At 45.3% G+C, this 287,692-nt stretch overlaps 6 protein-coding genes across 21 annotated transcripts; 4 read left to right on the top strand and 2 right to left on the bottom strand.

The window, feature by feature from the left end:
* Positions 1 to 22,981: 22,981 nt before the first annotated feature.
* Positions 22,982 to 37,891, bottom strand: GFRA3 (GDNF family receptor alpha 3). The gene is made up of 8 exons (XM_077823466.1): positions 37,849 to 37,891; positions 29,913 to 30,185; positions 28,941 to 29,033; positions 26,796 to 27,141; positions 26,605 to 26,714; positions 24,735 to 24,869; positions 23,449 to 23,579; positions 22,982 to 23,119 (listed from the first exon to the last, which is right to left on the bottom strand). Exons 1-8 carry the CDS (start codon positions 37,889 to 37,891, stop codon positions 22,982 to 22,984), a joined length of 1,269 nt encoding a protein of 422 aa, XP_077679592.1.
* Positions 37,892 to 52,651: 14,760 nt separating this feature from the next.
* Positions 52,652 to 64,701, bottom strand: CDC25C (cell division cycle 25C). The gene is made up of 15 exons (XM_077823956.1): positions 64,567 to 64,701; positions 63,534 to 63,625; positions 62,342 to 62,381; positions 59,094 to 59,127; positions 58,822 to 58,908; positions 58,419 to 58,496; positions 57,815 to 57,952; positions 57,277 to 57,360; positions 56,815 to 56,967; positions 55,846 to 55,947; positions 55,291 to 55,353; positions 54,766 to 54,864; positions 54,478 to 54,611; positions 54,242 to 54,353; positions 52,652 to 53,913 (listed from the first exon to the last, which is right to left on the bottom strand). The coding sequence occupies exons 2-15, from the start codon at positions 63,538 to 63,540 to the stop codon at positions 53,773 to 53,775; spliced, it is 1,272 nt and encodes a 423-aa protein (XP_077680082.1). The 5' UTR covers positions 63,541 to 63,625; positions 64,567 to 64,701; the 3' UTR covers positions 52,652 to 53,772.
* A 1,558-nt stretch (positions 64,702 to 66,259) lies between these two features.
* Positions 66,260 to 73,985, top strand: LOC144268578 (oocyte-specific histone RNA stem-loop-binding protein 2-like). The gene is made up of 7 exons (XM_077823557.1): positions 66,260 to 66,334; positions 67,571 to 67,648; positions 71,436 to 71,534; positions 71,616 to 71,720; positions 72,035 to 72,194; positions 72,923 to 73,042; positions 73,422 to 73,985. The coding sequence occupies exons 1-7, from the start codon at positions 66,285 to 66,287 to the stop codon at positions 73,539 to 73,541; spliced, it is 732 nt and encodes a 243-aa protein (XP_077679683.1). The 5' UTR covers positions 66,260 to 66,284; the 3' UTR covers positions 73,542 to 73,985.
* Positions 73,986 to 86,673: 12,688 nt separating this feature from the next.
* On the top strand, positions 86,674 to 104,353 carry LOC144269306 (C-terminal-binding protein 2-like). Of its 9 annotated transcripts, none has more exons than XR_013346903.1 (11): positions 86,704 to 86,858; positions 87,316 to 87,443; positions 88,924 to 89,078; positions 89,195 to 89,339; positions 91,827 to 92,033; positions 92,716 to 92,930; positions 93,850 to 93,980; positions 94,131 to 94,258; positions 94,926 to 95,046; positions 96,750 to 96,875; positions 103,969 to 104,105. XR_013346903.1 is itself a non-coding variant. In XM_077824902.1 (10 exons), the coding sequence occupies exons 1-10, from the start codon at positions 86,674 to 86,676 to the stop codon at positions 104,186 to 104,188; spliced, it is 1,635 nt and encodes a 544-aa protein (XP_077681028.1). In that variant the 3' UTR covers positions 104,189 to 104,353. The 9 variants fall into 9 exon arrangements, 7 of the variants coding, with proteins under 7 accessions (XP_077681028.1, XP_077681031.1, XP_077681033.1 ...); XR_013346904.1 differs by lacking the exon at positions 103,969 to 104,105 and adding an exon at positions 99,150 to 99,763; XM_077824902.1 differs by lacking the exon at positions 96,750 to 96,875 and having other exon boundaries at positions 86,674 to 86,858; positions 103,969 to 104,353.
* Positions 104,354 to 106,076: 1,723 nt separating this feature from the next.
* Positions 106,077 to 242,061, top strand: KDM3B (lysine demethylase 3B). Of its 4 annotated transcripts, none has more exons than XM_077823741.1 (24): positions 106,077 to 106,241; positions 148,909 to 149,076; positions 161,564 to 161,677; positions 162,386 to 162,491; positions 170,160 to 170,284; positions 171,763 to 171,834; positions 172,821 to 173,399; positions 179,233 to 180,478; positions 181,202 to 181,403; positions 192,228 to 192,442; positions 197,679 to 197,831; positions 202,922 to 203,029; positions 203,630 to 203,757; positions 207,036 to 207,315; positions 208,524 to 208,780; positions 226,032 to 226,298; positions 226,863 to 227,034; positions 228,488 to 228,578; positions 228,696 to 228,826; positions 234,512 to 234,631; positions 235,054 to 235,193; positions 235,738 to 235,914; positions 236,640 to 236,774; positions 240,743 to 242,061. In XM_077823741.1, the coding sequence occupies exons 1-24, from the start codon at positions 106,185 to 106,187 to the stop codon at positions 240,821 to 240,823; spliced, it is 5,124 nt and encodes a 1,707-aa protein (XP_077679867.1). In that variant the 5' UTR covers positions 106,077 to 106,184; the 3' UTR covers positions 240,824 to 242,061. The 4 variants fall into 4 exon arrangements, with proteins under 4 accessions (XP_077679867.1, XP_077679866.1, XP_077679865.1 ...); XM_077823740.1 differs by having other exon boundaries at positions 106,077 to 106,348; positions 235,057 to 235,193; XM_077823739.1 differs by having other exon boundaries at positions 106,077 to 106,348.
* A 26,956-nt stretch (positions 242,062 to 269,017) lies between these two features.
* Positions 269,018 to 285,852, top strand: REEP2 (receptor accessory protein 2). 5 transcript variants are annotated; one of them, XM_077824378.1, is made up of 8 exons: positions 269,018 to 269,121; positions 269,999 to 270,071; positions 278,516 to 278,592; positions 279,029 to 279,149; positions 279,707 to 279,820; positions 280,349 to 280,487; positions 281,905 to 282,029; positions 285,778 to 285,852. In XM_077824378.1, the coding sequence occupies exons 1-8, from the start codon at positions 269,090 to 269,092 to the stop codon at positions 285,850 to 285,852; spliced, it is 756 nt and encodes a 251-aa protein (XP_077680504.1). In that variant the 5' UTR covers positions 269,018 to 269,089. The 5 variants fall into 5 exon arrangements, with proteins under 5 accessions (XP_077680504.1, XP_077680500.1, XP_077680501.1 ...); XM_077824374.1 differs by having other exon boundaries at positions 281,905 to 282,044; XM_077824375.1 differs by having other exon boundaries at positions 280,343 to 280,487.
* The last annotated feature ends 1,840 nt before the right edge of the window (positions 285,853 to 287,692 follow it).

Raw genomic sequence — 287,692 nt, 5'->3', positions numbered from 1 at the left:
ATAAGACAGTGTGCACAGGGGCTGACTGATAGTCCTATCAATCATCTGGTCAGAGTGTCAGATTTTTATTGCACTAATTAATTGTCTCCATCTGAGCTGAACACAACAAGAGGACATTTCAGCTTTTGACCTCCTTCTCACTGTCCTGATCCCCTTTAATTGCAAAGGAAGCTTTTCCCTTTGGCTGAGACTGTGTTCTGCCTGCTGCCAGGATTGGGTTGCTCTGTTGTAGGATTTAATTCAAATAAGTGTCTTTCCTAGGCCACGGAGCTTTGCCAGGCATTCCCTGAGCATGTTTCTTATTTTCAGCTGCTTGGAGTTTTGAATTGAGAGGTTGAGGACAGTACTGAAGTATCTAGCACTGTGTTGGTGCGGTGCAGATAATAAGATGCTGAAGACAATGTTGGATATTTGTTCTTTCAACCTCCTGCAGCTTCTGAGTACTTTCCAACAGCGGTTTGCTTCAGCGTCTAACATTAAACCTCCACCCAGTGCCTTTGATGCTTTTACAAAGGCTGATACAATTAAAATGCAATCAATAATTACAGCATAATGTACTGCTAACGTAATATGAAGGCATTCACATGACCCTTCAGTTTTATTATTCTAGTTCCATTTCATACAGACTAATAGCAGGTTACTAATGAGGATTGGTTGGAAGAAGGGAAACCTCATTTTCCAACATCAGTAGTGGCTGGAAGTGCCTGTCTTGCAGCTTCAGCTAAGATTTTCTGCATGGTTTGTGCTTTGAGTATCTGAAACTTCTAGATACAATACTTCTTCTCTGATAAAGATCACTGTCTTGGCTGAGACCCGGGACTCTGCAAGCAGAATAGGTGATAAAGATTCCCCAGTTCAAGAAGAGGAGTTATTCACCTGAAGTATCAGTGGAACAAGCCATTCTTCCCAATGCTTTACAAAAAACCATAAGCTAATGAAAACAAGCCATCACTATTCAATACTTTTAGAGAAGGGGTTTCAACTGAGAGGTTTTAGATTCTCCACATTACTAAATATGTCCTTGTGTATATTTGGAGGAGGGAGCAGGTGGGAGTGAAAAGTCCCAAACTATGGTGGGGCTTCCACATGTTTCACAGGTGAATAGAGCTCAGAAATCTTTCTCTAATAATCAGCTTACTCATTTTGTTTATCTTCATCCCATTAATTCCTAATTACACTTCTTAGAATATACTAAATAATTCCTCTTGAAGCAGAGCAACCAGACTTGATGTAATTTTTGATCCATCACTCTTAAGAGGTTCCTGCACAATCAGTCCTGGAGTTATTAGTAACCCAAAGTCTGTATGCATGCTTCATTAACAGTAATGACATATTCCATTAGGTCATGGCATGACTCTCACATGATGTGGCCCTTTCCAGAAATCAGCAATGGGCAGCTAACAGCAAGGACTGATAGAAAAAGACAGGACCAGAAAACAGAGGATTAGTAAATGGTCAGTTTTCATCATGGCAAAAGATTAACAGTGGGGTTCCCCAAGGAGGTTCCATACAAGGACTGGTGTTTAGTAGATTTATCAGTGAGCTGGAAAAGGGGGTGATTAATGGGTTGGCAAAGGTGCACAAAATTATTTAGGTTAATTGAGACTGAGGAAGTGCAGAGTGACCTAATGAAGCTAGGTGAGTAGGCAATATGATTACAAATTAAATTCAGTGTTGACAAATGTAAGGGATTGTATATTGGAAGGAATAATCTGAACTATTCATGTGCCTTACCAGGATCCAAATTAATGGTAACCTGTCAGAAAAATGACCCAAGTATCACTGTGTTCAACTCAATGAAAACCTCTGTTAAGCCCTGGTCTACCCTAGGACTTTAGGTCGAATTTAGCAGCATTAAATCGATGTAAACCTGCACCCGTCCACACGATGAAGCTCTTTATTTCGACTTAAAGGGCTCTTAAAATCAATTTTCTTATTCCACTCCTGACAAGTGGATTAGCGCTTAAATCGGCCTTGCCGGGTCAAATTTGGGGTACTGTGGACACAATTCGCCGGTATTGGCCTCCGGGAGCTATCCCAGAGTGCTCCATTGTGACTGCTCTGGACAGCACTCTCAACTCAGATGCACTGGCCAGGTAGACAGGAAAAGAACCACGAACTTTTGAATCTAATTTCCTGTTTGGCCAGCGTGGCAAGCTGCAGGTGACCATGTAGAGCTCATCAGCAGAGGTGACCATGATGGAGTCCCAGAATCGCAAAAGAGCTCCAGCATGGACCGAACAGGAGGTACGGGATCTGATCGCTGTTTGGGGAGAGGAATCTGTGCTATCAGAACTCCGTTCCAGTTTTTGAAATGCCAAAACCTTTGTCAAAATCTCCCAGGGCATGAAGGACAGAGGCCATAACAGGGACCCGAAGCAGTGCCATGTGAAACTGAAGGAGCTGAGGCAAGCCTACCAGAAAACCAGAGAGGCGAACGGCCGGTCCGGGTCAGAGCCCCAAACATGCCGCTTCTATGATGAGCTGCATGCCATTTTAGGGGGTTCAGCCAACACTACCCCAGCCATGTTGTTTGACTCCTTCAATGGAGATGGAGGCAATATGGAAGCAGGTTTTGGGGACGAAGAAGATGATGATGATGATGAGGTTGTAGATAGCTCACAGCAAGCAAGCGGAGAAACTGTTTTCCCGACAGCCAGGAACTGTTTCTCACCCTGGACCTGGAGCCAGTACCCCCCGAACCCACCCAAGGCTGCCTCCTGGACTCAGCAGGCGGAGAAGGGACCTCCGGTGAGTGTACCTTTTAAATACTATACATGGTTTAAAAGCAAGCATATGAAAGGATTACTTTGCCCTGGCATTCGCGGTTCTCCTGGATGTACTCCCAAAGCCTTTGCAAAAGGTTTCTGGGGAGGGCAGCCTTATTGCATCCTTCATGGTAGGACACTTTACCACTCCAGGCCAGTAACACGTACTCGGGTATCATTGTACAACAAAGCATTGCAGTGTATGTTTGCTGGCGTTCAAACAACATCCGTTCTTTATCTCTCTGTGTTATCCTCAGGAGAGTGAGATATCATTCATGGTCACCTGGTTGAAATAGGGTGCTTTTCTTCAGGGGACACTCAGAGGAGCCCATTCCTGCTGGGCTGTTTGCCTGTGGCTAAACAGAAATGTTCCCCGCTGTTAGCCACAGGGAGTGGGGAAGGTTGAGGGGGTAGCCACGTGGTGGGGGGAGGCAAAATACGACCTTGTAACGAAAGCACATGTGCTATGTATGTAATGTTAACAGCAAGGTTTACCCTGAAAGAGCGTAGCCACTGTTTTATAAAATGTGTCTTTTTAAATAGCGCTGTCCCTTTTTTTTTCTCCACCAGCTGCATGTGTTTCAATGATCACATGATCTTCTCCTTCCCAGAGGCTAGTGAAGCTTAGAAAGAAAAAAAAACGCACTCGCGATGAAATGTTCTCCGAGCTCGTGCTGTCCTCCCACACTGACAGAGAACAGACGAATACGTGGAGGCAAATAATGTCAGAGTGCAGGAAAGCACAAAATGACCGGGAGGAGAGGTGGCGGGCTGAAGAGAGTAAGTGGCGGGCTGAAGAGAGTAAGTGGCGGGCTGAAGACAGGGCTGAAGCTCAAATGTGGCGGCAGCATGATGAGAGGAGGCAGGATTCAATGCTGAGGCTGCTGGAGGACCAAACCAGTATGCTCCAGTGTATGGTTGAGCTGCAGCAAAGGCAGCTGGAGCACAGACTGCCACTACAGCCCCTGTGTAACCAACCGCCCTCCTCCCTAAGTTCCATAGCCTCCACACCCAGGCGCCCAAGAACTCGGTGGGGGGGACTCCGGCCAACCAGCCACTCCACCACAGAGGATTGCCCAAAAAAAAGAAGGCTGGCATTCAATAAATTTTAAAGTCGTAAACTTTTAAAGTGCTGTGTGGCATTTTCCTTCCCTCCTCCACCACCCCTCCTGGGCTACCTTGGTAGTCATCCCCCTATTTGTGTGATGAATGAATAAAGAATGCATGAATGTGAAGCAACAATGACTTTATTGCCTCTGCAAGCGGTGATTGAAGGGAGGAGGGGAGGGTGGCTAGCTTACAGGGAAGTAGAGTGAACCAAGGGGCGAGGGGTTTCATCAAGGAGAAACAAACAGAACTTTCACACCGTAGCCTGGCCAGTCATGAAACTGGTTTTCAAAGCTTCTCTGATGCGTACCGCGCCCTCCTGTGCTCTTCTAACTGCCCTGGTGTCTGGCTGCGTGTAACCAGCAGCCAGGCGATTTGCCTCAACCTCCCACCCCGCCATAAACCTCTCCCCCTTACTCTCACAGATATTGTGGAGCACACAGCAAGCAGTAATAACAGTGGGAATATTGGTTTCACTGAGGTCTAAGCGAGTCAGTAAACTGCGCCAGCGCGCCTTTAAACGTCCAAATGCACATTCTACCACCATTCTGCACTTGCTCAGCCTGTAGTTGAACAGCTCCTGACTACTGTCCAGGCAGCCTGTGTACGGCTTCATGAGTCATGGCATTAAGGGGTAGGCTGGGTCCCCAAGGATAACTATAGGCATTTCAACATCCCCAACAGTTATTTTCTGGTCTGGGAATAAAGTCCCTTCCTGCAGCTTTTGAAACAGACCAGAGTTCCTGAAGATGCGAGCATCATGTACCTTTCCCGGCCATCCCACGTTGATGTTGGTGAAACATCCCTTGTGATCCACCAGAGCTTGCAGCACTATTGAAAAGTACCCCTTGCGGTTTATGTACTCGCCGGCTTGGTGCTCCGGTGCCAAGATAGGGATATGGGTTCCGTCTATGGCCCCACCACAGTTAGGGAATCCCATTGCAGCAAAGCCATCCACTATGACCTGCACATTTCCCAGGGTCACTACCCTTGATATCAGCAGATCTTTGATTGCGTGGGCTACTTGCATCACAGCAGCCCCCACAGTAGATTTGCCCACTCCAAATTGATTCCCAACTGACCGGTAACTGTCTGGCATTTCAAGCTTCCACAGAGCTATCGCCACTCGCTTCTCAACTGTGAGGGCTGCTCTCATCTTGGTATTCATGCGCCTCAGGGCAGGGGAAAGCAAGTCACAAAGTTCCATGAAAGTGCCCTTACGCATGCGAAAGTTTCGGAGCCACTGGGAATCGTCCCAGACCTGCAACACTATGCGGTCCCACCAGTCTGTGCTTGTTTCCCGAGCCCAGAATCGGCATTCCACAGCATGAACCTGCCCCATTAGCATCATGATGCATGCATTGGCAGGGCCCATGCTTTCAGAGAAATCTGTGTCCATGTCCTGATCACTCACGTGACCGCACGGACGTCGTCTCCTCGCCTGGTATCGCTCTGCCAGGTTCTGGTGCTGCATATACTGCTGGATAATGCGTGTGGTGTTTAATGTGCTCCTAATTGCCAAAGTGAGCTGAGCAGCCTCCATGCTTGCCTTGGTATGGCGTCCGCACAGAAAAAAGGCGTGGAATGATTGTCTGCCGTTGCTCTGACGGAGGGAGGGGCGACTGACGACACGGCTTACAGGGTTGGCTTCAGGGAGCTAAAATCAACAAAGGGGGTGGCTTTACATCAAGGAGTGTTTCAGGCAGGACTTCACGGCGGGTTCCAATAGGAAATGGTGCACCTAAGTTATTGTTCTTATTGGAACAAGGAGGTTAGCCTGGCCTCTGATTGATACATGGCTAGATTTACCTCGCTGCACCTTCTCTGTGAGTGACTGCAGTGTGACCTAGAGGAATGAGTCCCCTAGACAGGGGAAGAGGCAAATGAGTACAAAACAAATCTGGTCTATTTCTTGTTTTGATCCACTCCATCTATCTTTTACATCTTTGGCTGGCAGCAGACAGTGCAGAAGGACTGCATGCCATCCACATCTCATGGCTGCTCGGCAGAAGATGGTACAGTACGACTGCTAGCCATCCTCATCTCTTGCCTGCCCGGCAGAAGATGGTACAATACGACTGCTAGCCATCCTCATCTCTTGCCTGCCTGGCAGAAGATGGTACAGTACGACTGCTAGCATTCCGTATCGCCTGCTTGCTCACCATAAGACGGTTCAATAGGACTGACTGCAGGACTAAAGAGAATGACCTGGTCAAGTCACTCCAAATTTAGTCCCTGTGCCCATGTCTGCCCAGGTGCTCCCAGCCGACGTGGCCAGGAGCACCTCGGACATGACGATGATGGCTACCAGTCGTACTGTACCGTCTGCTGCCACAAGGCAAGGGGCTGCTGCTACTGTGTAGCAATGCTGTACCACGTCTGCCAGCACCCAGGAGACATAGGGTGACGGTTACCTGAGCGGGCTCCATGCTTGCTGTGGTATGGCGTCTGCACAGGTAACTCAAGAAAAAAGGCGCGAAACGATTGTCTGCCCTTGCTTTTACGGAGGGAGGGAGGGAACGGGGGCCTGACGATATGTACCCAGAACCACCCGCGACAATGTTTTAGCCCCATCAGGCATTGGGATCTCAACCCAGAATTCCAATGGGCAGCGGAGACTGCGGGAACTGTGGGATAGCTATCCACAGTGCAATGCTCCGGAAGTCGACTCTAGCCTTGGTACTGTGGAAGCACTCCGCCGAGTTAATGCACTTAATGCACTTAGAGCATTTTCTGTGGGGACACACACACTCGAATATATAAAACCGATTTCTAAAAAACTGACTTCTATAAATTCGACCTTATTCCGTAGTGTAGACATACCCTTAGTGTGCAGTGATGGTGGTGGGACAATAAACGAGTTTTTAGGATGGATAAAATTGGATAGAAAATAATACTGAACATATTCTAATGCTTTTATACAAGTGGATGGCATGCCTTTACTTGGAATACTGTGTTCAGTTCTGGTCACCCCATCTATATCCTAAGTCTGTGATATAAGCTACTGCCACTCTGTTTCTCCTCTATGGAAGTTCCTAACTCCTGGATTTTGCATATATATAAATTCTTAGTCATTATAGCTTGCCAAAATGGGTGAAATATTGGCAGCAAGGAATAGTTTCCTTTTAGCACAACAGCTGTAATGTCATACAGTAATTTACATACGCTAGCTCCTCTGGTCCAGAAGGACCCCAAAGCACTTTGTAAGCTGTTCAGTGGTGGTAGATCTGAGAATCATTTATTCCTCTGCTCAAACATAATCACTAGTGCACAGACAAATGACACACCTCACAGATCAAGTGCACAGAGTATGGCGATAGTGTCACCTATCTTTATTAAAAAGTGTCATGGGATTGTTAATGATCATACACACCCTCATCTGTATAGGTCTTGAAAAAAGACAACCACCCAGCCCCACCTGCATTAAACTATCTCATACTCAAAGTAGCTACCTTGAGAACATTAAGGATCAAGACTTCACTTGCTGGGAATCTGAGCCTCAGAATCCAGGTATTTCATACTTGATGCTGAATCTGCTAAACCATCTCCTCCACAATGCCACAAGGGTGCCCTGAGTTTCACGAGCAACCCAATTTACACCCAAAATTTTAAAAAATCAAAACTATTTGAATTTCATTGCAAACTGCCTCCATCCCCCTAATCTGAAACAATGTCTGTCTTTTCACAGTTACATTTGAAAACCACCAGACAAGATTGGAGAGTTGTATCAGGCAAGTCATAAATGAGCTTGTCTTGCTGACTCCTTTTGTGCCCTGAAAGGCATTTGGAAACCCCAGAGGAAAAGATAGTTGTGTTTTCCAAAGCCCCTGGCCCAGGCCATGTTTACACTGTACAATTCATGATTAATGAGCCTAAAATAAATCCCATGGGGATTACGCTAAAATGAGAGGATACGAAAAGAAAATTAGGGCAGATTCCATTTGAGGATGATTAATAAGGAATAGCCAGACATTGCAACCATCAAGGAAGAGAAAATGTATTTACATATTAAGTTGAAATGACCTACCCTTCATTGTACTGTTCTGGTCTAGGGTAATCAATGTCAGCACCTGGACGTCGGTCCTGGAGGGTGGATTATTTGGATGTTCAGTGGAGCTCATGGGAACCAGGGTAATACTTAGCTGCCACAGTCCAAATGGGTTTAGACCACAACTTGGGCACCTAAAATTAAACACAAAGGTCATGATTTTTCAAAGCTAATGATTTTGGGAACCCAATTTGAGACACAGAAAGTGCTGAGCATCAGTCCTTTGAAAACTGGGTCCCATTAATGTGTCACAAGTTGGGCTCCCCAAAATTGAGAACCCCAGTGTTTAGGAGCCTAACTCCCAGTGATTTCAATAGTAATTAGGTGCCTAAAGACCTTCAAGGATCTGGGCCCACTTGTGTTGAGCCATCCTGTTGCCTTGCTGCAAGATGGCCCTAAGTCTTTGTTTCTCAGGTAGAGGCCGAAGTTTCAGAGGCAAACATGGATGGAACTGTTTGGATTAAAAGTGATTTTTTTTCCCTTAGTGCCTCCTTTTCTACCCACAATTCTTCTTTTCACCTAAAATAAACTTATTTGACAATGTAACTGAAGGAAACTTTCTGGTCTGATGATCCACTGCCATCATTTGATTAGTCGGGGCACAATTACTAAGTGACTCAAGCACTGGCCCACACATGATCGATAAGCAGATCGGGTAAGAGTCATAGACTTTCAGGGGACTTTGCCCTTTGAACAAGTGAAGTTGTGTAATCCAGCCAAGCGCTCCTCCTGCATCAATTTCCACAGAAACATGTGACACTACTTGGGTGTAATGTACTTGCCAGGCCAGGAATAATGCACGATGGAGACTTGCTAAGCATGTCACAGTCTGTAAGAAAATGTAGCTATTTCAGGTAACCCGTTTGTGGGTGGAAGTCTTTGGTGCTACACTTAACTGAAGCCAGTAATACAACCCAGCAATGATTCATTAAAGCCATTATACGCGCTGGTCATTTAGGGCCTGATCCAAAGCCCATTGAAATCAATTGCAGTCATTCCACTGACTTCAGACAAGATCATAAATTAATCCACAGGCTGTATTTTGAAACACATAGTATAACAGAAAAAGAAAGGATTGAGAAGTGGGTGACACAAATATTAAAGACCTAGAAAGATTTCTGTCTGAGGAGTCATTGAAAAGATTTGGACTGTCCAGTTTAGAGGCAATGAATAAGAAGAGACATGTTAGAGGTGTACAAAATAATGAATTACATAGAGAAGGTAATGTGGGTGCTGCTATTCATCCTTTCTCATAATACAAGAACAAGGGGATGCCCAAAATACTGTAATATAGTATGTAATTAATCTGTGGAACACACTGCTACAAAAATAACAGAGGCCAAAAACTCTGTAGGATTCCAATTGGGATTAAATGTTTATATGGATACCGAGAGCATCCACAGTTACATTAAATAGGATTTTTTTTAAATGATTGTCAAGCTGTTTGAAGTGCCTCACAAGTGTGAGTGCCAACCTCAGAGCACCTTATCAAGGATGGAATAGGGCACAAACCCCAAGCTAGTTGTATGTGCTATAATTAGATTTCATCAACCACGTAATAAATATGAACCCCTAAAACACTAAAACTGCCTTAACATGGAGTCACAGACAGTCCCCTTGGGCACTCCGGTCTATCTTGCTACCCGGGCAAGCCTGCCTTTGTGATAGATGGTCCCTTATACCAAAAATCACAACAGTATTCAGGTTATTCCCAGTCCCAAAGGACCAGTCACTTACCCCAGGTCAGTTGTACCTTAGATTTCTCACCAAAAACACTTGCAGCCAGTTCTGTAATAAACTAATTAAAGATTTATTAACTAGGAAAAAGAAGTGAGCGTTATTTACAAGGTAACATACACACACAAATGAGTTACAGTCTTAGGTTTCAAAAAGTAATAGAAGCTGCTGTAATGTGCACACTCTATATGTCCTTTATGGCTAACCCAAATGAAGCAACTCGGGATCCCTTGCTTATGCCTAGAAACATTGCCTTCTCCAAATTCCAAACAGCATAGCGATAACAGTTTTTCTTGACAGGGATTCTTATCCCCTTCCTCAACACCTCAGGCTGATGAGATGCGGGTTTGTGCACGTCTCTACTTCATGGGTGTGGGGAGAGCAATCAACAGTGTCCTTTGCCACTGATGTTCCACAATGGCTTGTCTGTTTTCTATGGGTCTTCTTTTGTTGGGCAGGAGGTAACACCTCTTGTGGTAAACTAGTATTTGACTAGTAATGATTCTCTCCTGGCAGTAGGGGTTTACCGTTTTAGAACAAACATTTTTATAGTTACAAAGTAAACACTTAAATATTACCTTATAACATAGGATACAGATATTATAAGTGAGATTAATGCAGGCAGCAACTTACAAGCATTTCATAAAGTCTAAACACTAAACACATTCTTTTAACTCTAATATCTATTTTAATAATGCTAGCACACAGGAGAGGCAGACTGGTTTCTAGCTATGTACTTGTCAGTGTTCAGTGAGGCCTAAGGGACTTGGCATGAGCTGGCACCACGTCTGCCAGTGTCACAGTGATTAAAGATATAAATTCATCATATCTGGAAAGTACCTACCTCATCCTGAGCACTATCATAAACAAATAAATAATATAAACTCTCCTGCTGCAAGACATAAACCAACCACTAACTAATGGGGGCTAGTTAAAAACTTCCCTAGTAGGCAGGTTACTTCGTAATTGTCAACTGGGGGTTTCTTTCACCTTCCTCTGAAGCATCTGATAGTGGCCACTGCCAGAAACGGGAGACAGGAATAGGTTAGACCTAGGATGGCTGTTCCTATATTCCTGTAGTTGGGACACAACGCAAATACCTGAGGGATATGTTAAGGGTCTTCATTTTGGAGATGGGTTTTCCATTAGGCAGCACAGTTCACATTCAGAATGTTGCTGGTGGGAGGTTTCTATTTTACATGAGTTCAGTGAGTGACACAGGGCAGAATTTTCAGTGTCGTCCTTGTCATATACTTCAGAATGGGCCTTAGACAATGAAAGCAGCTCTGACTCTGTTTTCAGCCAGCAGAGTCTGACTAGAAATGCTGAGGGTGTCTAAATCCGAACGTCAGCAGTTGGCGTGGGCCAGACTGTGGCCTGGACCTGGAATATTTAAGTCCTATTTTCTCAGTACCTACAACGAAATGGGTCTCTAAAGCAGGCAGCTGAAGAAGCAGAAAGGTTCCAGTCATGGCTTTTAAATCAGTCTTGGTGGAAGCCTGTTCATCACAGAAAATAACCTCCTGAGGGCTTGCTGGATTTTTGCATGACACCAGCTAGTTTAGTTCAGGTTTATCTGAAAAAAATAAATAATACTAATTTACTTGACAGATTTCTACCCAGACTTCTCTTTCCTTTCCCTGCCATCCCATCAGGCCTCATTTGGCAGGCTGATGGGTGACAGGAGTGTCTTGCTGGCAAGAGCCAATCTGTGAGTTGTTGAAAGAGAAATCCAATTCCTAGCTTTTAGTGGGAACATTTCAGCCCTTCAGATGGAGTGCAGACCTTATGCTGTGAATACGTGACCAGGGTTCTATGCCTGACTCTGCCACTGATTCACTGTGTGACACATTACAACCTTTCTGTGTGTCAGTGTCCCTTCTGTAAAATGGGAATATAAACCTGTCATTGTAACATACTTTGAGATTCTTGGCAGAAAGATGCACTATAAGTGCAAAGTGTTCAGTGACAGCTCTCTGTTGTGCACTGAAAATATGTCCCTGGGTGTAATGTGTGAACGGCTCAGGGTTGGAAGAGTGAGAAGAGACAGAGGTGCCCATGCTGCATAAAAGGTAACCCAGATTTCTTATATGTTACTGAACTGTAGAGTTTTCTCTGGGCTGGTTTGAGAATAAAGACAGAAAAGCTTGGGACAGATGAGAGATCTGTCCAACTGTCTCCAATAAAGCCTTTGCACAGAAGGCAAATAGCCTCTGACTGGGAATAAACCCTTTCCAAAGATGCTCAGATCTAAAACCAAAGAGCGTTAGGCTGGAAAAATTAGTTGTTAATCTCACATTTCTGCAAAGAAACAAAGCAATTCCTGCTTTATTGCCCTGACAACATAATGGAGCCCCAGGGGCCCCTGACACAATCAGCCTGAGAGCTGCTAGCACTTATCAGAATTGAGTTCAGTTAATCAAATGATTCTGTTAAAAATCCCATGTTCTGTGTTGGTTGCTGGCTGCTGGTCTGGGTCACTGCAAAACAAACTTAGTTCACAGTCATTTTGAATGGATGGTTAAGGGAATTCATACCCCAAAGTTAATTTCTGTGGCCTGAAAATGGCCCTGTGGGCCTACATTGGGCAGGTGCTGGGAACAGTGATATCTAATGAGAGTAACATCAAATAAAAGAGAGAGATATTTAGGTGCTAATTCAGACCCTGGAGCTGTGGGGAAAAGTCTGATGGTGGGTCCCATAATACCAAGAGGGTGGCAAACAAAATGACCCTCTCTCTAGTTCCCCCGACTAAAATACTTCTTGAGGGAGTTGTAATGTGAATAAATAAGCACATGACTCTGCCCTTTGTGCACTGACAGATGCACAAAGGGCCGTGTCTTTCAGTATATGTCATGTGCTGGGTAGTGATCAGTCATGGGCTCTGACCCTAATATTGCAGATTTTTGGCGCCAGCAGCATTTGTTTTGGGGCACCAGTTCTACAATTCTTCCTCAGCCCCAGTAAAGTAAAAGCCCTTTCCTAATGGCTACTCTGTCATGACTGGATTTAGAAATTGGCTGCAATAGTAAAATGGATAGAAGTGGGAAGACTTCTGACACAATGAGAGGGTCTGTCTAAAATATATGCCAGTAATTAATAGGATTAACTCCATGGACAAGTGTACTCTCCTTCCAGGAACTGCAGCAAGGTCAATCAAATCTGTCTTGGGCACCTTATGCTGTCACCTCAAACCTCCAACACATGGTCTGCACCCCTGCCAACACAGTTCCCTCCACACTTTAAAATTAGCTCGCTCTCTGTTGCTACCCTTCCATTTGAAGAGCTCCCTTACCCTACCCCTCTGGAGTGGAATGGGAGTTCCCAATAATTCAAGTATTTTGAAAACAGGTACTGAAAAGAATGACTGAAGAGATCATGGATCCTAAGGATTTGAGGTTGGGGTGCAGGCTTGAAGGCACACCACCAGCTTAGAGATTTGAGTAGGCAACTTCCACTCCTTTCAGGAGAGTATGCTAACCTCTGAGATATTTATGGTCTGATATGGGCTCCCTCAATCTCTCCTGTTGAAGCTGTTCCACTTTGGTTATCTACTTAAGATAGATAAAGCAAGCGTGCATGAATGACTGTGTAACCTAGTGATTAAGGTACCCAGGTGGGAGTGGGAGACCCAGCATCCAGTCTTCCTGGTCCAGTGACTATTTATATACAGTAGAACAGCTTCAGCAGGAGAGATTGAGGCCCTCCCTCCCCACATCAGAATATTCTCTAACTCAGTAGAGCGCACTGCTGAAAGATAGTCAGAGAGCCCCGCTCAAATCCTTTCTCCCCATCAGGTGGAGGGGGAAAGTGAACCTGGGTCTCGCACATCCCATGTGAGTGATCTCACTCCTAGGCTAAAAGCTATAAGGTGGGTGATGGCACCATGTCCTCCTCCAGTCAGATTTGAATGGGATCCCAGAGGCAGTTCTGAGCACACCTACCAGACAAGACCCCATAGGTGTGATAGGCAGAGGAGTACCTATCTTCCCCTTCATGGGTCACACTGGGGTTAGGTGGGAGATTAGGTGTCCAGACACCTAGACTGAGGCAGCAGTGTGCATGCCCAGAGACAGAAACTTACACACCTAAGGAGCTTTTACAGTGGAACTGTGGCTGTGGACTCCGATGGAGTGAGTTAAGGCGCCAGCAGGGTTAGGTGGCAGTTGAGCAGAGGTTTGTGGATTGCAGTGGTGCCTAAAACTGGGACTTAGGGGCCTAAATACCTTTGTGGATCTGGGCCTCTGTCCCTTTGCAAATGTTGCAATGCCTTGTACTTCCAATTGCAGTTCCACCCTGCCCAAGAGTAAAGGGTGAGCAATAGAGAAGGACCCAGTTAAGACCAATAAGTGGCCTTACGGAAAATCTGCTTCCATTTTCCTTAGCTGTGGAAGGAGTGGAGGACTGGACCATCCCTGAAAGCTTTCTAGTTTACTTCTGGAAGTAGATGTGATTTATGTCATTCATTTTACAGTATAGCATCCCAGATGGGTCTCACAGCAGAGAGATTACCCAGTGTGTCACTTGTACTGATATTATTTTTACCTTAAGTCTTACCCTTTGCTTTGTCTCCAAGAAGGGTGATATACATACAGACCAAACAAAAGAGAAGGTAGGAAATGCATAGGTTCTCTAGGGAGGGGCTGTATAGAAAACCTCTAGATAAATAGTCCCCTCTGCTCGGAGTGTGTGCCTAGTGCTTTCCAGGACTTGTGTGTTTATATTGATGAGATGTAGCTGATGTAATATTCACTTGAAGGCTAAATATTACTAATTAACTTTAATTCAGTCAGCTAATCAATAGGACATCCCTCAGTTCTTCATCTATGCACAGACTTCACACAGCAAATCTGCTTGGCTACACTCTGCTTTCAGGTTCATTCCAAGGCAATTCCAAACCAAGACTCATCTTTTCTGTGCATCTGAAGTTTCCGTTTTACTCCAGAGGGAGGTGACTAGAATCTTGTTGCCTCCCTCCCATGCTTAGTCGTAATCCATGCTACCAAATGCTTTCTAGAGCAGAGGTTCTCAACCTTCTTCTTTCTGAGCACCCCTCTGGCAACATGCTATAAAAACTCCACAGCCCACCTGTGCCACAATAACTGGTTTTCTGCACATAAAAGCCAGGGCCAGAGTTAGGGGGTAGCAAGCAGTGCAATTGCCTGGGGCCACATGCTACTGGGCCCCCACGAAGCTATATGGGTAAGGCTTCAGCTTCAGTTTTGGGAGGCAAGGCTGAGGGAACCAGGCTTCAGTCCCATGCAGTGAGGCTTTGGCTTTCTGCCTTGGGCCCCAATGAGTCTAATGCTGGCCCTGCTTGGAGGCCCCCATGAAACCTGCTCGAGGCTCTCTAATAGGCCCCGGACCCCTGGTTGAGAGCCACTGTTCTAGAGGCTCCAGTCTACATCTCTTCAAGTGTCCTGTGATCCTAGGCATGTGGTGAAACATCAAGCAGATCTGGGTGTGTTGTCTCTCAATGGATTTAACTACCCAAACCCTATTTTAATAAAATTTGTGACCTGATGGGGAGGAAAGAACCAAAGAGTTGCATGTCCTGCAAGAAACAAAGTGTTTTTTTTTAAACCAATTAGAAAAAAGACAAAGCCAAAATCACACAAGGAATTATCTGTTGCACTGACTTTATGGATGACTTGTTCTTGTGCTATTTCTTCTATCCATAGGTAAAGACCTAGTTATTGTTAGCATTTATCAGGTACACCATTTTAGTGTAACTGTTTTAAAGTAAAAAGAAAAGGAGTACTTGTGGCACCTTAGAGACTAACCAATTTATTTGAGCATAAGTTTTCATGAGCTAAGCTTATGCTCAAATAAATTGGTTAGTTTCTAAGGTGCCACAAGTACTCCTTTTCTTTTTGCGAATACAGACTAACACGGATGTTACTCTGAAACCTGTTTTAAAGTAGGATAGAGACCCTTTTTCATCTGAATCAGACAATAACTCATTGATTCCAAGAGGGCCTTTGTCCTGTAATTATTTAGTACACAATTTAATGTCATTAAACATCTTTGAGTGGACAGAATTGCTCTAAAAGCCTTAGCTCCAGAGCTCTAATATTAGTCTCTTGGCATCCATCCCTGTGTGTGAAAAGCAGTCAGTTTGTTTACCAGGAATTCAGACTCACATTACAGGGGGGAATTAGCAGCAAGCTATTAGTGTGATTCAAGCACTTAACAATTACTGATCATCTCCTCCTAGTCTGTGGGTAATGGAAGTGATCAGCTGCAAATGGAAAGGATGTGGGGCTATTTTCATGCAGGCATTGAGGACAAAGCACTGTACAGTGTGACCTCTGCTAACCCTGGGGTTTGCGAAAAACCCAAACAGCAAATCACTTCCTGGAGAAGAACTCATAACCTATAAGAAGAGTTTCCATTAGAGACAAAACTAAGCTCATACTCAACAGAGTCTATCAATTGAACAAAAGTTCCAGCCCTGAGTCCCAGAGGCAGAAGTAATTACCTACTTATTATATTTACCACTCTTTGCTTCTGCCTGGGAAGTAAGAGCAGGATAGCACCTATTTCTTCCTCTGCAGAAATTTTGACTGGTCCCTTGGGAGTCCAGCTGTGGAGTTACCACTTTGGCCCAGATTCTTAAATTTATTTATGTTCCTAATTTCCAAAGATTTCACTGGAAGTTTGGAGCCTAAATATCTTTGAGAAGCTGGGCCTCTGTTCCTAGAGCAGTCACCTTCAAAGGGGTGTTCTCAGAATACATAGATTCTGCAGGGATTACTCTGAAAGATCCCTTCCTTTCTAGCAGCTTTGTAGTTGATTGTTGTTTTTAGGTTGTGCTAGTGAGGGGAAGCCCTTCATCTCTTCACTGAATCTTAAAGCTGCAATGTTATCCCACCTGTCTCAAATTCTCTGACACTGTCAGCATGTTTCAAGTGTGGGGAGAGAACATAAAATCAGGATTTATTGTCTGAATTGAAGTTTAGCTTCAGTTGTTTTTTCACATCCATATGATGCTGATCTTGGCTGTTGTTTAAAGGGAAATTGCAGTCACGTATAGCTTGCGTTGACACTCCTGTGTGATCAAATGGATTGAGCACAGGTTTAATAGTCTAGGGCTTCCAAATTGCAGGCCCATCTCTGGCACCATCTCACTGTATGGCTTATGTCTCTGTCTGTTTCCTCACCTTTAAAATTGGAATAACTACTCACCTAACTCACAGGGTGATTGTGAGGAGTACTGTATGTGAAGAGACAGATAAACAGTATTTATAAGTAAATATTAAATTAAACCAAATTAAGGAATTTTTAAAAAGCTTTTAGAAATCTCTGGCACTGCTTCATCTCCATGACTGATGCTGGGGTGGCTGTCAGTGCTCTTGCCCTGAGACTTCCTGGCAGGAGCTCCTGTCTGATGCTGTTCTGTTCTTTAGGTTCCTTTACCACGATCATCCCCATGGTACTTGAGTGGAGCAGGACATAGGGAATGAATGCAAAGGAAAGCAACAGTCTTTCAGAGTTGGAAGATAAAATGTTCTTTACTATAGATATTTTGGGTTTATCTTACATTTTAAAAAATTAATAGAATTTACATTATAACATCTTAGAAAGCTTCCTCCTTTCTCTGCATTTGATGTAAGTCCTGTGCTAGGACTGGCAGAATAGAGAGTTTCTATTAAATTGTTTGTTATTCTTGCAATTATATTTAAGACACATTATGGTATCTTTAGTGATCTCTGTTGCACTGCCCTTTTCATTTAAGAAGTCACAGAGTTGTGATAAGTCCATATGTAGTCAAGAGATGGCACCAGATTCTGATCAGTTACATCTGAGTAAATCTGGAATTATGCCAGTGACATCAGAGAACTAATCAGGAGGCAACCTCATGACTGTGTCACTGTAACTTCTACTAAAATAAGACACTTGAAAAGTTTATGGGACATTCTTATCTATCTTAAATGGTTAAACAGTGGCTGAATCAGGATTAGTCGCTGAAAAGTGGATTAAGTAAGAAACATTTACTCTACAACTCTGAAAATAAATCTGATTTCCTCTCAACACAAAGGGAGCTGCATTGCATGTGTCTCCTTTCCAACAGTAAGCCCATCCTCAGATCTCTAATTCAAAATTTGTCTGCATGATGGAAATTCTGCAAAAATTTCTCATGGGTACTAACAGAGCAGTTCAGCACCACAATTGTTAGCAATGTTAGAAAATCTAAGACAGATGGGCTGCTAGTGTTTTAAGCACTGTGTATTCTAATCCTGCTCAGAAAAGTTCTGATTTATACAGTATTTAAAACACCAGTGGCAACCAGCAGGCCATGTCAGTATGAACTGTTCTTAATAGGAGATTCTGGGCTATTTGTAGTCCATCCACAGTGCGTCTCTTAATGTTGCTAATGTTGGTGGAGCTCAACTGGTGTTTGCTTAGTCAGAAATGTCTGTACAATGCCTAGCACAATAGGGTCCTTAGATGCTACTGGAATACAAATAATAAATAAATCCCTTTTCTTCTTACTTTGGAGTTTTCCTTTAAATAAACAGATTTAAAATTATTCTAGATCAGTACGTTGATGGTTTTCATCAGTGTGTGTGGACAGTATGCAGTTAATGGCTATGAGCCAGGATGGGTAAGGAATGGTGTCCCTAGCCTCTGTTTGTCAGTGGGTGGAGATGGATGGCAGGAGAGAGATCACTTGATCATTACTTGTTAGGTTCACTCCCTCTGGGGCACCTGGCATTGGCCACTGTTGGTAGACAGGATACTGGGCTGGATGGACCTTTGGTCTGACCCAGTATGATCGTTCTTATGCCTGTGTGTAACTACACAGATGTGTGATTTTGGGGGGAGAGGGTTAGGACTGGAAGCAAGTATGGGACTGCGGGCAAGAGCAGTTATGCAAATAGCTCTGTGTACATGTGGATGTGAATGTACAGGTGTGTAGAGAAGTAGAGTTGTATGCACACATGCAGGTGAATAGGTGTGAGAGGCAAGGGTGTGTATGGCTGTAAATACAAGGAGAGAGAAGATTGAAGCAAAAAATGCCAGTTGGGATTTCTCTACATTTTCAATTAAAGCGGGATTTATTTAACTTTAAAGCACCTGCCCCAGTATGAGCCAACCATTGGCCCTGGATGTTCAGGACATGAGTTTGCAGTCTCTCAGTGAGCCAGCCATTGGGGATGGAAGGCTAGAGTCCCAGTGACACACTGGATATAACAAACAAAATGACAACTGTGTTTGTAGTGTTGGTTCTAAGTTGCCCCAAATCAAACAAAATACCTGCCTTTGTGAGAGCACTGTGCATCCGGGATAGCAGGGAAGTAGAATGGGGAAAGCATATAGGTCTAAATCCAAAAAGGGATTTAGGTAACTAATTCCCATTGATTTAGGTACCTAAATACCTTTGAGGGTCCAGGCCATAATGCTGAGGAGAGAGGGGGATGGCAACTGTGGGGAGCACGTCATGTATATATCTATGACGAGATAACTGGCTCTGTGGATGAGGGGAAAGCAGTGGAGGTGTTATTCCTTGACTTTAGCAAAGGTTTTGGTACGGTCTCCCACAGTATTCTTGCCAGCAAGTTAAAGAAGTATGGGCTGGATGAATGGACTATAAGGTGGATAGAGAGCTGGCTAGATCATCGGGCTCAACAGGTAGTGATCAATGACTCCATGTCTAGTTGGCAGCCGGTATCAAGTGGAGTGCCCCAAGGGTCGGTCCTCGGGCCGGTTTCGTTCAATATCTTCATTAATGATCTGGAGGGTGGCGTGGATTTTACCCTCAGCAAGTTTGCAGATGACAGTAAACTGGGAGGAATGGTAGATAAGCTGGAGGGTAGGGATAGGATACAGAGGGACCTAGACAAATTAGAGGATTGGGCCAAAAGAAATCTGATGAGATTCAACAAGGACAAGTGCAGAGTCCTGCACTTAGGATGGAAGAATCCCATGCACTGCTACAGACTAGGCACCGAATGGCTAGGTAGCAGTTCTGCAGAAAAGGACCTAGGTGTTACAGTGGACGAGAAGCTGGATATGAGTCAGCAGTGTGCCCTTGTTGCCAAGAAGGCTAATGGCATTTTGGGCTGTATAAATAGGGGCATTGCCAGCAGATTGAGGGTCGTGATCGTTCCCCTCTATTCGACATTGGTGAGGCCTCATCTGGAGTACTGTGTCCAGTTTTGGGCCCCACACTACAAGAAGGATGTGGAAAAATTGGAAAGCGTCCAGTGGAGGGCAACAAAAATTATTAGGGGACTGGAACACATGACTTATGAGGAGAGGCTGAGGGAACTGGGATTGTCTAGTCTGCAGAAGAGAAGAATGAGGGGGGATTTGATAGCTGCTTTCAACTACCTGAAAGGGGGTTCCAAAGAGGATGGATCTAGACTGTTCTCAGTGGTAGTGATGACAGAATGAGGAGTAATGGTCTCAAGTTGCAGTGGGGGAGGTTTAGGTTGGATATTAGGAAAAACTTTTTCACTAGGAGGATGGTGAAGCATTGGAATGCGTTACCTAGGGAGGTGGTGGAATCTCCTTCCTTTGAGGTTTTTAAGATCAGGTTTGACAAAACCCTGGCTGGGATGATTTAGTTGGGGGTTGGTCCTGCTTTGAGCAGGGGGTTGGACTAGATGACTTCCTGAGGTCCCTTCCAACCCTGATATTCTATGATTCTATGTAGGGGCTAGAAAAGAGGATACAGAGTACTCAGGGAACATTGCATAGGGGCTTGCTAGCCCAACATTCTTTTGAACTCCTTGCATGTGTTTTATGCATGCTGTGGGACACTGGGACAGCAACCACTTCTCCTCTCACCACCAATCTTTGGAGAAGGCAACTTCTGCTATACTGTAATAAGGAAGTTTCCAGGGAACTGTCAGCCCCTGCATGTCAGTGTCTGACCAGTGCATGGCCAAATGGAGCCCAGGGAATCCTATAACATTGCCTTCCTCAGCTTGATTATGGAGGTGTAGAAAGCACATTGCGGGGTCCATGCTCCCTCTTGATCCAAGCAGCCAGGCGCCAGTGCATAGTGGGACATCTTGTCATCTGTAGATGAGCCCTCTCTGTTAATGATGGCAGTGGCTGTGACCTTCTCCAATGTATGGAAATTAAGTGCAGCCCCTCTGCTGGGCAATGTGTTGTCCCTGCTTCTTGCTGCAGCAGGAAGAAATTAATGCCTCAGTGAGTGGGCACAGAGAAGACTGGGATTCAAAGTGGAAATATGAAATGAAGGACATTTCAGAGGTGCAGTGGAGAGATGTAATTTGTGCATCCAGAGATGAGGGATGCTATGGTACTCAGGCATCTGGAATCCCATGCACCGCTACAGGCTGGAGACCGACTGGCTAAGCAGCAGTTCTGCAGAAAAGGACCTGGGGATTACAGTGGACGAGAAGCTGGATATGAGTCAGCAGTATGTTCTTGTTGCCAAGAAGGCCAACAGCATATTGGGCTGTATTAGTAGGAGCATTGCCAGCAGATTGAGGGAAATTATTATTCCCCTCTATTTGGCACTGGTGAGGCCACACCTGGAGTATTGTGTCCAGTTTTGATCCCCCCCATGACACAAGGGATGGGACAAATTGGAGAGAGTCCAGGGGAGGGCAACAAAAATTATTAGGGGGCTGGGGCACATGACTTACAAGGAGAGGCTGAGGGAACTGGGGTTATTTAGTCTGCAGAAGAGAAGAGTGAGGGGGGATTTGATAGCAGCCTTCAACTATCTGAAGGGGGGTTCCAAGGAGGATGGAGCTAGGCTGTTCTCAGTGGTGACAGAAGACATAACAAGAAGCAATGGTCTCAAATTGCAGTGGGGAAGGTCTAGGTTGGATACTAGGAAAAGCGATTTCACTAGGAAGGTGGTGAAGCATTGGAATGGGTTACCTAGGAAGGTGGTGGCATCTCCATCCTTAGAGGTTTTTAAGGCCTGGCTTGACAAAGCCCTGGCTGGGATGATTTAGTTGGTGTTGGTCCTGCTTTGAGCAGGGGATTGGACTAGACGACCTCCTGAGGTCTCTTCCAACTCTACTCTTCTATGATTCTAAGTGACACAACACAAGATTCCCTTTCTGAGGGACAGGAAGGAATGGAACACAGGGATCAGTAGAGAGGTCTGACAGCTGCACATCCATTCCAGGAGCATAACATTTGCCCAGCTTCATTGTATCTTCCAAAGCCACACACCACCTGTGTGCAGAGGAGCTGCTCCGAGTTGGGCTGCCAGCTCTCCTGAAAACATAAGCTTCCCTGATAAGGCAGCTCTTTCATACAATTGATTGTGGACTAGTAACCTGCACTCAGAAATCAATATTCACTTGAACAACACATTTTTACAGGCCACTGCAGCACAGCAGAATAGCAGTTACACAACACACATGTTTACACCCAGAATAAATAGGTCATAAAATGGAACCTGGCAGAGAGGAGGGAGACTGTGGAGGGGGCAAAGGGGTATGTGAAGGGACACTAGGTCAGTGCAGCTGCCTGAGGTCTTTGCACTGCAAATCAGCACAGTATATCCCTAGGGAGCTGTGGTGGGTACAGCTGAATAAGCCTGCATGCTTTCTCTTAGAAGTCCTAGAAAAGCATGGCCTAGCCAGGCAGTGTCATGGAATGCTGAACAAGGTTTAATGGGACTGAGTGAAGAAATGGAGCTGAAATCCAAGGGTACATCTCTTGCTAGCACTAAGAGTGGAAGATATGGATGGCTGAAAGGGACAAGAAACAAAAGCAGAGGCCAGAGCCCAGTTTCCTTGCTTTGGCTCTGGGGTGGTTTTCTTTTATAGGCTTAAAATAATGGATTTGAAAAATGATCAAAAGGGTCCTGAACAGAACCCAGAGCTGGTATTTACAGAGGAATGTATGGGTCAGTTTGCCTTGCTCTGCTCTCAGAATACCATAGAGTTAGGTCTCTGCCCCCTGGGGCACCAGTCTGCTGCTTTCTGCTCTGGAGGGAAAGCACCAATTGGCCGTAGGTACCTGCAGGAGCCCCTCCTTCTCCTTCATTCAAAACGCAAACGCTGTTTGGACAGATTTTTGACTAGCTTTGTTTTTAGAACCAGCAAACAAAATAGTGCCCTAAAGTCTCCCAACTGACTACTCTTCCTCTTGCAGTGCTAGGAGTGGGGGAAGGAGATAGTGTTGGACAACCAGCCCCTGCAGTTCTAGCTGCAGAAGGAACTGAGTGAAATAGGAGAAGGCCTTCCTGTTCTGGGGGAGACTGTTCAGTTCCTCTTCTCTGGAGGTCTTCAGTTCCCCAAGGGGGAGTTAGTAGGACAATATCTGGGTGCAGAGTGACGAGAATTATGTGGAAGGGACAGATGCCTGTTGTGCCAAGTTAAGGTGGGCTGAGCAGGAGCAGGAGTAGCAGCAGGGCCATTGGGGGCCAGGAAACACCAGCTCCAGAATACACAGAGGAGGCCATGGGCATGCTGTTGTATTCAGAGATGTCTGGCCATGTCTTTGTCTTGGTGACCTGGGAAGGGAAAGGGAGAAATTAATTCAAATTGGATCGAGTTCACTCAGGCCCCTGGCTGCAGGATCTCCCATTCTGAGATTAGTACTGAGGATTTGGGAACGTCCCATGCCAAGTAATATGGCTCTTGCCCCTACACACTGGCCCCTCTGCTAACCTATGGGATGGAGCAACTAGAATGGCAATGGGGAGGGGGTACTTTTCTGAGGCTCTGATACATGCACAGCTCCCTCTTTCAGGTGTCCAGAGCTGCTTGTTTCTCTGATGCTAGTTACTTTCTCTATGCTACTTCACTGGGTGCTTTGTGAAGGTAGAAAAGTAATTCATACCTGGCACGTTTCTGAAGCAAGAGAAGTGTTGGTGCTGTCCCCCTGGAAACTCAGGGAAGGCATGTGAAACAATCCTTCCTGCCCCTCCAGAGTTGCCTGGCTCAGATGCATCTGAGACTGAATTGTGTTTTCTGCAGGTAGAAGTCAAACAAATGTCTAAGAAGGTGCTTTCCGGATTTGCTCACCTTGGAATATAGCTCTCCCCGAAGGGCTACCCTGGGAAGCTCACATGTTGGAGTTTGTAAGGGTGATTTTGCTTTGGTGAGTGTAAATATTGTATGCAGTGGCATATTACTGTGGGGAGTGGACATGTGGTGGATAAAGCATCATAGAGCAGACTGCAGGGACCAATCTCGCATGGTATCTGGGATGCAGTTGATTGGTCTGAATGGGGTTTTTCCACCTCTACTTTCTGTCATCCTAAGGGGGTGTGTCTGAGGTGGGCAGTGTGAGTGGGCTGGAGCTGTTCTATTGGTATGAGATTTCGCTATATAGTACTATATACACAGAAAATACATTAATATTAAACAATTATATAGTGATGCTTGTTTCTTTATTTGATGCCCTTTGGAAGCTTTTACAGTCATAAAATATTTAAATCTTAATAAAGCCCATTGCTTGCTGGGATGCCAGAGATAGTTAAGGGGAATAGGGGCTCTGGACATAGCTACCACTCACAGCTGGATTTTACCCAATCTCAGCCACCAGGATTTGAGAGTTTATTGCTGAGCTTCTGGCCCATTGATATGGTCTGTGCCAGGCTGTGGTGGGTCAAATTGCTATTCATTTTTTGAGCACCAGGACCATACTAAGTGTCTCACAGAGACACCTGAAATCCCAGGTTCTGTCCAGCAAATGAGGGTCAGAGGTAAGGGGAGGTGAGGAAGGACAAGATGATGGTGGTGAGATCATGTGATTATTCAGTAAGCCATGGATATAGTGTGATGCTGGTTTTCTCTCTTAACTTCTCCTACCCCCTCACTTATTATAGGTAAGACTGCAGAAGTGAGTCTCTGGGAGGGGTTGAATGTGGCCAGAGAAGTGACTTTGTGAACAGATCTGGGGATAAGGTGTAATGTGGAAGAAAGTTCAGAGATGCCTGTAAGAGCAAAGGGAGTATCTAGGCAGACGCTAGTGGTGGAGTAGAGAGGGTAGGGAAATGCCAAAGGAGAGCGGGTTGGAGCTGTAGGTAGGGGCTGTGTGATGTAGGACCTGGAAAGCAGTAAGAAGTTTGAACTTAATTATGATGAATCTGTGTCCCAAGTTGCTTGTCATATAGCACTTACTGAGGCATTTGTTGCTAATGAACATGCTGCGTATCTGGTCACACTCCTCCTGCTGGTTGCCACTATTCTCACAGGTACACCACAGCGAAACCTCTGTGCTGGAGTTACCAACATAGTTTGGTGTCATGGCTGTACCTGTTCCCAGTCCCCAAGAAATGAGAATCAAGATTTGTTTGTATGAAAACCTTTAGGTGGGCTGCATGCAGTAACCCTCTGAGACGGTGAGTACCAGCCACTGCCTCTAACCAGGGCATCACACCATGGCCTTCGCACTCATGCTTTGTGCCTCTAGAGTCCCCGGACATGCTGCAGGCTAGGGAGGCCCATTCTCTGGGCAGATTCTATGTACTTTAGCTAAATGATGTTTGTATGTATTACTTTCAATGTATCATGAATTATCATTAAACCTAAATGCGCCAAGGCACAGCTGCCCAGGGAGGAGCTGGGGGGAGGGAGCCCTCTGCACAGAAGTGCATGTTGTTTGGGGGGCAGGGAGCCCTCTGCACAGAATTGCATGCTGTCTGGGGGGCAGGGAGCCCTCTGCACTGAGGTGCATGCTGTCTGGGGTACTTGAGGAGTCAGGTGCAGGAAGGGCCAGGGAGCCTGCTGCACCCCACCTAAGTGGTCCTAACAATGAAGCACACTGATTACTGCCTATGGGAAGAAAGCCGTAAATTAGAAGATGTGTAGCGGAGCGTGGAGACACCCCTACCCCTCTCCAGAAACAGGAGCACTGGCATGCGGCAGTGATATGCTCTTCTACCGTAACTTCCAGTTACCGCTGCCAACAAACTGATGGCCTGTGGCCTGTTCCCAGATAAACATTGTGCAGCTGCAGCCTGGCTATGCGATACAGTTCAGTGACCATGTTAACACAATGAAGACTTTACAAAAAAACAGGGATAGTCTGGAAATGCAGTTAAAGTGCCCACTCATTCCTGGCCTATACAGCTTCACTGTTAGCAGATTCATGTCTATTACAGCTGTCACAGGGAGCGAACCTTGGGATGCTTTGGCAGTTTGGCCACAACCAGGTGTGACCAGGGACATCTTATATCCCAGTGCCCCTGTGGCCTCTATGAAGGCTTTTGCTGGATATGTCACCAACAATGTCCCATCAGGGCTCAGGCAGCCAAACTATGAGGGAATACAGGGTTTAAGGTGTCAGCAACCAAGGACCCTGAGAATGGATGTTCATTTGGATAGTAAAAGGATAAAGTGGCTGTAAAACATCCAGTGGCTGGAATGTCAGGAGTGGCTATATCACACAGCTGGGCAGGGCTCTGCTGCTCAGGCACTGCAGGATAAGCAGGCTTGTCTACACTGGCAATTAACAGCACTGCAACTTTCTCGCTCAGGGGGGTGAAAAAACACCCCCCTGAGCACAGCAAGTTGCAGCGCTGTGAAGCGCCAGTGTAGACAGTGCCCCAGAGCTAGGAGCTATGCCCCTCGTTGAGCTACGACCAAGCGCTTTAGCATTGCCAGTGTAGACTAGCCTAGCACCTTTGTAAGAAGCAAAATAGATTTGGTATAAGAGAATTGGGGGTGATGCTGCTATCTCGTCAATGGCAGGAGAATTGGAGAATATATAGTCTCTGGCCTTGTAGGTGTCATAGATATTATGGATGCTAAATGAGTTCCTCTTTAGGCTCTGTCTACACTGGGTCAGGGAAAACACCAACATAGGCCAGCCTCAAGTGTCTTCAATACCATGACCTTAAGCTCTGATAAGATCAGGGCCTGGACCTTGCCAGTCCTCAGCTCCATACACCTTCAGGCACACCCTCTTGTCACTCCCTCTATCCCCATGTATGCCTGAGAGCATGCTCCTCATCAAGCCTTCTTATGTTCCCCTTTGGTCACCACTTACCAATCATCCCCATGTAAGCCTGCAGGCACGCAGCATGGTTGTGCTGAGAACAGCCATCTGGGGATATGCCTGTAGGCTGACAGTTCTGTTGGAAATCAGCCAGTCGGGATCTGTAGGAAGAAGAAGAAGAAAAGCATGAGAGTCAGGACTGCCCTTTTCACTTGGCTAATGCCCCTTGCTGACAGACGTACTTGCAGATATGGTCTTTGATACAGGAGTCCAAAAGAAGGAGGCAGTTGGGTTTGATGCTGTCCTGGAAGGAGCACTCAGGGACAATGGTTTTCCGGCGTCGCTCCCCACAGAGCTCATCTTGACATGGACAGAACAGGAGCCTCTTGGTGAAATCCTCAGGGACCTTCTCAAAGAACTGTCGTAGCCTTTTGTGGCACTTTCGCTGGTCACAGGTGCCTCCAGACTCTGCCCCCTTGGTGCAGCTGGATGCATAATATGTGCGCAGATGGACACATTTCTTATTCAGACTGCAGAAGTGAGTTGCTTTCAGGCAGGGATTTGCACTGTCCCCTGCTAGATGTGAACCTGAAAAGCCAACAGAAACCCAGGAACAGTAAATCCCAGAGGAGATTTTAGGTGTGGGCAGGAGGAGCTGCAGGCTTCTGCAGCCCCTGGGAGAGGGCAGGCTACCATCCTCTGTTACACTGCAATTTAGTGATCACTCAGCAGAGATTCACAGGAAAACGGGAGGGGCATCAGGCAAGCTGACTCTGCTCAGTGCTAGTGTGATTCAGGCCTAGTCCCAAGGCGTGCGGACACCTGAACTAGCCTTGCTCTTTGGAATGTGGTTTGGTGGGGGTGGGGGGGTGTTTGTGCTTCACTGGCTCGCACCTATGTCTGTTATGGCTCACTCGTTGCCTTATGGAGCAGGAGGAGTTACTCTCCTTCCTCTATGACTGCTGGGGAACAGTGTCTGAAAACAGCATTTAAACCTTGTTCTGGGCCCAGGTAAACAGTTTTCAAACATTTGTCCTGCTAGTGAAGAGGACAGTGATAAGGGAAAAAGACTATATCTAAGGTCATGTAAAGTGGTGGTGAACTCCAGCTGAACATAAAGGTCTATGAAAAGAGTTCAGGGCTTTGTTGGCAACAATGACAAAAAAGTTATAGATATATCTTTGGTGAGATTGATTCGATTCCGTTATTTGAACAAATAAAAAGAATTGCTCAATGAAATAAACCCATATCCTGACACACACTCCTTTTGAGGACAGCAATGAAAGATATATATGGTGTAAAGAGCAGTAAACTGAATGGCACATATGCTGGTTTATGCCACTGACATTCTAGCAGTTCACTGGAAAAAATTGTGAACCACCATAAGTAACATACATTGTAAAAAGAAAAGGAGTACAAGGCTGCTACTCTGAAACCATACATTATAAAATTATCTCTCTGGTCATAAATATTCCTAATTGTTCTTAGTTAAGTTTACAAACTAGAAGGCAACTCAGGGAACACTAGACATAAGAACAGCCATACTGGGTCAGAACAAAGGTCCATCTAGCCCAGTATCCTGTCTTCTGACAGTGGCCAATGCCAGGTGCTTCAGGGGGAATGAACAGAACAGGTAATCACAAAGTGATCTATCCCCTGTCACCCATTCCCAGCTTCTGGCTAACAGAAGCTAGGGATATCATCCCTGCCCATCCTGGCTAATAGCCATTGATGGATCTATCCTCCATGATATGGGCAGGCCATAAGAAGGCCTAAATCAGAGGTAGGTGCTTTTTAAGTAATGTATATTTTCTTTTTAGTTGGGATGTCTTATAGAGAAATTGCGGTACACCAAATATCAGAGCATATGGAAGATTTTTTCTGTCTGGTAATGCTTTTTGGAATAAGTGGATATTGTCCAACGGAGAGGGAATCTCACCTGTCTGTTAACTAAATCTTTGATTTTTCTAAACAAGCTAAAGGAAAATAAAAATAATGGAGAAAATGCCAATATTTATTATATCTTAATAGTTTTAAAAATTCTGGATTATGTATAAAATGGAAATTGTTAGACTTGTTTCCTTGTTGGGCTTTCCTTGATGCATTCCATTCTTCTGACTCTGTCCCTTTAATCTCTCCGAACTGGTTACCTTTTGGATAGCTTCACTTACAGGCAGTGGGATCTACGGATCCACCCCACTCTCTGACATGCTGACTCCAAAAGCTTCACCTGTCTATCTCAGGTCCTCTGGAGCCAATATTCCCCTGACCAGTTTTAACAGGGGTGCTGCCTCAAAATATTTTCCCTCTTAATAATCCTCAGCGCAGTAGGTGGCCCCTGAGAAAGGAAGAAAAAGGGGAAAATGTGTACCTGTCATGATCCCTACCTGAAACCAAACCTGCCAGCTTGTTGTAGTCAATCTTCCAGGGTTCTTCATTTGCTGGATCCTCATAAGGAGAAGTCTCCAAATTGAAATAACCTAGGCAAGGTGAGACACACATTCAGGGATGTGGGGCGGCGGGGGGAGGGGGACACACTGGAACCAGCTTCTCCTTTTAGAGAGACTTTCATGCACACACAAAACATATCTGGTTGCACCCACAGGACTGGAGTTCATCCAGAAACACACTGCTTTACTCAAGAACCAGGCAGAGCCAGCAAGAGCAAACCATGGCCCCGACCTATCAGAGATACTGTTGTGTTACTAAGCAGCTTTGACATGGGAGTCACTCATTGGCTTCTGTGTCCAGGATTAGATCTAGTTTTCATTTGTTCCTTTTCAGTCTCAGCATTCATGAGGATATGTGCACTGACCCTTTAAAATTACAGCAGGGAGAGGGGGAAGTTTTAGGCAGAAGCTTTTTACAGTAAAGCAGTGAGACAGCAGCTTTCAGGATAACACTGTTTTTCTCATTTTAATTAATCCCTTGCTCACTGCTGGACAAAACCAACTTTCTGTGTTTCTTTAGGTTGCAGCGTAACCTCCCTTCTCACCCTACCCCTCTCTCTGACCCTCTGTAGTCCTGTTGGTTAGCCTGAGGGTCCAGCCCCAGAATTGTTTCATGAACATAAACTCACCACCTCATGTCATAAGTTTTAAACCAAAAATGAAATCTGTGTCCAAGCTTTGCTTATTATATTAATTTCTTAAACATTTATTGTAAAGGACCAGTGACTCCTCTTCCCCAGGAGGTGGAAGCCCGTGTGATGTTTCTCCAGCAACCACCTCCAGGGTTGGAGAGTGAGCTGTGGCAGGATTCTCCACTGCACCCCTCTCCTGCCCTTGTTGGGGTGTGTATTAATAGCGCAGAGGTTTGTGTAATTACTAGATAGCGTATGAACAATGATTCCATCTCACCGCGTGTGAAGCTGGCGTGAAGAGTCCAGTAGATGCGCAGGCAGAGCTTCTGTCTCCTCATGCGCCGGTGACACTTGCAGTGCAGTAAAGGGCTGCTTCTGAGGTCTAGCTTTGCATCCCGGCACCTTGCTCTGGCATCAGGACTCAGAGGGAGGAAACGCGTCTTATCAAGGGAGCAGTTTTTCAGGGCCTGGTAGGTGGCATTGCACGCAGGGTCCATCAGGCAAATCTTCTCAGCTGCTATGCAGTCCCTTGGAAGAGCAAGGAGGCCTCCTGTTGAAGTAGGGACAGAGTGATAGGGCTTCATTCAGGGAGAAAGCCACACAATAATTGTTCCAGTACCATCACTGCAGGCTTTCTGTCCTATCTCAGCAAGAACATCTCTGCAAAGGCAGCCGTGGGAAAGTGTATCTGATCTGGGTGAGATGGAATCCTCTGCCTTTGGTGTAGGACAGGTGGGGAACAAGAGCTCCCTCCCTTTAGAAATGAGAGGATGGACATCAAAAGGAACTCACATTGGTGCAAAGGGATAGCAAGAGATTATATACAAAGCCATTTGCCAGCTTTATAAAAAAACCCTCCTATGGGTGTCTTGCAATCTTCCAAACCTGATCAGGATCAGGGCTGTTCAGTACTTACATGGGACAGAAGATCCCCAAGGAAAACTCAGGTGCTGGAACTAGGTATAAGAGCTGCATTTAAAAAGCCATTTGCAGTACAGAATAACAACTATAGTGAACCTACGACACTTATGAACAATGGTACATATTCTTATGGTAATAAATGGTACCCTTAATATTAACTAGAGATATATCAGTATATATACATTTTTTATATAGGACACTTCTCTCTTCCTATAATGGATGTTAATTGAAATTATTGAATTAACAATGTAGGAGTCTTTGAAACTTGGCAACATTAGGGCTCTTCCACTTAGAGGGATATTATTTGAAGTCCTTTCATCTGTTGGTGTTTTTCTTCTGGAGATTTTTGTGCAGGTTCATTAACTGGCATGTATTTGCCACCTTCTCAGGGTAACTAATGGGAATTAATTACATTGTCATTGTCAGTTTCTATTGTAGCTCCTGTGTGTGAATCTATGTGGGCCATCTCTTGAGGGCAATTGTTCCTTGGTTATTCTTAGGATACAAGGGTTGTGGCGGTTGAGTTGCCTTATACTTTCACCATGTATAGCCTTGGTGCTGCTCTTTGGATACCTGTCCTTGCCCTCCATCTTATCTTTGTCATTAGGTTGCTGGTTGTACTGTCTGGAGTTCAGGAAGATCTTTGGCACCTCTCATACTATTTGCTGTCACCATCGTTTAATTTGTTCTGTCACCTTTTCCACTGTTGCTGGCTTCAAAAGTTTATTTGCTGTAGGCAGTAGAGTCTGGTTGCATGACATGTGACGCCATGCTGGACTGCTGCCCATGCCTTCTAATTTTTCAAGTCATGCTGCCCATGAGTCTCTATCATTCTGCTATGCCTTTTTAGTAGTTTCTTGGCATTGTGACAGTATAGGATGGTGTTTATGTGACCATTGTTTATTAGCACTGTAATGCTATATATTGTATTGAGTGGAAATCTATCCACTCCATACAATATATCCATATCCACACTGTAATGCTATATATTGTATGGAGTGGAAATCTATCAACTGCATGAAAAAACTTGTACAGATACAGACAGACATCATCTTCCTTTCCAAATGCAAACAGATGGACATCGTACCAAAAGGACTGAAGGTAAAAAATCCATTACAATCTACATACCACACAGACTATGCTGACAGCTTGTGCCACATGCTCTCAAAGAAACTGCGGAATCACCTGATCAACATCCTCTACAGCAAACAGGGAAAGATTAAGAATGAGCTCTCAAAAATGGATACTCTCATAAAAAGCCAACCTTCCACACAAACTTCCTCGTGGCTGGAATTTACTAAAACTAGACAAGCCATTTACAACGCACACTTTGCTTCTCTACAAAAGAAAAAGGACACTAAACTTTCTAAACTACTACATGCTACAAAGGGCCACAGCAATGGTTCCCTCAACCCACCCACCAATATTGTTAACCTATCCAACTATACTCTCAGCCCAGCAGAAGCAGCTGTCCTATCTCGAGGCCTCTCCTTCTGCCCCTCCACCCCCACGAACATGATACAGTTCTGTGGTGACCTAGAATCCTATTTTCGACGTCTCCGACTCAAGGAATATTTCCAAAATACCTCTGAACAACATACTAATCCACAGAAGCCTCCCTACCAACATTACAAAAAGAAGGATTCTAGGTGGACTCCTCCTGAAGGTGGAAACAGCAGACTGGACTTCTACATAGAGTGCTTCCGCCGACGTGCACAGGCTGAAATTGTGGAAAAGCAGCATCACTTGCCCCATAACCTCAGCCGTGCAGAACACAATGCCATCCACAGCCTCAGAAACAACTCTGACATCATAATCAAAAAGGCTGACAAAGGAGGTGCTGTTGTCATCATGAATAGGTCGGAATATGAACAAGAGGCTGCTCGGCAGCTCTCCAACGCCACTTTCTACAAGCCATTACCCTATGATCCCACTGAGAGTTACCAAAAGCAACTACAGCATTTGCTCAAGAAACTTCCTGAAAAAGCACAAGATCAAATCCGCACAGACACACCCCTGGAATCCCGACCTGGGATATTCTGTCTACTACCCAAGATCCATAAACCTGGAAATCCTGGGCGCCCCATCATCTCAGGCATTGGCACCCTGACAGCAGGATTGTCTTGCTATGTAGACTCCCTCCTCAGGCCCTATGCTACCAGAACTCCCAGCTACCTTTGAGACACCACTGACTTCCTGAGGAAACTACAATCCATCGGTGATCTTCCTGATAACACCATCCTGGCCACTATGGATGCAGAAGCCTCTACACCAACATTCCACACAAAGATGGACTACAAGCCGTCAGGAACACTATCCCCGATAATGTCACGGTTAACCTGGTGGCTGAACTTTGTGACTTTGTCCTTACCCATAACTATTTTACATTTGGGAACAATGTATACCTTCAGATCAGCGGCACTGCTATGGGTACCCGCATAGCCCCACAGTATGCCAACATTTTTATGGCTGATTTAGAACAACGCTTCCTCAGCTCTCGTCCCCTCACGCCCCTACTCTACTTGCACTATATTGATGACATCTTCATCATCTGGACCCATGGAAAAGAAGCCCTTGAGGAATTCCACCATGATTTCAACAATTTCCATCCCACCATCAACCTCAGCCTGGTCCAGTCCACACAAGAGATCCACTTCCTGGACATACAGTGCTAATAAACAATGGTCACATAAACACCACCCTATACCGGAAACCTACTGACCGCTATTCCTACCTACATGCCTCCAGCTTTTACCCTGACCACACCACACGATCCATCGTCTACAGCCAAGCTCTGCGATACAACCGCATTTGCTCCAACCCCTCAGACAGAGACAAACACCTACAAGATCTCTATCAAGCATCCTTACAACTACAATACCCACCGCGGAAGTGAAGAAACAGAAGAATGCCACTAGCCATCACCTTCAGCCCCCAACTAAAACCCCTCCAACGCATTATTAAGGATCTACAACCTATCCTGAAGGATGACCCAACACTCTCACAAATCTTGGGAGACAGGCCAGTCCTTGCCTACAGACAGCCCCCCAACCTGAAGCAAATACTCACCAGCAACCACATACCACACAACAGAACCACTAACCCAGGAACCTATCCTTGCAACCTATCCTTGCCAGCTGTGCCCACATATCTATTCAGGGGACACCATCATAGGGCCTAATAACATCAGCCACACTATCAGAGGCTCGTTCACCTGCACATCCACCAATGTGATATATGCCATCATGTGCCAGCAATGCCCCTCTGCGATGTACATTGGTCAAACTGGACAGTCTCTACGTAAAAGAATAAATGGACACAAATCAGATGTCAAGAATTATAACATTCATAAACCAGTCGGAGAACACTTCAATCTCTCTGGTCACGCAATTACAGATATGAAGGTCGCTATCTTACAACAAAAAAACTTCAAATCCAGACTCCAGTGAGAAACTGCTGAATTGGAATTCATTTGCAAATTGGATACTATTAATTTAGGCTTAAATAGAGACTGGGAGTGGCTAAGTCATTATGCAAGGTAGCCTATTTCCCCTTGTTTTCTCCTACCCCCCCCCCCCCAGACGTTCTGGTTAAACTTGGATTTATGCTGGAAATGGTCCACCTTGATTATCATACACATTGTAAGGAGAGTGGTCAGTTTGGATGAGCTATTACCAGCAGGAGAGTGAGTCTGTGTGTGTATGGGGGTGGGGGGGTGTGAGAAAACCTGGATTTGTGCTGGAAATGGCCCACCTTGATTTTCATACACATTGTAAGGAGAGTGATCACTTTGGATAAGCCATTACCAGCAGGAGAGTGAGTTTGTGTGTGTGGTTTTTGGAGGGGTGGGTGGGTGGGGGGGTGAGAAAACCTGTATTTGTGCTGGAAATGGCCCACCTTGATTATCATACACATTGTAAAGAGAGTGGTCACTTTGGATGGGCTATTACCAGCAGGAGAGTGAGTTTGTGGGGGGGGGAGTGGAGGGTGAGAAAACCTGGATTTGTGCTGGAAATGGCCCAACTTGATTATCATACACATTGTAAGGAGAGTGATCACTTTAGATAAGCTATTACCAGCAGGAGAGTGGGGTGGGAGGAGGTATTGTTTCATGGTCTCTGTGTATATAATGTCTTCTGCAGTTTCCACAGTATGCATCTGATGAAGTGAGCTGTAGCTCACGAAAGCTTATGCTCAAATAAATTGGTTAGTCTCTAAGGTGCCAAAAATGATTAGGGGTCTGGAACACATGACTTATGAGGAGAGGCTGAGGGAACTGGGATTGTTTAGTCTGCAGAAGAGAAGAATGAGGGGGGATTTGATAGCTGCTTTCAACTACCTGGGAGGTGGTTCCAAAGAGGATGGTTCTAGACTATTCTCAGTGGTAGAAGAGGACAGGACAAGGAGTAATGGTCTCAAGTTGCAGTGCGGGAGGTTTAGGTTGGATATTAGGAAAAACTTTTTCACTAGGAGGGTGGTGAAACACTGGAATGCGTTACCTAGGGAGGTGGTAGAATCTCCTTCCTTAGAAGTTTTTAAGGTCAGGCTTGACAAAGCCCTGGCTGGGATGATTTAATTGGGGATTGGTCCTGCTTTGAGCAGGGAGTTGGACTAGATGACCTCCTGAGGTCCCTTCCAACCCTGATATTCTATGATTCTATGATTCTGTTGGTCAGAGAGACACGCTTTCGAGCTTACTGAGCTCTCACCAGCAGAAGTTGGTCCAATAAAAGATATTACCTCACCCACCTTGTCTCAGTTTATTTTTTAAGCAGTCAGTATGATTTTTAGCAATTTCAGCTTTACTGGATTGAAAGCTCCAAAATCATCCCCATATCTACTGCCACAGACAGGACTCTGGGACTGTTTGAGAGCTGTAGAGTGAAATGGGTTTTGTAACTCCTATATTTTCAACCATATCAGCAATGCAAATTCCAAAGTGAGTTGTACTGGCTCTGTGATGATTGTATGGCGATATTAGCAAGCCTGTCAGTAGAGAAATTTTTTATAATCTAAGCTCCCCTGACTTTGCAACAGTAGGAGAGAGAGCAGTCATAGACAGCCTCTGTTCACAGCTGCCATCACTAGGTGAGGCTCTTGGATTATGATTGTCATTTAGTTACAGAATCCAGATGCTCACTCAATCCCGGGGACCCTCACAGGCCCTGCAGTGCAAGAAACCTGGGAGCAGAACACACACTAGCTATTGGTTTGGCTACCAGTAAAATAGATTGTATGAGAGCATGTGGCACTAGTGGTGATGTTGCAGGTCCCAGTGACTCCTGAAAAGAAGCTGCAGCCACTTCCACCTTCTGTTGTCTCCTCTCAGATCTGCCTCTTCCTCTTGTCTTGGCGATAGTAGTGGGACTAGGAACTGTCTCTTTCCCCCAGCTCTGGCTCCCCGGGGCCAACTTTCAGACCCATGAGGAGTCTTTTTACTTTGAGTAATTCCCATATTTGTGGTTAATATTTTGGTTCCAGGAACACAAACTTCTGTAAAATTGGTTCTGAGGGTAATTACTGGACCCAAGAAAATCCAATGAGTTTGTCTTGGCTTCAAAGAATGAGCCTCTTCTGAGCCTGGCAAGCCACTTTGGGGCTGTTCGCAGCTTTTGGGCACCTGCTGCTTTGGGGGAATTTATCAGCTGCTTTGCCTCCAATTGAGTCTTCCCCGTGAGGGTGAGGGGGATAGCTCAGTGGTTTGTCCATTGGCCTGGACAACCACAGGGTTGTGAGTTCAATCCTTGAGGGGGCTATTCAGGGATCTGGGGCAAAAATTGGGGACTGGTCCTACTTTGAGCAGGGAGTTGGACTAGATGACCTCCTGAGGTCCCTTCCAACCCTGATATTCTATGAACTTTAAATGGTTACAAAACATCATTAAACTGGGGGCAAAACCTAGAACCTCCTTAGCTCACTGATTGACCCTCCGCTGTAGAAGAAGACAAAACATGTAGATAGATGCCTCCGACCAGGAAAGGGCACCAGGAAAGGGCACGGTAGCAACATCTGGGTGCTGACTCAAGTACTCCCCAAATGCAGCTCAACTCCAAGAGCAAATGCCAATTTTTTGCTGAGGCTTTATTGCCCTAGCACCCCTTTGAGTGGCCTGCAAAGGAACCTGTGCCTTCTTGTGAGATGCTAGCCGCTCCGTGGGCCCTAAGGTAAACAAAAACCCATCAGCCTCCGGATCTGCCAGAATAAACCCCTTGCTAATGCAAAGTTCACTTTCGGTGAAGCATCCCACGAGCAAACTTCAGCTACGATGGCCTCTAAATAAGGCTTGGCTGCAGCGTCCTTACCAATGCGACACCTTCGCTACAAAAAAGGGATGTCTGGGTTTCTCTGCTGTAAATCGGCCACGAAACACCTGCTCAGAGCGCCTGATCATCCAGTCCAGCCCGTTCTGCTCTTTGGCACCGAAAACTGGGTCCTGGCCATAACTGCAAGTGATCAGGATGGAGCCGCAAATCCCAACCGAAACTCTTCGCCGTCGCTTCCGCAAACAGATACAGAGCCTGCTCCACTCTCGGGTGTTGGGCTGAAGTAACTCTTTTGGCCGAGGTGTGATTTTTTAACCGAAAGCACCGCTCGTGAGAACACAGTTACAGTGAGTTAACGCACACGGACAGGTAGCCGTAGAGCCGGGACCCTTTACCGACACTGGGTTCAAACCCGGATCGTTAACCCGGTATAAAAACTGTCCCTAGACAGGTCGCCACCCCCACGGGAGCGCTCTTGATGCTGGCTTCGGGCAGAGCTGGGAGACCTCCGCCCTTTGCTTATTCGTACAAAACAAAGCGGCTCAGCGCCAGACCCCGGCTCCCCCAAAGCGCGCTCCGCTCCCGCGCAGCCGTCCGCACCCACCTGCGCGCTGCGCCGCCCGAGGCTGCGCCGAGCCCCTGGGCTGCGGCACACGCAGCGGGGCGGCCAGGAGCCCTGGGAGCCGGACCCCAAGCAGGCGGAGCGGGCCCAGCACAGCCCGGGGCCGAGCCGGGGCGGGGGAAGAGAGCCTCCAGGAGCCCGCCCGGGGGATCCAGTGCAGTCCCGAAGCCCCGGGCGGGGCAGCCTGCCTGCCCCCCGCCGGGGCACCTGCGGGCGCAGAGGAGCGAGGCGGGGGAGAGGCAAATCGCGGCCGGAGCCGCTCGGCCCCGCCACACTCCGAGCCCCGCTAGCCGCTAGCGACGCCCCGCAGCTCGGCGCCGGCTCGGCGCCGGGAGTCGGTAAATTCTCGGACCGCGTGTCACGCCCGCGGGCACAGACCCCGCACCCCGGGAGACCCCTGCAGTTACCGGCTCGGCAGAGGAGCAGCCCCAGCAGCAGAGGGAGCCCCATGCTGGAGCCGGGCAGGCGCGGAAGGTCCCTCCGCTGCGAGCGGGTCCCCATGTCCCTCCGGGCGCTCACATGCTCCTCTCGGGGCTCGGCTCGGCGGGGCAGGCGCCTCCCGGCTCTGCGCTGTCCGAGTGCTGAGCGCAGACTGGGCAGCCTCCCGCTGCGCTCCGCCGGGTCTGCGCGTCCTGCTCCCCCAGCTGCCTGCAGCCTCCTCCCCCGAGCCTCGGCGGGCTCTGCCCCCTCCCCACGGACTGGCCGGCCAGCCCTCCCCCAGCCTCTGGAGCTGGCCCAGGTGTCTCGCAGCTGCTGTGGGTGGCCGCACGTGTGCAGCCTTGTCTGTGGCGCTGTGTCTGCGCGTGTGATTTCCTCGGCGGGTCTGTGTATCTGCATGTGTCAGATCTGGCCAGCTGGATGGGCGAGGGGTCTGAGAGAGAAACCCTGACCTCAGCAAGGTAGCCGGCCGCAGGGAACAGGTCCAACTCCTGTGCCCAGAGCAACGTGCAGGAGGAACTCGGTGTCCTGTCTCTCAGAAGCGGGCTGACCCAGCGCCACAGCTTCCATCGGGTTGGTGATAAGGAAGTGCAGGCGGGCAGTGATGGGTCCCATACCCAGAATGGGTCTGCCCTGCTGGAGAGCACCTCTCACCCAAATGTGATTAAAGAGAGAGTAAAAAGTCACCGGAGTGAAACAGAGCCTTTTGGGGCCTGGGGGGGCTGGTTGAGGGGGGTGTTGTGGGAAAACAAGGGCTGGGAATGGGGCTGGTAGTCAAGGTAGTGAAGAGCCCAAGGTACTGCTTGATTCGCATTCTGCTTCCAGCCTATTTGTGGAAATTATTTGTAATAAAGGTAGATTAGGGTCATTTACTAGTCGAGTGCAGCTCTCCGCTCATTTTCTTTCTGACAGGAAATTGTCTGGGTCCAAAGTGTAACAGGTAGGAGCGCAACCCGCCTGAAAGGAAACCTGCCGTGACTAGTCACAGCATCTACTATATCTACTGTCGTTTTAAAGGGTTTGTTTGAAGTTTTTAGACGTCCTGATCCATGTCTCACTGTCCCCGGAACTCTGCACTGATCTGCCATTTCTCTGATTCTTCCCAACACAACAGCAGTTTAATTCTGAGGGTGCAGAAAAAACAGATACTTTGTCTACACTTCAGAAATTTCTCCTTGGTGACAATGACTGTAGCTAAACAGTACTTAGAATCATAGAATATCAAGGTTGGAAGGGACCTCGGCAGGTCATCTAGTCCAACCCCCTGCTCAAAGCAAGACCAATCCCCAATTTTTGCCCCAGATCCCTAAATGGCCCCCTCAAGGACTGAACTCACAACCCTGGGTTTAGCAGGCCAATGCTCAAACCACTGAGCTATCCTGAACAGGTTTAACTGCAAGTGTGACCAAGGACACACCAAATTCAGCATTTGTTCCAGAAAACATAAACTGTCAGTAACAAATAATATTGGTTGCACAGGCAAGGCTAGAGAATGTAGCTCCCATTCTGAATGTACAAGAAACTTGTTGTAATAACTGTCGTTTTTGAATACTATAGCTTGCTTATTGATTCAGTACAGTTGGTAGCATTCTTAAATACATGTTTCAAGTCAATGGGTTAGTTAATATGTTCAGCAAAGAATTGTTTCCCCAAATTTAAAAAACATTAACTACAATAAATGTTAATATCCAACAAAAAGGTGACCTTTAACCTTGCAAGTGGAAGGACCCTGATTGGCTACTTCACATATCCTCTTTTGTTTTCCTCTGGAACTCTGTTTTGGCTTGTAAGTATGGTGCATTACTTCTCTGACTATTCTAAGGCAGGAAGCTCAGTTTTCAGAGTTTCTTCTTCTTCTAAGTTCTGGGTTTGGTTTTTTATTTAAAAAGGGGTTTTCTTAATGTTTTGGTTAATTTAAAACAAAATTAAAATGGTAATATCTTATCTGGCACCAACTCCGAAAGCTTTTTGCTGCTGCTGTACATTTTGATGGCAGCTGCACTGACTTCTCTCCCTGCTCTGCATCAACAGATGGTTAAGGCAGCAACCCTTCACTTTGTAATTTTTTAAATATTAAGACATGTAATGTTGTAGGAAGTGGCCTTGTTGCTCCATCTAGGAGTCATAGAAGAGGTACCTGAGAAATACAGGGGTGATTCTTTAGTTGTAATAATTGGGCCTACAAATTTACCCTAATTGTGAGCTCAACTGCAAAAGTGAATTAAAGTTCATAAAATGTCACAGTAACTGATAACAAGAAATGGTGATGGGAAAACGTGCAAAAGTGAGACAGATGGACTGAATTAGTCCAGACAAAAAGGCCTACTGATGTAACTCAAGGATTGTATTAAGATTATGCCTGGTAAACAAAAAGAGTGGAACTGGAAATTAATAAACTAAAATGGTGTGTTTTGGAAATAGGCTTAATTCATGGACAAAATATTGGGCTGTTCCACCCATCATTTCCCTTTTTGGGTCCTCAAAAATAGACTTTTTTGGGGAAAGGCTGGCCAGGGCTGTCCTTAGAATTTATGGGGCTTTACGTGGTATTATTAAACTGGTGCCCCTATGCTCCACTGAAGGCAGTCCCCAGCCAGTGCTGCTGACCCCAGTGTGTCGAGGGGGCACAGCCACCACTCCCGCCAAAGACCCCCAGAACCTCTCCCTCCTCCCCCCACCCCCCATTGCTGACACACACTGGCAGTGGCTCAAGGCAGACTTCACCCTGTCACATTGGGGCTGCATCTTGCCAGAGCCCAGGGCCCTCCTGCAGCCCCTAGCCACTCCTGGCTCACCATGAACATTTTCACAGGAAGTACCAAGCAGTCGTAACAACAACAATAATACAAGTGTATGTGTGTGTGAGAGAGAACCAGTGCATGTGAGAGACAGTGTGTGTGACTGTGTGTTGGGGGACTGTGTGACGGAGTGTGTGTTGGGGAGTGTGAGACTCTGTGTGTGTGTGTGTGTGACAATCTGTGTTGGGGGACTGTGACTCGCGAGAGGCAGAGTATATGTGGGTGTGAGAGCCAGTCTGTGTGAGAGACAGTGTGTGTTTGTGTGTGTGTTAGGGAAGTGTGAGAGACAGTGAGCGCACTGTCACTTTAAGTGAGGAGACTCAACAAATACATGTGTCACCTCAGATTCGGGATGGTAATGCTTGCTTCCATTATTTCATTGCTCCAAGCTCAAGACTGGATCCTGGCTCTTGACTTTCCAGATACATATTTCCATATTGTCATCCACCCAACCCACAAGAAGTACCTCAGATTCACGGTTGGTCCAGTCATTACCAATACAGGGTTCTGCCCTTTGGACTCTCCACAACACTGACAGTATTCACCAAGTGCTTGACAGAAGGACAGATAAGGAATCAGGGACTTCACTTGTACCTGTACGACTGGCTGATCAGGGTAAGGCCAGGATGAGACCAAGAGAGTTCTAGAGGGAATCGTCTCCCTTTATTTCAGTTAGGGCTCCTGGTGAACTATGAAAAATGATCTCTCACCATCACAAATTACAGAATTCATAGGCGCTTTCAACCCAACTCAAGGTCAGTGCAAACATATCTGCTGGAACACAGATTCAGGTCCTTTCAGTTGCTCGTTTACAACATAATGGCAAGATTGTCCAGTATGGTCAGGAGATGCATGGGATTACTATGACACATGTTGGTGTGTACCTATGTGATGCTGCTTGACAGACCTAGTCTGTGGACATTACAATACTAAGGACAGTGTACTCAGCCAAGCACTACATGAACAAATTGGTCATGGTACCACCCAAAGTCCTACAAGAACTTGTCTGGTGGCTAGTACCATTGAATATGAGGGAGGGAGTGTCCTTCTTAACCTCCTCCTCAGCAATGGTGCTTATTATGAACCCATTAGAGACAGTTTGGGGCACCCACTTGCTTCACCTCCAAATGCAAGGAGTGTTGTCTCCATACAGTCTGAAGTTGCACATGGACAATCTAGAGCTGAGGGCCATCGGCTTGGCCTCTATTGCATTCCTACCTCTTCTACGGAGCTCTGTAGTGCAGATCCTGATGGAAAATACATTGATGAGGCACTGTATCAACAAACAAGGAGGTGCTTGCTTGTTCCACTGTGCCTGGAAACCAGTGAGCTCTGGGAACAGCGTCACCAACATGGAGTGACTCCATTGACCCTGTATTTTTCAGGGGTCAACAATGATCTTACTGATTTCTTGAGCAGAAATGTAGTAACCAACCATGAGTGGTCACTGCAGAAATCCATCCTAGACCTGATATTCTGGTGATTTCACCACTGCAGAGAACTAAAATCTTCTGCTTCAGTGTGTGGGGTGCAGGGAATGATCCGAGGATCTCACTGGATGTTTTTCTCCTTCAGTGGTCTCAAGGTCTCCTCTGTGCCTTCCCATCAATCCCTCTCAGCCCCAAGATATATCCAAGAGCAGATGAGACAAGGGAGGCTACTGTTCTCATCATAGCTCTATACTGGTCAAAGCAATTTTGACTGTCAGACCTATTCCAGCTGTGCAGCTAACCTCCCATTTGCCTTCCCTCTTGCCTGGATACAGTGTCTCAGATTCAAGTACTTCATTGGGACCCACAGTCACTGCACGTGATGGGTTGGACGCTGACTGAATGAACATCACTGAATGGGAGCCCTCTAGACAAGTATAAGAAATTCTTATGCAGAGCAGGAAAGCTTCCACTCGGAGGATCTGCTCCCTGAAATGGAAGAGGTTTGCCATATTGGTGACCCAAACCAATGTAAATCCAGTCGAAGCTCAGATCCCAAGGATCCTGGATTATGTGCTGCTTCTTCAGAAACAGTCGGGACTGGCATTTATCTCTCTAAAAGTCCACAGAACAGCAATATCAGTGCATCATGTGCCAGCTCAATCACATTCCATTTACTCACACCCTATAGTGTCAAGATTTATCAAGAGCCTTTTTCATGACTGCCTTCTATCATGCACCCTGTCCTGGATCTACAGGACTGTTGCTATGCCCCAGCTTTTAAACAGTCTCTTGGAGGACCCACTTCAATGTGCCAGACCCCCAAAGGGTCTTGCTCTTCCTTCAGGGTAGGCCATGTAGCCTCTCTGCCTATCAGACCGAGCCTCCAAACTCCAGCACTCCTGCTTCATGCTGTGAGCTCTGCCCAGCAAGTTCAACTGAGATTGATTCCTAGTTAGAGATGTGTATGGTTTTCAGGGACTAATGCACCTCAGCAAGTATTTGCAGTGACTCCAGGCAGCGTTTTCAAAACAGAGTATGATTTATTAGTATACTGGAACACAGGATTGGAAGTGCTTAGGTTAGCATAGAAAAATTAAGGTTAAAACATACTCCATCTGGCCAAGCCAGCACAATCCAATAGCCACACTGTAGTGGACTCTATTCCGGCTCTGTCTTTCTCTGACCTCTTCATCAGTCCCAGGTGAAAGCAGCCAGCTTCTTCCAGAAACAAACTTTTTATCCCCTGCCTGCCACCTCAGTCCTTTGTTCTAGAGCTGGGAATGTGTTCAGCTTCCCTGCTGTGAGCTGCAGGAGGGGGAGGAGGGGATCTCCTTCATCTAGGTTGCTGGGTGTGAATGTTCTGGTCATTAGGGCTTCCCATTGTCTCAGATTCTGCATTGATATGGGTCACTTTCAGCAGGTTCCAGCCACTTCCTTAATGACTCTCACTGCATCTCAGACATCAAGGCAACATTTACATCTCATGGCCTGTGCTGCCCCCAAAAGGAGACTTAACCACCACCCCCCAGGTAGCAATGCAAAGTATAGAGGGAAACTGAGGCGTTAATCCCATAGGATTCATTAAAAATATTACAAAAAATTTCTACTTTGTCACACCCACCTGGGACCTTAATGTGATCCTTTTATGTCTCATGGAGCCTTCCTTCAAACCTCTATCCAAATGTTCTTTATACCACCTTACCGGCAAGATGGTCTTCTTCTTTGCCATTATGTCAGCACAGACATTCAGTGAGCGTGCCATACACATAATTTCATAGGGACAAAGTGATGAGACCACACTCCAAGTTCATGACCAAAGTAGACTCGGAATTCCCCATGAATAAGTCAATCACCCCACCATTCTTCCTTCTGAAACCTCATTCTTCTCCAGAAGAAAAGAACCTTCACACGTGAGACATTTCCAGAGCGCTTCTTTACTTCCTAGACAGGACTATGCCCCTTCTCTCTCTTTCCTTGTCGCTTTGTAGACATACCAGGTGTATCAATAGACCAGACAGTCTCATCACAGAGACTCTTCAAGTGGATTATGCAGTTAATCTCCACCTGTTACCAGCTGTCCGGCAAGCCTTTCCCTCTGGACGCCAAAGTACACTCATCAGAACACAGGTAACATGGTCAGCATGCTTCAGAAAGGTGTCAACCATTGAGATTTGTAAGGCAGCCCTGTGGAGTAATCTACTGCCATTTGTTAAACATTACACACTTGACTTGGCAGCTGAGGCAGACATCAAGTTTGGAAGAGCAGTGCTTCAATCCTTATTTGAGTAGTATGACTGATAATCCTCATATCCACCATCTGGAAGAGGGTACTGCTTGCTGGTCAGCCACCGGGATCCATAGTGACACATACTCAGAGAAGAAAACAGCTATTTTCTCTTTGAGATGTTGTCAGTGTGGATCCCACAACTCATCCTCCATCCCTGCTTTCAGGGCCCTGAGATCATAGAATCATAGAATATCAGGGTTGGAAGGGACCCCTGAAGGTCATCTAGTCCAACCCCCTGCTCGAAGCAGGACCAATTCCCAGTTCCTGAGCTGCATGGGCTTTGAACTGCGTGGAAACTGAGGGAGGGCCAAGAGCAAGAGCTGCCTTGCTCTTTCTGTCTTTGTATAGGAGCACAAGGAGGCTCAGGGCACATGTGTGGCTCCAATAGACATTGCTCGTGAAAAGAATCCAGTCTGGCATGCATGAGCACCCTACTGTGGGATCCACACTGACTACAGCACCTTGAAGTACCCATTCTTTCTTCATTCTGTATCAGAGTTGTCTGATTATCCGAGCAAGGGGTCAGGAATCAGGAACCCCTGAGCTCTAATCCTGGTTCTTCTACTGGTTTGATATGTGGACTTGGCCAGGTCACTTCACTCCCCTGCCTTGGTCTCCTCATTCATAAAGTAGGGAAAAACATACTTACTTCACAGCGGGGCTGGAGGGGTTAATTAGTTAGCTTAATAATTATACAATGCCTTGACATTATAAAGTTAGGCTGCTGGTGTGCTGTGACCACCGCCTGTCATCAATATGGTCTCGTTATTTACTTGTCCCCCCCCCCCCATCTGCCTGTATCTGTCCGTTGCCTCTTGTCTTATACTTAGATTGTGAACTACTAGGGGGAGGTACCGTCCTTTTGTTCTGAGTGTGTATAGCACCTTGCACAATGGGGCCCTGGTCCATGACTAGGGTCCCTAGGCACTACAGCAATGCAAATAATAAGTAGTAGTAATAGTAAAATACTAAATAAAAACTAAATAGACAGTAGAATGTCACTAATTCAGGTCAAACCCTGCAGTTCCTACAAATACTGCACTTTCCTCTTCTTTTCAACAAAAATTTAATAGCAGAGAGATGTGAGGTCTCATGTTACTATTTTGGGGGTATTTTTTTAAACTATAACTCTGCTACATTTGTCAAATAAATTAGTACAACACCTTCTGTGACACAGTAATCAGAGAGTCATGGAATTTACAACCGGAAGGGTCAGAGCTCCTTGCCTCACACAGGCCAGAGAACATTGCCCAGTTTCTCCTGCATCCAGCCTGTATCTTGTGGTTGAGTCAGACTATGTTTTTAGAAAGATATTCAGTCATGAGGTAAAGACTCTAAGTGATGGAGAATCCATCACTCCCCTAAGATGGCATTTCCAGTTGCAGAGTGAGTTGTTTGGCCAGGTGTAACAGGAAAGTAGCCAGATCTCTTTCAAAGCGTTTCATTGCCCTTGCTTGGGACCCTGGGACACACGCTACGGCTTTTTTGGTGTTTTTCCCTTTTCCTTGCTCCGAGGTAGTACTTTAGCCTTTTCACAAAGCTCAGAGAGTCTGATAATTACCAGTCTCTTAGGACCAGGCTTTCACCAGTTTTTCCACTTGGAATCCTATAGGCCAGGTCTGACCTAGGGGTCACCTACACCTTTAATGTGTAATATCTTGGGGGTCAGTTTCTCCAATTCCCCTGCATGTTCTAGTCCTTTGGCCTACTGAAGCAGCTGCAGAAAATGTAAACTGTAAACCCTGATATGATTTCCCCGGCTTTTAGCCTCATTCCTATGGCTCATCTTTTCTCCATCGCTCTTGACAGGGTTTGACAGGTTCTGACTGTTTTGGGGATAAGTAATGTCAGCAGCTCATGCAGGGGAAGCAGATGCGTAACCTCAGGGCCTGGCAGGTGAGTGAATATCTTTTATGGATATTTTGTTTTATCCCAAGCTTTAAGTAATCATCGTGCCTGTGGAATTTAGTGCTACTCGGGAATCTCATAGATCCAAAACTTAAAAAAACACAAACATTTCTGTGTTCTGAGCGGGACCTTTCTTTCCCAGCCACGTTGGTGGATTACATCTCTGAACTGTCCTATCAGCACCCCATGTAGCAGGGCTCATTCCTTATCACTGTAAGATCTGAATGCCTTATAATATTAATGTACTAAACCCGTTCTGAGGCAGAGCAGTGCTATTATTCCTATTGTAGAGAGAGACACAAAGGGACTTGCCCAAAGTCACAGAGGCAGTTTATGGCAGGGCCAGGAATTGAATGCAGTTCCAGAGTCTCACTCCACACCCATAACCACAAACCCATCGTTCTGCCTCATCCCGGTCCCTAAATAGCTGAGAGAGGTTACTCTCCAGTAACTCTCTCCTTGAAAGTATCTCTTCTGCATAATCCTACTTGTGTGATGCCCCCCCCCCCACAGAGCTGGGGAAAACTGCTGCAAAACAGTGTTGGGGTAATATAAACACCTGCTCCTGGCACAGAACAGGGAGCAGCTGCACAGTTCAACCACCTCACCTTCTGCTACACCCCAGAGTCCCATGTGAATAGGACTCCCTCTTCCTTGACCAATAAAGCAAGCCAATTCCCCCAGCTTCTAACTCCTCCCCAACCAGATTCTCTCCCTCTTTGTCTGAGCCAAGAGCCAGAGCCACAGCACGTCTCTCACCATGGCAGCAGGCTTGTGGCTTGTATTTTATAGTTGTTTGCCCCTTGGAGAAGTTGTGAGGCTTTGGTTCTTACTACTGAGAAGCACCAGCCAAAGAAAACAAAGTGTTTATCAATCGTAGGGACTGCATCTCAGCCCCCTGCATGCAGAAGGCTGCACAACCACTGCTAAGCCACCCACTGCCTGCTCACACCTACATGCTCTCTGTAACCAGGTTGGTCTCAGTCATTTTTGTTTTTTTATGTGATTCTGGATATTCATGTCCTTTGCAGCTCAGATTAGAAGGCAAGAGTCCCTCATGGGAAATACTAGCACCTAGCTCCTGAAAAGGACTTTCCAAAGCTGCTGGCCTCTGCTAAAAAGGTGTCTTGTTCTCCACATAGCCATCAACAAATAACACCTCCAGCATCTTTTTCTAAAGGAGTTTAGCCAGCTGCCAGCCAGATCTCAGGAGAGAGAGGCTAATGACTTCTTCAGTCCACTTTGTATAGAACTAACTCTGCATGTCCATAACCCCACGCAGCAAGGGAGCCTCAAAATAGATTACATATAGTTAATTTAGCCTCACAACACCACTGTGAGGTCAATATTATCTTCATTTTACAAATGGCTAAACTGGGGAACAGAGAAATCACTGGCCCACCATTACACTATGAGTCTCTGATGATAGAGTTGGGAATAAAAACCAGGAAGCCTGATTCCCAGTCACTTCTAACATGCCCAGCTGTGTTTTCACTTAAGGCCTTTAAACACTCCTGTGAGCATGTATCACATGCTTGATTTATCCAGTGTATGAGGGAAGGATTGGGCTCCAGCAGAATTCATGCCTATTTTCAGTTATACCTCCTTCAATCTAACATCTGGCCCAGCTGACCTAAATAAGGGTTTTGTTACTTCCAGGAGCCTTCCCTGAGAGGGCCTGCTGTGGCCCCTTAGATGGATAATTTGTTTGATGTCTTTTAAGCTATTTCCCTTGTTCATTTAAACAAAATTATTATTTTAAAATTAGGCTGTTGCCTACACACCATAACTTGGGCCCTGAAGAGTGAAAGGTGGGGCTGGGGCCTTATTTTCAAATGATTTGTTTGCAGCATAGTCTGAAGGTTACTTAGCTGTAGCTTGTTTTATTTAATGTTCTCAGTGTCTGAAGAGTATAGCGCAGTGGGGGTTTGCTGCAGTTCAGAGGCTCTGATCACATGCAATCCTGTTTGGAGTGGAAACCAGCTCCTGCCACTCTGTGCAGCGTAGCCTCTGTTCTTTAGTGAGCAGAGGGTGCAGAGAGGATCCGACAGCTGAGCCTGGGCAAGTTAATCACAAGCACTAACTGGCAGGTCTACAGTACCACTTAAATCGATCTAACTTACATCACGCAGGGGTGTGAAAAAGCCTCCCCTCCACTTCCCCCAAGTGACGCAAGTTTCGTGCTGTCACACCAGTGCTATGTCGCTGAGGTGGAGTAATTATGTTGATGGGAGAGCACTCTCCCCTTGGCATAGCACATCTTCACCAGACACGCTACAGCAGCACAGCTGCATCAATGTAGCACTGTAGTGTAGACTTGCCCTGAGGACAACAGGAGGCAGACTAGAGAAAGGCTGTGCACACACTCCTCTGCTAGGGTTAATATTTACAGCATCACAGCCCTCTCATGACAGGAACAGACACAATGCACTAACCACACCTATTAGCACCTGTACAGGACAGACATATTAACCTAAAGTAAACAGCCCAGCATAAGTTAGTGTCAACATTCAAGGAAACCAAACACCAGCTCCACCATTTCCTGACATTGGTACAACTACCCTAAAGAGCCCTGGCTGTTCCTGCCACAGAAGGTTCATGGACCCTCCCTTCAAATCAGCAGGCCCTTTTCCCTTTCTCTTCTGCACTGCTGGCAGTGGGCCAGTCCTGCCTTAGATTTTTCCCTTCTGCTTGTTCCCATTTTGGCCTGTTTGATTCGATGGCAGGAGTGTCAATAACAGAAATTCAGACTCCTGACCCACTTGGGCCAAAATCTCAGCCTGTCACAACCGCCAGGCTAGACTCCATCCTAAACAAAGAGGGAAACAGATGGTCCTCAGTTACTCCCAAAGAAACTGGTTACTGGCTTTGGCAAGTACATGCCTGTGTGACTGCGTGGATTCTGGGGCAGCCTGTTTGGGTGACCAGAAGGGAGGCTCAGAAAGGGGCTTCCCCAGTCTTTCTCCAGGAGCTGACAGCTATGAGTTCCTGTGTTGTCAGGTTAGATTTTGTCAGCATGAAAAACAGGAACATAAAAAAAAAAAAAGACTTCAGAGTCAATTTAGTTTTAACAACAAAATTCTACAGGACTTTGATGGCAAGATATTTTATCAAAAACACAAGTCCTTTGGCTTTTGGGACATTGTTTTGCCCAGAGGTGTATTTGTGATTGGTGCTCTGGCAGAGCAGCTACTCTCCCTTTCTTTGCCTGAGGTAAAACTCAAATGAATGTGTAGTGCTGTGCTCATGTTCATGGTAAGAGAGACCCAAACAGATGCTCCAATCCCTCAGGGCCAGCAGCTGTTCAGATGCCTGGTGTGCTACATTGCACATGAGATAATAGGCAGGAAACTCTGGAGAAGAAAACAAGCTTTTACTGCTCCTGCAGGGTGGCTGGGTGGATTCTGATTTAAGAAAAAAATAAGTGACAAAACGTTTTAAATTATTTCCCCCCTTGATTTGGCAGAAATTCTGATGCTGAACATGAGCTCCCAATGTGACACTATGGCCAAAAGAGCTAATGCAATCCTGGGATGCATAAACAGGGGAATCTTGAGTAGGGGTAGAGAAGTTATTTTACTTCTATATTTGGCACTGGTATGACCACTGCTGGAATACTGTGTCCAGTGCTAGTGTCCCCAATTCAAGAAAGATGTTGATAAATTGGAAAGGGTTCAGAAAAAAGCCACTGATTAAAGACTGATTAAAGAATAAGACAACATGCCCAGTGCTAGGCTAAATAGATTGAACTCTTTTGAGTCTAACAAAGAAAAGGTTGATTACAGTATGTAAGTATCTACGTGGGGAACAACTGTTTAATAATGGAGTCTTCAATCTAGCAGAGAGAGGGCTAACACGATCCAATGGCTGGAAGTAATGCATACATTTTTAACCCTGAGAGTAGTTAACCACTGGAACAATTTACCTTGGTGGATTCTCCATTACTGCCCAGTTTTATATCAAGATTGGATGTTTTTCTAAAATCTGCTCCAGCAATTATTTTGGGGATGTTCTGTGGCCTGTTTTATACTGAAGGTCCAATCAGATGATTACAAGGGTCCCTTCTGGCCTGGGAATCTACCTCAAGCCATGAGCCAGAGACAAACTATAGGAACAGATGCTGCTGGTTAATCCTTTCTCCTCCTCCCCACAGAGGATGCAGCTTCCCATTGGCTATAGCAGCATTTTTATTTCAGCCAGACTTGTACATTTGCCCTTTTTGATTGTAATAAATAGAGTCCTGCAAATCTGCAGATATCTGTGGACCATTTTTGCGGATCGTGGATGGATGCGGATCCAAATTTTATATCTAAAGCTCTGCAAATCTGCAGATATCTGCTTTACATCCACAGATCATTTTTGCAGATCACGGAGCAGATGTGGATACAAATTTTGTATCTGTGCAGGGCTCCAGTAATAAAGATGGGCACGTGGCAAGGCAGCAGCGCCAGGGCTGGTGTTTGCTTTGCTCCTTATCAGCAGGATCAGGTGCTGCAGTGACTCTACCAGGAGAGACTGAGGTATAGGCCTCTCCCCCACAGCAGGACTTTGAACCACAACACAGAGCTGCTGTGTCCACAGAGGCAGCATCCTCCAAATTAATTCCCTGGCAGCAGGGTTTTTGGAAATTCTTATTCCTTTGCTTTATCTTCTTACTGACATCAGCCCCCATTCCTCCCAGCAGAGTATATTTCAACCAACCTTTCAAGCATTAGTTTAATTATATGTACTGAGTACCCTCAGCACATTTAGGCTACGTCTGCACAAGGAGAAAAAGCACGTCTGGGCTGAGTCAGCTAACTCAGGCTCAGGGGGCTCAAAAATCACTGTGTAGATGCTCACACTCAGACTGGACCCCAAGCTCTGTGACCCTGAGAGGGGAAGCTAGTGAAGCGATTTATGTAAGCTCATTCTACAGGTAACTCATTCTTCCTAAGAGACGCCTGCAGTTCCTGGATCCATAGATGACAAGATGAACTCTGCACCTGGGGACACCTTGGAGCGTCAGCCAGGTGAATAAAGAGAACAGGTTCAGTTGGATGCAATGTACTGAAAGAGTCCAATTTCAGAGGTGTTTGCCACAAGCTCCTGCAGAAGCAGCAGTGTGTACGGGGAGCATGGCCTCATAGCATGGCCGTATGCACTTTGCTCTCTCATCCCAGGGAGCCAGCTTACTCCAGAATGGGAGATGAAACCTGGAAAAGAAAAAAAGCCAAACCACAACTCAGTCCCAAATGCCCAATCACTAGGAGGAAACATTCACAGGAAGGCATCAGGGTGAGGAGGGTCAGAGACACCACAGGAACCTGGTACTGGCTCTTCTTGGTGAGTCTGAAGGATATGGTATAATGCTGCTGTGCTGGCCAGTGGATTACCCTGTGGAGGGAAGAGTCCCTTGTATCCAGCCCCTGGGAACAAGGGCAAGATTGCCCCCTGGAGAATTCACACGAACCATAGGGATGCCCCATTCTCTGCGCTTCCCCTCCTGCACTGTTTCATAGAGCATAGGTACTGGTGTTGACACCCGATTCCCAGATATCAGATATGCCTAGAGAGTCCAGCGGACATGGAGACATCTTCATCTCTTCACCTTAACTGTGTTGCAGCAGTGCCATCCAGTGGAACTGTTTCACCTAGCAGCAGCTTTGTGCTCCCCAGCCCTGCTCCCCCTGAACTTTCTTATGCAGTATCCCATTAGGCTTTACAGACAGCTTAAGAAGCTGGCCTTGTAAGACAGCATGGGATAGGCTAAACATCTCTTCCTTCCAAGCAAACACAGATGTGGAGCTGTGCTCAGAGTCAGGACACTACAAGAGTTTATTCCTATAATTGTTCTTAGTTCTAAAGGCTGTGCAGAAAGAAAGTTTGCGTACCTCAGAGCCAAAGGAAGATCTTTGGACTTTCTGTTGCTCCCAGATTGGCTGGGATAGATTGAAAGAAGTAAATGTGAACTCACCGAATCTTTCCTGCTCTTTGTGGGCCCTAGAGCTACTGCTTTTTGGGAGCAGAAGGAACAAGGTAGAAGCTACTGACAATGTGAATAGCAAACAAATTGTAACATTTTCTCATAGTTGGTAAATTCAAAATTCTAACACAGAAAAATAGCACAACACACCGTCCCCACCCTCAGGCCAATGCCATCTCCTCTATATCATGCCTTTTCTAATCTACACTGCAGGCTCTTTGGAGCTGGGACCATCTCTTACTTGGCTGTAAAGCAGTACACACTCCTCTACTGTATGGAGAATAATTGTGTTTCAATTAGCATAAGTATTTATTTGCCTGGGCCATTGTTTACCTCAAGGACAAGACAGCCTGTTTTATTATATACATTCTCAATGTTCATGCAAAATATAACTGGGACACATAAGGATTTCTAGCCCAGGGCTCCATCTAGCCCAGGCTCCTGTCAGAGAGTGCCCCGCCAGAAGCTTCAGGGGAAGGTGCAAAAAACCCCACAATGGACAATTTTGGAATAACCTGCCCCCAAGGAAGTTTATTCCTAACTTTGTGCCTTGAAGCAGGATTCATATTGCTCTTAACGGGATGTTCTCCTCATCCATATAAATGGTTAACTCCCCCTCTTTATAGGTGGGAATTTCAAACTTGTCTTTTCCCCAACATTCTAAATGGAGATAATGGTAGAAGTCAAAATCCTAGTGATCCAAGGAGGAAGCAAAGGTTTGCACATGTGATTTGATTAGCTGCTGTTCATCAATTCCTTAACTGACTGTATAAGGATAATAAGGATGCAGAAGAGATGTCATCTGACTGGTTAACATTGTTCCAGCCTTCAGTTTTAACCTTTTAGAGGCATAAAATAGAGGCTTACACATCACAGGACTTCTCAGCCAATCACAGGCCAGAATTTGGCATCTGTTTAGTCACCCAAGGGCTTCTGCCACAAGATGTTTTCATAATATCCTAATGGCACAGATGGGTGGGAGTCACCAGGCTGGAGGGACAGGGAGAGCTGTTCAAATCAAGCACTTTGGTATCTGTTTATTCTGTCACTAAAAAGAGACAATTAAATGCAAAACCTAGAGTAACAGTGAAGAGAAACACGGAGGTTCCTGCTAGAAGCAGGAGATGGAAAAAGAAGTCAAAGCTCAGGCTGTGACATACCTTGCTCTGCAATGGCTGGGCACAACATTGAGAGGCAGCCTAGAACCTGGCCCACTCTGTGCCTTCCATGTGAAGGAGGCCCCGTTTCCTTAAGGACTGCTGGGTCCACCCGGTTCATGCTCAGCCACAGTCTTTCTGAGATGCAGCATCAAGAATCAAGACCTTTTTAACCAGCCTTCCTGTAGCATTCGTTAGCATCTGAAATGGCTGTGGACAAAGCAGGTTCCCACTTTCCAGCCTCTGACTGTCACCAAGTGACACATTTCCAAGAGAAAAAAGGCCGTTGCTGTTCAAGGCAGAGCCCTTCCAAGCAGTGCCCACTCAAGGCTGCTGCCTTTGCCTTCACAACTTCATGAGGCGAGCGATTTGGTTGCGTCTCCTCCGGTCTCCAGCCCACAACTTGCTCTTGGTACGGAATTTCAGCAACTCTGCCTTGTAGTCCTGGTGGTGCATTGGACAGTAGTCCTGGGGTTCACATAGCTCCTGAGAAGAGAAGGGAAGTCATTATCCAACTAGAGCAAGGGAACCCTAGCCAGCCCATCTAGACAATTCGAATGGTGGGAGCTGGGGCTGCTGCATTCTCAGGGGTATGGCATTGTTTCTTCGGTTTCACCTCACTGGTAACCAACACCTACTAGTGGGCAGTGGGGCACAGTCTAGTGGTCCAAGCACAGCAATGGGACCAGGAACTCAGTTCTAATCCCACTGCTAACACCGACTTTTCTGATTTGCTGTGGCCTTGAGGCAAGTCAGCTCCATCTCAGGAGGTCTGAGGATCCTTATCCCCACCAGTTGGATGCCCTGCCATTACCATGTACTCAGGGAAGAACTCCTTGTAGCCTCCCTTCAGGATGTAGAGCTCGGGATAGTGCAGTGCCGGGTACTCATTCATGGCTCGATCTTCCTCCCTCAGATAGCGGCACCTTCAAAAGCGACACGTGGAGCTGAGTGCAACAGGCAGCACCAAGACTTATTTCAGCCAGGAGCACCCACCCCCTGCTAGCCATTGCCTCTTCCCAGCTCTGACCAGACCAGTCCTGCACTCACATCCTGGGGCCCCGTTCCGAGGAGAATTCACAGTGGAACACAAGGACAATGCGTTTCTGTGGGGTGGACGGGAACAGAGGCTTCTTCAGCAAGAACTCAAAGACATCTTCCTGCCTGTGAAAGTTCAGAGCCCCCTGCAGTGCAGAAAAGGGGGTGGGGTCATGGAGAAAGAAAGATCGATTCTCAGCAACAAATGGGGATATCGACAGCCAGGTGTGGCTCATCACAGACACCTGGTGCCCCTGCCCAGTTCCACCCCCTACTTCAGACCCTCCCCAGTTCCCTCACCTTTATGTGCCCCCCCAGATACTCATAGGGGTAGCGACAGTCGATGATGTAGAATGTCTCAATCAAGCTTTGGAATTCCCCAAAGAGAAGAGCAGCCACCTGTAAAGGATTGAACAATGAGGGGCAGCTTCCAGCTATACAACTTCCCCTTCTGAGACAGAACCGCTGCTCTTGCCAGGCCAGCAAGAGGCACAGGCTGTGTGCAGCAGGTCTCACTCAGTCCAAATACCAGAGAACATTCCAGTGACGTTTGTGGCTGGAATAGGGTGTGTCGAGTTATGCTCTAGTGCTAACAAGCTTTGAAGGCTGGATTAAGGAGTTTTTCTCCACATTCATGCAGTCAAGACTTGAACCAGGATTCACAAGCAGCAGCTTCAACAGGCAGGTCAAACAGCCCTCACCAAGCAGCTCTCAGGAGTGACACACAAGGATGTTGGAGGGGAGGGAGAGGCAGAGCTAGGGGCACAGGCATACTTGGGGTGGGAAAGGACACAGTTACAGACACAGGGGGAGGCCACTGCTCACAGTCTCCGGGGTGATGTATCTCAGATCCTGTTGTCTTCCTGTCACTGTCGGCAGCGCATACACCTAGAGAGACATTCTCAGTCCAGCTCAGAATCATAATAGCTGCAAGGCCCTTGCTCTTCTAGATTCTCAAACTCAGACTGGTTTCCACCCAAAAGGTACTGTGGTGACTCTCCTGGTATCTTCACCCCCCATCCACTCCTCCCACCCACATTCTCCATCCTCTGATTAAATTCATAACTGTTTCTTTGAGCACAGGATTCCTGTGTTTGCTGGGAGGTATTGCTCTCCGATCCTTGACTTACCTGCCACCTCCCTGGGGGCATCGGGATTTGATTTTGAATCAAAGATTGTTTAACATGTAGAAACCAAACCAGCTCCCTAGGAGTGTCTCTGGGGGTTACAGCTTAGGATTCTCATCTCACTGCTGTGCAGCAAGGAAAATAACCAGCTCTGCACATCAACATTAGGTGGCTCCTTCTCCCACGTCAAGGCATACCCCTTCTGAGAGCTGGGAGACCGCTCAAGGCACAGGTGGCTGGAAGAGACACAGACCTTAGAGAAGTCCCCGATGAGCTGTCGGAAGCCATAGTCCTGATCGAGAACTTTGACAATTTCCATGTCTGAGAGTGAGGCCGTCTTCTTCAGAGTTGCACCCTGCAACCAACCAGGCAGCCATTAGCAATACACAAGCCAACCAGTCCCTACTCTACTGTGTGGCTCTGCCCATGTGGGCTGGGCAACACCCGTCCTACAGTTTCCCTAAAGAAAAGGCTAGACTACCCCCTCCGAAGTCCCTGGCATAAGAGCGGCCAGACGGGGTCAGACCAAAGCTCCATCGAGCCCTGTGTCCTGTCTGCCGACAGTGGCCAGTCCCAGGTGCCCCAGGGGGAATGAACAGGACAAGTAATCATCAAGTGATCCATCCCCTATCGCCCATTCCCGGTTTCTGGCAAACAGAGGCTGGGGACACCATCCCTGCCCATCCTGGCTAGTAGCCATTGATGGACCTATCCTCCCTGAATTTATCTAGTTCCTTTCTGAACCCTGTTATAGTCTTGATCTTCACAACATCCTCTGGCAAAGAGTTCCACAGTGTGGAGACTGTGCGTTGTGTGAAGAAATACTTCCTTTTGTTTGTTTTAAACGTGCTGCCTATTTATTTCATTTGGTGACCCCCTAGTTCTTGTGTTATGAGAAGGGGTAAATAACACTTCCTTATTTACTTTCTCCACACCAGTCATGATTTTATAGACCTCTATCATATCCCCCCGCAGTCATCCCTTTTCCAAGGTCAAAAGTCCCAGTCCTATTAATTTCTCTTCATATGGAAGCTGTTCCATCCCCCTAATCATTTTTGTTGCCCTTTTCTGAACCTTTTCCAGTTCCAATAGATCTTTTTGAGATGGCGCAACCACATCCGCACACATTATTCAAGGTGTGGAATTTATAAAGAGGCAACATGATATTTTCTGCCCTATTATCTATCCCTTTCCTAATGATTCCCAGGTCTGGCTCCCTTACCTGCTCCAGCTCCTCATAGACAGGGCTGCGTCTCAGTTTCACCTTGACTGGAGTTTCATTGTCCTGGCATGTCACTATTCGCTTCAGCACCGGTCTGTCCAACTTCTCTGGCATGGACGGTGAGCGGTACAGGCGACTTCTGTTGATGGAGACCTGCTTGGAAACAGAGAAGAGGGGAAGAACAGGCAAGTCACAAGGGGGCACCATCTCCCCAGCTCAACACTTTCGGAGCAATGCTCCCTGCCTGGAAGCCTGGGTTGCAGAGGCCCATCTCTGTAAAGCCCCTTTGGAGCTGGAAGCAGAGCAGCTCCTCCTAGAATGGCAATAAGTGGATAGTGAGCAATGCCAGCCCTATTAGCACCCCCCAGTACAAGAAGGATTTTTGTCCTGCAGGATACAAGCTTTGCCCAGACACATGGGCGGGTCTGATTTAATGATGTATTAGTAGGTAAGCTCACTCACTTCACTGACATTGATGTCCTGTGTGAGGAGGGGTCCAGAGAGCAGGACAGCCATGCTGGAGGACAGGTTCCCAGCCACTGGTTTCTGGGGGGCAGAGAAACAGCATTAACCACAAGCACAACTCACCTGAAATCACTGTCAGGTATCCAGTGACCAAGAGTAACTTGTAACTATGTGCTGCTGTGCCCAGTGATGGAGAGAGGACACACTGCTAGGGATCTGCTAGCGTCCAGGAGGGCTGCTCACCACATCCCAGATAGCTCCACTCCTCCAGCTGTGGAAGGGGAGAGCTGAGCTTTGCATCTTCTCCCAGTGGAACTCAGGTTGCCAATACTTTGTCCAGCTAAACACTACCAAAGCTGCCCAGGTCCCTAGAAACATCCAGAATGCTCCCAAACACCTGCTGGCTCTCGGTAGCCTGTCAGTCCAGTCCAGGATAGACTCTGCAGTGTCTACTTCCCCAGCCTGTAAACTGCTCCATGAAGCACACAGTGGAGTACATGCAGGGCAGATGATGATTATGCCTGGCTCTTCTCACCTCCAGGTCTTCTTGTTCACTGGGGAAGAGCTCTTCAAAGCTGTCCAAGTTCTCTGCCATTCTGCATGGATGCAGGGCCACTGCAGCAATTGGGCTACCCAGATCTTTCACCTCACACTCCTCCAAGCCCCCTGCATCCTGACGGGGGGAGATGGAGTTAGAGTCCTGCAACAGTGCCTTGCTCCCACCCAGGAAAGCTGCACTGTAGATCCCAGACCTGCTCTGCCATGCTTTCCAGTGCCACTCACGGACAGTAATTCCTGATGGTGGAGAACCAGACTCCATATGGTCAGTCTGTTAACGAATCCCAGAGAGTACTGCCTAGAGCTGTTGCAGAGCAGACTTCCCTGACTGCCCCCAGTGTCAAACCAATACACAAACCTGTGACCTCTCTGATTCCTGCTCTCCACAGGACACAAGACTTCAGACAAGGCACAGACAGTGCCTCCCATCAGAAAAGGGAGATCTGACCCAGCCTGCTCCCCTCCTCCAAATTTCAGAGGAGGACCCATCCCCATCCCGCTCTGGCTATCACTGGCATTATCCTCTCCACACTTACGGTGTTAGGTCATTGGATACTGAGAAGCCTGAAGCATTAACTCACCAGCTGAGCTGTTGCTCTCTTTCGAAACAGCAGGGACCTAGGCATTTGCCACCCTGGACACTTAAAGCAGACACCCTCCTGAAAAAAGAGAAAGGGGAAGGGGCCTTTGGCTCAAAGCTGGCCACATCTGCTACCTCCAGGGTCAAGAGCCTAAGACAGTTTCAAACCTCCCCCAGCATTAAACAGGCACTGGACCTTGGTTAGGAGTAGATTCAGTACCGCAGTTAGTGGGGAAAGAGGAAAGGCGATTTGGGGATCCTACAGGATTCCCCCTTTCCATATTCAGTGCTTGGTAAGGATTCTGTGCTACAGAGCTGCGGAGCTGCTGACATGTGCTCCCATCTGTCACCACTTCCAGAAAAGGCCTGTGCAGCCCCCCCGACCCCATCCAGCAGGTACTTACATTTTCCTTGTTCAGGGAGCTGTCTGTCTCGTTGCCCTCTCGATGCATGGAGCCTGGGGAACTCGGTGTGCTGCATAATACCAGGGGCTACAGTGCACAGAAGGGATCGCTCACTGGGTCAATAGTAAGCATGAGCCCCAAAACCTGCAGTCAGTGTCCCACTGCATCTAGCCTCCTTACACCAGCCCACATCATTTTCTGGACCTGCTCAGGTGCCCCAACTCCTCCCAGTAACAAAATAACCTGTCTCCCAGCGAAGAGCAGTCACTTACCAGGAAAGATATTACATTCTGTCTCGGTGCCTCTCTGCAGGGAGAAAAACAGCCTGTCAGTGTGTCCTGGGTCCTGCTCTGCTCTCCAGCCTGCACATCCTCAGGGGGGACCCACCCACTTCAGTATGTCCCTGCAGAACTTATGCCGAATGACAATGCTCAGCACTAACACAGCACCTTGGTGACACTCAGCAGGCAGGACAGGATGATTATCCCATTTTATGGAAGGGACACTAAGTCTCAGAGAAACAGAATCTCGCCCCAGACCACATGGTGAGTCACTGGCAGAGCTGAGATTAGGACTCAGGGATCCTGCCCCTCATTTTACAGTTCATCCCTCCTATTTATGCTGAACAGGACATGGCTGGCCAGCTGCAAACTGTCTCTCTCATATTTCCAGATTCTTATGTAAAACTGAGTAAGAAATAATACCACACCCAATGCAACCGGTGCTCCCATGATGACCCTAAAAACCAATTTTCCACATCACAAAAAAACACTGCTTTGTCAGTAGGCTCAGAAGAGACTGAATTGTCCCCTTCAAAGGCCTTCAGGCCCAAACTCCACCTGACCAGGCTCAGGCAGGACTGAAACCAGAAAACATATGTACTACATGCAGCCAGTTAAAGACAATGCAGGGAGCCGCTCTAGGCAAGAACCTGCAGGCTGTCTATAATCAGCAGGAGGCTGCCTCGTGAGAAGAATACGTTGATGATTGTGTATGAGAGAAAACAGCCATTTCTGACAGCAGCCTAGCCACATGCACCACCTGGTCTGGAATGCCCCCTGCATGGGTGGGCAGGGCAGGGAAGCAATAAGCTCCCATCTAGGAAACGCTGAACAAACTTCAAAGATTGTTCTCTTGTGCATTGCAGTAGTGCCCAAAGGCCCTGCTTAGGCATCACTGCGCTGGTACTGCCCCGAAGAGCTCACAGTCTAATCTGAAACAGGGCTTGCCAAGCAAGCGTGCCAGACAGAGGACGGTGTGCATGTGCTGGGGGGATGGGATCCGATCCAACTCTAGCCCTGGGGCTGGAGGCTGCACAGTCATCCCGTTAATTTTACAAACTGCACTCAGCCTAGCTAGCTTTGCTGTCATTGGTCAGTGATCTTGTGCAGGGTCTCAGCAGAAGTGGTTCTTGAGGAAGGATTTGAAGGAGGAGAGACCAGTGACCTGTTGTACTAATTTAGATGGAATATGAGCTGAAGTTGTTAACATAACCCAGTCACTGTCCAACATTAAACTCTATTAAACAAGGTCTGGGGTTTGGTATACAGAGACCACAGCCTGCTTAGTACCATGGCAGACATATCATTAAAAATCCTTTTTAATCTTTTATTAAAGATGCAGAAAAGAAGGAAAGCAATTAAGGCATTTCAAATGTAATGTATTAAGTAAGGCTTTCATTTGAACATCCCTTGTTCCCTCTCCTGTTAGCTATAGGGAGTTATAGAAGGAAAAACACCCTCGTGTGACAGTCTATTTGATGGTATCAAAGATGAACTAGATAATACTTAGTCCGGCCATGAGTGCAGGGGATTAGACTAGATAACCTCTCGCGGTCCCGTTCAGGCCTATGATAATTACTGTCCTCTTTGGTAAGAGTGAAAAAGTTAGTTGAGATGAGCTGGAGCTGTTGTTGTTGCTACTTCTGTTAAAGTCCTAAACTGTCCCTTTGGGGAAAAGAAAAGAAGTTAGTGGAGATTAATGACAGCAGCAGCAGCTCCAGTTTAAATCCAATCTCGTTTCATCTCAGTTGGTTGTTGGGATTCAGCTGGAGCTGCTATGGGTGGCGATGTTGTCTGGCTCAGTCTGGTCAGGACATTGCTCAGGGTTAGGGTAACAGAGGCCCAGAAACCCAGGAGATGGTGGGGGTGACAGCCATGATGGCAAAGTTCGCTTCCATTTGTTCTTCCCTCTGTTCTTTCTTATTTTCTTCCCCAAATCTCTTTCTTTAAGGACCCTTAAAGGGAATGGTGGGTAAAATAGCTGTTGTAATAACTGGCCCTACAACTTTACCAACTATAAAAAGTATATGAAAGTTCTAAGATGTTACCTGCCATAACAGATGTTAATGAAAGTAGGTCAAATTGTTTTCAGTAATGAATGTTTATTATTTAGTCCACTAGTTAGGGCTAGTTTCTGACATGCCAATTTTGGTTACTTACTTTCTGGTTCCACATCATCAGTTTACCAAGCATGATTTTAACATAGTCCTTGAGTTATATCAAAGTTGCCTTTTTGTTTAGACTAATTCAGTTTTTCTGTCTCCCTTTTGTATCTTGTCCCATTAACATTTGTTGTTATAGGTTAGTCACATATTATGAACATATATATACTTATTACAGTTGAGCTAACAATTAAGAGTAAATTTATAGGCCTAATTATTACAACAGGCCTTCAGATTTACTCAGAGATCTTTTTGACTTGACCTTGCTTCTCTTTTCGCATGTAAGCACTGCAATGCAGATACATAACAGAAATGGTGCCTGCCTGACCATGCTGGAGACTGAAGCAGTCTAGCCACAGAAGAAGGTACTGTATGGGCAGCTGCAGCACAGAACTTCACTTCACCCTCTCGCACGCCTCAATCATATTTTGGAAGGATCCCATCAAAGGGAATTCAATTACTGTGGCCCATTTAGTCCTTGGTCTGTCCATTGAGCCTGCTGACAAAGCGGTGTTTTTTTTGTGATATGAAAACCTCTGAATTAGGAACTGGGCTGAGTTGGTTTAAAAAACACACAATGCTCATTTCACATGAAAACCAGAGCCACAGAATAGAAACTACTTTTGGTTACTACTAACGGTAGCCAGATCTGAACAGCTGATTGGAGGTGAAGGAGTCCATATTATTACTGACCCTCTCTGTAAATGAATGGTGGTTATGATTAAATAGAGCTCAAAAGGAGAAGGAGTGCAAAGACTCAGCAGCTGGAAAGGAAAGGTTTGTATGACATGGCACATGGCACACTCCATCTAGAACCTAAATATTAAGACTCTTTGCTTAACTGCACAGTATCTTCCAGCCATGAGTCACTCACATTTTACAAAGATAAGACGACTATCTGGGCAGAACAGGAAAGATCCCTGCTACTTTTGAGGGAAAATCTCTTCCTCAGCCCAAGCCTGGTATGTATTGCCATTTCAGAGCATATCATTCTTCATCTGATCTGGCTCATTAACAGGAACTACAGATACTGTGGTGATGGGTGCTCATAGAAGAGCCCTGATATACAGAACTTACAGCCCATGCGGAGGTCCTGATGAGTCCACTCGACCTACAGCTGAAGAGAGATAAATCAGCAAAACACAGTGGGCATGAGCATGGAGCATAAACTAGGAGCAATTATGGTAAATGAAGAAAAGGCATCAAGAGTCTCCTGTGGCCAACATGCTATGACTACCCAAGATGGGAGATTAGACAGAAACGGATAATGGTAGGCGGAATATCAGGAACACCTCCTAGTGAGGAGACCCAGGCTGTGGAATGGTTTCCAGGAAGTAACTGGAGACATTTCAAACTACAGTGGAAAAAATTCTAGAAATTATATGGCAGGGCTCAGTACTGCACAGTCCCAAGGGATGGATGAGACAAACTTGAAGATTTTGAGATTCACAAAACTAGTAAAGCAGCATTTGCTGCTGATTTAACTTGTTCAAGGAAGACAATATTTGTAACCTTCATTTTTAAGGCAGAGTGAGACGGGGGATGTGCTCCACTAATATTGCTGATGTGTTGCTACAGCATCCCTAGATTTATGTAAACAGTAAAGACAAATTATCCCATGTGCCGATGCTTTCCATGCGTTGGCAACAGCCGTTAGAGACCAGTTCAAGGGAGCATGCTAAGAGAATAGCTACAACAGCCAATCTTTTCACTATAAGGATGGAAGAGTCCTTTCCACCTGGCTAGGCTGTGAAGTCTAGTCCTTGTGGAAGCTGGGCTCATTTTGGACTGTCTCATATTGAAGGGGTGTACAGCTGGAGCTGAGGATTCTGAGAGTCTTGGCACCATTATTAACAATTACAAACACTGACGGTTGGAAATAGCCAGTCAGGTGAGCTGCAGCTACTACCTATACTACGCAAAATGTGCTTGTTTTACTTGTCTTCATCTACCCACAACCCGTCCATCTGTTTAATCCACCTGTTGCATCTTTTCATAATCCCATAACGAGAGAGTTCTCAGGAACTCTCTTATTACTTATTTAACACCACATAGCAAAATGAGGTACTGGTCCTTGATTGGGACCCCTAGGTAGGCATTCTTGCAATACAAAACAAATAACAAACAACAATAATAATGGGAAGGAGCCGAGCTGGCTGACAGTACTAGCTGTTACCAAAGATGTTCTTTTGGGTCTTGCCACCAGCGTAATAGCAAGCAATAAAACTAGGGCTAAGGCTCAATTTTGTCCCAGCCAGTCAGCTCTTACCAGCCATGTCTGGGGAATGGGTGAAATTGAAGGTGGGCGTCTCCTCACCACCGCTGAGATCAGACAGATCTAGACAGCACTTTGGTGTGTCCCTGCAACAACACATCAAAATCCAAAGTATCAGGGGATGGGGGAAATTGTGACATTTTTGTAAATCAGCATGTAGACATCAAGGTATGAGACTGCACTGGATCCAACAGCAGGATCTCCGTCAGGACTCTTTTCTGCATCATGCACCCACTTTACCTTCCCCAGCCCTATCAGAGCCTGAGTTTTGTGAAAAAAGAAAAGGAGTACTTGTGGCACCTTAGAGACTAACCAATTTATTTGAGCATGAGCTTTCGTGAGCTACAGCTCACTTCATCAGATGCATACCGTGGAAACTGCAGCAGACTTTATATATACACAGAGAATATGAAACAATACCTCCTCCCACCCCACTGTCCTGCTGGTAATAGCTTATCTAAAGTAATCTTCAGGTTAGGCCATTTCCAGCACAAATCCAGGTTTTCTCACCCTCCACCCCCCCACACAAATTCACTCTCCTGCTGGTGATAGCCCATCCAAAGTGACAACTCTTTACACAATGTGCATGATAATGAAGTTAAGTAAATGTGAGCCATTTTGGGAGGTCTTGAGGGTGCCTTTATAAAAAGATGGATCCTTTCAGCCTGGGATGGCTCCTCGGGCTCCAGACAGGTTTAGTGGCCATGCTATTCACACCAAGAGACTTTTTTTTTTTAAAAATGAGAAGCCCTCCCAGAGTTTCTTGCAGGAACGGTACTAGGACAGAGAGTTTTATAGTCCTTTTGGTTCCTTTTGAGCAGGCCTTGCAGACATCACAACCTTTAGACTAAAGTGGTTTTCAACACAATGATGCAAACACTAAACAGCAAGAAAATCCTAAATTTAGGCCTGAATTTATCAACCCTCCCCCCAGGCATCAAGAGCAAACTGCTGACCCAATCCCTGTCGTAGGAGCTCTAGTGGGTGTGCACATCCTGACTCAAGCTGAGCAAAGAGACTCTCTTACCCCCCAGCTTCTTTCCCAATGCGACTTGCACTACTTGCGCCCCTCGCCCTGCTCTGGGGAGATCAGAAGCACGATTCGGTCTCTGCCTGCTGGGCAGCCTGAGCGGCAGGCGGACGAAACGCCCGCGGAATTCAGCAAAACACCAAGCGGAGCCTGTGCACGGCCCGGCTCGGCTAGGGGGCGCTCGCCGGCAGGGCGGGCGCATGGCAGACTTCGGTCCCGTCAGGGCGGAGGCCGAGCCCGTCCCCCGGCACCGCACTGGTCCCTGGGTCTGTTGCGCACCCCAGCGGCCAGGCCGGGGATTCTCCCCGCGCGGCCCCAGCGCCCGCGGCGGCGAGGCGGGATTTACCCAGCCACGGTGCTGAGGTTCCTAAAGCCCCGAGCGAGGTCGGTGACCGGGGTGCGGGGCGGCTCCGGGGTGAAGGGCAGGGAGACCTCCGTAGCCCGCAGCGAGTTCAGCACCATCCTGCAGCGGGCTCGGAAGCCGAGACGCGAGCGGGCGCCGCCGGGTCCCGCGGGGGAGAGATTCCCGGCCATGGCGCCACGGGACCGCCACCTGGGAGCACACAAGCCGGGTCACCCGCGGCCCGAGCCCAGGGCATCCGGGCGCTCGCGGGTCACGCCCCGCCCGGGACAGGCTCACGCCGGAGCCGCGGCCAGTCCCCGGGTCCCCCCAGCCGGCGGTGCCGCCCCGCGCCCATTGCCCCGCCCCCGCCCCCATTGCCCCGCACCGCGCCCCGCCCCCATTGCCCCGCACCGCTCCACGCCGCGCCAATCGCTGCTTCGGTCTCGCGCCAGTCCCCAGGTCCCCCCAGCCGGCGGTGCCGCCCCGCGCCCATTGCCCCGCCCCCGCCCCGCCCCCATTGCCCCGCCCCGCTCCACGCCGCGCCAATCGCTGCTCCGGTCTCGCCCCAGTCCCCGGGTCCCCCCAGCTGGCGGTGCCGCCCCGCCCCCATTGTCCCGCCCCCGGCCGCGCCCCGCACCGCCCCACGCCGCGCCAATCGCTGCTCCGGTCTCGCGCCAGTCCCCGGGTCCCCCCAGCCGGCGGTGCCGCCCCGCCCCCATTGCCCCGCCCCCGGCCGCGCCCCGCCCCCATTGCCCCGCCCCCGGCCGCGCCCCGCCCCCATTGCCCCGCCCCCGGCCGCGCCCCGCACCGCCCCACGCCGCGCCGATCGCTGCTCCGGTCTCGCGCCAGTCCCCGGATCCCCCCAGCTGGCGGTGCCGCCCCGCCCCCATTGCCCAGCCCCCGGCCGCGACCCGCACCGCCCCGCCCTGCGCCGCGCCGATCGCTGCTCCGGTCTCGCCCCAGTCCCCGGGTCCGCAGACTTGAATGAAAATAGAACGGGGGAACTTAAACCTGCCGCCGGATCCCAGCCAATCACAGAGATTGTTGCCGACTGTAGCCAATCAGGGTGACCGGGGGACGGGACCAAACACACAGCCGCTCTCTGATTGGGTAATGTCCGCGCTACTCAAACGAAGTGAGAACCTATTGGGGGAGAGAATGGTGGACGGGACGTTTGCTCTTGATATTGGACGGATGGAAGGGGTTCCGCCCACATCTAGCCCTTATTGGCTCCGTGAAGCCAATCACCGCCCCGAGGGCACGTGATTCATGGGGGCGCGGTCTGTAATTATTAGTGTGGGGGAGTCCGCCCCGTTCGATAGGCAAAGCCCAGCCTGGTGACGTGTTAGTGCGCACGCGCACGCCGGTGCCCATGCTGCCCGCGCCCCGCGCGCTGGGTGGCTGGGAGCCGCTGGCCCGCAGGTAGCGGGCGCCGCAGGTGTCCCGGGGGTGACCTGGGCCGAGCCCGTGCCCGTGCCCGTGCCCGCGCCGCCCTGTTCCCGCGCAGCCGCCCCCGGAGCCCGTCGCTCGCTCCGCGGGGAGCCGGGCGGCCCCGGGCGGCGGGGACGGGCCGGTGTCTGCCCCGGGGACTCCTCGGCGGGGCTGCGCTCGGTCGGAGACGGGGTTTCTCCAGCCGCTGACGGGCGGCGCCCCCCTGGCGGGCCCCCCCCGGCAGCCCCCCATCCCCGGCTGGCCCCCCGGCAGCCCCCCATCCCCGGCTACCCGCCCCGGCAGCCCCCCGGCCCCGGCGCCCCCCGGCAGCCCCCCATCCCCGGCTGCCCCCCCCGGCGCCCCCCGGCAGCCCCCCATCCCCGGCTGCCCCCCCCGGCGCCCCCCGGCAGCCCCCCATCCCCGGCTACCCGCCCCGGCAGCCCCCCGGCCCCGGCGCCCCCCGGCAGCCCCCCATCCCCGACTACCCGCCCCGGCGCCCCCCGGCAGCCCCCCATCCCCGGCTGCCCCCCCCGGCGCCCCCCGGCAGCCCCCCATCCCCGGCAGCCCCCCATCCCCGGCAGCCCGGCCCCGGCGCCCCCCGGCAGCCCCCCATCCCCGGCTACCCGCCCCGGCGGCCCCCCCCGCGGGCCCCGCGCTGTGCCGGAGTGCGGGCGGTGCACTCTGCGAACCTGGCAGACGCCCCCCGCTGCGCGCTGTGGAGCGGGGCCCGGCTCGCCGGCCGGTGCTGGTTCGTGGCGGGGGCTGCGAGGCGCTAAATGCCCGTGAACAGCGAACGCGCCTGAACCTCGGTGATCGAGGCGGCCCTGCTCCCTGTCGGTGGCTCCCGGGCTTCAGGCAGGGTCAAGAGGGGCAGGAACAGGGCTGGCCTGACGCCTTGTTTGCATTACGGCCTGTTGGCGGTGCTCTTTAGCCCCCGTCTCGCTTGGCTGACGGCCCCCTTTAGGCTCCGGCAAACTAATTTGGAGGCTTTGTCACCCGGAGCCCTTTGGCTGCTCCCCCTTGGGGTGGAACCCTTCTTGGAAGCTCCGTTTTTAGCTGGCGCGATTTAGGAAAGAGAATTCTGTCCCGTGCAGGCACTGACAGCCGAAGTAGGTGTTTTCTGTGGGCCAAGGGTGGGATGGGTCCCTGAGCTAGCTGCTTTGTAGGGAAGGGTTGTGAGCTCTGTCTAGGGTGGAGAATTGATTTTCTTCCATAACTGGCATACAGTTCTCTGTTTCATGACCCTCTTGTTGTGGGATGTGAGGAGCCTGCCTCTGGAACAGCGTCTTTATGTGAGAGAGACAGGTGGGTGGAAATGCACATGATATGGAGAAGCTTTCTGTCTAGATTATACACAGTTAACAGACATTTGACTCTGGCCTTAGAGATAAAAAGCATATAATTAATGGTGCAAGGATCCCAAAGAGAAAAGGGAGCTGGTGGTGACAAATGTCTCTATTTAGGATTATTACTGTGGTTTCAAGGGAGAGCATGATGTTTAATGTAGTGAGCGCATGGGAGGAAGAATGAGCAATTTGTGCTGGAACACACCAAGAGTGAGTTGGATGGCCCGGGGCATAAGAACAGCCATACTGGGTCAGACCAAAGGTCCATCTAACCCAGTATCCTGTCTTCCGACAGCAGCCAATGCCAGGCATCCCAGAGGGAATGAACAGAACAGATAATCATTCATCCTTCATCCATCCTATAGCCAATTCCCAGCTTCTGGCAGACAGAGGATCGGGACACCATCCTTCCCATCCTGTCTAATACCCATTGATGCACCTATCCTCCATAAACTTATCTAGTTCTTTTTTGAACCCTGTTATAGTCTTGGGCTTCATAACATCCTTTGGGAAGAAGTTCCGCAGGTTGACTGTGTGTTGTGTGAAAAAATACTTCCTTTTTTTTGTTTTTAAACCTGCTATCTATTAATTTCATTTGGTGACCCCTAGTCCTTATGTTATGACAAAGAGTAAACAACACTTCCTTATTTATTTTCTCCACACCAGTCATGATTTTATAGACCTCGATCATATCCCTCCTTCGTCATCTCTTTTCCAAGCTGAATAGTCCCAGTTTTATTAATCTCTTGTCATGTGGACCACTCCATCCCCCTAATCATTTTTGTTGCCCTTCTCTGTAATTTTCTTAATTCCAATATATCTTTTTGAGATGGGGCGACCACATCTGCACGCAGTATACAAGATGTAGGGGTGCCATGGATTTATATAGAGGCAGTATGATCTTTTCTGTCTTACCATCTATTCCTTTCTTAATGATTTCGAACATTCTGTTTGCTTTTTTGACTGCCGCTGCACATTGAGTGGATGTTTTCAGAGAACTATCCACTATCACTCCAACATCTTTCCTGAGTGGTAACAGCCAATTTAGACCACAGCATTTTATATGTATAATTGGGATTATGTTTTTCAATGCCCATTACTTTGCATTTATCAACACTGAATTTCATCTGCTATTTTGTTGCCCAGTCACCCATTTTTGTGAGTTCCCTTTGTAACTCTTCACCACTATTCACCCCTTTCCATTCTGAAAACTGACCATTTATCCTACCCTTTGTTTCCTATCTTTTAGCCAGGTTTCAGAGGGGTAGCTATGTTAGTCTGTATCAGTTAAAACAACGAGGAGTCCTTGTGGCACTTTGGAGACTAACAAATTTATTTGGGCATAAGCTTTTGTGGGCTATAACCCACTTCATCAGATGCATGGAGTGGAAAATACAGTAAACATGTATAAATAAATTCAATCAAGGTGGATGTGGCCCATACCCAGCAGTTGACAAGAAGGGGTGAATATCAACAGAGAGGAAATTATTAATAATACCTTTTAAATATTATTTAATTTATAATTAATTTCCCCTCTGTTGATATTCACCCCTTCTTGTCAACTGTTGGGAATGGGCCACATCCACCGTAATTGAATTGGCCTCGTTAGCACTCACCCCCCAGTTGGTAAGGCAACTTTCATCTTTTCATGCGCTGTATATTTATACCTGCTTATTGTATTTTCCACTCCATCTTGATCATCCAGTTGGCCTACTGGGTGTTTAGCAGGCTTCCTGCTTCTGATGTGTTTAAAAATTTTTTTGCTATTACTTTTTGAGTCTTTGGCTAGCTGTTATTCAAATACTTTTTTGGCCTTCCTAATTATATTTTTACACTTCATTTGCTAGAGTTTATGTTCCTTTCTATTTTCCTCACTAGGATTTAAGTTCCACTTTTTAAAGGATGACTTTTTGCCTCTCACTGCTTCTTTTGCTTTGTTTAGCCACAGTGGCACTTTTTTGGTTCTCTTACTTTGTTTTTTAATTTGGGATACACATTTAAGTTGAGCCTCTATTATGGTGTCTCTAAAAAGTTTCCATGCAGCTTGCAGGGATTTCACTTTTGGCGCTGTACCTTTTAATTTCTGTTTAACTAACCTCCTCATTTTCGTGTAGTCCTCCTTTTCTGAAATTAAATGCTACGGTGTTGGGCTGCTATGGTGTTTTCCCGCCAGAGGGATGTTAAATTTAATTATATTATGCTCACTATTACCAAGCAGTCCAGCTATATTCACCTCTTGGACCAGATCCTGTGCTCCACTTAGGAGTAAATCAAGAATTGCTTCTCCTTGTGGGTTCCAGGACTAGCTGCTCCAAGAAGCAGTCATTTACGGTGTCAAGAAACTTTATCTCTGCATCCCGTCCTGAAGTAACATGTATCCAGTCAATGTGGGGATAGTTGAAATGCCCCATTATTATTGAATTTTTTATTTTAATAGCCTCTCTAATCTCCCTGAGCATTTCAGTCCCTATCATCATCCTGGTCAGGTGGTCGGTAATATATCCCTACTGCTATTTTCTTCTTATCAGAGCATGGAATTACTACCCATAGAGATTCTGTGGTACAGTTTGGTTCATTTAAGATTTTTACTTCATTGATTCTATGCTCTTTTTCGCATATAGTGCCATTCCCTCACCAGCACGACCTGGTTCGCTGACTCAGATACCCCTCTTCTCCCAGTCTCCTTCCTTGCCCAGAATTCCCATTGTTGCTCTGTGGAAAGTGGCACTACATATCCCAGTAGAAATGTTGCTGTTACAGAGTGGAACTCTTGGGTTTAATCTCCCAGTGGCCTTGTAGACACTCAGCAGTCCTGAGAGAGTATGTGAAGCTATGGTAAGATGTGGGGCTATAGATTTAGTTATGTCACATTGCTTAGTTGTCCTATATTTTTAATCTGAAAGTTAAGATGTCATCCTATTAACTAAGCACTGACCCTTCTTGACCCTGTATAAAACATAAAGTCCCCCACACGAAGAAGCTTAGTCTAAAAGATAAACAGAAAATAAGATCGGAAGAAGGTGTTACATTCAAGTATTTTCCTGAGTCACCATTTTCTCTTTTGTAGATGAGGCTGAAGGGATCCCTGCTGATGGCAATGGGTATTTGGGGATGGGATGACACCCCTTGACTTGTTCTTATGTCCTTGGCCTGATAGGAGGAGTGTATAGATCAGCCACTGATACTTGTTACAGTATAGAAACCTGCCAGTTAATGAAGGTTTAGCTTAATTGGCAGTTGGCTATTTGACTTTTCTAAAGATATATACATCTGCATTTTTGTGTGTTGTAGATATATATTTGTATCTATTTGACTGTTTTCCTTCCCCCTCCTTTGTAAACTCTGGGGCAAGGACTGTCTCTCTGTGTCTGTATAACATGCAGCACAATGGGGCTCTGATTCTGAGTGGGGGATTGAGAGTACCACTGCAATACACACAATCTTAGAATATGACTGGCTGCCTTGATCATGCATCCTGGGCTTCCATCAACGGACCCCAGAGCTGGCCTGGAGTAATTCTGTTGCCCTCTCAGGAGAGGGCTGACAGGTCTTAATGCTTCAGTTCTGAGTTTCAAAGGAATAAACTGTCCCAGAAGCTGAGCTGGATCCTCTGTACCTTTATGATAACTGGGCAATGCAGCTTTAGTTCTGCTTCCCAGGACCAAACAGTCTGGATGCAGTGGGTCACACCTGGCTGTGACACAAGCAAGTTTATCGTGCAACGAACTTTCTTTTCCTTGGGACAGGCCCTTGTCATCAAAGCCCTTCTCCCCTGGAGTTAAGACAGTCAGCGTGGGAATTGGCACAAGGCCAGGCCTAGCAAGAGGAGCCAGCTCAGGACTGAGGTGTGTTGGATGCATGCTGACCATGTGGCTTGTCCAGGGCTGACTTCTGTGTCTCTAGTACTAACTTTTTCTCTTCACCAGATCTGACACTGAGACAGACGATACCATCCTGCAGAGGAGACAGAAGCAGATAGACTATGGGAAGAATACTGTTGGCTACCAGCACTTCCGACAACAGGTCCCCAAGTGAGGTGGTCCCTGGCTTTCACCTCCACTTCCCATATAAGCCTGCTGGTTCAGATTCCCCCACCAACTGAAGAGATACTTGAAACTGATGTAAAGTGACTTCCTTCCTTTTGATCCTGCCTAAAGGCAACTTCCTGTCCCTGCCTCCTTCCAAAAGTCCCAGAAACTTGGCATATTCAGGAGCCTTTGGAGCATGCTTCCTACATCCTATTGGGGACCTATTAGTGTTTGCTCCTGCTGGGTTAGGGTGGTCTTGATGCTGGGGTGAGGAAGGAAGCACCTGGTCACTGATAAATGTTATGCTTCATTCCCAGGGCCGCTCGGCAGCCAGGGATTCACCCCCAAACTCCAAATAAGTACAAGAAATATAGCCGCCGGTCCTGGGACATGCAAGTCAAGCTGTGGAGACGGGCATTGCATGCCTGGGACCCGCCCACCCAGCATCCTCTCCTGTGTGGACAAGGACTTCCAAGGAAAGTGTCTTCCAGTTGCCCGTGGCTCCTCTAGAGTCTTGTAGGGGAGAAACTCTTCTGGGAGGAGGAAGTGGCAGAAGCCTAGCAACATGAAATGTGGAGGATCCCCCAAATCAGTGGGTGTCCTTCCCAGCGCTTCCTAGGATCTCTCTGGATATAGTGGCCATTACACTGAGCTGCCCTAGGCAGCAGGTAGCTGGAGTGAATGGTATGTTAACATGCCTGGGAGCCTGTGAAGCTTGATACTCTGACACGGAGAGGTAGGTATCAGGAGCCTTATACCATAGAAGGGAGGGATTGATGCAAGCAAATCCTACCAGGTGCTCAAATGTCCCAGTGGTGAGTATAGTATAAATTCCCCAGTGTTCTGGAAAATGCTTCTTTGTGTTGTATGTGATGTGTGCCTGCGTTGCCCTCTTCCCCAGCTGCATGGTGGGCATTGGGGAGAAAAGCCCAGGGGACTGGGACTCCAATTGCTGGGCTTGATGAGAGAGCAAGGACTAGGTCCAGCATCTCCTGTCTCTTCCACCAGTGCTCCCTGGAGAGGAGTCATGCATACCCCTCCCAGTCTGGACACAAGGGGATGAAGGGCCTGATGATTTCTCCTAGGTTTGAACCATGGAGTGGGATGACAGCACTGGTTCATGTGATGACTGGTGCACCCAGTTACCTGCTGCTCCTTTTCACTGACTGGGTCAGTGTGATTTAAATTGCTGTTTGTTTGCAAGGCAGGAGATGGTGACTCTCTCAGGAATGATGGAGACAAACTCTTTGTGCGGCTTCTCAGAAGACTGGCCTGGTGCGCTGAGGCCTCTTGAAAACCTGCCAGGAGAATTACTGGGCGGACAGGTATTTGGGCTTTGATTGGGCTTGCTTTCTCCTGTTCCTGCTGGTGACAGGGACTTAGGGCAGCAGTAGGGAATGCTATGTAATGGTTCATTGCGAGCACAGGAGTACGTGGCACAGGGTGATCACCAGCTTGTCAGGAGGGGGTATTGTCTGTGAGGTGCAGTCTGGAAGTCTTGTGCCTTCCTCTGGACCCACTCTGATGCAGAAAGTATTGTTGGTCATTGTCCTGGGGAAGGGGAGAATGGGGGGAAAGGATCCTCAGAGCTCAGCGTCCTCTCCAGGGGGACACTGTCATGCTTTGGATTGCGGGTGTGTGCATTTCACGTCAGGTTTGTTTTCTTTCCTTCCTATTTCTTTGTCTTCTGCCCTGTTTTCACAGTTGGCTGGCCTGTCATTTCCTGGCTGCTTGTCTCCATGGCTGCCCCAGATCCACTCAAACTTGCTGCCCTTCCTAGGAAATGTGCACACCTGCCCATACTGCTCCTGGATGGAGCTATAAGGAGAGTCCAGCGCATTTGTTGCCCCAAACACTGTCATTTCTGAGGTGTGGGAAGAGCTCAGGCATCAAGTTACATACAAGCCCAGCTGCAAGGATCTCCTGAGCTCATGGAGGACATTGAATTATCCTGAAGCTTGCCCCTGGGACAGAAAGGGGGCTTGGTGTTAATGTTCAGGCTTGGAGCTGAGCATCAGACCCCTTACACAATGCACAAACAGAGAGGTAGCTGCTGGGTTCGTATCTCTTCCCACAGCCCAACCTCCAACATTGTAGAGAGAACTTTCTGTCATCTCAGTACCTGTAACCCCAGGCATTGCAGTGAATGTCAGCATACATAGGACCAATTCTTTCTGCTTCCCTTCAGGAATCTGTTTGGTCTCCTGTGTTCAAGGGAAAGCTATATAGAAGGGGTTGGAAAAATGGAAACTGAGGTCAATAAAATTTCCCCAAAGACTCTATAATAGCTGCTGGCTGGGTTCTTTTTCTGTCCGTAGGCCTCTGGGGCTCTGCTCACCACAGGCAGGTTCAGGGAGGCTTTGGCAATTCATGAGGACTCAAATAATGGGGAGTTGTGACCCTTCCCGCAGTGTGGGCACTCCACAAGCTAAGTAAGGATGTCCCTCTGCGCAGTGAGTAGCGAGGAGGGGAAATTCTTGGCAGCTGTTTCAGGCCCAGCCCAGAGGAGAGGTTATGGGGGAGGGGAGACAACAAAAGGCACAAGGAAACCATGAGTCTTAAGGGAGGAAGTTTGCCTTGCCAAAGGGTTAATGTCTCCTTAGGGGTTGCTGCTGCCCTTCTTGCCATTGGTTGGAGGTGAAGATGATTAAATATTTACCATGAACAGGATCCTGGAGATCTGCACTAACCAACCCCTCCACAATTGAATATTATGAGCCAGTCAGGAGGCTCTGGCCAGGCCACGCTCTAGTAACCACCTAGCACTTTCCTTCAGCGGTGGGAAAGGACTCCGAGGCTTGGAAATCCAGGGCCGGTGGAATCTGGGCAAAGAGGGTGTGGCCTGTGCAGATCTGGGCTAGAGGGGAAACTTCACTCCCTTCTCGGGGTCCTGCTGTAAAGTCACATGCCCTGCCAGTGACCCCACCACGGGAACAAGGTGATGTTTCCCGCGCATCCTGCCCTTACAACAGGTTTCTTTGGGGGCTGAGTACCCCCCTTCCTGGTGCTGGCTACAGTGTATTAAGGGGCCTCTCCTGCTGCCTCCCTCCCACCCCACGTTGGACGGGGGCAGCTGGTGGTGCTGCTGAAGGGGATCTGCTGAAAGGAGACTCTGCCCCCCTCGTGTTGTTACTACCTCTTCCCTGGGGGCGGGGGGAGGCTGGTTTTGTGTGAGGTTATGGGAGGGGGACATGGGGGCAAGGCTGGGGGGAGGGGGAGGGTGACTTTAGGAGGGATCGAAGGGGGTTGGTGGGGGGGGCCGCTCGGACGCCCCCCTTGACTACAATTCCTGTCGTCCTTTGCTGCACAGTACAGTCAGAAGGGGGAGGTGCTGGGGCTGAGCCGGGTGCGGGGGGAGCCCCGAGGTGGGGCCGCGCCAGATCCCAGTTGGTGACTCTGGCTTGGCCTCAGCAGGCGCATGGCGGGTGGGCCCGGCGCTGGCTTGGAGCGGAGCCACCCGGAGTGGTGGGTCCCGCCTGTCTCCCTCGGTCTGTGACGTGGGGCAACCTGTTTGGTCCCACAGCCCAGAAACAACTGGGGGCGGTGGGGCGCCTTGACCGCTGGGGCCCCTGCCTCCTCTGGGGCCCCAGCTCCACCTCTCTGCTGGCAGTCCCGTCTCCTCCTCCCAAGCTAGCAGCCCCTGCGCCTCCCCAGCTAACAGCCTCCTGCCACTTTCAGACACAAGTATCAGCCTGCGCTGGGGCAGCAGGGGAAGGCTGGGCCGATGTCCCCCTCATGCTGCTCTGGGTCAGTGCTGGGGGCAAGGGGGCCTGAGGCTGCTGGCACCTTCTGTGCTGGTCTAGTATTGCCATTGGAGCCTCTGTCCCTCTTTCTGCTCATGTGACCGGCTGTGGGATCAGTTGGCACTTGGTATGCTCGGAGCAGCTCAGGGGTGAGCACATCATTTCCCTGGGTTGAGGTTTGACTGGGCCCAGCCGCGTCCTGGATGAAGGGGGGTGAGCTGACTTGAAAGGGTTTAGGCTGAGAATGGAAGTTGCTGACTCCTGGGACAGCTGATGCGGGTGGCAAAGGGATCAGAGCAGTTGGCTCCTTTTACTAGGAAGCAGCATAAAGGCCCATAGGGTTAGGTTGGCTGTTTAGTTTTGCTTTCAGCTTTGGAGATTTCTTTGCTCACAGCCTTGGTGTGCTTCCCACTGTAGCTTGCGTTAGATTAGGCAGATCAATTCCCTCTTGCTGCTGGATGTTGTGTGTCGGAAAACCCTCTGGAAGCTAGGTGCTGTTGGCTTCCTTCTCTCACACACAGAGAGACTCCTTAAACCAAGTCAGCCTGCTCTGTGGTGGTGGTCACTAACTGAAGTTGCAAGGGGCGCTGCATCTGGCTTCTGGTAGTAAGTGAGGAGCTGCTGCCTGTTGCTGGCTTTGCCCCATGTGGATCCTGAAGTTTGCACCCTGATGAGATTAAATTGTATAAATCATTGGTTCTCAACCAGGGGCCCTGGGGGGCCATGAGCAGGTTTCAGGGTGTCCACCAAGCATGGCTGGCATCAGACTTTCTAGGGCCCAGGGCAGAAAGGCAAAGCCCCGCTGCATGGGATTGCAGCAGGGGCCCCCGAGCCTCACCACCATGGGCTGAAGTTGAAGCCTGAGCAACTTAGCTTTGTCGTGCCCCCGTGGCATGAGACCCAAGGCAATCACCCTAACGGCAGCCTTGGCTGCTTCTTTGAGTGCTGTCCCTGTGGGTGCTCCACTCCAGGTGATGGTGCGTCCCGGCACTGTTACCTGGAGTGGAACACCCACAGGGACACATCTCGAAGAACCTCAGTTACTGCAAGGTGAGTTACTTTCTCGTTTATATGCAGAAAACAGTTGTTGTGGCACAGGTGGGCTGTGAAGTTTTATAGCAGGTTGGGAGGTGGGGGCCTCAGAAAGAGAGAGGCTGAGAACCCCTTGTAGAAATAACGCTTTTCTCTCTCTAATGGCACCTGCCAGAGGAGCTTAATGTGCTTTACTAATGTTAGTGGATTAAGTTTCCCTTAGGCATATTTGGGGCAGTCTGGGGCAGAAAGAGCTGACATGCCTTGCCCAAGATAATACAGGGAGCCTGTGGCAGAACTGGGACTAGACCTCAGGGGCCCTATGCTGTAGCCACAGCCACAGCACTGTGCAACCTGTCCATTAGTTATTTTCATTACTGAAAGGGCAGAATGTTTATTGGGTCCCAATAAGATTGCTAATTCCAGCCACTGCCCTAAGCTCGGGGTGGGGGTGGGGAGTTTGTTTACCAAAGTTGCTTCAGGGTTGGGGAAAGGAGATGATATTCCAACTGCTAAGGAGGGAGAATGGTTCATTTGGTTGGTGCAGAAACCAGAAGCTCGACCTGCAACTTGATTGGTCCTGCGATTACGGGAGGAAGATGAGGGCTAGCTATAGAGGCTGGGCTCATTAAGTGTGCCTGGGATGTGGGGGCTGAAGGAAAGAAGCCTTCATTGGATAGGGTGATGGAAGCAGCTAGAGCTCAGTGAGGCAAGCAAAAACCTTTGTCTGAGCCCCCCAAAAGTGATGAAACAGATCCTTATGGGATGGTGATGAGCTAGTGTATTCTGGGCCTGGGAAGGCTATGATTCTGGGTGAGGTGATTCTGTGGCTCAGATAAGTATCAGTAGCTTGTTTCAGGCTGTCTGGGGCTAGTTTCATTCAAGGAGACTTAGAGCACCAGTATTTGCTCTCTCGGCTCTAAGTAGCAAGCCTGGGGTGCGCAAGCAGGTTCTCTGACCTTGGGGCTGTGCCTGATGTTGCTAATGTGTCTGTTTGTGTTATAGGGTTGGTGGGGATGGAGTGAGAGGTGTCTAGCCAGGGATGAAGATGGTAATTCAGTAGGTACGGTAGCAGTATGATCGCCCTTGAACAAGACTGGACTTGTTGAAGGAGGAGGAAAGATAGCAGGAGGTAGGAGGTGGGGGCTCTAAGGTTGTGTTGGTGCCAGGCCTCCAGAAGTCATGATTGCAGAGCGACCGCAGAAACAGAGTCTGGAAGAGCTGAAATGCACATCCTTCAAGTCAGCCTGGAAAGACGTTTCTCTGCCTCAACCTTGCAGGTTTAGTCCACTTTGGAAATATCAAGATTATTTTTAGTTGTGGAAGGTGGGGTCCACATTCTGCATGTGTACTGAACCAAGGTCCCAGGGTGGTGTCAGTGGACGCTGTGCTGCAAGATTTGCCAGCTTTCAGGCTAGCTATAAAGTTGGAGCTTGTGTGACCTGTGATCACTAAACAGCCCCAAGCATTTGTGGGCTTAACCTGTGGCCCTAGCTCAGGGGTAATCACATTCTGCCCTCTAAATTCTCCATGCAGTTTTGGTAGGATACAGCATTCCAATTCACTTCAGCCCTAAACTCTTGTGCAGCACTGCTTGTGCTCGTATTGAGACTATTGTCCCTGTCATTGAAGTGTCCTCATATCTGCTGTGTGGGCAGCAAGCCTTGGGAGGTGTTCATCTTTTTCTCTTTTGTACAGGTCTTTGGGATCCCTTAGGATGAAAGGCAAGTTGTTATGAGAAAGTATCTTCCTCTGTATTAGCAGGAATGTTGTAAGCAACACAAAGTAATTCTTCCACTCTACTCTGCACTGATAAGGCCTCAACTGGAGTATTGTGTCCTGTTCTGAGCACCACATTTCAGGAAAGAGGTGGACAAATTGGAGAAAGTCCAGAGAAGAGCAATAAAAAATGATCAAAGGTCTAGAAAACATGACCTATGAGGGAAGATTGAAAAAAATTGGGTTTGTTTAGTCTGGAGAAGTGATGACTGAGGGAAGACATAACAATCTTGAAGTATGTAAGAAAGGGCGTTTAAAAGAGGAGGGTGATAAATTGTCCTGTTCTCAGTAGTTAAGGAGAACAAGAGGCAATGGGCTTAAATTGCAGTAAGAGAGGTCTAGGTTAGACATTAGGAAAAACTTCCTAGCTGTAAGAGTGAATAGCACTAGAACAAATTACCTAGGGAGGTTGTGGAATCTCTGTAATTGGAGGCTTTTAAGAACAGGTTAGACAAACATCTGTCAGGAATGGTCTAGATCAGTGGGTCCCAAACTTTAACAACCTGTGAATCCCTTTCACTGAAATGTCAAGTCTCACGAATCCCCTCCTAAAAATGAACATTTCCAGGGATTTTTCTCCTTTACCTGAGTATAAATTATAAAAGCAGTGATCTTGGAAATATAAAATTTCTTTTTGACATGCTTATTATATGCTATTATTATTTATAATTACAGTATTTTTATTACATTATGAAAACAGCAACACTCTTCCAAGATCTCTTTCGTAGCTTGTATCACTTTGAATAAGCCTGTTATAAGACAAGGCTCCTACGTTTCATCAAGGAGTATCAGATGTGAAACAGCATGAAGTGATTTAAGAAGCCAACTCAGAGTTCCTCCTACACAAGCATTCAGGTCTTGAGCAGTCCAGGCAAACAGCGCACATTACAACAAAGCTTAAACTTGTTCTTCATAATTTTAAAAACAATACTAGCTGCCTATTTAATTTTAAAAACAGTAAAAAATATCCACCTCCCTTTCTATTTCTTATAAAGAGTCTTGAAGTTTAAATCTCTTCAGTGTGATAGACATGCTTGCTTTGATCTGCTTAGCTCTTGGAAGTCCAGGGGCTCTGGGCTGCTGGCCCCATGCTGCCTGGGGTCCCTAGGGAAAGCTCTGTCCACCATTAGGGAATTTTTCCCCGAGAACCCCCTGTAACATTTTGCAAAACCCCAGGGGTTCACAAACCCCAGTTTAGGAACCATTGGTCTAGATCAGTGTTTCTCAACAACCAGTCCGTGGACTGGCCCCAGGGGTCCTTGCAATCTCCCTGACACAGTTTAGGAAGGCAGCGAACTAATCCATGGTATCAAAAAGGTTGAGAAACACTGGTCTAGATAATGCTTAAGGACTGAACTAGATGACTTGTTGAGGTCCCTTCCAGACCTATATTTCTATGATTTTCCATAGTTCAGCATGTTACTAACTTTTTTGTAATAAGCCTGTTTTTTGTCTCCTCTTCTAACCCCCAAAATATTAACCCAAACAAATTCATTATGCCTGAAATCTCACCTGTGGTCTTATGCTCAGAGAAAACTTTTTTTTTGTTTGGGGGTGGGGAGAAATCTCTGCTACTTAACCCCACAGTTGCTCCTCTGGGATCATTGGCCTCTATGCATAACTCTGGCGCCTGCTTTGGATCTCTGTTCCTGAAGGGTGAGGGGGATGTGGGCACGGGAGAAGCTGCTTGAGCACTGGAGTAATGCATGAGTTGCTTGAGCATTGCAATGGCAGCATGTTGAAACTTACAAGTTGCTATTTGAGAGAGGCAAGGTAAGTGAGGGAATACCATTTTATTGGACCAACTTCTGTTGGTGGAAGGTACAAGCTTTCGAGCTACACGGAGCTCTTCTTCCTGTCTGGGGAAAGAAGCAGAAGTTGTTGTTTGGAATTTCACTCTGCTTGGGTAGTTAACTTGAAAATGTATTTGGGACTAAGGAGGGCTTGAAGTTCTTGACCCCTCTCTTCAGGGCCGGTGCAACCACTAGGCGAACTAGGCGGTTGCCTAGGGTGCCAAGTGGTTGGGGGTGGCAGTGGAGCGGAGGTAAGCTGGGACCGGGGGGCGCGGGGAGGGCTGCCTACAGCAAGTAACGGGGGGGGGCGGCGCACAGGGGAACCGCTCCGTGCCCCAGCTCATCTCTGCTCTGCCTCCTCCCCTGAGCACCGCCCTGCTCTGCTTCTCTCCCTCCCAGGCTTGTGCGACCAAACAGCTGATTGGCGCCGCAAGCCTGGGAGGCGGGAGAAGCGGTGGCATGCTTGGGGAGGAGGCAGAGCAGAGGTGAGCTGGGGCAGGGAGCTGCTGAGGGGAAGGGGCGGCGCAAGGTGGAAGTTCCTTTCGCCTAGGGTGCAAAACCTCCTTGCACCAGCCCTGCTTCTCTTGCATCAGCAAATCTGTTTTGCTCCCAAACCTTACCTTGCTGCAGAGTAATTTTCCAAAGGGAAATTGTGTGGTAGTTCCTCCCTGCTTGTCCAGTCCTGAACCTAAGATTTACATTAGCAAATCTTCTCTCTCCCCAGACCCTGTCCCTGTCACTCCTCCTCCTCCCTCTGAGCTCCCGTGTTTTGCACCCTGCTGTGTCGAACCAGCACTGAAATAGCCATTGGCAATCAGTAGGATGGCTTGACTTAAATCAAAGTGAATTAAATCACTGATTTTATTAATGATTTAAGTCAACAAGCAGGAAACTTTAAATAATTGATTTTAATCTTGTTTTGCATTTGTACTTTTAGTTATTTTTCTAAAGAGCAGTTCATTCACATTGGTTGATATTTAGAATTGCAACTCAATATAAACTTCTTGCTAAATTTGATACTACTTTCTGCCCACCAGGAGGATACACTATATCTATACACATTTATTTAAGCAATTATGTAGATCAACATACATTCATTTGGATTCTTAATTTTTACATTTTTTATTGTTAGAACAGTTTTCAAACTTATTTGATCACCGCCCCCTTCTTTGTGCCTGTAGTAGTTTACACTCCCCCCCCCACCACACAAGTCATATAACGATTAAAAAAATATCAACATGCAATTCTCACTAAATATTAAAAACAGTAAGGCATTGATTCAAACAGAAAGGATTCAAACAGGCTTTTTTGTTTTTCACTTGTTTTTTTCCCTGTTGCATGAATGAGCCAACAATCCATAGTAATAAGAGCAAAAGGAAAACTGTGATTGTGGTAGATGCTTACAATTAAATGTGCACACTGTGTTGTAGCAAACAGATTAACATACAGATTAGCAACTACTTTGTATAATGTTATGCAAATTTATCAGAAATCCATCAAAATGCACAGCACCTTCTGAAGACCTGATATGTCTGGGGCAGTGGTTCTCAAACTTCATTTCACTGTGACCCCCTTCTGACAACAAAAATTGCTACATGACCCACAAGGGGGGACCGAAGGCTGAGCCTGCCTGAGCCCTGCTACCCAGGCTGGGGGAGAGATGAAGTCCAAGGGCTTCTGCCCTGGGTGGGGGGCATATAACCTCAGCCCTGGGCAGTGGGGCCTGGGTTTGGGCTTCCGCCCTGGGTGGTGGGGCTTGGGCTTCAGACTTGCTGCGGCCCAGGGCCAACACCAGCCTTGGCAGGGCTCAGTCCCACTTTGCGGTCCCAACCCACAGTTTGAGAACCCCTGATCTGGAGGAATCAACTTTACTAGTTATTCATTGGTGTGGGCAAAATATGTGCAGTATTTTTTTCCTAATGCTTCTCATGCTCCTCCCCCCCCCCGAATACATTGTGTCCCCCAATTTCAGAGTGTTAGAAAATGGTGAGTGACACAATTCTTATTTACTAGATGATGACTTTCTACTTGTGATCTGTGTCAAGCTACATTAGGATGGAAATTGGAATTCAATTAAAAATTCTCAAAACGGCATTTTAAAATTGTTTTTATTTGCTAAATAAAACCATCTTAAATGTGCTGGAGAGATAAAAAAGTAAGTTTATCAAAACATGTTACATCAGTATGTTTTAAATATATTAAACAAAGGAATTAACTGTGCTTAGTGAGCTGATTGTTTCTAATCACCACAGACCAGATTCTCAAAAGTATTTAGTTATAGAAAAGTGCATAGTGGGATTAGGTGCCTAACTCCATTGAAATCCATAGGAATTAGTTGCCCAACCTGCTTAGGCACCCAAAAGTACCTACATCTACATCAAGTAGTCTACATCTTTAGGTGCCTAAATACCTCTGACAATCTGGCCCCATATCCTTCAACTTCTTAAAATTAGTAGATCTCCTTTCCCACCTGTTTTTTATTCACAGACTAGAAGAGGAAAACAAGCTTTCCTGCTTTTTCAGCTTCCATTTGGTTTCTCAACTTTGAACTAGTCCAACTGAAGAAAACAGTCTCTCCATCTGCTATCTAAACTGAAACCAAAAGTAATTAAGGCAAAAGCTTTTCTGCACAAGAGAAACTAAAAGTACTTCCATTTGGAAAAAATGTGACTACCAGCATTCCTTCTATTGTAAAGACTGACAATAATATAGATACTTACTTAATGCAGCTCACGATGTTGTGGCATATTTATAAAACTTGAGTTGACCTCAAAAGTTAATGTTTCCTACTGATTCGGTGTATAATTAAAGAAGTAACACCCTCTGACTCATTAAAATTTGAGGGCTCCCTGTTGCAGCATATTTTTCATTTAAGTGATTTTAACTGAATGTGGGGAGTTTAGGCCTTAAAAAGTTGCCATAATTTCAAATTTAATTTTAAACAGGTTTGATTTTTAAAAAGAAAATGTATTTAATATACTTTTTTTTTAAGTGTGGGGGGGAGAGAAATTTTTATCCTGCCTGAGGATCAGTAAAAGGGGGAAGAAGATAACAGGAGAAGATGCTAGCTCAGTTGCTCACTAGGCTCAGAGATGGATCATGAGGAGGGAGGATGGGACAGCAGGGTTTCACGACAAAGAACAGCACACTTCTTACACATACTTCCCCCCATCAGTTTTACATGTGGCCAACTATTAGTCCATGATTTGTGCCCCACTGATGTGATGGTGGTAAGTGCCTCAGATTTGCTACTGCATCCAGCATCACAAGATGTTTCTGCTAAAGTGATTAGCAGTGAAATAGTTAATGGCATTGATACATAATCTGCTGTTGTGCTTAGGATTTAACCCATCACTAAATTCACATCTGCCAACTGTTGGCTGCAGCCTTGGCCCCAATCCAATTGTCAGCCCATAATTCAGTCATGTTTGGAAGGCTTTCTTCACAGCCATAAGGTCTAGAAACTTTAAAACAAAACCAAGTGTGTTCTCCCAACACCTCCTGAGGCTCTCTGCTTTGAGTGTATCTCCTCAGCCCACACACGCACCTTTCCCCAAGGGCCCCTCACTTGAGTGCATCCCTCCTAACACCCCCAGACCTGCCCCTTAGATGCTCTAGGTTGAGTGTCTGTCACTTCTCCACACACACACCTGCCCCCAAGGACCCCTGCTGATATTTTTTTTGTTTTTCAGTTATTCTCCTATATTTTAAAGTGTTTTTCCCTCTCTGCTGTAGCAGCTCTATTTGCAGAGGAATGTGAGACATGAACAAGAGGAGAAAACAATGTGACTGATTATACCCAAAGTGCTGTCAGATGCCTAACAGAAGTTAACTGAAAAAAGAGACAGGTTTCAGAGTGGTAGCCATGTTAGTCTGCATCAGCAAAAACAACCAGGTGTCCTTGTGGCACCTTAGAGACTAACACATTTATTTGGACATAAGCCTTTCATGGGCAAAAACCCACTTCCATCAGATGCATGAAGTGGAAAATACAGTAGGCAGGTGTATATATATTACAGTACATGAAAAGATGGGAGTTGCCTTACCAAGGGCCGGGGGGGTTGGCAGTGCTAACGGGGCCAATTCAGTCAAGGTGGAAGTGGCCTATTCCCAGCAGTTGACAAGAAGAGGTGAATCTCAGCAGAGAGAAAATTACTTTTTGTAGTGCTTACAAGGCCAATTCAGTTTCCCCTCTGTTGAGATTCACCCCTTCTTGTCAACAGGAATAAGCCACTTCCACCTTGACTGAATTGGCCCTGTGGGATTTGGAGAAGGGGCGTGGGGAGGAAATAACTCAGTGGTTTGAGCATTGGCCTGCCAAACCCAGGGTTGTGAGTTCAATACTTGAGGGGGCCATTTAAGGATATGGGGCAAAAATCTGTTGGATGATTTAATTGGGGATTGGTCCTGCTTTGAGCAGGGGGTTGGACTAGATGATCTCCTGAGGTCCCTTCCAACCCTGATATTCTATTATTCTAGTCCAGTTGGGGAGTGTTCAGAGATGATGCACTAGGTTAGTGAGGACTCCACAAAGGCTTGGAGATGCACGGGAGGAGGACACAAAAAGTGTCTAATTGTGTGGTTTGCACAGACTAAGGTAGGGGGGAGTGAAAAGAGACCAGAACAGAGGAGCTAGGGGAAAGGTATGTGTTTGATACTATTTTAGTGTGTGCACTATATTTTCCTCTCTGATTACAATGTTATCATTCAGGTGGCAGCAAGGAAATGGATCTACTCATTGGGCAGGGGCTGGGCACTTGCTAACTCAATAGGGTCTCTTGTATGATTGGGCCTGGCTGGGGACTCACTCTCCAGCCAGAACACCATGTGGGTCAGGAACTCCACTGGGCATTGCAAAAATCCACTGTAATCCTGTCTATGGTTCTACAGGGTGCTGTGATAAGTTTTGCAGAGGTGTCCCTTATCTGTTCAGTGCTTCTAGATCTGGAGGTGAAGCTTGTTATTGCTGCTGCTGCCTGTAGGGATGTTGGGGGGGTTTCACCCTTCCTGTGATGCGGTGATTCCGTGTGTTTCCCTTCATAGCCTTTGCCTGATCACACAGATGTGGCTTCTACAAGATGAACCAGGTAGGGTGTAAGGAGTGGGGTAAGAAGGGAGAGACAGGGTTTTTTGGAGAGGGGGTTGTTTGTTGGGTTTTTTTTGTAAATGTTTTTTAAGGCAGGAAGGAACTATTACTATCATTCAGTCAGATCTCGTGAACAATACAGACCAAAGAACTTCACCCAATAAATGCATTAAGCCCAGAATTTCTGTTTGAGCTATAGCATCTTAGAAAGATATCCAGTCCTGATGTAAAGAGTGCAATGATGGAGAATCTGCTAGGCCTGCAGAAAAAACATGCCCAAATTCCCCAAAATAAAAAGCTAGGACTTGACACTTCAAATGTTCGAAAAAAAAGTCAGAAGAAAAACACTGTTTTAGGCTGTTGAATATACAATGAAAGGTAAACAAGTGTCATGATCTGGTCAGGAGGGTTTGTATCCTTGTTAATGTTCAGCCTATACAGGTAACTGCAGATGAAATTGTGTCCTATGTAAATGGCTGGTCCTCTTCTGTGTACAGAAGTTGATCCCAACAGGTGAGGATGAAGAGAGGTGCTGGCGGCTTTGTGTAAATCTGTATCTGTGCTATCACTGCAGACTGGGAAGAGGGAAGATTGTCAGGGCCATGTAATTGCACACCTTGCAGACTGCTCCTGTTCCATAACAGTCCAGGAAGCAGAGCAATTAGGGGCTGGATCTGGTACTGCAGGCAGGGAGCCTTTCCCGGTGCTATGCTAGGGAAATCTCACAACACTGGTACATTCATCCTCCCTGCTAGCACTGTTGGAAGGAAGGGCTCTGTTCTAGCTTCCTAATCTTTCTTGTTTGGTTGACAGAAGCTGTTCTCAGGAGGCCTCTGTTTCTTAGGCAGGTCTGAGGAAGGCAGGGCTCCATCGTGGTTCTTGGCTTGCAACCCGCAAGCCCCTTCAGCAGCTACGGCCAAGTGCTGAGTGAGGAAGAGGAAGATGAGGCAAGAAACCGAAGCTGGCACCTGGCCAGCCAGAGGACGTTTTTCCAGCAGGACTTCAGGGACCGGGACCGGACTGAAGAAGCGAGGGGTCGCATGTACACTCCGGAACTGCGGAGCCCCCACTGGCGGGAGCGTCGCGCCCACGGAGGAGGCCGCTGCTCAGGGCGTCAGCGCCGCGGGGGCCGGGCGGGGCAGCGGCCCTGGCCCAGATGAGCTTTTTTAAAGGAAAAAGTTAAAAGTTGCTTCAGTGAAACGTATGTAGCGGGTCGGCGGCGCCGAGTCCTGCCGCTGGGCTGGGGCCGCTGCCCCGTCCCGGTGGGGGCGCCGAGGCCCGCGCGGTCCCAGCGGCTGCGGAGCGGGGCCGGCTCCTGCAGCCGCTCCACGCCGGCCGTGCGCCGGGGCCCAGCGCAGTAACAGCGCGGCAAGGGCTGAAGCTGGAGCCGGCCTCAGGTGCGCAGCTCCGAACCGGCGGCCGCGCGCTGCCCCGCGGCTCTGTCCGCTTCCTTTGCTCGCCACCGCCGCCGGCGGGGCGGGGGAGGGGCGCTCGCTGGCGGGACCGGCCTGAGCGGGAACCGGATGTTGTTTCGGCAGAGCGGAAACGGAAGCGAGCGGCGCTCTGCAATGCGTCTCTATGGCCGCAGGTCCGTTCCGCGCCGGGCCGGACGGGGCGCTGCCCAGGGACGGGAGCCTGGGGCCTCGCTCGCCGCGGACTCGGCCCGGCCCTTCCGCTTCCTGCTGGGAGTCGGGAGCTGGGCCCGGCGGTGAGTGTGGGCTGTGGGGAGGAGCGAGTCTCCGCCGGCTGTGACGCCGCGGGCCTCGCTGCCCCCGCCCGGCCAGGGAAACAGGCGGGGGAGGGGCGGCCTGGTGGAGCGCGCGGGGGCCTGGCGCCGCCGCACGTCCGTGGAGCGAAGCCCCTCCGGTTCCCTGAGCACAGACCCCTCTGGCGCGCGGAGTCCGGCCGCAGGAGGGGCTGGAGCGGGGGGAAGTGAGGAGCCGCGTCCCGTCGTGGGGATTCCCCCGCCCGTTGCTGGCGCCCGGGCAGTGCGCGATTTGCTCGGGTGGGGGAGGGGCCCACGGTTTTTCCGGCTCCGCACCCAGCTGCCTTGAAGGGACTCCCGGGGGCGAGGGCGTTGGGCTCCAAGGGTTCCGCCACTGGTGTGTGTGGCGTGGGCCCGGAGTTCAGGAATAACCCTAATATCGTCGCCCATCTCTTTTCAGCATTGCTCAGGGAATCCGAGCCAAGTATCCTGTGCAGAGGCTCCCCTCAGGGCTGCTCAGGTCAGTCTTGGCTTGTCTCATGGACAGACATAAAGTGAAGCGTCAGAGGCTGGACCGGATTTGTGAAGGTAACCCTCTAGCCCTTAAAAAGAAAAGGAGTGCTTGTGGCACCTTAGAGACTAACACATTTATTTGAGCATAAGCTTTTGTGAGCTACAGCTCACTTCATCGGACACTGCCCTGTTTCTGGAAAAGGGTGTTTGGGTGAGATGAGTAAAACTGAAACTCGGTTCCTACAGGCAGGGACAACTGGAATGACTCCAGTGGAACTAGGTGCTCTGCTCTCACTTCTCTTCTGTGCAGGCCACAGCCTAGAGATCCAGAGGATTAGGATTAAGATACATTTGGGGCATCCTCTTTAAACCACATCACTTTTCATCTCCCAGAAAATGCCCTGTTTTTCTGTTCTCGTTGCAGTGAATGAAGATTTTTGAAAGTCTTTAGAAGATGCAGTAGAAATTTTCACAGTGAGATTCAGAGCTGAGAATGTGGAGGCTGTGACTATTATGAAAGAATATCTAAATCCTCTGTTGTATTAGGAGTGCAAGCTAGGGATGAGGCATAGCTTTCCTTGGAGAGACATCTTGGGCTAGTATTCTAGGGTGATTCTAGGGTGATAGATAGGGCTAGTATTCTAGGGTGATTATTGCCCGGCCTCCTTGCTGCAGGAAACTCTCCTTCAGCTTTGGCACAGCAATCCTCCCTAGAAGTCATTCAAACACTAGGATTGAACTCTGGGAGAGTTGGCTAATGTTGGATAATGAACTGAAATATCTTTAAAACAGTTGAAATAAAGTTGCCAGCTGCTTATCCATTTTCTTTTCCTGCAGGGAACAGTTCCTTAGAGCCCCCTGGTTGCACTCTTCTGGCTCTCAGTTGGTGCTTCCTGTCTTTGCTAATATGAGGCAGGAAGTTCCTATTAGGAGCCCTCTAAAAAGGGGTATCTTTCAAACCAGGGTCTAGGAGGGAAAGCAGAATGTGAGCAGCTAGGGACATAAGGAATTGTGAAGAACAGGTCCTGCTGTTAACCCGATGTTGGTTGACCTCACCTTTTATTTCCTTAATCCAGAATATGGTGACCACCATATCGGTAGGAGGCCCTTTCTGTTTTTTTTAATAACATGAATTGAGGAAAATTTCTGGGAAAAGAATTCTGTAACAATATTGAGACCCTTGTTACACTTCTGTGTGTGCATGTCTTTTCTTATTCAGCACTATTAATACAATGCTCTGAACCTCGTTTCTGGTGAGGCTGCTCATTCTGGGCCCTCGCTCAAAACTTTCTGCTGCGTCCTCTTCACATCAGAGGTCTGGATATTTCTATTCTGGCTTCATTTTCCTACATTTCTTCTGAGCTTGTTGACCCTTTCACATCCCCATTGACCATTTTCTTCCTTAACCTTTTCTATACTGTGGGAGTGTAGCTTCTTGTGCCCTGCTGGATCAGTGCTGATTTATGTATACCCCCTTGCTCATGTTATTTATGGGCTCCAGAATTCACTTGTTCCTCTCTCCTGCACAGCTGATCACTGTTGTCTTTGTCTGTAGGTATACGGCCTCCTATTGTGAATGGCCCAATGCCTGCCCGACCACTGGTTGCACTCCTAGATGGGAGGGATTGCACTGTGGAAATGCCAATCCTGAAGGATGTTGCTACAGTGGCTTTCTGTGATGCTCAGTCAACTCAGGAAATCCATGAGAAGGTAGGGAGAGTAAATGAGCCTTTGTGGGGGTGAAGCTGACTAGCTCTGTGCCACCATGGAGATGCAGGAGTAGGGAATGGTTCTCAAGCTGGTGTGCTTTCTGTTTGTGTTTGTAGGTGCTGAATGAAGCTGTGGGAGCTTTGATGTACCACACCATCACCTTGTCCCGCCAGGACCTGGAGAAGTTCAAAGCCCTTCGGGTCATTGTGCGTATTGGCAGTGGCTATGACAATGTGGACATCAAGTCAGCTGCAGAATTAGGTATGATGACCACAGTGTGGATGTATAGGAGGATATAACATATATTTCTTTTCTCGCTTTGCTCTTGAGAGACAATACCCATGCTGGCCAACACCCACATAAAAGAATTTCAGAGAGAGTTGTTTAGGGTGGGGCTTCTTTAGATAGCAGATAGAATGTTTGAACTCAAAGGTTAAAGGGCAGCTGGCCTGAGAAGAGAGTTAAGGTGGGGTCATTCAGATTTAGGGATCATGAAGATCCCTGAGACCTGGACATAAGGAAGGCTAAACTTAAGCTTTGGATACTACACTTACAGGTGAAGAGGTCTTGCACCTGTTTAGATTTAATCAGGTCTTTACCACAAATACAAAGACCACACGGAAAGAACTGACTTCTTTATTGGACAAGTTCAGTTCAAATGTTTAATAATCACTCCATGCCTTTTCATGCAACTAGACTTTATATGCAACTAAATTCTGGCTGAGCACTGCATAAGGAATGGATGGAGTAAAAGTGTCAGATATTTGGGATTGAGTGAGTGTAACCATTGCTGTTCCAACTGCTTGTGGAGGGATCCAAATGAATTTTTTGGATCTCTATTCTATATTACAGGCTCAGTCAACAGGTGTGTACAATGCTGAATCATCTGTGCTTTCACTTCCATCCTGGGTTTCTTTCCTGGTCCTTAGTTAGCTGTTGGGCTACTGTTGTGTCTTTTTAGGTCCTTTTACGTTTGTCAAGGCAAAATACTATGGGCTAAGGCTCCAGAAAAGCTTCCTTTCCCAACTAAGTTCCTAGATTCTAGGGTTAAGTTTTGCGGAAGAAATAATTTCATCCCATTGGGCATGATTTTCTTTTCCTGGCTACTTAAAGGATTTTGTTTGCTGAAAAATTCTCTGGAGATGCTGGCCCTTCCTTGGGATCCTAAGAGTCCTCTCAAGCCAGGGAGACCTAACAGAAGCCAGTATGTAGCAGTTTAGCCAACTATCATTCCAAAAAGGCCACTGCATCCAATCCCTCCTTGTGGTGGATTACTCAGAATATATCTCGGGTTCTCTACAGTGCTTTCACATTTCCCTGCTTTCTGGGAGCAATGAATCTTTCAGGACCTTAATTCCCTTAGCATTGAAACTGCTGAGCTTGAATTAATATGTAAATTAGATAACATTAACTTGGGTTTGAATAGAGACTGGGAGTGGCTGGGTCATTACACATATTGAATCTATTTCCCCATGTTAAGTATCCTCACACCTTCTTGTCAACTGTCTAAATGACCATCTTGATTATCACTACAAAAACTTTTTTCTCCTGCTGATAATAGCTTATCTTAATTAATTAGCCTCTTACTGTACCTTTTCATGTTCTCTGTATGTGTGTGTATGTATATATCTTCTTACTATATGTTCTACTCTATGCATCCGATGATGTGGGCTGTAGCCCATGAAAGCTTATGCTCAAATAAATTTGTTAGTCTCTAAGCCCTGGTCTTCTACACTGGGGGTGGTGGTGGTGGTGGTGTATCGTCTAAGATACGCAACTTCAGCTATGAGAATAGCGTAGCTGAAGTCGACGTATCTTAGATCGACTTAGAATCACTTACTTTGCGTCCTTGCGGCATGGGATTGATGGCTGCCGCTCCCCCGTCGACTCCGCTTCCGCCTCTTGCCCTGGTGGAGTTCCGGAGTTGACGGCAGAACGATTGGGGATCGATTTATCGCGTCTACACTAGACGAGATAAATTGATCCCTGATAGATCGATCACTACCCGCCAATCCGGTGGGTAGTGTAGACGTGGCCTAAGGTGCCACAAGGACTCCTCTTCTTTTTGCGGATACAGACTAACATGGCTGCTACTCTGAAACCAGAACTTAATTGATCTTTCTTGCCTATGGTATTTTGAGCGGGTCTGTGTTGTATTATAGAACAGTTGATAGTGGTAACTTAAGTAACCGTTGTTTCAAATGGAATCTCAAATGGATTTTGAGAAGGATTCCTGTGGGTTCCCACTGTGTGTTTAATGACTTAGTTACCTTGTGTTTGCAGCTGCTGGGGAAGTCTATGCTTTCAGCCTGGCCTTGAGCATCTGGTGCATGAGGTCTGGAAGAGTTCAGCCATCTCTGCTTCTACAGTCTCCTAGTTAATTCCTCAGGAACACCTCTGGGTTGCATCCTTGGCCATGGGCAGTCTAGACGCTGCTTCCTGTGCTATTTGTACAGCTCAGCTCTCTGATTTTGCCATGTTTCTGTGGTGGTGGTACAGTCTAATGGTCTTTTAGAAGCAAGGCAACTTAGGAAGCTTTCCTGGAGGTTAAAAGACTGCGGGGAACTTCTCCATCTCAATACAAGGCTGGATCCCGAAACTTGGATGCTCGGGTTGGTGCCGTGTGCTACCTTAGTCCCATGCTCCAGGACTATTGCTGTCTTCTAGCCATTGTGTTGTATGAGGAGAGTTTGCAGCAGAGGTGCTATAGGCAGTGCTGGGAATCTCATTTGTACTTCCTCTTTCTAGGCATTGCAGTATGCAACATCCCCTCCTCCTCTGTGGAAGAGACTGCTGATTCTACCCTCTGTCACATCTTGAACCTGTATCGCCGGGTTACTTGGCTTCATCAGGCTATGCGGGAAGGAAACCGAGCCTCAAGCATGGAGCAAATTCGAGAGGTGGCTGGAGGTGCTGTGCGTATCCGTGGTGAGACCTTGGGCATCATTGGCCTTGGTAAGAAATGGTGACTGTTAGCCTGAAAAGGGAGCTCGGAAAGCTTCTGGGAATGTTGGTGTCGCACTTAGCCTCAGGAATAGATACTCCCTCAGTGGCTGCTAACCAGTGAAATACTCTAGCTAACTTCTATAAATATCAGACATCTAATATATACCACCACTGCCCTAGAGTGCAATGCTGCTGCCCCCAAAAGCTGGGCAATAGTCATGGTAGTAAGACCTCTTCTTTTCTCATGTTCCAATGAATAGAAAAACTGTAAGCTTCAGATGGTCCCTTCCAGTGGTAGTTCTGTCACTGTGTATGCTAGCCATAGTGTTGGGAGCTTTCTGAGTGTTTCTAATACCAGATGGTTCCTGAAGCACTTGCAGTCAGGTCACCTGTTCCCCAGTCTGTCTGTTGGGCCTGTGGAACGAGATCCAGACCTGGCGTTGGGAGCTCTTTATGTTTCTCTAATGGGCTGAGTGCTGTTGGGTGCTGTACCATGGGTGAGGGCTAATTCTCATCATGGGAGCAACATAGAACCGTATAAATGACCACTATCTGCCCTGTCATTTCCTTGAAGGGCTACAGAACCCTTGAGTCCTAGGAATGACTCTTATCCATATTCCAGTCCCCTAGCAGCTTTGTGTTATGCTTGTGTTGCGTTTTGCTTGACATGAGTATGTTTTCTCTTTTGAAGGCCGAGTTGGGCAGGCAGTGGCCTTGAGAGCCAAGCCCTTTGGCTTCAACGTGATTTTCTATGATCCGTATCTACCAGATGGCGTGGAGCGATCCCTGGGGTTACAGCGAATAGGAACTCTGCAAGACCTGCTAATGCACAGTGATTGCATCACATTGCACTGCAGTCTGAATGAACATAATCATCACCTCATCAATGACTTCACTATTAAACAGGTGCAGCCAGAAGCTTGGTTTCCCCACAAAGCACTTGGGAAATGAATGAACACAAACTGCTGCTTCCACAGAGGCTGATAGCATGTGAATCCTGCTACCTCTGCTCTGTGGCTCCTGCTGTCTTCGGAGGCTGGGAGTGGGTGCATTGGGGTGCCTGGGCTTTGTGCTGTGCGAAATTTGTTCTTAGGAGAAGAATATGATTGACTGTCTTTGAATAATTTCATTTATAAAGAATGTTTTAGGTATAGTTTCAAATTACATTTAAAATGAGTAACTGATAATGTTTGGTAGAGCCAGCAGTGATTCGGTCCGAGGCTGTGTAAACGCCTTCACACAGCTCTGATAATGCCCCCCTGATCCCAACCCATAGCACCCCGAGCTAAGATGGTCTCAGGCTCTCCTCCCGCCACTCTGCTGATGCCTTTCAATGCTTTCCTGGGATTGAGCACCCCCTGAATAAATCAGTCCAGTTTTCTGCAATTGTGAATCTTGTTTGCACTGATCAGTTGCTCAACTACTTCACTAAAAGAAGTACGGGTTTTTAGGGTGGGAAACCTATCAGCTCCTTTTCCCGCTTCCTGTGTTAGAAGTTAGTTTTGTAGACCCAACTGGCAAGTATTCTTCTCCCGAGTTGGCTCTGAGAGAGCCTGACTTTTCCTAAGCTTTGCAGGTTATGTAAGAACATAAGAATGGCCCTACTGGGTCAGACCAAAGGTGGCCAGTGCCAGATGCCCCAGAGGGAATGAACAGAACAGGTAATCATCCAGTGATCCATCCACTGTCGCTCATTCCCAGCTTCTGGCAAACAGAGGCTAGGGACACCAAGGTGGAGAGTTAGGTTCCTGCTCTTTTTGAGAGGTCTCCTCCAGTCTCCACAGGAAGGCAGGAATTCTCAAACACTTTTTTTTCCCCTCTCCAGATGCGCCATGGCTGCTTTCTGGTGAACACAGCCCGTGGGGGGCTAGTAGATGAGAAGGCCTTGGCACAAGCATTGAAGGAGGGGAGAATCAGAGGAACAGCACTTGATGTGCACGAGTCTGAACCCTTCAGGTAACACCAGAGCCACATACCCGCTGCCATCCTATGGCTCTTCTGCACTGGATAATTCTCTGGTTTCAGTTGGGTCATGGTTACACCTGGGAGGACAGACAGGGGATTTCACTTTCCAGCAGAAACCACATGTTTGTTTTTCCATCACAGCTTTGCTCAGGGGCCCCTAAAAGATGCTCCCAATGTGATCTGCACCCCTCACACAGCCTGGTACAGTGAGCAGGCTTCCATTGAGTCCAGGGAAGATGCAGCTAAAGAGATCCGCAGAGCTATCACAGGTAACTGGGGAGGCCAGGTCTGCCCTGGTGCTCTGCAGCTGCTGCGGGGATGGGAGTTATTCATTGGTTTCCTGAGTCAGGACTATGGAACAGTAACTGCTGACTGTTTTGTTAAAGCTAGGTCTGCTGGGATGGTGCTCACTGACTCATTTCTGGAGCTGGAATACAAGTCACTGGTTGTCTTTGACTTATGAGGGTCTCATAGCTAATGCTAGAGAGAGATTCTTTACTCTTTCTGCCCCAAGTTGTATGTGATCAGTACTGATGTCATATTCCCCTTCCCTCCGGGGGTCTGGCATCTCATTCCTCCCCCACAGAATGGTTTCACTGATGGCTGCATTGTGCACCCATTTTCACTTGGGAGTGTTTGTGTCCAGTGTCTCCTGTGAAAGGTGGGGACTGGCAATTGCAACACAAGGAGCCGCCCCTTCCCTGAGATCCCAGGGATGGGGAGGGGACCATCAATTCATTGAATATTCCTCTGAGTGTGTGTGTGTGTGTGTGTGTGTAGGATCTTGATTTAGACCTCTCCCCACCTCTGTCCTATGGTACTGAGGTGGGAGGGGCTGTTGGGTCCCTTCCTCGCTGCTTTCATGTGAAAATATTTGGGCATCTTCACTTCCTATTTGTCTCCTGCTATCCTCTGCCCTTCTTGGTGTCACCACAGGTCACATACCTGATACTTTGAGGAACTGTGTTAATAAGGAGTATTTGCTGTTAGCTGCTCAGTGGCCAAGTATTGATCCTGCAGCTGTCCACCCAGAACTCAATGGAGCTGCGGCTTACAGGTGAGAGAAGCAGGCCCTCTGAGCTCCTGCTTAATGTGCAGGTCACTTATGCACGTGCTTATCTTTTACATAAAGACCCCAGCATCCTGGGTAGAGCCCTTTCTTTGGGCCCCTGAGAATTGCTCTTGCCTGGCAACATATTTCTTCTTACAAGCTGAATGGGTGGTAGGTTTTCTTTAGAAATCTGTCAGCCTCGCTTCTTTAGCTGGCCCATAAGCACTAAGCTTCCCTGTCTGAAATTAGAGTGATAGTCTGTACCAGCTCTGGGAATTCAGGATTCTGCGGATCATTTAATGCACCTTCTGGGCACCAGTTCTCTTGCAAGGATTTTGAAAGGCTAAGTGCTAGAGAAATCCCTTGGTGTGTGGTACCCTGGTGGGTCCATGAAAAGGGATCTGCCTCCTGGGAATGATGAAGTTCTGCACCCCAGCATGGAATTATTGTCTGCATACTGCACTCTTTCCTTCACCCCACGACTGGACTGTAAATGAGAGGCATCATGGTCCAGTGGATTGGGCAAGAGACTATGAACAGGTGTCTGGGGTTCTATTTTTTTGCCACAGATTCACTGTGTGATCTTGGGCAGGTTGCTTCCCTTCTGTATTTGTTTCCCCATCAGTAACATGGACACTATGAGGATTGTTAATGTGTACTCAGTTCCAAGGGGGGAATCACTACCTCTTCTCTTCCCCCCCCGCCCCCCTGAGAAATAGTCAGGGATAATGGGAAGGAAGGAAAAGTTTGCTTAGAAGTTGCTAATCTCTTCCTATCACAGACCAGGGAGGTATATCCAGCAGCATGTTCCCCTTGGAGAACTGCAACCTCTTGTATATATTGAGACTTTCTAGCCATTCAGGGTGTGTGAATGGGGTGTCAGGCATTCTGTTCTCTCTAGTAGAGACAAGATCTGTCTCAAAATTTTCTGTGTGTTTAGTGTGACCCTGTGGCCATCTCTGCCCTTAATCCCCGAGCTGGTCGCTGTCTGGGAGTATGTGCCATTTGGATCAACACATAACTGGGCCCATTTAGTCCTGACAGCATTTACTGTAGTCTTAGCTCAGAGCAGTTTTGTTTGGAGACTTTTGCTCAGTGCAGCATCGTGACTTGCATATCCTCTGAGCTGCCATAGCCAATTCAGAACATGTGGGTGAGGGCACAGCTTAGTTGTCCTTTCCCTTTGCAGTGCACTTCCTTAGACAGGCATGTAATCTCCACATGTTTTCTGTTGGTTTCAGGTTTCCTCCAGGAGTAGTGGGAGTAGCAGCCCCTGGGCTGCCGGAGCCAGCGGTTGTGGAGGGGATTATAGCTCACGGGATGCCCTCTGTGTCTCACTCTGCACCACGTACCCCTTCCCCAGGAGAGACGAGCAAACAGGACCCAGACAGAGAAATCCCCACTGACCAATAGCATCTTCTCTCTCCCTTCTCCTCTGGCAGCAGAAAAAGTAGGGGGAGAGCTCCCTGCTAGGACCTTTTCTAACACCCCACTGAGACTGTTTCCTGTTCACACAGGACAGGAGAATGCATTTCATTACTGGCAAACATTAGCTCTTGCCTTTCAACAGATATTTTATAACCAATTTAGTTTTAATCTCTTGGTGAATCTTTTTCCTTGTCTGCGGCAGGAGCAGTGACCTTGCCTCCCCTTTGAAAATTAGTTTAACATGTAGTGTCCCATGACCCTGCCTCTGTTATGTTTCACAGGAAGGCACTCTCATGGGCTTGAATGCAGCAGAACAGGAGCTGGCTGAACAGGGAGGGCTCCCAGTGCCTCCAATACCAAACTTGATGCAGATTTTCAAGAGTGACTTGCAGTCTCTGGAAGCACAGGTGATGGGGGAGTGTTCAAGCAGGACTAGTAAAATGAAGAGAAGTTAGGCATATAATCAGGTGTACTGCATTGCAGGAAAAAGAAAGCCAATGCCCAGTGCTGTGCACTGCCTTGCTTATCCTGACCCAGGTGCCTCTGAGCACAGGCATAGCCAGGGTTGCTGCAAATTGACAGTGTGAAGTTTTGCTCTAGTAACGTTAGTGCTGGGCCTGAGCACAAGAGCAAGAATGAATCTGAGACAAGAAAAAACTGACTCATGAAATATTTTGGGAGGATTAAAGTAAATCACTCAGATGTAATGTCTCCTGAGATGGTCATGAAGATTTAGGAGACTCTCTGGAATCTGTGCCCAGCTGAGAAATGGAAGGAGGGAATGCAGAAGTGTAGGAAATTTGCACTGGGAGGCAGCAGAAATTAAAGCATTGTGAAGCTGTTACTGCTGATCCTGTACATGCCTGTACCTCACATGCTGCTAATGCAGTCTATCCACAAGAGAAATGTTATACTAGAATTCTAGAAAGAGAAGAGATGTAGGTCCCAGTTAGCCCATCCCCCAAGGCCAGAGAGGATTGTTCTCTTCAGGGCTTAGTCCAATGTTAAATGCCCCTTGGTGCATCTGCCGTTGTCTTGGGGGAGATGATTCTTCAGCTTACTAGACTCCATGACAGGAAGATTTTCCTGATATTCATCCTACTTTTTTTTCATTTAATCACATTACTCCTATTTATATCCTCCTGGGCCCACATAAAGTAATTCTGCTCCCTTCTTGGGTTTTACACGCTTCAGTATTTCTAGATGGTCTAACAGCTGACAACTCTTTTGGACTACAACAATTCATGTTTTATTCCTGTTGCTCAGGTACTTCAAAGTAGGTGCCCTCCAGGAGTCTTGCTGGGTATGTGGAAGCTGAACAGCCTGTGCATATAACTGATAAAGGAAGGGGCAGATCTTTTTGTTGTCTGCTGAGAAACAGACTGTCCCTTGTTTCTGAAGAAGGGAGTCTGGAAATTGGGTGGGGAGCAGAGGGAACCACCAGATTAGATAATTGTTTAGAGTTTAGGGAACTGAATGAAGCTGTAAAACTTCTCAAGTAAGTTCTCAGGCTTTCGTATTCTTTTCTAGTTTTAAATCAGTCTCCAATCCTGTTGGCAAATACTGGTTTATTTTGTAGACTAGTGCTGACGTCTTGGAGTGACTTTTTTATTTGGGGTAAAGGGGCCAGGGAGGAAGGAGTATTTGCAATAAGTGGAACTCTTCAACTTTCCCTTTCGGACTTTCACTTGACTGGATGACTATCTAGTACTAGTGGATGTGATTCAGTTCTTTGGAGTTATATGGTTTTTAATTTTGAAGATGAATTTGGCTGTTTGCTAAGGTTGATGCAGGCACTCAGGTTCTGTGTTCTGGATGAGGCTGATTCAGTTTTAAAATTCACATACCTTCGTGGCTTCTCAGGATTTTAGAAGGTCGAACTGGGGCACGGTAGGTGGGATTAGTGGCAGGCATGCGTCATGAGGACGAGAAGCCTTTGAGCAAACCTGCAGCTCAGGTTTTTTAATTGGAGGTGAAAGTAGCATTTTCTCTTTCCCTTCAACAATTTGCTAATCTACTCTTAAATCTAAAAACTCAACAAGGCTATAATTTAGAAAGCTGCTTTCCTAATAGACATGCAGGACAAGTGGGAAGAAAGGTTCCTTTAAGGATTCAGAGAGCTGATCATAAATGTAATTAGTATATTAGACTGGTTTTTCTATCCATAACTATTATTTTCTCAACTTGCTGCTGAAACTACTGCCTTGTGTGTAAAGATCCAGGAAGGCATATAATTTTTGGTTAAGGTGGTCTCAGGTGTGGGATTTCCAAACACAGGATCCGTTCATCTTGTCTCTTCTAGAGTGAAGTGCAAGACACTTAAGAGCCAGCATTTTTTTTTATTCACAAGTATCTCTGAAGACCTATCCAGTAAAACCTCCCTGAGGGAGGAGTGGAGAAGATGATTTCACTTGAAATAATACTAAGCATCTTAATTCTTGTATTTGGTGCCTAGATACCATGGTGATTGGTGTACTAGGAATACATATCTAGAAATGTGAGGCCTGCTAGCTGCAGTTCTGGATGCTGATAAACTTTACTTAAGCATTAGCCCTGAGGGTACTGGTTCCATTATAGCCAGTGCCACATAGACCTGCATTTGGAAATGAAAACGAGTGCCAGTTTGGTCAGACCTGCCATAATGAAGATACAAATGTAAGTTTTTTTTTTTTTTTTTTTAGCTAAAATCAAGCTGAATCCTCCCCTAATGCCAAGGAAGAGCTCTCCAGTTGCTGGTGAACTATTCCAGTTATACCCCAGATTATGTGCTTAGTATTGTTTAGCCTGGGACTGGTCATTATCAAGAAAGGGGCTCAGTCATGTTCCCCTCACCAGGATGTCAAGTTCTCCATGTTATACTGATCCACGGCCCCCTGTCCCAGGTTTTATGTAGCCTGGCGGGATGGAAGGAAAATGTTTGTTTTCTTAAATTGCCTTCCTTCAAAATGAGTATGGAGCTTAATCCCAAAGAACAAAAACCTTCTATTCCAGGGTGAGGCAGGAGTGCCCTGGTCACACTGATCTGCTTATAGGAGGTGCTCGCTCTGTCCTAAGGTACATTTTGCTTGTTGGGTTCACTGCTGCTGACCAGCTTTTTTATAGAGGATTCAAAGTTTCAGAAATATATTTTTGTAGAGAATGACTAAACTGTGAAACATTTTAAAATAAAGCATGTAAACAAACCTTTATATCAATGTTCCCTGTACAGATGTCTTTCTCACTTCAGTTCTCTCCTGGCTCTTGTTAGAAATGTTGTTTATTTCTTGGATATATTTTAATAAAGTTCTCTAACTTGCGTGGCTGCTGTTTGGTGGCGGGGGTGGCACCAGACCCAGTGTATACTAAGGCTGGGAAATCAATATGAATCAATGGCTGCATCAGTCCCACTTTTTAAGCACCTTATTTCCCAAGAAAATTTCCCAAACTCTGTCATTCCCTAGATTGTTACTGTGGCAAGTGGTTTGTTTCCTTGATATTTTGTGGAAGACAGAATTTAAAGTAAGGAGGATGAGGGCGTGAAATCGGAAGGAGGGACCTGCTAATGGCCTCTCTTTCTATACTGGTACCAGACTCTCCATGATTAAAGGATGTGAGGGGGACTGTGAAGATGTGGCAATGGGAGGAAGGGTCTTTTAACTCCAGAGGTGGGTTAAAGGTGGACCATGTGAATTGGGCACTCTTATTTACCCTTTCTTATAATACAAGAACAAGATTATACTTGAAGAAAGTGAAGTTACTTCCACAAGGCAAAATCAACCCGTGGAACTCACGGTCCCAAGATATAATTGAAGTCCAGAGTTTTGCAGGATTCAAAAAATGATTAGACATTTATGTGGTTAAGAGAATCCACTGTTACATTAGATTTTTTTTCAGTAAGGTCTATAAACCCTTGTGTTTCAGGGAATAAAAACACCACTAAGGGAGGTGGGTGGTGGCTTATACCATAATTGATTGTTGTAGGGTGTCTTGAAGGGTCTGGGTACTGGCATCTGTCAGAGATGGCCTACTGGGTTAGCTGGACCATTGATCTGATTCAGCATGGCAATTTTTGTTTTTCTGTTTGAAAAGGAAACAAATATTAGCACCCTCTGAAAGATGGTGGGTTGCTGAGTTTTTACTTCATTATTGGCATTACTAGTAATCTCAGTAGAGAAACCAAGAAATGGGCCTAAAGATTTACTTTCCCTCTCTGACATATGGTACCTCAAAACTTACCTTGGGGACACTAGAAAAGCTTGCATTGCCAATATTCTCTGAATTCAAGGGATTAAACATAAGACTTTGCTCCAGGGCTGTCAAGATGGCATCTTTCATTAATGCTAAGGCATTTAAGTGCACTATCTGTCTGAATCCCATTAAGAATGGGACCCTTAGTAAAATGGTAGCAGAGTACAGAAAATCAAACCTGTGTAAAAGTGTAGCTGCTGCATTTTGAAGAGGATGTGGAGCAGCATGAGGGCAAAAGGTGCATACCAGTAATGATTTTTTATGTCTGTGCAAGTATAAGAATTCTCTTGCTGTAATGGAAATTGATACTTCAGTCTAGCTATGATAAAATGTTGAGCTAAAGAAGTGCCATGCCTGTTAAGGCAAAAAAATGGGATCCAGCATGACATCATGCATCTTAGTCAAAGCCACAGATAAAACCTGAGCCTAGAGAAGCACTGGGTTCAGCTTTTATCTGTGGCTTTGACCAAAGCTCTTGCACAAGGGATCTTGTACCCCTTAAAAACACCAACATCTCTGTTGGTGTCAGGCTATTTGCATAAATTATGAAATATGCTGGAATAAACCATTTATATAGTTGAGAGGAGAGCTAGCTACATGCCGTGTCGAGATCTCATTAGCAGTGAAAGCCCTCTGCAAGAAAGTGAAAGCTGCAGGATATTCCTGAAGAAAATGGCTCCAATAGAAAGTAATAGTGTTAAGGGCAAAGATTCATCTATCTGGGGCCTTTGGCATAATCAAGTAGGCAGACAACACTAGACTGACCTACGTTCTCTGTTTTGTTGTCTTGCAGAGTTTAATGCTTCAGAGAAACTTAGAGATGACCTACAAAAGATCTGTGGAAATTAAAACTGAATAAAATCCCCAATGATGGAAAAATATTTAATTGCTGAACTATTTGTAAAATGGTATAGAGAATACATCTACCTTATTTTTTAAAAAAAGAAATGCTTTATTATGGTCAGCTCAGATGGGTTAGTTTAACTTCAAACTTCCCATGGACCAGGTCTTCAAAGAAGATAAGCATTTGAACAGACATGAAATACAGATCTCTGATAAATTGCCTGAACAAAATATTAATGTAGGCATCTATGGCCACACTTTGTCACAGATTCTGGAAGGGCTCTTTCAAAAGAGTTCCTAACTTTTCTTCCACTAAATATCTGATAAACTATGGGGCCTGATTTTGTATCCATGGAAACTCCAAATGGCCACACCATCTTTGAGAGTCCCTAGCCAGTTGTAATGGCTGAAGTATCCAAATGAAAATAATACCCAGTTTCTTAATTTTGTTAAGACCCACAGTGCTATTCCCAAGTTCTGTGTATATGAACTGTTTGATCCTGTTGTTTGGAGGCTTTTCTTCCTTATTTAATGTTGTAGTAGGAAAAAAAAACTATAATTCTTTCCAGCTGAAGTCTTCTAGCTTCAAGTTTCAATGACTGGATTTAATTATGCCTTTTTTCATTAAAGGGCCCTGTAGTATTGAATATCTTCTCCTTGGTTAGATACTTAAACTGTGACCAAGTTGCCTCTTATCCTTCTATTTGAGACAGATTGAGCTCCTTAAGTCTCTCATTGTAAAGCATGTTTTCCAGACCTCAAATAATCTTTGTCACGTTTTTTGTGTGCTTCCCAGTTTTACATAAAGGACCCTAGTTTTCTATGCCTGCCTTTTCCATCAGCTCCTTTTTTGTTTTCCAGTTTTACTTTCTCTATGATAAATTATGCCCACTTGCTTTTCAACCTGCCTTACTGAGGATAGAAGATCTGAAGACACTCAAGGGTCAGCTAGTTGTGAATCCATTTGGTGAGCTTGCTCCCAAAAGCTTCACCTTGGGTTCCACCAGCTTTGCTTTGCACACAGCTGTCTTGGTGTTGAGAACAGAGGGGTGTTTACCAATATAGCTAATCCTTGGACCATTTAGGCCCTTAAAGATGATCTGCAAAGCAGAAATATATAAAGGGTTTTGTGATTTCTTGCTGCTTTATGATATATAAAGATGTCCTGAAAAGTGTTTTCAAATGGGAAAAAAAAATTCTTCCCCCTTTCCCTTGTTTTGTTGGAGAATTCCTTGAATGACTCAATCATTCATTAGGAGCTTTCTCAGCCGTAGCGGTTGGCATGGTCAGTGTTGAATTTTTTACAAACAGTTCTTTCCCCCAAATTTTTAAGTTAAATATGTTACAACAAAAGTGTTTGAAACAGGTGGAATAATTGTTCTTGCAATTAATGATATATAATGTCCTTGGTAGCTCTAATATAATAAACCTATCAGTTCTGCAGTTGTCTGGAGTTTTCCAGGGTAAACAAAACATCTAGAAGAAAAACTATTTTTTTCTGTTTAAAAAAAATGCGCAAGAATCCTTTCGACCTCTTTGTACATCACAAAGAAGCAATAAAATGGCACATGCCTAGTATTTTCCCTTTGCTCAGAGACCTTGAAATGCTTATGGAATCAAATAGGCAGCCAGTGGAGTGAGCAGAGAATGGTATGATGCGCTCTCTTGTAGATGGGTTTTCCCCTAAATAATGGCTGAAGCATGTTGTACAAGGTGGAGTTTCTGTATAGTCTTCACAATCCCACTGAGGTATGCTAAATTGCAACAAACTAACTTGGAGAAAACAAAAGTGTAGATCACAATGATTCAGCTAAGAGGGAGGAGTGCAATTGTCTAGGCTTAAAACAAACAAAAGGATGTATTTCTTCACATAATATAGTCAAACTGTGGAACTTCTTGTCGGGGTGCTGTGAAGGCCAAAAGTAAAACTGAGGTCAAAAAAGACTTCGATAAATTCATGAAGGATAAGTCTATCAATGGCTATTAGCCAAGATGGTCAGGGATATAATCACATGTTCTGGGTGTCCCTAAATACCAGATGGTGGGACTGGAAGACATGATGGCTCTCTCGAAATTGCCCTGGACTGTTCCTTCCCTCCAAAATATCTGGCACTGACCACTGTCAGAGACAGGCTACCGGACTAGATGGACCATTGATCTGACCCACTATGGTTGTTCTCGCGGTTGACCTTACCCCAGCATAGATGTGACTAGTTTGAAAGAGCCATAGCTATGCTGCTGTAGTGTAGACATACCCTAAGTGTGTAAGTGGGAGCAATATGACCCTGAGACAGTGTACTGCCCTCAACAGAAGATGAGATTACTGTCCTGTCCAGCTCCACTTAAGTGTTTTCCTCTTGCTATCATCAGCTCCTTGTTCTGATGTGAGGTGAAGTGGCTGATATTCATCACTTTGTTTATCTCTTCTAGGCACTACATTATCCAATGTGATGACGCTAACGACATCTGCAGGAAAAAGAGATGCGTGCCATCTGCCTATTGGCATAGGAGTCCAAGGCATCTCGCATTCTCCTGTAGAAGTCTCCCATGTATGTTGAAAACTAGAGGAGATGGGATTGTGCCTTGCAGTATTCTACAAGAGGGCTGTAGGGAAACAAAAGCTTATCATGAGATGACATCAATGCCTTAATACCAAAGTAAATGCCTTTATGAATACATAGATAAATTACTGTATGTGAGATCCCAGTTTAGTGCTACACTGTCAACACCTTGTAGTCAATAGTGTCTAGTACTTCCAACTCCAAATGTTCAGAAATCATGATTCAGACTCCAATAAATCATGTGATTGTTTTAATATTGTTTTTAATTTGCCTTTTGATTTCTGAGATTTTTAGGGAAAAGCTGCCCACTCCCAATTTCTGTGTGATCGTTTCAGGTTTAAAATCCAACATTAATGTATACTCAAAAATGTGACCTCCAGATGACTTCTGGGGAAAGGGGATTCACCCTCTTCTAATCCCAAACTATCTCTATACACATACACACTTATTGCACTATGCTGACTCTCTCCTTGCTTTACAAGGTCTCCTGCCCCACTCATATTTTCTCTCCAATGTTTCATCACATTCTCCTGTCCCACTACCTGCTCTAACATTCCCCTGTGCCCCTCCATCTCACATACTATCAGCTCTTTAACATCCCCTATCCCCACATTCCCCTATGCTCCCTTGATCTCCTTCCTGCCTTGTACGTTCCCTTGCATACACCCCACATTCCCATCTTCACAATTTCTTGACCATGGAACTCTCAGGGAAGTTGGCAGCCAGTCTCCAGTTTCACTGGAAGCAATAGGTAGTGATGGCTTCACTTTCCCATATAACATTAAAAGATTAGAGAAAAATGGTTGCCATCTTTACTGAGGTCAGCCTGTAATTTCAATCCTGTTGAAGTGATGGGAAAAATGGGCATTTTGATTAAGGCCAAAAATTGTGAGTATGAGTGGTAGAAATTGGAGATCATAACAAACCCATCTAAAACTGCAAGACTTGTGATTAAAATTGCAACAGTTGGCAACTCCTGGTGTTTCTTTATGCTAGTTCTGTCAGCAGCAAACGTTTGCCATCTGTTCATGTCCCCAGAGACATCACCCATCAATGCCACCACAGTTTTCTCAGTGCCATAGCCTAGGCCTTGTGTACACTAGAAAGTGTTTGGCAGTAAAACTATACCATACAGCAAATGCTCCTAGTGGCGATTCACCTTAGACTAGCAAGACTTATTTTGCTTACCGTAGTTCCTAGAACAAAGTATGCGATGACACCAGAACAACTCTTTTGATGGTATAACTATGTCTACACTTGGACTTTTGCCAGCACACTTAGGGTGTGTAAGGATGTGTGACTTTTTTCACCCCCCTGACACAGCTGTGCCAGCCAAGCGCAGACCAGGCCCCAGGTTGCCAGTCAGAACTCTGGCATGACGGCTGCACTTCCCGGCCCTCACTGCTTCGCCTGACAGAAAACTCCAAACAGCAGCAGCCACCCGAAGCCGTGTCCCTAGCCTCAGCAGGAGCTTCCATAAGAGCGGCCAGACGGGGTCAGACCAAAGCTCCATCCAGCCCTGTGTCCCGTCTGCCGACAGTGGCCAGTGCCAGGTGCCCCAGAGGGAACGAACAGAACAGGGAATCACCCAGGGATCCAGCCCCTATCGCCCATTCCCAGCTTCTAGCAAACAGAGGCTAGAGACCCCATCCCTGCCCGGCCTGGCTACTAGCCGTGAATGGACCCACCCTCCCTGAACTTATCTAGTTCTGTTCCCGTCCCCTGCGCTGCCCAGGCCCGTCCTGTGGGTCGCGGGGCAAGCTGGGCTCACCGGCAGGCTGCGCGGACCGAGCGGCCAAAGGCTCAGTGTGCCAGTCAGGAGGAGACGGTGCCGCCATGCACGCCGGGATTGGGAGGGAAGTGAGGCTGGTGAGGTGCATGCCGGGAGCGGATCTGGCTGATGCGGTGCATGCTGGGATCAGAGGAGGAAGGGGGTTTAGTGCCAGCGCGGTGTATGCCGGGATCGCGGCGGGCGGTGTTCGGACTCAGAGGCCCAGCGCGGGGCGGCCGCTCGCTTGGTGTCTTGGGACGGCGGCGGCGACCGTTGGGGCGGCTCCGGAGGCTCCTACCCGGCGGGGATGGCGGATGCGGCGGCTTCCCCGGTGGGGAAGCGGCTACTGCTGCTCCTGGCGTCCAGTCCGGGTGAGGGTGAAGCGGTGGGGCTGGAGCCGGGGCCTGCCCTGCCCTCTCGGGCTTGGCGGAGCGGCACCGTGCGGGCCATGAGCGGAGCGGTGCCCCAGGACCTGGCGGTGAGACCCGGCGGGGGAAGCTTTGGGGAAGCCCGGGGCCTACACGGGGGGCTTAAGCGAGCGGGGCGGCGACGGCAGGGGGGTCCCGGCGAGGCCTGGTCTCGTCTCCTCCCCCCGGGCCCATGCGGTGCGCGGGGGGGAGTGCGGATCAGTCGTGGCGTTTTGTCCCCTTCCCCCTGTGGGCTGGGGCCGTTCTTCCCGCGGCGCTGGGTGATGCCTCAGGTTGTTCAAACTACCCCGCCTCCCCCATGTTGCTTCGTACTCCTGCCTCGATAACGGCCCGAGGTGTTTAGCGCAGCGCCTTGTTAGGGGCATTTTGCGCCTACCCCGTCCAGTGTTGCTGGGAGTGTTGGGCGTGTTTCGTGTATCATCCTCTCTTAGTTTGTTTGCAGCCTATGTTTCACTTTCACTGTAGTTAGGCGCTAGCTCAGTTCTGCAGGATTTGGGTCTGGCAGAAATAGCTGGGAAGGTTTAACCCAAACTCTTTCTGTGTGGATTAGATCAGCAAGTTTTTTTTTTCTAAGTCAGCCTTTCTTTGTGGTTTTATACAATGAGGCTCTGCAGAGCTGAGAGGAATTTCATTGCTGCTACTGTTTTCCAAAGATCAGATGTAGCGTTACATGTTACTTAGCATCTTGACTTTGAAATACAATCTGGCCACTTGAAAATAGTGTATTGTGCACCCACACTGCATTGACTTAAGATACCTGCACTGAAGTTCCCCACTCACTCCGTACAGATACATCTGTAGGCTTGAGGAGCCTGACCACAGTGGGATGGGGGTGGCTGAATATAGGAGTGATTCCAATGGTTGTGCTATCTCATTTGGGTAAACGCATCTGTGGGGGGAGGAGTTTGGCTAATAAGGTACCTGTAAAATCTACAACTGTAATATTTGTAAGAAGTAAATTCTGAAATAGAAATGAGAGGTTTCTGATTATCTGCTAGGGTGGGGGGTCTATGGATTTAGGCATTGCAATACTGAACATCGAGGTGCCTAGAAAATCACAGGAACAACACCATGATCCACAAAATTGAGTTACAGGTTTCAGAGTGGTAGCCATGTTAGTCTGTATCAGCAAAAATAATGAGGAGTACTTGTGGCACCTTATAGACTAACAAATTTATTTGGGCATAAGTTGTTTTAGCCCACGAAAGCTTATGCCCAAATAAATTTGTTAGTCTCTAAGGTGCCACAAGTACTCCTCATTTGAATTAAGCTCTTAAGCATTCTGTACAATTTATGGGTAGAGCTAGATGTCCAAGAACCCAATCCATGAAAACTAGCAGGCCAGGCAGGGAGCCACCTAAGCTAGCCAATTGAAGGTGCCAAGGAGCAGGGTATGTGCTAAGCCTTTCTCACCCCTCAGAGATAGGTACCTAAGTCCAGGTTGCAGGGAGGCACCTAGCTATTCTTTCTGATCCATGAATGGGCAGGAACCTGCCACATGGAGTCAAGTGCGTTAGGTGCTTAATGCTTTTCTTGCAGGAATGAGTTAAGCACCTGCCTTTCTCCACACACAGGGAGGGAGCTGGTGGTGCCCACTATATAACTTTTACCCCAGTGGTTAGAGAACATGTCTGGGATGTGGGAGACCCAAGTTCAATTCTTCCCCCCTCTGCCAGAAGGGAAGAAGTGATTTGAACAGGGGTTTCTCTTCTTCCCCTCTGGCATAGAAGGAGGGAATTAAACCTGGGTGTCCTAGGCAAGTGCTCTAATGACTGAGCTGAAATTATTAAGGTGAGCAACTTCTACTACCATTATCACTTCCTCTGGGTGGCTTTTGAATGGGACCCAATTTGTTAGGCGTGCTTCGAGTTTGCCTATCAGATCGGGCCCTGTGTGCAAGTTAGGCAGCCAAACACCTGTCTTCCTTTGATTCATGATTTGCTCTGGGACTTAGGTAGGAGGTAGGTGTCCTGATGCCTAGAGCGAGGCAGCATCGTGCATGCTTGGAGGCAGAAACTTAGCCACTGTGGGAACTTTTACCCTGAAATCTTAGTCATTGAGTCAGTTTAAGTGCCTACGAGATTTGAGTTTTGTGGATTGCAGTGGAGCCAAAACTGGGACTTAAGTGCCTAAATACCTTTGTGGGTTGCACCCCTAGTGTCTGGGTGCATAAAACCTTGTTAAACACATGATAGCTGTTTTTGGTAGAAAGGTATTCAAGTTTGTTTATTAGCATAGACAGCATGTAGTAGATTCCTGTCATTTGGAAGCTTTAGACCTAATCTGGGGAAACAGAATTGTTTCTAATTCTGCAATACCGAAGACTTATTCTGCTTTCAGTTTGAGGAATTCATAAACAAAGGTATTCCATGATGTACTTTCTTTTTTGTTATTTTCTTCTGAAGTTCAGTCTAACAGAGTTGAGTGAATTTGTAGACACACTTCTCCCAAAAGGCATCTCTAATGTTTGCATTTGGATTTGACCAATTTTTGTCCACAGGTACTGAGAGCACATTGGTACATTGAGCCTTTGGTAACTCAGCCCATAAGGTGAAAAATCAAACCAAAATATGGGGACAAGTATCTTTGCCTTCAGTGCTCTATATCATAGCACTTATGTACATCCAACTTGTTTTCCCTTTATTTTTCTTCTTGCTCCCTCCCCATTGCCAGTGATGTCAGGCTTGATAACCCTTTACTCTCCTCTCATAAGTATTTATCTTCTTCCAAGCTGTCTGTGGAACATCCTTCTTGAACCTGTTAAAGCTACCTCCCTTGCCATAGTCTTTGGTGGCAGGGAATTTCTTCTGTCATATCACCTATAAAAAGCGTGAGGGATGATAATATACATCTAGGAACAAAGAATGTAGCCCATACTTGCATTCCGGGGGCTCTGTTCTAGGAAGCTGAGATTCTGGAAAAGATTTGAGGGTCATCGTGGATAATCAATCCATTTGCCCACACCATTATACTGGGACTTCATTTTCATCTGATGTTGGCCCTAGGGTGCATAAATAGTGGAATCTCAAATAGGAGTACAGAGGTTATTTTAACTCTGCATTTGCTACTGGTGTAACCACTATTGTAATACTGTGTGCAGATCTGGTGCCCACAATTCAAGAAGGATGTTGATAAATTGGTGAGGGTTCAGTGGAGAGCCACAAGAATGATTAGAGAATTAGAAAAGATATCTTACAGTGATAAACTCAAGGAACTCAATCTATTTAGATTAACAAAGGTTGAGGGGTGACTTGATTACAGTCTATAAGTACTTAACTAGAGAACACTTATTTAATAATGACAGGTTTCAGAGTAGCAGCCATGTTAGTCTGTATTTGCAAAAAGAAAAGGAGTATTTGTGGCTCCTTAGAGACTAACCAATTCTCTGCTCCTTGAAGTCTTTAAACCACGATTTGAGGACTTCAGTAGCTCAGACATAGGTGAGAGGTTTTTCGCAGGAGTGGTGGGTGAAATTCTGTGGCCTGCGTTGTGCAGGGGGTCGGACTAGATGATCATAATGGTCCCTTCTGACCTAAATATCTATGAATCTATAACGCAAATGCTGAAGACATGATTTTAAGTGAGGTTCTGGGCTGCGTGAGCACTGTGTCCAATATGTTAATATACAAGTTCTTTGACTGTTTCAAGTTGCTTTAATTGTAAACTCGCTCTTAAGGAAAGATTGCTATAGCGCATTATCTGCTCTACAGGCACATCTCCCAAAAGCAGAAACCCAGCCTTTGCTGGGAATACTTTTTAAGAGGGGAAGAGTTTCAGGGCTGTTTCCTCTGACCAATTTCTGGAAGGATAGTTTTGTTACTTTATCTGTCGTTCTTCAGAGTTTTTGGAGGGCTGAGATTCTAACAGCTTTTTTTTTTTCTTCTGGTGGGGAGGATGTGACCTCTTTAAGTGATGCTGCTCTCAGCTCATCCCATCTGTAATTTTATACAGGTTTTATACAATATTGCACCCCTATTTTAACATCATCTTGGTGCAAGGTTTTCCCATTGAGCTTTGCGAATCTCAGAATCACTACATGGGGGAAGATTTTCATCAAGTAGCCTGGTTAGTTACTGCTATCATAGTGCAGCACCTGGTGGTGTCAGTGTGTAGCACTTGTTTGATTTTTGTTTTGTTGGGCAACCTGCTTCCCTGCCTGCTAGCAGTCTGGGGAGTAGGAACTTTTGTGAAATTGTTGCCCATGGTATCCGCCTGCTCAAGAGCGCTGTAAGTGTTGCAGCTCTCATCCTGTTTCCCTCCACCGCTGAATCTTATATCGTTGCTTTCTCACTACCGCTTACATATTCCAGAGCCGAGGATAGCAGCACAATAGGAACTGCCACTACTAGGGACACTGTAATGGTTGGGTTGTCTACTGTGATCCTTGGTTGCACATTGTTCTTGAGAAAAGGTTCCATCAAGCTCTGTTTTGGAGTTTGGGTTCTCTTGCCTGGGGCTTTGGTGACACAAGAATGAAGCCTGGTCGCACAACCACATAATATTTTGTAGACACGCTAATTTATTATACACACTTACAGTTTAAACTCCCTTTCCATTATAAAGCTAGCTTTTCCCTCTGTACTCTGACTTTGCTAAAGTTTAACCATTTTTCCTGAAAACTTGTTTGCAGGGTCTCTCTCAAGGATAGAATTTTTCTGTGACGTTTGAGGGAAATTGGACTAGGTGTTTCAGAGATTAAATAGTCCAGGGCATCAAAAGGGCTAGTGCTAAGGGTGCTTAATGATATCTGGCTGTAAGCAACAGCAATACATAATAAAAGTTTCTCCAAGTCAATCTATGCCTCTGCTGAGGTTGTTTAACTCAAATTTAACAGTCCATCAACACTGAAAATGTCCACACCAGCTCTCCCACATTAAAATTCATAATGACCATCAGCATTACAGGTATTCTTAAAAATAAAAAATCCAAGGCATGCTTTTTCAGCGTGTGGGCCACATCTTAATAACAAGATTGTCTTATGGACATCTTTCTTCTCAGTGGCTGGAACAACATGGGACGCCAATGCCCAAACATTACGCTCTTCTACCTCAGCACTCTGTTATTCTGTGGTGGAATATTGCCCTCCAGAATGGTCTCACTCGTCTTGCACAAAAATGATCGACATACAGCTTAATTCCACCATGCGTATTATTTCAGGCACACTTAAATATACTCCTCTACCATGGTTACTGGTTCTCTGCAATATTGCTCTGCCCAGTGCTTGCAGAGAGGAAAGCGTAGCTAAGCTCGTAACAAAATTGTGTGATGTGCCCTATCTACCGTTAAAGACTTGTTTAATCCACCACGTTGTCATCTGTCCTCACATTGCCTATTGTGGATAAGTTTACTGGGTGAGGGATTTACAGTAGAGGGCACGTGGCGAGCTTCAGAATCTGCAGAGAAAGTGACCAATAACTATCTTGTCTCAGACCCCACTTGGTGTCAACCTGGGTTTGATTTACTGCAAATATAATGAAAAGGAGTACTTGTGGCACCTTAGAGACTAACCAATTTATTTGAGCATGAGCTTTCGTGAGCTACAGCTCACTTCATCGGATCCGATTGCAACCGATTCATTGCATCCGATGAAGTGAGCTGTAGCTCACGAAAGCTCATGCTCAAATAAATTTTTGCATAAAAGTGCGTTCTTGGTTGTTATAACCTTAATACATATTCTTCACAACTCAGAGATAGATTAGGTGTCATTTTTAGAAGGCACACACTATACATTTTTAAGTGATTTATTTTGGAAACTTTTCAGATTAGTTTTACATCTGTATCAGAAAATGTATGATTGTTTGGTTATTTCATTTACCAAAGGTAATTGAAGCAGATAGTTCACATCCCAATGACTTCATAAATATCTCCAATTCAATGGGTTAATCATGAATATTTGGAGGATTTTCTTGCCATGCTGTATTAGGAGGAAAACATCACCAGACAGACATTTAAATTGTTTTATTTAACTAAAACAACAACGTTCCGTATTAAGGAATTTTTCTTCAACATCAAACGTATAATATTTTAACAAAACAAGCATGAATTTTTGAATTTAGTTACATTCAAGTTTTCTAAAAATTTTTTTTTTTGTTAAAATTGTTTAACTAAAATAGTTAAATGAAATATTAAAAAAAAAAAATTAAATCCACTTTGTCTGCTAGGTCAACATGAGAAACTCAATATTGGCTTCTGCAGTTAACTCAGTTGTCTTCACCTTCATTTTCCTGTTTGTTCATAATCTGGAAAAGAAAAACAAGCTTTCTTGCTTTTCAGGTCCCAAATGATTTCTCAATTTGGAATGAATTAGTCCAAAGGAAGAAAATATTCTTTCTACACCGGCAGAAGAAGCTATTGCTGTTTAAAAGTGAGATGATTACTTCAACAGTCTCTGGATCCAAGTGTTTAAGTGACTTCCACCAGTTCACTGGTGTGACTTTCTTTAAAACCTCTTCAGCAAACATATATTTTTTTTTGAATGGTTCATCCTTAGCTCTGAAGTTTATTATAGTTGGCATGATGAAGGGATGATTGCTGGATGTCCATGTCGTAGCCAACTCCTCCTCTTCAGCAGTTAAGGTTTGACCCTGGTACTGCGTATTGAGAATATTTGCAAGAAAATGAACTGGAGATAGTGCTTGTCCCATTAGGTGTTTTATTGCTGATGCTCCTGAAATTTGGAAGGAACGGAGCGAGATCTTAAAAAGATAAATATGCAATGACAGTTAAATTACAAGCATTAAAGAAATGATTTCCCTGTATTTTGTTCAAGGCTACAGAAATAGGCTTCAGGGTACTCAGCGTGTGGTTAACATTTCTCTTAAGCCCATTGTTGAGAACTTTGTCTGTGACTGTGTCATCTATTTTTTCACGATTTTGTTCACAAACTGCCATCAAATTGATCAGTTCTTGATATAGTGCTCAAAACAGTCCACTGCTGAGTTCCATCGCACATCTTGTGGGGGAGTTATCTTGGTTCCTCCCACTTTTTTCAGAGCAGCTGCTGCAAAGTGGTTGATACGGAAGTATTTTGCAATTTCAACATTAGCCTTTATTTCTGGAACACTGAAGTCTTTGGCTAGGAGGTACAGCAAATGAGCACTGCAACCGTATGTTATTAGCTTGGGACTCTTCTAAATTTCTTCTCATCTTGGATATATTTACAGCATTGTCTGTGACCAAGCTGCGTACTAGACATTTTGAATTTTTTTCAGTTTGTTATAGCTTTTACTGCTACTTCTTGTCAGTATTCTGCTGTGTGTACATTTTCTAACATTTCAATTGTTTCTGTAAGGAAGACATTTCCTTCTGTTGTCGCACAAGCGCACACAACAGGATCATTGTGGACATTGTTCCACCCATCAAGACTCAGGTTAACAATTTCACCCTCTTGACCTTTTGCACACTGCTCAATTTCTTTCATACGCTTTATCCAGCAATTTGCCTGCCACATCTGCTCTGTTGGGTGGACTGTATCCTGGTCTTAATGACTGAACCATTTTAAGGAAGTGTGGGTTCACAATCTTATGGAAAGGAGAATTTGTTGCATGAACAAACTGGGCAATTTTTTCATCAATTACCTCTTTGTAATCTGCTGGTTCTTATCACAAACTTACCTATGGTTGTTTCTGGATGATGGAGGTTTTTTTTTCCCCCTTTTTGCTACGGGTGATATACCGTGGCTATGTGACATACATGATGTGAATGAAAACTATCATTGGCAGATAACTCTGGAACTATAGAAAATGATGGTGATCTTGAAGGTGGATAGTCTTCAGAATCCTGTATGTTGAGGGTGGATTCTCTTAAGCAAAATAAGTGAATGCAGTTATTTAATTATTACCAGCATACTGCTCACTTAGTATTACTCATTGCATTCACTGACACTCAGTACTACTTTAAAGGTGAAATTGTAAAAGGAAGATCTGCCTATTTCAGCTATTTATTTTTTATCACAACTACATCTAAAATGATAGTACCATAGAGTAACAACTATATTTTTGCTCAAACATGAGAATTCAAGAATAGTTCAGAAGGAAGACCTTAAGTCCTTAAGAAAGAAGTATGAAATAAAAGTTTACCAACGTGAAGATCCTGCATGTTCAGACATGTTCCTTTCATCATCTTCAATGCAGCTTCCTCTTGAGTGGTAACTGCTAATTTACAGACAATCATAGGAGCTATAATTGGGATTACTTTGCATTTATCAGCCTTGAATTTCATCTGCCATTTTATTGCCCAGTCACCCTAGTTTTGTGAGATCCCTTTGTAACTCTTAACAATCTGCTTTACTTAACTTAGACACTCCACCTGAATTGGCAGAGGACCTATGGAGGTTTGTGCACCAAAAGAGGTCACCGCCTGTAGTGAAGAAGGACGCTGATCACTGTGAGCTCCCAAGTATAGCTCTGTGTCAAATGTATGATGGGAAAAGGGATTTTAATCTAGTCTGTAACATTTTTGAACAATAAACAAAAGCGATAAATCTGGTTTGTAAAACAAGAAAAATTTGCAATAATGCAAAAATTAAGGGAGGCTGGTAATGTGGGGGGAAAATGGCCACAAAAAGTATTGTTAGAAACATAAGGCTAGCCAGGAGAGAGTATCACAACTTCCTAGTGAAACCTCCCAGTTTGGGACAGGAGGAACACTAAGTTGAAGGAGCAAAGCTTGGAAATACAGGGATCCGCCCCACAATTTTTGGTTAGGTCTGACTGGTTAAACTATAACGGGGTTTTGGCTACTGAGTGTGTAATAGGATCTGTGAGAGTAGAGGATACTGGTTCAAACATAAGTTATTAGACCAGACATGCTAACAAGGCTATCAAATTGGGGATCCAAAACTGAATCCCTAATTGGTCTCAAATGGAAACAGTGACTGAGGAATGTGCACCTGTGGGGAAAATGGACCACTGGAATTCAGGCAAGTCTTGATAGCAGATCTAATAGTGGATGAGTGTGTTTGGATTTCATCATGGCTAATTATAATAAATACCTGGAAAGGTGTATTACAATTTCAGTCTGTGGAAATTCCTTAAAAGTTGTAGTCTAGATGAAAAAAACTGGTTTGCAAAATATTGCTTTGCAAGGAACAAGTGATCCTGCCTTCAGGAGCAGAAACCAGAAAGGCAGCTACATGCTGTAGTAGCTTTCCAGCGAAGGAAAGATAGGGAGTGGTCGAAATCTGTTTTTGAGATCCAGGATGCTATATGCTTAAATGAGCAGCAACAGAACAGCCTAAGAGACTTTCTGGTTTGGAATTGGGAGTTCTTCTTCTGATCCAACAAAGATGTAGGTTGTACTGCACTATCCAACAGAAGATTGATTTCCTCCAGTATCGGTTTATTTAACAGCCACCTCATAGTTTATCAGTAGCAAAGAAGGAAGAGGCCTTATAGGCCATTGATGAAATGTTCAGTTATATGCCTTCCTGATACCTTCAACCAGTCCTTGGATTTCATCCACAGTTGTGATTAAGAAAAATGTAGCACCAGATTTTGTGTGAACTACTGAAAACTAAATGAGATGACTTTAAAGGACTCGTATCCATTACCATGAATGGATGATGCCCTGGATGCTGTAGCAGGTTTCTGGTTTTCCATACTGGGTTTTAGAAAAGGATATTGGCAAGTAACTCAACTTGCTAGGGAAAAGGCTGCTTTCACAGAAGGACAAGGCATCTAGCAATTTAAAGTGGTGGCTTCTGGCTTGTACAATGCCACTGTCACATTTGAGAGAATAGTAGAAAAGGTATTACATGGCATGCCTCTTCATGCCCTGTTTATTTTATGTAGATGAGATCCTGGTGCATGCTAAAACTTTTGAATGAGAAGTGATACCTTTACAATGCTACGAATTACACCTGATAGGACACGCACACAAATGCTACGAATTACACCTGGTAGGACACGCACAGTTCGAATCTAGGCTGAGGCACATAAACAAAGTCCACAACTGCAGAGTTCCCAAAAACCACCAAGTTTATTATGCTCGAGTGTGGTGCCCCCCCTGCTAGCCAGGAGAGGACCCCGAATACAGATTATACAAAGGTTATATACCTCTTAGCAAAGCATGTTGCCCTTGTGCATCGGAAACCTTAGCCAATAAACAAACCCTTTTTCTTATCTACCACCTATCCCTGCTTGGTGCATTCCTCGTGCTAAACTAGTATGTTAATTACACAGCATGGTCCTAAAGCAATGCATCAGTAACTTTTATTATCAGGATGGGAGGCCTCACATCAAATGCCAGGAGACAGGGAGTTTAGGGACTGACAAAGAACAGATACTGGGAGTCAAGGCAGGCTGGAGACAAGGAGGAGGATTTTCACAGGAATGCAGTATTTAAGTATCTCCTCCTGGTGCATGCTGTGCTTGCTTTTAGACAATGGTGGGCCCCAAACCAAAATGGAGTCACATGTGCTAACTTTTCCTTAACAACAAATAGTCTTTCTGAAACTGAACCTAAAGAAAGGAGTTGTTTCAAAGATTGATTCTGTGCCCAAAGTAACTTCAGTGAGCAGGGGAATTTCCAATGACAACCAAAAAAAATTGGGGCTGCATAGAACTGACCAACTCTCCAGACGCTCTCAGATACATAAAATTTTGTAGGGCTTCGTTCCTGTGGAAGAACGTGGATTTGCCAATATTGCACGATTGTTGAATAGGTTGTGTGAAAAATGGGAAACCATTTCAGTGGTCAGCAGTGTGTAATTTAGCATTTTCAGAATTCAAAAAGGCTCCTGTGATTGCTCTTGTTTTAGCCTACCCTTGTTTCAAAATGTCTCTTCGTATTGGATATAGATGCTAGTGCTTATGGATTGGTGACAGTATTGACACAAGAACTCAAAGGACTTGGGGTGGCTGGAAGGAAATCAGGAAGCAGAAAATTCCAAAGAGATTTGGACGCGAGGAAAACCTTTTTGGATTGGTGATGGGAAAATATCCTGACATTTACTCTGTAAACATGTGAATAGTTAAGATTGCATCATTTGTAATTTGTTAAATTAATTTTTCTGTCTGGGATGGATTGTTTAGAGTTGTCACTATTTTAGGCTCTGTTGTGATGATGGGCAAAGTTGAGAACCAGGGTGTTATGGATTGGACATAACCACTACCCTTAAATTAAGGGAAGTGGATGTCTGAGCTGCAGCTGCTACAGTGGCATAGCTACAGTGCTATAGCTGTGCTTTTGTAATGCCATAGTGTAGATGCTTCCTATGTCGACAGGTTTTTCTATTGATATAGGTAATCCATCTCTCTTGAGAAGGCAGTAGCTAAGTTGACAGAACACTCCTTCCATCAACCTAGCTAAATCTACACGAGGGTAGGGCGGTTAGGTTGATGGTGCTCAGGGTGCAAAATTTCTCACAGCCCTGAGTGATGTAGGTAGGTCAGTGGTTTTCAACCGTTTTTTTTTATTTGCAGACCCCTAAATTTCAAATGGAGGTGCAGATCCCTTTGGAAATCTTAGACAGTTTGCAGATCCTCAGGGTTCCGTGGATCACAGATTGAAAACAACTGTTCTATGGTAATGACAACATATTGCGGACCCCTTAGACGTAGACTGTGGACCCCCAGGGGTTTGTGGACCACAGGTTGTAAACCACTGAGCTAGGCTGACTTAAGCTTTAGGTGTAGATCAGGCCCAAGATAGAGAAGCTTAATAGCCTCTTACATGGAATTAGAAAGCTGAAACAATACAAGCCTCCACCCAAAACACAGGCAAATGTCACTGTCCAAAACACAGGCATATGTGAGTAGAGGGGTTTCACTGGCTATTGTTTGAGTAGAGGTGCGTATGAGAGACAGAAAATATGACAAACAGGCATAGAGCTGGGAGCAGTAAAAGCCAAGGATGCACTCAGAACAAACACTGGGAATATGATGCTGAGACACGTTTTGGTTTAAATGGTGACTGAAAAAAGGTCTTGGAACTGTGAGCAAAGACACTCTTGTTTGATTTTTGCTGTGTTCAAGGAAACAGGACCTGATAAATAATCAGAATTGCATCAGAGAAACACCTGACTCTATCCCCCAGTTTCTGCCCTTGACTGGAATAAACTGCAAGACCCTGAATTTTTGGCTAACAGCTCAGGTACAGTGGGATTACAACAAGTGGTTTTTTTTTAAATGTACTTGAGCAGGCAGAAAAAAGGAGAGTCGGTACTTGTGACCAATTATTTTGCTGTATACCACTACCAAGCATTGCTCAGTGGCCCATCAGTGAGTGGCACATGGACCAGTATTTGGGAACTGTTAACTTAAGGGAATTCTCAGGGAAAAAATTTCATTAATGTAGGGTGTCCTGGAAGGTGGGTATGGAGAGCTACTTTCCTCTTTTTCAAATTATTAACTTTTTGCTTTTGAATAGTACTTTGTGTATAGACAGTTTCACTGTTGTATAGTCATTCTGGTTGTGCAGGTCTTTCGACAGCAGCGGATGAATATTTTTCTTAATGCAAAAATATATAAATTACAAAAAAAAAAAAATTTTGTATAACCATAGACATTTCAGAAGGAGACCTCTGGAGGAAGGAAACTTAACATGAATTTAAACTGACTAAATTTAAAGTTGGCAGTGACCCCTTAATGTTGTAAATATAAATTTACCTATTCCTATTTTTTTTTTTAGAGGGAAAAGAGATTTTAGAAAAGTTGTCCCCCCCCCCCCCCCAACTTCAGCTTGGAAATGGCTGTTAAAGCAACCATAGTAATAGAAAATAATGGAAATACCTAATTATGGTTACCCCCAGACCATAACAATTTGCCTTTGCATTTCTACCTTCAGAACAACTGAAAACCTGGAGGAAAAACTGCATTTTTAAAGGTTGTCACCAGAAAGAGGTTTTTGTCTTCTCCCAAAAATGACCATGTTTGTAACAATGCCACAAAAGGCATACAGGGTTTCAAAGCTCAGTGTTTTCATATTGTAAAATTTATCATAGATGTGCATCTACTAAATCTGCTACTGCAAACAGTTTAAGGGTTGGATCCAAAATTAGGTAGCTGACACGCAAGGATTCAAACAGAGTAGTTTCGTTATGGAGAACTGGCAGACATTGCCTGTATGCGTATGGTGTGTGTGCGTGTGGGCACATATATATATATATATATATAAAATGGGTTTTTTGCCTGCATGGTCAAACATGTAAACAGAGAAAGACATCAGTTCTATCCTTTACTGTTTTATGTGTGGGACTCAAACAAAAAGGAAGGTGGCCATACACAGCAGAGTGGGGAAATACTTAAACAAATTTATAAACTTTATTAACACTAAGAGATAAAAGGTGGTTCTCTTTTGTCACAGGAAAACATTTAAATAACAGTAAATAGGGACACCACTGTGTAAACCACTAACAAAACTGCAGAAGTAAAATTATTAGAAAAATATTGATGTAATATATTGTGCTAAACATAGCTATTTTGTAAAAATAACTTGTGCATAATGAACACTACCCACAGGTTATTTCCTTTGGCCTTGTCCCCTTCCTCCCCTCCTCAGATGGGGATGGATACTGGTTGTAAATGTCTCTTGAGGAAATGCAGGTACATGTCCTCTGAGGGGTTTCAGGGTCTGATAAAGACTGCTGTTTGTGGATTCCAGAAGCCCCAGTATTGTCCAGCTGGAGGGGTTTCTAGGGGAGGATGCACACACTCCACAGCAGCAGCTGGAGGCAGAGGAGTATGAGGAGGCAGGCGGGCACTGCATTCTGTCAGCCACCATTCTTTCTAATGGATTCATTAAGGAATGCTCCTGTTCTCTATTATGTCTTTCCTCCTCCAAAAAATGGTCAAACAGTCTCTGCTCCTGGCCGAGGGCACTTTCCCTAAGAAAATCCCGATGTTCCTGGCTCTTCCTCCTCTATCCCAGCAGGTCAGGTCCTTTATAGAACATAAGAACGGCTATACTAGGTCAGACCAAAGGTCCATCTAGACCAGTATCCTGTCTTCCGACAGTGGCCAGTGCCAGGTACCCCAAAGAGAATGAACAGGTAATCATCGTCATCCATTCCTTGTTGCCCATTCCCAGCTTCTGGCAAACAGAGGCTAGGGACACTATCCCTGCTCATCCTGGCTAATAGCCATTGATGGATCTATCCTCCATGAATTTATCTAGTTATTTTTTTGAACCCTGTTATAGTTTTGGCCTTCACAACATCCCCTGGCAAAGCGTTACACAGGTTGACTGTGTGTTGTGTGAAGAAATACTTCCTTTTGTTTTTTTTAAACCTGCTACCTATTAATTTAATTTGGTGCCCCCTAGTTCTTGTGTTATGAGAAGAAGTAAATAACACTTCCTTATTTACTTTCTCCACACCAGTCTTGATTTTATAGACCTCTATCATATCCCCTCTTAGTTGTCTCTTTTCCAAGCTGAAAAGGTCCAGTGTTGTTAATCTCTCTTCCTACGGAAGCTGTTCCATACCCCTAATCATTATAGCCCTTCTTATGTTCCTGGCTGTTCCCTCTCTCGGTTTCTGGTCCTGTCCTCATGCCAGTATGGTTTTGCTGTCAGGAGCCAAAGGTCTTGCCAATTCAGAGAATTATGTTTTCAGCCTTGGGAAATAGCTGAAAAATCTCCTAAATAGCATGAGTTTGCTGTAGAAGGCCACAATTTTGATAGTTTTGAGGATTCTATGAATGTAACTTGTCTCTACCTGGTTCTCAATCAACTTTTGCAGCCCATAAGCAAGCAGCAGAGACAAATAATGGTGAGCAACTTTTTACTGTTTTTAATCACTACGAATCATCTTGTAGTATTAAAGGGTTTTATAAATTTTTAATAACTTCTGAAGGGCTTCTGGTGAAGTAGAGAAATTTCTTCTAGGGGCCATGTTAATACTTTCTATTTTGTTCCTTTAAAGGTTGGCCAGCATCTTGAACACTAGTTTTCAAAGTATCTGTAAGGCCCCATGGCTCTAGAACCCAGGCCTGTAGCGCTACCAGGCAGCTGACATCCAGGTTGCTACCTAGCGGCAGCTGTTCCCCCCCCCCCGCTCCAGCTGGTGTTTTCTGTATGAGTCTCTGTGGGGACAGTGCATGAAGAAGGGGCTAAATATTGAGCTTTTTTTAAACTTTCCACTGAGAAGAATGTGCTCTTACTACAGTACCTTTAGTGAAGGTTATTTTGAGTGCTGGTCCTTGTGTATTCCACCATGGGTAAGCACCTGAGATGGGAGATTACTAGGAAGTAGTGTCAGTTGGTCCATACCTGTGTAGTTGATCCCCTTGTGTTCCATATCAAGGGTGTAAAGGGCAGTGCACACTGATGCCTCTCTAGTACTTTCTTACCACTGCATGACCTGAGTCAGAATCCTCTGGTGTCTAGAACTGATCCTCTTCAACATTCTTTCCTGTAAATATTTAAAAACTTTATACCAGTAGTTCTAAAAACTTTTGTACTGGTGACTCCTTTCACATAGCAAGCCTCTGAGTGCGACACCCCCCCGCCCCAATTTAAAAACACTTTTTTTATATATTTAACACCATTATAAATGCTGGATGCAAAGTGGGGTTTGGGGTGGAGGCTGACTGCTTACGACCCCCCATGTAATAACCTCGTGACCCCCTGCTTTATATTCTTCGTTAGAATCCTCACTTTGGAGAATCCTCCAGCCTCTTGGAGCGGGACTTGGATTTATGCCTCTGCTCCTGGGCTTTAAGAATTGTCTCCTGCCCCCGCTCCTTTTCGGTCAGTGATGACCATTTTTCCTCAGAGAAGCTCATCTCCACTAAGTGAAATATGTTCTGCTTCTTTCCCATCTGAACGCATCAGGTTGAAGAACTCTGGCTTTGAAGGCACCTAATGGAGTGTGCCATGAGGCCTCAGTCAGTTTCAGGCTGGGGAGACTCCCTTCTCTCCCCCTGGTAAATTGGCCTGAGACATTGAGGAGGGTGCCTCCTAACTCTGCCTGAATCAGGAATAGGTATTGCTAGGCATTCATAAACATCAGAGTAAGTCTCCTCCTAGATCTTCTAAGAGAAGGGATCCCTCCCCAATCCTGCCTACATTAGGTGAGTCTTTGTGCCCAGGACACAAGGACTTGGGTCCTCCTAAGTCTTCTGACTGTGATCAAAAGGCCCAAAAGAGCAAGGCTCCTTCAGCACTTCTCCTGGGTCATCACCACCAATCTCTGTACTGACTAAAACAAAGCACTGATAGCCAGAAGACTGTGAACTCTCTGTACTGACAATACACACGTGGTCAGAGGTTCTACTCCCACAGCCCAGAGGGACCCACCAACTACCTTTACACTGACTCTGGTAGTTGGGGGCAATGAAAATAAGCCATCTAAGGCTCCAGCATCCTACATCACACCAGAGCGGGGGGTTGGACTAGATGACCTCCTGAGGTCTCTTCCAACCCTAATCTTCTATGATTCATCCTTCCAGACCCACAATCTACCCTGTTGTTGGGACTGACCCTCACCAGGGAGATTGACACCTTAGAGGAAACTCATCGCCCATTCCATTCGCTAGCTACAGCTTCCCAATACCAGTACTGTCTGCACTGCTGATAGAACTGGACCCATTCTTTTTATCTTTCGGACAGTCAGATATTTCAGTGGAATCTTCTTCCCCTTCCACTGAGAGAATTTAGTCTGGGTAGAACATTGTGAACCACTTGCTTCCAGCCTTGTCCATCAAAGTGGTGACCTCCCCTGGTCGTGGGAAAGATTGTACCCAGTGCCTGAGGAACCACCACAACCTACTTTTAACCCCTCACGATGGCCTTACTGGGGGCCTTGGGACCTGTATGCACCACACGCAGTCTGTGATCCCATATGGAAAAAGAATCTCATCAAACCTCCTCCTAGGGATCAACTGGAGTTTCTAAGCCTATGGAGGAGAGGAAGATGAACTGAAACCACTGGTATCAACAGATATTTCTTCTTTCTTTTCCAGTGAGGTGATTGCACCAGTCTCACTGTCTGCTCCAGATGACCATAAACGGTTCCAAGAGCTCCTTGGAAGAGTAGCGAAAAAGCTTCCAAGCCACCTTAGAAGAGGTCCAGGACTCGCAACACAAGCTTTCGGACATCCTACACGGTTTAGCGGCGCGGAATAGCAATCCCGATCATGAGGTCATATTGGAACTGGCAAGAACTGCAGAGTACACACCAGCCACTTGTGCCTCTATCCATAAGAGGTTGGAAAAGTGGTACTTTGTCCTGGTTAGAGGAGCAGAGTTGTTGTCCCACCTTACCCTGAACTCCCTAGTCATCCAAGCAGCCACAAAAATATCCAAATAGCAACATCCAAGGGCCACCCCCCGTTGTCTAGGAGGCCAAGCATTTAGATCTCATGAGGATGAAAGGTATTTACTTCCAGCCTTCAATTGAGAATCTCCAATTCCCAGGCCCTCCTGGCAAAATGATTTTTTTTTAAAAACTATTCTAAGTTCGTGGACTTTAAAGAACATAAGAATGGCCATACTGGGTCAGACCAAAGGTCCATCCAGCCCACTATCCTGTCTACCAACAGTGGCCAATACCACGTGCTTCAGAGGGAGTGAACCAAATAGGTAATGATCTCGTGATCTCTCTCTCCTGCCATCCATCTCCACCCTCTGAGAAACAGAGGCGAGGGACACCATTCCTTACCCATCCTGGCTAATAGGCATTAATGGACTTAACCTCCATGAATTTATACAGTTCTCTTTTAAACCATGTTATAGTCCTAGCCTTCACAACCTCCTCAGGCAAGGAATTCCACAGGTTGACTGTGTGCTGAGTGAAGAAGAACTTGCTTTTATTTGTTTTAAAGCTGTTACCCATTAATTTCATTTGGTAGCCCCTAGTTCTTGTATTATGGGAACAAGTAAATAACTTTTCCTTATTCACTTTCTCCACACCACTCATGATTTTATATACCTCTATCATATCCTCCCTTAGTCTCCTCTTTTTCCAAGCTGAAAAGTCCTAGCATCTTTAATCTCTCCTCATATGGGACCCGTTCCAAACCCCTAATCATTTTAGTGGCCCTTTTCTGAATCTTTTCTAATGCCAGTGTATCTTTTTTGAGATGAGGGGACCACATCTGTACGCAGTATTCAAGATGTGGGCACACCATAGATTTATATAAGGGCAATAAGATATTTTCCGTCTTATTCTCTATCCCTTTTTTAATGATTCCCAACATCCCGTTTGCTTTTTTGACTGCTGCTGCACACTGTGTGGACGTCTTCAGAGAACTATCCATGATGACTCCAAGATCTTTCTCCTGATTAGTTGTAGCTAAATTAGCCCCCATCATATTGTATGTATAATTGGGGTTATTTTTTCCAATGTGCATTACTTTACATTTATCCACATTAAATTTCATTTGCCATTTTGTTGCCCAATCACTTAGTTTTGTGAGATCTTTTTGAAGTTCTTCACAGTCTGCTTTGGTCTTGATACTAAACTGCTCAAGATAGTTATCTTCAAACTTTGCCATCTCACTGTTTACCCCTTTCTCCAGATCATTTATGAAGAAGTTGAATAGGATTGGTCCTAGGACTGGCCCTTGGGGAACACTAGTTACCCCTCTCCATTCTGAAAATTTACCATTTATTCCTTCCCTTTGTTCCCTGTCTTTTAACCAGTTCTCAATCCATGAAAGGATCTCCCCTCTTATCCCATGACAACTTAATTTACATAAGAGCCTTTGGTGAGGGACCTTGTCAAAGGCTTTCTGGAAATCTAAGTACACTATGTCCACTGGATTCCCCCTTGTCCACATGTTTGTTTGACCCCTTCAAAGAACTCTAATAGATTGGTAAGACAGATTTCCCTTTACAGAAACCATGTTGACTTTTGCGCAACAATTTATGTTCTTCTATGTGTGTGACAATTTTATTCTTTACTGTTGTTTCAACTAATTTGCCCGGTACTGACATTAGACTTACCGGTCTTTAATTGTCAGGATCACTTCTAGAGCCCTTCTTAAATATTGGCGTTACATTAACTATCTTCCAGTCATTGAGTGCAGTACCTGATTTAAAGGACAGGTTGCAAACCATAGTTAATGGTTCCGCAATTTCACATTTGAGTTCTTTCAGAACACTTGGGTGAATGCCATCTGGTCCCGGTGACTTGTTACTGTTAAGTTTCTCAATTAATTCCAAAACCACCTCTAGTGTCACTTCAATCTGTGACAATTCCTCAGATTTGTCACCTACAAAAGATGGCTCAGGTTTGGGAATCTCCTTAACGTCCTCAGCCATGAAGACTGAAGCAAAGAATTCATTTAGTTTCTCCGCGATGACTTTATCGTCTTTAAGTGCTCCTTTTGTATGTTGATCGTCCAGGGGCCCCAATGGTTGTTTCGCAGGCTTCCTGCTTCTGATGTACTTAAAAAACATTTTGTTATTACCTCTTGAGTTTTTGGCTAGCTGTTCTTCAAACTCCTTTTTGGCTTTTCTTATTACATTTCTACATTTAATTTGGCAGTGTTTATGTTCCTTTCTATTTACCTCACTAGGATTTGACTTCCACTTTTTAAAAGATGCCTTTTTATCTGTCACTGCTTCTTTTACATTGTTGTTAAGCCACGGTGGCGTTTTTACTGTGTTTTTTAAGATGGGGTATATATTTAAGTTGAGCCTCTATTATGGTGTATTTGAAAAGTGTCCATGCAGCTTGCAGGGATTTCACTCTAGTCACTGTACCTTTTAATTTCTGTTTAACTAACCTCCTCATTTTTTGCACAGTTCCCCTTTCTGAAATTAAATGCCACAGTGTTGGGCTGTTGAGGTGTTCTTTCCACCACAGGAATGTTAAATGTTGTCATTATGGTCACTATTTCCAAGCGGTCCTGTTATAGTTATCTCTTGGATCAGATCCTGTGCTCCACTCAGGACTAGATCCAGAGTTGCCTCCCCGCTTGTGGGTTCCTGTACCAGCTGCTCCAAGAAGCAGTCATTTCAATTATCCCCATATTGACTGGGTACATGTCACCTCAGGATGAAATGCAGAGACAAAATTTCTTGATACTTTAAATCCCCCACTATTATTGAGTTTTTTACTTTGATAGCCTCTCTAATCTCCCTTACAATTTAATCATCACTATCACTGTCCTGGTCAGGTGGTCGATAATAGATCCCTACTGTTATATTCTTATTAGAGTATGGAATTACTATCCATAGAGATTCTATGGAACATGTGGATTCATTTAAGATTTTTATTTCATTTGATTCTACATTTTTCTTTTACATATAGTGCCACTTCCGCCCCTGCCGCACGACCTGTTCTGTCCTTCTGATATATTTTGTACCCCAGAATGATTGTTTCCCACTGATTGTCCTCACTCCACCAGGTTTCTGTGATGCCTATTATATCAATATCCTCCTTTAACACGAGGCACTCTACTTCACCCATCTTATTATTTAGACTTCTAGCATTTGTGTACAAGCACTTCAAAATCTTGTCACTGTTTGTCTGCCCTTTTCTGATGTGTCAGATTCTTGACGTGAATGTTTCTCGTCTGACCTGGCCCATACTTTATCCTCTTTCATCCCCTCCTCCTGACTAAACCCTAGAGAATCTCTATCAATAGACTCTCCTCTAAGAGAAGTCTCAGTCCAATCCACGTGTGGCTCTGCAGCAATCGGCTTTCCCCCATCTCTTAGTTTAAAAACTGCTTTGCAACCTTTGTAATGTGAAGTGCCAGCAGTCTGGATCCATTTTGTTCAGGTGGATCCAATCCTTCCTGTATAGGCTCCCCCATCCCAAAAGTTTCTCCAGTTCCTAATAAATCTAAACCCCTCTTCTCTACACCATCTCATCCATACATTGAGACTCTGAAGCTCTGCCTGCCTACCTGGCCCTGCACATGAAACTGGTAGCATTTCTGAGAGTGCCACCTTAAGGGTCCTGGATTTCGGTCTCTTTCCTAGCAGCCTAAATTTGGCCTCCAGGACATCTCTCCTACCCTTCCCTACGTCATTAGTACCTACATGTACCAAGACCACCAGCTCCTCCCCAGCACTACACATAAGTCTGTCTAGATGCCTCGAGAGATCCGCAACCTTTGCACCAGGCAGGCAAGTCACCGTACGGTTCTTCCCGTCATCACAAACCCAGCTATCTATGTTTAGAAGCTCACAGCTTCCAACTGCCGGCCACAGCACACGGTCCTACAGACACAAGCTCAGCACACAGCAAGTAACCCCCAAAGACACACTACAGACAGCGACTTACCCCAAGGGTCCTATATTTGCTCCTCCTTCACCTAGAGAACTCCCTCTCGAAACTCCCTGTTAACGGCCCATGTTCGCAAAGAGAAGAGGATAGGGCCCAATTTCGAGCCTTCATCAGTGAAGGCAGATTGGTGGCAAGAACCTCGCTGCAAGCTGCGGTTGACTGTTGAAGCTGCCTTCAAATCCGTGGTGCCAGGTATAGTGATACACTGGGGATCTTGCCTATTCTCTTTGACACTCCCCAGGGAGGTACCGAACGCTGTTCAGAAGTTGCCTTCTTTTCCATCAGAAGACGGGTGAGTCTTTACGTTTGCTAAAGGACTCCATGGTAACCCTCCATTCCCTGGACCTGTATACACCAGCCCCGAAGAGGAAATACCATAAACAAAACTATAAGCCAAGGCCTTTACAGCAGCCCTTCTTCTACCTACCAGCACTCTTACGAGCCACCCTGCAAATGGCGGAGGTTACAAAAGTCCTGTTACACTGCCCCATCCACCTCTACTGCAGTCACCGAACTTTACCTCCTGACCAAAAGATGCTTTTGATTGGCACTTGAAAGCTGTGAAGCAGTTTGTTGCCATCATCACCCAGGTTCCCAGATCCTCTTTGGTGGACTCCTAGCACAATTTCCCACAAATGGAGGGTAATAATGGACAAATGGTGTTGGATATCATCCATTCCGGATATACTATCAGATTTCCATTTCCTATCCCTCTTCAGGGACCTCTCTTACAAAGAGATCTACCTTCAGGAGATAGAATTCCTCCTACAAAAGGGAGCAATAGAGTGAGTACCCCTTCAAAAACAAGGAAGAAGGTTTTACTCCAAATTTTTTCTAGTTCTCAGAGACAGGAGGGTTGAGACCCATGCTCATTTTGTGACAATACTATCTTTATTCACAAAATAAAAAGTTCTGCATAGTCACATTGGCATCTATTTTGCTATCCCTAGAAAGATGCATGGTTCATAGCATCTTTTGTATTGAGAGCTTACTTTCACATTGATACTCACCCTTGCTAGAGAAAATACTTCAGATTTGTAGTGGGCCACAACAACTGTCAATACAGGGTACTCCTATTTGGCCTTGCACCCAGTTTTTGTGAAAGTGTTCATTTCTGTAGCAACTGCACACCTCTGATGGGATGGTTTCATTGTCTTCCTGTATCAGGATGATTGGCTTCTCATAGGCAAGACATGTCCAGAAGTCCTAGCATCAGTCTCAGTGCTGCTTCATCTCCTAGCATCCCTGAGTCTCTCTGAATATAGAGAAGTCCACTCTAATTGAGCCAGATTATAAACTTCACAGGAGTGACCGACATAATAAGGGCAAAGATTTATCTACCTATGGACAAGATTCCAAGCCTTAGGCAGATTGATAGATCAGATTTTGTATAACCCTCAACATCGGTCTGGATGTCCCTTGTACTCGTGGGTCACATAGAATCATAGAATCATAGAATATCAGGGTTGGAAGGGACCCCTGAAGGTCATCTAGTCCAACCCCCTGCTCGAAGCAGGACCAATTCCCAGTTAAATCATCCCAGCCAGGGCTTTGTCAAGCCTGACCTTAAAAACTTCCAAGGAAGGAGATTCCACCACCTCCCTAGGCAACGCATTCCAGTGTTTCACCACCCTCTTAGTGAAAAAGTTTTTCCTAATATCCAATCTAAACCTCCCCCACTGCAACTTGAGGCCATTACTCCTCGTTCTGTCATCTGCTACCATTGAGAACAGTCTAGAGCCATCCTCTTTGGAACCCCCTTTCAGGTAGTTGAAAGCAGCTATCAAATCCCCCCTCATTCTTCTCTTCTGCAGGCTAAACAATCCCAGCTCCCTCAGCCTCTCCTCATAAGTCATGTGTTCTAGACCCCTAATCATTTTTGTTGCCCTTCGCTGGACTCTCTCCAATTTATCCACATCCTTCTTGTAGTGTGGGGCCCAAAACTGGACACAGTACTCCAGATGAGGCCTCACCAATGTCGAATAGAGGGGGACGATCACGTCCCTCGATCTGCTCGCTATGCCCCTACGTATACATCCCAAAATGCCATTGGCCTTCTTGGCAACAAGGGCACACTGCTGACTCATATCCAGCTTCTCGTCCACTGTCACCCCTAGGTCCTTTTCCGCAGAACTGCTGCCTAGCCATTTGGTCCCTAGTCTGTAGCGGTGCATTGGATTCTTCCGTCCTAAGTGCAGGACCCTGCACTTATCCTTATTGAACCTCATCAGATTTCTTTTGGCCCAATCCTCCAATTTGTCTAGGTCCTTCTGTATCCTATCCCTCCCCTCCAGCGTATCTACCACTCCTCCCAGTTTAGTATCGTCCGCAAATTTGCTGAGAGTGCAATCCACACCATCCTCCAGATCATTTATGAAGATATTGAACAAAACTGGCCCCAGGACCGACCCCTGGGGCACTCCACTTGACACCGGCTGCCAACTAGACATGGAGCCATTGATCACTACCCGTTGAGCCCGACAATCTAGCCAGCTTTCTACCCACCCTATAGTGCATTCATCCAGCCCATACTTCTTTAACTTGCTGACAAGAATACTGTGGGAGACCGTGTCAAAAGCTTTGCTAAAGTCAAGAAACAATACATCCACTGCTTTCCCTTCATCCACAGAACCAGTAATCTCATGATAAAAGGCGATTAGATTAGTCAGGCATGACCTTCCCTTGGTGAATCCATGCTGGCTCTTCCTGATCACTTTCCTCTCATGCAAGTACTTCAAGATTGATTCTTTGAGGACCTGCTCCATGATTTTTCCAGGGACTGAGGTGAGGCTGACTGGCCTGTAGTTCCCAGGATCCTCCTTCTTCCCTTTTTTAAAGATTGGCACTACATTAGCCTTTTTCCAGTCATCCGGGACTTCCCCGGTTCGCCACGAGTTTTCAAAGATAATGGCCAATGGCTCTGCAATCACAGCCGCCAATTCCTTCAGCACTCTCGGATGCAACTCGTCCGGCCCCATGGACTTGTGCACGTCCAGCTTTTCTAAATAGTCCCTAACCACCTCTATCTCCACAGAGGGCTGGCCATCTCTTCCCCATTTTGTGATGCCCAGCGTAGCAGTCTGGGAGCTGACCTTGTTAGTGAAAACAGAGGCAAAAAAAGCATTGAGTACATTAGCTTTTTCCACATCCTCTGTCACTAGGTTGCCTCCCTCATTCAGTAAGGGGCCCACACTTTCCTTGCCTTTCTTCTTGTTGCCAACATACCTGAAGAAACCCTTCTTGTTACTCTTGACATCTCTCGCTAGCTGCAGCTCCAGGTGCGATTTGGCCCTCCTGATTTCATTCCTACATGCCCGAGCAATATTTTTATACTCTTCCCTGGTCATATGTCCAACCTTCCACTTCTTGTAAGCTTCTTTTTTATGTTTAAGATCCGCTAGGATTTCACCGTTAAGCCAAGCCGGTCGCCTGCCATATTTACTATTCTTTCGACTCATCGGGATGGTTTGTCCCTGTAACCTCATAGTGTCATGCTTACCTAATGGTGTTTGCCAGACTTCACCTCTTCAGCCTGAAGGCTTGGCTTTGAACAGTATATATACTGTTCAAACAGCATGAACACTAAAGCGACGTCCCTGTCAAGATAAGGACGCACTCTAACCTTGTGGAAGGATCCAGCACGTGTGCCTGCTTGTTCCTTTTCTATCCTCCACACCAACAGAACAATAATCACAGATCCCTCACCGTAACAAAAAGGTGGCTCACATGGACAGTTACAGGTAGGACCCCACAAAATTCACAGTCCATTTTGATAAATTTCACAGCCAGAGGGTTTTAAAATTGGTCAATTTCACGTTTTCAGGTGTTGTAACTGTGGGGTTCCCAAAACAATAGGTACCTGAAAATGGGTCTGATTGCCCCTGCCCAGAGCTGCCATGCAAGGGAAGGACCAGTCCTGTCCCTCCCTAGCCCGGCAGAGACTTGCACCTAGGAGCCCCCTGGCTGGGGTGCTCCCAGGAGCAAGGGGAGATCAGATTTCACAGGAAAGGGCTTATTTCACGGTCCATGACACTTTTTTCACGGCTGTGAAATTGGTAGGGACCCCCATGGCACTTGGAAGCCCCAGGAAACCATTGGCCTCACAAACTTCTGGGAACTCAAAGCAGTCTGAGAAGCATGCAGGGCATTCTTTCCACTAGTCCAATCTCACCATGTTCTCTTAAAGCAGACAATGTGACACACATTCTACATGAATAAAGAGGGAGGTGTGAGGCGCAAGTGGTCTTCTCGTCTATCCTCCCCGTGGAAGGAAAAGGCCTGGGTAGAGACCGTCAAATCGTGGAAGTCAACGAATGGCTACGCAGGTGATGTCGGAGAGAAGGCTTTGGATTCTTTGACCATGGGATGGTGTTCCAAGAAGGAGTGCTAGCCAGAGACGGGCTCCACCTAACGAAGAAAGGGAAGAGCATCTTTGCATGCAGGCTGGCTAACCTAGTGAGGAGTGCTTTAAACTAGAGTCACCGGGGGAAGGAGACCAAAGCCCTGAGGTAAGTGGGGAAGTGGGATACTGGGAGGAAGCACGAGCAGGAGAGCGCGAGAGGGGAGGGCTCCTGCCTCATACTGAGAAAGAGGGACGATCAGCGAGTTATTTCAAGTGCCTATACACAAAGGCAAGAAGCCTGGGAAACAAGCAGGGAGAACTGGAAGTCCTGGCACAATCAAGGAATGGAAAAACAGAGACTTGGTGGGATAACTCACATGACTGGAGTACTGTCATGGATGGATATAAACTGTTCAGGAAGGACAGGCAGGGCAGAAAAGGTGGGGGAGTTGCACTGTATGTAAGAGAGCAGTACGACTGCTCAGAGATCAAGTATGAAACTCCAGAAAAACCTGAGTCTCTGGATTAAGTTTAGAAGTGTGAGCAACAAGGGTGATGTCATGGTGGGAGTCTGCTATAGACCACCGGCCCGGGGGGATGAGGTGGATGAGGCTTTCTTCCGGCAACTCACAGAAGTGACTAGATCACAGGCCCTGGTTCTCATGGGAGACTTCGATCACCCTGATATCTGCTGGGAGAGCAATACAGCGGTGCACAGACAATCCAGGAAGTTTTTGCAAAGGGCAGGGGACAATTTCGGGTGCAAGTGCTGGAGGAACCAACTAGGGGCAGAGCTCTTCTTGACCTGCTGCTCATAAACCGGGAAGAATTAGTAGGGGAAGCAAAAGTGGATGGGAAGCTGGGAGGCAGTGACCATGAGATGGTCGAGTTCAGGATCCTGACACAGGGAAGAAAGGAGAGCTGCATAATACGGACCCTGGACTTCAGAAAAGTAGACTTTGACTCCCTCCAGGAACTGATGGGCAGGATCCCCTGGGAGAATAACATGAGGGGTAAAGGAGTCCAGGAGAGCTGGCTGTATTTTTAAAGAATCCTTATTGAGGTTACAGGGACAAACCATCCCGATGTGTAGAAAGAATAGTAAATATGGCAGGCAACCAGCTTGGCTTAACAGTGAAATCCTTGCTGATCTTAAACACAAAAAAGAAGCTTACAAGAAGTGGAAGATTGGACAAATGGCCAGGGAAGAGTGTAAAAATATTGCTTGGGCATGCAGGAGTGAAATCAGGAAGGCCAAATCACACATGGAGTTGTAGCTAGCAAGAGATGTTAAGAGTAATAAGAAGGGTTTCTTCAGGTATGTTAGCAACAAGAAGAAAGTCAAGGAAAGTGTGGGCCCCTTACTGAACGAGGGAGGCAACCTAGTGACAGAGGATGTAGAAAAAGCTAATGTACTCAATGCTTTCTTTGCCTCTGTCTTCACGAACAAGGTCAGCTCCCAGACTACTGCACTGGGCAGCACAGCATGGGGAGGAGGTGACCAGCCCTCTGTGGAGAAAGAAGTGGTTAGAGACTATTTAGAAAAGCTGGATGAGCACAAGTCCATGGGGCCGGATGCGTTGCATCCGAGAGTGCTAAAGGAGTTGGCGGCTGTGATTGCAGAGCCATTGGCCGTTACCTTTGAAAACTCTTTGCGACCGGGGGAAGTCCCGGACGACTGGAAAAAGGCTAATGTAGTTCCCATCTTTAAAAAAGGGAAGAAGGAGGACCCTGGGAACTACAGGCCAGTCAGCCTCACCTCAGTCCCTGGAAAAATCATGGAGCAGGTCCTCAAGGAATCAATTCTGAAGCCCTTAGAGGAGAGGAAAGTGATCAGGAACAGTCAGCATGGTTTCACCAAGGGCAAGTCATGCCTGACTAATCTAATTGCCTTCTATGACGAGATAACTGGCTCTATGGATGAGGGGAAAGCGGTGGACGTGGTGTTCCTTGACTTTAGCAAAGCTTTTGACACGGTCTCCCACAGTATTCTTGCCAGCAAGTTAAAGAAGTATGGGCTGAATGAATGGACTATAAGGTGGATAGAAAGTTGGCTAGATTGTCGGGCTCAACGGGTAGTGATCAATGGCTCCATGTCTAGTTGACAGCCGGTATCAAGTGGAGTGCCCCAGGGGTCGGTCCTGGGGCCGGTTTTGTTCAATATCTTTATAAATGATCTGGAGAATGGTGTGGATTGCACCCTCAGCAAGTTTGCAGATGACACTAAACTGGGAGGAGAGGTAGATACGCAGGAGGATAGGATACAGAGGGCCCTAAACAAATTAGAGGATTGGGACAAAAGAAATCTGATGAGGGTGAACAAGGCCAAGTGCAGAGTCCTGCACTTAAGACGGAAGAATCCCATGCGCGGCTACAGACTAGGGACCGAATGGCTCCGGCAGCAGTTCTGCAGAAAAGGACCTAGGGGTTACAATGGACGAGAAGCTGGATATGAGTCAACAGTGTGCTTTTGTTGCCAAGAAGGCCAATGTCATTTTGGGATGTATAGGTAGGGGCATTGCCAGCAGATTGAGGGACGTGATCGTTCCCCTCTATTCGACATTGGTGAGGCCTCATCTGGAGTAGTGTGTCCAGTTTTGGGCCCCACACTACAAGAAGGATGTGGAAAAATTGGAGAGAGCCCAGCAAAGGGCAACAAAAATGATTAGGGGTCTGGAACACATGATTTATGAGGAGAGGCTGAGGGAACTGGGATTGTTTAGTCTGCAGAAGAGAAGAATGAGGAGGGATTTGATAGCTGCTTTCAACTACCTGAGAGGTGGTTCCAAAGAGGATGGATCTAGACTGTTCTCGGTGGTAGTGATGACAGAACGAGGAGTAATAGTCTCAAGTTGCAGTGGGGGAGGTTTAGGTTGGATATTAGGAAAAACTTTTTCACTAGGAGGGTGGTGAAGCACTGGAATGCATTACCTAGGGAGGTGGTGGAATCTCCTTCCTTAGAGATTTTTAAGGTCAGGCTTGACAAAGCCCTGGCTGGGATGATTTAGTTGGGGATTGGTCCTGCTTTGAGCAGGGGGTTGGACTAGATGACCTCCTGAGGTCCCTTCCAACCCTGATATTCTATGAAGAAGCACGTCATCCTGTCAGTAGTGTACCTCCCTGGAACCCAAAACTCGTTAGCAGACACCTTCAGCAGTCATTTTGCCACTGACCATGAATGGGAATTGCACAGTTCAGCACTGAACAATGTCTTTGCTCATGAGAGAATCTCTATCTGGGACCTGTGTTCACCTCTCAGATAAACAGGATGTGCAGCATATATTGTTCCAGGAGGTGCTCAGACGCCGTTAGCAGCGATGCCCTCCTACTTCCTTAGACTGAACTATGCCTTTCTTTCTGTCCCACCACTTTGAGGGTTTCAAAAGATTCCATGTGACAGAGCACAAGTCATTTTAATCATGCCCAGATGGACCAGGCAGTTCTGGTTTCCAGTTCTTCTGAATGTGTCAACCTGACTGCCAATCAGCATTCCGTCCTTCTGGGCTCTCTTGATTCAAGAGAATGCCAAGATCAGACATTCTACCTGGACACTCTTCACCTCACGGATTGATATTTGGATGGGCAATGGATCTAGAATGTTCCTATTTCCAGAATGTTCAAGTTGTCCTTACTAATAGGATTCCATAAGAAAATGTTTTCTATCTTGCAAAGTGGAAGTGTTTTCCTTGGGGCAAGTGGCTCTCTGTTTCGTGAGTCAATGGGTATCCATGATATCTTAGATTATCTCACTACCCCTAAGAAGTTGGATCTTTCCCTTAACTCACTATGGGTTCACCTGGTGGCAATCAGTGCATGTACCCTCCATTGGATGGCAACTCTGTTTTTGCTCATCCAGTCATCTCCAGGTTCTTAAAGGGTTTAATCAGTACTTTCCCAGCAGTAGTAAAACCAACCCCTCAATGGAACCTTTAATTTAATGCTTTAAACATTCACCAAGCCCCCTTTGAACCCCTGGCTACCTGTTCGATGCTTCACTTATCTATGAAGGTGGCCTTCCTTGTTGCCATCACCTCGCCAAATGGGTATGTGAGCTAGAAGGCGAGGCCCTAATGGCAAGACACTCTTTATACTAGATTTAATAAAGACCAGGTCTTGGTATGACTACACCCGAAATTCACTCCTTAAAGTAGTTTCAGAAGTTCACATAAACCAGACTATCCCCTTACCTGTATCCTTTCAGAAGTCTCCAGTGTAGAAGAAACTTCATTACCTCGATGTGAGGCAAGCTTTGGCCTCTTATCTACAGAGAACAAAACAAATCCATCACCTAGGCTATTTCTGGCCATAGCAGAACGAGTCTCAGAGCAAGCTATGTCTTCCCAGAGGATTCCTAGTGGATCTCTGGGTGCATCCGACTTTATCAACTGGCAGTCCTTCCTCTCTGCGTTGGGTACGGGCTCACTCTGAGATCACAGCCAGCCTCAGTAGTGTCGCTCCAAGAAGTACCTCTGCTTATGATTTGTGAGGCAGCAGTATGGCATTCCATCCATGCTTTCAGAAGACTTTATGCCTTGGTCCAAGCTGCCTCCTCTGCCGATGCATTATTTGGGGTGATAGTTCTGCAAGTGGCCATACTACCTTATATCCTTGCCACCCTTGTCCTCTGAGTACTGCAGGTCTGTCACACATCATGGAATACGCATAGGGACCACACATCTTGAATTCCAGTTCTGAAGGGCAAGTAACTTCCCTTTTTCTGGAATGTTGTTCCCTTTGGCAAGTGAAAACTCCCTCTTGATCCTGTTGTATGGGGAAGAGCAGATCATAGGATAGGCAACGTAGATTTTTTTTAACTGAAAAACAGATAATCTGTGCTGAAATAACAGATCCTTCGCTAACTTTTCTTTTTCGTCAAGCAGGACTCCACCTGGGTTGCAAGGCGTGGGGACCATCATTGCCCGAGTAGCAGATTGAGAGAGACTGGGGCACAGTGATTTCTAATTTGAAAATTGTTTTCAAAAATTTGCTTTTGTAACACACACACATACTGCGTAGTTGTGGTTCATCTGAAATTTAATACAATGATTGATTTATAACTCTTTCGCTTGAGCAAGATTTCAGCATGGAGCACAGTGTGGGCTGGGTTCCATGGGGGGACTTGGAGTTTGGGAAGAGGGAGGGGCAGACAATGCCACAGTTTCATTAAGGAACTCCATGAGACATAGATACAGAGCAATGCTTGCCATATAGAAGAGGACGGAAAAAGTAGTTACGCATTAGTTCAAATACCCTCAATGTTACAACTGGGAATTTAGCAGCACAGCAAGAGGATGTATTGGTGGGGAGGACTAGAGTACTTTGACGTACCAGCTTGGGGTTCTGGTTGCTGCTGCAGTGCCATTCCACCCTATAGTCTTTCTGACTTTAGTAACAGGGTTCTCCAGATAAGGGTGGAGAATCATCTCATTGCCCCTCTTATCTTGGGAGAGGGCAGGGTTAGAGAGGGCAGCTTCATGATCCCTTCTGCCTCCTCACTCTCTCCCTCCTGAGCTCTGCTGGACAATGAGGCCAGTTGGGTTTACAAGGACATTGTGAGGCACTTCAGGGTCAATACAGGGAGGCGCTGGACAGCACCTGGTCCAGTTCCTCATAAACGATGATGTCCCCAGCCTGACTGACTTGACTGGATTATCTGGCCCTCCAGTATAGGAACTTCAGATGTTCCATTCTTTCACTGCACTGCTTTGTTGTCCGATTGGATGTCTGCCTGTGCCAGCCTCTCTGAAATGTCACTGTAAAGGTGACTATTTAAACTGCTCCATCCAAAATTGTGGCGTAGAGGGTAGTCCGCCCTGATATTAAGTTCTCAGGTATTGTTGGTGGGCCAAGCGACTGCTTTTGGCGCTTCCTTCATGGTACATTGGTATTGCTGTGAAAATAGTATAATAGGAAGTTGTTCTTCTGAGGTGGTCAGTACATGTTGGAAATTTGTTACCACCAGATATTAGTTTAACCATAAATTCCTTTCTTAATTTTGAAGCCCAAATGCTATTTGTACAGGTGCTTTAAATGTGCATTAAATGTCTAAGTCAGTGGTTCCCAAACTTGTTCCGCTGCTTGTGCGGGGAAAGCCCCTGGCGGGCCGGGCTGGTTTGTTTACCATCTGCAGGTTTGGCCAATTGCAGCTCCCAGTGGCTGCGGTTCGCTGCTCCAGGCCAATGGGAGCTGCTGGAAGCGGCGTGGGCCAAGGGACATACTGGCCGCCACAGGTAATCACGGCTCCCAGTGGCTGTGGTTCGCTGCTCCAGGCCAATGGGAGCTGCTGGAAGTGGTGGCCAGTACGTCCCTTGGCCCGCGCCGCTTCCAGCATCTCCCATTGGCTTGGAGCAGCGAACCGCAGCCACTGGGAGCTGCGACTGGCCGAACCTGCGGATGGTAAACAAACCAGCCCGGCCCGCCAGGGGCTTTCCCCTCACAAGCGGCGGAACAAGTTTGGGAACCACTGGTCTAAGCAAACATCACACTCATACAACGTACAGTTATAAGCAAAGATCAGGTACTTACAACAGGAGTAGGCTCGGGATGCTGAAATCCATGTTGGCTGTCTCCAACATGGACAGACAAACACACTAGTAATGAACTCTTTAAAAGGTTACCTTTTTACACTTAACAAACAAGTCATGTAATTGCCAGTTGCTGACTTTAACTAAGAACTAGTTTTGGGTGGCTTGGAGTTGACCCTTTTTCTTAGGCCTGAAGTAGACAAAATTTATCACGGGGCCTCTTTCGTAAGATAACATTGGTATGTTAAAGGTTCATTACAGAACAACTTTTAACCAGTTTGTAACCATCTTCTATAATTTAAAGGCTTTTTTCGAGGACTTTTCCTCCTGTCTTATTATTTACCTTTCAGGTTCAGTTTTTCCAATTAAGCCATATTCTTTCAAGGCCTTCCCAACACTACTAACAAAACTTGCTCTTCATGTGACTTACACCTCTTTTTCTTTTAACTAACTTATCCTACAGAACAGCATGCTACTCTGGGAGCATACAGGGGACAGGTGCCTTTTTATAGATTGAGTAAGGGTCAGGAAGAAAAGATTTCAGTGCACTGTGGAATTGGAAGTGCAGAACTGCTGAAAATTGAGTCCTGGTACAGGCCTCATAACCTATTCCACACTGCAAATGCAGTTACAGGGGTGTGCTATACCCTTAAGCGTCCACTTATCCACATGCCTCAGGTACTTAGGGCTACTCATCCTCTGCTTGTTTTCAGAAATATGCTTCTAGGGTCCCCGTTTGGATAACGGGGTTTATGGCACAAATCCATGCATTGACATGTTTATAGGCGCTAGTGTAGACATACCTTAATCGACTTGATCAGGGTTGTGCAGAAAGCCTGTGAAGGCAGGAAATGGAACTGGTGTCTCTGGCTAGCCTCTAACCATTGGGCCATCCTTCATTTCAAAAGGTAACATTTCAGACAGTTACATAATTAAAGTGATACAAATGACATTTCTAAAATTGAGCGTTTTTCCCTTTTGCATTTTATATAAAGACTTGAAATGTAAGGTTTTTTCTGCTTGTTTTACCTTCGGTTGCATTTACATTAGACCTTTTGAAGAGCACCGACAGGCCACCAGTGATTTTACTACCATATGATCATGGTTGTACCATGTCTAGATTTATTTATTTAGCGTGTGCATAGTCTTCTAGCCAAGCGATGGCCTCTTCAGTGGCGTGATGCTAGGCCACTGCTGAACCTAGTCAGCAGGCATTCGACAATGTGCGTCATTGTCTGTGTTGCACCACAGCTGCACAAAAGGCTGTCTCAAAGGCCCCAGCAATACTGGTTGGCTGTACAGAGACCTTGCCCGGTCCAGAACCTGTTCAACAGGGCTCATTGGCGCCAGGGCAGATCAAAACCAGGCAGACAAATTGTGGAGTTGGCGACAAGGGACTAGTTGGGGGTTATAACTGATATCCATTCATCTCGCCAGAGTTTCTGCCCTCTCATTCTGGTGTGGTGGATGAGATCATAATGGGCGACGTAATGCAAACGTGCAGCTGGTGGTTTAAAAAGGTCATTGTGCAGTGGCAGGCTTGAGTTGGCGAGTACTTTCTCCAGTAACTTGCCAGTGGCAACCTCTCTTCTGTTATGAGGAAGAGCAATATTGCTCAGAACTGGGAGCCATGGGAGTGGTGTCGGACGCAGGTGCTGGAGATGATACCCATGGTGGCATGTAACTGCGTATCCACCAGTTTGGTGTGTGATCGGCTCCATACTGATGTGCAGTACTCCGCCACCAAATACGAGGTGGCAAGCGCTGACGTCCGCAGAGTTGGAGCACGAACACCCCATGACGAACCTGCCAGTTTGCTAAGAAGATTGTTGCGCATCTTATCTTTAGCTGCTGCCTTTTTCAGGTGGGCATGGTAACTCAGTGTGCAGTCTAAGGTCACTCCTAGATAGACCGGTTCTACTTCATGCTTCACCATCTGACCACTCAGATAAACATTCAGTTCTCGGGTTGCGCTGGCATGATGAAGATGAAACAAACTGGAGTCTGTTTTTATGATGCTTGGCTGGAGGCGCCAAGTCTTACAGTAGTCAGCTAACTTTGTCATATCCCAGTTTAAGGTGGCATCTAGCTTGTGGACCATCCGGGCCTGGGTACTGCAACAGATGATGTTTGCGTAAATGAACTTTCATGACTCCGCTGTTGGCAGGTCACTGATGTAAAGATTGAACAGAGTTGGCAAAAGAACAGAGCCCTGGGGTAACCCATTGCTCTGTCGTCTCCAAGTACTCATCTAGATGATATGGTATAAAACCAGGTTTCAGAGTAACAGCCGTGTTAGTCTGTATTCGCAAAAAAAAAGTACTTGTGGCACCTTAGAGACTAACCAATTTATTTGAGCATGAGCTTTCGTGAGCTACAGCTCACTTCATCGGATGCATACCGTTTCCACGCTGTAGCTCACGAAAGCTCATGCTCAAATTGGTTAGTCTCTAAGGTGCCACAAGTACTCCTTTTGGTATAAAACCAGTTTATCTGTTTGGCGTCTTGTTTACATGTGTGCTCCTATTGCTGCTGTATGTGGAGATGAATAACTGGTGGGAAACTGTGGTGTGTGTGTGGGGGGGTAAACCTACTGTAGACAAGGCCGTAGTCTTCCATGGTATATGAGAACAGAATGCTAATGTAAGTAACCAGCTGAAAAAGAAATCGTCTTTTACCCAGGCCTTCCAGGCTGCCTTCATATATCACTGTAAGGGACTGCGGAAGACTTTGTTATGGCCTAGCTAGGGAACTTCCGCTTTCTTGAGGCCGCCCAGTCACTGTAGGACATGGAGAACCAACTCTAACCGGTTTCGGCCAGTTCTATCTGCCCTGTGCAGGCAGCGGAAAGCCCCTGTTGGAAAGTACCTTATTATATATTCATGAGCTGCTTTTGTGTACTGCTTATTAGGGCTCGCTGTTTACCCCTTCGTCGGACTCCATCCCAGGCAAAGCTCCGGTGTGCTGGGTTTTCCGCTTCTGTGACAGCAACGCTTGGAGTCCCCGTTGCGGGTGTGTCACTAACCTTCAATAAAGCCAATAACTTGCTGCTTAGCTGCGTGTGGGTCTCGTTTTTCAGAGTACCTCTGCCGGCCTGCGGTGCTTCAAACACGTTGGCCCAGAACAATCACAAAGATGCAAAAAAGGGGCACAAGCTCAATTTTAGTTCTCTTTTGGCTCTTTAGTGTTCCCCGTTAGTTGCAATAAACTAAACAAAGGGTTATACAGGTTTGTCCATCAGGCTGTCTCTACACTGCAAAAATTGTGTACCCCATAATCCTTGGTAGAATAAGCTTTATTAAAAAGAAAAGGAGTACTTGTGGCACCTTAGAGACTAACCAATTTATTTGAGCATGAGCTTTCGTGAGCTACAGCTCACTTCATCAGATGCATACCGTGGAAACTGCAGCAGACTTTATATATACACAGAGAATATGAAACAATACCTTCTCCCACCCCACTGTCCTGCTGGTAATAGCTTATCTAAAGTAATCATCAGGTTAGGCCATTTCCAGCACAAATCCAGGTTTTCTCACCCTCCACCCCCCCACACAAATTCACTCTCCTGCTGGTGATAGCCCATCCAAAGTGACAACTCTTTACACAATGTGCATGATAATGAAGTTAGGCCATTTCCTGCACAAATCCAGGTTCTCTCACTCCCTCACCCCCCTCCAAAAACCCACCCCCATACACACACAGACTCACTCTCCTGCTGGTAATAGCTCATCCAAACTGACCACTCTCCAAGTTTAAATCCAAGTTAAACCAGAACATCTGGGGGGGGGGGGGGGGGGGGTTAGGAAAAAACAAGAGGAAATAGCCACTCCCAGTCTCTATTTAAGCCTAAATTAATAGTATCCAATTTGCAAATGAATTCCAATTCAGCAGTTTCTCGCTGGAGTCTGGATTTGAAGTTTTTTTGTTTTAAGATAGCGACCTTCAATCTCTCTGGTCACGCAATCACAGACATGAAGTGTTCTCCGACTGGTTTATGAATGTTATAATTCTTGACATCTGATTTGTGTCCATTTATTCTTTTACGTAGAGACTGTCCAGTTTGACCAATGTACATGGCAGAGGGGCATTGCTGGCACATGATGGCATAAATCACATTGGTGGATGTGCAGGTGAACGAGCCTCTGATAGTGTGGCTGATGTTATTAGGCCCTGTGATGGTGTCCCCTGAATAGATATGTGGGCACAATTGGCAACGGGCTTTGTTGCAAGGATAAGTTCCTGGGTTAGTGGTTCTGTTGTGTGGTATGTGGTTGTTGGTGAGTATTTGCTTCAGGTTGCGGGGCTGTCTGTAGGCAAGGACTGGCCTGTCTCCCAAGATTTGTGAGAGTGTTGGGTCATCCTTTAGGATAGGCTGTAGATCCTTAATAATGCGTTGGAGGGGTTTTAGTTGGGGGCTGAAGGTGACGGCTAGTGGCGTTCTGTTATTTTCTTTGTTAGGCCTGTCCTGTAGCAACGCTTCCTCAGCTCTCGTCCCCTAAAGCCCCTACTCTACTTGCGCTATATTGATGACATCTTCATCATCTGGACCCATGGAAAAGAAGCCCTTGAGGAATTCCACCGTGATTTCAACAATTTCCATCCCACCACCAACCTCAGCCTGGTCCAGTCCACACAAGAGATCCACTTCCTGGACACTACAGTGCTAATAAACAATGGTCACATAAACACCACCCTATACCGGAAACCTACTGACCGCTATTCCTACCTGCATGCCTCCAGCTTTCACCCTGACCACACCACACGATCCATCGTCTACAGCCAAGCTCTGCGATACAACCGCATTTGCTCCAACCCCTCAGACAGAGACAAACACCTACAAGATCTCTGTCAAGCTTTCTTACAACTACAATACCCACCTGCGGAAGTAAAGAAACAGATTGATAGAGCCAGAAGAGTTCCCAGAAGTTACCTACTACAGGACAGGCCTAACAAAGAAAATAACAGAACGCCACTAGCCGTCACCTTCAGCCCCCAACTAAAACCCCTCCAACGCATTATTAAGGATCTACAGCCTATCCTAAAGGATGACCCAACACTCTCACAAATCTTGGGAGACAGGCCAGTCCTTGCCTACAGACAGCCCCGCAACCTGAAGCAAATACTCACCAACAACCACATACCACACAACAGAACCACTAACCCAGGAACTTATCCTTGCAACAAAGCCCGTTGCCAATTGTGCCCACATATCTATTCAGGGGACACCATCACAGGGCCTAATAACATCAGCCACACTATCAGAGGCTCGTTCACCTGCACATCCACCAATGTGATTTATGCCATCATGTGCCAGCAATGCCCCTCTGCCATGTACATTGGTCAAACTGGACAGTCTCTACGTAAAAGAATAAATGGACACAAATCAGATGTCAAGAATTATAACATTCATAAACCAGTCGGAGAACACTTCATGTCTGTGATTGCGTGACCAGAGAGATTGAAGGTCGCTATCTTAAAACAAAAAAACTTCAAATCCAGATTCCAGCGAGAAACTGCTGAATTGGAATTCATTTGCAAATTGGATACTATTAATTTAGGCTTAAATAGAGACTGGGAGTGGCTATTTCCTCTTGTTTTTTCCTAACCCCCCCCCCCAGATGTTCTGGTTTAACTTGGATTTAAACTTGGAGAGTGGTCAGTTTGGATGAGCTATTACCAGCAGGAGAGTGAGTCTGTGTGTGTATGGGGGTGGGTTTTTGGAGGGGGGTGAGGGAGTGAGAGAACCTGGATTTGTGCAGGAAATGGCCTAACTTCATTATCATGCACATTGTGTAAAGAGTTGTCACTTTGGATGGGCTATCACCAGCAGGAGAGTGAATTTGTGTGGGGGGGTGGAGGGTGAGAAAACCTGGATTTGTGCTGGAAATGGCCTAACCTGATGATTACTTTAGATAAGCTATTACCAGCAGGACAGTGGGGTGGGAGGAGGTATTGTTTCATATTCTCTGTGTATATATAAAGTCTGCTGCAGTTTCCACGGTATGCATCTGATGAAGTGAGCTGTAGCTCACGAAAGCTCATGCTCAAATAAATTGGTTAGTCTCTAAGGTGCCACAAGTACTCCTTTTCTTTTTGCGAATACAGACTAACACGGCTGTTACTCTGAAACCTAAGCTTTATTAGAAACTGTTTAGTGTGGATAGAGCCTAAGGGAGACTTATTCCATAGGGTGGGGAATTCAGGAACTTGAGCAAGTCTTTGCTTGACTCCCTCCAAGCAGCAGCAGTGGATTTCTGTAGTTTGCTAAGGATTTGTGTACACTAGGCACTTTCCACAAAATTTCCCAGCACCAGCAATCGGGTAGTATAAACAAGACACCACTGGCGGTGGTATACCTGCTCTGCTCAGAATTACAGTGTAAAAATGCTACTGGCAGCAGGAGTCCTTGTCTAGACTAGTAACCCCATCAGTGGTAGAAATGGTGAGAAACTTTGGGAGAATAAAGGCTAATGTAGTCAAGGCCTTAGCATATTTAATATTTTTCTCCTTCCAACTCAGAACTGAAGACAGGAGATCTAAGTGTCTTAAAAACCTCTGAAAACATTTTTGAAATATATATTTGAATAAGTCAAGAGTCCAGATGTAATAAATATTCAAATTAAGGTGTGTGCGGGGTGGGGAACACCACCCAAAACTTCTCAATTATTACAGCACCCTCACAATGGCTTCTTGATATTCCAGCATGTGTGGTATGTTGCTGCCTTTCACCTCTCACATACAAAGAGCATATTATGTTTGTTCTCAGATCGTCTTGCCCTTGTCTTTATTTCTCTCCTCTCTTTGCCTTGCAAAAGCCTCCTCTTCTCTTTGCACAATCTCCATGTCATTGGCATCAGCTTCCTTCTTTGCAGCTCTTGCTGTCTTGAACAGCCTCCATGTGAATCTGCATTATACATCACTTTGCAAATAGTCTGAAAATATGATTATTGGTGGGTGTGTGTGTGTGTATCTTTGTTATATCCCCACACAGCAATCAATCCACAAAAGTATTTCAGGCAGTCTTTACAAGTCATTCTCCAAATTATGCATGCTTAATGCCCACCATTTGGGACAAAATAAAGAATTTATTTTTTATGCTTTGAATGTGGACACTTGAGAGCACAACCTGTTGGCGTCAGGCTGGTTAGCTTCCTCTTCGTTGTGCTCCACTGTTTGGAATGGTAGCCTCTGCCATCTCTTCCTTGCATGATTGGCCTTGGAGAAGATTGCTAGCAGATCTTCATGAGAAAAATAATATGATACTGGTTCAGAACCAAAAGTTGTGTGGTTCTCTATAGTTACATACAAAAACTGTACAGGCTGTGCACATGTATAAATTAAATATCCAAAGATGAAGAAAAAAGGGAAGAAGGAAAACACTGAGAAAGTGTCAGAAATAGCAACTATTCCCACCACTCTTTCAGTAGCTCATAACTTCTTGAAACTTTTTTCACCTTCTGAGCTAGAATTTTCCAGCCTTGATCTCCACCAGAGAAATGATTTTTCTAAAAAATATTTACAAAAAGTTCAGTTATCTGAAAATGATGGTGGGTGGGGGTGGGGGAGAGAATGTACAATGGGAAAAATTATTTTGGCAACCTTTAACAGCCCTTCTTCTAAAGTAGAAATTTGGCAGGGTGAAAATTCTTGTAGAGTAGAAGTGCCATTCAGTATTCCAGTGAAAACTGGCTTTAATAGGTTGAATTGAGGAAGGTAGCTTGCACGCACACATCACTCTGACTAATATCTGTGTCCTAAATAAAAGGGCTGCCTATATATGCATAGTTAACTGTAGTGATGTAGAATTCTTAGGTTCTAAGAGGGTCTAGGAATTCTTCAGAAGAGCACCTACAAATATTTCTCCTGTGGAACTCAGGAGCTTTTTTGGTATGAGGTGTGGGAAGTGTGGGTGATCTCCAACTTCTGTCCTTTGCTGGTGGCCCTCAGTTATATTTTGTTAATTAGTAAAAGTCTTTGATTGTAATATACAACATACCATTGATGTTTTACACTCTCAGAAGCATTCTTCCATCAACCTAGCTTGGAAGGGTTGTGGTGTTACTGTGCAGATGGAAAAATCCCCTCCATTGACATAGGCTGTGTCTGCACTAGGGGTATGGCGCCTTAGCTATGCTCGTATAGTCCCTGTAGTGTAGACATACCCAAAGGCTTGGAATGCAGCAGCATTAGTGTTTGATTTTGAGAGGGTGTGATGTTATTGACATGAACTGTGACTGTATAGATCATTGTTGCAACCAGGGTCCTTTGGTTGTACCAGGTCTTGTACAGAGGAGGTCAAGTGGGGTGTCTATGGGAAAGGTTATAGTTTGCTGGTTATGATTATGCTGTCTGTATGTGTGTATCATTTTTATATTTGAAGTTATAAATATTGGCTATGTACTTGTATCTCAGTGTTTGATTCTAAGTAGCCTCAGTGAAGCATTTGGTCAGCTTTTTGAGAAAGGACTATTCTGAACAAGTGCCCAATCAAGAAATACTTAACTGACAATGGACTTTGGGAGACGCCAATCCACATCTGAGCTTTCCTGGGAACATTCAAACTAACATGTAAACAATGACGGCTGCCTGAAAAGAACTGAGTCATGCATGGACATGTGACTCCAAACTCCATCTTGCTGCTGTGATTTTCCACAGTAAGAACAAAGGGGTGTCCTTCCACATTGGAGAGGATATAAAAAGCCCTGGAAATCCCTCCATTTTGTCTTTAATCCTGCTTCTTACCTTTGGAGGAACTTTGCTAGAAACAGAAGCTCTGAACAAAGGACTGAATGACCCATCCAGGCTGTAGATGTACTCCAGAGACTTGATTTGAACCTGCAGTTTATTCCATCACTGCTACAAGCCTGAACTAAGAACTTTGCCATTACTGTATGTAATTGATTCCATTTAACCAATTTTAGCTCTCATCTATGTTTTTCTTTTTATGAATAAACCTTTAGATTCTAAAGGATTGACAACAGCGTGATTTGTTGGTAAAATCTGATTTGTATATTGACCTGGGTCTGGGGCTTGGTCCTTGGGATCGGGAGATCCTTTTTTCTTTTACTGGCGAATTGGTTTTCATAACCAGTCATCCCCATAAGGAGCGGTGCTGATGGTGATACAAGGGAACTGGCGTATCTGAGGGAATTGCTTGTATGACTTCTGGTTAGCCAGTCGGGTAAAACCAAAGTCCTCTCTGTTTGGCTGGTTTGGTGTGCCTTAGTAACAAAGGAAACCCAGCCTTGGGCCATTAACTGCCCTGCTGTAAGCAACTTGTCCTGAATTGATACTCTCAGTTGTGTCCCGCTAGAGGCCGCTTCGTTACAGAAGGCAGTATCCTTTTAGTGGTTAGATTAGGGACTGAGACTCCTGGATTCTGTTCCTGTCTTCACCACTCATTGTGTAACTTCAGACTAGTCACTTCAGTGTCTCTGTACTTCCAATTACCAGGCTGAAAAACAGGGATGCTACCTGAGAGGTTGAGGGTTAATATGTTAAAGTGCACTGCAATTGTATTGTGGAGGAGATTTAATATATTACAAAGTTTCTAGTGAGTAAATAAATCTGGGTAATCCCAAACACTGACAGAAGTGTGTGCCTATATTTTAGAGAATGGAATAGCAGTGCCCACCCAATGTAAGAGGAGAACTTCTTGTTTAGAGTGTGCTCTATGGATATGATGAATAGCAGTTGTAACAATTTATCATAACTGTCGGGCCAATCTGTTGGAAATTTAGAATGGGAGGGTAGGATTGAAAGCAGTTTAAAATCCTTATCTTTGATTAAAAGTCTAGAAAACATGACCTATGACGGAAGATTGAAAACACTGGGTTTGTTATGTCCCCTCTCAGTCTTCTCTTCCCCAGACTAAACAGTTTTCGGGTACATAAAGGTTGTAACAAGGAAGAGAGAGAAAAATTGTTTTTCTTAACCTCTGAGGGTAGGACAAGAAGCAATGGGCTTAAATTGCAGGAAGGGCAGTTTAGGTTAGACATTAGGAAAAACTTCCTAACTGTCAGAGTGGTTAAGCACTGGAATAAATTGCCTAGGGAGGTTGTGGAATCTGTGTCATTGGGGATTTTTAAGAGCAGGTTAGACATACACCTGTCAGGGATGCTCTAGATAATACTTAGTCCTGCCGTGAGTTCAGGGGACTGAACTAGATGTCCTCTCAAGGTCCCTTCCAGTTTTATGATCTTTGAGAGGCCTGTTTGGAGTGTGTTACTTCCACCTGGATATTTGGAGTAAAGGGGCAACTGGAACATGTCTTCCATCTCTCATGGAAAGATACAGTACCTGAAATTGGTGGGTTTTGGTGTGGGGGAGAACAAGGAAATGAACTCTTTCCAGTTTTCTGTAGTTACCATGCACTTCTCTGATTTCTGTTCGGTAATGTGTGTGGTAGCTATGCAGACACAACAATCTAGTATTGATATGAAGCATGTGTCCTCAAGTTATACTAATTTTCCTGACTAAAGTTGAAGTCTTTACCCATGTGGGTTTGTGGGATTTCCACCCACCTATGGTGTCTGAAACATGTTAAATATGTTTTCGTAGATCTTTGTGGAGTTTGATGGCTGCAACTGGAATCAACATGCCTGGGTGAAAGTTCATGCTGAAGAGGTCATAGTGTTGCTGCTGGAAGGGTCACTGGTATGGGCTCCTCGAAGTGATCCAGTTCTGCTTCAGGGAACTCAGGTCTCACTTGCACAGTGGCCTGCACTGGTAAGTATTTGGCCAGAACAGTGACACTATGTAGGGAAGTCATTTCATAACTGAGATTGTGGCTAGCTTTGCTATAAACCTTTTGTTGCAAAGCTGCCTCTTAACATTGCCAAAACTAAGCTGCCTGAAATTTCTAGAAGCTATAATCCAGAAAAAAATGTGGGAGCTGGGAAAGGTGCAGAGGGGATTTGGACAAGATCTTTGTAAACTTTGAAGTTGAGAGCATCTGGGTTTTTCACTCCCCCTCTCTCCCCTTGAAACGATCTAATTTTTTTAAACATCTTAGGGCTTGTCTACACTTAAAATGCTACAACTGCAGCTGCACCACTGTAGCACTTCAAAGTAGACACGATCTACACTGTCTGGAGGGGTTCTCCCATTGGCATAAGTAATCTTTCTCCCCAAGTAGCTAGGTTGATGGAAGAATTCTTCTGTTGACCTAGCGCTCTCTACACAGGGACTTATGTTGGCTTAACTATGCCACTCAGGGATGTGGATTTTTCACACCTGAGTGACGTAGTTATGTCGACATAATGTTTTTGTGTAGACAAGGCCTTAGCTTAGCTCATTTATTATGAGGTGCCTGATAAGAATTTTTTTCAAACCTCTGAGCCCTCTTGGCTTTATAGTCTACAGAGTTCCTGGAAAACATCATAAAAGATTTTCTCGTGGGCCTGGTCAATACTTAAGTGAGGTCAATGTAGCTAGTGCTGTCAGTAAAAAATTCAGTCCTCAGTTCTAAAGCTATGCTGACCTATTGCCAGGTGTAGATGCAGCTAAATTGATGGGAAAATTCTTCAGTCTACCTAGCTGCTCCCACTCAGGGGTGGATTACTTACAACAGTTGAAAAACCCCTTCTGTTGATGTGGGAAATGTCTTCTCTACAGTGGCATAGCAGCAATGCTGTAGCTGTGGCTGTAGTCTGTGACTGAGATTCTTGCAGAGTCTGTAAATGCCCCCGGGATACTTAGCCTGTGTGGCTTACATTCCTCAAGAGAGCTTTTGAGACAAGAGACAGTAATGTCTGGCAGAACAACTAACAGCGTATTCATAACTTGTGGACTGTAGTGCTTTCTGAGGCAGTTAAATGTTTAAGCGCTACAGGATCTAATGCTGTGTCTAGACTCGGGGAGGGGGGGCGGGGGAGAGAAAAGGGGCATGTTGTTTTAACCTTATTAATACTTGTTACCTAGCATAATTTGAGATCACTTAGCACCTAGTATAGACAGTTTCACACTTTTAGAACAGTTAGCCAATCTCTCCCTAGGTTAATTTTTGTGTGTGAATTTTGCTTTTTTAATAATTAGATTTCATACATGAACAAGAAACAGAGCAGTGCAAAGCCTCTATAGCTCACTAACTGAATCTGACTCTTAATTTGCAATTAACTTATTGGTTTAGTTATCTTGGATACAGGGTAACTTTTTTTAACATTTTAAAATTATTTTTTTAAATACTATATAGGCAAATTTACCAAATTAAACTTCTGAGAAATAAAACTGGCATTTGGCTATTGATGTAAAGATTATTAGTAATTCTTAAGGCTATGGGGGTCCCCCGTATCTGGACACCAACCTGTACAAGGTCCCCAGTAAGCCCAGGATCCTTAGATTCAAGATCTGCTGGCCTGCTCCCAGGCTTGCTTCGTCAGCGAGGACCACAATATGTGCCTCTATTGCCTTGGTGAAGCTCATATACCCTCCAAGTGCAATATCTGCCAGACCTTTCCTAGATGAACCTGTCAAGCCTATGAATTCAGCTTAGAATATTCCTCAGGGACCATGCAATGAGGCTACAGTCCATTCCTGACCTGTCAGACCCCTCTGTGCATTGGCCAGAGACACCAAGAAGTACCTCTGAGCATGGTAGCCTCTGGCTCGGTGGATAATCAGAGCACGGTTAAAGACTGTCTCCCACAGGTGTGAGGGTGGTAAGAGCAAGCACTCCCACAGGAAATATGAGAAATCCCCTTCCCAAGTTCTTATGCAAAAAGAGAGGACGTCCCCCCTGACACCTCAGAGTCTGGTGAGTCTCTGTGCTAGTATGGGAGTGTCCAGGAGTTCACAAGGAGTATGGTACTGGTGTCCTGCCACCCAGGGGCAAACCTGCCTCCCAAACTGTCTCTAGTTGAAGGGGCAGGACCATCCTCAGTACTGGCAAAGAGTACCAGTGCTGAGAGGGAAGGAATTGGTACTGAGGACAGTGGCATATCTGAAGACAAGAACACTGGTGCCACCAAGAGACAGAAGCCCAATCCACTCTCCAGTATCTAGTTAGTAATGTCCTCCACAGTAGTGTATCTATCTATACGAGCCCAGAATCGCCTATACTGGGCTTGTCTTCACTACCGGGAGATTGACGCTAAATCAACAGCAGAGTGCTTTCCGGTTGACTCGGTACTCCAGCTCCCCAGGAAGAGTAAGGTAAGTCGACTGGGGGGCATCTCCCGTCGACGCAGCACAGTGAAGACACCCCTGGCAAGTCGACCTATGTTGCGTCGATTCCAGCTACATTATTTGTGTAGCTGGAATAGCGTAACTTAGGTTGACTTACCTCGGTAGTGTAGACAAAGCCCCTGTCAGATCCAGTCCTAACCAGGGATGTCCCTAAACTCACTGGTACAGTTGAGACACAGTAAGATGTCCCATACCAATGGCACTGCCAACTGATACAGAAGCTTCCTTTTCCTCTGAGTTCAGAGTCAGTGGGAGAGCTTCCCCAACTCCCCCAAGATAGGGGTCAGCCCTCACAGAGGCTCCATGATCTCATGAGCACCTTCCTTCTCTCATAGGGGGGACTGCCCAATTCAAGACCAGCAGTACTCTTCTCCACAGGGATCACCTCTTCTCCGCTACATCCCTTCATACTGGCCTTATATGGGTCCCAGGGACCCCACTATGTGACAGCTTGAATCTATAAGGTCACATCAGGAGTCAAGACAGTTTTTTCCCCATACAGGGGAGAACCTCAGACCCCTAAGAAACAATCTAAAATAGAGGAGCAAGCTGACTAGTTGGCACCATTTCCCACTGTGAGGTTATCATACTTGTCCCCAAATGAAGCAATCACACCTGCCTCATTGTCACTGTCTAACTACAGACAGTTTCAGGACTCCCTGAGTAGAAATACGGATACACTCCACAGCTCCCTGGAGGAAGTACAGGGCACCCTATATAAGCGACTGGATATTTTCCAGAGTGCCAGTCCCAGTAAGGTGGCACTGCCACTTAATGAGGCCATCTTTGAATGAGCCATGATGGCCTGGCATACTGCAGCCACTTATGCTCCCACTCTGAAAAGACAGAGAAGAAATATTTTGTGCCACCTGAGGAACTAGTAATCTGCCACCTTAACACCCCATTCTGAACTCTCTTTAGTTTTGTAAGCTGTCTCCAAAGGAAACAAGCACCCAAATCGGCACCCACTGATAAGGAGACGAAACATTTAGACTGCTTTAGGAAAGAGAACTTCACTGTGGGGAACTTACGGTTCCATGTAGCAAGCTATTAAGCTTGAATGCTGAAGTATGATTTTATTAATTACAGTAAGTTCTTGGAATTCACAAACAAAACTCCCTCAAGAGAGACCTCATTTCCAACCAATTATCAATGAAGGTAAATTGCTAGCTAGATCAACCTCCAGGCCTCAATGGACACATCAAATTCAGCTCCCGCTTGCTGGCAACTTCCATAGTCATGAGATGGGCCTTGTGGCTCCAGTCCTCTGGATTTTCCAAATAAGTCCATCCACAGTGGAGGATCTGCCTTCTGAAGGAAATAACCTATTCAGTTAGAAAACAGGTGAATCTTTCTAGTCTCTCAAAGACTTACGAGCAACCATTCACTTGCAGATATCTCTACATACTCCAGCACTGCAGAGGAAATACCCCAAGACTCTGTATTACAGACAACAACCAGCTCCTCAACCATTCTACCATCAAAGGGCCATTAAGCTGCTTAGGAAACACCAGAGAACTCAGCCTCTTAAACACAATGTCCTCCCTTTATTCTCTTTCCAGCCTCCCACTAAGGAATCTTTTTGATGGGACTTTCAGGAGCTGCAAGTTGGTCCACCTGTTATGTTTTCCCATTCATTCATTTCTCTATCCCTCTTCAGGGACCCATCTTATGAGAGGATGCTCAGTCTTGTAGAGTCCCTGTCACGCTTGGGAGCCATAAAACCAGTACATCTTCAGCACAGGGAAAAATAATTTTACTTAAGATATTTCCTTATTCCCAAGAAGAAATGAGGCTGGAAGCCCATCCAAGATCTCAAACAGCTGAATGTCTTCATCTGCCACTGATGTTCAGAATGATCATGCTGGTCTTTATAATTCCCTCACTAAACAAGGGTGACTGGTTCACAGTTCTCAGTTTAAAGGATGCTTATTTCCACAAAGACATCCACGCTGCACACAGCTTCCCAAAATTTGCCATAGGCCCTAGACCACTACCAGTACAGAGTGCTTCTCTTTGGCCTCTCAATGGCACTGAGGGAATTCACAAAGATGACGTTAGTAGTGGCAGCTCATGTACATCACTAGGGTTTGTCAGTGTTCCACACCTCGATGACTGGTTGCTGATGGGGAAGTTCTATAAAGAAGTACAGATAACATCCCTATCCCTACTTAGACCTCTTAACTCCTTAGGCCTCCAAGTAAATGTAGAAAACTACATTTGAGCTTTCACAAGGACTATAGATTTTATTAGAACTGCCCTATATTTAACCAGAGTCATAGCATACCTATCACAGGATTCCAAGCAATGAAAGACCTCTTCACTCAGCTTTGGCAGAACATGCAGACAATGGTTCAAGCTTGTTTTACCTTCCTAGGTACATGAGTCTTCCGAAGGATGTCAATCTTCCATGTCTACAGGCATGATTACAGACAGTCTACATGCCAAACAAGCACAGCCTGGACAAACTGATCTTGTGCCCCCACAGAGTTCTGACCCTGCTATCCTGGTGTGCATGGGGGCTCCCTTTGCCCCTCCCTCACCCACAAAGGAGATTAATTACAGACCCCTCTCAGCAAGGATGGGAAACCTGCCTCAAGTAACATGTAAGACACAGGGTATCTGGACCCACCAAGAATCTCCATTGCACATATACATTCTGGAGTTGTGTGCCGTTCACAAAAGCCTGCAGACAATACCGATGGTTTATTTGAATCCTGCATGTTCAAGTCATATTGGATAACTTGACAGTGATTTGTGTCAACAAACAAGGAGGACCACACCTCTTGTCATAGAAACTGTCAATTTGTGGAACTGGTTCATTAGCTGCTAGATCACCATCTCAGCAGTGCACCTCCCAGTGGTGCACAAAACATTAGTAGACAGCCTCAAAAGGCTTTTCTTCAAAGACCAAGAGTGGGAACTACATAACTGGGTGATATGAAACATCTTGCATGACAGGAACCCCACTGCTGAGATCTCTTGGTGTCTCAGGAGAACAAGAAATTCCCCATCTACTACTCCAGAGGGAACGTATTTATCATTCAGTGGTCAGAACTGCTGATGTACAAATTTCCTACCATCCCTCTTTTACTTTGAATCCTGAAGAAGATCAAACAAGATGGAGCATTGGTGATTCTGATTGCTTCAGTGGCCTAGCTCTGGTTCCTGAGCATTCTTTGGATGTTCTTGTCTGTGCAGCCATATTCAGCTCTTCCCAGACCTACTGGCTAAAGACAAGGACACACATCCAACATCCCAACCCAGCATCCTTTCATAAGAACGGCCATACTTCAGAACAAAGGTCCATCTAGCCCAGTATCTTGTCTTCCCACACTGGCCAATGCTGCATGCTTCAGAGGGAATGAGCAGAACAGGTAATCATCAAGTGATCCATCCCGTCGCCCATTCCCAGCTTCTGGCAAACAGAAGCTAGGGACACCATCCCTGCCCATCCTGGCTAATAGCCATTGATGGACCTATCCTCCATGAACTTATCTAGCAGTGTGATATTTGGATAGGTGTTGGGCATAGAAAAGTCACTTTTTTTTTTTTTGACTTATTGCACATGTGGATCCCGCTTATGATGTCCATGTGCCCCAGCACAGGACTTTGGAACAATTTCATTAGCAGCATCCAGTGGAGGTTACGCATGCGCCCTACATGCCCTTGCCCCCACTTTCCCCCAGCCTAGGGCATAAAAGGCTCAGTAATCCCAGCTGCTATTCATTTCCTTCTAACTGCCTTAGGCTGTGACTCAGAACAACATAATGTACTTCTGTAGTAAATCTTGTTACTTCATAATTAATCTGGTAGTTAAATTATTTATACCTAGGATACTAGTTAGCCCAAGATTTTAAAAAAATGGCAGAGCCCATATCTCCAGCTTTCTAGCTGTGTCCTTCCAGAGGCTTCAGTTTTCACAACTTATCTGTCAGTGCCCTGTCACTAGAAATGTTGTACCTAATTCAGCAACAATTAAAAAGACTCAGAGCAGTCAAGGACCCCTGACGTCTGAGTGACTGATTCAGAGTGAGATTCTTGGCACCGAGCTCACTGAGGGAAGTGCAGAGGAACTCTTCAAAAGAGCGATTACTGCTGGTGCTGAGAGTGAAAAGGAGTTCTTCAAGGAGCTATTACCTCTGGAGAGGGGAAAAATTGGGACCAGGACCTGCAATACTGCATTGCAGTACAGTGCTGGTATAAAAACCTGCCGCCTCCTCCTTCAGCTAAAAGATCTCATGTGCGGGGGGGGAAGAGCACAGCATTCTGCCTTCCTTCTTTTCAGCACTGGCTTCAGCAGCACTGTCCTCCTTAGCATCAGAGTTCTCAAGACAGGCTTCTACAGTGCTTCCCTTGTTAGCACCAGCAGCTTTGATCAATGCCTGCTCTGAACCAGCAGTTTCAGTTGCAGAGGAAGCTTCAAAGCAGAGAGAGGTACCTACAGCATCCTTATTGCAGGGACCTTTTACAACTAGATTTTTATCACCAAAAGTTTATTTTCTATCTTCACCAGACCTTGGTATTGCTTCAGAGCCTGAGTCGCCACTCCTGGAAGTTTCCCTGATCTCAATACCGGACAGATCCCCTCCTCAAAACGAAGCAAGGATGACGCTAGTGAAAATTTGTTTGAGCCAGCACATCAATACATTTAGGGATTTGAGTCCCACTAAAATCCTTCACTCTTCTGCCCTGGCTTCTACATTAGAGGTCAAGACTCTTGACTCCTCTGCAGACTCTGACAGGAGTCCTTCACCAAAAAGGAAACTGCATGGATGGAAAGAAAATAAGTCTAGGGAGGCATATGGAAAAGAGCCTCGTAGCAGACCTGAGGATGCTTATTCTCACTGTGCTCCTTGGTTCCTTCCAGACTGACCAAATGATCTTTCCCATATGGTCCACTGCCATAGCCGTATTGGCCCTCCTGGTCTCAATGACTGCAATTTCATGGACCAGTTCTCCCCCAGTATACAGGATCTATTCATGAGTCACCTGCTGCAAACTTTTTTTTTTTTTTTTTTTAAATTCTGATCACTCTCCTCATCAACTTCAAGATGCAGAGGAAAACAAATTTCAAGTGATGAAACCATTTCGCAGGCTACACCATCTTCAGCTGATTTTAAAAACTTTTCAGGAATTATTGAAGCAAATGGCAAAAAATACTAGAAGTTCCTTTGGAGAGTGTTTAGGAAAAAAGCAAATAAACTTTTTCTTGATATTCCATAGCCAGCATCCCAAAGCAGGGTTGCGTGCCCTATTAATGAAGCAATATTGGATCCAGAAAAATATCGCTGGGCTATTCCTGCTTCCACTGCAGCTACTACAAAACACTCTGATCATGGTCATCAGGTGCTGTCTAACGGATTTGAGTATTTTTATACTCATGTAGCTCCACTTTCACTGGTTGTTGCTGCATCCAATGAGCTGTCAAGACAGTCTGGGAAATCAGCCTCTAAGCAGAGAGAACCCAAGAGACTGGATCTTTTTGGAAAGTACTTTTACTCTTCAGGCCAGGATACCAAATTATCAAGCCATGTTATCTAAACATGATTGTCTGCCATGGAATAGATGGTCAAAGTTTAATGACAAGTTTTACCTCTCAGAATGGTAGAGATGAGTTTAAAGCTACTTGTGGAAAAATAGCTTTTTGTCATAACCTCTCTTCAAGCTGCATTAGATGCTGCCAATTTGAGTGTGTGTTCAATGGCTACAGATACCATGATGTGATCTTCATGGTTATCTGTGTCAGGTTTACCAAAAGAAGTGCAAGCGACTATTTGATTTTCCATTCAGTGGTCAGAATCGATTCAGTGCCAGGACAGATGAATCTCTGCATTCATTAAGACTGGAGATCCACACTCAGGTCATTAGGTTTATACACTCCTTTCTTTCAAAAAGACGCACTTTAAAGATTGTCCTCAATCTTTATTCTTCAGTTATACGAACACTCAATATTTTTTCATATTCCCAACACCAGAGGCCTCCTGAACCATCTAGAATGAGATCTGTATAGCAGAAATAGTAGTCAGTTCCACTACCCTCAAACACACAGACATCAAATTTGATGCAACAGTCAAGGATCTTGGACTAATCCACAAGTTATCTTTTTCTTCATGCTTTGGTTCCTGTTTCCTGGAGGCCTAGTTGGCAGTCACCACAGATTGATGGGTCCTTCAAGTAATCAAGGATGGTTATACCATTCACTTTCAATACGTGTCTCCTTTCCACCCCTCTTCCTGGTCCCTTTTCAGGGACCATTTTTATGAGTGCCATTCATCAGGAAGTAGACTGATCAAGCTCAGAGCAATAGAGTTAGCATGTCAGGAGTATATAGGAAAAGGTTTCTGTTTTCCCTATTTCCTCATACTGAAAAAGAGAGGTGGCTTGTGTCTGATTCTAGATCTCGGGAACCTCAACAAATTAATTTGACATGCCAAGTTCCCCATGGTAACCCCTGCTTCAGTTGGATATCATGGACTGGTTCATTACCCTTTATTTAGGGAATGCTTATTTTCATGTGTCAGTACCCCACCACCGCTCTCCCCTGGAAAGCATCCACATTTTATGGCTGTAGGGAGTCATTATCAATTCTCAGTCCTATATTCTGGAATTTGCAAACACCCTTGGTGCTGATGAAAGTGCCTATCAGTAATTGCAGCCCATCTACATAGGCAAGGATTTCATACGTACCCTTTGCTAGACTGCTGGCTTGTGCAGGGGAAGTCAAACACAGATCATAGTGTCTGCCAAGAAACTGATGCATTTATTTTTTTATCCCTGGGTTTGAGGATTAACTTTAACTTTAAAATGTTGAATCCGATTCTGTCATAATCCAGAGTTTTTTTCCACTGCATGCATCCGATGAAGTGAGCTGTAGCTCATGAAAGCTTACGTTCAAATAAATTGGTTAGTCTCTAATGTGCCACAAGTACTCCTGTTCTTTTTGCGGATACAGACTAACACTGCTGCTACTCTGAAAAGAGTTCATCAGTGCTCCTGGACTTCCTAACAGGGAGTTTATCCTTCCTATTAGACAGATTTCAGATAATAATAAAATATCTGATTCTACACTTCAATATTTACCCTCAAGCAACAGTAAGGATAGTGCCTTAAACTGTTAGGACATATAGCTTCCTGTACGTTTGTAACCACATTCGCCCAGTCACATCTCGGACTGTGTTTCAAACTTGGATCTAGTCTGTTTACAGACCAACAATCCAGTATACATAAGTGAAAGTGCTGATTCCAGTTCAAATTCTATCCTCGATGAAATGGTGGAGGACAGAAGAAAGTATGTATACGGGAATTCCCTTTGCTCCTCTGATTGTTCCAAAACTTTGATAACAGCTGATTCCAAGATGGGTTGGGGAGCATATATAGAGGGGACCCAGAGGCCATGTGTCTGACCATCATCTAAAAGCCACGATTCACATAAATGTACTTAAAATTAAGGGCAGTGAGATTCACTTGCAAAGCATTTTTCCCTGTCACACACAGTTCTTCAGTCCAAGTTCTCATGGACAATTGCATGGCCTCCTAGGACTTAGGGAGGTGCAAGATCAGGCGCCCCCCTCCATGCCCCCCTCCTTTTTTTTTGCCAAGGAACCATAAAATTTTGGGAATGGTACGTTCAGTGTTACATCAGTCTGACAGCTCTTCTCTTTCTGGAGAGAGAAATGGTCTAACAGCCTCACTAAGCAGCAAAATGTACTCTTCCCGTGAAATGAGAATTTAAAAAGTCAACCCTAAACTGAATTTTCCAAGTGTGTTGGCTTCCCCAGATTTATTTGGGTCAGTTCTAAACAGAAAATGTCTGATATTTTGCCTTTGAGCAGAAGAGAGTTGGCAATGTCTAATAGATGCATTCATGAGTTTTTTGGTCACACCATTTTATGTATGTTTTCTTTCTATTTCCTCTGATTCCAAGAGTGCTACAGAAAATAAGGCATGAAAAAGCTCAAGTTATGTTGGTGGCTCCTGCTCAGCTTCACCAGTTTTGGTTCTCAGATAATCAGTTTATCACACTCCCAGTTTAGGGAGGTGTTATTACAGAGTCAGTCTGATTCTCACCAGTCTTCATGGCCTGGGTGATATTTGAATGCTCTCAATAGATAACTGTTCTTCAAAGGTGCAGAGCAATGCTCTTCAGAGTAGAAAATTTATTCACTAGGAGTACGTACACCACCCATAAAGAGAGAAGTTTCCATTTGGCAAAGACTAAAGGTTATGCTCCATGTCAGTGTTCTATTCCAACAATATTAGATTACTTCTTATCTTTAAAGCACTCTTCAACCAAAGTCCATTTGGCAATGATATCTGCATTCCATTCTCCTGCAGAGGGATGTACAATTTTCTCTCATCAGTCAGTGAATAGATTTGTTAAAGGGCTTAGCCACATTTTTCCTCCTGTGGGAAAGCTCACTTGAACATGGGACTTTAAATTTAGTGATTTCTTTGCTGATGCTTTCCCTCTTCCCACACCACTTTTGAACCTCCGGCAAATTGTCCAATTCATCTATCATCCGTGAAGGTAGCATTCCTGGTGGTAATTACATCAGCTTGTAGAAAAAGCGAATTACAAGCCCTAATGATAAATCCTCCATACAGTTTTTCACATGGATAGAGTAACTATGAGATTGCACCCACCTTTTATTCCTAAAGTACTATCAGATTTTCATATCAGTTTATTAATTTACTAGTTTTTTTTCCCCCCCAACAACATGTTCTTCACCTGCTGAATTTAAATCACATATCTCAGATGTGAGACGGTGGCTGTTACGAACTAGATCAGGGGGTCTCAAACTGTGGGTCGGGACCCCAAAGTGGGTCAGGGATCCTGTTTTAATGGGGTCGCCAGGGCTGGTGTTAGACTTGCTGGGGCGCAGGGCCAAAGACCAAGGGCTTCAGCCCTGAGTGGTGAGGCTCAGGCTTCGGCTTCCGCCCTGAGTGGTGGGATTCAGTTTACAGGCCCCCACCACCTGGGGCTGAAGCCCTTGTGCTTTGGCTTTGGCCCCCCAACCTGGGGCAGCGGGGCTGGGGTGGGCTCAGGCTTCAGTCCCCCCCTTCTGGGGTCATGTAGTAATTTTTGTTGTCAGAAGGGGGTCGCGGTACAATTAGGTTTTGAGAACTGCTGAACTAATCTTTTTGTAAAACTTCAGTACTTTTCATTGCATATAGTAATAAATCAAAAGGAATGACTGTTTCATCACAGACTTTCAAAATGAGTATTGCATTAGAACTGCTTATGATATTTAAGAGTCCTCCGTCAAACATCTGACCTCACTCCACCAGAGCACAAGCTGTGTTGATAGCATGCTTAAATTGGGTTCAAATATCGGAAATATGTAGAGCAGCTACCTGGTCTTCAGCTCATAGATTTATGAAATATTAAAACTAGAAATGAGTAGTACAGAGAGCTTTTGATCTGGGAACTTGTTCTCTTGCGCTGCTGTCAGGTATCTTAATAGTACTCCTGACATGCACTTTCATTTGTCAGAAAATGACAGTAACGGAAAATTCTTCCCTTCATTAGTCTGTCCATAATAGTATTTACTGCTACATGATGTGAAAATATAAAAGTGTCCCTTTCAAATAGCGATGTCTGTAATCTCCTGTGATACTTTGGCTGGGTTGCTGAGGCTCCTAGAAATATTGGGACTCAGCACTGATGAGTCCTAGTGTAATTCCACTTTCTTGTGAGGAGAGTTGACTATCAGATGATTTGGAGAAAATGAAAAATGCCTTTCACTTTCATTAAATTGCTGGCAGTGGCTCCTCTTGTTTTAAAATTCAGGCTCTAGGAATTGCAAGCTACCTGACCTGGGCTATTTTTGTTGTTTTTCTTCAGTATTTATGCTGCACTTGTTTAAAAATGTCTTATTTACAACGTTAACGTCTTGGTAATAAAGTATTTTATGAATGATTGGGGCATCCCCTGTGAGGATATGAAACCTGCAGAAGGGTATTACTTGTGTCAGAGTGTCCCCCTAATCTGTTTCCATACCCTTCATTCAAGTTTTCTTCTTCACAGACCTTCACTCCTTTAGTAGATAAGCTGGGTTTAGGCTCTGTGGTTCCTGTGGAGTTTCTTCTGGACCGAGACCTGAGATTCCTGTCCGATGCCAGTGGATTATGTCTGTTTCAGGTACTTGAAGAGGCATTCTCAGACAGAGTACAGATTCCACTTCATACCATGCTTTCCAGGTTGATTCTTTTTCAAGATGTGGTGGGGATCCTCATGGATATTGGGTAGATAGAGAGGGTATGAAAAAGTACAAGAATTGGCCCTGATCTCCAGCTCCATTCAGAAAGTCTTAAGGTCCCAGCTCTTCCCCCATCCTTCATTTTAGGAGCCTCTAGTTGCTGAGGCTCAGCCAAAGGGTCTGCATAGACCCTCCCTATCCAGAGGGAATCATTGCTATAGGAGTTCCAGAACTGCTTGTGCATAGTGGTCTTGATCAATTTCCTGACACATTGGGAAAGCTTGTTTACTTTTGTTTTGATGGAAGTCAGATATTCTTCTCCATCAGAGCCTCTAGAATAGAGAGAGGCCAGAGAGCTGTGGCCCCCAGCAGTATAACTACTGTATTGTCTATTCAAAAAGAAAAGGAGGACTTGTGGCAACTTAAAGACTAACAAATTTATTTGAGCATAAGCTTTCGTGAGCTACAGCTCACTTCATCGGATGCGTTGAGCTGTAGCTCACGAAAGCTTATGCTCAAATTGGTTAGTCTCTAAGGTGCCACAAGTACTCCTTTTCTTTTTGTGGATACAGACGAACATGGCTGCTACTCTGAAACCTGTATTGTCTACTGGCTTTCTTGCATTCAAAACTTTTTTGTGTCATTGGCAGATGGGAACAGAGAGCCAGAACCAAGTTCTGCAGGAGCAATCTGCACTGAGAGACTCGGTCAATGCATTAATTAGTGACCAGAAACTTCAGGAAATATTTAGCAGAGGTAAGACCAACTGGCTTGTAGCTTGAGGGCTTGGATTGTGCATGAGTTTGTGCTCCGGAGAGGAGTCCCAAAATAAACAGTAATACCCATTGTTTGAAGTTCCATTCTGCAAGTTAATATGTCCAAAATTCTTTGTGAGGAGAGTTTAATTATTGCTTTCGTGCAGTTAATTGGAAAGGTAGATTGCTGTTTAACTGGAATCGTCTGTAACGATTGTTCAATCACAATCACTATAGTTAAGGTTGCAAAACAGCTTCCATTATAATCCAACCTCATGCATTCACAACTTCCCAAAATATCAACCCTTTGGGCTGAAATTTGAAATGCTTAGTCTGCTTGAAAGTGAATTCTTCTGAAAAATAAAACGTAGTCCTTTAAGCCATCTTTGATATCTCTAAGGCCGAAAACCCCACACTTTGCCATCTCAGATTCTAATGATGTCCTTTTAAGCATGACTGCAGTAAATGACTGAAATTTTAAACTTGGCATCACGCATCCTTACTCAGTATGGCATTCTGACTTGCTCCAATGGCTAGACCACGTAAAGGTTTGTGTGTGCTACAGCTATTGGCTAACATATCCTGGGTATCTTAGCTCAGGCAGTAGAGGCTCATAGTTTTCAATACAGAGGCAGCAGAGTTTGAACCCTGCTACCAATGATTTTCATGGAGCATCACATTACATTGGTATGGACATAGTTCTTGGTGGGTACTAGTGCCTTTGGTTTAACAAACATATGGATCTTAGGAAGAAACTTCTCACTCAGGCAGGTTACTCTATTAACTGTCTAGTATGGAATTTCTTGCCCTTTCTTCTGAGGCATTTGGTTATGGTCACTATCAGTGTCAGCATACTGGACTAGATGGACCTCGGTGGTTTGATTTCTTCTGGCAATTCCTGTGTTCCAAGATTTGGGGAAACTGCACACTGTGCTTTGGCAGTAGAAAATTTCCTTATCTCTAGAAGAATTGTGCATACATGTCCAGGTAATTAGGCATATTAGTTGGTTCTGTGAACTTAGCTTTTTGCTTGCAGTTTACACTTGGACAGGATACAAGTGAGGATTCTTCTTCCAGTAGTAGCCTTATGGGTGTTCCACTTCAGGTGTGATTGTGCCCCAGAAACCTTTACATAAGAACAGCCATACTGGGTCAGATCAAAGGTCCATCTAGCCCAGTATCCTGTCTTCTGACAGTGGCCAATGCCAGGTGCCCTTTGATCAAAGACTTTCGGTAGCTGTGCCTATTCAACCTGTGTATGTGCCCTACGCATCCTTGATCACCTCACCATGGCTATGTAGTCATAGAATCATAGAATATCAGGGTTGGAAGGGACCTCAGGAGGTCATCTAGTCCAACCCCCTGCTCAAAGCAGGACCAATCCCCAATTAAATCATCCCAGCCAGGGCTTTGTCAAGCCTGAGCTTAAAAACTTCTAGGGAAGGAGATTCCGCCACCTCCCTAGGTAACGCATTCCAGTGTTTCACCACCCTCCTAGTGAAAAAGTTTTTCCTAATATCCAACCTAAACCTCCCCCACTGCAACTTGAGACCATTACTCCTTGTCCTGTCCTCTTCTACCACTGAATAATCTAGAATAGACTAGAATAGTCTAGAACCATCCTCTTTGGAACCACCTCTCAGGTAGTTGAAAGCAGCTATCAAATCACCCCTCATTCTTCTCTTCTGCAGACTAAACAATCCCAGTTCCCTCAGCCTCTCCTCATAAATCATGTGTTCCAGACCCCTAATCATTTTTGTTGCCCTCCGCTGGACTCTCTCCAATTTTTCCACATCCTTCTTGTAGTGTGGGGCCCAAAACTGGACACGGTACTCCAGATGAGGCCTCACCAATGTCGAATAGAGGGGAACGATCACATCCCTCGATCTGCTTGCTATGCCCCTACTTATCCATCCCAAAATGCCATTGGCTTTCTTGGCAACAAGGGCACACTGTTGACTCATATCCAGCTTCTCGTCCACTGTCACCCCTAGGTCCTTTTTCGCAGAACTGCTGCCTAGCCATTCGGTCCCTAGTCTGTAGCGGTGCATTGGATTCTTCCGTCCTAAGTGCAGGACCCTGCACTTATCCTTGTTGAACCTCATCAGATTTCTCTTGGCCCAGTTTGTCTAGGTCCCTCTGTATCCTGTCCCTACCTGCCACCGTATCTACCATTCCTCCTAGTTTAGTATCATCCACAAATTTGCTGAGAGTGCAATCCACACCATCCTCCAGATCATTTATGAAGATATTGAACAAAACCGGCCCCAGGACCAACACTTGGGGCAGTCCACTTGATACCGGCTGCCATCTAGACATGGAACCATTGATCACTACCCGTTGAGCCCGACAATCTAGCCAACTTTCTACCCACCTATAAGGTGCATTCATCCAGCCCATACTTCTTTAACTTGCTGACAAGAATACTGTGGGAGACCGTGTCAAAAGCTTTTCTAAAGTCAAGAAACAATACATCCACTGCTTTCCCTTCATCCACAGAACCAGTAATCTCATCATAGAAGGCGATTAGATTAGTCGGGCATGACCTTCCCTTGGTGAATCCATGCTGACTGTTCCTGATCACTTTCCTCTCACGTAAGTGCTTCAGGATTGATTCCTTGAGGACCTGCTCCGTGATTTTTCCGGGGACTGAGGTGAGCTGACTGGCCTGTAGTTCCCAGGATCCTCCTTCTTCCCTTTTTTAAAGATGGGAACTACATTAGCCTTTTTCCAGTCATCTGGGACTTCCCCTGTTCGCCACGAGTTTTCAAAGATAATGGCCAATGGCTCTGCAATCACAGCCGCCAACTCCTTTAGCACTCTTGGATGCAACGCATCCGGCCCCATGGACTTGTGCACATCCAGCTTTTCTAAATAGTCCCTAACCACTTCTTTCTCCACAGAGGGCTGGCCACCTACTCCCCATGCTGTGTTGCCCAGCGCAGCAGTCTGGGAGCTGACCTTGTTCGTGAAGACAGGCAAAAAAAGCATTGAGTACATTAGCTTTTTCCACATCCTCTGTCACTAGGTTGCCTCCCTCATTCAGTAAGGGGCCCACACTTTCCTTGGCTTTCTTCTTGTTGCCAACATACCTGAAGAAACCCTTCTTGTTACTCTTAACATCTCTTGCTAGCTGCAACTCCAGGTGCGATTTGGCCCTCCTGATTTCATTCCTACATGCCCGAGCAACATTTTTATACTCTTCCCTGGTCATTTGTCCAATCTTCCACTTCTCGTAAGCTTCTTTTTTATGTTTAAGATCCGCAAGGATGTCACTGTTAAGCCAAGCTGGTCGCCTGCTATATTTACTATTCTTTCTACACATTGGGATGGTTTGTCCCTGTAACCTCAATAGGGATTCTTTGAAATACAGCCAGCTCTCCTGGACTCCTTTCCCCCCCATGTTATTCCCCCAGGGGATCCTACCCATCAGTTCCCTGAGGGAGTCGAAGTCTGCTTTCCTGAAGTCCAGGGTCCGTATTCTGCTGCTTACCTTTCTTCCCTGTGTCAGGATCCTGAACTCGACCAACTCATGGTCACTGCCTCCCAGATTCCCATCCCCTTTTGCTTCCCCTACTAATTCTTCCGGTTTGTGAGCAGCAGGTCAAGAAAAGCTCCCCCCCCAGTTGGCTCCTCTAGCACTTCCACCAGGAAATTGTCCCCTACATTTTCCAAAAACTTCCTTAATTGTCTGTGAACCGCTGTAATGCTCTCCCAGCAGATATCAGGATGATCGAAGTCGCCCATGAGAACCAGGGCGTGCGATCTAGTAGCTTCTGCGAGTTGCCAGAAGAAAGCCTCATCCCCCTGGTCCAGTGGTCTATAGCAGACTCCCACCACTACATCACTCTTGTTGGTCACACTTCTAAACTTAATCCAGAAACACTCAGGTTTTTCTGCAGTTTCATACCTGAGCTCTGAGCAGTCATACTGCTCCCTTACATACAGTGCTACTCCCCCACCTTTTCTGCCCTGCCTGTCCTTCCTGAACAGTTTATATCCATCCATGACAGTACTCCAGTCATGTGAGTTATCCCACCAAGTCTCTGTTATTCCAATCACGTCATAATTCCTTGCCTTCACGAGGACCTCCAGTTATCCCTGCTTGTTTCCAAGGCTTTGTGCATTTGTATATAGGCACTTGAGATAACCTGCTGATCGCCCCTCATTCTTAGTATGAGGTAGGAGCCCTCTCCTCACAGACGTTCCTGCCTGTGCTTCCTCCCGGTATCCTGCTTGCCCACGTACCTCAGGGCTTTGGTCTCCTTCCCCTGGTGAACCTAGTTTAAAGCCCTCCTCACTAGGTTAGCCAGCCTACTCGCAAAGGTGCTCTTCCCTCTCTTTGTTAGGTGGAGCCCGTATCTGCCCAGCACTCCTCCTTCATGGATCACCATCCCACAGTCAAAGAATCCAAAGCCTTCTCTCCGACACCACTTGCGTAGCCATTCGTTGACTTCCATGATTTGACGGTCCCTACCCCAGCCTTTTCCTTCCATGGGGAGGATGGACGAGAAGACCACTTGCACCTCAGACTCCTTTATCCTTCTTCCCAGAGCCACGTAGTCCGCAGTGATCCGCTCAAGGTCATTCTTGGCAGTATCATTGGTGCCCACGTGGAGAAGCATGGAGGGGTAGCGATCTGGGGGCTTGATGAGTCTCGGCAGTCTCTCCATCACATCGCGAATCTTAGCCCCTGGCAAGCAGCAGACTTCTCTGTTTTCCCGGTCAGGGCGGCAGATAGATGACTCAGTCCCCTGAGGAGAGAGTCCCTGACCACCACCACCCGCCTCCTTCTCTTGGGAGTGGTGGTCGTGGAACCCCCAACCTCAGGACAGCGCATCTCATGCCTTCCAACCAGCGGAGTCTCCTTCTGCTTTCTCCCCCCAGACGTATCGTCTGGTCCACTCTCCGCAGTGGTACCTGTGGAGAGAACATGAAAACGGTTACTTACCTGTGTCTGTGTTGCTGGTACCCGGACATTCTCCCTTCTTCTTCTGGAGGTCACATGTTGCCAAGCTTCTTCACTGGCCTCTTGGCTCCGCTGTGCAACCTGCTCTAAATCTTTAGAGCTTTGTGCCCGAAGAAGCATATCCTGACTTTTGTCCAGGAAATCCTCAGATTCTCGTATGCAACGCAGGGTCGATATCTGTTGCTCCAGACTTTCTATCTTCAATCATGTGCAGGCAAACAGCCCTCTGTCCCTTCTCAGTCACCTTGGCCTGAGATGGTGCTTCATCAAAAGTCTGCTTTGAGCTTACCTCATTTGTGTTTTTTCCTCACTCTTATTTTTATTAGTCGGTTAATCAGAGGATCATTTTCTCTTCTCTCCCCCACCCCAGTCCCCTCCAGGGTCAGTTTGTCCAGTTCTGTGGGATATAAAGTCTGCGTCCCTTGCTAGGTGGTCATGCTGTGAGCAACAGGCAGTCCTAGTGTGTCTGTTGCCTTTGGGAAACACACATCCCCACAGCAGTGCAACTTCTGCATAATATTTAAATCTAGGGCCAGGAAGAACCAGGAAATCAAATTGAGACTCCCATGATGAATTCCCTCTGCCTGCTTAAGACCCAGGCCAAGGGACCTTATGCCCTCCCCTGCACCATCCCCCAGTCTCAGGCAAGCCGCATGCTCCTCTTGCCTCAGCACAATACTCTTGTAGGTCGTCCAAGGACTTGTGAGTTTTTGTTTCACATCCTTCTCTCAATTCCCTGGTCGTCAAGGCAGTAAACGAACGTGGAAATCGGTACCATGCTAAAGCAATGCCATACGACGGAACAGAAATGCCTCGACCTTCTAAGTCATAAATCCTACTTGTTTGCGACTCTGCAGTTCAGAATTGCCAACTATCAGGATCTTATGGTGAAGTAGAACCACATTGGTTACTGCAAGTTTACTTCCTTTTATTGAGCACCTTTCACCATAATAGAGGGAGCAATTTCAGGCAGTCATAGTGGAGGATCAGCTTCTGGCCAGAGCATCCTTGCAAGCCTCTCTGGATGCTGCTGATACTGCTGCACACTCCATCTCTACAGCAGGTGTCATGCAGAGGGCTTCTTGGCTCTAGCTTTCAGGATTTCCCAAGAAGGTACAAAATATCATCGCGATCTTAATTTTGTTCAGATGCCTTATGAAACCTTCCTTTAAACCAATGGCAGTTTGTTCTCTACTTAAGTTATCTATGGAGATTGCCTTCTTGGTAGCCATTACATCTGCTCCAAGAGTGGGAGAGATAGGAACCCAAATGGTGCACTCTCTCTTCACAGTATTTTTCAAAGATAAGGTTTTGCTATGCCTACACACCTAATTCTTACAGAAGGTTTAATCTGAATTCCATATTAACCAGGTCATTCATTTCTCAGTTTTCTTCCCTAAATCACATCTGACTAAGGAGGACACTATACTACGCTTGATGTCAAAAAGGGCACTAGTCTTTTACCTGGACAGGACTAAATCCTTTTGAAAAATCTCCCAGACTCTGTCAATTGCTGACAACTCTAAGGAATCTACAATTTCAATCAAAGACTCTTTAGGTGGATATCTGGATGCATCATTCCTTGTTATCAATCTAATGATATATTCAACCGTCTGTTCGGATGTTCAACAAAGAGATCTCTCTACCTTAGTGACATTTTCCCAGAAAGCTTCCATCAATGAGTTCTGCAGGGCTGCCACGTAGATTTCTGTACACGCTTTTTCAAAGTCCACGATTCAACTTCAGATGCTGCTTTTGAGTCTGCAGTACGATCTACAGCATTGAACTACTCCAAAGCCCGCGACTCCCACTGGGGCTGCTGCTTGTTAGTCACCTGAAGTGGAGCACCCACAGGAACGCTACTTGAAGGAGAGATTACTCATCCTGTAAACAACTGGAGTTCTTTGAGGCGCGTGTGTGTGTGTGTGTGTGTCCCCATGTCCATGTAGGTGCTCCACTATGTGCCCACCTTCCCCTCTACTTCAGCTCTGTGGAGAAGGAACTGAGGGCAGTTCACCTGCACAGCACTGTATAGGCTTGGTGCGAGGCACAAGGATGTGCGAGGCACGAGTACGGGCCGAATGAGCTCTGCTACCCAAAGTCTCCGATCCAAGGTACATAGGGTGCGCGGCACCTGAAATGGATCACCCACAGTGGGACAAACTTCGAAGAACTCCAGTTGCTGAACAGGGTGAGGAACCTCGCCTTATAAACTCAAGGTGGGATTTCATAAGGAGTTCACAGTAAAGTCACATGGTTACTCATGATATGTGTGTGTCTGGATTTTTTTCCAATTATTTATTCACTTGTAGGTGACAGAGGAAAAAATGAGTATTTAGGAGGGAGTCAGACTTGCATTGTTTCAGGTTCTAGGTTGAGTCTGTAAGACTGGGTTTTTCAGATCTTCTCAAAACATAATTTTACTTGTAAATTGATCAAATTTGACCTAATATTGATACAAACATGAGCTTCACAATGCTCTTTTTTAATCACATTTTTTCAACAGAACTGTGCTTAGATGATGTATTTGCTGTGAGCAAAAACTGTAATAAAACTTGGTAATCTGTTTCCTTGCACCAGGAAATAAGTGCTTTCAACCCTAACTCGGCACACATTACTGTCTGTATTACGCACCCTTAATGGTATAGTGCAAATAATTTGTCTGCAGGTATACTCAGTTGATCTGGCTCTCTTTTTCAGGTCCCTACAGTGTCCAAGGCCAAAGGGTTAAGGTGTACCAACCAGAGGATGAAAGTAGCTGGCTCTGTGGTGTTGTGACCTGTCAAGACCCCATCACTCGTCTTATGGAAGTGTCCGTGACTGAGGTGAAGGCCTGAAGCACCTCATTTGGGCTTCTAAAACATGAGTTCCCTGCATCGCTTGGTGAACATACCGTTCTCCACAAAATTTGAATTTTGCTGTCTGTTGGCTAGTGTCTCCTAAAGATGTGTAATTACATGGTACTTCATGGACAGGTCACTTTTCTTACCCCACAGGGCTTATTACAAAATCTACAATGCACAATTCAGTTATGGGAGAATGTAGAGAGATGCTTGGCGAGGACAAAAATATTGCAGGAAAATTTGTATTGTAGGAAATGGTTGTAAAGGAGGAGAGGATATTGGTAGACAAGCAGAAGGTTACTTTTCCATGATTGTCATATTATGGCCACCAAATGCCATCTTTCTTGGCTTCTTCATCATACGGCACCTTGGTATACACATTGCCTGAAACAGATGAAGGAGGATGGCTAGGTTCTAGGGGCCAAAATCTCAGTCTGAACCCATCTTTTTGATATGTAGTCTTGGCTGAATAGGAATCCAGGCAGCAGTTCTTTGCTTCCACAAACTTCCAGTCAGGAGACCCAAGTGGTGGGTAGCATGGTGAATCATAACTGTCTACAGCACTGACTGTTGTGTATTCTTTGTTGTGAGGAGTGGTGTTTTTTTGTTTGTTTTTTAAATCTCCATGATGAGATCATTTGTATTCAGATTGAACTTTTTGGATTGTTTGGAGGCAGAGCTAGTTCTGGACAGGAGCAGAATTTTCTTTGCTTGATTTTTAGCCAGTATGACTTGCAGGAGGCGTTTCAGGCCACTCCTTCTGAATCCAATTCATGTATCTCCTGACTGATGAACTCTACTGGAGAGACAGGGAGTCTGTTTTGAGAAAAGATTCTTAATTGTTTCCATGTGGGAGAGCAAGGTGACATTTTTAAATAAGGAAGTGATCATTTGGCTCAAGAAACAATCACCTGACATTGATTTGGGGATTGGCCCTGCTTTGAGCAGGGGGTTGGACTAGATGACCTCCAGTGGTCCCTTCCAATCCTGATATTCTATGATATTGCTAATTATTGACTGGTCTCTAATCTTTCTTTTTGTGGGGAAAGCTAATAGAGAATGGGTGGCATCAACTGACACGTTTCCTTGCCAGTTTAGAAGGAAAGACAGAAAAGACAAAATTGAAAGGAATGAATTCAAAGTGGAAGAAGGGGACTTAGTGGCAGAACTGTCTCCAGACGTGTTCAACAGGACTGATAAATGAATGGAGACAGAAAAAGTAGAACAGAGTAGGAACCAAGTTTGAGGGTTAGAGAAGTTGAGAAAGGTAGTGAAACAGTTCAAAGGGTATAGTGAAAGCAGAGATGTTGGCAAGTGAGGACAGGGAGAGAAGGAGGTGAGTGAGGGAAGAGAGGGGCTGCATGCTGTCTTATGTTCACTGTTATCTCTTACCTGGTAATTTTGACTGAATGTTTGTTCTTTCTTCCTTGTATTTTTGCTGCCCACCTCATAAAAATCAGACTGGTGAGATAAAGTCAGTGGATCCCCGACTGGTTCACGTAGTGATGGACAACTCTGCTCCACCAAATGAGGTACTGTATTGTGTCATGTCTTTCCTTGTGTAATCAGGAGCTTTAGAAAGTATCTTGCGATCACTTGGGAGGAAACAACTTGAAGAGGAGTTCTGCTTACTGAGAGCATTTGAGACATCCACTGGAGCTGAGAGGAGGGTTTCCTATATGTTTGTTGTGGATAATAAAATAGTCAGATTATCGACTTGGCTTCCTTTAAAAGTCCATTTTCTTTCAACACAGGCTTGCTGTGAGTTTGAGTTTGGAATTACTCTTACTGGAGAGAAAAGTGGACTATTGGTATCTAAGGGTTGTCTTGCTTCATTCTAAGGGATTGCACTGTGAAGGAGGCTGTCCTGGTGATCACTGCCTCTGGTTTCAGGAAATGCCTCTTCTCTTTCCATGCTTAGAAAGGGGTCCTGGCTTGTCCTTGTATGGCAGACTGTCTATAGCTTTGTGCTACAGCAATCTATCCCCACTCCTAACTACAATCCTTTTCTGAAATTTGGGGCTATTATTTCTGTGGATTGAAGGACAGGCTGCCTTCTGAAGGATGCTGGCAGAGTTGCCAGCTGTGCTGGACTGGAAGTTTTGCCTTAAAAGAAAATGATAGTGATAAATTTCAGTGATATAAAACGTTTCAAAATTCAGTTTTACTTCAAAATAATTACCCATAATCAGAATTTCCCATTGTGCCGATGTACCACCATATGGCAACGTAGCGCTGTTAATAAGTGAATGAGGCTGGTTTGCTATGGAGGACCCTGTTCTAATGCAAAAAAACAGAGGCAAGTGTGCGTACATGCAATTTTATATATTAAAAACTTGCATTGCAGTATCTGTCTAAAATAACTATTTCTGAGTTTAATATAGTGTAACAAATCCATTATTCTAACAAATGAAATGTTTCCCTTTAAGAGATGGGAAGAGAGTGGAGCTTCTGGTTCCGGCCTGACAGGCTGGATGACCCTTTGCCTATAGTGATTACATAATTTTGTTTATTCTAGGGAGGGGGCCTAAAGGCAGCTAAATCTTCGAAAGGGAAAAAGAAGAGAGAGAGTATGGAAGGAAAGGATGGACGAAGGAGGAAAAATGCTTCAGACTCTGGGTGTGATCCTGCAACAAAAAAGCTAAAAGAGAGGGGTGAAGTGGATAGTAATGGGAGTGATGGAGGTGAGGCAAGCAGGCCTCCTTGGAAAGGAGGCACCGGGAGTGAAACAGGGCTGGATGCAAGGGCCAAGCAGCTGCCTCCTTTTGTTCCTCAGATTAATCGCAATATTCGCTTTGCCACTTACACCAAAGAGAATGGCCGAACTCTGGTGGTCCAGGATGAGCCAGTGGGTGGCGACACGCCTGTACCCTTCACTCCTTTTTCTTCAGCTGCTAGTCAAGCACTGCTGGTTGGAGCTGGATGTAAAGAGGCAGGAAAATCACTGGAACAGGCTGGCCAAGGCATGGGGGCTTCTCCAGCAGCTGTTACTACAGCTGCTTTGACACCAACAACTGTGAGGATCTCGGACACTGGCATGTCAGCAGTTATTGGACAAGAGAAACAGAAAACAGGCTGGTCACAAGCTCAGGGAGAGGTGAGTTGCCTACAGCCTAGAAGATTCAAAGTACAACTAGAAAACTTTAGAAATATATTTTCTAAAGTCACTTATTCTAATAAGTTCCCACCCATGGATCTGTGTTTACAGGTAACTCTAAAATCTTTACAGTTTTGGGGCATCTCACTCTCCTCTCCCTCCAGCTCCTCCCCCTCTGACATGTGGTACGTTCAGTCCCTGTGGAGGTAAAGTTTCAGTCCCTCTCATTTTCACTTTTTGCCACTTACTGGTAGAGATGCTCCCATGGACAGTTTTTCTGCCCCACCACAAAGTCAGCTTAAAGCTGATAGAGCAAACTTTTTGCATTTTCTGACAGTGAAGCATGTCAGGTAGAAACATGAACTTGGCTCATTTCGGTCTTCTTTCTTTGTCCTTTGTAAATACAGTCAATGACAATATAAAATGTGCAGTGTGTCTGAGTGAATTGTGCTGATTGAACCTTTAACTTTTGTAATCTTAACTGCTGCTATTGGAACCTTTTTTAAATTGTGCAACCTTCAAGTTACCTTAATACAAACTACTATATTTAATGTAATTAAGTTTGATATTCTCACATGGAAGATAATAAATAGCAAGATATGCTCTTAAATAGTAAAAGCGGCAGAGTCCTGTGGCACCTTATAGACAACAGACGTATGGAGCATAAGCTTTCGTGGGTGAATACCCACTTCGTTGGATGACATGCATCCGACGGAGTGCGTATTCATCCAACGAAGTGGGTCTTCACCCACGAAAGCTTATGCTCCAATACGTCTGTTAGTCAAAAGATGCCACAGCACTCTGCTGCTTTTACAGATCCGGACTAACATGGCTACCCCTCTGATTCTTAAATAGTAAGTACTGTACTCTGACAAACTATTGTTAGGATCTGCCTGAAGGTCAAAAGTTAAGAAACTAAAAAAAGACCTAGAAATGCACTGGAGACTGCTTGAAGATGCTTTTAGTTTCAGAAGGTCTGCATATTCAAGGAAGAAAAAAGTAAAAAGCGGGAGGGAAACTGGTTAAATAACAAGGCAGAAGATTTTTATGTATCCTTTTAAAAATGAAAATCCAACCCAAGAGAAACTAATAAAGTAGACATTGGCAGGTAAAGTAAGAACATAAGAACAGCTATACTGGGTCAGACCAAAGGTCCATCCAGCCCTGTATCCTGTCTTCTGACAGTGGCCAATACCAGGTGCCCCAGAGGGAACGAACAGAACAGGTAATCATCAAGTGATCCATTCCTCGTCGCCCATTCCCAGCTTCTGGCAAACAGAGGCTAGGGACAACATCCCTGCCCATACTGGCTAATAACCATTGATGAACCTATCCTTCATGAATTTATCTAGTTCTTTTTTGAACCATGTTATAGTCTTGGCCTTCACAGCATCCTCTGGCAAGGAATTCCACAGGTTGATTGTGCGTTGTGAAAAAATACTTCCTTTTGTTTATTTTAATCCTGCTGCCTGTTAATTTCATGTAGTGGCCACTAGTTCTTGTGTTATGAGAAGGAATAAACCTTATTTACTTTCTCCACACCAGTCATGATTTTATAGACCCTCTATCATATCTCCCCTTAGTTGTCTCTTTTCCAAGCTGAGAGTGGTGACTGTGAATAAATTTAAAGACTACTATGTAAATACTTGGAGAAATGAAGACAGGCAAGTGCATTAGAAATAGGAAGCTCACTGAGTCACTAGGGCTATACAACCACCACAGTGTAAAAAGAGATCATGAAATGTGATTAGACTGCATAAAGGGTAAATGTTTAATTTGCAGCAGTCTCCATCACATAGGATAACGAAGGTAGGAGGGAGAGAAATATCTCCCTCAGTGGTTATCCTTCTGACTCTTTTGAAAAATAAAACTGCAATAAATCATCAGGGCTGTGGAATATTTATCAAAGAATTGAGAGGGAACTAAAGTCCAATGTAATGGAGCTACTAACAGATCATGTTTATTATGGGAGAGTGGCCACCATTGTACTGGTCTCTAAAGGCACAAAGGGAGGTTTTGATAATTATAGACCAGTGAGATGTCACTCTGTCTCTCATTGGTCTATAATTATCAATATCTGAGGTGCTAACTGATCCAAGCATCTATATAAGTGGGCTTGGAAGGTTTAGATTTTTATTGGTAAATGTCAGTAAATGTTAATTTACACACACACACACATTCCCATTGATAATTGAAAATTACAGATAGGCAAAGAGAGAAAAACATTACTCGAGAATTTATCAGAGTTTGAGTTAAGGATATTTACTTTGTGTATTTTAACATGATGTTGACAATTTGTGTTTTAATGGCTCTAACCCTTTTTAAATCTCAACATCTACTGTAATTAAATAATTGTCCCCCATATTGTCCAACATCCCCATAATTTTGCCCAACCATAAAAATTTAAATATATTTTGAACTTTTTTATTTTTATCTAAGTTATTAGCCATTAAAATTATGAAATAAAAATTGAATTCTACCGAGCCTAAATATAAGCAGAAAATGCAAGGCACGAGCAAGCTCATATTCTGTAAGGGCAAGTCATTCCTCTGTAGCCTATTAACATTCTTTAGAAAAGACTAATAAAATAAGAGTGCAAAGGAATTGATAGTTTTTTTTTCTTTTAAATTCTCAGAACAGGCTAATAGAAGAGCCCATTAAAGAAATATGATTACCTTGTGTTGAGTTCATATTGTAATGAATAAAATAGCTGGAGATAGTAAACGAGGAGGAATGATAAATGGTCACAAAGACAGAGAAATTACACTCAGACATGAAGAGATTTGAAATATGACATAAGAGAGATTCAGTTTGGGGAAATGAAGCTAATACACCTAGGAAAAGATAATCTCAAGCATCCTACACTTGGAGTGTGACTTCTGGGAGGCAGTAATGTAGAAAGCATGTGAAGGTTGATCATGACCAGCAAATTAAACATAGGTTTGTAGTGTGATGTGGCTACAAAAAAAGCTTATGGGCTATTAGGCTGCATATGCAGAGGTTTTATGAAGCAGAGAGGCAACTGTTCCACTTTATTTGGCTCTGGGGTACCTACACCTAGAACACTGCATGCAGTTCTGGGTACAGTGTTTATGGCAAGATTGTCAAATGGGGAGTTTAGAGAAGAAAACAAATAATCATCAGGATGCAGGACTGACTCATAAGAAAATCTTGATCTAAAAATGTATAGCTTGATTGAGTGATGGAACAAAGGAACTTGGATACCACAATGATGCATGCAGTAGAAGAACCTGATAGTTATAGAAGCCTATAAATATATGAAGGGTATAAAAAACAAATGGGGTGTATAAAAATGGCCCTCCTGGGTCAGTCTAATGGCCCATCTAGCCCAGTATCCTGTCTTCCAACAGTGGCCAGTGCCAAATGCTTCAGAAGCAATGAACAGAACAGGTAGTTTGAGTGATCCCTCCCCTGTCCTCCAGTCCCAGCTTCTGGCAGTCAGAGGCTTAAGGACACCCAAAACATGGGGTTGCATCCCTGACCATCTTGGCCAGTGGTCATTTATGGACCTATCCTCCATGAATTTATGAATTTTTTTTTTTAACCCAGTTATACTTTTGGCCTTTACAACATCTCCTGGCAATGAGTTCCACAGGTTGACTGTGCATTGTGTGACATACTTCCTTATGACAGGTTTCAGAGTAGCAGCCATGTTAGTCTGTATCCGCAAAAAAAAAGAGTACTTGTGGCACCTTATAGACTGACTAATTTATCTGAGCATAAGCTTTCGTGAGCTACAGCTCACTTCATCAGATGCATTCAGTGGAAAATACAGTGGGGAGATTTATATGCATAGAGAACATGAAACAGTGGGTGTTACCATATACACTGTAACGAGAGTGATCAGGCAATGTGAGCTATTACCAGCATGAGAGCCGGGGGGGGGGGGGGGGGGAACGTTTTGTAGTGAAAATCAAGGTGGGCCATTTCCAGCAGTTGACAAGAACATCTGAGGAACAGTGGGGGGAGGGGAATAAACATGGGGAAATAGTTTTACTTGTGTAATGACCCATCCACTCCCAGTCTTTATTCAAGCCTAAGTTAATTGTATCCAGTTTGCAAATTAATTGGAATTCAGCAGTCTCTCATTGGAGTCTGTTTTTGAAGTTTTTTTGTTGAAGAATTGCAACTTTTAGGTCTGTAATTGAGTGACCAAAGAGATTGAAGTGTTCTCCGACTGGTTTTTGAATGTTATAATTCTTGATGTTTGATTTGTGTCCATTTATTCTTTTATGTAGAGACTGTCTGGTGTGGCCAATGTACATGGCAGAGGGGCATTGCTGGCACATGATGGCGTATATCACATTGGTAGATGTGCAGGTGAACGAGCCTCTGATAGCGTGGCTGATGTGATTAGGTCCTGTGATGAGGTCCCCTGAATAGATATGTGGACACAATTGGCAACGGGCTTTGTTGCAAGGATAGGTTCCTGGGTTAGTGGTTCTGTTGTGTGGTGTGTGGTTGCTGGTGAGTATTTGCTTCAGGTTGGGGGGCTGTCTGTAAGCAAGGACTGTCTGTAAGATCTGTGAGAGTGATGGGTCGTCCTTCAGGATAGGTTGTAGATCCTTGATGATGCGTTAGAGAGGTTTTAGTTGGAGGCTGAAGGTGATGGCTAGTGGTGTTCTGTTAAACTTCCTTATGTTTATTTTAAACCTGCTGCCTGTTAATTTCATTGTGTGACACCTGACTCCTGTGGTATGTGAAAGGTAAAGAATGTGAAAGTGGGGATATAAGCAGGAGTAAGACAGTGAAAAAGAGAGAATCTAGGCTAATGGTCAGGAAAAGCTTCCTAACAATGGGAGGAATCTGGCTGTGGAATAGCCTCCCTAGGAAAGTGGTGGAAACCTCAGTCAGTGCTTGGGACTTAAATAAAATTTAAAAATAAATTGGTCAAGGTGGTGTTGTAAGGAATGATCCTCCATTGGGTTGGAGATGAACTGAATTATCCAATATGAGGCTGGGATAAGCATGCTGTTTTTTAGGTATGATTCTTGTTGGGAAGATGCTGTTTCTCAGTCAACTGAAGACAATTAAAAGGTTATGTAACTCTGAAAAAAGAATAAGACTTAAAAAGCATAGCAAAGGCCAATTGAGTACTTGCTTTCCCATAATACATAAAAATGTAGTGAAGATTAAAGATAAATTTAAGCCGATGACAAATACCTATTCCATAATGCATAGTCTAAGACATTTACTATTGCAAGATACTGGGTAAAAAGTGATTCTTAAGACTTACACTCTGGTTACATTAGCTAGGATAGAATTACAGAGGCTATACATTCTTATATTGAAACGCATAAATGGATGACTGTCTGAGGGCTCGGTGCAATATTGTACCATGAGGAGATGTTTCTCAACTAGGTTCATTATGGTGATTTCAGGTTTTCCTCTGAAATATCTAGCATTGGCTGTTCTTGGAGATAAGATTCCAGATTAGGTAGACCATTCATATATCAGTTCTGTGTTCCATAGTGTGACAAGGCATTAATAAAACTTGATTGGTCTTCCCACCCTTAATTTGTAATTGCCATGAGCTGGCTAGTTACAGCTGCAGGGGTCAGGAGCGGCGGTGGAGGGAAATTCCTATTCTGTATTACTTTGGTAGACATTCCTAAATTTTAAGTTTAGAGAAAGCTGTGTTGGTGCAAGTAATGATTTCTACTGTGACTCCCCATGGCAGGTATGTGAGAAGCATGTGAAGGATTTGATTGTGTAATTAGTAGCAATGGGCAAAGTTCTGCTGGTTTAGCTACTCAATCATCTTTTTAGAGAAAATCATTTTGTTAGTTAACTCTCTTCAATTTTGTTTCAGAATTCCCGAAATTCACTTCTGACCTCTTCTGGATTTGGAGCGTCTCTCCCAACTGCATCCCAGCCTTTGGGATTTGGGGATGGAAGAAGCCAATCAAATGGAGTATTGTCTCCAGCAAACAAGCCTGTTGGGTTTCCATTTGGCTGTAGCACTGGGCAAGAGACTCAGAAAGACTCTGATCTGTCAAAGAACTTGTTTTTTCAGTGCATGTCCCAGAATCTGCCTTCCAGTAACTATTTCACAGTCATCTCAGAGAGTTTGGCTGAAGAGCCCTCTAGTCGGGACTCGTTCAAGCAGAGTGTGGACAGTCTGGGCTCTGGGATCTGTAAAAGTAAATCTCCTCTTGCAGCAGACACTAAACCTGCAGCCCCATCTGGCAGTTCTGTGGACCGGAAGCTGCCGTTGGAGTCTATGCCCACCCTCACTCCAGCCTTTTCACGAAGCCTCTTGAATACTCGACCTGCAGATAATCATGAAAACCTATTTTTACAGCCCCCAAAACTGTCCCGAGAGGAGCCCTCCAATCCTTTCCTGGCATTTGCTGAGAAAGCAGAACTCAGTCCTTTCAGCAGCTTTGCCTCTTCATCTCAGACCATATCTATACCCCCTTCAGCTATGGGTCTAAAGGCTGCTTCTAGCTGGCCAGAATCACACACCTCAACAGACTCTTCTTCTCTAGCTAAGAAGAAAACCTTGTTTATAACAACAGATTCCTCCAAGATGGTTTCTAATGCTCCTAGTTCAGCTGTTGCTGGTGTTCAGAGCCCGTCCACTGTGGGGAATGGCCGTTCCAGCTCACCCACTGGTAGCCTGACACAGCCTATTGAGATGCCCACACTCTCCTCCAGCCCAACAGAAGAAAAGCCATCTGTTGGGCCTGGGCAGCAAGACAATCCTCTCCTGAAAACTTTTTCTAATGTCTTTGGCAGGCACCCGCCTGGCTTTTTCTCTTCGCAGGCAGAGTTTGCACAGGAGAACAAAGCCCCCTTTGAAGCTGTGAAAAGGTTTTCTTTAGACGAGCGGAGCATGACATCCAGACAGGACTCAGATTCTAGTACCAACAGTGACCTGTCAGACTTGAGTGATTCTGAGGAGCAGCTGCAGGCCAAGGCTTGTCTAAAGGGAATTCCGGAGCATCTGATTGGCAAGCTTGGCCCCAGTGGAGAGCGGAATGCTGAACTGCTGCTGGGAAAAGGGAAAGGGAAGCAGGCCCCAAAGGGCCGGCCTCGCACAGCTCCCCTGAAAGGTGAAGCGTTCAGGGCAGGGCAGGAATACATGAGAACATAAAGGGATGGGACACTGTTTTTTTGCACTGCACATATTCTGTATGGCAAACCTTGTGATTTTTTCACCCTGGTATAAATTCTGCATCACTAGCATGGGCACAAAATATTAATAGTGAAAAAAAGCTTGGAGTTTTTAAAGGATGTGATGATTGATGTAAGAATATCTGCGGGTACGTTCACTAGGGAAAAATGGACAAGCTTTGAAAGTTCAGGACACAGTTAACAGGGGTATGCTTCAGAATTAAAGATAACCATTAACAGACTTTCCCATTGGCATGTTATTCCACAACTGTCAATTAAGGCAGTTTTTTTTTGAAGCATATGGTACTATCCAGTGCTCTGAGAAGAGTAAGAAGTGTTTGGAATTGCTTGTAGATGCATTTAGCTAATTTTTCAGCATTTTAAGTGGATACATTATTCAGCCAAATTGTTTTTCACATTCTGCATTATTTCTTTCTAAAATACCCATCACTGAAGTGGTGTGGCATGTTTGGGAAGCCTGTTGTAGGCAAGTTTCTATCAAAACTAGGGGGAGCAGTCTGCTGTTCAAGGGGTAACCCTGGGTTAATTACTCTGGAAGGAATGCACTTTTCAGAGAGGATCTTGGAAAATATGCTTCTTAGAGTTGACCATTTGCTGTTGTAGTTTGACTGATGGGTTCTCATTTTTCCTTTTCAATACAGTTGGCCAGTCTGTGCTGAAAGACATGAGTAAGGTGAGGAAACTGAAGCAGTCAGGAGAGCCGTTCCTCCAGGATGGATCTTGCATCAATGTAGCCCCTCATCTGCACAAGTGTCGAGAGTGTCGTCTGGAGCGGTACCGCAAGTTTAAGGAGCAGGAGCAGGATGACTCAACTGTGGCCTGTCGCTTTTTCCATTTTCGGAGGTGCTGAATCTCTCTCTGCTTCATATGTAACGTTTATGGAGCACTTCAGGCTTGTGAAGTGCTAAATATTTTGTTCTTGGACATTTTAACTTGCCTGGGTAGTCTAATGAAGGTTTTGACTATTCCAAAAACTGTCATCTGGCTGGAGTTCTATCATTGTCCTGCAAGGAGAACAGCTGCCATTGCTGTTATCCCGCTTCAGCTAACTTCAAAAGCTACAGCTATATGACACTAACTGGATGGCTTCATGCCAGGTCTGAGGAGACTGAATTTGTTTCCAAAGCTCAGTAAACTTTTACGGCTGGATAGTAAGATCCTGTACTGAAATAACTATTCTTTTCCAGCTTTCTTTAATGAGTTTGGGACAGAGTTAGGATTTTTAGACTAGCTAACAACTAATTGAATTTTGCCAGTTCAAAGCTAATGTTGGAGAAAATATGTAACTGGCCTTAAGAGTAGCTGTGTGTGTCTCCATGGTACACCAACCACTTGCCCAGTTCCTTAATGGGTGGTATCTCTTGATCTCCTTAACCAGGCCCTCCTGACTGTGTGCTTGCATGGTTTGGAGAAAGATAAGCAGCTAATTTTTAGAGAAATAAAAAGCAGTGACTCCAATGCACAGTATATTACTACAAAGTACACCATTGTCCGAGCTTTTTCTTTCTGTGGTATCCTTCAGGCCGGCTCTAGCACCCTCTGGTGCCACATGCTCATGCGCCAGTATAAGAGGTGCCGCCATCATGCACCCTCTCAATTCCTTCTTACTGCCCGTGACGGTTGTTGGAATGACCTCTCTTGCTTCGGCAAGACTTATTTTCAGTGGTTTTTGAACTCTGATTCATAGTTTGTTAGTTCAAGTACAGTTTTAGTGCATATAGATATTGTAGTTAGCGTAAATCGATAATCCCTATCGTTGAGGGACTCTTTTCACTCCAGGGGCCAGGCATGACCTGGTTCCAGGGCTTCAAACCATGTGCCTCCTGCATCAAACCTATGCCCATGAGCGACCCACGCTCTAGCTGCTTGAAATGCTTGAGAGAAACTCATGTGAGGGCCAAGTGCCAGTTTTGTCAGGACTTTTGGACTGCGCACAAAAAAAGAAATCGAGAAATAAGATTAAAGGCTATCCTAATAGAAACCGCTCTCGGATCGGCCTCAGAGCCAAGCCGCTTTGATTCGACACCGAGCACTTCAGCCTCACTGTGAAGTGCTTCTCTGGCACTGTGCTCTTCCCAGCGCTGTTAATCTCCAGTGCCAAGGAAGAAGCACAAAAAGCAGCACACCGACAGTGCAGAAGGAGGACAAGCATGGCCAAAGCAGCAGTGTGTGACCTGCGTCAAGCAACTCCTCCACCCCCGGTCCCATGGTGGCATTGTTAACTATGCCCACAACAGAGTCCAGTGTGGGACCCTCTGCCGACACCTGGAAGCCACTGTGGTATCAGCAGTCTGATGGTTCCATCGATCCCTGAGGCCTTTGCAGCAGCCAGGGACTTACTTTTGCTCCTGATTCCCCCAACTCTGATGGGACAGCTGCCGGTCCCAATGTCCGTGAGCAGGAAGGAGCATGGATCTTAGAGCTCCTTCCTGGGACTGAGTGCCCTGGGACCTTCTAGTGGCAAGCTGACCCTGATACTGTCATCACGACCATCTCCAGTCCTCGGACCCCCGGGATTGAATGGAGGCAGAGAGGGGTACTACTCCACTGTGGTCACGAGGGAGGACTTCTGAGTCTGAAGGCTGAACGTAGGGCTCCCCTATGTGCCACCTGACCTTGGCGCGAGTCCCCCTGCCAGCACCTGGCCAACAGGTCAGCGGCCTATGCAGTGGCCATATGGTAACCCTTGGGTGTTTTCGCCGGTACTGGGTCCTCCCTACCATTGATCATACTTGATGATTTCAAGAGAGAGGCTACTGCTCCTTTCCACTCAGCACCTGACGCTGACCCTGGTATCGATGTTCAGGATATAGTTCCCATGGATGTCATTGCGGCTGAGGAAGAAGTCCCTTCTCTGGTGCAAGTGGCTGCCATTTCCTCCCCAGAGGAGGCTGACTTGGGGCTGAGTAGCTCGCTCCTCAGGACAACCTCTGGGCCCATCGGGACCTTCTGAAGTGGAAAGCAGCTAACCTGGGGCTGGAGCTTGAGGAGCTTAAGGAATCATCCCACAGCCTTAGGCCTGGTCTACACTGCGGGGGGATCGATCTAAGATACGCAACTTTAGCTACTAGAATAGCGTAGCTGAAGTCAACGTATCTTAGATCGACTTAGAATCACTTACTTCGCGTCCTTGCGGCGCGGGATCGACGGCCACCACTCCCCCGTCAACTCAGCTTCCGCCTCTCGCCCTGGTGGAGTTCCAGAGTCGATGGCAGAGCGATCGGGGATCGATTTATCGCGTCTATGCTAGACACAATAAATCGATCCCTGATAGATCACTACCCACCAATCTGGCGGGTAGTGTAGACACGGCCTTATTGACATTCTGGCTGCAGCTGCTCCCTCCAAAATGGCCTTGCTCATTAATGAGATTGTAATGGGTTCGGTCGAGGCCCTGTGGCAAACTCCTTCTCTGTTCCCCACCTCAAAGAGGGCAGAAAAGAAATATTATGTGCCAGCAAGTGGGTACAAGTACCTATACTCCCACCCCCCACCAGGGTCCCTGGTTGTGTCAGCAGCCAATGACAGGGGCATCAGGGCCAGTGCTACCCCCCAAACAAAAGGATGCAATAAAACTAGAGCTGGTCGGGAGAAAAATGTATTCAATGTGTAGCCTACAGCTGCGTATCTGGAGATATGACTATAATCTGTGGGATTCCTTAGCCAAGTTTAAAGACACTCTGCTGCAGGACTCAAGGCAGAAATTCTCTGCCCTCTTGAGGAAGGTAAGAATGTGGCTGGGACATCTCTCCAGGCAGCTCTGGATGCAGCTGACTCAGCAATGGACAGTGACCTCTGCTGTCACCGTGAGGCAATGCTCTTGGCTCCAGTCCTCAAACTTCCTCATGAGGTCCAACAGTCCACCCAGGATCTCCCCTTTGAAGATTCCTCTTTATTCTCAGAACAGACAGACACAAGACTTCATGGCGTGAAGGACTCAGGGGCCACTCTCAGGTCCCTGGGCCTCTACACTCCATCGGCTTCCAGGAAGCACTTCAGGCCCCAACAGCCACCACGTTTCTCGGCTCCATCTCCGAGACAGGAATCCTATAAAAGGAACGGGAGAGGTTAGAAGCAGCATCAACAGCTTCCCTCAACCTCCCCGAAGGGGTCACATAAGTACTTCCCAGTGGGCCCAAGCAGGCCTTTTGAAGGTATGCCTGAGGGTGCTATACCAGTTCCTGTTTCAGATCCTGTCTGCCCTTTGTTTTCGGACTGTCTATCCAACTTCAGCCTAGCGTGGTCTTGCATAACATCGGACTGCTGGGTGCTAAGTACGGTGACCATCAGCTATACCTTTCAGTTTACATCCACCCCTCCCTCCTACCCTCCATTCCTGTCCCTCTTCAGGGACCCTTCTCACAAGCAACTCTTTGCCCAGGAGGTACAGTCCCTCCTGTAGATGGGGGCCATGGAGAAGGTTCCTCAAGACTCGCGAGGAAGGGGTTTTACTCCTGATATTTCCTGATCCCAAAGGTCAAGGGGAGCTTTGGCCCATTTTGGACCTGTCACCTCAATAGGTATCTCAAGAAACTGAGGTTCCGCATGGTCTCCCGGGCCTCCATCAGGGTACTGGTATGCCTCTCTTGATATAAAGGATGCCTACTTTCACATTTGTATCTTCTGTGGCCACAGAAGATTTCTCAGGTTTATTGTAAACCAATGCCACTACCAATTCACTGCTCTCCCATTCGTTCATCATCTTAGCGCTGGGCCTTTTGATAAATGAGCAAAAGTCAACTCTTTGTTCCAGTTCAGAGAAGAGAGTTTACTGGGGCAGTGCTCGACTCAACCTAAGCCAGAGCCTTCCTTCCGCAGACCCAATTCCAGACTGTCGGATCTTATATCCAAAGTCATTGTCTCGGTGGCGACATCCCTCACCTCCTAAGCAGAGGCGTGGCTAGGCAGCTCTGGTTCCCAGCCGATGGGAGCTGCGGAACCGGTGTTTGGGGCAGAGGCAGCATGCAGATCTGCTTGGCCACGCCCCTTCCTAGGAGCTGAGGGAGGGGGATGTTGCCGCTTCCAGGGAGGTACGGAGCCAGGTAGGGAGCCTGCCAGCCCCACCGCCCCAACAACTCACTCCATACCCCAGCACCAACGAAGGTCCAGGGCTGCTGGCACCCGTGGCGCACCCAGGCTAACACCCCCCCGCCCTCCCAAGCCCTCCTGGGCCACCGCCATCCCCAGAATTAGTCAGAGGTATGTAATACAGTCATGGACAGGTTACGGGCCGTGAATTTTTGTTTACTGCCCCTGACCTGTCCATGACTTTTTTAAAAATACCCCTGACTAAGGCTATGTTTTAGTCATCCTGGATCACAGGCTAAATATGAGTCAACAGTGTAATACTGTTGCAAAAAAAAGGTAAACATAATTCTGGGATGTATTAGCAGGAGTTTTGTAAGCAAGACATGAGAAGTAATTCTTCTTCTCGAATCATAGAATATCAGGGTTGGAAGGGACCTCAGGAGATCATCTAGTCCAACCCCCTGCTCAAAGCAGGACCAATCCCCAACTAAATCATCCCAGCCAGGGCTTTGTCAAGCCTGACCTTAAAAATCTCTAAGGAAGGAGATTCCACCACCTCCCTAGGTAACGCATTCCAGTGTTTCACCACCCTCCTAGTGAAAGTTTTTCCTAATATCCAACCTAAACCTCCCCCACTGCAACTTGAGACCATTACTCCTTGTTCTGTCATCAGCTACTACTGGGAACAGTCTAGAGCCATCCTCTTTGGAATCCCCTTTCAGATAGCTGAAAGCAGCTATCAAATCCCCCCTCATTCTTCTCTTCTGCAGGCTAAACAATCCCAGTTCCCTCAGCCTCTCCTCATAAGTCATGTGTTCCAGTCCCCTAATCATTTTTGTTGCCCTCCGCTGGACTCTTTCAATTTTTCCACATCCTTCTTGTAGCGTGGGGCCCAAAACTGGACACACTACTCCAGATGAGGCCTCACCAGTGTTGAATAGAGGGGTCCCTCGATCTGCTGGCAATGCCCCTATATATACATCCCAAAATGCCATTGGCCTTCTTGGCAACAAGGACACACTGGTGACTCATATCCTGCTTCTCGTCCACTGTAACCCCTAGGTCCCTTTCTGCAGAACTGCTGCCGAGCCATTCGGTCCCTAGTCTGTAGCAGTGCATTGGATTCTTCCGTACTAAGTGCAGGACTCTTATCAGATTTCTTATCAGACTTATCAGATTTCTTTTGGCCCAATCCTCCAATTTGTCTAGGGCCCTCTGTATCCTATCCCTGCCCTCCAGCGTATCTACCTCTCCTCCCAGTTTAGTGTCATCTGCAAACTTGCTGAGGGTGCAATCCACACCATCCTCCAGATCATTTATGAAGATATTGAACAAAACCGACCCCAGGACCGACCTTTGGGGCACTCCACTTGACACCGGCTGTCAACTAGACTTGGAGCCATTGATCACTACCCGTTGAGCCCGACAATCTAGCCAACTTTCAATCCACCTTATAGTCCATTCATCCAGCCCATACTTCTTTAACTTGCTGGCAAGAATACTGTGGGAGACCATGTTAAAAGCTTTGCTAAAGTGAAAGAACAACACGTCCACCGCTTTCCCTTCATCCACAGAGGCAGTTATCTCGTCATAGAAGACAATTAGATTAGTCAGGCATGACTTGCCCTTGGTGAAACCATGCTGACTGTTCCTGATCACTTTCCTCTCCTCTAAGTGCTTCAGAATTGATTCCTTGAGGACCTGCTCCATGATTTTTCTAGGGACTGAGGTGAGGCTGACTGGCCTGTAATTCTCAGGATCCTCCTTCTTCCCTTTTTTTAAAGATGGGCACTACATTAGCCTTTTTCCAGTCGTCTGGGACTTCCCCTGATCGCCATGAGTTTTCAAAAATAATGGCCAATGGCTCTGCAATCACATCCGCCAACTCCTTTTGCACTCTCAGATGCAGCGCATCCAGCCCCATGGACTTGTGCTCATCCAGCTTTTCTAAATAGACCCGAACCACTTCTTTCTCCACAGAGGGCTGGTCACCTCCTCCCCATGCTGTGATGCCCAGTGCAGTAGTCTGGGAGCTGACCTTGTTCATGAAGACAGAGGCAAAAAAAGTATTGAGTACATTAGCTTTTTCCACATCCTCTGTCACTAGGTTGCCTCCCTCATTCAGTGAGGGGCCCACGCTTTCCTTGACTGTCTTCTTGTTGCCAACATACCTGAAGAAACCCTTCTTGTTACTCTTAACATCTCTTGCTAGCTGCAACTCCAGGTGTGATTTGGCCTTCCTGATTTCACTCCTGCATCCCCGAGCAATATTTTTATACTCTTCCCTGGTCATTTGTCCAATCTGCCACTTCTTGTAAGCTTCTTTTTTGTGTTCAAGATCAGCAAGGATTTCACTGTTAAGCCAAGCTGGTCACCTGCCATATTTACTATTCTTTCTACACATTGGGATGGTTTGTCCCTGTAACCTCAATAAGGATTCTTTAAAATACAGCCAGCTGTCCTGGACTCCTTTCCTTTATGCATCCGATGAAGTGAGCTGTAGCTTACGAAAGCTTATGCCCAAATAAATTGGTTAGTCTCTAAGGTGCCACAAGTACTCCTTTTCTTTTTCCCCCCTCATGTTATTCTCCCAGGGGATCCTGCCCATCAGTTCCCTGAGGGAGTCAGAGTCTGCTTTTCTGAAGTCCAGGGTCCATATTCTGCTGCTCTCCTTTCTTCCCTGTGTCAGGATCCTGAACTCTACCATCTCATGGTCACTGCCTCCCAGGTTCCCATCCACTTTAGTTTCCCCTACTAATTCTTCCCGGTTTGTGAGCAGCAGGTCAAGAAGAGCTCTGCCCCTAGTTAGTTCCTCCAGCATTTGCACCAGGAAATTGTCCCCTACCCTTTCCAAAAACTTCCTGGATTGTCTGTGCACCGCTATATTGCTCTCCCAGCAGATATCAGGGTGATTGACATCTCCCATGAGAACCAGGGCATGCGATCTAGTCACTTCTGTGAGTTGCTGGAAAAAAGCCTCGTCCACCTCATCCCCCTGGTCCGGTGGTCTATAGCAGATTCCCACCACGACATCACCCTTGTTGCTCACACTTCTAAACTTAATCCGGAGACACTTAGGTTTTTCTGCAGTTTCATACTTGAGCTCTGAGCAGTCATACTGCTCCCTTACATACAGGGCAACTCCCCCCACCTTTTCTGCCCTGCCTGTCCTTCCTGAACAGTTTATATCCATCCATGACAGTACTCCAGTCATGTGAGTTATCCCACCAAGTCTCTGTGATTCCAATCACATCATAATTCCTTGACTGTGCCAGGACCTCCAGTTCTCCCTGCTTGTTTCCCAGGCTTCTTGCCTTTGTGTATAGGCACTTGAGATAACTCGCTGATCGTCCCTCTTTCTCAGTATGAGGCAGGAGCCCTGCCCTCTCGCACGCTCCTGCTCGTGCTTCCTCCCGGTATTCCACTTCCCCACTTACCTCGGGGCTTTGGTCTCCTTCCCCTGGTGGACCTAGTTTAAAGCACTCCTCACTAGGTTAGCCAGCCTGCTTGCAAAGATGCTCTTCCCTCTCTTTGTTAGGTGGAGCCTGTCTCTGGCTAGCACTCATCCTTCTTGGAACACCATTCCATAGTCAAAGAATCCAAAGCCGTCTCTCCGACACCATCTGCGTAGCCATTCATTGACTTCCACGATTTGACGGTCTCTACCCAGGCCTTTTCCTTCTACGGGGAGGATGGACGAGAAGACTACTTGCGCCTCAAACTCCTTTATCCTTCTTCCCAGAGCCATGTAGTCCACAGTGATCCGCTCAAGGTCATTCCTGGCAGTATCATTGGTGCCCACGTGGAGAAGCAGGAAGGGGTAGTGATCCGATGGCTTGATGAGTCTCTGCAGTCTCTCCATCACATTGTGAATCCTAGCTCCTGTCAAGCAGCAGACTTCTCGGTTTTCCCAGTCGGGGCGGCAGATAGATGACTCAGTCCCCCTGAGGAGAGAGTCCCTGACCACCACCACCCACCTCCTTCTCTTGGGAGCGGTGATCGTGGAACCCCCAACCCCAGGACAGTGCATCTCATGCCTTCCAATCGGCGGAGTCTCCTTCTGTTCCCTTCCCTCACACGTATCATCTAGTCCACTCTCTGCATTAGTACCTGTGGAGAGAACATGAAACGGTTACTTACCTCTATCTGCGTTGCTGGTACATGGACGCTCCCCTTTCTTCTTCTGGAGGTCACATGCTGCCAAATTTCTTCACCGTCCTCCTGTCCCCGCTGCGCAGCCTGCTCTGAATCTTCAGGACATTATGCCCATAGAAGCATATCCTGACGTCTGTCCAGGAAATCTTCAGTTTCTCTTATGCAATGCAGGGTCGATACCTGTTGCTCCAGACCTTGAACCTTCTCTTCCAGTATGGAGACCAGCTTGCGCTTTGTACAGACAAAGTCGCTTCTGTCCTCTGGAAGAAAGACGAGCATGGCACATCCAGTGCAGGTCACAACAGTTGAACACCCCCAATCCATATTACCTTCCTTCTACGAGCTCACTCAGGAGTTGTAGTAACTACTCAGAGAAGCCGGCAACATGTAAGCCTCAGCAGGCTCTCCCCAGGCGAACTCCCAGGCAAACTCCCTCTGTTAGCCGCTCTGCTGTTAGCTGCTCAGCTGGCTCGCAGCTGACTGGCTTTTATACAGTCAGGCCCACTCAAGGCTCACCTGGAACAAAGCACTCCCAATTCACACTTTTCAAACCACCAATCAAGCACACTCCATACTGATAAGGCCTCAACAGGAGTATTGTGTCCAGTTCTGGGTGCAACATTTCAGGAAAGATGTGGACAAATTAGAGAGAGTCCAGAGAAGAGCAACAAAAATGATTAAAGGTTGAGAAAACATGACCTATGAAGGAAGATTGAAAAAAATGGGTTTGTTTAGTCTGAAGAAGAGAAGACTGAGAGGGGGACATAATAGTTTTCAAGTACATAAAAGGTTGTTACAAGGAGGAGAGAGGACAAATTCTTCTCTTTAACGTCTGAGGATAGGACAAGAAGCAATGGGCTTATATTGCAGTAAGGGTGGTTTAGGTTGGACATTAGGAAAAACTTCCTATCAGGGTGGTTAAGCTCTGGAATAAAAGTGTCCAGAGATGTTGTGGAATCTCCATCATTGGAGATTTTTAAGAGCAGGTTAGACAAACATCTGTCAGGGATGGTCTAGATAATACTTACTCCTGCCATGAGTGCAGGGGACTGGACTATACCTCTCAAGGTTCCTTCCAGTCCTATGATTCTATCTTGAACAACAGTTAAGGAAGGTTAGAACATAAGAATGGCCATACTGGGTCAGACCAAAGGTCCATTCAGCCCAGTATCCTGTCTACCGACCAGGGGCCAATTCCAGGTGCCCCAGAGGGAGTGAACTTAACAGGTGGTGATCAAGTGATCTCTCTCCTGCCATTCATCTCCACCCTCTGACGAACAGAGGCTAGGGACACCATTTCTTACCCACTCTGGCTAATAGCCATTAATGGACTTAACCTCCATGAATTTATCCAGTTCTCTTTAGTAACCAGTTTGGTTTGGTTTGGCTTTGTTGGGGGGATGGTTGGGGGAGAGGTGGTGCTTTGTCTCTCCCTTCATTGGTTTTAAAACTAAATTGGTACAAGGGTGAGAAGTTAGATTGACACTCTGGAGAAATAAGCTCTCCTCTTAGAGAGTTCAGCAGAAGTTCAAGCTTCCTTGATATAACATGGTCCCCCTGCCAGATGTACGTCAACTTTGATCTGGGGGGCTTCCTCTGTGACTGAAGAGTAGTTCTTCCTCTGACAACTGGCACTGGTTTTTGCTGAGACTGGTGGCATGTATGGTGGATATTTTGCATGTCCAGTATAAGCCAGGCTGAGATCAGTTCTAACATATCAGCCATTGAAACAGTTGTCAAGTTACATCAACTTTGTCCCTGGGGACCACATTTTTAAAGGTATTTGGTATAGCTGCACTCAGCTTTGCAATGCTGAAGTCTCGTTTTTCTAAAAAGGGATTTAGGCATTTAGGAGCTGAAATCCTATTGATAATGCCTAAATCCCGTTAGAAAATGAGACTTGGGCTTCTAAGTCAGTTAGGCATTGTAACGCTGAGTGCAGCAACACCTAAATACCTTTAAAAATCTGGGCCTAACAGTGTAGGCTAACTTTGAGTTAGTAGGGAAAGGCTCTGTATCCTATTCCCAATTCCTGATTTTTTTTTTTCCCCTGTTCCCCTACAGTATTTTTTCAGAATCTAGGAAATAACTTGTGTTAAGAGTCACAGTGGAGAACAGTGCACAGGACTTTAGATACTGTCACCTACCAGACCAGATAAATCCAGATGACTTTTATCACTGTGATCCCTTGACACTTTTCAGTACTGTTATTTCCCAAACCTGAATCATTTTCCTTACGTAGGGCTCCCCATCACTTGCTTGTAAGGGATGGATCCATTTCCTAATAGCTGTCTACTGCCATTGCCTTCACATAACCTGCTGTGCCTTTCTGGGTATAGATATGAATTGCACTGGTTGAACAGTATAGGTGTAGAAGAAACCTTTCTTCTCCTTTCTGGGTGCATGTTGTGACTTGGATGGCTGCAGAAGGTAGATAGCAACCATTGTGCTTCTTGTTGACTAGCTTATACTGTTTTGTTTCAGACTGATATTTACTCGGAAAGGTATCCTACGAGTGGAGGGATTCTTAAATCCCCAGCAGAGTGACCCTGATGCCATGAGCCTGTGGATTCCGTCGTCTTCCCCTGCAGAGGGTATTGACCTGGAGACCTCTAAATATATCCTGGCCAATGTTGGGGACCAGTTCTGCCAACTTGTTATGTCTGAGAAGGAGGCAATGATGATGGTGGAGCCACACCGTAAGCTGTTGGTTTTACTCCTTTTAGTAATGTCTGTACAGTACAGTGGAATGGGACTGAAGCAGGGCTGTCAAGCGATTAAACATAATAGAATACCATTTATTTAAATATTTTGGGATGTTTTCTACATTTTCAAATCTATTGATTTCAATTACAACACACAATACAAAGTGTACAGTGCTCACTTCATATTTATTTTTGATATGTATTTGGACTGTAAAAAAACAAAAAATAGTATTTTTCAGTTAATCTAATATAAGTCCTGTAGGGCAATCTCTTTATCATGAAAGTTGAACTTACAAATGTAGAATTATGTACAAAAAGCTGCATTCAAAAATAAAATAATGCAAAACTTTAGAGCCTGTAAGTCCCCTCAGTCCTACTTCTTGTTTGGCCAATCGCTCAGACAAACAGGTTTGTTTACATTTGAAGGAGATAATGCTGTCTGCTTCTTGTTTACATTGTCACCTGAAAGTGAGAACAGGCATTCTCATGGCACTGTTGTAACCGGCGTTGCAAAATATTTATGTGCCAGAAGTGCTAAAGATTCCTGTGTCCCTTCATGTGTCAACCACCATTCCAGGGGACGTGTTCTGCTGTGACGGGTTCTGCTCGATAACAGTCCAAAGCAGTGCAGACTGACACATGTTCATTTTCATTATCTGAGTCAGATGCCACCAGCAGAAAGTTCATTTTCTTTTTTGGTGATTCGGGTTCTGTAACTTCTGCATTGGAGTGTTGCTCTTTCATGACTTCTGAAAGAATGCGCCACACCTTGTCCTTCCCAGATTTTGGAAGGCACTTCAGATTCTTAAACCTTGGGTCGAGTGCTGAGCTATCTTTAGAAATCTCACATTGGTATCTTCTTTACATTTTGTGAAATCTGCTGTGAAAGTGTTCTTAAAACAAATGTGCTGGGTCATCATCCAAGACTGCTGTAACATGAAATATATGGCAGACTTCAGGTAAAGCAGCAGGAGGCATACAGTTTCCCCCCCAAGGAGTTCAGTCACAAATTTAATTAATGCATTATTTTTTTAACAAGCGTCATCAGCATGGAAGCATGTCCTCTGGAATGGTGACCAAAGCATGAAGGACCGTAAGAATGTTTAGCATATCTGGCACATAAATACTTTGCAATGCCGGCTACAAAACTGCATGCAAATGCCTGTTCTCGCTTTCTGGTGACACTGTAAATAAGAAAAAGGCAGCATTATCTCCTGGAAATGTAAACAAACTTGTTTGTCTTAGCGATTGGCTGAAAATGAAGTAGGTCTGAGTGGTCTTTTAGGCTCTGAAGTTTTACATTGTTTTGTTTTTGAGTGCAGTTATGTAAAAAACCAGCCAAACAAAAAAAACCCCTACAGTGGTAAGTTGCACTTTCACGACAGAGATTGCACTACAGTAATTGTATAGGGTGAATTGAAAAATTCTATTTCTTTTGTTTATCATTTCTCCAGTGCAAATTTGTAATAAATAATATATATTGTATTCTATGTTGTAATTGAAATCAAAGTGTATGTGAAAATGTAGAAAATCATCAAAAATATTTATTAAATTCCAATTGGTATTCTATTTAACAGTGCAATGAAAACTGTGGTTAATCACAATTTTTTTAATGGTGATTAATTTTTTTGAGTTAATCACGAGAGTTAACTGCAATTAATCGACAGCCCTAGACTGAAGGAATACATTTTGATCCTTGTAACACTTCTGCTTTCCTTTTTCCAAAGAGGAGGTTGTGTTTCTTCCTCTAGAGTGTGTGAGAAACTGAGACCATCTTCAGAGAGTTTCCTCTTCCGTCAGAATAGTTTGTCCTGTGAAAGAACAAATAAGTTGCCAGAAACTGTTAATTCCATATTAAATAAGGAAATGCAAAAATTATTTCCCTTCAGCAACTGACTGACCCAAGACCCTGAGAAAATGAAATGAATGTAATCTACTGTTCACATGGGCAGCTCTACTTTGGGATGGAGTAAGACTTTGGGCCACTGATCATGGATGCATATGCTATTTATTGCAATTTCTTAATGGCAGAACTTATTGAATCCACTGCTGACTGCCTGTACGACCAAAATTCACTCCTTTGCACCACACTAACCATAGTACAGCCCTCATCTCACCATCTTGCCTCTGAAATGCTCCAAGAAAAAGCTGAGCTTTAGTGTGTTGGGAGGCTAATGGTTCTGGGTTTGGTGGTCTGGGATGTCTGTGTGTGTGTTTGCCAAATTGCACATCTCTAGTTGTAAACTTTCAACTGCATGTGCTCAGAATACATTTGTCAAACCTTCATCAAAACCAATTAATTTCAAGCATAACAAAATCGCAAAGTTCCTAATAAGCTCTGTTCAGGGGTTCAGCATCCAAATGTTAAGATGCTTTGATTCAACCCTGCCAGAATGTACTTAAACACTTTTTCCTCTGCATTAAAAAAGAAAGTGTAACTTTCCTTAACTCAGATGGTTCAAAATTTTCTTCACACTTACAAAATCAACTTTACATTTTGGCGGAAACCATGAACAGAAAGCCTTCCTGTTGAAAAAAATTTCTTTAAGAAATTGCATATGTGAAAAATGGGAAACAATATTTTTGTAATTAAATATATTTTCTGTTTAAGAGTTAGTAAGAACCAGTGGGTTTTCTCTGACTTTGCAACTCTTTTACATAATTTTTCAGCATGGATGTTGTGAATGTTATCTAGATTTAAATTGTTCCAATTTTGAAAAAGGTAAACTAAATTCTTTGACAAACCTACCAACATTTACAAACTGTAATCCTACAGATTTTAGTTTATATTTACATGAATTCAGATAAATGCTCATGAATTTTGATACATATTAGCAGTTTCACACCCATGCCCGCCTTATATGCCTATTGTATGTGCTCCTCAGATACAGTTAATTCTTTAGTCACCCATCCACTGGTTCCGTATGCACGCACACCCCCAGACCTGCTAATTCTATGGCTTTTCCACATAGACACCTCTAGTTTGTGGGGAAATCTCTGCCAATTGGCTGCCTTTCCCCTACCACAGGGTCCTAGTGCCCCCTATCTCCACTGCCAGGGCAGACTGACTGAGCCTGCCCTTCCCCCTCAGACCCTTCCCTTTTCCAGCGGGACCCTCCACCAGCACAGGGGGCCCCCTGCCCTCGGTCACCACTCCTGCCCCATGCTGGGCAAGGAGGCAGCCCCGTCCCTCACCCCCAGTGAGGCTACAGTCAGGGGTAACAGCAGGGGAGGAGGTGCACGCAGCACCCACAACGGGGGAGGCGAGGGAGATTCCTGGACCTGAGAGGGTTCCTAGGAGTACATGCAGTGACAGTGGTGGGGGTGAGTGTGCTGCTGGGGGAGCAGGAAAGGGGGGCTCCTCCCTCAGAGCTCGCTGCTGCTGGCAGGGAAAGGGCTGGGGGGGAGTCCTCTCCGGCCCCTGTCCCGGAGCAGTCTGCCTGTACCCCAAACTCATCCCCAGCCCTGCCTCACCCCAGAGCCCACACTCCCAGCCAGATCTTTCAGCACCCCACCACACCCTCAATCCTCTGCCCGAGCCCCCTCCAACACCACAAACCCCTCATCTCCAGTCCCAGCCAGGGCCCTCATCCCCTTGCACCGCAACCCTCTGCCCCAGCCCTGAGTGTCTCTAACCCCTCAGCCCCACCACAGTGCCCTCACCCCCCACACTCCTCCTCTTACCCTGAGCCCCTCCGACACCCCAAACCCCTCATTCCCAGCCCCAGACAAAGCCCTCACCCCCTACACCCCTACTCTTGCCCTGAGCCCCTTCCATACCCCAAACCCCTCATCTGCAGCCTCACCCCACAGCCCTCACCCCTGCACCCCCTCCCATCCCCAGAGCCCCTTCCATACCCCAAACCCCTCATCTGCAGCCTCACCCCACAGCCCTCACCCCTGCACCCCCTCCCATCCCCAAACTCCCTCCCAGAGCCTTGGGCAGGTGGGGGGCAGAGTTGGGGCGGGTTCTGGGTACCACCAGAATTTCTACAAACCTGTCACCCCTCCTGGTGAAGTACTCGTTCTGTTAATACCTAATAGACTCTCAGATCAACTCCCCACCTTTCTCTGGATCTTCCTGCCTCTGCTTTCACTAGCAACAATGAAGAGAGTGAAAATACTGCTGCCTCTTGTCTCATTAGAGAAATTGTTGCCTAACCAGTGAGGTCCCAGTCAGTGGGTAAGGTTCCTGGAGTGCTCCTCTACCCCCCCCCCCTTTGAAAATCCAACAACAACAATCCAAGCCTGAAACAAATGTGTTGCTGTCTCGTGGCTCCCCTCCTCTCCTCCACCCGCCAAGTCTCTGCCCTCATGCATTGCCTTTGATATGCTGCCCAGTCCCCTCACATACCTCTGCTCTAGTGTGAAGGCCTGTATCCTCCCATCCTGCTATCTTTAGGGGGTGCCCCGTTGTGCAGCCCCCATCCAAGAAGAACTCCAGGATCTTCAGGGGAAGGGACATGCCTCTTCCCACACCCAACAGGGCCTGGCTTGGCTGACAGACTGAGCTATGCTAGATCCAGCTCTGCCAGTGCAAGGAGAAGATCCGTTCCTTGGTGATATAGGTGTTTAACCCATTACATGCGTATATGCAGAGGATGGCCATAGTGGAAAGGGGAAAAGTAGCCAATTGGAGGGAATATTCCCTACAGATCTGTCAGTCTGAAAACCCAGGAAGCTGGTAGGTCTATGATAAATTACTAAAATCATATGCTTGTCATCTATAGAGGTCTTTAAAACTTTATTTACAGATAGTAATTAATATAAGGTTTTCTAGTTTCACAGAAGTTTCTGTAAGTTCTCTTATACCTTTTGCTGAAACTCTGTGTGGATCACACAAAATACCCCTGTGCTTCTTACAGCTCTTGGAGGCTTGTTTTTTTCCCCTTTTCCAATGGTAGAAATAAGTTTCACAAGATCAGTACTGCAGATGTCAAACTGTTCTCTCCCAAACTCCCCTCAGGAAGTCTTGTCTCAATGAATGGTTCTATCTGCGGTGCTTCTAAGATATTTCCAAATTCACTTGGGAGAAATGGAATTAAAGCACTGTATTTGAAGCTTTTCCTGCCCACAGGTCTCTTTCAGTACTCCCAAATAGCTTTTGCATATAGACATACTCCGGTGAAGACTGTCCTGTGCTTGAAGATAGCAAGTGGGGTTACGCACTGGGCTATACAATCCGTTATCCAAGCGTTCATTCCTGAAATGTTCCTCCTTTTCTTTGTAGAGAAAGTAGCCTGGAAGCGAGCTGTCCGTGGTGTGAGGGAGATGTGCGATGTATGTGAGACAACCCTCTTCAATATTCATTGGGTTTGTCGCAAATGTGGTTTTGGAGTCTGTCTGGACTGTTATCGACTGAGGAAGAACCGTCCACGTAGCGGTGAGTACCAGATTTGTCCACACCCCTTTAACTGGCTAGTTTCCAGGTAAAAAACTCCTGAGAGCTAGCTGGAGTTTTTAAGGGTGAGTTAGGGAGTACTGACGTGAGAGGTTGGAGGGGTTTGACAGAGTGGGGGAGGTTTTTTCTGTTCTGTTCTGCCCTGTACTCCCCTGTTGTCACCCTGTCTTCACTGTTCTTCAAGTGCTTGCTCATGTTGTTTCCAAGTAGGTGTGGATGCACTGCGTTCACAGTCGTTGGAAGGTTTTTCCCTTAGTGGTACCTGTTGGGTCGGGTGTGGAGACTCCTGGAATCGAGCCTTCATGGCGGTGTATATAGGTCCTTGCCAACCTACCGCCTCTTCAGTTCCTTACTGCCAGTGACAGTCAGAGCTGCGTGTCTCTCTTGCCTTGGCAAGCATTTTCCCTAGTGATCTGACTTTTGATTATCCTGTAGTTAAGTAGTAGTTAGTTAAGTAGAAGTGGGGGGCTTCCCCCCCTTGGGCTCCAGGAGCATGCTTCAATCCCAAGGGTTTAAGCCATGTGACACCTGCCACAAGCCAATGCCAACAGGGGACCCCACGACTCCTGCCCTAAGTGTCTTGGGGAGGCACATCAGATCAGATCACTGCAAGATGTGCAAAGGGTTCCACCCAAGAACAAGAAGGAAAGGTACTTCAGGCTCTAAGAACTCCTTACGGAGGCAGCTCTCTGTCCCCAGCCGGCTCTGGGCCAGCAGGAGGCTGCACTGAGCACCTCCATGTGGAGCGCTCCGGCCTCCGTTAAAGAAACAGCACCGAGGAAGGACTGTAGGCATAGAGCCCCTCAACACTGTCACTGCCCGATGCTGAAGCCCGCGGAGGCAACACAGCACCACTTGGGCTCACTGGTGCCACATAAGCGGCACAAGAAGACCGATAGAGGGCGCTCGCCCACGGTGACAGCAGCTGGGTCTAACAGCACCACCGTGCAGGGGCATCTGGTGCCGGTCTCACAGGAGCCAGCACTATTGACTTTGGGCCTGCAAAGGGGTCCGGCGAGTCCGATGCTTTGGGTTTCTCCTGCTAGAGTGTGCCATGTGGAGGAGCTGGAGCTCCCTTTCACGCCGAACACATTTGAGGCGGCAAGGGGCTTGATTGCCATGACGGCTCCACAGTCCTCCAGCACTGCAAGGTGCAGCGATGATGAGGCACCGCTTGCCTTCTCTGCTTGGCACCGCCATGGTCTCCGCACTCAGGTTCCTCATCGTTGGACTCGGAGGTGGATTCCTACTATGCTAGGCGCAGTCGGCACCGATTGGCGCGGCGGCACCACAGGCAGCAGGTGGGGATGGTGGTGTGCAGGCGCAATGGCACCATGGCTGCGCAATGGCTTTTCTGGACCCCGTGGTCATACCACCAGACCCCGGGCACTTTACTCCAGGGACTCACAGTCTGTAATTTCAGAAGGACGCGCCCCTATACCACCTCTGCACTGTCCCTCACCTCAAGGCAACGAGTCCTCTCTTTTCATGGTGCAGAGCCCCGTCCAGGTCCTGGCTCCACCATGGGCACCAAGGCCACTGTCGGTGCTGAACAGCATGGCACTGAGCAGGATGCATCCAGAGGGACAAGAGGGCCTGGTACCATCTAGGACTTAGTCATCATCCTCACCAGATGAGATGGTGGCGGGTCTTCGTCCTCTGGGCTGTCCCCCAGTGATGATAGAGCGCAGCAGGAACTGTTGCGCAGGGTCACCCATAACATGGGGCTACAGGCCGAGGAGGTGGTCGAGTCTGAGGTCCCCTTGGTGGACACGCTAACCCCTGAGGAGCCATCAAGAGTGGCACTGCCACGCATTAAAACGATCCAAGCCACTACGAATACTTTGTGGCAGACTCTTGCCTCATTCCTCTCACAGCTGAGGGGGTGGAGAGGAAGTGATGCTGATGCCCCGTTCGCACCATTCTTGACCGCCGCATTGGAGCAACAGCTGATGGCACCGACAACACCGGCCTTGGTGCGCGAAGTGTACTTGGAGGTCGGGGTAGAGAAGCGAGTGTGCACCCCAAAACCCCCTTCCCTCGGGGCCTACCCCGGTGGTCCAGTCCTCAGCCTCATCCCCGGACAAGGTGGTGGCGGGGCCCTTGAGTGCCAGCCTGCCAGAGGACTTCAGAGAGCACCAGGCCCTGCTTCGCTGGATGGCTGAGAAGTGATGGGCCTGGAGGTACAGGAGATGGCCGAACAGGCAGACACCCTGTTCAGCGTGCTCTTGGCATCTACTCCTGCCCGTGTTGCAGGTGCATGATGGGAGTCTTAAAAATAGCCAAGGCCCTCTGGCAAACCCCATCATCCATGCCTCCCAGCCAAGGGGTTTGAATATTTGTAAACCCACCTGCCTCCAGGCTCACTGGTCCTCTCTGCGGCCAAAGAGAAGGACAAACGGGCACACTAGTTCAACCCCCAAAAATAGAGGCCAACAGACTGGACCTTTTTGGGAGGAAAATTTATTCCACAGCCAGCCTTCAGTTCCGGGTGGCAAACTACAAGGCTTTTTTGGGCAGATACAACTTGGGACTCCCTCCATAAGTTCAAGGAGTCCTTGGCCCAGGAGTTTGGTACCCTGGTGGAGGAGGGTACTGCAGCAGTGAGGTGCTGACTTGCTGGCTAGGGTGGTTGCATCGGTGGCGGTCATGAGGTGCCGCTCCTGGCTTCCAACTGCTGGCCTGTTGCGGGAAATGCCGGTCTCAAGTCAAGATCTTCCATTTGATGAGAATGGTTTCTTTGCACAGCAGACTGATGCAAGGCTGCATGGCCTAAAGGAACTCTGGCCACCCTTTGCTCTGTGGGTCTGCATATGCCACAATCAGCGAGGAAGCTGTTCCGGCTGCTGCCAAGGCTTTTTGGTTGCCTGGACAGGGGTCTGCAAGGAGAAGGGATAGAGACACGAGCTTTAGTCATCATCACCCTTCCTCCTCCCACTCACCCATGCACCCCAGCCTGGCAAAGCATCCTGGGGGCCAGAAGCACTCATTTTGAAGGTGTTCTTGAGGTGCGTCCCATTCAACTCCCCAGATCCACCTTGTTCTTTCATCAGTGTCTTTGTCCCTACCATTCAGTCTGGTTGTAGATCACCTCAGATCACTGGATGCTAGAGACAGTATCCCAGGGTTACACCCTGCAATTATCGGCTGCAACTCCCTCCCATTCCACCCCCTTCCTTGTCCCTCTTCAGTGACCCTTCTCACAAGCAGCTTCTCATTCAAGAGGTCGGGAGCTTCCTGCATCTGGGGGCGATGGAGGGAGTCCCTCGGGACATGAAAGGAAAAGGGTTCTACTCCTACTTCTTAATCCCAAAAGCAAAAGATGTCCTCAGACACTTTCTGGACCTGCGATGCCTCAACAAGTCTCTCAAGAAGCTGAAGTTTTGCATGGTCTCCCTGGCCTCCATCATCCCCTCCTGGATCCAGGAGACTGGTATGCCGCCCTTGACTTGAAGGATGATTATTTCCATATTTCAAAGTCAGACTTTTCCTTTGTTTCATAGTGAGTGGACACCATTTCCAATTCATGGCGCTGCCCTTTACCCTTTCATCACCCCCAATGGTGTTCATAAAATATACAGCACCAGTGGCTGCTTACCTGAGGTGTTGAGGGGTCCAGGTCTTCCTGTATCTCGATGATTGGATCATCAAGGGCAGGTCTCGGGAACAAGTGCAGAGGAGCCTCCAACTTTGCCACCGCACTGTTTACCCCTTTCTCCAGATCATTTATGAATAAGTTGAATAGGATTGGTCCTAGGACTGACCCTTGGGGAACGCCACTAGTTACCCCTCTCCATTCTGAAAATTTACCATTTATTCCTTCCCTTTGTTCCCTGTCTTTTAACCGGTTCTCAATCCATGAAAGGATCTTCCTTCTTATCCCATGACAACTTAATTTACATAAGAGCCTTTGGTGAGGGACCTTGTCAAAGGCTTTCTGGAAATCTAAGTACACTGTGTCCACTGGATCCCCACATGTATGTTTGACCCCCTCAAAGAACTCTAATAGATTAGTAAGACATGATCTCCCTTTACAGAAACCATGTTGACTTTTGTGCAACAATTTATGCTTCTCTGCGTGTCTGATAATTTTGTTCTTTACTATTGTTTCAACTAATTTGCCCAGTACTGACGTTAGACTTACCAGTCTGTAATTGCCAGGTTCACCTCTAGAGCCCTTCTTAAATATTGGCATTACATTAGCTATTTTCCAGTCACTGGGTACAGTAGCTGATTTATAGGACAGGTTACAAACCATAGTTGTTAATTCTGCAATTTTCACATTTGAGTTCTTTCAGAACTCTTGGGTGAATGCCATCTGGTCCCGGTGACTTGTTACTGTTAAGTTTCTCAATTAATTCCAAAACCTCCTCTAGTTGCACTTCAATCTGTGACAATTCCTCAGATTTGTCACCTACAAATGACGGCTCAGGTTTGGGAATCTCCCGAACATCCTCAGCCATGAAGACTGAAGCAAAGAATTCATTTAGTTTCTCTGCAATGACTTTATCGTTTTTAAGTGCTCCTTTTGTAACTCGATCGTCCAGGGGCGCCACTGGTTGTTTAGCAGGCTTTCTGCTTCTGATGTAATTAAAAAATATTTTGTTGTTTTTGGTTTTTATTACCTTTTGAGTTTTTGGCTAGCTGTCCTTCAAACTCCTTTTTGGCTTTTTTTATTACATTTTTACATTTAATTTAATTAAATACATTTAATATTCAGGTCTTGTGTTACAGCAGCACAGCTACGGAGCTGTGGCAATGCTCTTGTAGTGCTGTAGTGCAGATGCTTTCTATAGTTACGGAAGCGGGTTTTCTATCACTGTGGTAGCTAGGTTGATGGAAGCATTCTTTTGTCAACCTAGGTGCGCCTACACCACGGGTTAGGTTAGCATAGCTATGACAAATGCACCCCCTGAGCAGTGTAGTTATGTCTATCTAAATTTTAAGTGTAAATCAGGCCTAACTTGAGCTAACTGTTGCAGTGAAGAAATACGTACAGAAACAGCCTGCTGCACTGTAAAGCCTGAGTGACTTTTGCAAGGTAGTAAATGGTCTGGTTCTGTCCATTTCAGAGACAGAGGAGATTGGTGATGAGGAGGTTTTCTCATGGTTGAAGTGTGCAAAGGGGCAGTCCCATGAACCGGAGAATCTTATGCCAACACAGATCATCCCTGGAACAGGTAATACTTGAACTCCTTCCTTCTGGTTTCTAGATATCTTCTTCCCTATTTTGGGAAGCAGGAGAGGAGGCAGTGTGATAGTTTTGTTTTCTAGTTGTCTCCTTATTTGGGAAGGATCAGGGAGGAGGTAATATGGGGGAGGGGGAAGACATTCTCTTGGAGGAAGGTGTGGAGAAAAAGATGAAAATAGTGCAGATGAGAATGAGTTGCTAGTATAAAGTGATAAAACATATCCAGTGTGCTACTCCTAAGACTTGCAGATACAAAGCACATGACTCTTGTTTTAATTTTCAGAAGTCTTTTCAAAAGATATGAACCAAATGTAGTTTAATTTATGGGGAAGGTACTAGTGCTCTTGTCCTCTGAAGGAAAATATAAGTATTCGGTGTTATAATGGCATTTCTGACTGGATTTTGAAAGCCAGTCCTATGTGAGCATAGTTATGCAGCACTCTCTGGTTAACATATGTATCTTGATCATGAAGCCTTAAAATTAAGGATTCTTGTGACTAGGCGGAAAAATTGGTCCTGAAGTTCAGTCAAGGCCTCACTTCATAGTTTTTATGAGCATATGTACGAAAACTTGTAACTTTCTTTCTAGCTCTTTATAATATAGGAGACATGGTACATGCAGCCAGAGGCAAATGGGGAATTAAAGCCAACTGTCCATGTATTAACCGGCAGAACAAATCTGTGTTGAGACCTGCTGTCACAAATGGGATGTCACAGGTACGTGAGCTGGGAATCCATGGATAGAATTCCTGTGCTTGACCTTTGTGGACACTGGATATTGCATTCGTAGATTTTAAGGCCAAAAGGGAGGGGCCATTAGTACATTTAGTCTGACCTCTGTATAACATGGCACTTAGAATCTCAGCAGTTTCTGCTGGATGCCTTGACTCAGTCAGGATTATCACTGAGCATTGCTACTTCTGGCACCCAGAAACTTGTTGAGGTGGGGAGCATGTTATACACAATCTTCGCATGCTGGATGTCTGTGCTAGGCTTGTTTTTTATTTTGTAGAAATTTTTGTAAAAGACTTATGGTATCTCTGCCAAAACCTTGAAGGAAAGGTACATTGGGGAATATGCCAGCAATGCATTTACTTTATTTCTTATGGCTTTCTGAAATATTATGCTGATTTGACATATGTATAGATTTTGTTCTTTGATAAAATTAGCAGGATGATTATGATGTTGGGGGGGCGTCAAACATCCACATATAAGCAATAAAATAGCACAGCTGGGCAAAGTTTTGAGAAACAATCCTTGACACTTGGAATGGTTGACTGCTTCTTGGAATAGATCTAGAACACACAAGAAGACGCTATTCTCTACTTAATTATAAGTAACACAAATGAGTTAATTCAAGAAGGAGTAGTAGCTTGAGCCACTAATTGATAGTGACCACATTATAATTAGGTAGGTTCAGCATCCTACAAGAAGAAAGGGTATCAAAAAGTGACACTACATTTTAAGAAGGGAGATTTCAATAAAATGAGAAAGTTAATCAAAAAGACTGTTTTACTTCCTTTACTTTTAAATTTAGAGGTGGCATAGATGCTACTTACAAAAATATGTCTCAAAAGGCATGTGTACTGATGAACAAAAAGGAAATGAAGAAGCCAAGGGATAAACCATTATGGCTCAATGGTACATTAGAGAGGATATTTGAGCCAAAAAAAATCCTTCAAAATTTGAAAATCTGATCCAAGTGAAATCACTAAATATGAGCATAAATTACATCAGGAAAATGTGAGAGGAGTATTAGAAGTGCCAGACAGTATGAGGATATTGCTGAGAAGCTAAATGATTTCTTTAGTTCTTGATGTGTGGGGTGGCCCGGGAGTGCCGCAGGTGCTTTGGGGGGGCAGCAGCACGCGGCCCAGGACCTCCGCTGGTGCTGGGTGGGGTGGGGATGGTTGGCAGGGCTGGCAGGCTCCCTACCTGGCTTCGCATCTCCCTGGAATCGGCGACATTCCCCTCCCTCAGCACCTAGGCGGAGGCATGACCAGGCACCTCTGTGTGCTGCCTTCACCCCAAGCACCGGCTCCGCAGCTCCCAATGGCCAGGAACCACAGCCATTGAGAGCTGTGGGGGCGGCACCTGCAGGTGGAAGCAACACACAGAGCTGCCTGGTTATGCCTCCGTCTAGGAGCTGAGGGATGTTGTGGCTTCCAGGGAGCCCCCCAAGGTAAGCGCCCTCACCGCATCCTGTGCTTCTGCCCCCTCCCACACCCAAACTCATGCTGCAGCTGGGGGAGGGGAGTGTGGTGGCTCAAGACTGCCTTAGCAGCGGCCGATGTGACTGGCCCAGGGGCTGCCTGAGCTACTCGGGTGGCCCTCAGGCCAGGCGCACCAGGCACCGCAGAAGTCACGGAGATCACAGAAAGTCACGGAATCCGTGACCTCTGTGACAAACTCGCAGCCTTAGTCATGATATAGTAGTCTAACTAGCACAGTTTCTGTAAAGAAAAACTCTCTCTCTAATCTGTTAGAATTCTCTGACTGTTTCAATACAGTTGTGGATAAAGGAGAAGCGGTTGATGTAACTATTTAGACTTTCAAAAGACCTTTGATAAAGTCTCACTCAAGACAGGCAAGGAAAATAATCATTAATGAGAAATAAGCTACAGTACTGTCATAAGTCAGAGTGGAATTAAATAGTCAATTTTCGTCATGGCAAAAGATTAACATCAGGATGTCACAAGGTTCTGTAATAAGTCCAGTGTTTAATACATTCTTATTAATGATCTGGAAAGGGGAGTGAGTAGTCAGAGAGAAATTTTCTTGTAACAGTTATTTAGATAAGTGAGAGAAGATTGTTAGGAAGTTGAGAGAGACCTAAACATGCTAGGTGAATGGGCAGCATGGTGACAAATGAAGCTCAATGACTGCAAGTTGCAGGGAAAAAAATCAACTGTAATGGACCATACAAGGTTTTAAAATGAAATAACTCTGGAAAGGAACCTGGGTATCATTGTAGAGCTTAGTGAGGAGGCAGTGTGGTCTAATGGATAAAGCGCTGGACTGGGACTTGGGAGTCCTGGGTTCTATTCCTGACTTGGCCACTCAGGGGATAAAGATGCTTCCCTTTGAAAAGTGACTTGAGATCTACTGGTGAAAAATAGTATAAGAGATAGGCATTTATTAATATTTACTATTTGCTTAATGAAAACCCCCACTCAGTGTGCAGCTGCAGGAACGGAATGGGATTGAGAATAGTATAGAAAGTCATATGATGCCTTTGTTTAAATCAGTGGATGCTGGATTAGGTGAAGTGTGGTCTGATAAGTCTGGCATTTCATATGTGCCTATGTTTTATTGCCAGTATGAAATATTTATTCAGATTTCTAAAATGTGACTATGGGCACCTATCCTGAGGTGCCTATCCCATAAAATAAAAACACAAAGTAATTCCAAAAGACTGCTCATAAATATATTCTCATGTGTTAGTGTAGCACTTAAAGACCCCAGTTAGGTATCAGAACCCCATTGTGGGGAGGTGAGAAGGGCAAAGTAACATTGAAACAATCTCAATATTTATTGGGATTGGGGCTCCACTGTGCTAGGTGATAGAGATGGATACATACAGTCCTGCCCCAGATTAACAGTATAAAATAGCATACTGAGAGCTGGAGCAGTGGACACAATAAAAATTTGTACATTACATTACATTACATTACATTCATTTCCAAAAATTCACTATTTTAAAATGCATTCATAAAAGTACAGATCTGATTGGTCACTGAACATTCAAATCATGAAGGTCTTTAAGCCATTTCCAGGATCTTCGTAGCTTTGGAGTTAGAAAATCAATCTCAACGTTCTTTTAAGACAAAACATATTAAGCCTTCTACCAGCCTCACAGCCCACCCTAGTGATAGACTATCACTATGTCATATTGTTGTTGTCTGGTTAACTTCCCCCCCCCCGGTCCATCAAAAATGTAGTTTCCTCCCCAGAGTCAGCATTTGACTGCAGCACATGTAATCTTTTGTTTTTAGCTTCCCAGTATAAATCCTGGTGCATCAGCCTCTGGAAGTGAGGGCACCTTCTCTAGTGGGGCAGGAGCAGCAGGATTGGGGCAACTAGAAATGGACACTGATCCTAAACCTGAGGCCACAGATGGAAGAACTGAGGATTCTGCGAAAATAGAGACCTCGCCAACCAGCAACCCCACTGAAACAAAATCTAGCAGGCCACTATGTCCAGAAACATCCCCCTCATCAGCCTTGCACTGGCTTGCAGATTTAGCAACACAAAAAGCAAAAGAAGAAACAAAAGGTGAGGCAAAGATCTCCCCCTTAATGTTTGGAAGCAAAGGAGTGCTGCTTGGTTACCATCCTTGGAGGGAGTCCTTAGTGCTTAGGGAAGACCAGCATCATTCGTCTGCACTTGCCTCTTTGGATCTTTTTTCTTTAAGTAGGGGTTAACCATGTAGAAACCTCCTGAAAGAGATGGAGAAATAACATACATGCAGGAGCTGGAGGGATATGGGAGCGGGGGAGGGAGGCTGGAGGGGTGGGCATATTTATCAGGTACCCATTTTGTTATGTATGCTGTCTTTTCTGTGAGAGTATGTAGAAATGATCTGATGTAAAGTCTGACTAACATTCCCTTCAGATAAGAATTAGTTACTTTGTGGAAACTGGTGCTAAAATTAATTTTGGTGTTTGGCTTGCATCCGATGAAGTGAGCTGTAGCTCCGGAAAGCTTATTTATGCTCAAATAAATGTGTTAGTCTCTAAGGTGCCACAAGTCCTCCTTTTCTTAATATAAAAAGTGCATTTCCTAAGCACCTAGAGGCTGAAGGTATGCTTAAGGAACTGTCAAGACTGTGACTTATTCACAAAGGCAGCATTACATTCAAGACAGGTCGGGCTAGCTCTTGTATATTGTACCTAGCTAGAAGTATGGGAATTACAGCACACAATTTTGTATTTTGTTCATGGTTATCAGTGATAGGCATTTTTTAACAATCCCAGAAAATCTCTTCTGTTTTCACTTTTCAATTTTATGTTCACAAATGTTTCCCTAGTTTTCTAGGTCAAATCAACAGTAGTGTTCTCTCTACTGCATTTAAAATCCTGCAGAAGGATTCTGTATTCATTCTGAAGAATCCAAAACTAATTTGGAAGGCAAAAGGGTCAGTTCATGAGCGTCTGATTCAAACACGAGTGCAGTTCCTTGTAAATTAAATACTTCAGGTCCAAATCATCTACTGGACCCTCCAAATTCTTAACCCACCATGATGTATTAAACCTGTTGGTGAGGCATAGCTGAAACAGGATGCTTACTTTTGCCTCATCCAGTATTGTACAATATCATTCTTGAGCCTTAACATCCAGGTAAACTGTACTGTGGTTTGTCACGGGATTATAGCCATGTTATGTTGAAGGATAATACTTGGACAGTCATCTTCACAGAACTTTCCCTTTTGTGGATCTTCAATGATGTTTGTCTCACCCAGTTGTGATTTTTCTTCCTTACAGAAGCTGGATCCCTGAGATCGGTGCTTAATAAAGAATCTCATTCGCCCTTTGGATTGGATTCTTTCAACTCCAGTACAAAAGTTTCTCCATTAACCCCAAAACTGTTTAATAGTCTCTTGTTGGGCCCAGTTGCATCTAGTAACAAAGCTGAAGGCTCCAGTCTCAGAGATCTGCTACACTCTGGGCCAGGAAAGCTGCCCCAGGTCCCACTAGATACGGGAATCCCTTTTCCTCCAGTCTTTTCTGCAGCTTCCACGGTGAGTAATGTTGTCTTTCCTGCCTTTCTTCCTGCAAAGGGAACTGTTCTAAGGGGAATTCCTTAGGGTCTGTCAGTTTTATCTACATTTCAACAGAATTCTTTTGGGACACATTGGTAGAAACAAAAGCATTATTTTTCAAAAGAGCTGTAAGATTTAACACAGTTGTTAGTTTTATGGGGCTTCATCTGGTGCAGTCATGGAGAAATGCTCTGAGGGAGGAGTTAGTCAGTTAGGTACTGCTTCCCCATAAAAGCCTGAATTAGAAGCAGTCTTTTCTCAGAGGTCCTGCTTTATTTAAGTCCATTTTATCTCTGGTGTTGGTTGAGGGGATCAAGCTATGGGACAAACTTCTAGAGGTGATTAGGTAAATCTAGAGTCTGGGTATCATGAGAAACAGTGCAAAACTTTCCTCCTTTAAAAATGCCTTTCTGTCCTAAGAATGACACACTACATTGACACAAAAAGAAAAGGAGTACTTGTGGCACCTTAGAGACTAACCAATTTATTTGAGCATGAGCTTTCGTGAGCTACAGCGCACTTCATCGGATGCATACCGTGGAAACCGCAGCAGACATTATAGACACACAGAGATCATGAAACAATACCTCCTCCCACCCCACTGTCCTTTAGATAAGCTATTACCAGCAGGACAGTGGGGTGGGAGGAGGTATTGTTTCATGATCTCTGTGTGTCTATAATGTCTGCTGCGGTTTCCACGGTATGCATCCGATGAAGTGAGCTGTAGCTCACGAAAGCTCATGCTCAAATAAATTGGTTAGTCTCTAAGGTGCCACAAGTACTCCTTTTCTTTTTGCAAATACAGACTAACACGGCTGTTACTCTGAAATCTGTCGTCATACATTGACACACACCCTTCTACCAAAAAAAAACCAACCCCAACCAACCTCTACCCCAAAAAATTAATGAAGAAAACTTAAACAATCAAAAACAAAAATGCTACCCTAACTGGACTTTTTACCCCAAAAAGAAAAGCCAGAGGTTCCATGAAATCTAGGGACTGTTGATTTTTATGTGGAATGTACTCAAATTATGCTGATGGCTGGTGGCAGACAGATAATGCAACTGAGGAACAAGGAGATACTGCCTGTCTAATATTTATAGCAGGATACTTGAACTTTTGCAGTTAGGGAAGATGGGGTCTTGACAACTTAAGTTGTTTGCCTTTGGTGGAGAGAAGAATGGAATGTGTTAAAAGGGAGAGGCGTTCATTGTCACAGAAAACCAAGGCCAATAGTTGTGAATAGATTTTTAAAAGGCTCTGAAAATATTATGACACTAAGAATATATGTAGTTCTGCCGACTAAGACGATGCAGGTGATCATCACATGCGTCAAAGCAAAGGGATTGCTTCAAGGGTCAGGAAGGAATGTCCTATATTCACCCCGTTTTCCTTAACCACATACTGTCCCTAACAACACTGTGACGAGGTGCATTATGGTTTCTTCATATTCCTCAGAGAATTGGCAGTTTTCACTGCTGTTCTTCAAATGCACACATAGGGTACAGTTAAGGTTGTTTAAGTGCCTGGTGGTGATGCCATGCAGTATCCGTATGATTAAGACAGTGGTTCTCAACCTTTTCCATACAGGTATTGAGCCAAGCCCCACTGACACTTAGCAATACGGGGCACAAAATTCTGCTCCTGAAGAGAAGCATTCAGAGCAAGCCAGTGCTGGTCAGTGAAATATTCACAAGAGCAGAGCTAAATGCATCAAGAAAAATCTATTGTTGCTTCTCTGAGCTCAAACACTCAATTAAAAACTTTGAGATGAAAGCCAATGAAGTTCAGCATGGAGTAGGAATGGCCAATGTCAAGTAATCATTTCTTTATGTAAGATATCAAAGAGGCCTGTACTAGGCTTTCCTTTATTAAAATTCACAACTTTTACAGTTTCACTTGCCATCTGCCTTGCCTCAAAAACTTCCCAGTGAATTCAACAGCGAGTCCAAATGGCTTGGAGTGCAGTCAGCAAGATTCTAGTAACAAGGTTACAGTTTTTTGTTGTAGTTTGAGCACCATTAATCCAAATACACACATCCTTGCCAGTCCAACCCTTCTGGAAGGACTGATTGTTGCAAAGCTTCAAAGACCTTTTTTCTCCCAAAGCATGTGCTCTCAGTCCACTGTAAAGCAGGCAGTTCTCATCTATGGCTTGTTCCTGCTAAGACTGTATATATGATAGCTAGGGGAAAACACTCATGTAGTTTCATACAGTTGTATTGAGAATTATTGGCCCTGAAAAGTATAAACAGCTGTTCCTGAACATCTGCAGCCATGCCATGATTTTGCCAATTAACTGCATAATTGGAGGGGGAAATACCTTTGGATTGACTGGCAATAGCAGATCCCAATATAATTCTGATATTCAAGACATAGGGTGTAATCATTGTTTTCCCAGTTATGAGGGTTGGCTGCTTTCAGTACTCACTGTGACACAACGTATGATGTTTGAAGGGCTTCCTGTCCTGCAACGTGCTTGCATCTCTCCCAGCTTGGTGTAATCTGCAGATTTTATAAGCATACTCTCCATTAATGAAAATACTGAATGCTACTAGACCCAGGACTGACCCCAATATGGGACTCCACATGATGTGCCGTCCCAATTTGACAATGAACAATTGATAAATCCTCTTTGAGTGCTGTCTTTCAACCAGTTGTGCACCCACCTTGTAGTAATTTAATCTAGACCACACACATCCCTAGTTTGCTCACAAGAATGTCATGATGGAGTATGTCAGAAGCAATACTAAAATCAAGACTTACCACATCTACCCCTCCCCCCGCTCCCATCCACTAGGCCAGTAACCCTGTCAAAGAAGACAGTTATGTCAAACGTGGTTTTCGGGGGGGGTTCCTCTTGACAGATTCATGCTGGCTATTGCTTACTACCATATCTTCTAGGTGTTTAAGAAGTGTTTAATTTATTCCAGTTTCTTTCCAGGTATAGAAGTTGAGCTGACTGGCCTATAATTCCCTGGGTTTTCTTTGTTCCCCTTTTCAAAGATACATACTCTGTTTGCCCTTCTCCAGTCCTCTGGGGCCATACCAATCCTCCATGAGTTTTCAAAGATAATTGCTAGTGGTTCTGAGATTCTTTCAGCTAGTTCCTTAAGTACCCTAGATGAAATTTATCACGCCCTGCTGATTTTTATTTATCTAAATATTCTTTAACTATCTAACTTATCTAAATAGTCTTTAACCCATTCTTTCCCTATTTTGGCTTATCTTCCTTCTTAATATTGTGTTGAGTATCTGTTCGCAATTAACTGTTTTAGTGAGGACTGAAGCAAACCAGCTTTAAACACTTCTTGAAGTCCTCAACTGTTAGCTCGCCGCCTTCATCTTTCTCTTGTTCCTAACGTATTTACAGAACCTCTTTTTGTTGTTTTCTGTCCCTGGCTAGGTGTAACTCATTTTGTGTCTTAGCCTCTCTGATTTTGTGGCTACATGCTTCTGCAATGGGAAGTTTTTTAAAAGCTATTTTGGGAGTAATGGTCTTTCTTTTATTTTAATAATTGAAATTTTCAGTTACTCCTGTTCGAAATGTCTGCCCCCTCTCACTGTTGTCAATGGGACTGAAGCCAGTGGGTACCATCAGAGAAGATGATCAGCCCCCTATGCTGTGAAAAGCTGGAGACACTCCATCCCATTGAGAACAATGAGACAGACAAAATGTACGCTTCTCAAAATGGCCACCAACTGTGAGGGCACTTGTGGCTTTAGTCCCATTAACAATAGGAGATGTTCACCATTTTGAAAGAAGGGAGGAGTTCTTGGAATTCTCTGAAGTAGAACATTGCATTCTTCTGCTTCTGCTTAAGGAGAAAGTTTCCGTTATGAAGAACAACAGAAAGAATCACCATTAATTCTGTGGGGGGAAAAAATGAACTCAGGCTGCACTATAGTGAAATGAGTAACTTTTTGGGAAGTTTGAAGAGTTTGTGGTGATCTTTTGAGATTAGGAGCTGAAAAATCTGTCACTATGCAAAATTTATTAAAAGGCCTACTTTTAATTTTAATTCCTAATCTAATTAACAAATTTACTTATACATTCTCAGAAAATTCATTGTTACTCAAGGTAATTTTGGGGACTCTATGCTATATTTCTCATACATAAGATTAGATCATAGTCATAGAAAAGTAGGACTGAAAGGGACCTCGATGAGTCATCTAGTCCAGCCTCCTGAATTGAGGCAGAACTAAGTATTATCTATTCTTAAAAACTCCAGTGACAGAGACTCCATGACCTCCTTAGGTAATTTGTTCCAGTGCTTAACTACCCTCACAGTTGGGAGTGTTTCCTAATGTCTAAACTAAATCTCCCTTGCTGCAATTTAAACCCATTACTACTTGTCCAGTTCTCAGTGGATAAGGAGAACAGTTTACCACCCTTCTCTTTCTAACAACCTTTTACATACTTGAAGATTGTTATAATGTCTCCCCTTAGTCTTTGCTTCCCCAGACTAAACAAACCCAATTTTTTCAGTCTTTCCTCATAAGTCATGTTTTCTAGACCTTTGATCATTTTTGTTGCTCTCCTCTGAACTTTCTTCAGTTTGTCCACATCTTCCTGAAGTGTGGTCGCCCAGAATTGGACACAGTACTCTAGATGAGGTCTTATTAGTGCTGAGTAGAGTGGAAGAATTATTTCTTGTCTTGCTTACAACACTCCTGCTACTACATCCCAGAATGATGTTCGCTTTTTTTGCAACAGTAACTAAGAGCATAAGAATGGCCATAATGGGTCAGACCAATGGGCCATCTAGCTCAGTATCCTGTCTTCTGACAGCAGTCAGTTTCCAGAAGCTTCAAAGGGAATGAACAGAACACAGGAATTGTCAAGTGATCCATCCCCTGTCATCCACTCCCAGCTTCTGGCAGTCACAGGCTAGGGACACCTGGAGCATGGGTTTGTGTCCCTGACCATCTTGCCTCATAGCCATTGATGGATCTATCCTACATGAATTTATCTAATTCTTTCTCTAACCCAATTATACTTTTGGCCTTCACAACATCCTCTGGCAATGAGTTCCACAGATTGACTGTGAATTGGGATTGTTTTCCAATGTGCATTACTTTGGACTTACCAACACTGAATGTCATCTGCCATTTTGTTGCCCTGTCACCCAGTTTAATGAGATCCCTTTGTAACTGTTTGCAATTAGCTTTGGACTTTACTATGTGGGGTAGTTTAGTATCATCTGCTAACTTTGCCACCTCCATTGTTCATCACCTTTTCCACATCGTTTATGAATATGTTGAACAGCATAGGTCCGAGTACAGATCTTTGTGAGACCCTGCTATTTACCTCTTTCCATTGTGAAAACTCACCATTTATTCCTACCCTTTGTTTCCTATCTTTTAAACAGTTACTGATCCATGAGAGGACCATCCCTCTCATCCTATGATTGCTCACTTTGCTTAAGAGCCTTTGGTGAGGAACCTTGTCAAAGTCTTTCTGAAAGTCCACATACACTATATGACTGGATCACCTTTGTCCACATGCTTGTTGACTCCTGCAAAGAATTTTAATAGATTGGTGAGACATGATTTCTCTTTACAAGAGCTGGGTGAACTCTTCCCCAACATACTGTAGCGTTTGTGTATCTGATCATTCTGTTGTTTACTATATTTTTAACCAGTTTGCCTGGTACTGAAGTTATGTTTGTTGTAGAAGAAAGAGAGAGCCCGCACCATGAGGCCTGGTATGAGGCCTGAACTAAAGTAGTAGTTGGGCCCTGATGATATAAAGTAAAGTTAGCTGAAGTCAGGCCCAGTTACATAACATGCCAGCTTGCAAGTTTACAGAACCTGGCAAGAACAGGGGTGGTATTGCAAAACCATAAACATTCCTAAGAAGTGCTAGGCACAGGACACTCATGTAAACACATTCCAGAAGAGTGGTACCAGGACATTTTAATACCAAGTATGGTGTGAACACACTCCCCGAAGACCACAGGGACATACTGACCCCTCCTAAAGATAAGGTCAGGATGACAGCGTAATGGATAGAGATGTTCTGATAGAACCAACATGTATAGGATAAAAGGTGGAACTAGCCACGTCAGAGGGATGATACATAACTTGTTTGTATCAGTGTATAAAGAAGGGTTTCAGACGGGGTGTCTTTGTCCAGCCGAGGGGGGAATGGAAAGTCCTGCCATTCGCTGAGCTGTGTCTATGGCATACATGTGCTGGTGCTAGTGTAACTGTAGACATTGATCTGGGGAGCTTGGACCGTGCTCGTCAACAATAAACCTGGCCAAGTGCCTTTGTTACGGAACCAAGTCTGTGGTCTTTTTGGACAGTTCAATTGGAGTCTGCTGTACAGGCTATCTGATCAGAGCCAATGCAGCATGCAGAGAGCACACACGCAGCCAACAACTGACTATACTTATCAGCCTTTAATTGCCAGGATCACCTCTGGAGCCTTTTTTAAAAATCAGCATTATGTTAGCTTCTTCCAGTCATCTGAAGCTGATTTAAGCTATAGGTTACATACCATAGTTAGTAGTTGTGCGATTTCATATCTGAGTTCCTTCAGAACTATTGGGTGAATACCATCTGGTCCTCGTGACTTATTACTGTTTAATTTATCAGTTTGTTTCAAATCCACCTCTACTGATGCCTCAATCTTGGACAGTCACTCAGATTTGTCACCTTAAAACAATGGCTCAGGTGTGGGGTATCTGTCACATCTTCTGTAGTGAAGACAGATGCAAATAATTCATTTAGCTTCTCTGTAGCAGCTTTGTCTTCCCAGAGTATTCCTTTATAACTTTGATTGTCCAGTGGCCCCATTAATTTTTGGTAGGCTTCCTGCTTCTGGTGTACTTTAAATTTTTTTTTGGTTAGTTTGTGTCTCTTTTGTGAGTTGCTCTTCAAATTCTTTTTTGGCCTGCTTAATTATATTTATATTTGACTTGCCAGAGTTTATATTCCTTCTGTTTTCTTCAGTAGGGTATGATTTGCAATTTTTAAAGGATGCGTTTTTGCCTCTAACCATCCCTTGTACTCTTCTGTGTAGTGATGGCAGCATTTTTTTGGTCCTCTTACTTTTTTATTATTACTTTATTATTATTTATTATTTACTATTCTTATTAGGGGTATACATTTGGTTGGAGCCTTTTGTAGTGTTCTTTAATAGTTTCTATGCAGCTTGCAGGTATCTCACTTTTGTGACTGTTCCTTTTAATTTCCATTTAACTAGTTTCCTCGTTGTTTTAAAGAAAAATGCCAGTGGGTTTCTTTGGCATTTTTCCCTCTGCAAGAATGTTAAATTTAATTACAGTAGGGTCACTATAACTGAGAGGTTCAGCTATATTTACCTCTTGGACCAGATTCTGTGCTTCACTTAAGACTAAATCAAGAATTGCCTCTCCTCTTGTAGGTTCCAGGACTAGCTCTCCAAGAAGCAGTCATTCATCGTGTCTAGAAATTTTATCTCTGCATCCCATTCTCTGGTGACATGCACCTAGTCAATATGAGGATAGTTGAACTCCCCCATTATTAGGTTTTCTGTTTTTTGTAGCCTATTTAACCTCACTGAGCATTTCACAATCACCACCACCATACTGGTTAGGTGGTCAGTAGTATATTCCTACTACTACAGACTTATTATTCAATCATGGAATATTTATCCATAGAGATTCCATGGAGCAGTTTGATTTATGCAAGATTTTTACTTTGACTCTATGCTTTTTCACAGATAGTGCCATTCCCCCACCGGCACGACCTATCATGTCATTGCAATATATTTTATACACTGGTATTACTGTGTCCCTCTGATTATCCTGATTCCATCAAGTTTTTGTGATACCTGTCATACCAGTATACTCATTTTGATACCAGGCACTTGAGTTCATCCATCTTAGTATCTTATAGTATGTATACAAACAGTTATGAAATTTGTCAATATTTCGTTGTCTGCCTTACGTGATGTAATTGAATGAGACTCTTTTTTTTGTTTGACTGTTTCTCTTCAGTTCCCGTCTACACTTTATCAACTTCTATCCTATCATCTTTTAAAGGGACACTATATCCTATTATAAATCCACCCCTAGGGATGTCTCTGTCTGAACCGTGTGCTCCTCCACACCTGTTGGCTTTCGCCAACCCCTCAGTTTTGAAACTCCTGTATTACCTTTTAAATTTTACATGACAGCAGTCTGGGTCTGTTTTGGTTTAGATGAAGCCCATTCTTCCTGTATAGTCTTGTCCTTTCCCAAAATGTTCCCTAGTTCCAAATAAGCCTAAATCTCTCCTCCCAACACCATAGTCTCATCCACACATTGAGAACCTGAAGTTTTGCCTGTCTAACTGGCCCTCCTCATGGAACTGGAAGCATTTCAGAGAATGCTGCCATGAAGGTCCTGGACTTGAATCTCTTACCTGGCAGCCTAAATTTGGTCTCCAGGACCTCTCTCCTACCTTTCCCTATGTCATTGGTACCTACCTGCACCACAACTACCAGTTTCTCCCCAGCACTGCACGTGTGTCTATTCAGATGTCTCAAGAGGTACACAACTTTTGCACCCGTCAAGCAATTAACCATGCAGTTCTCCCAGTCATCTCAAACCCAACTATCTATATTTTTAATAGTCAAATCCCCCATTACTATTTCCTGTCTTTCCTAGTGACTGTGGTCCTCTCCCCAGGAGGGGTATCCTCAGTGCGAGAGGGATACCATGACATTTGCTAGAAGGAGGGTTCTCAACGATGGGATCATTTCCCATTACACTGTTGACTCATTCACTTTGTGATCTACTATAACCCTCAATCCTTTTCTGTAGTAGTCCTTCCAAGGCAGTCATTTTCCATTTTGTATTTGTGCAATTGATTGTTCCTTCCTAAGTGAAGTACTTTGCTTTGTCCTAACTGAAGGACATTTGTCATCCTATTTATTTCAGACCACTTCTCCATTCAAGATCATTTTGAATTCTAATGTTGAATCTCTGCTTTAAGTGCAAAACTTAATCAAGTTAAAATATAGTATGTTCAGCCATTGATACATGTTATTGTAATGCATACAGACACAATTTGGGGGACAAATTAAGTTTGAATATCCCCTCTTCTGGAAAGATTCATTTTAAAGCCAGAAAGGGAAGAATGATCTAGTCGGACCTGCATAACACAAGCCATTAAAATCTTACTTGGTTGTTTCTTCATCAACTCTAAACTTCTTTTTGAGCAATAACATATCTTTTAGTGTGATCTCCAGGCTTGATTTAAAGACTTCAGCTGATGGAGAATCCACAGTGTCCATCACCTTAAATTGTTCCAGTGGCTACTTTTTCAGTTTTTAAGGTCAGGCTTGACAAAGCCCTGGCTGGGATGATTTAGTTGGGGATTGGTCCTACTTTGAGCAGGGGTTTGGACTAGATGACCTCCTGAGGTCCCTTCCAACACAGATATTCTATGATTCTTTAAAATGTGTGCCTTTATTTCTAAAGTCTAAATTTGTCTAGCTTCAGCTTCCAATTTATGTGTTGTCTGCTAGATTAAAGAACCATTTGCTATCAGAAATGTCTTCTCTATGAAGGTGCTTGTATAACATGATCAACTGACCTCTTAACCTTCCCTTTGATAGACTAAATAGATTGAGCCTAAGTCTCCCACTATAAGACATGTTTTCGAGACCTCAGATCATTCTTTTAGCTCTATTTTGAACCTTCATCCAAATTTTCAAAGTCCTTTTTGAAGTGTGAACATCAGAACTGGACACAGTATTCCAGTAATGGTCTCACTGATGCTGTATTTGGAAATAATACTCCTGTGGGAATTCTGGGCCAAAAAATTAAATTCTTTAAATACTTACTTTTTAATTTAAGTATTTTAAAACTCTGCATATTTAATTTGTCAGAATAACACAATATAATCACACCAGTTTCAATTATTTTTGGTCATTTATTTCAAAATACCTGTCAGCAAGTAAGTCTGTAATAACATAGACGACAAAAAAAGATTCAGGAAATATTTTTTGATAATTAGATTCCTTACTAGGCATATTAATAGAGAACTCTGAGTAATAATTGATTTAAACTACAATAAACTACAGAACCATATTTCCCGAACCCCTCAGAAGCCGTACAAAAGTGTCGGGATAATGGAGGAGCTAAGGGAGAGGGAAGTAAATTGCTGGGAAGGAGCCTGGGTATGAACTTGGAGGGTTGTTGGGTATGGGTGGGAAAAGTATGGAACAGGTTTTGGGGGGGGGGGGGGGGGCGGGCGAAGGGGGGGCTGGGGATGGATTGTTAGGGAGCTTCCCCCATGCAGACCCTGGCAGACCTCTAGCCTCTCCAATTCAGTCAGGCACATCTGCCCCTGTCCCCATGTGTTCCTGCATCCCCATGTGTCCTTGCACCCACAGTCCACATGTCCTTCCATCCCACATCAGACACCCATTTCCGCCATCCCCATGTGGTCCTGCATCCCCTTCCCGTCCCTATGTGGCTGTATAACCCCTCCCCCTGTCCCCATGTGTGTCTGTGCCCCCACCCAGCCACTCCCCTATCCCTGTACCCTCTCCACCTGTCCCCATGTGTGTCTGTGCCCCCACCCAGCCATTCCCCTGTCCCTGTGCAGCTCTGCACCCTGTCCCCCATCACCATGTGGCCCTGTGCCTTCACTCCTATTCGGCCCCTGCTCCAGCCTGTTCTCCCTCACTAGCCCTTATGATCCCCTGGCTCCTGACCTGACCCGCTGCAAAGAAGGCAGGCCTCTTTCTCTTCCCTCGCTGGCTGAGAGCTACTGCTTTGTTCTGTTGCCACAGCACCCCCTCATGGGCAAAAGGGGGAACTGCAGCAACATTTAGGCAGAAGCATTTTTCTGCGCAAAAAAATAAAAGTATGCAGGGCTTATTAATTATGCATGTGCGCAGTAGCACAGAATTCCCCCAGGTGTATAATACTGCCTCCCTACTCCTACTTGTTATTTCCCTGCTTATACATCAGAGGATCACATTTGGCCTCTTAGCTGGGAAGTGAGGGGAAGCATGAACAACAAAAGCAAGAAATCTAAGTTACACTTTGTGTGTTTAATTTTTTTTAAATGTTACAATGAAATACAGGAGAATACTAACCTTTGAGTGATTGCACAAGTCTATTCCGATTTAGATGTGTGAGTGCCCCGAGCACAGCTGTTTGAGATTCTTCCCCTAGTGGTATCTGTAGGCTTGGCACTGGCACCCCCTGGTGTCGTGCGCTCATAGCGCCGGTTTAAGGGGCTCCCGCCGAGCCCACGCTCCTCAGTTCCTTCTTATCACCTATGCAGCTGTCGGAACTTCCCCCCCTCTTGCCTTTAAAATAAAGTGCTTTTAGTGGTTTCCACTGTTCCTTCATAGTAAATAGTTAGTTCCATAGTGTAGTAGTTTAGTTTAGGACTGTGATTCCTCTCCATACTCGGAGAGGTGGTCTGTCCCTCCCCGGGTGCCGGGGTTTAAACCGTGCTCTTTGTGCGGCAAGCCTACGCCTACTAGTGACCCTCACTTGAGTTGTCTCAAGTGTTTGGGAGAGGGTCATAGAAAAGAGCGCTGCAACATCTGCTGGGAATTTAAGCCCCATACGCAGACGGACACAGCAACAAGGCTGAAAGTCCTACTTACGGAGATGGCACTGAGACCTGCCTCAGCACTGAGTACTTGGGCATGAGTGCAAAGTGCACTGCCAGCAGGTAGGGGCTCTCAGCACTGGTCCTCCTCAACAGTGCCAAAGAAGCAGCAGCGCCAGGGCAACCAGGAGAAGACTCGCTCGCCAGCACTGAAGGCAGACAAGCGTGCACAGTGGGATAGAGCAAGACCCATGCAGGGCTGTTCTCCCTCCTTGGTACTGCGACAACCGCTGGCAGAGACACCAACGCAGGCACCACAGACCCCAGTAGCGCTTGACTAACCGATGGGTCAGCACCTGGCGAACCAGTTTGTAATGCCATTGACCCCAGAAGCCTACTCCACTGCGAAGGAGCTAATGACTCTCAGTGCCGAGTCCTGCCGGGACACAGGAAGCGGCACCAGCGGTGCCACTCAGTGGCATCGAGGTATTGACTGCCTTTAAGCCGATTTCAAGACCAGCCTCTAGGAAAAACCCACCCCCCTTCATTGCCTCACCAGAAATGTCTCCATGGCACCGATCGCTGGCACCAGGAGGATCGGCCCCACTGTGGTCACCTAGGTGGTTGTCTGCGGCGGCGTCTTCATCGAGCTCTGACTCGGGATTAGATTATTCGAGACATTGGCACAGAAGGGAAGCTCCATGCCAGTCCCCACAGGCAACGCTGCCGTTGGGAGCGCCAGGAGCAGGAATGACCCAAGGGACCTGGCCTATGGGCCTGTGGGGTCCAGTGCCCCTGCAATGGCCTTTTTAGAACCCCTGGGGTTTTCCCCCAGGCCAAGGGATTGGCTTACACTGCTCCTACTCAGCGTGCTCAGACTGTAGCGGCAGCTGTGGTGCACAGAGGCCCTCCAGAGCCAACCCCCGGACCAGTGCAGGAGCAGATCCCAGGACCATTGCCGGCACCAATACCACTACCCAAGTCTGTGAACCCAGGGAAGACACAGCAGGGCACCTATGGCAGCGCACACCTCTTCCTCAGCCTCTCCAGAGGACAAGCTCCTGCGCAGAATCTTTCCTACCGCAGGATGATTTAAGGGCCCACCAAGACTTGTTAAGGAGGGTGGCCTCTAATCTTGGATTGTAGGCAGAGGTCGTCAAGGAAACTTCAGACAGGTTTCTGGATCTTCTGTCAGCTGCAGCCCCTGCTAAGGTGGCCCTGCCCCTACACAATGCCCTTTTGGGACCAATTAAGGCCATTTGGCAGACTCCTGCCTCTATTCCACCCCCAGCAAAGAGGACAGAAAGGAAGTACTTTGTGCCTGCCAAGGGCTGTGAGTTTCTGTTCTCTCATCCTCCTCCCTGGTCCCTCGTGATGGCAGCTGCCAAGGTCAGATGGGGTCTACTCCCGAGCCAAAGGAACCTAAGAAAAAGGATCGTCTGGGGAAAAATTCGTATTCCATGGGGGGGCTCCAGTTGAGGATAACTAACCAGCAAGTGCTGCTGGATTGCCATGATAATAATATATGGGAGGCAATGAACAAATACAGAGACAGACTTCCCCAGGCTAGTGAGCAGGAGTACGCTACGCTTATGGATGAGGGCAAAACAGTAGCCAGAGCCTCCTTGCAGAGACCTTGACGCTGCAGACTCGATGGCTAGATCTATGGCCACAGCTGGGATTGTGTGTAGGAGCTCATGGTTACAGGTGGCAGGGTTCCCCCAAGAAGTCCAGCAGGCAATGCAAGATCTGCCATTTGAGGGACCTTTGCTTTTTTCGGAGCAGACAGACGTCAGGTTCCACAGGGTTAAAGACACCAAGGCAACATTGAAGTCCCTGGGCTTGAAGTCCCAGTCGCAGCCTAGGAGGCAATATAGGCCGCAGCAATATGGCTGTTTTTACCCGCACCAGAATCGTTACGATCATAGGAGGCGTAGGAACAAGGGTTCTGGGTGTAGGCCACACCTGCCTTCTCCTCCTCTGCAGGGCCTTCTCAATCAGCCCAGCATCACTTGGGCGCCTCGAAACACCCATTTTGAGGAGAGCATACCAATTCATCATGATCCAGTTTATCCCTTTTTTTTCTACAGTCTTTCCCACTTCCTCCAGGCCTGGAAATGGATCACCAGCAACCGCTGGGTTCTAAACACTGTTAAGTTTGGTTATACCCTCCAGTTTATTTCACTCCCACCTTCCGCATCCCTCCTTCAGGGACCCTTCTCACAAGCTTCTGCTAGAGCAAGAAATTCAGTCTCTCCTTGAAATGGGAGAGGTGGAGGAGGTCCCAGGTCATCTAAAGGGAAAGAGGTTTTACTCCTGTTATTTTTTTGATATCTCAAGATATCTCACGAGGTTGAAGTTCCGTATAGTCTCCTTGGGATCGATCATCCCATCACTGGATCTAGGGGATTGGTATGCTGTCCTCGACTTAAGATGCATTCTTCCACATATCGATTTTCTAAGGCCACAGAAAATTCCTGAGGTTCTTGGCAAACCAGCGATCTGCAGCCCTGCCATTGGGCCTCTCAGCGGCCCCAAGAGTCTTTACCAATGCATGGCAGTGGTGGCGGCTTTTCCCAGAAGAAGAGCTCATGTATTCCCGTACCTCGACGACTGGCTCATCAAGGGCAGGTCTCAAGTGCAAGTGTAGGCTGACATTTCCCTTATCCAGTCAACCTTCCAGGCACTGGGACTTCTCATCAATGTCCAGAAGTCAACCCTGGTACCCTTGCAGAGGATAGAATTCATAGGAGCAGTCCTAGACTCTCAATGGGCAAAGGCCTTTCTGCCAGAAGATCACTTCCAGGCGATCATGGACCTGATATGTCACATGCAGTCCCAACCAATCACCACGGTCAGGCTCTGCTTGAGTCTACTCGGCCACGTGGCTTCGTGCACGTATGTCGTTCAGCATGCGAGGCTCAGACTCAGACCTCTCCAAGCCTGGTTGTCTACGGTGTACTCCCCTGCAAGACACCACCTGGACAGGGCGGTCACTGTGCCCCCTCAATCCTTGGTTCTCTATTGTGGTGGTTGGATCACCGAGTAGTCTGCGAAGGGATTCCCTTCACAAAGCCTCAGCCATCGGTATTCCCAATCTCCAGTGCCTCGGATCTGGGCTGAGGAGTCACCTAGGGTTGCACAAAACGCAAAGTCAGTGGTCAGCAGAGGACCTACTGCTCCATATCAACGTCAGGGAGCTCAGGATAGTCCGTCTGGCATGCCAGGCATTCTTACCCCACATCACAAACAGAACAGCCTCGATCCTCGAGGACAATGCATCAGCCATGTATTACATAAACAGGCAAGGAGGGGCTCGCTCTTCTCTCCTGTGTCAAGAAGCAATCTGTCTATGGGAATTCTGCATTATTCACTCGATTGAGATCGAGGCCTCTTACCTGCAAGGGGTGCAGAACCAGCTTGTGGACAGGCCCAGCAGATCCTTTTCAACACATCACAAGTGGAGTCTGCACCCAAATATCGCAATGAGCATTTTCCTCCAGTGGGGCTTTCCCCACATAGACCTGTTCGCCACACAGTCCAACAGGAAGTGCCATCAGTTCTGCTCCCTGAGGGGTCACAGCCCAGGCTCCATGACAGATGCTTTCCTACAGGTTGTCACATCACCTGTTCTATGCCTTTCCCCCTATTCTGTTAATCCACAAGGTGGTGACAAAAATCAAACACGACCGGGCTCGGGTCATCCTGATAGCTACAGCATGGTCCCGGAAACACTGGTACGCCACCCTTGTTTGTCTCTCCCTTGGGGCTCCAATCGAGCTTCCTCTGTGCCTGGACCTGATCTCACAAGACCACTGTTGGCTTCTGCATCAGAATCCTCAGCACCCTGCATTTAACGGCCTGGAATCTGCATGGCTGAACCTTGATGAGCAGACTTGTTCAGAGCAGGTTTGTAGAATTCTCTTACACAGCAGGAAGCCCTCCACGAGGTCGGCATACTGTGCAAAGTGGAAGCAATTCTCCCTCTGGTCTGTAGCTAAGGGAGTTGTGCCCATGCAAGCTTTGATCCATCTTATCTTGGACTACCTCTTGTCATTAAAGGAGCAAGGCCTAGCTCTTGCCTCGCTGAAGGTCCACCTGGCAGCCGTTTCAGCATTCCACCTAAAGATTGACAGTAAGTCATTTTTTTTCTCACGAAATGGTAATTCGCTTACTCAAAGGTCTGGAGAGGATATTTCCACAGATAAGGGAACCTCCCCCTGTGTGGGGACTTGAATCTGCTCCTCTCAAAGTTGACGGGACCACCATTTGATCCGCTGGCAGCGTGTTCTCTGCTGCACCTTTCATGCAAGACGGCCTTCTTGATGGTGATTACTTTGGCAAGGAGGGTTTAGGAGATCTGAGCCCTCACAGCAGAACCACCATATACAATTTTCTTTAAAGATAAGGTACAGCTGGGGCCGCAACTGAAATTCCTACCAAAGGTCGTGTCCCAATTCCACTACAACCAGCCTATATTTCTACCGGTCTTCTACCCTAAGCCTCATGTGAATAGGGAAAGGCAACGACTGTGCTCCCTGGTGTGCTCTGGCGTTTTATATTGAAAGAATCAAATGATTTCACAGGTCATCCCAGCTCTTTGTGGCTATGGGTGATAGAATGAAAGGGCTTCTGGTCTCCCAGAGGATCTCATCTTGGATCACATCCTGTATAGGAACATGCTATGACCTCGCAGGCACTCCCCGTCCGTTGAACTTAACGGCCCACTCCACAAGGTCCCAAGCCTCTTCGGCAGCCTTCTTAGCGCAGGTTCCAATCCTGGACATATGCAGACCGGCAACATAGTCCTCCGTGCATACCTTTATAATATACTATGCCATCATACGGCAGGCGAGAGACAATGCCCTCTTTGGATGGTGGTCCTACAGTCAGCTTGTACTTGATCTCCAAGCCAACCTCCAGATCTACTGCTCGCTAGTCACCTAAATTGGAATGGACATGTGCAATCACTCGAAAAAACAGTTACCTACCTTCGTAACTGTTCTTCGAGATGTGTTGCATGTGTCCATTCCAAGACCCGCCCGCCAGGCTCTCTCTCAGAGAGGTCGTCGGTAAGAAGAAACTGAGGAGCGCAGGCTCGGCGGGAGCCCCTTATACCGGTGCTATGAGCATGTGACACCAGGGGGTGCCAGTGCCAAGCCTACAGATACCACTAGGGGAGAAATCTCCAGCGTCTGTGCTCGGGGCACTCGTAGGCCTATATCAGAATGGACATGTGTAATACATCTCAAAGAAGAACAGTTACGAAAGGTAGGTAACCGTTTTTTTCATAACTTTAAAGAATAAAATGGGGTGTTAGGTTTGGTTTGAATCGTAGGTGGTGGTCACCTTAGTTTAGTAGTTTTACTACTTAAGGTAGCAGATGGTTCAGCAAATTTTCCAAGCCTTAACTGTATAGGACAGTCCATAGCACTCCTAACCTTGTACTGACTTGTTCACCAGTTCTTCTGCTATCGGAATTTCCTTGACGGAAAGGAACTTGCATAACTTACACCCAAGAGCTGTTATCCTTATGTAACAGCCTCTTCTCTTTCTGTTTACATTGAAGAGATGTTATCCTTATGTAACAGAAAGACAAGAGGCTGTTACACCCAAGAGGAGTTATCCTTATGCCAGTTATGGAAGACTAAACTTGTCCTGTGGGTTTTTATCTTCTAGGGGGCCAAGAGCAAAGCCAGTCTGCCCAATTTCCTGGATCATATAATTGCTTCTGTGGTGGAGAATAAGAAGACATCTGATGCTGCAAAACGAGCAAGTAACTTGGCTGATACACAGAGAGAGGTGAAGGAAATGGTAATGGGATTAAACGTGCTGGATCCCCACACCTCCCATTCCTGGCTGTGTGATGGAAGGCTCTTGTGTCTTCATGACCCCAGCAATAAAAACAACTGGAAGATCTTCAGGGAGTGTTGGAAACAGGGCCAGGTAAGAGAAAATAAATAGGCAGGTTTTCTCATTGGAGACCCTGGTGCCGGTATTTTGAAAGCAGTATTGCACTGATAGCCTGCGGGCTGCTTTAAGCTCTTCTACTCCTACTCTTGAAGGTCAGTGACTGTGCAATTTTGTGTGAAGTATGAGGAAGGGTATAAAATAAAATTGAATTTTGTGGCATTCCATATGACTATTTGAGAGGAATGTTTCTTAACATATAGCAACAGATGCTATTAGGTTAGAAGTGTAGATTTATTTATTTACATAGACGTTGCTTCCCTGGATCCCTTTGTGATGGGGAGGATGTAGAATCAGACTAACCTCCAAGGACAGCTGCACATTGAAACTGAAATTTTATTTGGTGACTTGCCTCTTAATCGCTCTTTTGCTTGATGTGCAAGGATTGGATTTATATGTAAAAGGAAACTGATTTCTGGTGCCTTTCTTCTGTGTGGTGTTGGCCAAGAATTTCCCAGTTCTTGAGAATGAGAGAGAGTTGGCTGGATATGCAATAAATTTGGCAAATCATGGAATGAGCACCTGCCTTTCTTTCCTCAGCCTGTGCTGGTCTCGGGAGTCCATAAGAAGCTGAAGTCAGAGCTCTGGAAACCAGAGGCCTTCAGCCTAGAATTTGGAGACCAGGATGTTGATCTGGTGAACTGCAGGAACTGCGCCATAATTTCAGATGTGAAAGTGCGTGACTTCTGGGATGGCTTTGAAATCATTTCCAGTAAGTGCAGGCTGATGGCAGAATAGCACATTTCATTATTTTACTTCTCTCTCCCCCTTCTTCCCCCCCACAGTAGATTGTTTTTGTGTTCTAACTGATGCCCCTCTTGCTGTAAAGTCCATGCCGCTCCTTAAATAACTGGGGCTCACTACAGAGTGGATGATGGAACAGTGGAGAATAAGGTTATGCTAAGTGCAGCTTGGCCTATCAAACGATTTCAAACAGCAGATAACTCAGGTTTACAGTAGTGTGTATTGATGCACCTGTCAAAGAGGATCAGTATCCTAGGAGGTCAGTACTCTAATGTTTCTGTTTAGAGACCATGTGGGATGTCTTTCAATTTCTCTCCTACTGCTTTTTGTCTTTACCTCTTTCTTCTGTGCTGTTATAATTGCTTCTGTGGAACAGCTAAGTTGAAGTTAGTTTTACATTTCACAAATGATAACAAATCTTACTGCCTCCATTTTTGCCTTCCCCGGTAATAAGTTTCCAAAATTTTGGCTCTGCCGCTGTCTCCCACACTTCATCCTTGAGGTTGGCTACTTCAGAGCTCTGGAAGAATGTATGTAGTAGTCAAGGCATATTGGTGGAGGACAAGTGTTTGAAGTGGCTCTCTGCTAGTTTCTTGAATACCTCCTTCAGATGTGGGAGGTTTGGCAACAGGAAGGAATTTTCAGTGTAATCTAGATCCAGAGATGATTTCTTGGGCAAACTATGGTATGTTGACAGCAAACTGTAGAGAGGGAATAGTATTGTCAGAAAGGGTGCAAGGTGCTCCCAGACATCTTTCACCTGACAAAATGGGCATGCATTCATATCACAGCAATTGTAAAATGTCTTACTCTATGAATATGATGTATTCTGTGAAACGGGGAGGTATGCATTCCAGCTGGTGTTCAACATATTGGTTGCTACCTTTGAGTAAGAGCGTCACCCAGATGTATGATTGTCTAAGAAGCACATTACTCGTTCCTTGCATTGGGCAGAAAGGATTTTGGGGTGGGTTGGAAGCAGTCCAAGTTGGCAAAAGTGATATAAGGTGGGATTTTCAAAATCACTCAACATTGACCTAAATCTGCTGCTGTTGAAGTCAATGGTAAAACTTTGACCTCAGTGGAAGTAGAATAAGGGTGAATGATTAAGAAAACTCCACCTTTCAGGCCCAGAAAAGTTCTGCAGGGTGAGATTTAGCAGGTTTGAGGGATCCCTCAGCCTCTGTTTTGGGGGTGTGGTGTCTCTCCCCCTCCTCTTTTTGATGAGTCAAAACTTGTTTTTTGTTTTTGTTTGTTTGTATATTCTAGTACTGCCTAAGCCCAAACTGAGGTCAGGGTCCATTGTATGCTGGGCAGTATACAAAGTCTCTGCCTGAAGGAGTTTACAATCTAAATAAATAATACAAAGGGCGGTGGGAAAGGATGTAACATGCTGAGTAAAATTTGTCTGTCTCTTGCAGAGCGTCTGAGGTCAGATGATGGGCAGCCAATGGTACTGAAACTAAAAGACTGGCCTCCAGGGGAGGATTTTAGAGACATGATGCCTACGAGGTAAGTGAGCTGAACGGCAGAACTTACAGGATTCTGTGTTACACTTGTGCTTATTCAGCAATATAGTTCTGTTGGTGCTGTCGTCCTACTCCTGTACTCTCTGCTGTACCTCTTTAGGTTTGAGGATTTGATGGAGAACCTCCCTCTCCCAGAGTATACCAAGAGGGATGGCAGACTGAATCTGGCCTCTAGACTGCCGAGTTACTTTGTACGGCCTGATCTGGGTCCCAAAATGTACAACGCATATGGTATGTGTAAAAAGGTCTGGAGAAGGCCTTTTTTTACTATTCTTTACCACATTGTCTCTATCCTTTGAGCTGTGTCCAGTGAATAATTGGAACATACAGAAGCTAGTGCAATGAACTGTCCTACAGTGCATTAGCTTATATCATAGTGTTGGTTTAATAAGACACTTGTGCCTTTAAATTTGCTTATTTTTTTCTCCATAAGATGCCATGTATATTTTTGGCTCCTACTGTGCATGGTGATAGCTCTTTAGAAATGTGTGTAAACTAGTATTAATATACACAAGAATAATGATATGTAGCTTTAAGAATCAGAGGGGAAGCTGTGTTAGTCTGTATCCACAAAAACAATGAGGAATCCAGTGGCACCTTAAAGACTAACAGATTTATTTGAGCATAAGCTTTCGTGGGTAAAAAACCCACTTTTTCAGATGCAAGAAGTGGGTTTTTTACTCACAAAAGCTTATGCTCAAATAAATCTGTTAGTCTTTAAGGTGCCACCAGACTCCACGTTGATATGTAGCTTTATATTCCATGACTGTTAATGCACTAGGAGGATCTGATGACCTGAGTATTGAGAATTTAAGATACTTGTCTTGCAACCCCCTAAGGATACCTTTACTCACAGGGAATAGCCCCATTGATTTAAATGGAACTACTTATGTGCTTAAAAATTAGCATGTATATAAGTGTTTCCAGTATCACGGGCTAGAACTGTGTATTTATCAAACTTTTTTCTTAATGACATAAAATCATTGTCTCCCCAAAATCTCTTCAGTGTTAACAATGAAAAGTTATTTAGGCCTTAAATACATTAAAGAAGTTATTGTAAACTTTTTTGTACAGTGTCCAAAAATTTCAAAAATAGCATAAAGTTAGGGTCCTGATCCCATATTTAGACAGAGAAGGGAGGGATTTTCAAAGCCACCTATGTGATTTATGAGCGTAAGTCCCACTTCAATCTACAAACACTGATGGAGAAATATAGCCTAGTTGAAGAACTTCATTTCTTTACTTGTGGAAGTTCAGTATATCAGAAATGGGGTTTGGTTGCAAATATATCAATGGCTGTTCTCTTGTCAAACACAAAACTGACTCTTATCTCAGTAAGCATGTTAATGAGGCTCTGGGCTTGTTTTTTTAGCATAGAAGCACATTTTAAATACGAAATTTCTGACTAGAAAAAAAACGAATATCTGAAATCTCCACTTTAGAAATTTAGACCTATAAAGTGGAAAGAGTAAAGAACTAGCAACATGTAAATACAATCTGATTTTGACTTTAAAAAAAACATTTTTCTAAAAAAAAAAAAAAAAAAATCAAAAACCTGCATGATTTTATCCACGCCCAAAACTAAAGATGATTCTTCAAGCATAGCACATACCTCTGCCCCCACAAAGTAGGCACATGAAAGGAAAATACTGGCATAACTTTAAAAGTAAATTGCAAAGGTTTTGCTAAAAGTTTAACTTTGCAAGATAAATGAGGTGTAGAGTTTTTTATAGTCAGGGTAACTAACCATTGGAAGGAACAACAGGCCTAAGGATACAGTGGATTCTCCATCACTTGAAGCCTTTAAATCAGGATTAGTTGTTTTCTAAAACATATGGTTTAGCACAATCACAAGGTACGGGCTTAAATCCAGGAATTGCTGGAAGAAATTCCATGGCCTGTTACATCAGAGGCCAAACTTCTAACCATAAAATCTCTAAACCACCACCGTACAATCTTGAGAAATCAGAGTTGGACTGCTTTGTTTCTTTACCATAGTGACATCAAAAGTACCACATATAAAGGAATTAAAACAGAGGTTTACAATAATGCGGTTCTTTCCAATCTTTGTTTATGGTGCTTGGTGCTACTCAAGCCATGGAATCAACATGATCTGAAGGTCACATTTCCCAGTATTTTGAGAGACTTGTCTTAGATGTTTGCTTATACAGCACCCAAAGTGTTCCAGAAACTGTACAGAGCTTAGTCTAATCCGGCAACATAGAGATGGAGGATAGGCTGCAACAAAAAGCAGACTGATTAGCAGTGAAGGCTAACTTATTTTGTCTGATTTTCATTATTTTTATTATCTTTTATTAACTTCTTGGGTGGATGGGGAATGAAAGGAGATGGACAGATTTATTTAAAATACTGTTTTAAATTTTAAAACAGTTATCAATATCTTTTTCCTCTCTTAGAATATGAGTTTGTAGGACTCTTTAAACTGCACTTCAACTTTTGCAATAAAAGCTCATACATACTTCAGTGTTCTATGCTATTTGGATACAAAGGTGTTCGTTTTTTAAAAATGAAAAAGCGAAAACATAACCAAGAGTAGTTTCACAATAAATGAATACTCGCTGTTTTACTCAGCCTAGTTATGGGCCCCAGGAAAATAAAAAAGGAATAAATATTCACCCTCAATATACTATGAAGGTAGCATGAATACAGAAAATACTTATTAAAATTATTTCTCTGTGTTCATACACAGACCTGAAGAAGAGCTCTGTATACGCTCCAAAGCTCGTGTCTCTTGCCAACAGAAGTTGGATTCAGTAAAAGATACTATCTCACCCACCTTGACTCTCTAATATCCAGGGACCAAAATGGTTACAACACCACTGCATACATATGCTTTCTTCACAGCTTAAAAAAAAAAAAGGGAAAAAAGCTTTTGAGATGTATTTCAATTCTATAAATAAATGGCTATGACCTTTGCATGTTAGTCCATAAACTAAAAGTATACCTACTTCTGGAAAGAAAATCCTTTTTCCTTATCCTGCGTTGGCAAGGCTTTCATATCTAAAAATTTTAGACACCCAGGTTTGAAAATTCTGACACCAGTTCAGCGCTAAAATAGACATCTGAATAAAAATGGCCTGAATTTAAAAGGTGCTGAGCAACTGCAGTTCCTGTTCACTTCAGTGGGATTTATGCATGCACAGCACCCTTAAAAATCAGGTCACTTTTATTTAGCTTCCTAAATCAATGTTTAGTGCCTAATTTCAGGCATCCAGGTTTGAAAATTTTGGCCTTGGTCTTTATAAGTGGAAAATAATTAATTTAGATCTTCCAGATTCTTTCTGCTCCAATATAAAAGTTCAGCCTTCAAAATGAAAAAGATTCCTCCTCCTCCTAAACTGAATCGTTAAATCCATGTTCCCTATTACAGATTTATCTTAAAACCTGTTTTTTCATTAGTCACATGTGATGTAAAATATGGTTCTTGTCTTCTGACGCTCTTATAATCACAATATTAGATGACTGTAGCAATCCATCCAGGCAAATGTTCTAATGCCTGGAGCACAACAGGTGAGGCTGGAAGCCTGTAAACTTTCTTCTTTGCAGGAGACCTAAAATTTGGTTTTAGCAGGTTCTGAATACCATGAATTACAGTTCCATCGTACCTTCTATTCGAGGAGTGGGCAAACTTTTTGGCCCAAGAGCCACATCATAGAATATCAGGGTTGGAAGGGACCTCAGGAGGTTATCTAGTCCAACCCCCTGCTCAAAGCAGGACCAATCCCCAACTAAATCATCCCAGCCAGGGCTTTGTCAAGCCTGACCTTAAAAATCTCTAAGGAAGGAGATTCCACCACCTCCCTAGGTAATGCATTCCAGTGTTTCACCACCCTCCTAGTGAAAGTTTTTCCTAATATCCAGCCTAAACCTCCCCCACTGCAACTTGAGACCATTACTCCTTGTTCTGTCATCAGCTACCACTGAGAACAGTCTAGATCCATCCTCTTTGGAACCCCCTTTCAGATAGTTGAAAGCAGCTATCAAATCCCCCCTCATTCTTCTCTTCTGCAGACTAAATAATCCCAGTCCCCGCAGCCTCTTCTCATAAATCATGTGCTCCAGCCCCCTAATCATCTGGGTGGCGAAATTGCATGCAGGGCCATGAATGTAGGGCTGGGGCAGGGAATTGAAGTACACAGTGTGGGAGGGGGTACGGTGTGCAGGAAGGAGCTTAGGGCAAGGGGTTGGGGTGCAGGAGGGGGTGTGGAGTGCGCGAGGGGGCTCGGGGCAGGGGGTTGGGGGGCAGGAGGCGGTTGGGGTGCAGGCTCCAGCCTAGCGCCACTTACCTGGAGTGGCAGCAGGGCACACCAGGGCCAGGGCAGGCTCCCTGTCTGCCTGCCCTGGCCCCGTGCCGCTCCCGAAAGTGGCCAGCACCATGTCCCTATGGAGGGTGGGCAGAGGGCTCCATGCGCTGCCCTTGCCTGCGGGTACCTCCCCTGAAGCTCCCATTGGCCACGGTTTCCTGTTCCCGGCCAATGGGAGCTGTGGGGGGCGGTGCCTGCAGGCGAGGGCAGTGCACAGAGCCCTCTGCCCCAGAGGCTGCAGGGACATGATGCCGGCCGCTTCTGGGAGCGGCGCGAGGCCCGGGGTGTCATGGGGGTGGCAATTCTGCGGGCCGGATCCAAAGCCCTGATGGGCTGGATGCGGCCCGTGGGCGGTAGTTTGCCCACCCCTGTTCTATTTTCATACTATGTAAAATCTTTCTTGTAATATTTTGCAAAAAATCTTGTTTCATAGGCAGCATTATATTTACCTTAAATTGCTGCAGCTCACTGAGCCTTTGTAGGTAGATGTTCTTGTCTAATTATAATTTAGAAGTGTTTCTTGGAGAAGCTCATGTGCCCCTTCCAGTTTTGAAACCCACTGAGAAAAGATGTCTGTTAGCCTCCTGTCTAGAATCCTGAGCTAGCATTAATGCCCCACTTTACTAGGTGCTGTACAGAGTAACGCCTGGTCTACGCGACAGACACACAACGGTATAACTACGTCGCTCGGGGGTGTGAAAAATCCACGCGCTTGAGCAACGTAGTTATACCAAACACCCCCACCCACCTGCGTGTAGACAGCGCTGTGTCAATGAGAGAGCTTCTGCTGACCTAGCTGCTGCCTCTCAGGAAGGGGGATTAATTACGCTGACGGGAGTAGCTCTCCTCCTGGTGTAGCAGCATCTGCAGCGGCACAGCTGCTCAGTACATGAAGACAAGCCCTAAGAAAATCCTTTCTCAGAGTTTACAGCTTAAATAGTCAGGACACAGAGTAGTGCGGAGAAGATAAACAAGCAGAGTAACAGCATGATGGTCTGCAAACTTCAAATCCATTAATTTATATCCTTTTTTTTAATTTTTGGATAGGGTTTTTTGGGAGGAGATTTCCTAAACCAAGATAAAGGAAAGAGGGGACACTACAGAGAGGAGGACGAGGGGACAGAGGATGGGAGAAGGGAGGAAAAGGGGAATGAAAATGCAAGTACCAGTAAAGCAGGGGAGAGAATTTTTGCTAAGAGCACTGCCAAAGCACGTCCCCTCGCTACAGCTGGGAACAAATGACCTGTAGATACACAAAGCTGCAGAGCACAAATTCAGACTTTTGTCTTCAAAGAGTTAATTATCCCCCTTATAAACAGGGACAGACTTCTAACATGCTGTTTTTGTACTAAACTTTTAACTAGCTTCCAATAAATTTGCAATTTTTTCATGTCTAGGAAAAATAAGTATGAAAAATCAACCTTTTCAGTTCTGTTACAAGCTAAGCATTGTTGCTGGGATGATAGCAGAAAGCAAAAGTAGCACACATAGTGGGAAGCATTCCCACCCTCCAAAAAGAGGATGTTTTTGTAGGAATTAGATCTTGCTTGTTTTACAATATTAATCTTTTTACTCCCCTCTTTTTTCATAGGGTTAATAACTGCAGAAGACAGGCGAGTTGGTACAACCAATCTCCATTTGGATGTGTCTGATGCTGTTAATGTCATGGTGTATGTTGGCATCCCCATTGGGGAAGGAGCCCATGATGATGGTAATATTTTAGATAACTCTCTCTGGACATTTTGGGGTGTAGAAGGAGGTCTTCCATGGGTTGTTCAAAAGGCCTTGAAATCTTTGCCAGCTATAAACTGCCTTGGCTATTTGGGCTATGTCTCAGTAGACGTTCAGAGGCGTAGACAGTGGTCACTAGTCATTAATGCTTTTTCTAGGACATTACTATGAAAGTAATGGTGGTGTTGTAACTGGATAGTTCTAACCCTTCCTTGGGGGGAAAAACAAAGGTTACTCTAGTCTCAGACTAGAGATTTCTTATGACTAAGTTATCATGCTTCCTTCCAGTTAGCTATTGACTAGCACAATGGCAAAGTTTGTTATGCCAACTTTTGCATGTTAAATACAGGAGCTGTAAATTCATGTGACCTTGTTCAGCTTTTGTGTGGATCCTCCTTTCAGAAGTACTGAAAACAATTGATGAGGGAGATGCTGATGATGTGACAAAGCAGCGAATCCATGAAGGGAAAGAGAAGCCTGGAGCGCTGTGGCACATCTATGCTGCCAAGGATGCTGAGAAGATCCGGGAACTTCTCCGAAAGGTATGATGGTGACTGAAGGAGCTTATGGCCTGACTGGGTCCTAGAAAGGTTTATCAATGCGGGTGTTAAGATTCAAGTTGAGTCTGCTCCAGCTGACGCTCATGAGCACATATACAGATGCACCTACAAAAATCCCAAATGTTTCCCTCTTCTGTGAATGTGGTTTAAGAAAATGACATGTACAGCTGGTCATATATTCAGTGACAAACCACTATTCTGCTGCCTGGATATGGTTTATACTTGTAAATCTGTATGGGCACAATGTCACAGTTTGAGAAAACTGGGAATGAGTTTACGCCCAAGCATGGAAGAAGTGTAAACTTTCACTGTGGGCTAAGACCACAGGGGTGAATGTGGAAGGGATACTTACTGGTATAGATGCTTTGACCTTAAAAGTATTTATGATCTGAGCTGGTAGTATCTCATATTGAAGTAGCTTAAGATCGTGTTTGTCCCCAGTACGTTGGTGCAAAGTACTTTATGAAAAGTAGTACCACTGAACTGCAATATCTTTGTATAAATGTTTTTGTATCTTTTGTATTAGGTTGGAGAAGAACAAGGCCAAGAAAATCCCCCGGATCATGATCCAATTCATGACCAAAGTTGGTACCTGGACCAGACCCTACGTAAGCGTCTTTATGAGGAGTATGGAGTACAAGGCTGGGCAATAGTGCAGTTCCTAGGAGATGCTGTGTTTATTCCTGCAGGTGCCCCCCACCAGGTAAATGTCATGCTGTAGAGGCCATAAAGATGATGGCAAGTGAATTTGGGACACTATAAAACTGTAGTAGTTTGGATTTATAATTTGGCTCCTGAAAGAACTCTGAAGTAAGGCTGCTGTCTTGGGCTCTGCAGTTCTAACAGTACAGTTCTACAGGAGTTATTTAATAGTGCTCAAGCATCACATTGAGCACAATATATATAGCTAAATAAAATTATGTGGCATATTGTGGGTGGGTGTATAAAGTAATGGGATGAAATTAAGAAAGGGAACAATTAGGATGCATGTGAGGGAAAAAAAGGAGATCTTCTTAGGCCACTGAAGAGAATCCCAAGGAAGTAGTGGAAGCCCCATCACTTTGGACATCTAAATCTATGGTAGCTAAAATACTAGAGCAGGGTTTCCCAAACTGTGGTATATGAGGTTGATGGTCTGTCAGTTCACTTCACAGCACTTTTTTTTTAAGAAGATAGCCTGTGAACCGACAAAGTTCACTAAAGAATGTACTGTGGAGAGATGGGCCAGCTGGGATCCAACAGGGTTTTTGCTTCTCTAACTTAAGATACAATTCTGTGAATTATCTTGCAGGAAACTGGAGTGTTTCAATCTTTTTGGTAGATGTGTGTGCAGGAACCTATTGTCCATGGAATTCATTGGCATTAATTCTGTTTTGGGTCATTCAGTCTTGTGGTGTATCTAACATCTAATACTATTATTTTTTTCAGGTTCATAATTTGTACAGTTGCATTAAAGTGGCAGAAGATTTTGTATCTCCAGAACACGTAAAGCACTGCTTCCGCCTGACCCAGGAATTCAGGCACCTCTCTAACACTCACACAAACCATGAGGATAAACTGCAGGTAACTATCAGTCCATCCTGCGGGAACAATCTCTGCGTAGATCCTGTATGTTGGAAGTTTTGAAGTCACTTATGAACATGCATATGGCTAGTGAATCAGGAAAAATAAATACTTTACAACTTTGGAGCTTTTAATTTGATAGAAGTATTCCATATTTTTGGCAAAAATCTACATCCTGGGATTTGGCTACCTAAGCAAAAGACTAGCACTAACCTCAATTGAGCTGTCCCTGGAAAGTAACACTTTCATCCTTACATGATGGATCATATTGCTTGGCTCATAAATTATTAAGCTCTGGTGAGGGGAAATGACAGAAGACAAAGCCACCTATTAAATCTCTTGAGTATTGTTGCATGAAGGATTTTACCTTTGTTTCATCACAAGCAAAAACTGTTCTATTTATAATTATAAAACAAATCACGACCCTCCAGGTTGAGAAATATTGATATAGTATATAGAGCTGTATTCACAAGTCATTGCCTATGTGAAATTTTAGTTTGTACTGACTTCACTAGTGCTTTTCATATAGCCTGTTGTAAAACTAGACAACTATCTGGATGAGTTGACGAACCTCCTGGAAGAACTCTGCATACTCTGAGGGGTACATGTATGCCTAGTTGAGAACCACTGCACTAGACTACATTATTCTTCTGATACAATGATGCAGATGCACAAGTGCATCCTTAGATGAGTAAGTTGACACAGAGTTAGTGGAAATAGAAAAGCTAGTAGTTGCATTCTTTAAAACAGGTGTCTTTACTGGTCTGAATGGGCCTGATGTCTATCTCTTAAAAGCCAAAAAGGAATTGGAGAGTGAACAGCTGTTGGTTTATGATTTTTCTTTGTGGCAGTAATGGCTGATCTTCATGAATTTATATATAGGGCTTGAAAAATTAATTAAGCATATAATCAAAACTAAACCTGTCAGTCAGAGCTGATACCAAAGATATTGAGCACATGTGCACATGCTTCGTAATGCAGTTATGGAAACTTAATAGGTGATTAGCCAGGGCAAGGGCACTAGGAAATTAACTATCCTGAGGCTTTAGAATTGATAGTGTATCTATTCCTTGTTGCTCTTCTATTCTTATACTGGTACTTACTTACTTTGCATTTTTAAAATGTTTGTTAAAAACTGGTTTAAACTGAGTTGCATAACCTACCTGTTTCAGTGGTGAAGTTAACTCCACAGTTAGGAATAAAAATCAATGTGTTACAAATGGAAAAAAGAGGAAATAGATAGCAGTCAATATACATTAGAAGTTAGGAAAGGTAGAAAATTGTTAAAGGAAGACCTCAGGGAAAAATCCATTGCTGGCAGGGCTAAGAACAATAAGGAGTTTAAATATATTAGGAACACAAGAAACCGTAGAAATGATATAGACTGAGTACTAGATGAAGTAAAATTTTAAAACTAGGTAAAATTGTTAATGACACAGACAAGGCAGACATGTTCAGTAAAAATTTGTTCCATTTTTTGAAAGAAGTAGGATGATGTACTCTTGTCATATAAGGATGATATACTTTCCAGACTGTTAATAAATCAGGATAACGTTAAACATCTAGTAGGGGATAAATACTTTTTTAAAATTGGCAGGCCTGAGTAACTTGCACACACAAAGCAGCAAAGAGTCCTGTGGCACCTTATAGACTAACAGACTTATTGGAGCATAAGCTTTCGTGGGTGAATACCCACTTCGTCGGGTGCATGCATTCACCCCTGGAAGCTTATGCTCCAATACATCTGTTAGTCTATAAGGACTCTTTGCCGCTTTTACAGATCCAGACTAACGGCTACCCCTCTGATACTTCCACACACAAGTCATCCAAGTGTTGGCTGAGACCGATCTGTGGCTCACCAGTGTTAATTTTAATAAATCTTGGCATACTAGGGAAATTTCAGAAGATTTAAAGAGTGATAATGAGTGACATTAATCCCTGACAAATGATGGAGAAGCTGATTTGGGAGTCAATCAGTAAATAATTAAAGGATGAGAATATCATGCTAGTCAACATGATTTTATGGAAAATAGGTTTTGTCAATAAACCCAGTTTCATTTTTTGATTATTAAGGTTTGGTGGATAAAGCAAGTAACTGTAGATGTAAAATACTTATCTTTGTAATACGTTTGACTTAATACTGCATGATGTCCTCATTTAAAAAATTAGCATACACAATATCAATAAAGCACATGTTAAATGTATAAAGAACTTGGAACTGTCTGACAGATCTCAAAAAGTAGTTGTCAGTGGAAAGTTATCATTAAACGGGGATGTTCTATTGGGGTGCCATGAGATCAGTACTAGGCCCCAAGCTATTCAACACTTTCTCATCAATGATCTGAAAATTAAATACAAAATCCCTGCTGATGAAAAACATTTGTGGAGGACTCAAAGATTAGACGGATAGCAAATAATGATGACCATGGTAGTCATGCAGAAAGATCTGGGTCACTTGGTAAAGAGGGCCCATTCAATTAGAATGCATTTTAATACACACCCAAATACCAAGTTATACATCTAAGAACAAGTGCAGACAGTACTTACTGAATTGGTGGGGGCAGACTGTATCCTAGAAAGCAGTGACTCTGAAAAGGAGGAGTCATAGTGGACAAGCGACTTACCTAGGACATCTATGCACTACAGAAATACGAATAAATTATCATATGAGCTCCTAGAGTGATGCTGTGGCAAAGAGGGCAAATGAAATCCTTGGACCTAGGGCTTTGGAGCGGAGCCTGGAGCTGGAGCGCGGAGCAGCTGTGGAGCTGCAGGTTTTTGCCTGGTGCTGGAACGGAGCCAGAGCACAGCTCCAAACCCCTGCTTGGGATCTATAAGGAGTAGTTGAGTAGGACTAGGGAGGTGACTTTTTTTCCTCTGGATATAGCATTGCTCAGACCCACACTGGAATACTGCATCCTATTCTTATGTCCACATTTTAAAAAGGATGTTGAAATTCGAGAGGGTGCAGAATAGAACCACAAAAATGATTTGAGGACTAGAGAAAATGCCTTACTGTGAGAGACTTAATGAGCTCCATTTGTTTATCAAAAAGAAGATTGAGGGATGACTTGATGACAGAATATACAGGAGAGAAATATTGAGTACTAAAAGACTCTTTAATCTAGTGGAGAAATGCATAACAAGGAACAATGGCTGGAAGCTGAACCCAGACAAAAATTTGTGCCTAATTTTGTAATTTTGAATTTAAAAGTGAGGGTGATTTAACCATTGGAACACACTACCAAGGGTAGCATTGGATTCTCCATCTGTTGATGTCTTTGAATCAAGACATGTGTTAGTCAAAACCTTGCACTCAGCATAGGGATAACTGGGTGAAATTTATGGGTCTGTGATTTACAAGTCAGACTAGATGATTTATTAGTCCATTCTGGCCTTAGTCTATGAATAATTTCCTCCTAATAACATACAACCAATTTGGGCAAGAGTTTAATATGAAAGACTTAATATTTTGCCTGATCTAGTGTACTTGCAAGGAGAAGCTTAAAATCTAAAAAGATAATAACCAATAAATTAATCCTGGTTTACCATAAAGTGGATAAATAACATAGAAGTGCAGTTGTTTAATATTAAACTTTTCCTGGAGTCTAATTTTGACATTTATATAACAGTGCTGTTTGGAACTTTGGGAAGCAGCAATAGTATTTAATAAGTTCAGCATTTTTGGTGTGAATCTCTCTTTCTCGGTCTCTGACTCCTCCATGTGAGCATTTTACATCTATTATATATTCAACCCCCAAAGTCTAGTAAATACCTGTTTATGAAGCGGTTGGGGTCACTTGCGTTTGTGTGTGGATGCTAGATTGAATTGGTGGCCTGTAATATACAGGAGTTCAGACTGAATGATCTAGTGGACCCTTCTGGCCTTAAACTCTGACTTCCTGTTAGGGTGGACATCCTGCTCAGGTTTAAAAGTTTGTATTAATTTTTTTTTCTGTTACTTACAGGTGAAGAACATTATCTACCATGCAGTAAAAGATGCTGTTGGCACACTGAAGGCTCATGAATCCAAATTGGCTAGATCTTAGGAGTTGCTAATTCTAACTCTCTCTCTCTCTGCGCCCCCACCCAACCTCCCGCCCCCCTCCGGTGAAGTAAGCCTTTTCTCACAGTACATACAGGGACTGCACATGACGGCCTCTGCAGGAGCAGAGGCCTTTCACTAAGAGCTGGTGTGGTCAGTATTACATACACCCTTCAGCCACTGTTTCTACATTGCCTCAATATTGAAGGTCTGATGGAAGATCGCACTGTTACATGCAGAATTCCTTATTCTAATGAAAGGTGCCGTGTCCCTTTCCCGTGGCCTTTTGCAAATTGGAATTGCCTGGAAACCATGTGGTATTCCTCCATATTATGATTAGAAATGGTATAAGAGTGTGGACATTTTTCCTCATGCCTAGTTAGTCTCCAAGAAGTTATAAGGAATGTGCTAGAGGTGGGGTATCCTACTGCAGACCTAGGTAGATAGCTTCTGAATGAGTGTGATCAACAAGAGTCCAACCGCAGACATACACACAATCCTCCCTCGTGCGATACAGGACAAGGAAAAGGGATAAAGCTGTTCTTCACACACCCCTTCTTGTAGCCATTTCTCTATACACTGTAGAATTACAGATCTACAGGGAGAACCCACTGCTTTTCCCAGGAGGTTCCAGGAGTAGGAGAATTGTGTATTTAGTGAAAAACTAGGTTTGTAGTGAAACAGTTAATATTTCATGAAAGTAGATATTTTTAGTATTTTTGAAATATCTCAACTGTTACTGGATTTACAAGGAAAGGCACATTACGTTTAGTCTTCCTTTCAATAAAATCAAGAAATGATTTATAGAAATCAGTCTAAAATAGCACAAAATCAGCCAAAGGAGAGCAAATAGAAACTAACTCCTCACTCCCTACAGATTCCACAAAGTGAGAAGTAAAACAGGACATGTATTTTGTCCTGACATGGAGATGTTGTCCGTCTCCCCTTGCACTGGTAGCTCCAGGCAATATTTCCCCAAGTACCAGTGGTAGCTCGGGATGTCTGTCATTTCCCAAAACTGAAGGAAAATTAATTATCAATATTGGCTTTGTCCAGAAATATTTTCAGTAAATTCAGTTTGGTAGAACTGTATCCAGAATTAACTAAGTGTCAGCATTGAAGCGATGATTTCACTGTCCGGGTCCATGGGGAAATGTATCTACCTTATGCCCAGCTGTACTGTAGTGCCACCTGCAGGCCTGTTAATATGTTCACTTTTTAAAATAAAAGTCATTTACGGTACCACTGGACCCTATCCCTTCCTGCCAGTCTCGGCTGCCTCAGCCTCCACAATGATCAAACCACACACAGCACGGTTCCAAGCACCATTTTATGCGGGGAGAAGGGGCGTACACAGGGGGGCAGTCCTCCATGGTGCCAGCTGGGCTTACTAGCACAGCACTCCTGCACTGCTTATGCCAGGCTCATGGGCTGGGTGCTCCAGCTGGCCCAGATCCCAGCTGAGAGGGAGCAGGGGGGCCAGTCACAGCCCAGATACAGCCTGGGCTCCAGCTCTCTACCCTACAGCTAGAGAGGTGTGGTAGGGCAGGACAAGCTGCCTCCCCATGGGCAGAGGGCGAGGTCCACCCCTGCAATGGGCCTGAGTGGGTGCAAAGCCACCACTGCACTTGGCAGAGGGGGGTACTGTCAGTTCACAGGGTGGAGCTGTTACTGGGTGAATGGCTCCAGAGAGGCACCATGACTAGGTGGGCCAGAGGCAGTGCTTGTGACCACGAAGTTCATCCTCCTGCTTTTGGCTCGACCTTGTCACTGCCTCCACCATGTCCTGTCCTCCCCACTCAGGCCAGTTGGCTGCTTCCACCCTCCCCGCCCCCCATTCCTTCCCTCAGGCCAGGTAGCTGCTGCTCCCCCATCCCTCTCAGGCTGGGTGACTGCCCCATTTCCTTTTCTCCTGTTACCTACCCCTCCAGCCCACATGTTAAACCTGTGCAGCCCCCTGGCTCACCTTTTCAGAAGGATGTGAGTCATCCTGTGTGTTTCCATGAAGAGTCCCATGGAACAGCATCGCGTCTCTACACTGCTTGCTGTATTCCAGGTAGGTGGATGGTAGTGAGTACTTCATCTCTGAGCTGTGTCTGCCTCCTCTACATACCCTTCCCTTCACACCTGCTGTCTAACAGCTTCTTTGACTGAGGGCAATGATTAAAACATTTAGGACCATGGCCAGAAATAGTCACATCCCTTACCATGCCTTGCTTGGTGCATCACTTTGAAAGGGACTATGAAACTGGCTAGGCATGATGGTCTGGTCTCTTGGTGATTTCAACATCTATTCCTATTCTCCAGTGTCTATGGTGTACCTGTTGTCGGAGACTGTGCACACAAACCATTCCAAATTCAAAAACACACTTAAAATATAACTCCCCGTGAAAAACAGCTGGTATCTGAGGAGGATGAAGTTAATTCCTTAGTTCCAATTTCTTATTTGTGGGTCCCAGTTTCAGTCAAAGACCACATTTTTAAAATTAATAAATCTAAAGTTAAATGTTTAGGAAACTTCACCATAAATGAGTGAATTGTATAGCAATTAATGCATTATTTAATTTTTCAAATAAATTTGAATAATACATACTTTGAAATAAATACTTTTGCTGTAAGTAAAAAAATACTTATCAGGTCCCCCGTAAGTGACATGTTCTGTTAACTATTACTGTTCTTGAGTAAATGTCATTTTCCAAACTAAAGCATTATTCCTGAGCAATAAGAGGATAACCGCAACCCCATTTCCATTTTGTAAATAGCTCTTGAATAAGGAATTAGGTTTTGACTTAGCTACACGTGACAAAATACTTTGTGGTCTCCTCAAGGAACAGGTACCTGCAGCTGTTATGAAGTGATTAGAATATGCCACTACCAGAGCCAAAGTTTCATTTCTGGGCTAAACTTTTCCAAATATCGTACTCCTGAGTCTATTTTTGTATTTTAGTAAATGTACACTATGAATGTAATATTCATCATTCAACCAGTTTTTTATAAATCCAGCTGTAATGTTCTCAGAAATTTATGGATAATTACAAATTAAGTAGTATATAGTACCCCTGGTTTGTCTTTAGACAAATTAAGAACAGGAAAAGTGGGCAAATTTATCATTTTACTTCATACAAGTATATACATGTATATAGTTAGTTTTATCAACTAAATACATAATCTCATCAAAAATTAAATGGAGTTTGTATGACAATCTCTTTTCCATAAGCATGTTAACTGACATGAATTATAATCCCATTCTTTTATTGATTGACTTTCATATTCGCTTTTCTGTTTTGCCCAGGATTAATGTCAGGCTCGATTAATAGATTGCAAGACCAGAAGGGACCACTGTGATCATCTAGTCTGGCCTCCTGCATAGTACAAGCCAAAGAACTTCCCTGAAATAATTTCTAGAGCAATTTAGAAAAACATCCAATCTTGATTTAAAAACTGCCAAGGATGTAGAATCCATCATGCCCCTGTAAATTGTTCAATGGTTAATTACCATCAGTATTAAAAAATTATCTTATTTCCAGTCTGAGTTTGTATAGCTTAAGCTTTCAGTCATTTAATAGCATTAAACCTTTCTGTCCTAGAATGAAGCTCCCTTTGTCAAATGTTTGTTCCCGATGTAGGTACTTCTAATGTGTAATCAAGTCACCCTTTTACCTTCTTTGTTAAACGAAATAGATTGACTCTATAGGCATGTTTTCCAATCCTTTAATCATTCTTGTGGCTCTTCTGTGAACACTCTCCAGTTTATCAGTATCCTTCTTGAATTGTGGTCACCAGAACTGGGCACAATATTCCAGCAGCAGTCGCAGCAATGCCAAATACAGAGGGAAAATAACCTCTCTACTCCTACTAGAGTTTCCAATTTATGTATCCAAGGATCACGTTAACCTATTTGGCCACAGTGTCACACTGGGAGCTCATGTTCAACTGATTACCCACTATGACCCCATGTCCCCAAATCTTTTTCAGAATCACTGCTTCCCAGGATAGTCTTCCATCCTGTAATAAGTACGGCCTTCACTCTTTGTTCCTAAATGTTATACATTTACATTTAGCTGTATAAAAAGGCAGGGGCTCAAGTAGGTCTGGGCTCAAGTGGATAGCCTGAGCCTCTGCTGTTACAGCAATATTGATGCAGCATTTTTTTATCATGCTAGCTCAAACCCCAGTAGCGTGAGTGTTTGCCTCGGCTTGGAGGCTTGCTCCTGTTTCATCTCTCCTGATCAGGGGCCCATGGCATTGCCATTCACAGAGGATAACCAGACAGCCCAAGGACGTTATACTCACCAAGTCCCTCTGCCTCCAAGCACAGGATCCACATCTTTGCACTCTAAAAGTATCCTAGTTGTTGCTCCTATTTCCCTGCTCAAGGGGGTGCACTCGGTTGCGCTCTTTAAAATGAGGACGGATTGGTGAGGTGGGTCGCTGCTTTTCGTAAAGAAAAAAGCTTGTGGTCAGAGACAGCCTGTTCTGAAATAGCAGGGACATGGCAAACGGTCATTTGGATGTGCCACTTGTGGTGACCTGAGAAGTGGTTGGTCACTTACAGCCAGTCAAAGCTCAGGTCTTTATTTGAATGATTTTTATTTAATCAGTTACTAACATAAATTATTCTAAAATTCAATCATTTATTTTGGTGACAGTTCTAATAAAAACAAAAAAAAAAACCCTGCTCCTAAGTGACCAGAGGAGCTAGCAAACAGGAGCGGCTAATGGGAGTTTTGTGAGGGACTTTATGGGGAGGTGGGAGAGTGGGGGGCTAGATACATGTAACCTTCCTTAAACTTCTTTAATCTTAAACCACAAAACACCCTCTGATAAAAACAAAACACCAACAACAAAGGAACGAGCTGCTGGAGTATAAAGCGAATGCTGGCAGAAGTCCAGCAACAGAGTGGGGGCTATCCAGTTTATTGCACCCAATGCAGCATGTATGATTACTGGCCCTAGGGACGGGTGGCATATGGGTGAATTCGGTGCAAGGAGCTCCTGGCCCTCAGAGACTGTGTGGCTGAGCTGGAGAAGCTAAGGGAATCAGAAAGGTACATAGACGAGACTTTCCGGGACACAGTAGGACAGTCCGTCACCTGCTCTCTTCAGCCTCTGTGCTGTTGAGAATGAAAGCCTCAGGGAAGGAGAACATCCCAACTGGGACAGAGGTAAACGATCCCATAGTTGGGACCCTCCTTCCAGATGATGATGTAGTATCCTCTCACACTGAGGATACCTCTCCAGGAGAGGGAACTCCAGTTATTAGGAAGAGACAGGTATTAGTAATGGGCGATTCGATCATTAGAAACATAGATAGCTGGGTTTGCAATGATTAGGAGAACTGCATGGTGACTTGCCTGCCAGGTGCGAAGGTTGCAATCTCTTGAGACATCTAGATAGACTTATATGTAGTGCTGGGGGAGGAGTTGGTGGTCATCGTACATGTAGGTACCAATGACATAGGGAAGGCTAGGCGGTCCATGGAGGTCCTGGAAGCCAACTTTAGGCTGTTAGATAAGAGATTGAAGTCCAGGACCTCCATGGTAGCATTCTCTGAGATCCTTCCAGTTCCACGTGCAGGGCCGGTTAGACAGGCAGAACTGCAGTATCTCAATGTGTGGATGAGAGAATGGGGTAGGGAGGAGGGGCTTAGATTTATTAGGAACTGGGGAAACTTTTGGGAAAGGGGGAGCCTATACAGGAAGGATGGTCTCCACCTAAACCAAAATGGAACCAGCTTGCTCCACTTAAAAAGATCATAGAGCAGTTTTTAAACTAAGGGCTGGGGGAAAGCCGACAGGTGCAGAGGAGCACATGGTTCGGACAGACACATCCCTTAAGGGAGGCTCTACTAATGGAGATTCTCTGTCCTAATAAGGAGGAGAGTATGGAAGATTTAAAATACAGGTAGGATCTGATGAGAAACTGTCAAATGAGAGAGTCTCATTCAATTACATCATGTAATGGTACAGCTAAAAAGTGACAAGTTTTTAGAGTGCTTATATACCAATGCTAGAAGTCTAAATAATAAGATGGGTGAACTAGAGTGCCTCATATTAAATGAAGATATTGATATAATAGGCATCAGAGTAACTTGGTGGAAAGAGGCTAATCAATGGGACTCAGTAGTAACAAGGTACAAAATATATCGGAAGGACAGAACAGGTCGTGCTGGTGAGGGAGTGGTACTATATGTGAAACGAAGTAAAAATCTTCAATGAAGCAAACTGTACCATAGAATCTCTATTGATAATAATTCCATGCTCAAATAATAAGAATATAGCAATAGGGATCTACAACCTATCCTGAAGGACGACCCATCGCTCTCACAGATCTTGGGAGACAGGCCAGTCCTTGCTTACAGACAGCCCCCCAACCTGAAGCAAATACTCACCAGCAACCACACAACAGAACCACTAACCCAGGAACCTATCCTTGCAACAAAGCCCGTTGCCAACTGTGTCCACATATCTATTCAGGGGACACCATCATAGGGCCTAATCACATCAGCCACACTATCAGAGCTCGTTCACCTGCACATCCATCAATGTGATATATGCCATACTGTGTCAGCAATGCCCCTCTGCCATGTACATTGGTCAAACTGGACAGTCTCTACGTAAAAGAATAAATGGACACAAATCAGATGTCAAGAATTATAACATTCAAAAACCAGTCAAAGAACACTTCAATCTCTCTGGTCATTCGATTAGAGACCTAAAAGTGACAATTCTTCAACCAAAAAACTTCAAAAACAGACGCCAACGAGAGACTGCTGAATTCCAATTAATTTGCAAACTGGATACAATTAACTTAGGCTTGAATAGAGACTGGGAGTGGATGGGTCATTACACAAAGTACAACTATTTCCCCATGTTTATTCCGCACCCCCCCCCCCCCCACTGTTTCTCAGACGTTCTTGTCAACCGCTGGAAATGGCCCACTTTGATGATCACTACAAAAGGTTTTCCCCCCTCCTGCTCTCCTGCTGGTATTAGTTCATCTTAAGTGATCACTTGCCATACAGTGTAACACCCATTGTTTCATGTTTTCTGTGTATATAAATTTCCCTACTGTATTTTCCACTGAATGCATCCGATGAAGTGAGCTGTAGCTCACAAAAGCTTATGCTCAAATAAATTGGTTAGTCTCTAAGGTGCCACAAGTAATCCTTTTCTTTTTGCGAATACAGACTAACACGGCTGCTACTCTGAAACCAGTAGGGATACATTACTGACCACCTGACCAGGAGGGTGATAGTGACTGTGAAATGCTCAGGGAGATTAGAGAGGCAATTAAAATAAACTCAATAATGGGGAATTTCACCTATCCCCATATTGACTGGGTACATATCACCTCAAGCCGGGATGCAGAGATAAAGTTTCTTGACACCTTAAATGACTGCTTCTTGGAGCAACTAGTCCTGGAACCCACAAGAGGAGAGGTAATTCCTGATTTAGTCCTAAGTGGAGCACAGGATCAGGTCCAAGATGTGTGAATATAGCTGGACCACTTGGTAATAGTGACCATAATATAATTAAATTTAACATCCCTGTGTCTGGGAAAACACCACAGCGGCCCAACACCGTAGCTTTTAATTTCAGAAAGGGGACCTACACAAAAATGAGGAGGTTAGTTAAACAGAAATTAAAAGGGACAGTGCCAAAAGTGAAATCCCTGCAAGCTGCATGGAAACTTATTAAAGATACCATAATAGAAGCTCAACTTAAATGTAAACCCCAAATTAAAAAAACATAGTAAGAGAACCAAAAAAGAGCCACCATTGCTAAACAATAAAGTAAAAGAAGCAGAGAGGGGCAAAAAGTCATCCTTTAAAAAGTGGAAGTTAAATCCTAGTGAGGAAAATTGAAATGAGCATAAACTCTGGCAAATAAGGTGTAAACATATAATTAGGCAGGCCAAAAAACAATTCAAAGAATAGCTAGCTAAACGCTCAAAGTAATAGCAAAAAATATTTTAAGTGCATGAGAAGCAGGAAGCCTGCTAAACACCCAGTGGGGCCACTGGACAATCGAGATGCTAAAGGAGCACTCCAAGACAATAAGGCCATTGTGGAGAAACTAAATAAATGAATTCTCTGCATTGGTCTTCATGGCTGAGGATGCGAGGGAGATTCCCAAGCCTGAGCCATTCTTTTTAGGTGACAAATCTGAGGAACTGTTCCAGATTGAGATGTCATTAGAGGAGGTTTTGGAACAAATTGATAAACTAAACAGTAATAAGTCACCAGGACCAGATGGTATTCACCCAAGAGTTCTGAAGGAACTCAAATGTGAAATTGCAGAACTACTAAGGGCTTGTCTACATGGGCAAGTTTCATCGCCAAAAACTGCCTTTTGGTGACAAATAGCGATAGCATACACACTGCAATGGGACTTTCGTTGGGGAAAAAACACCCAGTTTTGGTGACAAAAAACTTCCACCCCTGCAAGAGACTTTTGTCTTTTCTTCTCCCTTTATTGTCAACAAACAGCCAGTGTAGACACCACGCCTTTTTTTCCCCGATTTTATTGGCCTCCAGAAAGCATCCCAGAATTTCCATGCTACTGCTCTGGTCAGTGGTTTGAACTCCGCTGCCCTGCAGCCAACCCATCCCTCCCCCTTGCAAGCCCCAGGAATTTTAAATCTCATTTCCTGCTTGCTGGCTTCCCATGTGAGCTTCCAGGTGGCTTCCCAGGTAAACATGGCTGGCTATTGGATCGAACGTGCTCCCGCGAGGGCCACCACTGAGGTGTTGGATCTGATCAGTATATGGGGCGAGGAGTCAGTTCAGTCGCAGCTGCAATTGAATCAGGACACATGGGCAAATTTCTCAAGACTTGTGTGAAAAGGGCTATGATCGGGACATGCAGCAGTGCAGAGCGAAGATAAAGGAGCTGAGGCAAGCATACCATAAGGCCAAACCATCACTCCGGTGGTGCACCTAAGACCTGCCACTTCTATAAGGAGCTGAATGCTATCCTCGGTGGTGACCCCACCTCCATTGCCAATAGCCCCGTGGATACTTCGGAGGCAGCAGAAAGAGGGTAATGCGGAGGCTGATATTCTGGATGAAGAAGTGAAGCTAGAAGAGGATGTAGAGCTCCCAGCGGGGTCGCCCATTGGGGCAAGCAGCCAGGAACTTTTCTCCACTCCAGAAGTGCTCTACAGGGAGGAGGAAGCAAATGAGACGCTGGGTAAGTTGCTGTGGTTTGTGTAGGGAATCAAAAAGTGGGAGACAGGTAATTTGACGTGTTTTATGTGAGCTGGACATTGCCCTGTGTAGCTAATCTACATGGCCAAGCAGGGTGTCGATGGACATTGAGACCTGGAGGGAAGCCTCCAGAGAGAGGCTCTGGAAAGTTTCCAAGAGGTACTTGTTAATCCTCTGCTGCAGATTCCAAGGGATTGCCACCTTGTTAGTTTCCCCCATTGTAGGAAACTGTACCATGATATTTACCAATCATTGGAGCTGGGACCAAAGTGGCACACAGCTGAGCTGCATATAGACTGGGGTGAAAGCCGCCAAGCATGCAGTAGTTGAGCCCTGGTTTCCCTGCTCACCCGCAGCAGTGAGATGTCAGCAAGCAGGTTGGCCGCCTGTGAAACAGTGTGTTATAATTTTAGAATGAGTTCCTTGCAAAGCTGCCCTGCAAGCTGTGACCATTTTGCCTATATGCACAACCGCCTTCCCCCCACTCCCGACACTCACCATGATTGGGGTGCTTATGGAGCTGTGTGCCTGCCAAGAGTCAATGAGAAAGTGATTGCTACTAGTTGCAAAAGGCCTTTGTTACTGAAGTTTCGATCATTTGCTGGAATGTAACAATCCCTCTTCTGTGCATTGCCCACAGCAGCCAAGACCTTGAGGAACACACCACACACCCCTGCTGACCGGCTTCGGAAGAAGCCGAGATGCACCAAAGAAGACATGTTCAGGGAGATGTTGCAGCGCAATGAGAGACAGACCAGAGAACACAAAGAGTGCTGGGAAGCCAATGCAGCATTTGCTAGGCGAGCGGATGATAAGTTATGGAGGATCAGGCCGGGATGCTCAAGTTCTTGATACAGCTGCAGACTGAACAGATCCGTGGTCAACTTCCACTGCAGCACATGTACAATTCTTTGCCAGCCCCATCCCCCTCTATGCCCACACATTCCTTTTCACTTCACAGGCCTCCTGAGTTTCCCCATCACTCCACCCCTCTCACAGCTTGAACAATGATAGCTGGAGCTGCACACAGTTGTGAGGTTTTACCCTCTTTAACAATAAATAAAGGCTAAGGTGTTTAATGGTACAGCATTTTTATTCAGTGTTCTACAAAAGCATATAGCAATCAATTCACTCTTGGGAACAGGATTCTAAAGCATTTTGTTGCATGGATCTTGAGCCCCAAAATTGTACATAGATGCACCAGGAAAGCAACTCCAAAGTGGACATGTGTTACTGCCCCGCATTGTCAAAGTGATTCCTCAAAGCAACTCTGATGTTAATAGCAGCCTTCTGGGCTCCTCTGAGAGCCCTAGCATTTCGTTGTTCAAACTGTGCAGCCAAGTGCTCTGCCTCAGTGCTCCACAGCTGAGCAAACATTTCACCCTTAGATTCACACAGATTATGCAAAGTGTAGCACGCGACTATGACCACGGGAATATTATCCTTGGTAAGGTCTAGCCTGCCATTGAGACACCTCCAGCGAGCTTTCAAACGGCCAAAGGCACATTCGACTACCATGCAGCACCTGCTTAGCCTGTTGTTAAAACACTCCTTGCTGCTGTCCAGGTGCCCTGTGTAAGGTTTGATGAGCCAGGGCTGTAAGAATGTGAGCGAGGCCAAACAGCAACAATTAAGATGTTTGTACACTAATGTGAGGAGCGTAGGTAACAAAATAGAGGAACCAGAGCTACTGGTGCAGGAAGTGAAAGCAGATATTATAGGGATAACAGAAACATGGTGGAATAGTCGTCATGACTGGACTACAGGTATTGAAGGGTATGTGCTGTTTAGGAAAGACAGAAATAAAGGCAAAGGTGGTGGAGTAGCATTGTATATCAATGATGAGGTAGACTGTAAAGAAATAAGAAGTGATGGAATGGATAAGACAGAGTCTGTCTGGGCAAAAACCACATTGGGGAAGAAAGCTACTAGAGCCTCCCCTGGGATAGTGCTTCAGGTGTGCTATAGACTGCCGGGAACCGATGTGGATATGGTTAGAGGCCTCTTTAATGTTTCTAATGAAGTAAATACTAACAGAAATTGTGTGATCATGGGACACTTTAACTTCCCAGATATAGACTGGAGGACAAGTGCTAGTAATAATAATAGGGCTCAGATTTTCCTGGCTGCGATAGCTGATGGATTCCTTCACCAAGTAGTTGCTGAACCAACAAGAGGGGATGCCACTTCAGAGTTGGTTTTGGTGAGTAGTGAGAACCTCATAGAAGAAGCGGTTGTAGGGGACAACCTTGGTTCAAGTGATCATGAGCTAATTCAGTTCAAACTAAATGAAAGGATAAACAAAAATAGATCTGGGACTAGGGTTTTTGATTTCAAAAGGGCTAACTTTTAAAAAATTAAGGAAATTAGTTAGGGAAGTGGATTGGACTGAAGAACTTGTGGATCTAAAGGCGAAGGAGGCCTGGAATTACTTCAAGTCAAAGTTGTACATAGATGCACCAGGAAAGCAACTCAGAAACTATCAGAAGCCTGCATCCCAAGAAAGGGGAAAAAATTCATAGGCGGAAGTTGTAGACCAAACTGGATGAGCAAGCATCTCAGAGAGGTGATTAAGAAAAAGCAGAAAGCCTACACGGAGTGGACTATGGGAGGGATTAGCAAGGAAAGCTACCTTACTGAGGTCAGAACATGTAGGGATAAAGTGAGATGGGCTAAAAGTCATGTAGAGTTGGACCTTGCAAAGGGAATTAAAACCAATAGTAAAAGGTTCTATAGCCATATAAATAAGAAGAAAACAAAGAAAGAAAAACTGGGACCGCTAAACACTGAGGATGGAGTGGAGGTTAAGGATAATCTAGGCATGGCCCAATATCTAAACAAATACTTTGCCTCAGTCTTTAATAAGGCTAATGAGGGGCTTAGGGACAGTGGTAGGACGACAAATGGGAATGAGGATATGGAGGTAGATATTATCACATCCAAGGTAGAAGCCAAACTTGAACAGCTTAATGGGACTAAATCGGGGGTCCCAGATAATCTTCATCCAAGAATATTAGAGGAACTGGCACATGAAATTGCAAGCCCATTAGCAAAAATTTTTAATGAATCTGTAAACTCAGGGGTTGTACCATATGACTGGAGAATTGCTAACATAGTTCCTATTTTTAAGAAAGGGAAAAAAAGTGATCCGAGTAACTACAGGCCTGTTAGTTTGACATCTGTAGCATGCAAGGTCTTGGAAAAAATTTTGAAGGAGAAAGTAGTTAAGGACATTGAGGTCAATGGTAATTGGAACAAAATACAACATGGTTTTACAAAAGGTAGATCATGTCAAACCAATCTGATCTCCTTCTTTGAGAAGGTAACAGATTTTTTTAGACAAAGGAAACACAGTGGATCTAATTTACCTCAATTTCAGTACGGCATTTGATACGGTGCCACATGGGGAATTAGCTAAATTGGAAAAGATGGGGATCAATATGAAAATTGAAAGGTAGATAAGGAACTGGTTAAAGGGGAGACTACAGTGAGTCACACTGAAAGGTGAACTGTCAGGCTGGAAGGAGGTTACTAGTGGAGTTCCTCAGGGATCTGTTTTGGGACCAATCTTATTTAATCTTTTTATTACTGACCTTGGCACAAAAACCAGGAATGTGCTATAAAGTTTGCGGATGACACAAAGCTGGGAGGTATTGCCAATACAGAGAAGGACCGGGATATCCTAAAGGAAGATCTGGATGACCTTGTAAACTGGAGTAATAGTAATAGGATGAAATTTAATAGTGAAAAGTGCAAGGTCATGCATTTAGGGATTAATAACAAGAATTTTTGTTATAAACTGGGGATGTATCACTTGGAAGTAACAGAGGACGAGAAGGACCTCCGAGTATTGGTTGATCACAGGATGACTATGAGCCACCAATGTGATATGGCCGTAAAAAAAGCTAATGTAGTCTTGGGATGCATCAGGCAAGGTGTTTCCGGCAGAGATAAGGAGGTGTTAGTACTGTTATACAACGCACTGGTGAGAACTCATCTGGAATATTGTGTGCAGTTCTGGTGTCCCATGTTTAAGAAAGATGAATTCAAATTGGAACAGGTACAGAGAAGGGCTACTAGGATGATCCGAGGAATGGAAAACCTGTCTTATGAAAGGAGACTCAAGGAGCATGGCTTGTTTAGCCTAACCAAAAGAAGGCTGAGAGGAGATATGATTATTTCACGGAGGGAGAAGAATTATTATTTAAGCTCAGTACCAATGTGGACACAAGAACAAATGCATATAAACTGGTCATCAATAAGTTGAAATTAGATGAAGGTTTCTAACCATCAGAGGAGTGAAGTTCTGGAACAGCCTTCCAAGGGAAGCAGTGGGGGAAAAAGACATATCTGGCTTCAAGACTAAGTTTGATAAGTTTATGGAAGGGATGATATGATGGGATAGCCTAATTTTGGCAATTAATTGATCTTCAACTATTAGCAGTAGATATGCCCAATGGCAGTGATGGGATGTTAGATGGGGTGGGATCTGAGTTACTACAGAGAATTCTTTCCTGGGTGTCTGGTTGGTGAGTCTTGCCCACATGCTCAGGGTTTAGCTGATCGCCATATTTGGGGTCGGGAAGGAATTTTCCTCCAGGGCAGATTGGCAGAGGCCCTGGGGGTTTTCGCCTTCTTCTGGGGCATGGGTCACTTGCTGGAGGATTCTCTGCACCTTGAAGTCTTTAAATCATGATTTGAGGACTTCAATAGCTCAGACATAGGTTAGGTGTTTGTTACAGGAGTGGGTGGGTGAGATTCTGTGGCCTGCGTTGTGCAGGAGGTCAGACTATATGATCATAATGGTCCCTTCTGACCTTAAAGTCTATGATTCTATGAAGGGGTAACCCAGGTCTCCCAAGATTACTATGGGAATTTCCACATCCCCCACTGTGATCTTGTGGTCTGGAAAGAAAGTCCCTGCCTGCAGCTTTCTGTACAGGCCACTGTTCCTGAAGATGCGTGCCTGCATTGATGTCCGTGATATGTCCCTGGTGATCCACAAGCGCCTCCAACATCATAGAGAAGTATCGCTTCCTATTGATGTATTCTGAGGCAAGGTGGTCTGGTGCTAAAATTGGAATGTGTGTGCCATCAATTGCCCCGCCACAGTTCGGGAAACCCAGCTCTGCAAAACCATCCACGATTTCATGCACATTTCCCAGAGTCACGGTCCTCTGCAGCAGGATGGGATTTATTGCCCTGCACACTTGGAGTAATACAGCCCCAACAGTGGACTTCCCCACTCCAAATTGATTTGCAACTGACTGGTAGCAGTCTGGATTCACCAGCTTCCACACAGCAATTGCAACACGCTTCTCTACCAAAAGGGCAGCTCATTTTGTGTCCTTGCACCGCAGGTCGGGGGCCAGTTCAGCACATAGCTCCATGAAGGTTGCTTTACGCATCCTAAAATTCTGTAGCCACTGGTCGTCATCCCACACCTGCACGACAATGCGATCCCACCAATCAGCGCTTGTTTCCCTAGCCAAAGGTCTACTGTATGCAGCTGCTCTGTGAACACCAAAAGCACTACGTTGCTGCCGTCCATATCACACTTGGGTGCCTGCAATTCATCCTCTGTCAGTAACTTTGCGAGTAACTCTGCTGCCATGCACTATGTCCTCACGACAGTTAACAGTGCATAGGAGAGAAGTGTGGGATCCAGCCTCTCTCACTGCAGAAGCTGGCACGCAGTACAAAGACTGACAGTTGGAAAAATGGCACAAAAGGAAAGCCAGAACAGCGCAAAAGGAAACCAGAAACCATTGGAGGGCTGGGACAAAAAGCAGTGCATGATGGGACATTTTGCATGTCCCAGGATGCGCCGTGCTCCGTTTCCGCCTTCCCACAACACCTAGTGACAGATGGTGTCACCAGGCACTGTGTGATACATACCCACAGTGCATTGCTCACACGGTCGACAATGGTGCCCCAAATGTGAACACGATCTGTTGACAGAGGGAGCAAATATAGACTCACTTTGGTGACTTTGCTTTTGTCGATTTTTTTCGTGTTGACATTAGTTTCACTGACAAAACTTACCAGTGTAGACAAACCCTAACTGTAGTTTGTAACCTATTATGTAAATCAGCCTCTGTACCAAATGACTGGAGAATAGCTAATGTGACCCCAATTTTTAAAAAGGGCTCCAGAGGTGATTCCGGCAGTTAGGGGCCGGTAAGCCTGACTTCTGTACCAGACAAACTGGTTGAAACTATAGTAAAGAACAGAATTGTCAGACACAAAGATGAACATAATCTGTTGGGGAAAAGTCAATGTGGTTTTCGTAAAGGGAAATCATGCCTCTGCAATCTACTAGAATTCTTTCAGGGAGTCAACAAGCATGTGGACAAGGGTGATCCAGTGGATATAGTGTACTTAGATTTTCAGAAAGCCTTTTACAAGGTCCCTCACCAAAGGCTCTTAAGCAGAGTAAGCTGTCATGGGATAAGAGGGAAGGTTCTCTCATGGATTGGTAACTGGTTAAAAGATAGGAAAGAAAATGTAGGAATAAATGGTCAGTTTTCAGAATGGAGAGAGGTAAATAATGATGTGCCCCAGGGGTCTGTACTGGGACCAGTCCTATTCAACATACTCATAAATGATCTGGAAAAGGGGGTAAACAGTGAGATGGCAAAATTTGCAGATGATACAAAACTACTCAAGATAGTTAAGTCAAGAAGCAATCATTTAAGGTATCAAGAAACTTTCTCTGCATCCCATCTTGAGGTGACATGTACCTAGTCAATATGAGGATAGTTGAAATCCCTCATTATTGAGTTTTTTTTATTTTAATAGGCTCTCTAATCACCCTAAGCATTTCACAGTCACTATCACCATCCTGGTCAGGTGGTCAGTAATATATCCCTACTGCTATATTCTTATTATTAGAGCATGGAATTACTATCCATAAAGTACAATCCTTCGTGTGCTTTCTCACAGATCTGGCTACCTTGAGAGTACTAGTAATCAAATTAGAAGTGAAGTATTTTCTGATACTACGGTGATGTGTTCTTCAGGTTTGTTTTGATACATCAATCCAAGCCTTGTGGACAATTCAGTATTTCCTGGATGCTTTCTACTTTCTCAGTATCTGTTCTCCATTGTATATAGGCTTCCAATAACATGGCTTCATCGTCAGTAATAAGTTCATATTCACAAACACTGCCTTAAGCACTAGTTTTTACTGGATCTTCTTACATTGTCTCCTTTTCATCTGATCCAGTTGGTTTTTCAAGAGGATAATACGGCTGAAGAGATTATACCTTATTGTCATCTGAACTGTCTGTTGCAAATCCTGAGGTGGTTCTTAATGCCACCTTTAACCTGCCTGCCCTCGACTGAGTTGGCTTAACTTTTTTTTCCCATTCTCCACCATAAATTCAACAAGTCCCTAGGTGTGGCAAAATTATCAAATTAAAGGAAGTTTATAGAAAGGTTGGGATTAGTTTGATACTTTTTGGTTTATATAGTTGTAATAGAAAATCAGTTTAGGGGAGCAGAAACACTTGTTGAACATAGGGTAGTATGTAGTAAGGGAAGAAAGGACAGAATAAGGATGATAAATTTTGTAGAAAGCATGATTTTAATTCTGTTATTGTAAACATGGACCATATAATACAAGAAATAATATTATGAATGGGATATGATACAGGAGATCAAAGTCTGGAAAGTGGTGAGAATGTAGTTATTGCCCTTGAACTATTCTATTTTATGTATATAATATTACACTATTATTAAAGCAGAACTATATGGAGCTGGATCTTTTACTGCAAAAAGCAATCAAAATAACCAACTTCTTGCAAGAAATCCCAAGTCATGGTTCTCATGTAAATTAAAGGGGAATGTACAGATGCAAATATATCTCATAGACAACACACCCATGATCACATCATTTACACATTAGCTTTTGCCACAGAAAACTTTGTACATCTCGCTTCCATGGACTCTCTGCCTGGCATGCATAGTGGAAGAAACATGTTAGAGAACACATTCCATTTAAATGGCCAAATTAAACAAAAGTCAAGACTAGCTTAGCCCCACTCTGTGCACCCAATGCATTCTAGCTCAGAGTGTATAGTTCCATGGCCAGAAGGGAACATTAAATCATCTAGTCTACCCTCTTGTATATCACAGGCCACAGAATTCCACCCAGTTACTTAAGGCTGAGCCACAATAACTTGTTTGTCCAAAGCATATCTTCCTGAAAGGCATCCAGTTTTGATCTGAAGACTCCAACAAATGGAGAATCCACTGCTTCCTTAGTAGTTTGTTCCAGTGGTTAATTATACTCACTGCTAAAAATAAAAAACAAAACAAAATCATGCCTTATTTCTAATACAAATTTGTCTGGTTTCAGCTTCCAGGCATTGCTGCTTGTTTTGCCTTTCTCTAGTAGATTAAAGAGCTTTTTGGTACCCAGTATAGTCTCCCTCTGAAAGTATTTGTAGACCATAATCAATTCACATCTCTAAACAGATTGAGCTTTTTAAGTCCCTCATTGTAAGACATTTTCTCCAGCTCTCAAGTCATTTTTGCCATTCTTATCTTCACCTAATTTTTCAATATCCTTTTTAAAATGTGAACTGGACACAATATTCCAGCATCAGTGTCACCAATGCCAGATACAGAGATAAAATCACTTCCCTACTCCTATTCAGAACTCCCATTTATACAGTCCAAAGATCCTATGAGCACTTTTTGCTACAGCATCATACTGGGAGTTCATGTTGTGTTGCTCGTCTACTGTGACCACTTGATCTTCTTCAGAATCCCATCTCTCCAGGATACAGTCCCCTATTCTTTAGGTATGGTCTACATTATTCTTTGAGTGATTGCATGTCTATTCCACTTCAGGTGTATGCCTACCCTGTCCACTGTTGTCAGAGTTTTTTCCTCAGCAGTACCCATCATGGCTGGACACGTGCCCTCTGCTGCCTTGCACTGCTGCATGATGGTATAAAGGGAAGAGCCACCTCTCAACCTCCCTCAATTCCTTCGTACTGCCTGTGACAGCTGAAGTATTCAATCTTGCTATCAAAGGGTTCCCTCACTTTGTTTGTATATAGTTGGTACTCAATAGTTTAGTAGTAGGTTTCCTTTAATTGGGGTACTTTGGTTTTTTCACTCTTTGGCTCCTGTTTGTTGGGTACTGGTACCCAGTGCTGGGCATGCCTTGGTCCCCAGGCTTCAAGCCCTGCGATGCCTGCAAGAAGCCAGTGCTGGTTAATGACATGCACTCCAGGGGCCTGAAGTGCCTAGTCGAAGCTCACACCAGAAATAGGTGCCAAATCTGCAAGGACTGCAAGCCCACAACTAAAATGGATAGGAACATCAGACTAAGACACCTGATGGAAGTAGTCCTGCGGCCACCCTCAGAGACTCCCTGTTCAGAGCATGTACAGAGTACATCTGCTTTGGTTAGGAGCACTCCTCCTATTTTGGCAGACTATTGATGCCAGTCTCCTTCTCTGGAACTGAAGAAGAGGCAGTGAAAGATGGTATCGAAGCAATCAGTACCTAGGAGTCAAGTTTTAAGAAGATCCCCCCGCCACCTATTTCTTCAGCAGCAGCTAGTTCATCCAGAAAGCCTGGGAACTCCAAGCTGCCATTTTGATGTGATTGTCGAGAACAGTCTCCAGTTTGCCAGCTTCTCCTTCCCCAATTGGAAAGCTTCTCACGCTTCTGAAGTGCTTGGACCCACATCACTACAGATCAGTGGGTCCTAAGCAGAGTGGAATTGGGATATACCCTTCAGTTTATTTTGAATTCTCTTTTCCCCTTCTTTTTCACATCCCTTTTCAGGGACCACTTTCACAAAGAAGTTCTCCTTCAGGAGGTTCACTTTCCCCTCTAGCTGGGGCCATTGCGGGGAGGTTCCTTCATTTCACAGAAGGAAGGGGTTTTATTCTCACCACTTCCTTATCCCAAAAATGAAAGGAGGTCTCAGGCCTGCAACTATACTAGACCTGCAGCAGCTCAACAAACACCTAAAGTCATGGTCACACTGGTTTCCATTATCCCCTCTCTGTATCCTGGAATGCTGCCCTTGACTTAAAGGACACATATTTCTATGTGGCAATACATCAAAGCCACAGGAAATTCCTGGGTTAACCACTACCACTAGCAGTTTACAATTCTGCTATTTTGGCTGTCCGCAGCCTCACATGTACTCACAAAGTACACAGCAGTGGTGGCAGTGTTCCTGAGGAAATTAGCAGTTTGTTTCCCTACCTGGACAACTGGTTGGTGACAGGCCTGTGGAAGGGCCAAGTGCTGCCCAGTGTGGCCATGATCCAGTCCACTTTTGGCTGTATTAAAACACATTTTGTTTGAATGGGCCTACCTTACCAGTCAACATAGGCCACTCTGTATGACTTTGACCTTGTCCTTATTTACCATTCTGTCAACCTTCGTATCATCTGAAATTTATCAGCAGTGATTTTATATTTACTTTCATATCATTGATGAAAATGTTGACTAGTATGAGGCCTAGTACATAAGAACGGGCATATTGGGTCAGACCAAAGGTCCATCAAGCCCAGTATCCTGTCCTCTGACAGTGGCCAATGGCAGGTGCCCCAAAGGGAATGAAGAGACAGGTTATCATCAAGTGCTCCATTCCCTGTCACCCAATCCCAGCTTCTGGCAAACAGAGGCTAGAGACACCATTCCTGCCCGTCCTGGCTAAGAGCCATTGATGGACCTATCTTCCATGAATCAATCTAGCTCCCTTTTGAACCCCGTTATATTACTGGCCTTCACAACACCCTCTGGCAAGGAGTTCCAGAGGTTGACAGTGCGTTGCGTGAAAAAATACTTTCTTGTGTTTGTTTTAAAGCTGCTACCTATTAATTTCATTTGGTGGCCCCTTGTTCTTGTATTATGAGGAGTAAATAACACTTCCTTATTTACTTTCTCTGTACTACTCATGATTTTATAGACCTCTATCATATCCCCCCTTTGTCACCTCTTTTCCAAGCTGAAAAGTCCCAGTCTTATTAATCTCTCCTATACGGAAGCCATTTTATACCCCTAATAATTTTTGTTGCCCTTTTCTGAACCTTTTCCAATTCCAATATATCTTTTTTGAGATGGGACGACCACATCGGCACACAGTATTCAAGGTGTGACCGTACCATGGATTTATACAGAGGCAATATTTTCTGTCTTATTATGCATCCCTTTCTTGATGATTCCCAACATTCTGTTCGCTTTTTTGACTGCTGCTGCACATTGAATGGATGATTTCAAAGAACTATCCACAATGACTCCAAGATCTCTTTCCTGAGTGGTAACAGCTAATATATATGTATACTTAGGATTATGTTTTCCAATGTGCATTACTTTGCATTTATCAACATTAAACCGATCCCTGTAGAACCCCACTAGAAAACCCATCAATGAGATTCCCAATTGATGACTACTTTTTGAGATCTGTCAGTTAGGCACTTCTTAATTCTTATAATGAGGGCTTTGATACTGTATAGTGCTAATATTTTAATGAGAATGTTGTGCACTACTAAATTAAATGCCTTACAAAAGTCTTAAGTATACGACATCTATGTAAAAAGAAAAGGAGTACTTGTGGCACCTTAGAGACTAACCAATTTATTTGAGCAGAAGCTTTCATGAGCTACAGTTGAAGTGAGCTGTAGCTCACGAAAGCTTATGCTCAAATAAATTGGTTAGTCTCTAAGGTGCCACAAGTACTCCTTTTCTTTTTGCAAATACAGACTAATGCAGCTGCTACTCTGAAATCTGACATCTATGTAGTTATCTTTATAAATCACACTTGTAATTTCACCAAAAAAGGATTTTTTTGACAAAAACAAAGCCATGTTGACTGCCATTAATTATATTCCCATCCTTTGATTTGTTATGCTTTGAATCTTGCATCTGCTGTTCCATTATTTTGATTGATGTCAGGCTAATCAGCTTTAATTACCCAGGTCATCCTGCTTGGTCTTTCTGAATATTGACACAACCTTAAGCACCCTTCTAGTCTTCTAGAATTTCCCCAGTATCTCAAGATTTAACATCAGCGGGCTGAAGATCTCCTCTGTCCACTCTTATACTCTTGGATGCAAACTATATGAGCCTGCTGAGGTAAAAATGTTATCCCAAGTAGATGCTATTCAACATCTTCCTTAGTACTAATGGACTGGAAAGTACTTCATCATCCTCATGTGATATGAGTACATCCTTCTGCTTCTTTGCAAATACAGAACAAAAATATTTATTGAATACTTCTGCCTCTTCTGCATCATTATTAACAATATTACCATCCTTATCTAGCAATGCATTCATAGATTATATGAACAGATGGGATGACTGTAATTATCTAGTCGGACCACCAGTATAACTCGGTGCATAGAACGTTCCTGAATTAATTTGTTTGAACTAGAGCACATCTTTTAGGAAAACAGCCAATCTTGATTTAAAAATTGCCAGTGATGGAGAGTACACCACGACTCTTGATAAATTATTCCAATGGTTTATTACCCTCATTATTAAAAAATTGTGCCTTATTTCCAGCCCTAATTTGTCTTCCTTGGACTTCCAGCCACTGGATCGTGTTATACCTTTCTCTGCTAGAATAAAGAGGCCTTTGTCAAATTTTTGTTCCCCATGTGGGTAATTATAAACTGTGATCAAGTCACCCCTTACCCTTCTCTTTGTTAAAATAAAATGTTTGAGCTGCTTGGCAAGTTTTCTAATCTTCTCTTGGATCTTCTGTGAACTCTCTCTGATTTATCAACATCCTTAAATTATGGACATCAGAACTGAGCATAGTATTTCCTTAGTGGTTGCACCAATGCCAGATACAGAAATAACATAACTTGCCTTCTCCTACTCAATATTCACCTGTTTTTATATAAGCCAGGATTGCATTAGCCCTTTTGGCCACAGAATTGCACTGGAGCTCATGTTCATCTGATTATCCCCCACAATTCCCAAACCTTTGTCAGTCACTGCTTCCTAGGGTAGAGTCCCCACTCTGAAGTAGGGCGTACCATCTTTGTTCCTAGATGCATAACTTGACCTGAAAAAGAATCCTTTGTAAACTTGAAATTGCGTCTCTTACCAACAGAAGTTGGTCCAATAAAAGATTATTACCTCACCCACCTTGTCTCTCTAATCCTAGGACCGACATGGTTACAACACCACTGTATATAACTTTACACTTGGTCATATTAAAATACAATTTGTTTGCCTGCACCCAACTTCCCAAGCAATCCAAATCATTCTGGATTAGGTTTCAGAGTAACAGCCGTGTTAGTCTGTATTCGCAAAAAGGAGTACTTGTGGCACCTTAGAGACTAACCAATTTATTTGAGCATGAGCTTTCGTGAGCTACAGCTCACTTCATCGGATGCATACCGTGGAAACTGCAGCAGACTTTATATACACACAGAGAATATGAAACAATACCTCCTCCCACCCCACTGTCCTGCTGGTAATACTGTCCTGCTGGTAATAGCTTAAGCTATTACCAGCAGGACAGTGGGGTGGGAGGAGGTATTGTTTCATATTCTCTGTGTGTATATAAAGTCTGCTGCAGTTTCCACGGTATGCATCCGATGAAGTGAGCTGTAGCTCACAAAAGCTCACATTCTGGATTAGTGACCTGTCCTCTTAATTATTTACCACTCCCTTAATCTTTGAGTCATCTGCAAACTTTCTGTAGTAATTTTATGTTTTCTTCCGGACATGGATAAGGATGTTAAATAGTATAGGGCCAAGACCTGATTCTCTGCAAAATCCCAGTGGAAACACACCTGCTTGATAACTATTCCCATTTACAACCACCTGAGATGTATCAGCCAATTTTTAATCCATTTAATGCATTCCATGTTAATTTTATATCTTTCTAGTGTTTTAATCTAAAGGTTGTGCGGTACCAGGTCAAATGTCTAAGTATTTTAGTCAGTGCTATTACCTTTATCACCCAAATTTGTAATCCCAACAAAAAAAATCAAGTTTAGTTTGACAGGATATATTTTCCACAAACCCATACTGATCTGCATTAATTACATTACCCTCCTTTAATTCTTTATTTAATTCTTCCATATCAACCACTTAATTATCTTGCCCAGAATTGGTGTCAGACTGACAGGCTTATAATTCCCCAGGTCATTTTGTTAACCATTTTAAAAAGTGGCACATTAGCTTTTCTCCAGTCTTCTGGAACTTCCTCAGTGCTAAAAGGCTTATTGAAATTCAACACTAGTGGTCCAGGGAGTTCCTCAACCTGCTTTTTTTATTTTTAAACTCTTGGATGCAAGTTATCTGGACCTAATGATTTAAACATGTCTAACTTTAGTAGCTTCTGTTTAACAACCTCCAGAGATACTAGTGAATGGAAAGATTGTTACCACCACCATATGATGAGACTATATACTCGGTTTCTCTCTCCCCGCCCACCCCAAATACAGAACAGAAATCTTTATTGAATGCTTCTGCCTTTTCTGCATTGATAATTTTACCATTTCCATCTAGTAACAGACCAATACCATTGTCAGGATTCTTTTAATTACTAATATATTTTAAAAACTCTTAATATTGTCTTTAGCTCTGCTGCACACAGATTATTCTTCTCATGTCCCTTGCCTTTCCTTATCAGTTTTCTACAATTCCTAACTTCTGATTTATATTAATTACTATCAAGTCCTTGTCCTTATTCTGCTGCTCTCACCTCTTGCTTGCCTTAGAATCATGAAATCTATCATTTCACGATCACTTTTGCCCAAATTGCCTTCCACCTTCAGATTTAGAAACGATCTGCCCTGTAGGTCAGAATCATGTAAAAAATGGCTGTCCCCTGACTATTTTCTTCACTTTCTGAAACAAAAAAGTGTCCCCAATAAATTCCAAGAACTTACTGGAAATTGTACTTTGCTGTATGACTTCTACCACAGATGTCTGGTTAATTAAAGTCCCTCATAATTACCAGGTCTTGCGTTTTGGATATGTTTGTTTTCGAAATGCATCATCTACCTCCTTTGTCTGATCTGGTGATCTATAGTAGACCCCTATCAAGGACCTGGAAGAAAATATAAGATCATCACTGATAAAGTTTGCAGATGCCATAAAAATTGGGGGAATGATAAATAAGAAAGACGACAGGCCACCAACACAGAGTGATTCCTCAAGGAATCAATTCTGAAGCACTTAGAGGAGAGGAAAGTGATCAGGAACAGTCAACATGGATTCACCAAAGGCAAGTCATGCCTGACTAATCTAATTGCCTTCTATGATGAGATAACTCATTCTGTGGATGAAGGGAAAGCAGTGGACGTGTTGTTCCTTGACTTTAGCAAAGCTTTTGACACTGTCTCCCACAGTATTCTTGCCAGCAAGTTAAAGAAATATGGGCTGGATGAATGGACAATAAGGTGGATAGAAAGCTGGCTAGATTGTCGGGCTCAACGGGTAGTGATCAATGGCTCCAAGTCTAGTTGACAGCCGGTATCAAGTGGAGTGCCCCAAGGGTCGGTCCTGGGGCCGGTTTTGTTCAATATCTTCATGAATGATCTGGAGGATGGTGTGGATTGCACCCTCAGCAAGTTTGCAGATGACACTAAACTGGGAGGAGAGGTAGATACACTGGAGGGCAGGGGTAGGATACAGAGGGCCCTAGACAAATTGGAGGATTGGGCCAAAAGAAATCTGATGAGGTTCAACAAGGACAAGTGCAGAGTCCTGCACTTAGGACGGAAGAATCCAATGCACCGCTACAGACTAGGGACTGAATGGCTCGGCAGCAGTTCTGCAGAAAAGGACCTAGGGGTTACAGTGGACGAGAAGCTGGATATGAGTCACCAGCAGGAGAGTGGGGTGGGAAGAGGTATTTTTTCATGCTTTGTGTGTATATAAAAAGATCTTCTACACTTTCCATAGTATGCATCCGCTGAAGTGAGCTGTAGCTCATGAAAGCTTATGCTCAAATAAATTGGTTAGTCTCTAAGGTGCCGTAAGTACTCCTTTTCTTTCAGTGTGCCCCTGTTGCCAAGAGGGCCAATGGCATTTTGGGATGTTTATATAGGGGCATTGCCAGCAGATCGAGGGATGTGATCGTTCCCCTCTATTCGACATTGGTGAGGCCTCATCTGGAGTACTGTGTCCAATTTTGGGCCCCACACTACACGAAGGATGTGGAAAAACTGGAAAGAGTCCAGCGGAGGGCAACAAAAATCATTAGGGGACTGGAACACATGAGTTATGAGGAGAGGCTGAGGGAAATGGGGATGTTTAGTCTACGGAAGAGAAGAATGAGGGGGGATTTGATAGCTGCTTTCAACTATCTGAAAGGGGGTTCCAAAGAGGATGGCTCTAGACTGTTCTCAGTGGTAGCAGATGATACAACAAGGAGTAATGGTCTCAAGTTGCAGTGGGGGAGGTTTAGGTTGGATATTAGGAAAAACTTTTCACTAGGGGGTGGTGAAGCACTGGAATGGGTTACCTAGGGTGGTGGTGGAATCTCCTTCCTTAGAAGTTTTTAAGGTCAGGCTTGACAAAGCCCTGGCTGGGATGATTTAATTGGGGATCGCTCCTGCTTTGAGCAGGGGGTTGGACTAGTTGACCTCCTGAGGTCCCTTCCAACCCTGATATTCTATGATTCTATGATCTTGGTTGCTTGGTAAACTAGGTGCAAGGAAATATGCATTTTAATATAGCTAAATGTATACATCGACATGGTATCCCGGAGAGGGCGAAGGGGCGCTGTGCGGTAGCATAGAGGGGAGATACTGGGAGCACTGTGTGGTAGCATGGAAGGGTATGGGGGGGGAGATCCTAGAGGAGTGCTGTGTAGTGGTGGGGGGAGAATACAAGGCAGCAGGCGCTGTGTGGTGGCACAGAGGAGTATCTAAGGGGAAAGGGCTCTGCAATGGTGTGGACAATAGCCAAGGGGGAGGGGTGCTATGTGGTAGCACAGGGTGATATGGGGGTTGCTGTGTGGTGACACAGAGCAGTATGGGGGGCGCTGAATGCGGTGCTGTGTGGTAGAGTGGCATAGGTATCCCAGAGGAGGGACGGGGCGGTGTGGGGAGGGGTACAGTACCGAGGAGAGTGCTGCATGGTGGCGCAGAGTGGGGTATGGTACCAGAGGCAGTGTACAGTGGCATGGAGGGGAAAGAGAGGTGCTCTGTGGTGGCGCAGAGGGGTGTACCAGGGGTGCGCTGCCTTGCGGCATGGGGAGTGAGGGTACAGAAGGCGCTGTGTGGTGATGCAGAAGGGTACTGGCGGGGCACTCTGTGGTGACGTAGAGTAGTGTGGGGTGCTATGTGGTAGCATGGGGAGGGGGAGTAGGGGGGTGCTCTGTGGTGACACGGAGAGGTTATGGTACTGGGGGGCACTGTGTGGTGGCACAAATGGGGGTACTGGGGGTGAGCTGTGTGGTGGCACGGGGAGAGGATACCAGGGGTGTGTGTGTCGCTGTATGGTGGTACGGAGGGGCGAGTAAGGGGGCGCTGTATGGCCGTGTGGGGGGGGGGGGATGTGGTGCGGAGTACTGGGGGGGGTGCTCTATGGCAGAACGGAGAGGAATTATGGGGTGCGCTGTGTGGCAGCACAGGGAGGGGATACCGGGGGGAGCCCGGGTGGGGGTATGGGGGTGCTGTACGGCAGCGTTGGGGGGGGTTGTGGTGCGGAGGAGTACTGGGGGGGTGTTGTGTGGTGGTGGGGGAGCAGGGAGTGAGGAGCGCTGGGAGGAGCACACGGAGGGGTCCTGGGGAGGGTCGCTGTGTGGGGGCGCGGGGCAGGGCTGTGTGGGGGCACGGTGTGGTGGCACCGAGGGGGGGTACGTGGGGCGGCTCTATGTGGGGGCGCGGAGGAGGGTCACGGGGGGGCGCTGCATGGGGGCGCGGCGTGGTGGCATCGAGAGGCGGGGTATGCGGGGCGGTTCTGTGTGGGGGCGCGGAGCAGGGTGACAGGGGGCGCTGTGTGGGGGTGTGGAGGAGGGTGACGGGGGGCGCTGTGTGGGGGCGCGGAGGAGGATCACAGGGGCTGTGTGGGGACTACGGGGGTGTGAGGGCGCGGCGTAGCGGCATCGAGGGGCGGGGTACGAGGGGCGGGGTACGCGGGGCGGCTCTGTGTGGGGGCGCGGAGGAGGCTGACGGGGGGCGCTGTGTGGGGGTGTGGAGGAGGGTGACGGGGGGCGCTGTGTGGGGGCGCGGAGGAGGATCACAGGGGGCTGTGTGGGGACTACGGGGGACGCTGTGTGAGGGCGCGGCGTAGCGGCATCGAGGGGCGGGGTACGAGGGGCGGGGTACGCGGGGCGGCTCTGTGTGGGGGCGCGGAGGAGGCTGACGGGGGGCGCTGTGTGGGGGTGTGGAGGAGGGTGACGGGGGGCGCTGTGTGGGGGCGCGGAGGAGGATCACAGGGGGCTGTGTGGGGACTACGGGGGACGCTGTGTGAGGGCGCGGCGTAGCGGCATCGAGGGGCGGGGTACGAGGGGCGGGGTACGCGGGGCGGCTCTGTGTGGGGGCGCGGAGGAGGCTGACGGGGGGCGCTGTGTGGGGGTGTGGAGGAGGGTGACGGGGGGCGCTGTGTGGGGGCGCGGAGGAGGATCACAGGGGGCTGTGTGGGGACTACGGGGGACGCTGTGTGAGGGCGCGGCGTAGCGGCATCGAGGGGCGGGGTACGAGGGGCGGGGTACGCGGGGCGGCTCTGTGTGGGGGCGCGGAGGAGGGTGACGGGGGGCGCTGTGTGGGGGTGTGGAGGAGGGTGACGGGGGGCGCGGAGCAGGGTCACGGGGCGGCTCTGTGTGGGGGCGCGGAGGAGGGTGACGGGGGCGGGGGGGGCGCTGCGTGGTTGGCGGGTAGGTGGGACATGCCGCGCCGCGCAGGGTTCGCACCGAGGAGACGTTGCTCTTGGGCTGCTCTGGTCCCAGTTTCCCTCCGACGCGGCGAGGCCTACCCTTTAAGAGCCTGGGGTGGGGCCATACTTGCTGCAGGAACCTGCCCTTTAAGGAACATCCGAGCCTCCGCGGCCGATCGGAGCCGGCTGCTGAGGACCCGCTGCTCTTCGACCCCGAGCCGGCCCGGCTCCGCCATGGTTTCGTGGATCATCTCCCGGCTCGTGGTGTGAGTGCGGGGGTGGCCCTGCAGCCTCCCGGCCCCCTGCAGTCTGCGGAGCCGCGGGTCGCACACCAGGGCCGGGGTCCCTCAGAGCCAGCGGCTCTGGGGACCTGTCAGAGTTGCGGGGCGCTGCGAGGCCGGGGTGTGTGGGGTGGGGAGGCTCCGTGGGCTTGGTGCGAGCGCCTCTTTCTCGAGAGCTCCAAGCCCTCGCCACGCGCACGGCGACACCGCCCCAGCCGCTCTGCCGCCCGGAGCCCACTTGCCGGCGCCGCCGGCGTTAGCTGCGTCTGGCAGGGGGCTCTGGAGGCTTTTCGGGAACGGGGGGGGTGAATTTTAGCCGGGGTCCCTGTCAGCACCCCCTTCTCGTAGGAACGAGAGAGAGAACTCAGCCCACCCACGAGAGTCATCCTGAAAATAGATGAGCGCTGTGAGCTTTATAGGTCAAAGCTTGCCCATTAAACCCGGCTGCTTGGTTGTCAGCAGTGGTAGCTTAGCACTTGGGCACTGTGCCCATTGCATGAAATGCTGCAAAATTCTTTACTAATGTACATTTATGAACAGACTTGAGGTGAATCACTTTGTAACGTGCATTTCATAGTGGTGTAAGGCCTGGAGAGAGAGAGACAGTGGTAGAAAATTCATGGAGCTGAGGCTTTTAGATATAAAAGGAGGGTTTGGTGCCAGTGGAACTGCCCTGGGTGAAAGACTGAGGCGGCTTCAGGCAGGCTGTGAGCACTCTAATAACTAAATCTTATTCCTGAGATCAAAGGATGGGCTAAGCAGAGGGGAACCAAATTAGGATGAGGTGTTGAGATCCGCGAGGGGAGGAGCATCAAGCGAATAAGAATGCTGAATAGTTCTCATGGGCTCTGTTTTATTCCAGGCTAATATTTGGCACTTTATACCCTGCATATTCCTCTTACAAGGCTGTGAAGACGAAAAACGTAAAAGAATATGTAAGTGTGAGTCGCCATGTTGTGTTCCCACTGGCAACCTCCCCCCCCACCTGACTCTCATCCTGTTTTCAAGAATACCATACCACACCACCCAAGATCCTCCCCCTCCTGAGACCAGCCTCTTTCCTTCTCTGTATGGGACAAAGCATATCTCCAGTCATTTGGGTGTGTGTGGTGAGCTAGAGGCTAGCCCCACAAGGCTAGGTGTGGATGGAGTATATTCAGACTCTGCCTTGCTAAGTTCAGACACTGACTTCCTCTGACTTTGCTGCTCTGCATCTCCGTTTGCCCATCTGTAAAATGAGAATGCCAGCCTCACAAGCCTGTGAAGGTTAGCTGTTGCTGGCCATAATGCTTTACCAGACATTTCCAACAGAATTCTGCTCACACAATTGGGGCCAGATTTTCAAAGGAGCTCAGCTCCCATTTAAGCATCAGAACAAAGGGATAGGTTTTCAGAAGAGCTCAGCATATTGGGTATTGAGCTCTTTAGGCGTTTTGGCTACAAGTGTTACAGGGGAGCAGTTGGCTACTGAGCAAGCTTGAAAATCTGGTCTATGTTTAGGTACCCATAAGGAAGCAGAACTCTCCTGAAAATCAGGCTGAAGTCATGGGTGCTGAGCACTTGAACATGCGGCTCAAACAGGGTTCAAAAAAGAACTAGATAAGTTCCTGGAGGATAGGTCCATTAGTGGTTATTAGCCAGGATGGGCAGGGATGGTGTCCCTAGTCTCCGTTTGCCAGAAGCTGGGAATGAGCTACAGGGGCTGGATCACTTGATGATTACCTGTTCTGTTCATTCCCTCTGGGGCACTGGCTACTGCCAGAAGACAGGATACTTGGCTAGATGGACTCTTGGTCTGATCCAGTAGGGCCATTCTTATGCTTACTGGGAGGAAAGGGTGGAGGATATTAGTCTATTCTAATGAGGTCAAACAGCAAAGCCCTGGTAGCAGGGACCAGACTGAACTGGCAAGTAGTGCTGTATCAAAACAATACTTCTCTGGCGGCACCATTTAAGTTCCCATTTAAAACCCCTTACATTTCTGGTCCTGAAGGAAACGTGCCCCCATACATGGATGTCACACTGATTCTCTGCAGACAGACATCTTGGAACAATATAGTTTTGAGAAGGGTGAGCAGCTCCAGAGTTGACAATTTAGTTGTCCAGATAATTCTATTAAAAATATCCAGGTGCTCAAATTTGTCCAAATTGTAGGCTAATATGTAACCCTGGCTTATTGACAGATTTGGAACAAAAGGATATGATGTCATGGAAAGAAGCTGATTTGTCTGGAGTTTTCAAATCCTAAATCTAGTTTGGCAGGAGAGATGGTGAAAGAGTGAAAATATGGTATAATCTGAAAGCATTTCAAAGTCCAAATAGATGAGATGTTTTTCCCTCCCCTCTTCATTGGACTATGGCTCTCTAGCCCTTTTCTTCTGCCTCCTTTTGTTACTCTTCAGTCTTCTCAGTCTTCTTTAGTTCTCCTTTTGTAGGTCGGATGATTTATTCTGCCCTGTTTCTTCTCTTGAATGGTAAGAGGCTTCTATCAGGCTGGATTTTCTCCAGTTTCCTTTTAGGGTTTATTTCTCTTTAATCTCTCCACCCTGGTGGCTTCTGCCCATGGTGTCTCAGTGGTTTGTGATGTGGACTTTCCAGCAGCAAGCAATGAGTCTCCTCATTGGAGGCATGGTGCTCCTCTGAGCATTTCAGAACACCACCTCAGTGGGAGAGGTGATATTTGGGTGGAATCCAGTCCCCCTTTACTCTTCTTTGCCTGCTTCACTGCTGCTCTAAGAGGAGCAACAACATTGGTGAGTAGGACACTGGTGTGGTGGAGTTGATGTCTGTGGTGTGACTTGTGGTTTTCCTACTTGCAGAACTGCAGAGCCAGGAATGGTATCAACAATGAGTGCTACAGGACCTAGTTCTGCAATGTCTCCTCATTTTTCTTCAGCCTTCTAAAGTTATATGGAGCTTTGCCTATTGAATCCAGCCCACATCAGTGGTGTCAGTTTGAGGGAGAAATGGGTTGTGGTGGAGCAATGTAGAATTAAATGGCACACATTAAATAAATTAAAAAACATTTTACATTTGTGCATTTGATTTTTTTCCCTTCCTAAGTATAGTACTTTGTACTTGTGGTTAGATGTTTGGCTGCGTTTGTGTGTTTTTGCCTGAGTGCCGTCCTAGCTTTGCGCAGACAGCTGGCACAGCAGACCTTGAGCGAACCGCCCAGTGACCACAAGATCCATTAAGGTGCGAAGGCAGTAGGCCAGGTTTATTGTCGACAAAGCATGGTAGTAGCACCTGGCAGACTTTACGAGGATACTAAGACATGTATGCCCATGACAGTGGATGCAGTTTAGTGAATGGCGGGACTTTTCGTTCCCCCCTTGGCTGGACAAAGATACTTCCTTTGAGATACATTTTTATACCTTGATACAAACAAGTTATTACTGCCTCTGACATAGTTAGTTACTTGCCCCTGACGTGGCTAGTTATTACCCTTTACCTTGTACATTTTGGTTTGATTAAAACATTTTTATTACATACTGTTATCCTGACCTCATTTTTTAGGAGAGGTCAGTGTGTTCCTGTTATTCTTGGGGAATGTTTTTGTACCATCCATGATGTTGGGATGTTCTGGTACCACTTGATATTGGGATGCATGAGTACTCTGTGCTTAGCACTTTTTAGGAATGTGTATTTCTGCAATATCAATCCTGTTCTTGCCAGATTTTGTGAGCAAGTCCTGCCTTATACAAGGCCTCTGATACAAGGGCTTATGTTTCAGGTTCTCTTCTGACTACATTTCCCCGCTTTTTTTCTTTTTATGGGGAGGATGTTTACCCATCAACCCGGAAAAGCATAATGCATGGACTGAAGATGACCCAGTGGGCCAAACACTGTTATGTGGCCATCTTACTTTATTACCCAACTGATTTGGCTCATAATTATTTTCAGCTTTGTGAAACTGTGCCTTTTTACAGCATTAAGTATTACTGGTTTGGACTTTAGTCTGTTGGCACATAACAAATGTGGTCAAGTCCTGAGCACTTGTACCTAAGCTACCACTAATTTTTAGTTCTGTTATCAGTTCTTCTTTGCCTATCAAGATGAGGTTTCATATAGAATTCCCCCATGTTGGATGCAACATTTCAAGTTAAGAAATTGTCATTTCTAATATTTAGAAATTCCAAGGATATCCTAATATTGCCAGCGTGAGACCTGTTATTCTATAAAAGTATGTTAAAAGAATGTCAGTTTTCAGAGTAACAGCCGTGTTAGTCTGTATTCGCAAAAAGAAAAGGAGTACTTGTGGCACCTTAGAGACTAACCAATTTATTTGAGCATGAGCTTTCGTGAGCTACAGCTCACTTCATCGGATGCATCTGATGAAGTGAGCTGTAGCTCACGAAAGCTCATGCTCAAATAAATTGGTTAGTCTCTAAGGTGCCACAAGTACTCCTTTTCTTTTTTTAAAAGAATGTGTTATTGGAAAGTCAAGCACTTGAAAGTTAGGAAATGCTGTTGTTGCCCTATGAATCTGAATAGCTGGCATTTTCTAACTTTCAAATGTTTGACTGTGCAACTTTAATGTTTATAGTATAGGGTTTTGGCTTATAATTTTTAAAATTCCTAAAAGAGTGGTGCTCTAAAGAACACAATTATATTTATTCTTTTCAATTAGCAGTCTGCCAATTATTTAAAACAAAATGCAAAACTAGTCCTTGGTTTGAAAAGCTCAGTCTAAAAAATAGACGACATTGGCAAAAGAAAGAGAAAAGAGAAGAATTTTTACCTGTGCTCATCTCACTTTTTTTTTTTGTATTCCTGTCTTACATGGCCGATTTACCTTACTCGTCCCACTGTCACCCACTTGCCCAATGCTTTTTCTTTTAATTTGTAGCAAACTCAGCTTGTCCCTTTTCCCCGGTTTTTGCAGACAATGATCCCTAGCTTCCCTCCTGGCTTTTTCTCCCACCAAGCCATTGCCTTCTGCCTCTGCAGCACTGAACAGTCCAAGCAGTTAACAGATGGTTGACTCTGTTAACATCAGTGCAGCCTCTAGTTGTGTGCAGTCATCTATTCTGGTGCGGCCCAACAGTTTCTGTCTTTTGGTGGGGTAATGATTGGGATGAAGCAGCCCAGTTTCTTTAAAGGAAAACTGTGTCTTTGATGTAGAAATTTTAGTCAACAGAATAGTGGGTAAAGGAGAATCTGTCACTACACCGGACCCTCGCTAGAATGTGGGGTTCGGGATCCATGCATGGTACCGCATTAATGTGGGGACCGCGTTACCATGGATCCTAATTTAAATATTTAAATTTGGAATCCATCGCCGCGACCACGCTATATGCGAGTCCGCACTCTAGCGATGCGCACTCTAGCAAGGGTCCACTGTATAACTTAATTTGAGCTTTCAGAATGGCTTTGATAAAGCCTCTTGCAAGGGGCTATTGAGGAACTAATTATGAAGATCTATCAGAAAATAAGAGTAGGAATACATAAGAATGGCCATACTGGGTCAGACCAAAGGTCCATCTAGCCCAGTATCCTATCTTCCGATAATGGCCAATGCCTAGGGTTGCTAACTTTCTAATGCAGAAAACCGAACGCCCCTGCCCCTGCCCCACCACTTCTCTGAGGTCCCACCCACTCCATCCCCCCTCCCTCCATTGCTCATTCTCCTCCACCCTTGCTGACTTGCTCATTTTCAACAAGCTGGGGCAAGGGATTAGGGTTCCTGAGGGGGTGAGGACTCTGGCTGAGGGTGTGGGGTCATAGAATATCAGGATTGGAAGGGACCTCAGGAGGTCATCTAGTCCAACCCCCTGCTCAAAGCAGGACCAATCCCCAACTAAATCATCCCAGCCAAGTCTTTGTCAAGCCTGATCTTGAAAACCTCCAAGAAAGGAGATTCCACCACCTCCCTAGGTAACCCATTCCAGTGCTTCACCACCCTCCTTGTGAAAAAGTTTTTCCTAACATCCAACCTAAACGTCCCCCACTGCAACTTGAGACCATTGCTCCTTGTTCTGTCATCTGGTACCACTGAGAACAGTCAAGATCCATCCTCTTTGGAACCCCCTTTCAAGTAGTTGAAAGCAGCTATCAAATGCCCCCTCATTCTTCTCTTCCGCAGACTAAACAATCACAGTTCCCTCAGCCTCTTCCCATAAGTCATGTGTTCCAGTCCCCTAATCATTTTTGTTGCCCTCCGCTGGACTCTTTCCAATTTTTCCACATCCTTCTTGTAGTGTGGAGGCCAAAACTGGACACAGTCCTCATCAATGTCGAATAGAGGAGAACGATCACGTCCCTCGATCTGCTGACAGCCCAAAATGCCATTAGCCGCCTTGGCAACAAGGGCACACTGTTAACTCATATCCAGCTTCTCGTCCACTGTAACCCCTAGGTCCTTTTCTGTAGAACTGCTGTCTAGCCATTCGGTCCCTAGTCTGTAGCGGTGCATGGGATTCTTCCGTCTTAAGTGCAGAACTCTGCACTTGTCCTTGTTGAACCTCATCTGATTTCTTTTGGCCCAATCCTCTAATTTATCTTGGTCCCTCTGTAGCCTATCCCTACCTTCCAGCATATCTACCACTCCTCCCAGTTTGTCATCTTCAAATTTGCTGTGGGTGCAGACCACGCCTTCCTCCAGATCATTAATGAAGATATTGAAGAAAAGCAGCCTCAGGGCCAACCATTGGGGCACTCCCCTTGATGCCGGCTTCCAACTGGACATGGAACCATTGATCACTACCCTTTGAGCATGGTGATCTAGCCCGCTTTCTATCCACCTTATAGTTCATTTATTCAGCCCATACTTCTTTAACGTGCTGGCAAGAATACTGTGGGAGACCGTGTCAAAAGCTTTGCTAAAGTCAAGAAATAACACGTCCACTGCTTTCCCCTCATCGACAGAGTCAGTTATCTCATCATAGAAGGCAATTAGGTTAGTCAGGCATGACTTGCCCTTGGTGAATCCATGCTGACTGTTGCTGATCACTTTCCTCTCCTCTAAGTGCTTCAGAATTGATTCCTTGAGGACCTGCTCCTTGATTTTTCCAGGGACTGAGGTGAGGCTGACTGGCCTGTAGTTCCCAGGATCCTCCTCCTTCCCTTTTTTTAAAGATGGGGACTACATTAGCCTTTTTCCAGTCTTCCGGGACTTCATGGACTCATCGCCATGAGTTTTCAAAGATAATGGCCAATGGATCTACAATCTCATCCGCCAACTTCTGGGATCTGGGGTGGGGCTAGGGATGAGGGGCTTGGGGTGCAGAAGGGGGCTCTGGGCTGGGGCCGAGGGGTTTGGAGTGCAGGAGGAGGGCTCGGGTTCGGGTGCGGGCGGGGGCTGGGGCCAGGGTGTTGGGGTGCGGGAGGAGGTGTGGGCTCTGGGCGGTGCTGACCTCAGGCAGCTTCCTGGAAGAGGCGACATGTCCCTCCGGCTCGTAGGTGGAGGCGTGGCCAGGGGCTCCACACGCTGCCTCCGTTGCAGGTGCTGCCCTCACAGCTCCCATTGGCTGCGGTTCCCGGCCAATGAGAACTGCAAAGCCGGTGCTTGGGGCGGCACCTGCAGGCGAGGGCAGCGCATTGAGCCTCCCTGGCTGCCCCTCTGCCTAGGAGCTGGACATGCTGGCCGCTTCCTGGGAGCCACGTGGAGCCGGGCAGGGAGCCTGTGTGTCCCGCAGCACCGCCAACTGGAGTTTTAACGGCCTGGTCAGTGGTGCTAACCGGAGCTGCCAGGGTCCTTTTTTGATTGGGTGTTCTGGTCAAAAACTGGACACCTGGCAACCCTATCAATGCCAAGTGCTTCAGGGGGACGGAACGGAAGAGGTAATCATCAAATGATCCAACCCCTGTCACCCATTCCCAATTTCTGGCAAATAGAGGCTTGGGACGTCAAATAAATGGCCAATTTGCAATATGACAAAAAGTTCAGTGGGACACCCTAAAGTTCTATATTGAGACAAGTGGTATTCAGTACATTGTGGAGGTGTCTGTCAGCTGTGGCTCCATAGTTAAGACTGAGTTTAGGTTTGCAGGAATTCACTCTTATGTATAAGGATATGCTGTATTTTTCTCCAAAATTACAGCACTTCTCTGTTGAGCATAGGATGAATTTTCTTAAAGACTTTACAAGTAAATCCATTTAATTAGTTTGAAATAAAATTAAATTAAGGTGGTTCTTTAAGAAACTTTAGCATCCTATATCAGATCTTATTTTTCTTTCTCCCACATGATCTTAATGACACTCTTCAAACTTACTTCAGCGCATAACCTTCTTATAGATAATTCCACACAGAATTCCCCTATTTCACAATGGCTACCATCTGCCATTATTCTCAGTGGCATTGAGACTATAAATTGCCTTTAGCAAAGATGGCCACTGCCTCCATTTATGTGCTTCTTGCAGTGCTTCTCTCTACCTCCTGACAACACAGGAGGGCTACCATCTTCCCTGAGGGCATCTTGACTTCTCTCCTTTGGAAACAATGGGAGTTAGTGATGATTTTGAAAAAGGGCAACACTTCGGGAATTTCTCTGAAGGAGAAAACTTTATTCTTCAGTCTCTAACAGATATTCTTTCAGTTATGAATAACAGCAAAAAGTGATAATTAATCCTAAATATGTCTTTTCAAAAATTACCCAGTGCACCAAATTCAACAGGGAGGGGAAAATTTGTTAGCTCCAGAGTGTCAAAAAGCAGTCAGGATCCACAAAGAAATATGTCCCTAAAACTTAAAATAATAAAAAAAAAAAAATCACCAGAAATATCACATGGTAATAGTTTCTATGGGTTTCTTGTTCAATGTTCATTTATAAAACTTTTAATTAAAATGAAAATTCCCAAACAAACTACATCAAAGATGGAATTAAGGTTTAGAGTACATATCGGTAATTTAGAGTAAGAGTAGCAACATGCCTGTAGTACTGTACATATCTCCAAGCATGACAAATCCAGGAAATTCAGGGTCAAAGTTAAAATTAGAAGGAAATCCAAACATGTTGTGATTTGTGGCAAAAAGCAAAATCTAATGTTCAGTCAACGAGTCTTATTCTAGTTTGGGACTACAAAATTTAAAATGCCGTAATCCTTTGGTTATTTCATGGTGTCACTACAAAATAGAGTTAAGGTTGTTTGGGTGTTCCTAGCTATGTATTTGCATATCTTAATTTGTTTGGATATTTTTTTTTAAGGTTAACCTTAGCTGACAATTTCCTGTGTTCATTATTTCATGTTTTATGCATAATTATGACATCCATTTAATGTGTTCTGTCCTAAATTACTGATACGTACCCTCATCCTTAGGATAAAATTAACATCTTAAGGTGACCAGTCATTTGACAAGGAAAGAATCCCAGTTTTTGGGTTGCATCCTAGTTTTTGTGTTTTTTGGTTTCTAATGGAATAGCTGTCCTTTTACAGGTGAAATGGATGATGTATTGGATTGTGTTTGCCTTCTTCACCACAGCAGAAACACTCACAGATATTGTTCTTTCCTGGTAAGTATCCTGGCTGTTCATCCCATATGGGGAAAGGAGGGAAAGCTCTCAGACACTCTTCTAGGATCAGCTGCTGTGAGGTACAGGAGGAAGGGTCCTCTCCCCTAAAGGACTTTTTTTGTAGCCTTTGTGGTTGGAAGCTTTGACTTAGCCATAAATGCCTGGTGGGCTTCAGAGCCTGAGCTCCAGCCTGAGCCACAACTACAAATGCTGTCTACACAGCTACAAACCCAAGTCTGTGGAGACATACCCAGAGGGGCCTCCAGGAGGTGTGTCCCAGAGATTCAGGAAGGGCTCTGTTCCATTGCTGGCCTTGTCATGTTGATTCTGTTCCATTTCCGAATCTTCTCTTTACTAATCCTATCTGTTTTCCACTTTGGACTATCTATATCTGTCTCTGACCTGCTCTTAATTCCAGCTTCTCCATCTCTCTCAGGTTTCCGTTTTATTTTGAGTTGAAAATCGCATTTGTGATTTGGCTGCTCTCTCCTTACACCAAGGGCTCCAGCGTCCTCTACAGGAAGTTTGTGCACCCAACACTCTCCAATAAAGAGAAGGTACTTTTCTATTGCCATGGCTATTGACCTGCCCTGGAAGTTGGGTGACTTTTGACCCGTTTAGACCATGATAAAGATCCTGAGGCATCAAGTCTATTTGTGCTGCCTACTTCTCTAAAGCAAGATGGCCAAAGTGCACCCTGTGGAGTATTGCAATGTGACCCATAATAGCTGTAATTTTTAGTATAGATGGGTGGCTTGCAGATGTGATGGGTTCCCACATGGACTGCTCCAGCAGCTAGACTGTTTGAATCAAGATGGAAGCCATGCATTCTAGAACCTGTAGCCTGTGCAGGCTGCAACTTCATATTATTGGTGGGCACTGCTCTGCTCCATTTTATGTAAATTAGATATAGTTCACTGCTTTTTGACAAGTTACAAATGCAACCCTCCACTGGGTGCAAGCCTGCTGTGAGCGACAGAAGTAATGCCCAGTAGCTGGTGCTATTGGTCTTGGAGAAAGGTGCCTGATGAGCTTTTGGTTTTTAATGGGGAGGAACTCTGTCCATGCTTGCAACCAGGAATCTAAATGTTGGGTTTCCCCACTTCTTTCCTAGGAGATTGATGAGTATATTACTCAGGCCCGTGACAAGAGCTATGAAACTATGATGCGAGTTGGCAAGAAAGGTTTAAACTTGGCTGCCAATGCAGCAGTTACTGCCGCTGCAAAGGTAACACAACTGTGTGCTACATCCACTTCTTTAGCCTCTGAGATGCCAGTCTGCCCCCAGCAGGATAACTTCCATAGGAACATAGGATTGAAAGAGACCTCCTTGGTCATCAAGTGCATTGTCCTGCTATCAAAGGCAACCATGTCATATAATTCCATTCATAAACTTATCAAATTCTGTTTTAAAACTGTTTAAGTTCCTGTTGCTGTGTCCCTCCAGCTGATTCCCTGTTGGCTTGGAGGGAAGCTGGTGGGTGCTGCTGACCTCACTCTCCTCCTGCATTCCTCCAGTTTGCATTATTCTTCACACAGCACTTCAGCTTGGGGAGGGAATGAGGGGGAGATTGCCCCAGAGCAATCGTCTTTCCTGTTGGCTTCTGGAGCATGCATGTCTCTTCCTCTTGAGTCTCTTTGTGGGGAATGGGACATTTTCTCGGTCCTTCCATTTTGTCTCTGTGAAGAATCTGAGATGACAGAAGCCATGTATGGGGTATCCATGGCACTAACTGTTGTGTCCTGTTAGGGTCAGGGAGTTCTGTCTGAGAAGCTGAGGAGTTTCAGCATGCAGGACTTGACTCTGATCCGGGATGAAGATACTGTGCATCTACAGAGCCCCAAACCACAGCTGCGCACCTCCACTAGTCGTCTTGAAACCATTGAGGATTCAGGTACATAGTACTCCTGTTAGGCCATTCTATGAGGCCCTGAACAACAGGGGTAAGGGTAGTGTATCGAGGCTTCAAGATAATGGTAAGTGCTGCCAAAGCTTTAGATTTTATGTTTTGAATGCTGCATGTAACACAGGAGTATGGGTTGCCTGTTATTTGGGGGAAAGAGATTTTTGGAGTGAGTTCCCTTCCAGATGAATCTGCTGTCATCCCTGGATTTTTTTATTTGTAAAATAAATCTATTTAAAATTAAATTTGAAAATATGACAGCCTGCATTAATAGATTATAGTAAATATAGACATTAGTCATTTAAATTCCTGAAAAAATGTTCATACAATACGTGTCCACTACCAAAGTTTTAAAGAATGCCACATCACTGAACTGGTGGAAGTTGCCGGCTATTCATGTGGAACCTCAGTGTTTTTTAAAGTACTAAACTGGCTTTTTCAGTAGTAGCCTCTTCTGGAGGTATGAAGAGAATTCTCTTCATTTAGGTTTATTCAATGAGTGCAGTTAATGTCTAGTTCCTTCAAGGTAAAAAAAAAAAAAAAAAAAAAAAAAAATGGGAAAGTGCAAAAGCAGGAAAGCTTGTTTTCCTTTTCCAATCTAAGAGTAGAAACTGGGGTTTAGAGTATGAGCTCTACTAATTCTAAAATCTTGAAGGGCATGGTGAACAGATATGATAGCTCAGTTCACAAATTACAGATAATACCTTCCTTCTTTGCTTAATCAGTTTCAAATGCAAAACATATGATAAACTTTTTTCTTGTGTATCCAGCACATTTAAGGTAGCTTTCTTAAACGTGATTTGTGTCAAGTTCTATTAAAAATGCACAAAAGCAGCAAGTAAAAATCAATCCTCTAGTAAATAAGTGCATCATTCACTATTTTCTAACATAGAAGAATGTAAAAATTAAGAGTCTGAAAAATGTTTTAAACTGTAGCAGCTTAAAGTAAATGTGTATAGCTATAGAATATCCTCCTCTTAGCAGAAGTACCAATTTTAGTCTGCAGTTGTGTTTTAATGGTTCTCAGTCAATGAGAATCAACCCCTCTTTAGGAAAATAACTAAAAGGTAAAAATGCAAAATGAGTAAAATTGATTATTTAAATCAAGATTTCCTGCTTGCTGATTTAAATCATGATGAAAGTCAGTGATTTAAATTGTTTGATGCAAATCAATCCACCCTGGTTAGAGGGCATGAGTGTTCTACATTTTCCCCATCCTTCCCAGATTATGGGCATGTTTGCACACTCTTGGGTGTATCCCCCCAGGCCCTGAGTAAGAGCTGCTGACACCTCTGTCTCCTCCTGACAGCCCTGATTGGGAGCCCCTTTTGGATGGACTCGGTACTGAAACATATAAAAGGTGTTTTTGTTTTCTTCTCGTCCTTAGCTGCTTCCTGTTACTCTTCAGGAGAAGAGGCCAGTGTGTCTCAAAGGTCAAATGGGGCCCAGTCTGATTCTAGAACAGAACCTTCAGATGAGGATGCAGGAGACAAAACACCGAAACGCACCCAGAGCCTCAAAGCTCCTAAGAAAGTGACAAAAGCTGAGGTGAGCTGGTATATAAATGACTTCTTGGGCTGATTGGAGCTGGTTTGCATAGGTGAAATTATAGTAAAGGACAGAATTATCAGATGCATAGATCATGATATGTTGAGGAAGAGTCAACTTGTCTTTTGTAAAGGGAAAAGATAGGGTTAAAAGATAGGAAACAAAGTAGGAATAAAAGGTCAGCTCTCATAGTGAAGGGAGGTAGATAGCAGGGTCCCCTAAGGATCTGTACAACATATTAATAAATGAGGGGGTAAACAGAGTTAGGTGGCAAAGTTTGCAGATGATACAAAATTACTCAAGATAGCGAAATCCAAAGCTGACTGTGAAGAGTTACAAAGGGACCTCGCTAAAACTGAGTGACTGGGCAACAAAATCCCAGATGAAATTCAGTGTTGGTAAGTGAAAAGTAATGCCTATTGCAAAACATAATCCCAGCTATAAATAAAAAACAATGGGGTCTAAATTAGCTGTTCCACTCAAGAAAGAGATCTTGGAGTTGTCATAGATAGTTCTCTGCAAACGTCTGCTCAATGTGCGGCAGCAGTCAAAAAAAAGTCAACAAAGAGGGTCAGAGAATAAAATGGAAAATATCATAAAGCCACTATATAAATTCATGGTATGCCCACACCTTGAATGCTGCATGCAACTGTGGTCGCCCCCATCTCAAAAAAGATATAGTAGAATTGGAAAAAAGTACAGAGAAGAGAGGCAAAAATAATTAGGAGTATGGAACAGCTTCCATATGGGAGAGATTAAGAAGAATGGAACTGGTCAGCTTAGAAAAGAGACGACTAAGGGGGATATGATAGCAGTCTATAAAATCATGAATGGTGTGGAGAAAGTGAATAGGGAAGTGTTGTTTATTCCTTCACATAATTTCATTGGGTGACTCTTGGTTCTTGTATTAATAGGCAGCAGGTTTAAAACAAACATAAGTACTACTTCCACAGGTTGACTGTGCGTTGTGTGAACTTATTGTCACGGGATGCTGTGAAGGCCAAAACTATAAATGGGTTCAAAAAGAAGTAGATAAATTCATGGAGGATAGGTCCAGCAGAGGCTCTTAGCCAAGATGATCAGGGATGCGAAACAATGAGACTCCCACTTCCCTGGGACAAAAAGAACGAAGAGTACTTGTGGCACCTTAGAGACTAACAAATTTATTTGAGCATAAGCTTTTGTGGGCTAAAACCCACTTCACCAGATGCATGCAGTGGAAAATAAAGTAGGAAGATACATATTTTACACACACACACACACAACCTGGAAAAATGGGTGTTGCCATATACACTATAATGAGAGTGATCAATTAAGGTGAGCTATTATCAGAAGGAGAAAAAAACCTTTTGTAGTGATTATCAGGATGGCCCATTTCCAACAGTTGACAAGAAGTGAGAGTAACAGTAGCAAGGGAAAATAAGCATGGGGAAATAGTTTTACTTTATGCTCTGGAAATTTCCACTACATGCATCTGAAGAAGTGGGTATTCACCCAAGAAAGCTTATGCTCCAATATGTCTGTTAGTCTATAAGGTGCCACAGGACTCTTCGCCACTTTTACTTTGTGTAATGACCCATCCACTCCCAGTCTTTGTTCAAGCCTAAGTTAATGGTGTCCAGTTTGCAAATTAATTCCAATTCAGCAGTCTCTCATTGGAGTCTGTTTTTGAAGGTTTTTTGTTGTAATATTACGACTGTTAGGTCTGTAATCAAGTGACCAGGGAGATTGAAGTGTTCTCCGACTGGTTTTTGAATGTTATAATTCTTGACGTCTGATTTGTGTCCATTCTTTTACGTAGAGACTGTCCGGTGTGGCCAATGTACATGGCAGAGGGGCATTGCTGGCACATGATGGCATATATCCCATTGGTAGATGTGCAGGTGAACGAGCCTCTGATGGTGTGGCTGATGTGATTAGGTCCTATGATGGTGCCCCCTGAATAGATATGTGGACAGAGTTGGCAACGGGCTTTGTTGCAAGAATAGGTTCCTGGGTTAGTGTTTTTGTTGTGTGGTGTGTGATTGCTGGTGAGTATTTGCTTCAGGTTGGGGGGCTGTCTGTAAGCAAGGACTGGCCTGTCTCCCAAGATCTGTGAGAGTGAGAGATCGTCCTTCAGGATAGGTTGTAGATCCCTGATGATGCGCTGGAGAGGTTTTAGTTGGGGGCTGAAGGTGACGGCTAGTGGCGTTCTGTTACTTTCTTTGTTGGGTCTGTCCTGTAGTAGGTGACTTCTGGGACAGTTGCTGTCAGGAAACTTTTACTGATAGATCCAGCCTGTGTCTTAAGTCTTAGAAATGCCCTAGATAGATAAATTGATCCTGCTACTCCCCTTTTGGCCTTTTTTCAGATAGGAGTGGATGGTTCTTATGCCTTCCATCCTTCAATCACATCTCTAAGCCTAGCCACACATTAGAATTGGGTGCATTTATGCTCAATATAGTTTCCATTCTAACCCCCTCTTTTCAGATGCTCATAACTCTGAAACTTTTTTGTTTTTTGAGCTGAAACTTTCCAAGCTTGGGTTCTTGCTGCAGGTCTCCACCACCATGATAATTTGGATTACAAATGATAAATACTTTTTCTTCCTTTTGTAAAGGTGGGGGCCATTTTTTGCTCCGTCTAACTCAAGCTCCTAAACTTTGAAACATTTAGTGATGGATTGATGATTTTAATTGCACCACTTGTAATAACATTGAAGTTTAAATGTTAATGCAATGTTAAGACTGGGTATGCTGCCCACTTGGTGGTCTAGTTACCTGCTGGGCAAAATGCCTGATCTGATGAGATGCTTGAAACCTGCCTGGATTTCTGATCCTAGAAGCTCCTCTGGCTTGATCCTTCTACTCTCTTCCCTAAAAGGCCCTGTGGCCTAGAACAGTGAGCATAAACTGCTGTGAAGCAGGAGGGCCAGATTCTATTGCAATTCTCCTATTAATGGGTGATCTATAAAGTGCAGGGGGTCGGGGGCAAGGAAATAGGGATTGTGCCCTTTTCTGCTGCTTCATGATGGATATAGAAAGCAAGGTCTTTTCAGGAAGACTTGTTTCTTCTGCTTGGTCTTTCTTCAGAACTTTCAAGTCCAATTTCTGTTGTTTTGTTGTGGGAATTCTTGGACACTTTTTCAGAAACATGCTTTGGGCAACTTCTCAGCTCTGTCAATGGTGTCAGTCTTCTCAACTCACTGAAACCACTCCCCTCTCTAAGGATCTGGAATAAGATAGGCAATTGTAGCAGAGTGTACAAACTAGTTCAAGACATTAATGCCTCTCTTTCTGGAAGAGCAGGATTGTGGGTACTATTTAGAACCAGAAAAGTTGGAATAGAGACTAATGATCAATTTGAAACCTAGTCTCTCTCTCCGCCCCTCCTGCCCCCAAACCACTCCTAGTCTCAAGGTCCCATTCTGATTCTTGGTTTTTCCTATTAAATTTTCCTGTGGTTTAAAATATTTTTCATTCCCTGTTGCTGTGTGAAAGACCCACTGAAACAACAGAAAACTTAATGACTATACAGTGGCACTGACAAAAAAAAGTTAAAAAATATCAAGCAGAAGTCAGATTTTTGTCCCTTCAGCCATGTTTTAAGGGGTCAGCATATTGGACTGAATAAACTCCTTGTGTTCTGACAACCCACCTTGCTGTGTTGTTGATCTGTGCTCCCCCTCCTTTCTGCTCTGTACTTGTGCCCTACATGAAACATGAACTGATAGTTTCTCTGTTTTCTTTTGCAGCCTCCACTAAAGAGTGTGAAAGCTCGCCCCAAGAAGAAAGCTGCAGGCTCCATTGCTGCTGGGGAGTCAGCCTAAGGACACCCTCACCCATCTGTCCCAGGATTTGCCTGTCACTTTGAAGGGACACTTACCAAAGGAAGGGAGCAGAGATACATGTACATAACAGCTACTTCTTTGTAGAGCTCATTCCAAGGCGAGGGGGTGGCAGGGATTCAGCATGTGGAGTGGAGGATGCACATCCTCAGGAATTATTTAGTCTTCATCTCTCTGTTGGAGAGAATGTTGATCTACCTGTACATAGCCTGTTGCTTTGGGATCCCCTCTCTGCATAACCCTAATAGGGAAACTCTGCTGGAAGAACTGATTATTATTATTCTTAACATAGTGCAATGTGCCTCAGGTGGCACGTGACCAGGATTCACTACCAAATTTGGTCTGCTGGTTAATTAGGGTTAGAGCCATCCCTTGTGCAGAGGCTGGAACAAATATTCAGGATGGGGCCACTGAAGTTCCATTTGGGGTGCAGAGCTCCCGAAAATGTCTCACATCAGCCTGGGCATTCTCCTGAAGCTACTGAGGGGAATTATTGGTAGGAAGTGCCTGTAGCAAAGTGGCTGGTACCAGTTCCTTCGTAATTCAAGCCCATTCTCGTAGGGAAGGGGACTGAAGCAATATGTGGCTCATGCTTTCCAGTTTCATTCATGATTGACTTGTAGGACGAGTGGGATTGTGTCCGGGTTCCAGCATATGCTGCAGATGGACTCTCAGGAAGTGAGGATGAACAGCTTTCTTTGCTTTTCAGGGAAAAGGAAGAGCAGGGAGGGAGCTGAGACTCCACAGTGGCTAGGAGGACGTGAGTGAGTGTGTGTGCATGCTGGAGTATATACAAGTGTCTGCTGGAGAACTGACTACTTGGCACTCCTGGAGTTTGTGGTCCTTTCTCCAGAATTGCTTGAATTTTATTTTGGATTCCATAGTCCAATCCAATTCCTGTATGGATGATGTCAAAGTGTGTGTGTGTTAGGCAATGCAGGGGCCAGTGAGCCTCTCCTGGCAGTGCTTTGGGTGGACTGTGAGGATGTTACATTCACAGCCAATGGCTGAACTCCACAGCACCCCGATGCTAGTTACCCAAGAACTAATCTGACAAATTCTTTCATTCTAACAGATGACACTGGAAAACCTGGCTCAATGCAGTCTGCAGACTTACTTGAATAAGTGTGAGGTGGAACAAAGCTAGAGGCCCTTCTATCCCAACTCAGAAGGCTCCAGGAGAGCCAATCCACAGGGCGTGAGAGTTTACAAATAACTAAAGTATGAAAACTTCATTATCCTGATACCAGGACTCCATTCTTCAGTTGGGGGGAAAAATTCAGTATTGGGATTGATCAATCCTTCTGCTGCATCTCACTCCAGCCCTTGAACAACTCTTCATGTATTTAACAATGTGCCAAATCCATCAGTCTCCTGGAACCTGAGAACATGTAAGATTCAAGCCAGAAATACATTTGGATATGGGGTATGTAATGAGGGGGTTGGACGTCAGTAACACTCTCATCTAAAAAAACAAAAACAAAAAACAAAAAACCTTTTGAGGTGAGTCAATGCAAGCTATACTGGACACCAATATGTTGAGAATAGCTGAAGGGATTCCCCCTTCCTCTGGGTGAGAACACATCCTAACCTGTACCCATCAGTAGATCTTTCCTAACGTCTCTTGGTGGGGGGATCCAGAAGATGAATAGGGCCCCTCATTATCACTATTGTCACTTGACTAATGTCTTGGAGATGAATATTTGGTGGCCTTGATTTTTCACTGAGATTAGCTGCCAAAGGAGCTTTCCTGCCTATTAAAGACCATTCTCTCTGTAACCCTAACCATTCTCTCTGTATTTTAGGAGTATGGATTTACCCC

The sequence above is a fragment of the Eretmochelys imbricata genome, chromosome 8 (genome assembly GCF_965152235.1).
Source record: "Eretmochelys imbricata isolate rEreImb1 chromosome 8, rEreImb1.hap1, whole genome shotgun sequence".
Classification (NCBI taxonomy): domain Eukaryota; kingdom Metazoa; phylum Chordata; order Testudines; family Cheloniidae; genus Eretmochelys; species Eretmochelys imbricata.
The sequence above is the reverse complement of the archived record's forward strand: the minus strand, read 5'-3'. Positions and strand labels throughout refer to the sequence as shown.

Bases quoted from the DNA above. Each gene is read 5' to 3' on its own strand.
- CDC25C (XM_077823956.1), bottom strand. The intron at 58,497-58,821 runs GTAAGTACCTGC...CTCTTTTTTCAG, and splicing joins GCTCCCTGAACAAGGAAAAT to GAGGGTGTCTGCTTTAAGTG. The intron at 57,361-57,814 runs GTGAGAAGAGCC...TCTGCCCCCCAG, and splicing joins GTGAACAAGAAGACCTGGAG to AAACCAGTGGCTGGGAACCT.
- REEP2 (XM_077824372.1), top strand. From the start codon at position 269,090: ATGGTTTCGTGGATCATCTCCCGGCTCGTGGT. The intron at 270,072-278,515 runs GTAAGTGTGAGT...GTCCTTTTACAG, and splicing joins CGAAAAACGTAAAAGAATAT to GTGAAATGGATGATGTATTG. The intron at 279,821-280,342 runs GTAACACAACTG...GTGTCCTGTTAG, and splicing joins CAGTTACTGCCGCTGCAAAG to GGTCAGGGAGTTCTGTCTGA.
- KDM3B (XM_077823739.1), top strand. From the start codon at position 106,178: ATGGCGGATGCGGCGGCTTCCCCGGTGGGGAAGCGGCTACTGCTGCTC. The intron at 149,077-161,563 runs GTAAGTATTTGG...TCTTCTTCACAG, and splicing joins TTGCACAGTGGCCTGCACTG to ACCTTCACTCCTTTAGTAGA. The intron at 235,915-236,639 runs GTAAATGTCATG...TATTTTTTTCAG, and splicing joins CTGCAGGTGCCCCCCACCAG to GTTCATAATTTGTACAGTTG.
- LOC144269306 (XM_077824902.1), top strand. From the start codon at position 86,674: ATGTTGTTTCGGCAGAGCGGAAACGGAAGCGAGCGGCGCTCTGCAATG. The intron at 87,444-88,923 runs GTAACCCTCTAG...CTTTGTCTGTAG, and splicing joins GCTGGACCGGATTTGTGAAG to GTATACGGCCTCCTATTGTG. The intron at 92,034-92,715 runs GTAAGAAATGGT...TCTCTTTTGAAG, and splicing joins CTTGGGCATCATTGGCCTTG to GCCGAGTTGGGCAGGCAGTG.
- LOC144268578 (XM_077823557.1), top strand. From the start codon at position 66,285: ATGCTGCCCGCGCCCCGCGCGCTGGGTGGCTGGGAGCCGCTGGCCCGC. The intron at 66,335-67,570 runs GTAGCGGGCGCC...ACTGGCATACAG, and splicing joins TGGGAGCCGCTGGCCCGCAG to TTCTCTGTTTCATGACCCTC. The intron at 73,043-73,421 runs GTATTTGGGCTT...CTGTTTTCACAG, and splicing joins GAGAATTACTGGGCGGACAG to TTGGCTGGCCTGTCATTTCC.
- GFRA3 (XM_077823466.1), bottom strand. From the start codon at position 37,891: ATGGGGCTCCCTCTGCTGCTGGGGCTGCTCCTCTGCCGAGCCG. The intron at 27,142-28,940 runs GTAGGGATCATG...TTGGCTTTTCAG, and splicing joins GCTGGCAGGTTTGGTTTCAG to GTTCACATCTAGCAGGGGAC. The intron at 23,580-24,734 runs GTAAGTGCTATA...TTCTACCTGCAG, and splicing joins CATTAGCAACAAATGCCTCA to AAAACACAATTCAGTCTCAG.